The 226,852-nt window shown below is 36.7% G+C and overlaps 17 protein-coding genes across 27 annotated transcripts; 7 read left to right on the top strand and 10 right to left on the bottom strand.

Moving 5' to 3' along the window:
• Positions 1-4,855: 4,855 nt before the first annotated feature.
• LOC123318756 (tRNA:m(4)X modification enzyme TRM13 homolog) lies at positions 4,856-6,561 on the top strand. Its single transcript, XM_044905490.1, has 7 exons — positions 4,856-5,146; positions 5,206-5,405; positions 5,458-5,643; positions 5,701-5,928; positions 5,985-6,109; positions 6,165-6,298; positions 6,363-6,561. The coding sequence occupies exons 1-7, from the start codon at positions 4,953-4,955 to the stop codon at positions 6,550-6,552; spliced, it is 1,257 nt and encodes a 418-aa protein (XP_044761425.1). The 5' UTR covers positions 4,856-4,952; the 3' UTR covers positions 6,553-6,561.
• Positions 6,562-6,675: 114 nt separating this feature from the next.
• Positions 6,676-8,265, bottom strand: LOC123318962 (uncharacterized protein C6orf136 homolog). The gene is made up of 5 exons (XM_044905746.1): positions 7,998-8,265; positions 7,458-7,870; positions 7,122-7,343; positions 7,003-7,072; positions 6,676-6,948 (listed from the first exon to the last, which is right to left on the bottom strand). Exons 1-5 carry the CDS (start codon positions 8,118-8,120, stop codon positions 6,832-6,834), a joined length of 945 nt encoding a protein of 314 aa, XP_044761681.1. The 5' UTR covers positions 8,121-8,265; the 3' UTR covers positions 6,676-6,831.
• A 169-nt stretch (positions 8,266-8,434) lies between these two features.
• Positions 8,435-12,704, top strand: LOC123318959 (cullin-associated NEDD8-dissociated protein 1). Of its 2 annotated transcripts, none has more exons than XM_044905741.1 (2): positions 8,435-8,559; positions 8,637-12,704. In XM_044905741.1, the coding sequence occupies exon 2, from the start codon at positions 8,902-8,904 to the stop codon at positions 12,598-12,600; it is 3,699 nt and encodes a 1,232-aa protein (XP_044761676.1). In that variant the 5' UTR covers positions 8,435-8,559; positions 8,637-8,901; the 3' UTR covers positions 12,601-12,704. The 2 variants fall into 2 exon arrangements, with proteins under 2 accessions (XP_044761676.1, XP_044761677.1); XM_044905742.1 differs by having other exon boundaries at positions 8,466-8,559; positions 8,641-12,704.
• Positions 12,705-13,839: 1,135 nt separating this feature from the next.
• LOC123318961 (coagulation factor IX-like) lies at positions 13,840-21,396 on the bottom strand. The gene is made up of 7 exons (XM_044905744.1): positions 21,154-21,396; positions 18,331-18,927; positions 16,081-16,252; positions 15,328-15,490; positions 14,849-15,054; positions 14,139-14,390; positions 13,840-14,054 (listed from the first exon to the last, which is right to left on the bottom strand). Exons 2-7 carry the CDS (start codon positions 18,409-18,411, stop codon positions 13,936-13,938), a joined length of 993 nt encoding a protein of 330 aa, XP_044761679.1. The 5' UTR covers positions 18,412-18,927; positions 21,154-21,396; the 3' UTR covers positions 13,840-13,935.
• A 2,847-nt stretch (positions 21,397-24,243) lies between these two features.
• Positions 24,244-27,579, top strand: LOC123318964 (serine protease 7-like). Its single transcript, XM_044905748.1, has 7 exons — positions 24,244-24,450; positions 24,767-24,839; positions 24,905-25,067; positions 25,383-25,588; positions 25,793-26,001; positions 26,053-26,110; positions 27,420-27,579. Exons 1-7 carry the CDS (start codon positions 24,403-24,405, stop codon positions 27,542-27,544), a joined length of 882 nt encoding a protein of 293 aa, XP_044761683.1. The 5' UTR covers positions 24,244-24,402; the 3' UTR covers positions 27,545-27,579.
• Positions 27,580-27,581: 2 nt separating this feature from the next.
• On the bottom strand, positions 27,582-36,749 carry LOC123318960 (putative pre-mRNA-splicing factor ATP-dependent RNA helicase PRP1). The gene is made up of 9 exons (XM_044905743.1): positions 36,579-36,749; positions 36,107-36,514; positions 35,616-35,986; positions 35,195-35,528; positions 34,675-35,054; positions 31,531-31,653; positions 28,639-28,829; positions 27,922-28,084; positions 27,582-27,859 (listed from the first exon to the last, which is right to left on the bottom strand). The coding sequence occupies exons 1-9, from the start codon at positions 36,626-36,628 to the stop codon at positions 27,732-27,734; spliced, it is 2,148 nt and encodes a 715-aa protein (XP_044761678.1). The 5' UTR covers positions 36,629-36,749; the 3' UTR covers positions 27,582-27,731.
• A 244-nt stretch (positions 36,750-36,993) lies between these two features.
• LOC123318963 (bromodomain and WD repeat-containing protein 1) lies at positions 36,994-58,977 on the top strand. Its single transcript, XM_044905747.1, has 19 exons — positions 36,994-37,228; positions 37,285-37,373; positions 37,496-37,555; positions 37,610-37,841; positions 38,003-38,163; positions 38,252-38,583; positions 39,210-39,527; positions 41,701-42,112; positions 44,659-44,884; positions 45,011-45,122; positions 45,401-45,529; positions 45,614-45,755; positions 48,579-49,103; positions 49,274-49,485; positions 51,600-51,760; positions 51,959-52,358; positions 52,418-52,668; positions 54,508-54,659; positions 57,584-58,977. Exons 1-19 carry the CDS (start codon positions 37,159-37,161, stop codon positions 58,355-58,357), a joined length of 4,758 nt encoding a protein of 1,585 aa, XP_044761682.1. The 5' UTR covers positions 36,994-37,158; the 3' UTR covers positions 58,358-58,977.
• Positions 58,978-60,688: 1,711 nt separating this feature from the next.
• On the bottom strand, positions 60,689-62,010 carry LOC123318643 (serine/threonine-protein phosphatase 6 catalytic subunit). Its single transcript, XM_044905317.1, has 4 exons — positions 61,356-62,010; positions 61,139-61,293; positions 60,968-61,080; positions 60,689-60,911 (listed from the first exon to the last, which is right to left on the bottom strand). Exons 1-4 carry the CDS (start codon positions 61,806-61,808, stop codon positions 60,721-60,723), a joined length of 912 nt encoding a protein of 303 aa, XP_044761252.1. The 5' UTR covers positions 61,809-62,010; the 3' UTR covers positions 60,689-60,720.
• Positions 62,011-64,966: 2,956 nt separating this feature from the next.
• LOC123318753 (chaoptin) lies at positions 64,967-87,650 on the top strand. The gene is made up of 7 exons (XM_044905487.1): positions 64,967-65,232; positions 81,677-81,949; positions 82,025-82,288; positions 82,606-82,705; positions 83,736-84,028; positions 84,086-84,232; positions 84,290-87,650. The coding sequence occupies exons 1-7, from the start codon at positions 65,209-65,211 to the stop codon at positions 87,215-87,217; spliced, it is 4,029 nt and encodes a 1,342-aa protein (XP_044761422.1). The 5' UTR covers positions 64,967-65,208; the 3' UTR covers positions 87,218-87,650.
• Positions 87,651-88,008: 358 nt separating this feature from the next.
• On the bottom strand, positions 88,009-93,213 carry LOC123318754 (UDP-glucosyltransferase 2-like). Its single transcript, XM_044905488.1, has 4 exons — positions 92,857-93,213; positions 88,898-89,695; positions 88,403-88,622; positions 88,009-88,289 (listed from the first exon to the last, which is right to left on the bottom strand). The coding sequence occupies exons 1-4, from the start codon at positions 93,101-93,103 to the stop codon at positions 88,019-88,021; spliced, it is 1,536 nt and encodes a 511-aa protein (XP_044761423.1). The 5' UTR covers positions 93,104-93,213; the 3' UTR covers positions 88,009-88,018.
• Positions 93,214-94,207: 994 nt separating this feature from the next.
• Positions 94,208-137,694, top strand: LOC123318480 (AN1-type zinc finger protein 6). 4 transcript variants are annotated; one of them, XM_044905110.1, is made up of 6 exons: positions 94,208-94,363; positions 95,402-95,486; positions 125,629-125,885; positions 125,995-126,132; positions 132,498-132,681; positions 135,376-137,694. In XM_044905110.1, exons 3-6 carry the CDS (start codon positions 125,787-125,789, stop codon positions 135,522-135,524), a joined length of 570 nt encoding a protein of 189 aa, XP_044761045.1. In that variant the 5' UTR covers positions 94,208-94,363; positions 95,402-95,486; positions 125,629-125,786; the 3' UTR covers positions 135,525-137,694. The 4 variants fall into 4 exon arrangements, with proteins under 4 accessions (XP_044761045.1, XP_044761046.1, XP_044761047.1 ...); XM_044905111.1 differs by lacking the exons at positions 94,208-94,363; positions 95,402-95,486 and adding an exon at positions 107,686-107,959; XM_044905112.1 differs by lacking the exons at positions 94,208-94,363; positions 95,402-95,486 and adding an exon at positions 124,108-124,227.
• LOC123318479 (UDP-N-acetylhexosamine pyrophosphorylase-like protein 1) lies at positions 96,208-101,685 on the bottom strand. The gene is made up of 3 exons (XM_044905109.1): positions 100,996-101,685; positions 100,240-100,780; positions 96,208-96,694 (listed from the first exon to the last, which is right to left on the bottom strand). The coding sequence occupies exons 1-3, from the start codon at positions 101,630-101,632 to the stop codon at positions 96,316-96,318; spliced, it is 1,557 nt and encodes a 518-aa protein (XP_044761044.1). The 5' UTR covers positions 101,633-101,685; the 3' UTR covers positions 96,208-96,315.
• A 1,357-nt stretch (positions 137,695-139,051) lies between the features above and the next one.
• LOC123319002 (tyrosine-protein kinase Fer) lies at positions 139,052-162,275 on the bottom strand. Of its 3 annotated transcripts, XM_044905793.1 has the most exons (14): positions 161,579-162,275; positions 150,566-150,662; positions 149,030-149,225; positions 147,017-147,154; positions 146,442-146,687; positions 144,050-144,236; positions 142,770-142,952; positions 141,667-141,864; positions 141,414-141,590; positions 141,142-141,355; positions 140,771-140,923; positions 140,151-140,273; positions 139,971-140,093; positions 139,052-139,297 (listed from the first exon to the last, which is right to left on the bottom strand). In XM_044905793.1, the coding sequence occupies exons 1-14, from the start codon at positions 161,972-161,974 to the stop codon at positions 139,143-139,145; spliced, it is 2,586 nt and encodes an 861-aa protein (XP_044761728.1). In that variant the 5' UTR covers positions 161,975-162,275; the 3' UTR covers positions 139,052-139,142. The 3 variants fall into 3 exon arrangements, with proteins under 3 accessions (XP_044761728.1, XP_044761729.1, XP_044761731.1); XM_044905794.1 differs by lacking the exon at positions 142,770-142,952; XM_044905796.1 differs by lacking the exons at positions 147,017-147,154; positions 149,030-149,225; positions 150,566-150,662; positions 161,579-162,275 and having other exon boundaries at positions 144,050-144,231; positions 146,442-146,581.
• A 4,715-nt stretch (positions 162,276-166,990) lies between these two features.
• LOC123319356 (carboxypeptidase E-like) lies at positions 166,991-178,656 on the bottom strand. Of its 3 annotated transcripts, none has more exons than XM_044906272.1 (10): positions 178,184-178,656; positions 172,734-172,930; positions 172,043-172,198; positions 171,648-171,814; positions 171,452-171,591; positions 171,257-171,396; positions 169,081-169,207; positions 168,869-169,023; positions 168,769-168,812; positions 166,991-167,374 (listed from the first exon to the last, which is right to left on the bottom strand). In XM_044906272.1, the coding sequence occupies exons 1-10, from the start codon at positions 178,398-178,400 to the stop codon at positions 167,281-167,283; spliced, it is 1,437 nt and encodes a 478-aa protein (XP_044762207.1). In that variant the 5' UTR covers positions 178,401-178,656; the 3' UTR covers positions 166,991-167,280. The 3 variants fall into 3 exon arrangements, with proteins under 3 accessions (XP_044762207.1, XP_044762209.1, XP_044762208.1); XM_044906274.1 differs by lacking the exon at positions 178,184-178,656 and adding an exon at positions 174,880-175,012; XM_044906273.1 differs by lacking the exon at positions 168,769-168,812.
• Positions 178,657-181,408: 2,752 nt separating this feature from the next.
• LOC123318743 (chymotrypsin-2-like) lies at positions 181,409-186,289 on the bottom strand. Its single transcript, XM_044905474.1, has 5 exons — positions 186,075-186,289; positions 185,171-185,345; positions 182,604-182,844; positions 182,269-182,406; positions 181,409-181,601 (listed from the first exon to the last, which is right to left on the bottom strand). The coding sequence occupies exons 1-5, from the start codon at positions 186,121-186,123 to the stop codon at positions 181,461-181,463; spliced, it is 744 nt and encodes a 247-aa protein (XP_044761409.1). The 5' UTR covers positions 186,124-186,289; the 3' UTR covers positions 181,409-181,460.
• Positions 186,290-188,025: 1,736 nt separating this feature from the next.
• Positions 188,026-189,279, bottom strand: LOC123318449 (grpE protein homolog, mitochondrial). Its single transcript, XM_044905070.1, has 4 exons — positions 189,104-189,279; positions 188,864-189,044; positions 188,281-188,598; positions 188,026-188,211 (listed from the first exon to the last, which is right to left on the bottom strand). The coding sequence occupies exons 1-4, from the start codon at positions 189,172-189,174 to the stop codon at positions 188,107-188,109; spliced, it is 675 nt and encodes a 224-aa protein (XP_044761005.1). The 5' UTR covers positions 189,175-189,279; the 3' UTR covers positions 188,026-188,106.
• A 1,290-nt stretch (positions 189,280-190,569) lies between these two features.
• On the top strand, positions 190,570-211,765 carry LOC123318448 (RING finger protein 44). 3 transcript variants are annotated; one of them, XM_044905068.1, is made up of 11 exons: positions 190,571-190,891; positions 190,943-191,109; positions 192,941-193,062; positions 193,498-193,725; positions 197,585-197,796; positions 197,908-198,048; positions 198,390-198,650; positions 201,109-201,398; positions 203,256-203,562; positions 204,996-205,062; positions 210,528-211,765. In XM_044905068.1, exons 2-10 carry the CDS (start codon positions 190,946-190,948, stop codon positions 205,059-205,061), a joined length of 1,791 nt encoding a protein of 596 aa, XP_044761003.1. In that variant the 5' UTR covers positions 190,571-190,891; positions 190,943-190,945; the 3' UTR covers position 205,062; positions 210,528-211,765. The 3 variants fall into 3 exon arrangements, with proteins under 3 accessions (XP_044761004.1, XP_044761003.1, XP_044761002.1); XM_044905067.1 differs by lacking the exon at positions 210,528-211,765 and having other exon boundaries at positions 204,996-207,589; XM_044905069.1 differs by lacking the exon at positions 210,528-211,765 and having other exon boundaries at positions 190,570-191,109; positions 204,996-207,589.
• Positions 211,766-226,852: the final 15,087 nt, after the last annotated feature.

Genomic DNA, 226,852 nt, shown 5'->3' with positions numbered 1-226,852 from the left:
CAATTACATACTACCAGATGTTAGATGTCTAAAAACATCTTGATACTACTCTACGAAAAAGGCATGCATTCTATGAAAATTTGCTTGTTCGAAAATTTTCTACAATATCAGTAATTACCGAAGATATGAATTTGGTTTTTGTGCTACGCCGCGCCGTACCCACCAAGATAACGACTTAAGGACCCCGCGATAGAATAAAAAAGACCCATTCTTTTCATTGTATGTCACCCCTTTCTTGATGAAGTTTGTGGCTACGTGATGTGTAGCGGCAACGTTGCATTCAGGTTAGAGGTAGAAAAAGAAGACATGTCTGCGCAGTGCTATGCGCAAAGCCGTCAACGGAAATCCATTTATATACAACTTGTTTACGTTTGTCGTCTCTAGTCGTAAGGCAGTCTGTGTGGAATGCTGTGATAAATAAAGATGTCCTCAGGTGCCAGTTTGTTGAAATTTGCCTTGAACGTCAGTGCAATTAATAAGCTTCATTGATAAATAGTGAAATATCGAAAGTTTGTTCTCAAAGAACGATAAATCGCTGGATTTCGAGTTGTTATTTCTGTGGTTTCTTTGTTTGGCAATCTCCGAGCAGGAGCATCCATTTTGTGAAAGCAAAGTGAAGTGGATCCTGAATAATTTCCATCGTTTCTTGGCTGAAGCTTGTTTTTGGATGCAAAATTCATCATTCAGGTCTGTGATATAAGCATTTTTGAATACCTGTTATATAACTATATGATATATCAATATTTGATGCAAGAAGGACTAGAACTCTTTGTTTATGTGTTTGACGTACGAAAAACGTTTCGCTTCACAAATGGCGAAACGGAATGTGGAAGGTAATGGCAAAATCAAATGTGATAACACTAGAACGTATGTTAATAAGTGTAACACATCGAAAACAAGAAGTCCAGTGCAAGGTTCTAAAAATTTTAAATGTAGAATGCAGTCACCAGATTTGAACCAATATCAAAGGACAATATCATTATCTTCGAGTCCTAAAACGCACAGTATGTCCCCTGTATCTTCAAAATCATCCACACCTGACAAGCAATATGCTGGTTGTAAGTGGTCCGAGCCCCCATCTCCATCAACTCTGCCCCAACCGCCTCTTCGGTGGACGCAGACAACATCACAACCACTGTTCTTCACCAGGCCGTTTCAAAAGTGTCAACCGGAACAAGATATTGCTCATCAATTGCGAGTTATACTGAATGTTCACGCTTGACCAACATTACAGATTTGTAAACTTCAGTACATGCGATATCTTCTTTCCCAGTGAACATGAATTTGAGAACAATGTCAGCTAAATATGGTTTATGAGCGAGTGAACAGGAAGGTTACTAAATCGGGTAACTCATCATAGTTTTTTATCTTAATTGGTGATGGATCTATCCATAAATATTTTATCAGATATCAGATTTGAAGTACCTAAATTATTGAATTTGTTGTTTGGATAATAAACCTTGCCTGATTAGTCGCATCATATTATTACAATCATATTAAACAAAGTGGTGATTTTGTTAGACTGTAAAGATAGTTATATTCGATTACTCTATATTTCTAAATGTGATTTCTGTTGAGAGAGTATAAAAGTTTCAGTTTTACACATATGAGCCAAGCTCAAATGATATATGTGAAGTGATTTAGTTTATAAGAATTTTTCTATATGCAGCAAATGAGCATTCAGCTCTCCTATTCTGTCTGTTATTGTTGCATATTTTCAAATTTCCATTTTTTATCAACAGTCATCGGTCAAAATTATTCGTACTTACTTTCTAACCCTACTCGTAAAAAAAATTTTATACTAAAGAAAATATGTACAATGACAGTGTTATTGTGAAACTAAATCAATTTGATGAGTCATGTGACTATTAAAAGTACAAAATACTGAATGCTATTTTGCTGTTTGTTTTACGATAGTAACTCTGAATGAATCATAAACCAAAAGAGTGTATTTTTTAAATGCAGTACAAATAATGGTTCATCTGAAGTTTCTACAAATATAGGGTTAGAATCATTCAATTCCGATGATGTTTTAAGTGTAAAACTCAGTGTAAAAATTGTACATACAAAGATTAGAGATTGTTACAAAATTTATTTGGAGCTTATTTATATGTTCTTTATAGAAAATTTTGTTATTCGATGCATATTTTTTTTTCTGTATTCCTTATTGAGTGGTATGCTTAGAATAATGTACCCATCGTTGCAAATTGTTTTTGATTAATCTTCACAAATTGCATAGATGAGAAATATCAGAATTGTCAGTTTTAATATTAACAAGTAGTTTGTTAAATTGGTGAATTTAATTATTTTTAGTTGAATTCAAAATTATTCGAGTTTTTATCGTATGTGATCTTTTTAGTTTTTATTTGCTTTGGGACAATAATTAAAATCACCATTGAGAATTGCATGTTAAGTTAATTAAGGAATCTCAGATCTCATATGTTCACTTTTATTAAGTGATATCAGCATCAGCAATATGTAAAGATCCATTTCATCTCCATCCTTACAATCTGTGATACCTATTCCCTTCCCATTTTGAACCTTCCCTTATGGTTTATGCATATTTTGATTTCTTACTTCTAAATAATTTATTGTTTTATCGAATTTGCCATATGTAATTGATTATGTATATTTTTGATTCCATTACTAAATTTATTGTTCTGGTGCATAAACTGTCCTTTTATCCCCATCCCACCCCCAGGGGTTAAACCCCCACCAAATTATTCAACAAAAAGATTACGCTTTTGATAAAATCACTCAACATAAATGACGAGAAAGGAGATACAAGAACTTTCACATCCACCTGTGCAAGAGGTTGGGCAGCAGTCAACTTCACAAACTTGGTTCAGGTTCGTATTTTGAGGTAAGTTTCTTCAGTTACAATGTTCACTGAGTTCAGAACTTTAAAAAAATATCAAAGATATATTTTTCGTCGGAAAATACAAGGTAAACTTCATACTAACCTACATCCAGAAAAGCTTTGTTTTCGAGATACAGACTGTTGAAGTGAATTCTCTAAAGAAAGTGGCAGTTTATTCGAGCAATATTTATTATAATGATTACTTTTTCATTTTATTAACTTTGAAAACTTTCCTTATTTGATCATTACAAATTTGGTTAGATTTGAAAGATTGCCCGTTTATGTAATTTGTTTGATGTTCGTTTACCGTCAAAAATAGTTTGCATCTTGTACTTTCAAAAATGAAATACATTCTTAGAATCGATCGATCGATCGATCCTACATCCAGAAAGGTTGATTCAACTTTTTGGTGTTGAAATGTACCTCCTACAAGATTTTATATTCAAAATGACGAAACTGTTCCCAGAAAAAAAATGGGGCGTTTTGCCTACGCCTCCTTCCGATATGTACTACCTATTACTGACTTGACCCAGGTAGTACTTCAGTCTTCAATCCAAAGAGGCTGACAAATCTCAGAACTAGACAAATTTTCACCGGTTTTGATAGGTCAATAGGTAAAACCATTTGGCATTCTGTCAGTAGGTTAAAGTTATAGCATTGCACTCATCGATTCGACCATGTGGTTTCGTTTAGGATATTAGCACGTTCGATATTTTTTACGTTTTAATGAAAATGGAAACTTAGGACACAAGTGTAAAAAATAGAATATTAAGTCAAAATCTCACCAATAAAATTCGTCTAAATTATTAACAGATTTTTTCACAATAGGCATCACAATCTTGTTCGAACATTTCAACAATCGTCGTAAAAATGGGATGAAATTGGGAAACATCATAGCACTTTTTCAACATAACTAACATAAGCACTTTCAAGAAACTGCCTCGATTTTCTATATTTTTTTTTTTCACTCTAAATTGCACGATAAAATTACATATTATTCTCTCAAGTGGCCTGATTCGTTTAATCCGATGAACTTGGTACTGAACCATTCATTGTCCAGCCATATGTTTATGTTTTGTTTCGTTTTTCCGAAGCCGGAGTCGCCTCCCACAGTCCCTTACTTGAAATTTTGTCGAATTTTGGTGAAAGGACTCATGTATTTTGATGAGTTCTACCTTCTGTCGAAAAAAAGCCTCACCTTTGAGAACACCCTGTATATATCTTCTTGTTATCTGTTTCTGAAATCTACGTTGAAGATATGCCTTTCAAACAGTTCAAACACAGCGTAAGTTCATAAATCTCGAGTTATGTAACTAAGTGTTTATTCAACCCACCACTTGAAAATAGAAATATGGAGGAATTACCTGAACGAACGTTATGAAATTTAAAGAATAGTTTCTAAATTCATCACTTTTCATCAACCTTAATTAGGATATATCTGTTGAAACGCAATAATATTTTGTAAGTGATCTAGTGGAAAACTACGAGCTTTCAAAATAACTTGTTTCGGTTCAAGTTTGTCATAAGATTTCTTTTCCTGTTATACAGGACATATGGTTTCCAAGATTCGGCTGGTCGTCACCCTTAATGAATCACCCTGTATATTATTCTACTGTCAGTGGTTTGCCACTATTTTCCTAGAGGGCCGTACCGATTCTGATTGTTCGAGAGTTTGGGTGGTGGTTCAAATCCACAATCAAGCCAGGTAGATGGCGTTGCATTTGAGACTTAGAATTTTTTTTCAAAGGGTTTGGACGATTTTGATGAAATTTTTTTTATAGATTTTGGTGTGGCTCTGGATTCTTTCGGTTCTCAATTGAGCCCTGTAGGTGGCGTTGTAGTCGATTTGTAGGGTCGTTTCCCAAAAGCCCCGTTACTTGATCTTCTGTGGACGCGTGGACATCAACCATAGAACACAATATACATTAACCTCAAAAATTCCACAACCTACTTAAGTTGACGACACAGATTACAGATCTCTGTAATCTGTGGTTGACGAAGAGGAATTTTTTTAACGCACGTTAACGAGAAAAACTAGTCTAGCAAAGAAAACCTTCCTTGTACTATAATTTGATAATAATTCGATAAACTAATGTCGGTCAGTAAAGTAGATGAAAATCTTCCAAAACATTGCAGCTTTTACGTTGCTAGAAAAAAAAGGAAATGTAGGATGCTGGTGAAAGAAACTGAAATGTACTGTTGTGAACATCAACCTACAAGAGAATTGGATGCCACAAATGATACAGAGCGTGGAATTAGGATTCCATGTCCCTACGACAGAAAACAGTGTGTATACAAGAACCTTTTATCATCTAAAAATTGAGCTCCTATTACAAAATTTTCAGCACATGTTTTGCCCATAAGCTGGAAAAACATCTGAAAATTTGCAATTCGAGGCCAAAGGAAAATGAACCATTCATTGTAAAAGGAATAAACTCTGGTTCTCCCAACATACATGATGAAATTGATGAATCAGTCACCTTATCCACTAAGCCTGCTGATGAAATCAAACGAGTAATTGATCTAATAAACAAAATATACAATGGTGGGATTACATTGCTCTCAAAAATTGAGTTGTTTAATAACTTGATTTGTAGAAAACCCACTAGTAATTAAGGAAAAAATATGCGAGCACCAAGTAGTTGAGAATGAAATGATGGATCCTATCTATGGGGAAAAAACAAAGAAACATTTAAGGCAGGTTTCTTCAGTATTAGGTTTACTCTTGGAAAACAAACTGCTAAATTCTAATACATGCTTCATTGAATTTGGTGCAGGTAGAGGTAATTGGTGAGTGCACTGGGTCGCTTTTGAATATTTATGTATCTTGATCCGTGTAGGTGCTTTGAGTTATTGGATATCGAAAGCAACCTCTGATGAAACCAATATTTTGCTTATTGAAAAAGCATCACCAAAACACAAGAAGGATAATAAACTGGATAAAACTTCAGACAAAGTACAGAGAGTTAGAGCAGACATAATCGACCTAGTACTAGATGAGATAGAACTTGTCAACAAATCCGAACAAATCATAGGAGTAACGAAACATTTGTGTGGGGCAGCAACTGGTAATCTGAGAAAATGTTCTTACTCAAATTACGCGCTCCTCAAATTATTCTTTCAGATTTCACAATAAGATGTCTGGCAAATCTTTCCAAAAATAAACAAAAGTTGCTTGGTTTTTTGATGACATTTTGTTGTCACCACCGATGCTCTTGGTCATCCTTTACAGGGAGAGAATATTTTGAAGTAAGTTTCCATATGGTCAAACGAGATTCAGTGTATCACTTCTAGAATTTTGCAGAAGCTGGGTATTACTAAGAGTGATTTCCAAATCATGTGTGGTTTAGTTAGTTGGGCCACTTGCGGTACAGGTCTCAGCAGACAGAGGAGAGAAGAAATCGCCAAAGAGACTCAAGAATCAGTAGTTAAAGAAAAGTAAGTACATTATTGGATCAGACAATTATTTAAAAGAACGATTGATATGAATTTGTTTTTTCAGGAATGTTCTAGGATTAACTGCAGAAGAAAAAGAACAAATAGGACTAAAGTGTAAAAATCTTATGAATTGGGGGTGTCTCCTATTCATTCAGGATATGGGATTTGACTGTGACTTGCACTATTATGTAAAACGTGAAATAACACCTGAGAATGTATGTATTGTCGCAAAAAATAAAGCTGCTCAAAGTTGAGTCAACAATTGCATTACTTTCATTCTGAAGTTATATTCACTTGTCATCTGTCACATGTCAAAATAAGGTGGAGGTGGAGCCCATTGCTCCCATTGGGTTATTCAAAGTGAAAAACCAAGTATGTATATCCTTAGTTAAAGCGGAGCTCGCTTTAAATTTTATTGTTGCTATATACAGTAATTACAAAATTAAATAATTATTTAACTACACAATAATAGTAGGGATGAAGGTTTCAACAATAAATTACTTGCATCATTAAATACTGGAACTAGAGTGATATCACTGTAATATAACACTTGAAACTTTGGGAATTACACCTATCAAAAGCATCAACTTGGCTGCGTCTTCATGTGGAAGACGAACTTCTGAACGTTCTTCATTAGAATCTGGCATCATCTGGAAAATGAAAATGTGGAAAATTATTCATGAATTTAAAATCTTAAAGCTCACCTTATCCGCTATATGTTTGAAGATAATGCCATTACCATTAACATAGAATGTGGAAAATCCATCGTACCACCTAAAATATAATTTCAGGCAAAGAAGAAAACAAAACTTAGATGACTTACGTGTCTGAATGTTCTAAAATATTTCTCAAATTCCATATCTTGTATTTCCAAAATTTTAGCATTACACTTAAACCTGATACACCTCTGACACGCCACCTAACTTTAATTGTCGAATCTTCTGGGTGTTGGGTGATTTTCAATACCTCTAATTTTACATAAGCATACTTCAAATGACCTACTGTACGTAACAAGGCAACATCTTTTATGAAATGGTACAAACCCCTATAAAAAATTTAGGGAAACTTCAACAAGCCGCTCCTAAAGAGGTTTAAATTTTCTTTCAATTAACATGGCAAAATTCTAATATCAAATCAACATTGATTTTTAAAAACTTACACTGTTTTTGTACCTCTTATATTATTTTCATAAATCAATTCTGGGTGATAGATACTATAATCCATCGACTGAACGAATAATTTTGGCAGTGATCTGCTTAAATTCTCAAATACTTTATTCAAATTTTCTGGTGTAGGTTTATCCAAAGGTGAACTTTGACTTTGTCTCTGGGATTGACTACTTTCGGCAGCATGAACTAAATGCTGTTCTTTGTTTTCTCCAATAGTTACCGACTGTACTAAGTTGTTCATATAATGTCTTTCCATTGGTAAATATTCCTTAATAACAACATCACTAGCAAGTTCCCTATTGTCCAAACTCAGTGAAACGCTATTTCCTTTCTGTAAAATATCGGGTTTTTCCTCATTATAATTCACACAAGCTACTTGGGTTATATATTTTATACTCGATTCCTGAAAGAAAACATATTTGAATCCCCTTATCTGAAATTAAATTAGCATATTCTAATATATTTGAAACATGCCTATTTCAATTAAATGAAGAGTACTACCTTATGGTAGGTGAAAATTTAAAAAATACCTGTTTTAATCGTGGCTGCAATGATTCGTTAAATAGGGGCCTAGTTTCCAGGGGTTGCTTTTTGATTAAAGTAGAATTAATATGCCTCACTTTACCAACAACGTTTCTTATACAATTTGCCATGATCAATATAAATACTCCGACTCAAAAAACTTAAAACATATCACTCCAGATATTAGATTAGCGCAATAATTACTCCAAAATTTAACAAATTTTCGACTATCAAATCAAGAGGTGAAATTTATATATATAAGGTTATGTTCTATTTCCACAGATATAAATATATACATAAAAATTAATATGGTAAATTTATATTATTCCTCATTTGCTCGAAAGATTTTGAATGTTAAGATAAGATCAGGCAAAAGCAATGTTCAGGATGTATGTATCGAAAATCTGAATACATTTTTGAAAAATTTACTGAAATAGAGTATCATTTTTCTTCTATGGGATCATCTTATTTTCGGCAACATCGCAGTGCTTATTGTGATTATAATTTCTCAAATTCATCTGATTCACCAATATTTAAAATTTGCTTTATAATCAATTGATTTCATCATTGGTGAGTACTCCGCAAATTTGTTAACAAATTATTTGGTGGAAAATTCAACAAAGTTGAGAATGAGCTTCTTTTTTCAGATAGTAATGAACAAAGATATGTACCAAATGTCAAAAGTAAGGTAACCCCAACGTACAAGACGTATTCTATCAAAAGCCGATTGGAAACCTAAGAAAATTCGTTACATTATACATTCATCAACGATTATTTTCCAAATAATAGAAGCATTATTATGATGAGTATCTGAAAACACATAATTTCTGAATAATTTGAATCTACTCTGTTTTCTGTCTATTTAATTGTGATTTTCCAAGACATTTCTACTCAGAAAAAAAACACTTCGACATGGCTAGCGTATCATATCAAATAGCCAACCTGTTGGAAAAGATGCAGTCCAACGACAAAGATTTTCGCTTTATGGCAACAAATGATCTGATGTCAGAACTGCAAAAGGACAGTATCAAATTAGATGATGATTCTGAAAGAAAGGTTGTGCGAATGCTACTTAAATTATTAGAAGATAAGAATGGTGAGGTCCAAAACCTAGCTGTTAAATGTCTGGGTCCTTTGGTGAACAAAGTTAAAGAAGTACAGGTTGAATCGATTGTTGAGACTTTGTGTACGAATATGATATCTGATAAGGAACAATTGCGTGATATATCTAGTATTGGACTTAAGACAGTCATCGCTGAACTCCCACAAGCTACAGGAGGTCTATCTGGGAATATATGTAGAAAAATAACTGGGCGATTAACTACTGCCATTGAAAGAGAAGATGTGTCTGTCCAGTTGGAGGCGCTTGATATAATTTCAGATTTGTTGTTTCGTTTTGGAACTGTACTTCAAAGCTTCCATGGTATGATATTAACAGCACTTTTACCCCAACTGAGCTCACAGAGACAGGCCATTAGAAAACGTACCATAACTGCTTGCAGTAATCTCGTTCCTTCATGTAATCCAGCTCTCTATAATAAGATAATTGAGTATCTTTACAATGGCCTCTGTTCTGATGTACCAAGCTCTCAGATGAGAACATATGTCCAGTGTGTTGCCGCGGTTTGTCGACAATCTGGTCAAAAGTTCGGAGAATTCATACCAAAATTCGTTCCCCTAATTTTGAGGTGCAGCGAAGTGGATGACGATGAGCTTAGGGAGTTTTCACTACAGGCGTTTGAAAGTTTCGTCACAAGATGCCCCAAAGAAATTACAGAACATATACCAAACATCATAGATCTATCCTTAAGATATATGACTTACGATCCTAACTACAATTACGATGAAGACGAAGTTAACATGGAAGACATGGAAGGCTGTGAGGACGAAGACGATGCCGAAGACAATGACGAGTACAGCGATGATGACGATATGAGCTGGAAAGTTAGGAGATCTGCCGCTAAATGTCTTGAGTCCGTGATCTCCACCAGACATGATCTACTGTCAGATTTTTATGTAAGCTTATCACCAGCTCTTATTGGAAGGTTTAAGGAGAGGGAGGAGAATGTTAAGTCAGACATCTTCCACGCTTACATAGCGCTCTTAAAACAAACTAAATCCACTATAAATCACAATGTTGACCCTGACTCGATGGAGCAAGAAGAGGTTCCTCTGTTCTTGCTACAGAAACAGGTGCCACTGCTTGTGAAGGGTCTCCAGAATCAGATGAAGGAAAAGAGCATGAAGACTCGTCAAGACTGTTTTCATCTTCTGAAGGAGCTGTGCAACGCTCTACCTGGTGCACTAGCCCAACATATCGGTGACATTATCCCTGGTTTGCTGTATTCTCTTGGCGAGAAAAACGTCAGTAGCAACATGAAGATCGAGGCTCTTTCCTTCATCCACACCCTTCTCACCTCCCATCATCCGGAAGCCTTCCACCCTTACATTAACGTATTGTTACCCCCCATCATAAACGCTGTCGGCGACAGCTTTTACAAGATCACAGCGGAGGCCCTCAACGTTCTGCAGGAACTGGTGAAGGTCATCCGCCCCCTTAACATGAAATCCCAATTCGATTATGAACCGTATGTCCCACAAATTTATCAGTGCACGTTAGTGAGGTTGAAGGCCGCAGACATTGATCAAGAGGTCAAAGAAAAGGCTATCTCCACCATGGGCCAGATAATTTGCAACTTCGGGGATGAGCTGCAGCATGAGTTACCCACCTGTCTACCTATCTACATCGACAGATTGAAGAACGAGATAACGAGGCTGACTTGCGTGAAGGCTCTCACGAAGATCGCTGGGTCTCCTTTGGAAATAGAATTGCCCATATTGGGCGAGGGTATACCGATCCTAGCGTCGTTCCTGAGGAAGAACCAGAGGGCGCTCAAACTCGGCTCGTTGCAGTTGCTGAACGTTCTGTTCATCAAGTATCAAAAGTGTGTGTATGTAGATATGATAGAGTGTGTTATAGTGGAACTTCCACCTTTGTTAGACGAGGCTGACCTACACATAGCTCAGTGGACTTTGGTCATTTTGAAATCCATAGCGGAGCACTACCCTGCCGCCCTGAAAGATATCAACAATACCATTCTGCCACAGATAATGAAGCTGGTGAAGTCGCCGTTGCTTCAGGGCTCGGCCCTGAACGCCCTCCTAGACTTTTTCCGCGCCCTAGTCAAGTGTAACCTCCCAGAACTGACGTTCAACCATCTGATCCAAAAATTCGTCGAGCCGATCACCAAGAGAACGCCGTGTCACCTCCACAAACAGGCGTTTTATTCGTTGGCCAAGTGCGTGGCCGCCATAACTGTCACTTGTCAGTCGCACGCCCTACCCATAGTGCCGCAGTTTATCCAAGAGATCCAGAAGGCTGAGAACGACACCCAGCAAATATTCGCTTTGTTGGTGGTCGGTGAGATCGGAAGGGAGATCGACCTAACCCCAATGTCCAATCTGAAACCTGTGATATTACAATCTTTCTCCGCGGTCTCCGAGGAGGTTAAATCGGCAGCAAGCTACGCGCTGGGTAGCATTTCCATCGGTAACCTAGAACAGTATTTACCCTTCATACTGAAGGAGAGCGAGGAACAGCCGAAAAGGCAGTATCTTTTACTGCATTCGTTGAAAGAAGTGATCACCTGTTTGTCCGCCACGCCGGCGGGCGTTCAACAGCTTCTTCCGTTCGTACCAGCGATCTGGACGCAGCTGTACCGCCATTGTGAATGCACCGAAGAGGGTACGAGGAACGTAGTTGCTGAATGTCTGGGTAAATTAACCCTGATCGACCCAGCTAACCTCCTACCCCAACTGAAGGCTTCGTTGAAGTCAGAATCTCCCTTCATGAGAACGACGGTTGTGACCGCCATCAAGTTTACCATATCCGATCAGCCTTCAGCCATTGATCCCCTACTTCGTCAGTGCATAGCGGAGTTCCTGAACGCCTTGGAAGACCCAGATTTGAACGTGAGACGCGTGGCGTTGGTGGCGTTCAACTCGGCCGCCCACAACAAGCCGTCTCTGATTAGGGACCTCCTGAACCAGGTGTTACCGCAGCTCTACATCGAGACCAAAGTGAGAAAAGAACTGATCAGGGAAGTGGAGATGGGGCCGTTCAAGCATACCGTAGACGACGGTTTGGACATACGAAAAGCAGCCTTCGAATGTATGTACACAATCCTGGATTCTTGCCTGGATAGAATCGACATATTCGATTTCATCGATAACGTGGAGGGAGGTCTGAAAGATCATTACGACATCAAGATGTTGACTTATCTGATGGTCGCGAGGTTGGCTCAGATATGCCCAGGGGCCGTTTTGCAACGTTTAGATAGGTTAGTAGAGCCCTTGAGGGCTACATGCACCATGAAAGTTAAGGCGAACTCCGTTAAGCAAGAGTACGAAAAACAAGATGAACTGAAGAGGTCTGCCCTGAGGGCCGTGCACGCCTTGCTGAGCATCCCCGACGCGGACAAGAACCCCCAGCTGCAGGACTTCGTGAATCAAATCAAGAATTCGTCAGAGCTAGATACCATATTTGAATCGGTCAAGAAAGACTCTTCGTCTTCTAATCATAATGAATGTGTTATGATGGATCAGAGTTAAATGTATTTGTAATAGAATTTGTGCTTTATTCAGTTATGAATAGAAGTAATGTGAGTTGATAACGTATTCGATAATGATCAATAAATTTTAAGGTTATATTTTAAGTTTTTGTTTTTCTGTGCATCTATCTTATCCAAAAACAGTCTTGGAATGTTGTTTTATGATTAATTGTTTGTCTTCACGAGTAATTGGCAGTTTTTGTAAATCGAGAACTACTTCTTATAAATTATATAGAATGTATATTGGAAATTTTGAAATATTTGAGTAAGTTTTTTTATCCAAAAATTATACTCCTTCCATAATATATGTCTTGGAAAAACGTGAAATTTTTTGAATAAAAATTTCAAACTTCTTGTAATCGAAATGAATAAAATAATTTTTATACATTCAGCTCCTGTCAAAATTACCCCTCTATTTATTCACTATTCATTTTTTCAAATATCTTTCATCGTTCTGAGTAATAATTCTTCAACTGGAAATTTGAAATGAAAAAAATTAACTTCAGCTTTACGACTAATTGAAAGAATAATTCACTATAACCCCTTGAAATAAATACTTGAAAGTAAAGAAAAACTTGTAAGTCCATTGAGATATGTGTATGAACTTATTTCACTTGAAAAGCTAAGGTTGCTGCGATAATTTTCTGTGAAAGAGGTAAGGAAGTGAATTGTTAAAATCATCACATTTTTATATTCCGTCAAAAGAGTCATTTGTACCACGAATGCTTAAAGCCGTGTGCACTGTTTCATCCAGATTAAATTATTATGGTGGGTTTATGCAGAGTTCTTGAGACCTAAGAAATGAACCAATCAAAGTTACAATTCAGGATCACGTGAACGCGATCTGCCAATCAGATTGTTCCATTCCTAATGGCAGGTTTCACAATCAAACCTAAAGTTCCTTAAATTTAAGGCTAGCTAGCCATTTGAATGTCACTTAACAGTTCGTACAACGTAATTTAAGTTGAGGGTTCATTTTAAGGGACACTTAACACTAAGTGCGTTTGGTGCAAACGGGTCTTAGTTCTCTGCTCACTCACCATAAAACTACATTGAGAAAATTGAAGCAAAGAATAAGATATTATGTACTTTAACGATTTAATCTTCGTTTAATGATACGCCCCATAGTGTTAATTAGAGCCCAGAAGAAAAAAGAACGGCATTGTTGAAGAACTTGGTGGATCTGATAGTAATAAAACGAAACTCTTCGGATTTCTCGTACAAGAAAATGAACGACACATTAAAAACGATATTTTATTAACTTTACTGAACAAAAACTAAAAGAATAAATAACTTACAGTTTACATCGAGGAATCAAAATTTTAAAAATAATTTATCACGAACAAACACAGGTATCTTCCAAGTTCAGCCTCAGCCAATTCAGGTACTTTGAAACCCTTGTGTAGACACCGGGATAGCCTGGTCTACCGCAACCTATGCCCCATGAGACAATTCCTGAAATAAATTCAGTGTTGGGTTGTTTGATTTTTGACAAAACGAGAAGAAATCTACACTCTCTCTCATATTTGTTTAACTCACCAACAACTTCATATTTGTCCTTATTCTGTATCACCAAAGGACCTCCACTGTCCCCTTGACAAGAATCCATGGATCCTCTACCCGCGCAAAGCATATAAGGGGTTATCCTGGAAGCTCTATATTTCATTGCCCGACACTGAGACAGGGTCAATATGGGAACTTGTACTTCTTGCACCACACTTGGTAGCATCCCTCCTTCTGTTGTTCTTCCCCAACCAATTACCGTACCTACCTTGCCCGAAGGATCGGAAGCTGAAATTGAAGAGAAAACAGCCAATTAGCAGATGATGATGCAATAGCTCACTACCACAAGTAGAAACCACAAAAAAATAAAAATTTGTTTCTTCTACTTTAAATTTGAGCCATTAAGTGTCATGATGACCATATTTTGTGCGCGCGCGCGTGTGTGTGTAATCCTAGATTCAAGAGCAAAAAGAGTGTGAGCAAAGATTTTATAGTTCACTGTATAATCTTTGAATGTAAGTTTTCACTTCAATTTTTGGGCAGTGTATTTTAGATTTTCGAAGCAAAATTTGAAAAGTTATTCAAGACTAGATGAAAAAAAAGAAAATACTGGCGTGTGCAATCTGGATCGTTTGCTCCTGTGGTGAGTTTAAGCACAGCCGTCTCTATAGATGGCTATGGTTTAAGCAAAGTTACTAAGAACTAGGAAAGGGACAATATCAATTGAACGTAAGGAAATGACTCACTTTTTGGTAAACAAACAGCTTTGATGTTCTTTCCGAAATCTACAGGTTTTCTCAACTTCAGAAGAGCTATGTCATGATTGTAAGAATCAGTATCGAAGTTCCTATGTCTAATTATTTCGGCAACTGCTCTCATTTTGGCAGGTGCGTCGGTCATCGTAGACTGGTCGTGATCACCCAAGATCACCCTTATTTTAGAACGTTTCAACCTGAAATTGAAAAATTAGCTCGTGATAAAACCAACTCATTCGTCATAATTCGTAATAAATTTCAGCTCAGATTGGTGTGAAAAAGACAATTGAAAAACTTCTGGGGTAGCTGCTTCTTGTGCGTATAGACGGTTGAACTCATTTCAAACAAGAAAACAGCCCGTGAATGACATATATTATCTACGTCATACACCTAATATGAAATAAATTCAACAAAATACGAAATTTTTGTTTTGTTTTGAGAATAATGTAAAAAATAATAGGTTTACCTACTTTCTAACACAATGAGCAGCAGTCAAAACATAATCTTTGGAGATTACTGAACCACCGCAGTGAAAATGGCCGTCATACACAATTCTTGCTATCCATGGATATCTATTTGGACTTGTTGGACGACCACCAACAATTCTGTCTTCTTGGTTCGATATGCCACATTCTGAAAAAAAAAATGAAGAATGAAATGGCTCCAAATTCACTAAAGAGATTTTCTTCGTTCTCTCGTATTACTCGTATCACAGGGTCAAAGTTCGGTTATACACCACTTAATTGCACTCAAAACTGTAGAGTACTGCAAATACTCGTGGAGTCCTACATACTGACAAGACAAGACGAAAGAGAGCTTTTCAAAGGAAAAGCTCTCTTAGAGATTGTCTAATTTTTTGTCACCTGTTTTCACAAGACTCGTTGTGAATAATTAACGGATAGAAACTCAAAAAAAAATCTTATTGAACAGTCATTGTCTTCCCTGATAGGGCTTCGACTCATTGTCATTTTGAAAAAAATCAGTCATACTCGTTTCTCAGGAGTATCCTCCAAAATTTGTGAAAATTTTCATTTGCTTCAATTACTTCTCAATAAGTTCATTTAGGTACTTCTTAAAGGGCACCCTTTGAAGTAATCATGGTTACATAAGTGCCCAACAGCCCAGCACTGTACAGGGCTAATGCTAATACGATTGGTATTCTCTATATAGAAAGAAGACATCAATACCTACTCATTTCATACATAAATTCTTATTTTACTTACCGCACGTGCAATTTTTTTCTCTAGCTCCATCATCGTCGTCGTCACTGTCGTCATCGTCTGTAATTGATGGAATACCACCGAAAACATTGAAAATGCTGGCTAATTGGTTGAATAGTAGTTTTCCGTGTCTTGTACTTGTGGATGTATCATTTCGAATTAGAGATGTGTGAGTCTACAATAAATCACAATTTGAACAAAAACAGATTATATGATTTTCACAAAAATGAGTTGTTAAATCACGACACGTGTTTCGCTATCGGAATAGCATCTTCAGGTGGGTTATTGTAAACTGAAATATTTGGTAGCGATCGAGAAGATATACAATAAACGACGAATTGTTGTAATAAATTCATTAATACTGGGTGTTCTGTTATTAACTATAATAAGAATTTTCAGATGCATACCACCCGCCGATATGAATATCAACAAGTGTTACGATCGGAATTGAGCTAGCCAATTTGCCATCGTCAGGGCCACTAAATGCAGAACGTTCCACCGAAGAAAAGCAGATGCTGACCATGGTTTCGGTCTCATTTGACCTCGTCAGAGCAACACAGCTTCTTCTCCGATGGAAAAACGTTTGGAATCGATGGACTCTTATTGCATAATGCATCTAAGTAGGGGCTGCTCAAAAAAAATTTATATGAAAGGCTCAGACTATGCAGATGCTGATGACCATGGTTTCGGTCTTATTTGACCTCGTCAGAGAAACACAGCTTCTTCTCCGATGGAAAAACGTTTGGAATTGATGGTCTCTTATTGCATATTGCATGTATCTCTACTGAATTTGAGTAGGGGCATTGACATTCATTTACACCCCATTTAAGATGCCATTATAATTTTTATCAATATATTGAGTCCCCCATCATTATAATGAGTGTTTCATCAAACTTTAACCTCAATGTATTGACTTAACTGTGTTTATAATGATTTCTTCACATTATTTTGAGTTTTGATCTCATTATAACGATCGACTTTTTTTCCATGTTGATGGCCTTTATATTTTCTGTCTGTCTCTTTATACGATACTCTTAAGAAAATAGGTGAACAATAATTATAACGATTGATATTTATTTTGGGAGTATTCTGCCTTTCTTAATGAACTTTTTAGGGTTTTCACTCCCAATCTCTGAAACAAAATCAATTAAAAATGAAATCAACGATTTGCTCTGAGATTGGGAGTGAAAACCCTAAAAAGTTTATTAAGAAATAATTATAACGTCAAATTTAACGTGAAACTTTATCTTCCATGAATTCCACGCTATAACGCGTTTTCTGTGTAGGATTTTTTGATATTTTTAGACGTTTTAAGACTATTACCAATTGTATCTTTTCATATACAGGGTGTACGTCCTTGACTTGTACGAATATTTTTACTTCTTGAGGTCAAAAGAAATAAACGCTTTTTTCCTTTACCATTTCTTCCGAATCGAATTGATTTAAAAGATACAGGCTGTTAAAAAACCATAAAATATCTCACAAATGGTTTTATCGAATGAAATGAATTTCGGAATAAAGTTTTTCATTTGTTTGATGAATTTTTTTCGAACACAAGATATCACCCACGTCTCCCCAGTTTTCTCATTATGACCATTACATGCCATGAAAACACCAGAAATTCAAAGAGTCCATCAACTCATTAAACAAAGTTGGACGCTATCTAATATATGAATATTTGAACGTTTGGTAAAATAGAAGGATTCCTCATATTTTCTCGTATAATGCGCCGTTTTCGAGTAATTTGATTAAAATATCTGTGAAATTCAAAAAATTGGGTGCTTTGGCTGAATGCAAATTTTCCAGGGGTGGCACAGCTCATTATGAAAAATTTAAATGGCTTTGACCGAATGCAACACTTTTTAAGAGATCCACATGTGTAGTGTCACAGATTTAGCTAGTTATTCTGAAGGTAATTTTATTTTTCCAACTCATTATGAAATTAAAATGGCTATATCTTTTCATTAGGGCCAAATCCGAAAAAATGGTATAGAAAAAAAGTGTTTCTTTTGACCTCAAGAATCTACTGTTAAAATATTCGTACGGTCAAAGACTCACCTTGTAGTATTCTGAATATTTATATTTCTATTTGTTAACATAAAAACCTTGCGGTGTGCATTCCAAATTCATCGATAGCTATTTCAATTACATACTTCACGATTATGTTCTGATAAGAAATACAAAGCTTCTGGAAAAAGGATAATAGTTATTTCTATATCCTTGTAGGTATAAAAAAATTGCATGATAACTTACCGCATCTAAGTCTGGAAAACAGCCGCATGTCACGAAAAACGTACACAAAAAAATCGCACTAAAAGCCTTATCCACCACCATTTTTCACGTGAAGCCCTTTGACATAATATCACATCACCCGCAATTTTTTTTTCTGCGTCAACGGTTGGTTACCGCCATATTCGGGCAAGAGATAACCCGCCAAGATGAGGACCAGCTTTCACCGTCAACGGAGGACTGTTGCTTTCCACCGCAAGACGTACGGAAGAAAGAAAGTACACCTCTACACGTCTTGCTCGAAAAGTCAACCGATGATTGTAATCAATCCGGAGATAGAATGATAATATTATATTAGATTATTATAATTCTTAAATTGGCGACTGATGGAAAGTCCGCTTATAAGCATCGACGGATGGCGTTTTTCGCATAAACTGTAATTTATCGGCGTCTTCGAGCAGAAAAGCGAAAAACTTTTACTTTCAACGCGAGAAAGCTGCTGACCAGGAGACAAATAAGTGCGAAATCTTTTTTTTACTTTTTGATATGCAGATATTCAAGTTAATTAGTGGGCATATTTACATAAGTGATGAACAGAACTGGCAGAATACTGTCTAAACTCTGAAGTATATTGGTAATACAGAGTGGCCCATTGAAAACAAAACAGCGGCTCTGTAGGTTGGCAGCACCGAATTATAAAAAAACGCTCGGACACATGGAAGGAAGGCCTTTCAATGTGGGGTAAATGAAACATCATTTGAAACTTATTTCAAATGTTGTTTTATATAAATTCGGTTCTGCCAACGTACAGAACCTCTGTTTCGTTTTCCATGGCCCACTCTGCAGTGTTTTCAATTCAATGTGATGAACATGCATTTATAAAAAAAAAACCTTCTCAACCATTGACTCTAGTGGTATTAACATAAAAAAATATGGAGCTATACAGGGCGAGTCTTTGACTCGTACAAATATTTTAACAGGAGATTCTTGAGGTCAGAAGAAACCTTTTTTTCCTACACCTTGTTTTCCGAATTGGCTCGGTTCAAAAGATATAGGCTGTTGCAAAACCATAAAAAATGTTATTTTCAGTTTTACTTACAAACGGTTTTATCGAATGTAATGAATTGCGGAATATAGTTTTTCATTTATTTGATGAATATTTTTCGAGCACAAGATACATTGTTATTCTGAAGGGGTGACACAGCTCATTATGAAAAATTAAAATGGCTATATATTTTTATCAGAGCCGAATCGAAAAAAATTATGTAGGAAAAAAGTCTTTCCTTTGACCTCAAAAATCTACTGTTAAAATATTTGTACGAGTCAAAGACTCACCCTGTATATATTTTGTTTAAACTTTGGAGGTATGAGGCCTTTAATGTTTCACTATTCTGTTTATGAGGCTCTCAACTGTTTTATTTTGAACGTGAACTAGGTACTTGTTGAGTCAGCCAACATGATTGTGCAAGCGACTCGGATCTTCATAGAATAATACCTTCAATTCTTTGTCTTCGAGTTTTTTAGCCCTCCAAAGAGATGTTTGTCGTCAACACTGAAATCACCATTCTTGAAACATCGAAAGCATCCCCTACACGATTTATCAGTTATTGGAGCTTGTGCCATCATAAACTTCCACAATCATCGATATGCATTTCAGCTGCACTTTTCTTTCAATTGAAGCTATAAAAACTAGAACCTCCCGCAAATGATGTTTGGTTGATCAATGAACCTTCATTAGCATCTATTTCAAAATAGTGAAATCACTTTCGTTACATGCCCACCTATACTATCACTTTACGCAAGAGTGAATACACTCACATTTTTAACCTTGACCTTACCCAACATGAAAGTATTACAATATAACAGTTACCGTAATGCGAGTCATTAAAAATGTAGATTGTAGATTGCATACGAAGACTGTGACTTTTTTTAGAGAGTTGGAGTTGAACACACATATTATATTTATGATACTTAGCATAAAAGTTTTCAACGAAAAATCTTCATACTAAACTAAAAGTATCCTCGTTCAATGTTGCTTAACTGAATCAACATGAAGAAGGTTCATCTTGTCAGAGAGCTTCAAACCTCTCATATCCCAAAAATTCCACTGTCCCCCACACAGAATAAAATGCATAAAACTGACCTCTATGTGAAAGTCTTATAGGCCTTATTATCCTACTGACACGGTTTTTGAAAATGTTCAACTTTGTTTTACTCTACAGCGGAAGTTGTCATTTTTTGTTTTTATTTGAGGGTATTGGATGGATTTTTTCCCACCTTAAAAGTGCACATTCCTAATTTTCAAATTGTTACCACTGCAAACAGATGCATTCATTGTACATGGGTGTAAATTTGCATCTTTTGATCAAAAAATATATTTCTGTTTTGTTCTCCGAGAATACTACGCACTTCTACAAATATGCTTTTAGTAGTTTGTGTGCATAGGATTTTCATCATAACCATTCAGAGACTAAAACACTTCATATCTCCACAACGATTCATTTCAGGGCAAAGACATAAAAGACAGAATGTTCCTAGTTTTTTACAAAGAATAAGATTCTGCAAATGAATAATGTAATTCCTATGCAAAAAATCTACTTGATTTTGAAAGCAAACTCCAAGGTCAGATTGATGCATCCCTGAAGACTAGGAAATTTTCTTTTTTTTATCCAGAGGATCACCCTGTATAGACGACAACAATGTTGGCACACCTTATACACGTATTGAAAACATTAATTAAGATTGAAGTGGATAATAACCGCAGTAGTGAGTAGGCATAACAGGCTTTCAGCAAACACCGACAACAGATGAAAGAAAGTTGATTATTGACCATAATAAGTCAGTCACCAGTGTTTAAGCTGCGGCACGAAAATAAATCGCATAAATTCAGAACGATTTCGACGTATTTCCGGTACACGGAAAGTCCGGACACGTTTTCGTAAAACCACGAGGCGCCAGAACTATACGTATCGCCACAGTCGACGAAATATATCACGAGCTCGTTTTCACTTTCAAATTTCTACTTTCGTTCGTTCCCATTTTGGGCACGATTGAAATGATAAACGCGCGGAATGTGATCGATGGAATGCATAGTAGGTATATATGTATGTGGAATAATGAGATATTTCTTCACCTTGCTAAACAAGGTCTAGAAAACAAAACACAGCAAACTCTACACAAAGGTTCAACTTTTCGAGAAGAGCAACAGCCACAATCATGCAATTTGGGATACCTGTACAATATATTTGTCCAAAAATAAACTTCAAAGAAACTGAATATATCCTGGCTTCTGCTGAGTGACGAATATTGGAAAGAATATCATGAAAATCTCTGGAATATTGTGATGAAGAATTTTTTTTTCGAAAAATTTGTGAAAAATACAAGTTGCTATTCAGCCCATGCAGTAAAATAAGCATTCAATTATGAAAAAATTGCAACCAATGCATTTATTGTTGGAATAGCATCATATACAGGGCGAGTCTTCGACTCTTACGAATATTTCAACAGTAGATTCTTGAGGTCAAAAGAAAAAATTTTTTCCCTTACAATTTTCTTCAATTTGGTCCTAATAAAAAGATATAGCCATTTTAAATTTTCATAATGAGCTGTGCCACCCCTGGAAAAACAAAATTACCTTCAGAATAACTATACTTCATTCAAATTTATTTTAGCAGTCGGTTGGCCATGAAATACTTTTCTCAAGTTTTTGTAACTAAACTAGACTAGACAACTAATATCAATTTTTATTTCGAAAATTCGAAAATGCTGAAAGTGATTGAAAAAAGAGAGAGGGTTTCAGGAAGTGCTATTTAGAATTCAGGTCCGCTCATTCCAATAGTTATGCCCTGATATTCTAAAATCTACAATATCTCAGACGGTAGCGAACATATTCAATGTAAGAGAATTTATATAATGTTTTATCTGAATCTGAACGACTTATATTTCAGCTGAATATTTCCACAATCAGAAAGTTTGTGAATGAAGAGGATGACAAAGAATTTCCTTCTATTGGGAGACCCAAAAACGTGGTGGCATTTGAGAATTTTATGTTTGAGTGAATAATGCGAAAATATTTTCGATAAATGTCATCGGAGAATAAGTTCCCTAAAATGGATTTTTCTATTTTTCATTTGACTTGTCCTATACAATGTAAATGTCTTAAGGTACTGATAAATACCTAATTATTATTATTACATCAATGTATTAAGATGAATTCATCTATTAATAGCCACAAATACGCGCAAGTTGCCCTGTTACTTGTTTATTCATGTGAAATTTTTGTTCAAAGGTGAAGTTGCATTTTAACTTGAAACCTTCAATTCCTTTTACTTATATTGATGCAAGATGATTTTTGTTGAAGAATTTAACATTCTTGTAATTATCTGTTAATTCCTTCGGGAGATACCCATTCCCAACCACTGCATCATATGCATTTCATCTTCGGGTTAATATTTTTGAAACTGATGTAACGTATTCAAACTTTAGCCAAAGAAAAGAACGAACAAACTCTCCTCAAGCTAGTGCATATTATGATATTATACTGATCTCTTGTATTTTCCATGCAAATAACTGGATTTGGTATGCCTTCAATCAGTTTCTATAAACTTCAATTATGTTCGTCACATATTTTCCGAAGAGATTCGATATTGTGATAAAATACGTAATAACAGAAACTTTTACGTCGAACGCGCAACATAGCGTTGATTTAAAACCCAAAAATGTTTTGACAAGCTTCATAACCCCACATTTTCGTACTATACAGAGTGAAATGTGTCAAATTTCCATGGCCAACCGACTGCTAAAATAAAATTGAATGGAGTATAGATAAATCTGGGACACTACACATGCAAACAGAGTTGCATTCAGCAAAATTTTCCGAATATCACAGAAATTTCTTATTTTTGAACATCAAATTACTCGAAAACGAAGCATTATATGAGAAAATATAAAGAATACTTTTATTTTACAAAACTTTCAAATATTCATTTGATAGCGTCCAACTTAGTTTCAAGAGTTGGGTTCTTTGAATTTTTGGTATTTTTATGGTACGTAATGTTCATAATGAGAAAACTGGAAGACGTGGGTGATATCATGTGTCCGAAAAAGATTCATCAAATATACGAAAAACTATATTCCGAAATTCATTTCATTCGATGAAACAGTTTGTGGGTTAGAACTAAAAATAACATTATTTTATGGTTTTTCAACAGCCTGTATCTTTCAAACCAGGCCGACTCGGAAAAAAAGAAAAAAAAAGGTGTTTCTTTTGACCTCAAGTTAAAATATTTGTATGAGTCAAAGACTCACCCTGTATGTCCCAATAATATAATAAATTGCATAGTTTTTCCCCCTCGGCAGAGGTGTGAATTAGGAGGGGGAATTGCGTCTCTTGGAGGGGTATTTTCGCAATTTTTCGATCATATCTCCTGAGGGACTGCGAATTGCAGAAAAATTGTTGATATGAAAGTGAAGCATTAAATTCTGCTTCTAATGCGACTAGATGCATATATTTTTGCATTACCTGTTCTCGTTATGCAGGTACTAAATAATAATAAATAGGAATATTCGTTTCTACACCAGTTTTTTTAAAATATCTCCTGTATAATAACTTATTGATGATAATAATAAAATCTGAAAAGCAGTTGAGCATTGAGTTCTGTATCGAATGATACCAAGAGTGTTTTTTTGCACCACCCATTTCAAAAAAAGTTGAATATCAAAGTAGGGCGACTTTTGAACATCGATAGAGAAGTGAACTGTAGTAACAAAAAATTTCAAAACTCACGTACCCTAAGGTCCCTAAAATCAAAACGTTAGATACGATATTCATATTTTGGATATATCTGAAGCTATTTCAGCAATAAATTCTTGTGTTGCCATTCCTGCATTAATCTCTTCGAAACTCAAGCTATATGAATAATTCAGAATTCAAAAACTTCAATTCAACATCGGTCCTGGTACCCTGATAATTTCATGAGCCTCAAATAAGTCAAATAGCGGTTTCGAGATCTGGTTGACACACAAAACGGTACTTCTTACTCCGATTTCACAAAACGCATCGGCGACAATTATCGACAAGAGCAAATTCAGAGAAGCATGTGTTTGTGGAAAATCGCGATTTTTTTGAGTGTGTTCTCGGGATGGGTAAGAGTTTGAGGAATTATTGAGTATAAAGGCACGTAGAGAACCGGCGTAGTTGTATATTCCTTGAAAATTAATAGAAGAATGGCTACATAAAAGCAATACAATAATTCTTATTCTTTTTTGAACTAGATATTTGCAATTCGTGGTTTTGTTTTAAAGTGGAACTCAAGCTCTGGGGAGTCCATCCAAAACGAAGATTGCGTATTGGTGTAAAATAGTACTGAGAGCTTTCACAACAAACTTTAAAATTTCTGGTTCTCTGACTTGTATAAAGGAGTAGATTAAATGCCCTCTTATAGGCCTATTTTTTTTTCAGGCAAGTCCTTCCCTTCAAGGGCATGACGAACAGAGAGGACTTTTCGGTTTTCTTTTCTCTCCATGTCAATGCAGTGAGTGCACATAAGCTATTGTTCCTCTTACTCCAAACTGAATTATCATTTCTTTCATAAACCAGAATGCGGAATCAAAAATCTGGAAGCGAGGTTCTTAGGGGGAGAGTATACCAAAGGTCATGAATTCCCTTGGTTGGCCCTGATTCAAATCAAGGGTTTCCCAGCCGCCTCAGCAACTTTGATCAACAGCCGATATGTAATAACAGCAGCTTGGCACCTAATTGGGTACTATGAAATTTATAGTGTATTAAATTAGGAATAGGGTAGAGCTACCAAACACTTTAAAATTTATAACCTAATTTCAGGCTATAGCCTGAAATACACATCAATAGACCTGCGCTTAGCCTATGAGCGTAGGATCTGGCGCTTGTAAATACAAGATGATTGATAAAATATTGATGCGTTCGGGGTGAAATAATTCAACAAAAAACTTTCATTTTTCGAATTATCGAGATGATCTACAGACCAAAAAATTGTGAATTTACATTCGTACAATTGTTGTGCCGTCAAGTTTTGGTTAATATTTTCTATTTCTTCCAGTTTGACCCCGTATGACATCAAGATCACCTTTGGACAATTCGACAAATGCTTTCCCGATGTTTCATCCAATAACGTTAGCGTAGAAAAAATATTGATCCATCCCGATTTCAACCCAAGCAACAGAGCTCACGATATAGCTTTAGTTAAGACGACAGGTACAATAATTTTTGAGAGACGAATATCCCCCATATGCCTAGGATTTCCAGGTGGGTGTTGTCTTCCATAAAACCTAGAATATTTGCATAGTTACCCCAAACAGAATGTTGGATCCTATTGTTTTAAAACTTTATCATTTCAAACAATAATCAACATCCAACTTATTGTTAGGTTCGAGTTTAACCATAATCACTTCTATTTTTCATCATTGTTATGAAAAACATGGACTAACTTAACTTATTTTGCTACCAAAGACACAAAATATGTAGGTCAAGTGGCTACCGTAGCGGGTTGGGACCAATCCAAAAACTCCGATGGATCAAGTTCCTCATCCTGTCGTCCTAAAAAAGTTGGTCTACCTGTCTTGGGTCCTTCTGAATGCTTAATGTCCAGGAACGTACAGAACGTGAGCGCTGACAAGGGTTGCCTTGGAGTTTTGGGAGCACCAAGTGTTATTTGTGGCGTAAGTTTTTAAAAATTGGGGAAATTAACGAAACTAACTACAAAATTCCAGAGTGATGCAGGCAGTCCGGTTATGTATAGGTCTTATGATGGCGTATATGAACTGATAGGTAGGTACAAAACAACAGTCTTACTGTTAATTGATTTTTTAGAGTGGTCGGTTCAAAAAGCGAAAAGGTTAGAAGCCAATAATTTGTATGGGATTTTATTATAATTTATAATCCATCATCTCGGAAAGCCAGAAATATTTTTATTCGCCAAACGGAAAAAAAAGAAAATTTTTTTCATTTAAGAACAATTGTTCATTCGTGTTATTCACTTTCCGAGTTCAAATGATTTTTTCAATGAATTTTCACTTCAAAAAATTCCTCAAAAAGTCTCTCTATTGGCTTCAATTCGAAATCTGCTGAAATTGAAAAAAAAGACGTTCGTAAAGTGCTTCCATCTTTTCGACGAAGTGCAACTTCTATTGATCGTTCAAGTATTCTGGCAACACCCCACATTCTGGTAGTTTTTTTTCTCCCTTACAGCTATATAATACGGATGGCAAGAAAGTCCCTTGGTATAAACTCCTTTTAAGAGTAAGATTAAACATTCAACTAAAGGTTTCAGCGTAAATACTTGCGCAACAGTAGAACGCCCATCAAACAGTTGAAATAGCAACAAAAACTGTTTGGTAGGCGTGGTCTCACCGTCGAGGGAACTCTCAATGCTATATCAAAGAGTAACCAACAAGAGGTTTCACTCTGTCAATTTACAAGGCGAAATCTGACTCATGGAATTTTAACCTTGGAGTGGGGACACGATACGCGCCAGAATATTGCGAACAGAATCATCCGCAGTCAAATCAGAATCTGGGCGTCCAATCAAATTGCGAGTTGCGAACCGAACGAATATCGGCAGATATCGGATTTCGTTTTCGTATCCTGTCGGAAACGAATCAATTTCCGTTTATGAAAATAATGCGACTTCTTTCAAAATAGTTCGAATATCGAATTATGAGTATTCCCTCAAGGTCATTGAAACCCAACCGGCCAAAATGACAGAGTGCATTCTCTTGTTGGTTACTCTTTGGCTATATCGAGTGTTCAGTGGGCGTGGCTTCACCGTTAACGGATTTTTAGTGGAACAACTTATTTCGAGAAAGATCATCTGTAGTTATACCTGCCAATGAACCGCTTAAGAGGGGTCTACACCGTTATAGTGGTCAGTTCAAAATGGGGAAATTAATATCTTAAGTCAGAAACCACTAATTCATATGGGGTTTTCATTATAATTCAATTCAATCAGTTCGTCACATCGGAAAGTCAAAAATTTAAGACTTTGATTCATTCATCTTAGGTTTAGTGATTTTTAAATCACTTCATATAGAATAGAGAGTACTATTTATTATGCAAATATTAAGTTGGATAATTACAGGTATAATGACTGATTCGAATGAGTGCAGTACTCAGCCAAGCACAGCACTATACACAAGAATCGACGAGCACTTATCCTGGATAACCCGAAGTACCAGAGAAGGGTGCTACTGTCTCAAAATCTAACCTTATAAATTATAAAAAAAGAAATAAACAAGATAAAAAATGTTAAATAATTTTATTTCATTAATATTTACCATAATACAGCAGAATAAACATTAATTCTGGAGAAACTTGAAGAAACCTTCAAAAATGGAATGAAAACTAACTTTTCAATCAAGTATTCACAATTTTTTTTTGCGAAAATGAACTTTTAGAAACCCTGTTGATACTGTTTGGAATCCATCCTCTGTTGTATTATTTCCAATTGACGTTTGGCCTCGCACTGAGGGAAATTGTTCAAATCGTAGTATTGAGGGGCGATCTTCAACAACCAATCAGCTGAAAATCATAAAATTATGTTTTTCACAAATTTTAAACTCCAAAACCGATCGGATACTCACGTTTTATATCTGTTACGGTCCTTATATAATTTTTAGTTGTCAGCACGAACTCATTGTAAATCACCCATTCGGGTTTGTGGTCTAGGCAAGTGGACGGGTGCAATTGAACTATTTGGTTATCTTTGATGGTCAAATAATGACCGGTCCTCTCCAAATGTGCGACCTGTAGTGAAATAAAGAAATGTCAAACGTTGAACACTCACAATCAATGGGGAATTCTCCTTCAGACCAAAATAAAGAACTTCAAATACTTCGCATTTCAACCTTTTTTCCGAAAAACTATTTTAGTACTCAAAAAAGGAACATAAATATGGATATTTCCTTCGTTTCTATTTCACTACTGATAACGCAGATAAGGGACAAGAGATTGGTAACGTTGATTCAAAAAGTTGTCACTCTTTGGTTGATTAGATGAATGAAGATGTTTTCTTGAAAATCAGCAGTTGTTATTTAGTACATAAGACATAACCTCATTCTTTGACAGGTGAGGTCCCAACCAAAGTCATTCCATCTCATGAATAGAACTAAATTTAAGGCGCGAAAAGAGAAGTTTAAATGTCATTCATTTGAAATATGAATTTGAACACAATACTTGGGTTTTAACCTTTCATCTTGGCAGTAACAATTGCCTTCAAATTGAGGAGAATTCCCCAACTGGGTCTAGAAGCCTGAAGCGCCTATAAAATTAATAACTAGTGAACATACGCAGAATCTTACCTGCATAAAGAATCCATTGACCAACGCTTTCCTGATGTTTATGTAATAATCTTTGCTGGTGAAATCTGTCGAGGTCCTTTTAAGATTGAACCTATCCATAATACGGGAAAGCTGTTGTCGGACGTTATCGGCCGATTTGAGGGAACGATAATTGACGAAGTTATCGTAGCACCATTGTGGATCTTCCATACCTGAGTGAAAAATTAATCATCAGCATTTAACCATATTGTTAGGCTCCAGAACACCCGTCATTACAAAGTAAACTGCTTGTCACAAGTTAGGGATACTCATGTTTTCCGTGAATATGAGGTTTCTTCATCATCTTGATTTTTTTTTTATTACATGAACGTCCTCTAGTTCATCATGAACTAAGTTTTGAAAACATTCAATAATTTTTTGGCCATGTGTCTCAGAAAACTACATTTTTTCTCTTGAGTCAAAGATCAAATAGTTCTACGGAACTGGAAATGTGATTTCACATTTAGTTTCACGGTACTTCGCCACAAAAACCCAGAAGTACTGGACCGAGGCTACAACGTCAGCAAAAGACGGTAAGAGAAGCAATTCAACTTCTTCGAAAAGCACAGTTACTTCAATTTTCCTAAGCACAGACACTAGACGTCTCTATGAAGTAAATATAACATCTAGTCACTCGTTAAGAAGAGTTCCACTAACTCGCGAACATAAGCGTCAAAGATCAGAGTGAGCAATGGAGCTGGTACATTTGCGAGATGAATGGCACTACGTACTCTTCAGTAAAGAGTCTGAATATGGTCGACGAGTACGAGTGGACCGCGTGCTACAAAGCCAGCAAAAGACTCTTTCGGTGAGAGAAGCAATTCAACGTCTTTTAAGCACAGTTACTTCAATTTTCCCAAGCACAGACACTAGACGTCACAATGAAGTGAATCTAACATCTAGTCACTTGTTAAGAAGAGTTCCACTAACTCGCGAACACAAGCGTCAAAGATTAGAGTGGGCAATGGAGCTGGCACACTGGTGAGATGAACGGCGACACATACTGGGTGTTTTCAAAGGTGAGGCTTTTTTTTAACAGAAGGTATAAATCATCAAAATAAGTCGTTTAACCAAAAATTTTCTCTATAAAATATACAAGATGGCTGACATACAACCTCTAGAAGTTCGACGAAATTTCACTGAATTTCAAGGGACTGAGGGAAGTGACTGCGACATCGCAAAAACGAAACAAAACATAAAGATATGTGGTTCAGTACCAAGTTCATCGGATTAGATGCATCAGGTCACTTTTGAGAGAATCATAATTGTTGTATCGTGCAAATTGGGGTTAAAAAAATGTCGAAAATCGCGGCACTTTCTTGAAAGTGATTATGTTGTGTGTTATGTTGAAAAGAAAAAAAAAAAAGATTTAAGGTGCGAACAGACTTGTAATTTCTTAGAGCTAATTGCGACTGTGTGCCCTCCTGTGACTGAAGAGACCCAACTGTGACCTGAAGATCCTTCCACACTCAGGGCATGGATAGTCACCAACCAGATCTGGCCGCCGCTGTATCCTTCTCGAGTCTCCATTATAACTGTGTACCAAAGACCTCCACTGTGATCTGTCTAACGCTAGTTGTTCCCAGTTATGATTAGCATTAACTGATTTTAGGGATTGATATATTGTATCCTTAAACCGCTTATACTGGCCTCCTGGTTTTCGGGCTCCCTCTGTGAATTCGTCATACAGAGCTATTTTGAGGAGTTTGTTGTCTTGCATCCTCTGAATGTGGCCGCTCCATCTGAGTCGGGCCCTCGTTACTTGAGTCTCAATTGTTGTACAACTCGTGCGTTGCAAGACTTCTGCATTCTAAACTTTGTGAAACCATCTGATGTGCATCATCTGTCTTAGATGACGTTGTTGCGTTTGTTCAAGCTGTTTAATATGTCGCATATAGCGACATATTAAACAGCAGACATAGACTGCTTTGTAAACAGCTGTCTTGGTCTTCAGATTGAGGTCGTGATTTTAAAACACTCTGACCTTCAGCTTCCAGAATACCCGTGATGCCGAATTGATACGGTTGTGTATTTCCGAGGCGAGGTTATCCCTAGTATTTATGAAGCTTCCCAAGTATTTGAACTGCTCGACCTGTTCTAGAGTTTCATTCTCCAGGCTGATATGTGTTGAAGGCTTTCTGGTGGACTTACCAGGATTTTAATTTGTTTTTTTGTCTTTTTGTAGATTTATTCCCGGTAACGGGATACAGTAATGAATGAATGTTAAAAAAGTGCTTTGATGTTTCCCCATTTCATCCCATTTTTACGACGATTGTTGGAATGTTCGAACAAGAAGATTGTGATGTCCATTTTGAATTTTGTTGGTGAGAGTTTCAAGTATTATTCTTTTTTACACTTTCTGTCCTAAGTCTCTTCTGTCAGTTTGTATCGAAATTTCATAAAATCGTGTGAGTTACTTAAAAATAATGAGAACAATTCGGCAATCCTAAGTTTCCATTTTCATTACCACATAAATATCGAACAAGCTAATATCCTAAACGAAACCACATGGTCCAATGAGGAGATACATTTTTTCCCACTGCTTTGCGATAATTCCGCTAACAAATGGTGTAGGGTCGTATTAGGATCTATTTCAGTAATCATTTTCATTTTTTTTTTCAACTTTGTCATTTGGAAAGTTTTGTATAGGTCAATTTTGATGAAACGCTTCATTTTGACCAGTTATACCTTCTGCATCACCTTCAAATACACCCTGTATGTTCGACGAGTACAAGTAGTGTGGACTCATCCATTCATTATAAAGATCTAGATGATCGACAGTGATAAAAAAAACAGAGGAAAAAAAATACCAACCCTTCCTCAGGCGTTGGTTTTACCTCATACCATGATCTGGATGGAAAGAAGGATACTCACTTTGTTTGAAGGCGTGGTAGACGTTCAGCAGGGTGAGATGGTCGCCGTCGATGTGCGCGAACCTCATTTTGGCGTCGTCGGCTGCTTTCTTGGCCTCGTTCGGTCTGACGAAACACTGCGGGACTAAATATTGGAGCGGGGCAGTCGCCCGTATCCAACAGATATAGTGGGGCTCACAAGTGCGATTCCTACAGAGCTACCTTTCAGTCAGATGATTCTTTCGGGCAATATCACACGCACTGGCAAGTAGCGCGGTTGTGATTTTGCCCAAATGTTCGCATTAAAAAAATTGTAAGTTTTTCATCGGTCTTGTTGTTTCGCCGATGGGATTTTGATCAGGTAGCCTTCGAAATAGGTTTTGATGTTTTCGTGTGGGGGATCTCATGCGCAACCACGTAAAAAAGATTTTTGGGACGCATAGAAATAATCAGGTGCGAGAACCATACCTTCATACTTCGAAAAAAAGATGTGTTGATCTCATTACCAAAACAATACAATGCTCAAGAATTGAAGTGGGAAATTTGCCTACATGTAAAGTAAACACCTCGAAATCAAGGTTTAATATCAGCTATTCGTAGAGCTCTTACTCTATTCCGCATTGTATCAATGTGGTTATCAATGATACATCGAGGAATGTTTTGCCAAATGTCTGTTAAACATTGTCGAGTTGTCTATGTCTGCGGTGGGTTAGATAAGCGGTGTAATTGCTATGACATTGCAGACCAGACATGTTCAATACAATTTTGGTCTGGATAGGCAACAGGCCAATCCCTTCGGTTTATGTCAAGTTCAAAAAGTAAGTTTCCTCTTGTAAAATTGCTTCTATTTTCAAGCAGTGCATTTGTGGTGGGTATAAGCACGCTTCCTATGAACTAAGACCTATAAGAGGAACCAGTCGAATGTTGTAAATGATTGTTGACATCCCACTTGTAATTTCCCGTTCCTATCCACGAAATTTTTCAAATTAGACAAGGTTAACGCAAGATCTGAAGATTAATATTGAAGTGATCCCACCTGATTATTTCAAACGCCTTCGTTCTTGTTCAAATATCAATGTGTTGACATGAAATCCCCTTGTAACTAATATTCATATTGAAGCGAATCAGATAAAAGAAGACAAATTGCAGTCAGAGCAAGAGTAGAAAATTAAATCGGGATGAACATTTGAATATTAGGGTTGGTAGATGTTTCCTCGTTATCTTTATTCGTGTGATGAGTGTAAAGTGTAAGTAATTAAGCATCAAATCTTTCGTCTTCGATATACAGGGTCTTTTACTTGGTATTTATTTGAGAGTTGATTCTTGAGGTAAAAAAACACTTTTTTCCTTTACGATTTTTTCCGATTCGTCTTAGATAAAAATATATAATATTAGAAATAATGGGCTTCTATATTGGAAAAACAAGCATAAATCCACTTTTTTCATCCCATTTGTTGAACGAAGTAGTACTTATAATAAAATAAATGAGTAACGGCAATTTCATTGGAGATAAATATTAAATTTTTTTCCCTTGATTTCTATTCAGCTTGCAACTACCCATATTAGCTCTGATATTCATCTCCAATATGTGATCATTTATTATCGTTGTTTATTTCATTTCGTGCAAGTGTTACCAGATTCAAGCATAACCTTTCATTTTATATGAATGAATAAATGATATTCTCCCTGAACATAATGAGAGAACAGTTAGAAACATACAGGGTGACAATTTAAAAACTTGCCAGGCCAATTATGTCGCGACTAGGATGTATTCAGAGAAAATGCTGGAACAGGTCAATTTTTATTCGGAGGGGGACATATTTTGAGCAGAATTGTAAGCCTAAATCTCCTCAAACCTAGGTGTAGGGGCTAAGAATTGAGGGGTGACAACCCCTACACCTAAGATTGGGGAGATTTTTTCTTACAATTCTGCTAGAAACATGTCCCCCTCCGAATAAAAATTGACCTGTTCCGGAATTTTCTCTGAAAACATCCTTGTCGAGACTCGAGACATAATTGGCCTGGCAATTTTTCAATTTGTCTCCCTGTATAGGAGAAATTTAACGGACGTTACCCTCTGATGGGGTTAAAATCCAGAAACACTGGTCTGCGGTTAAGAATTCTCGGAGGGTTATTTCCTTTAAATTTCCCCTATTTTCCCCGAATGTTAAATCGTTGCCAAGTTGACAAACACATACCTAAATGTGATAAAAACAAAATTCTCTTCAGTCCCTTCAATCTATGACACTACACATACATATTTAGTTCTGTGGATGTTTTGAACTGTTTATTCAATTGTTAGAATTCCAGAGATATTTTTTATTTTTGAATATCAAATTACTCAAAAATGGCGCATTATAGGTACAAGGAAATATAAACATTATCAAAATTTTTTGAATTTCTGGAACTTTTGCATTATGTAATGGTTTAATGATGAAACAGGAAGATGTGGATCCAGAAGATTAATTACATCAATGAAAAAGTATATTCCGAAAATCATTCCATTCAATGAAATTGTTTGCGAGACTACATTTTTTATAGATTTTCAGCCTGTATCATTTCAACCCAGCCTAAATGAGAAAATAGTAAAGAAAAAAGTGTTTCTTCAATCTAAAAAAATCACTGTTAAAATATGTATGTACAAGTCAAAGACTCCCCCTGTATATCCTAGGTTGAATTCAGATCACACGATCGAAGTATTGTACCCAAATATCTATTCAACGTTCATCATCAGACAAATTTCGATATTAATACAAAAGAAAATGAAATTTACAGATCAAGAAGACACAAAGGATTCTCAATGAAAATACTTTGTAATATTATGTTCGCTAATTTTGGTTTCATTGCTGTAAATGGAGTAAATATAGAAGAATTGAGACAAGGTATGAAAAGTGCTTGTGAAATTTTTTCCAGTCAATGAAAAAAAATATTTTACCCTTTTTTTATACCGCTTTTTACTCTCTCAAGACTGTGCGAACATCTAACCAATGGCGACAACTTTTCGTGAATAATTTAAACCAATTTCATAAACGATTTTTCAATTATATTGCACCATATTCCCCAAGGGGCAGAACTTGAGAGAACTCGAGAGTCCTTTGTATCTCCAAGAAGAGAATAAAAGCAACGACGAAACTCAGGCATGCTAGAAAATCTACACTCCAAATACCTGACAACATGGCTGTGATCGACAGTATCTCGTTGGAGCAGTTATGGTTGCAACTGGCTATCAGCATCTTGGCGAGCTGCGGGTCCAGGGGGAACTCCGCCATCACAGCCCCCAGGTCGGTGAGGTTGCCGTCGTCATCCAAGGCGGCCAGGTAATTGAGCAGCTCCAGGGCCCTCATCAGGGTTTCCGGAGCTGGAGGATCCATGAAATCGAAATGGACCAGATCGTCTATGCCGAGCTTCTTGAGTTGTAGCACGACAGAGCCAAGGTTCGACCTCAATATCTCCGGATATGTGTTGTCCTGCATCTCGTTTTTGAAAGCCTTCTCCGTGTAGAGTCTGAAGCATTTACCTGGACGCGTACGACCAGCACGACCGGCTCTGAAATGATAAAAAAGCACTTAGTATAGGTGGTTGACTTATCAACCTTGCATCGAGCTTTTCAATCATTTCTGAACAAAATCACAAGAGCAACCCATAATCCTCGTCTATTATTCGAAAATTAAACTGAATTCACTCACCTCTGTTGAGCGGAAGCTTTACTAATTGGCGAAACAAGCAATGACTCTACACGAATCCTAGGATTGTAGACTTTCTGTTTGGCGAAGCCGGGATCTATCACAAACACAACTCCGTCAATGGTCAAGGAAGTTTCTGCGATGTTTGTCGACACCACCACCTTCCGTCCGATGGCCCCATTAGGTTTATTTGGCGGGGCTTCTTCGAAAATCCTCTGTTGGAGATTAGGAGGTAGGGTGGAATACAGAGGTATACACTTTAGTTCCCCCACTTCCGGGCCTAGATTATCGATTTCTCTTTTGATTCTCTTGCAAGCTACCTCGATTTCTTCCTGTCCTATACAAACACAAATAATAAAATCAAACCTCCAGACAGAACCGCCTACAAATATTCAGAAATAAATCTCATGACCAAGGTATTTACCTGTCAAAAACAGTAAAATATCACCCGGAACTTCTTCGCACATATGAATTTGAATAACGGTTCTGATAGCTGCTTCTAAATAGTCACGTTCTGGTTCGGGAGTGTAGAAAATTTCGACCGGATGAGTTCTACCAGGGACCGTCATCAGCGGGGCATTATCGAAGTACTGCTGGAATTTTCCAGCATCTAGAGTGGCAGACATGATAACCAATTTCAAATCTGATCTCTGTTTGATAACCTCCTTCAAAACACCCATAAGTATGTCTGTGGCTAAGGTTCTTTCATGAGCCTCATCCAGTAATATGCATTGATAACCTTCAAGCATAGGATCGCTCATTCCTTCTCGCAAAAGCATACCGTCTGTCATATACCTTGAATAAAATAACCAATCATACTCTTGCTTATGCAAAGAGGTTAACACCCTTAATAAACAAGTGAGGAATCATAAAAACTTATGAAAAGAATGATATTATGGATAAAACGAAACTTACTTCAAGATGGTTTTAGCAGACGACATGTCCTCAAAACGAATACTGTAACCAACTTCCTGGCCTAGAGCTACGTCCATTTCTTCAGACACACGCTGGGCAACAGACATTGCTGCCACCCTCCTTGGTTGCGTACAAGACACTCCTTTAGTACCCACAGACCTAGCGTACTCTACACACCACTGAGGTATTTGTGTAGTTTTACCAGAACCTGTCTCACCCACCAATACGATACATTGATGTTCAGCCAATAACCTCATAAAATCCGCTTTGTATTCAAAAACAGGTAAGCCAATGCGCTTCCTGAACAATTCATGATATTTTTGGGTGTAAGGCAGTCCTGTATATGGATTAGTTAAAGCACTGGTTGATGTGCTCCCTGTGGTTGTAGTAGGTATTCCTCTTTCTTCCCTAAATAATTTATTAAAAATTCATCAATGCAGGTAGGCGGCGTGATGATATATGAATTACTCACCTTTTTTTCTTAATGAAAGGATCCATCACTTCTATTCTACGTTTGGACATTTTGTGTTTATAAACTACCGGGTAAACAAAATTAATTGATTTTTATCTTATTGGAAATATGATTTGAAAAAAATTCCCAAATCGTTTCTCAGGACGATATCACAGAGTTTTTTAAAATGGAATGCTCATTTCATAGAATTTTGAGAACTTTGTGACGGCAGCAAATAACTCAATTTAAAAACGTGAAGAACATAAATTTTATCCGAGAGCAAAAATTACTAGATATATGATAAGTGAAAGAATGCTTATGAATATTAAACTTGAAAATTTTATGTGGTTTTTTGTAAATCTTTTCATAGAGAATATTTGTCTTTTGCCAAGATAAAGAAAATAAATTCAAACTCTGTGAAACTGTCAACAATGTTTTCAACATAACCACAAATTGAATGTTTTTAATTCAGTTGTAATTCTGAGTTGATTTTTACCATTATCCTTTTGAAATAAACAAATGTTATTATTTATTCGCCTTTTTAAGATGCAAATGAATGTGTCTTAGTAATGCTAAACTTTCACTAAACTAACCTAACGAAATGAATCCTGGTAAAGATATTGGTTCACAATCTGAAGAGGAGAAACCTTTGATTTCTGTCAATACAGCAGGTAATTGTGATTAGAATTGAATGTTATCAAGAAATAAAAATTTTATCGATTTCCAGAGCTCTACTTTTTGATACAAAAATGGTTGTCAAATGGTCCTTTACAAAAAACCACCCAAGTCCTCATGAAGGAACTTGAAGAACATAATGTAAGTATTGAGACGTTCATTTCACAATGGGAATTGATACAGTAATTGACATTATTATTGTAATGAATGTTTAGATTTCACCATCTGAAATCAACCACTATTATGCACTTTTCAATTTTCAGATTTATCAGAAAAGACTTGACTGGATGGGAAATGAACATAACAGATCCTTTGAAGATATGGTAAAATACTCTTCGGTCAGGAGTTTTTTCTTTACTGATGATGTATTGTTTCAGGAACATCAATTTCCTTTCATTAGGCCCGATTATTTGCTCAAAATATGCAGTCACATAGCAAATACTTCAAGCAAAAACGCTTCTTCTCTCGCAAGTAAAAATGTGAAGTCTATGCTTAAGTTCAAGCCAAGAAAGCTCAGTGACAGTGATCATAATTTCAAACAATTATCCACTATAATAACCAGACATCATGGTATACCTGTGAGGGATAAAAATATGAAATCTAATATAGGTTTGTAATGATTATAGATACTCAAATTTAATCTTAAAATCTATCCCTTGTGCCTTAAATTAATAGAAATTGGATTAGAAGAAATTAACTCTTCAAAATTGAATTATGCATTTTCAAATTATTGTATATTGAACACACTTTAGCAAAGACCTTTCTTTCAGTAAATATTCTTAGAGGGAGAGAAATAATTGGTGCAATACCTAGAAGTAAATTTATAATGCCAAAAATGTATACAGCTCTACAAGTACAAAGAAGAACATTGGGACATCTGTCAGCAGTTTATTGTTTAGTTTTTGATTCTACTGGAAAATATATTTTAACGGTAAGATATTACCTGGATGTTTTATTTTTATGGTTTCATGGTTTAAACCAAGATATTTGTATATACTGTTAAATTAAAAAAATTTCAGGGCGCAGACGATCTATTGGTGAAACTCTGGTGTGCCATCACCGGACGACTACTCAAAACCTTCAGGGGGGCTCAATATGAAATTTCTGACATTTCGGTTAACGTGGAAAACACCCTTTTAGCTGCAGGTTCCTTGGATCATATATTGAGGGTGTGGAGCTTACAAACTGGGGCACCAGTAGCTGTTTTGACGGGTCACACAGCAATGATAACTACAGTCAATTTTTGTCAGTCCAGCTGTTGGAATCTGAGATATTTGGTCAGTACCAGTTCGGACGGTGCTGTTGCCTTTTGGACATATTTCCATGAGCCTAATGGCAAAATCACTTTCAAGTAAGTATTTTTGGATCCTTTCTTTTTCTAGGAAAGTACAAATCTGAATCTATGTATCGCTAAAATGTGATATTCTTCTATGGTGCTAATCTAAATTAAAGTGGCTTAAATGATCGCTCCCTTAAAAGTGCTGTCTTTCATTTTTATCTTAACCTGTAGTTCTTGAATCATTTCAAACTTACCGAAACCATCAAGCATTTGCAAGGATATAATCTGTGGGTTGCACTACTAAACTGTGTCATTCCTTTATGGTTGTAACCTAAACTACGGTGAATTGGATTTTCACACCCTAGAAGAGTGATATATTCTTTATTCATATCTCAGCCTGGATTTGAATGGTTCTAACTGTCAGAAATCATTGTTTTCAAGTATTTGCAAGGTTTTTAACTCTCTGTGTAGTAGTTTGCACTACTGAAATGTATCATTTCTCTATGGTGCTAACCTAAAAATGAAAATGGATTTTCAGAGCCTCGGGAAGTGATAATTTGTTCATTAATGTGTTGGCATCTATTTTGAATGGTCAGAAACCATTGTTTTGAAAATTGGAAATCCGATGTTGCCATATTGTGCCTAAAAATCTTCCTTTCTAGGAAGATGCAGGTGTTACATTCTTAAATCTTTTTCAGGACTAGTCCTACAATGTATCAAGAAAAAATGCGTCCGGGTGGTGCCAAAATGATATCGGCTGCCTTCAGTCCTGGGGGCTCGTTTTTGGCCACCGGTTCCGTGGACCACAACGTCAGGGTCTACTACATGAAAGGGGACGAGGGTCCCCAGAGGATATTGGAGAGCGAACAACACACCGACAGGGTCGACTCTATCGAGTGGGCTCATTCGGGTATACGCTTCATTTCCGGAAGTAAAGATGGCAGCGCTATCGTGTGGTACTTCGAAGATCAGCAGTGGAAGCACATTTTTATACACATGAGTACGAGATTGGACGGGTTAGTACTTGAACCAGCTGTTCTCAATGACCTGCCTTGTGGTTTACGATATTTTGGCAGAAATGTGTCGATCAAAGATTATAGAGTAGAAAGATAGGAAACGCCCTCATATCTCTAGTACTAAAAACCGACTACATTTTGGTCAGTGAAAACACATTTGACAATGAGATGGCGCTGAAAACAAACTGTCAATACAGAAAACCTGTTTAGCAACAGCTTTCTGTTTTATAATAGAGGGGCGCGAAATTCGAATACTATTCCTTGTTTTGAATTTCAATATCGACTTTGTTGAGACCATAAAACAAACATCCTGAGCAACAAAAGTATGGTTTTGTATTGTGATCAGAATGTTAGTTTTCATCTGAACATTTTTCGGAACTAGGACTAGGACACAAAAGAATATGGTGATCTGCTATAAGTCAAAGGTGTTATTTCTGTTCAATACATTGTTTTGAATTAATAAACTTAGTTGAATTTGTACAATTTATATCAGAAATTAATATAAACAAATATTCAATATATCATCATAGCATACACATTTCAGTTACTTACATATTATTTACAAAATTTTCAGAACCTCAACTAAAAAAAAAACTTCACTGAGGTATACAAGACCTGTATATTAGCCCGTCAGTAGAGTTTCTTTATAATTTCTTTATGATATGGTCTCTTCATGACACAATATACGAATTGATTAATGAATGAACGAAACACTCTCAGCAGGTTTCATAGAACTTTGACTTTCCAAACAACAATTTGACAGTTCCTCGATACCCAAAACGAAATCGATAGAACCTTTTCATTTCTGAATATGTATATTGAAGAAGTAGCAATTGAGAATCTTCGAATGGACCTATTAAGATCATAATTTCTCCTAAATTGGCCCTTCTTGCAAGGTATGCTTCCTGCATACATTAATTGACGTGGATGAACAGTTTTCAATCGACTTGCAGTAATACGTTCATTGCACATGGTGTAGTCAGTAGTGTTTGCAGGCCTTTACGCCCTGAAAATTTTATCCACTTCGTAGCACTGAAAATAAAAGTCAATGAATGACCGAGTTACATGTTACCAGTTTTAATACTTACATTCCCATTTTTCTTTTTATTTGATCCACAATTCTTCACCATACAATTATTTTCGAGCGATTTTTTGAGGTTTTCGCCAAGAAATTAAACAAAAATTTCAATAATCAGCAACTATATAGAACGAGCTTGATAAACAAGAGGCGATACGAGAATCAAAACATTCAAAACCTCTGATCGAAATAAGATGTCTAGACATCTTAGATCAAAATGGCCATCTGACATCCACAAAATTTCATTTGTCCCTCGAATTAATATTATAACCAGTCTTAGGGCCGTAAAAACACATTTGAAACACAGATGGCGCTCACATCACTTTAGTCAGTCGTACAGTGACTCTATCAAACACAGTGGCGACAATTGTGGTCTCGTTTTTCATCGTTTTAGCAAGACTATGGCGGATTTGGTCACATGACGTGACGTGAGCCAATCCGCATTCCGAATTAGGGATCATATCATTGAAATCTGTGCTTCTAAGCCGCCATATTCTTGCTAAATTTCCAATTGTCGCCACTGTGTTCGAAAGAGTCACTGTATTTAGTCTCTTCGTTTCCTGTCTTTCTACCTTATAATCTTTGGTGTCGATATTACAAAAACCAACAGAAGCCATCTCGGCAATCTGAAAAAAATCCAGTAAAACTGTGATCTCTAAAATGGTTACGAATGATAAATGCATCTACCAAGCAAAACGGGCTTTTCCTTAAGTTTTTCTTGTTACCTGAGCATAATTTTCATAGAAAAGAAAACATGTTGCTTTTGCGAAACGAAAATCATCAATTTTTTCATAAGGCTTCTTCAGTTTAATCCTCATACATTGTGTCAATTTCAAAAGGTACCACCTTTATCTCGGCCCCCATGTTAAATCAGAAAAAAGGCAATAATTACCTCTTATCGCTTTTTTTCGAGTTCGTACAAAATGTTCCCCTATGAACCAAAGTTGGGGCCGAGATATTAAGGGTGGTACCCTTTCAATTTGACACACAGTATAATCACGTATAGTATCCCCAGTTTCTGGATTTTTCGCGCGTTTTCACTAACCCTGTATGCGATTTCCATTAATGCCTTCAAAATTCGAATATCTCCCTCAGATCGCTTCCGGTAGAAGACGCAAAGAAGCTGAAGGTGACAATGGTGGCATGGGACATAACCGACGAGCTCTTCGTGACTGCCGTCAGCGACCACACCCTCAAGGTGTGGAACGCCCACAACGGTCAGCTGCAGAGGGTGCTGACCGGCCACACGGACGACTTCTTCGTGCTGGAATGCCACCCCTACGACAGGGGCATCATGATGTCGGCCGGCCACGACGGTCAGGTGTTCATCTGGGACATATTCAAGGGGGAAATCATCACCAGGTTCATAAACTCGATAGAGGGTCAGGGCGTGGGCGCTATTTATGACGGCAAGTGGTCCCCAGACGGCACGATGATTGCTCTATCCGACTCTCATGGTCGCTTGATCACCTTCGGATTCGGACCTGGCAGTAAGACCTTGCAAAAGGTAAGTAGCTATCTGTATGAGTATTTTCATTTCAGCAAGGTTATCGCTTGAGGGAACAGGGGCGGTTTTTACCCATATGCTGTAAAGCTACAGAACCATCAATTCTTTTCAGCTAAATACGAAGATATATTGAAAAATTCTTAGCCAACTATAGAACCAAACAAAATTTCAATGTCAAAATATTTCATTACTCAATATATTCTCCTCTTAATTGGATACACTTATTACAGCGAACCTGCAACGTCTCTAGACCTTTCCAAAAAAATGTTTCTTCTTGCTTTGCAAACCAGACCTCCACAGCTTTCATTACCTCCTCGTTGGAATGAAATTTACGTCCTTTTAAACTTTTTTTCAGTTGAGGAAAGAGATGATAGTCGGATGGACCCAAATCTGGTGAATAAGGGGGGTGTTCTAGTAATTCAAATCCTAAATCACGAATTTTTTTGCATTGCAACATGAGATTTGTGTGCAGGGGCGTTGTCCTGCAAAAACAGAACACGTTTGGATAGCTTTCCGCGTCTCTTCTCTTTAATTTTTTCCCGCAGAGTGGTCAGTAATGTCGAATAGTAATCTCCGGTTATTGTTCTGCCCTTATCCAAAAAATCAATCATGATTACTCCATGGCAATCCCAAAAAACTGAAGCAAGAACTTTTCCAGCAGATTTTTGGGCACGAAACTTCTTAGGTCTTGGAGAACCAGAGTGTCGCCATTCTATCGATTGTTGCTTTGTTTCTGGATCGTAGAAATGTACGCAAGTCTCATCCATAGTAACAATTCGGTTAAAGATGTCTACATCGTTTTCAAATCGAGCACAGACCGAACGCGATGCTTCTACCCTTGCACGCTTTTGGTCAACATTCAAACATTTGGGGATCCATTCTGCAGCAATTTTTCTCATGTCCAAATTGACGTGAACTATATGATGAACGCGTTCGTATGAAATATTCAGTGCTTCAGATATCCGTTTTAGCCCAATTCGACGTTCTGATAAAATCATGTCATGAACTGCATCGATATTTTCGGGGACTGACACAGAAACTGGCCTTCCCGATCGGTCATCATCTTCAATGGAAAATTTACCTCTTTTGAAGCTTGCAGTTCAATTTTTCACGGCCGCATACGAAGGACATTGACTCGACAATCTCGATACTCCAATTTTTCGATTTTCACAATTTCGGTGGACTTCTTTCTTTCAATTTATTGCCTAACTCTGGTTTACTTTTTTGACATCAAACTTCACACTTGTTCACACTGACACTTCTAATGAGTTATTGTTCGTTTTAATGGTAATGAATAATTTTTTTATGTATGGAACTAGTCTAGGCTAACTAGATATCAATACATCCTCGTAAGTAATTTTTCTGATAAACCAGGTAAAATTTACCTGCGTTGCTATTAGGAATTAAATTAAGATGCATACCACCCGACGATATGAATATCAACAAGTGTTACGATCTGAATTGGACTAACTAATTTGCCATCGTCACGACAACTAAATGGAGAACGTTGGCTAGTTCGATTCAGATCGTAACACTTGTTGATATCATATCGTGGGGTGGTATGCATCAGAATTTAATTCTTATTATTGTATTCATTGCCTCAATGCGTCATCACTTCATTATAAAGCGTTGATATTGTCTTTGAAATAGCCTGTAAAACTTTTATTCAATTATTTATGTGTACGGATATCTTCAGCCCGTAATCTTCACGTACATTGTGGTGTAGTCGACGAAGACTGCGTTATGAGCTGATTTAGTCAATCAATAATCAATACATTATTCAATACTACAGTACGTTTACTAATATCCACTCATTTGATTAATAACTTTTGGTGCAATCTTGAGTATGCCACCATTCAATGGAGGGGGATATTGGGTAGTCCGACAACGTTGGTCTTAAATTTTCTCTATGTTTTATTTCCCAGAAGAAGTTCTGAAGTCTAAAGTATGACCGAAAGTTTAGAAATACAATAAAAGAAATTTAAGATGAACGTCCTCCATTTTTTTAGTGTTTTCCACCATTTTATTTTTCAGTTCCTTAGTATTTTCCTCCATTTTTTTTAGTGTTTTCGCCATTTTCAAGCTCAATTGTTCAAAGGCTTGCTTGAAAAATTCCATACTCGCCTGCTCCATTTTCTCTGCTTGCTGCGATCTCGTTATCGGCATTCAGAATGTTCCACAGTTAAATTAACACAACACCTGACACCAATGTAACTTTTTCTGGGTTCATGAAATTGTCTTCTTTCTTAACGTCTGATTTATTTACACAACTACTGTACTAATTTATTTACACAGTCACTACTTTGCACTTCGCAACTCTGCGGAATTTACTGTTCACTCGACTCTAGTCAGAAGACTATCTGCCCTGTAATCCGCCTTACGTATCTTTTATATCGATACGCCCCTGTTAGAGAAGATTCTCGCAACGCCGAGAGCTGTCGCGATATTTTCAAGCAGCGGCGGGGGCGTATTCAGGGGATTCGGATGTTTTATAATTTCTAATTCTAATATATTTCCCCGTAATATATTTTCTCTTTCTCTTTCAGCTACCAACAGAACTCTTCTTCCACACAGACTATCGTCCGTTAATTAGAGATTCCGATCAGAATGTTCTGGACGAACAGACTCAAGTAGCTCCGCATCTGATGCCACCACCTTTCTTGGTTGACATTGACGGCAACCCTTATCCGCCAAATTTACAGAAGTTGGTGCCTGGCAGGGAAAACTGTGATAGCGAACAGCTAGTCCCCAATATCGTTCTGTCAGTAGAAGGTGAGTTACTGTGCTTGAATTGGTGAAATTTTAGATGATCCTTCTCTAGGTAAATCACCAATATTATCTCTTCGATTCGAGTTGTGTGGTGTTTATAAAGCGATTTCATTCTTGTTTTTTTTTCAGGTGGTCAAGAAGTCCTTCAAGCTATACCAGAGGACGTATCAGCACCGGGTAGAGTATTCGCTCATACTGTAGATAATGGTAGGGCTCTTCACGTCAGAAATAATAATAGAAGGTGAGTCTACTTCGAAATTAATTATACTTTTAATCTTGTTAGCAAGTGCCAGCTCCTGCGTAGCTCATAGGTCCTTGTTATCCTACCCTTACACTCAGAATCCGTGATTTTTATCGGGAATTGGAAGAGTGGTTTTCGAATTATTCAAATTTTTCAATAAAATTTTTTTTGGTCACGCAATTTTTAATCTAGCGATGTGTAATTTTGTACGTTTTGTTGTCTTTTTAACATTATATCGTGAAGGCATGAAATTCACTGACTGTTCATGTTTTATCCAGAAGTAGAGATGGCGAAGGTCTTCGTCAGAGCAGTGGGGAGTGGCAACGTGAAAGTTGTAAAAATTGGAGGGATGTATGTCTGATCCCACCACTGAAACGGTCGGTCCTACTGAAGGCTCAAAGAGATATGTAAGTAGGAGTTTATTCTGGAGTGATGGTCCTAAATTGATAAAGTTGGTGAAAGTATAATTTATAAGTTTTTCATAATTTCAGTGAGAATATTTCGCAAGCGGAAGTAGACGAGTATCATAAACAGCTGTGCTCTAGGCCGCACATGATCAATACTTCTCTCCACAATAGCGCAGCTAAAACGAACGAAGTTAAGAACACCAAGAGAATTATAAAGAAAACGCGGGTAAGTTGAACCATTCATCACCTAATGATTTTCCATTCAATTTCTACACGAAAAACGTGAAGCTATTTCATAACTAAAAACTGAATTACTTTATTTTCTCTTACATGAGCGACACGTGTTTCGCTGTCACAGTAGCATTTTCAGGTAGACGAAGTTTGTTTCTGTGGTTTCCGTTTTTCCGTGGTTCGAGTTTTTCCTTGATAACTTTGAAAGTTTTTATCAAGGTACCTATAGGTTTTATTCAGGTAAACTTCCTCTTTTTTTCGTAGAATCGAATGATATATTAAAAAATATAGGTTGTAAATTAAAAATATTGAGATTTGACTAATTTCAACAGCAAATAGTGTTATAAAACAATATATTGGCAAAATTGAAAATGGTGAAGTTTTTTTTTTTCAAAGAGTATTCAAAAAAGTGGTATGTATTTCCATTTTTTATAAGAATCTAAATTACTCATAAACTGTTGAGTTTTCTCCCAAGGTATGGCATTACTATTGAACTTGTCATCAAATCAGCCATCTAACGCTGCAAAGATGAAATGGGGTGTGCCATTTGAAATAAGAATGTGGTAGGCTGTTCTGAAGCCTAAAAATATTTTAGGGTTTTACGTTTGAACACATAAAATCAACCTTTTACTTTATGTTGATCACTAGCTGACCCCAAAGACTTTATCCTGCCATAGTGAGGAAAAATTTAGTGATTGCAACTTAAATAGGAGATTGAGTGCATATATTTATACAGGATGTTTTCAACGGTGAGGCTTTTTTTTTGTAAAAAGGTGGAAGTCATCAAAGTCAGTCATTTTATCGAAAATTGTCTGTATAAATTATTCAAGATGGTTGAGCTACAACCCCTAAAATTTTGACTAAATTTCATTCATTCATTCAAGTGCGGGACTGTGGAAGAGGTGACTCCGGCATAAGAAAAACGAAACAAAACAAAACATAAACATATGGCTTGACGATGGGTATTGTATTAGTTCCACTTGAAAAAATGGTAGTATCGTGCAATTTTGGGTGAAATCAGTGTGGAAAATTGGGACAGTTTATTGAAAGTGCTATTATTGTTTCCCCTTTTTACCCCATTTTTACGACGACTGTTGGAGGGTTCGAACAAGGGAAAAATTGCGATGACCATTGTAAAATAAATAATAATAAATTTTCTGTCAGTTGGTATCGAAATGAGCCCTTTCATAAAATCTTTCCAAGTTGAGAAAGAGAAAATAATGAGAAAAATTCGGCAATCCTTAATTTCAATTTAGGGGCCATTATCCTAAACGAAATCATTGATTGATTCATTCATGACTAGATAGGCTTTCTCCCATTACTTTGCCATAATTCAGATAAGAAATGATCTAGGGTCGTATTAGGATCTATTTCAGTTATCATTCTCAATTTTTTTCTACTTTTAAAAGTTTTGTATAAAAGATTTTTGGTGGAACGCTTTATTTTAAACCACTTCTACCTTCTGCTGGAAAAAGCCTCACCTTCAAATACACTCTGTATAAAATTATATACGTTTTTCATCTGAAGTGAGTATCGACCTCTTTTATAACATTTTCTGTCTGGTTGTCTGTTACGTAAACAAATGTTGTGGTTTAAATCCTATGTATGTATAACCCTAATATTGTTAATGTCTAATCAGATGGCTGATATCGAAAGATGAGCCAAAAACACTAATTAAAAAAAAAAAAAAATGTTGTGGATTTGTCAACACGGAAATAGGCTACATACATACAATTGACCGTCCGAAAAATAAGCATAAATTCTTGCGAAAAAAATTTCAGAAGTTTAAAGGTCTACAATATGAACAAACAACCTCCATTGGTCCAATAAGTACTAACCGTAAGAGCTCTAAATTCAATAGGGAATACTCCTTCTGACGAAAATAATGTATTTTTTATGAAATATCTTTAAAACGTCACATTTTGAAATAACCATTTCAACCGTTTCAAAAAAAAAAATTATTTTAAGCACTTTTAAAAATGAAAAATAAAAATGGGTAGGTATTTAAAGTTTAAAGCGTTTCGTTATAATTGCACAAGCTGGCAACATCGACTGAAATATGCCTTGATAATAAAGGACAACAAATGCACTATCTTGATGAGATAGACAAAGGTTGTCTATGAAGTCTGCCACGAACGAGGAAGGTCGTAAAATTTTATGGGATTTTTATGGCCGGTTGCAGTTGAAGCTCGCCAGTAAGCACGCGCCTGTAGCCTGTAGATCAACAGCTGTTATTTTATAAACAAGCTGATCGGACATTGTTCTTTTCATTGTCTTGTATGCGCTATTGCCAAATCTCAAACTCCGCACAAAGCGATTTAAATTTTGAAACCCATATTTGAAGGAGGATTTCGAATAGGTTCCGCGGTGAATTTGAAAAAATCATGAATTAAACTCATACTTATTCAGTTTAAACTTGCATACGCAGTGATAACCCAAATTGGGGAGCATTCCCCATTGCTGCATTGTAGTCAAATGCAGCGCGATTCAATTCAATCGTACCATATGCACTACCCTACATACATTTGTCATAGTGAACTTCATTTATCTTGATTTCCCCAGTGACCCTGGCAAATTTGCCGAATTTTTCTTCCCTAAGAAACTTGTACGAGGTAAAAGAAAGGTTTAAAAGAATAAAACCGGTTCAGCGGTTTTTTCGTGATGATAACGACGCAAAATATGGCTGCATTTTCATTTATATTGACAATTCTGTGATTATTCGCAACAAATGATCATAGAGTTGGACAGTATCCAAAAAAACACCGTAATTCACTGAAAAAACGAACGGGATATTTTGAATCCAGACAATCGTTCACAGGTTATCCCAGTTATCACCTATCATCCAGAGACATCAGAGGAAGAAGACGACTTGGACTACGAAGACTCTTCCGAATATTCCGATTGGGTTCTGGATGAGGGTGTCCATCTGGAGCCGCCGAAACGTTCCAAGAGGCGGCAGGTCACTCACAGGTTCACCGAGGAATCGGAGGACGACGAGGAGGAGGAGGTCCAGAGGCCTCAGACGGAGAGGAAGAGGGCGGCACCCCCTAGACCGGACGAACCGTCGACCTCCAGGGCGGCCGCAGAAAGTTCGGCGACTCCACCGCCAGCGCCTGCCAAAAAATCGAACAAAGTTTCAAAGCCGCACGAGGTGCCTGAGAAATATAAGCCTAGCGAGTGGTTGTCGGAGACGAAACCGAGGAAATCCCCGTATTTTCCGCAGATGGGGGACGTGCTGGTCTATTTTGTGTACGGGCATCAGTTGTACGTCGATGCCGTTGTAACCAAAGAAATTTACCCGATTAACGTCAAGGATTTGCCTTGGAATAAGATGCCTTTGAAGGTAAATGTAAACAATAATCCTGTCAATGTCACCCATACTCTATGGCCATTGACATTTTGATATAATGTCACTGTCAATGTCATACATACTCTATGACCATTGACATTTTATCATGGAATTGTTTTGAAATTGCTTTCAGATGATCTTAACTAGTGGGTTTTATGTTTCAGGAGTACGAATTTGTGAAAATAGTCGGTATAAGGTACGAGATCAAACCGCCGAGAGTTTGCTGCTTGAAGCTGGCGCTGTTGGACGCCGACGGGAAGGTGTCCGGGAGATATATGACTGTTAAATACCACGATGTACCTGACGTTTTAGATTTTTTCGTTCTCAAACAGTCCTACGATATTGCGGTGTCCAGAAATTGGTCGGTTGGAGATAAGTGAGTTGTTCTTGAATTTTTTCTGTCGGTTTAGGGTTGAGATTGTTTGGGTCGGTGGTTGGAGAACGAATAGTATTAGGAAAGAATTGCGCATTTATTTAAATCCATGTCGATTAGTGTTTTGTTCTCCGGGAGATGACGGAACCGCTGGAAGAATAAGGAATACTCCTTCTGACGAAAATTATGTATTTTTTATGATATCTTTGAAACGTCACATTTTGAAATAATCATTTCAACCGTTTCCCAAAAAAAATATTTTAAGTACTTGAAAATGAAAAATAAAAATGGGTATTCAAAATTTAAAGCTCTTCGTTTCTATCGCACAAGTTGGCAACATCGACTGAAATATGCGTTGATAATAAAGGTCAACAAATACACTCTCTTGATGAGATAGACAAAGATGGTTGTCTATGAAGTAAGCCACGAACGAGGAAGGTCGTAAAATTTTATGGGATTTTTATGGCCAGATGCAGTTGAGGCTCGCCAGTGAGTACGCGCCTCATGATGGCTATGAATCAACAGCTGTTATTTTATAAACAAGCCATTGTTTTTTTATTTTCTAGTAGGCGCTGTTGCCAAATCGTAAACTAGAAACGAAGGGATTTAAATTTTAAAACCTCATAGTTGAAGAATGATTTTGAATAGTTTCCGCGGTGCATTTAAAAAATTCATGAATGAAACTCATAATTATTCAGTTTAAACTTGCATATGCCGTGTTAACCCAAATTGAGGATTGGATTTTGAAGATTAGATGGTAGAAAGAAAACAAGGTTCTATGATGCATGCACTTTCAGCGATGGGAAAAGTGTCTGCATATTCTCAAAGATGTAAAAAAAAATCGTCAGATGTACATAATCAATCCATTCAGATTAAGATACTGTATATGCCCTATGTGTCTCTGATGATAAATTCATGTTAATCTGACAGTTTGAGTGGTGGGGCTGGCCGTACAAAAGAGTTGAAAATGTTAAAAAAAAATTTCGAGCGTATCAGATTTTCACAGGATATGTTAATTGGACCCAAAGGAAGCTACTTTTCAAGGGACTGACAATTCGGACGTGACGCAAGGTCACTGCGGTTTTTTGAAAATGCAAAAAAAATCGTTACTTGTTCATCCTCGAGCGTGTCAGATTTTCATACAGATGGTTAATCTCGGTGTTGTAGACGTGTTGACCCATTATTCTGACACTAATCAGGAAGGCTTTCTTTAATCTGACAGTTTGGAAATTATAACAAGGCATTTTTTTTAAATATCTCACTTCCTGTACCTCTAATCGTTTCTGTATTCATTATGAAAGTTGTAGATAATAAAATTCTATACAACTTTTGGCGAAATCAATTCCACACACTCTTAACCGTTTTCTAGTTAGAGGGCGATAAGGGCGAGGAGCTTAGCCACACATGCGAAAGGCCAAGGTCAATATAGAAACCCAGTCTAATGTACATTCATCGCCATATATCTCAAAAACTTTCAAACGTAGAAAAAATTGCTTCGGACAAAATTTGTAGAAAATGCTATGCCCTAAAACTTTTATAATGAATGCGAAAACAATCTGAAGCCCAGGAGAGGAGATAATTCACAAAAACTCATTTTTGTGACCTTTATGGCCAATTTTTATTGTTTCGACTTGCTGAAACTATCGGATTATTTTTTTCATTATTCTTGAATCATATAAGAAAAAAGCCACCGCGCTCGAGAATGTACACTTTTTTTTGCAAGATTGGCGCCCACCCACATATTTTCTTCACGCTTAAATTGTCAGATTAAGAGAATATATAGTTAGTTGAAAATAACCACATATATCTTAATCTGACACGCTCGAGTATACATATACAATGATCTTTTTTTTACTATTCTGACAGGCTATCTTAGACAATTCCTCCTATATACAGGTCTAATTTTTGGTAGAGGTACTCTACAGAGTAAGTATAAGGCTCCCCAACTGTAGTTCACGATCAACCAGGATATATTTCTATAATATAGGGAATCGTTATAAGTTTGCGTAATTGAAAAAAATTAGAAACTGTTCATCTTCAATCACCAATATCCTTCATTTTTGACCAGCTGTTCATGCGTTTTACGCAGAAAGTTTAAAATCAGTGTTTTTTGGCAGATTTCGTTGTATGATATACGATGAATGGTGGATAGGGGAAATAATATCGTCCTCCTTGGAAGAACAGCCAGATTCTCCATTTTTATGTTACGAAATAAAATGGGACAACGGTGAGACGGAAAGGATGAGTCCCTGGGATTTGGAACCTGTAGACGAAAACAGTAAGTAAAATAAAAGGCAGTTATCGACTTATGGCCTTATTCACAGTCTCATTAAACGAGATTAATTCTTTAAATGTCTTTTTTGCATGCTTAAACATCGTTTAAGAGCTTAATCTCCTTTTAAAGAAACGTTGTATACGGCCATTTACCATTAATCGTTAGGTTAGGTTAGGATATCTGTCAAACGAAAATTTTCAGGGATTCCAAATCACCCCTCGGAGGCCGTTCCGGTGCTGGAAGAAGAGCTGAAGGCCATATTGTATAAATCCACACCCGAGGATTGGAACAACACAGACGTAACTCTAGCCAACCAGAACATATTGGAGGGTTTATCGAGGATAATGGAACTCGCCATCGCCGAACCCTTCCTGGCGCCCGTGGACCTCAACATTTACCCCTCCTACTCCTTCATCATCGAGTATCCCATCGATTTATCCACCATAAGATCCAGATTCGAGTACAACTTCTACCGAAGAATCACCGCAGCTCAATTCGACATAAGGTACTTGGCGTCCAACGCCGAGAAGTTCAATGAGAAGCATACGGTCATCGTCAAAAATGCGAGGATACTGACGGATCTCTGCCTCAAAGTGGTGAAGTAAGTCGATTTCAAATTGCCGATGAAGCGAGTGTCTGTTCAATTGGAACGTTTTTCAGGCAATGTCACATGATCGTGGATGTATCGGAGATGTATAGATCGATGGTCGAGTCTTACATCTCTTCCGATAACGAAGTGGACGTTCTCAATCTGCCGTCTACTTCTAGCGGTAGGCCGTCAAGGGCTAGAACGAGGGGAGCAGTGAACAACGTAGAGTGGAAGGCGGATGCTCTTGCCTTTATTAATCAAATTTGGGATTCTCCAGATTCCCTGCCTTTCAAACAACCTGTCAATAAGTTCAGATATCCAGGTAAAGAAATTGGTTTTTTAATCTTGTAATTGATCAGCAATAGGTAATCTCGGCTTGAGGACCGGTGAAACAGCAAAAAATTAACAAAAACCAGTGTTAAATTTGCCAAAGTTGCGAATTTTTATTGAAACATCATCAGGGCTACAAAAAATATGCAGGGTGTTTTCAAAGGTAAGGCTTTTTTTTTGACAAAAGGTAGAACTCATCAAAATAAATCGTTTCACCAAAAATTAACTATATAATATATAAAATATCCAAGGCGGCTGAGATATAACCCCTAGAAATTCGACAAAATTTCATTGAATTTAAAGTACGGGACTGTGGAAGGTGACTCCGGCTTCGGAAAAACGAAACAAAACATAAACATACGGCTGGACAATGAATGCTTCCGTACCAAGTTCATCGGATTAGATACATCAGTTCACGTTTAAGAGAATCATAATTGTTGTATCGTGCAATTTAGGGTGAAAAAAAATGTAGAAAATCGAGGCAGTTCCTTGAAAGTGCTTAGTTAGTTATGTTGAAATATTGCTATGATGTTTTCCCATTTCATCCCATTTTTACGACGATTGTTGGAATGCTCGAACAAGAAGATTGTGATGCCCATTGTGAAAAAAATCACCGATAATTTAGACGAATTTTCATATAGTCATTTCATATAATCGGTCTTGGGTCGTATTAGGATCTATTTCAGTAATCATTTTCAATTGTTTTTTCAACTTTGTCATTTTGAAAGTTTTGTACAGGTGATTTTTGGTGAAACGCTTCATTTTGACCAGTTCTACAGTCTGTTGAAAAAAAACCCTCACCTTCAAATACACCCTGTATAATTATATATTATTATATACAAGGTGTATTTAAAGGTTAAGGTTTTAACATAAGGTAGAACTAGTCAAAATAAAGCGTTTCACCAAATACCACCTATACGGAATCGAAAAATCTTATCCTCTGATGTCTGACTCAACCATGTGGTTTCGTTTAGGATATTGACCTGTTCGATTTTTATGTGGTAATGAAAATAGGATTGCCAAATATTTCACATTATTTAGTAATGGCCATATGCACTGTTTCATTAAACGAGATTAATTCCTTAAACATCCTTTTTTTCCATAGAGATTCTATGCTTCAACGTCGTTTTAGAGCTTAAGCTTCGTTCAGTCAAACGGTGCATACGGCCATTCGTTACACGATTTTATGGAATGGCATATTTCGGTACCAACTGACAAAAAAAGACTCGGAACACAAGTGTAAAAAAAAATAGAATATTATTTCAAAATCTCACCAAAATTCATTGGTCTGAATTATTCACAAATTTTTTAACAATGGGCATCACAATCTTCTTCTTCTTCGAACCCTCCAACAATCGTAAAAATGGGATAAAGCTGCTCAAAGTCAAAACGATGAAAAAACGACGACGAAAAAATTCAACACTAGTCTTTGATCTCCAATCTTATCAGTTTTTTTATTTTATTTTATTCCTCAAACCTCCCTCATTCAACCAACCTCTTCTCATTATTTTTCTCAATCACAGTCGCTAGGTTTTGTAGATTCCCCCATTAAATTTCATCCTGGACCCAACTAGATCTCAGTCTTTTCAGAGATTGAAATATACCCCCTGGCATTGAACAGTCCAGAAAGACAACTAATATCCTCAGTTTACTCTGGCAACAAAAACTGCTCCGTCGAATTTTTTTTGGATTGATATTAATTATTAGGTCTTCAGGTAAACGAAGTGAAAGAACGCACATGCAGCAGAATTCGAAATACATAACTGTTTTTCTTACTGCCTTCGCCTGATATTGTTGATTGTTGATACATTCTTGTTTCTCTTGTTTTCAGATTATTACGTCATAATCGAACATCCGATGGATCTGAGCAAGGTGCGCGAAAAACTCGAGAATGACGACTACGAGACTCCCTACGATTTCAGCGACGACATGAAGCTTATATTCTCGAACTCGAAAACTTACAATACAAATCCGAAATCCAAGGTGAGTGAATTAGGATAGGAAAGTTTTTTGTCTTCTATTATTGGTGATATTTAGCTCGAGCTGTGTTGGGGACAGGTAGGTGAGGAAGGGCTCTTTGTATTCCTTACAGACCTATAGTTTCTTGTAGCCACCATGTTTTGGACCTAATGCATTAGGGCTTTGTCGTTCGTACTTTTTAACAAAATAACTGTTCGGTGATCGTGACCTGGCGCAAAATTTCCGGTGACGGACTGCAGTAAATCCTCGTCAACTCCATGAAAGGTAACTCTACTCACCTAAAGTTTGGTGTGTCTCAATTCTAATTTTTTCGAGTTGAGAAATGTCACATCACAGTAACTTCCAAGCGCTACGTTTGGATGTACAAAATTTCGTTTTCGAGATACAAAATCCTACTGATTTGAAGGAATAAAACTATATTATACTGTGTAAATTAATAGTCAAGCCCCTAAAAATGGCACCTGAGAAAGAATTTTTTCTTGGGAACCAAAAAACTGACAAAAATGATATTAAGCACATTCTATGGCAGGAAGAAGACAATAAAAAAAATTTGGTGGTCTTTTCCTATAATTTCAAGGGGGAATCGTTAATAAGAATGCCTATACTTAGTCCTCATGTATGGAGCTCATAAAATGAATTCTAATTTTCCCCTTTTCTAAGAATCAAGTCTATTCAACACTACATCATAGTCTTTTTCGCGTTCTCAGTGGAAATGCAAGGTGCCTATCAGCCTTCCTTTAATCATCTAAAGACGCCTGGGAACAGCCGCAAAGCTTATCTTGTGGATTTGTCGGGTGCGACGCCATTGGTTAGTAATAACGACAATGGGTAAAGTTACAAAGAAGATAAATTTTGGATTGATGTGTCCCATACTGATGAAAACCCATCATTGAACTTATTATATGATTTTCACAAAAATGAGTTTTTGAACCACACGTGTTTCGCTATCACAATAGCATTTTTACAATGACTATATACCCCCCACAGTGGCTCATTTTCTATTGGTTGATCCGCCATGTTTTGTCGGACGTCAAAATGACTGGTACAGTCAAAACCGAATATAACGACACCGTTTACAACGACGAATCGGTTATAACTTCTTTATGCAAGGATCCCGACCTAATCCCTCTATAAATACCTACTTATGAAATATACCGTTTATAACGACATCAGATAAAGCGACATATCGGTTAAAGCGACGGAGAGTCATCAGAATTCCTCGAAATTCATCGTCTATAACGACTAACCATCATACTTTCTTATTGAATCCAAGCATCATTTTGAACCTTATTCTAATGAATAATAGGTACCACTTCACTCCACCTCCACATTCCACACCACGCATGCTCTACTGCTCTATGCAGGTCAGTTGATGTTTTGCGACAAGATCGGACTGATTTAGTGCGCATCACGAGAGCCATCGTAAATTTCGTTGAATTGATTTTGACCTAAGGTTTATAAGACGCGAGATGTCGCAAAAAAAAAGCTTTTAATATTGACGAAAAATCACACATTATATGGAGATTAGAAAATTTTGTGAGCAGAATAGGAATATTGCTAAGGAATGTGGCGTCTCACACTCTACAATATCAACGATTTGGAAGAATAAGGATAAAATAAAAGCCTTATTTGAAAACAGTTCACTGAAACTTAAACGATCGAGGGAATCTGAACATAAAGTTATAGAGGACGCGTTATTAACGTGGTTTAAACACCAAAGGACCAACAACGTGCCAATAAGTGGTCCGATCCTGCAACAGTTATTATTTATTGCTTTCAATAACCAGTCCAATTCTGATGTTAATCAAGGACTGTTAAAGGAAATGAAACTTCAAAATGCTTTCGAGACTAAGCTAAAAAATAAACAAACCAAAATTACCAATTATTTTGAAAAATAATTATGTATGTACATTGTTTGTTTTTCAAAATAAATATTCGTTTTGACTTTTGTTCTTTTATTCGGAAAATGGAGCCTATAGAAAATATAAATAAATGTTCATTCAAATAAAGAAATACAGCTTATAACGACTACCGGATATAGCGTCCATATTTCGCAGTCCCTTCAATGTCGTTATAACTGGTTTTGACTGTATTTGCATAGAATTTCTAACTTATATTATTATTTCTATGATTATGTGTCTACGTTCTTGACAAAACATGACGGATTTTTGACAGTTTAATGACCCGTTGTCGCCACTGTGGGGGTATATAGTCGCTGTAGGCATCTTCAGGTGGGTGAAGCTACCAAATATTTTAGTTGACCTTCACCCATCTGAGGATGCTATTGTGATAGCGAAACATGTGTCGTGGTTTAAAAACTCATTTTTGTGAAAATCAATTATCTGTTTCAAGAGTATAAGTTGAAATACCTTCAACTTTTGTGCGAAAACGTTGTTTATCTGATTAATAAGTCACAGGAAGTGATGCAGTCAAAAGACTTGCTGGAGAAGAATAAAATTTTCCAAATTTATTGCACAGCACCACCTAATTTATGTGAGGTACGCCAATGCGCGCTCAATGTGCTAGAGTGACGTGGATGAAGGCAAGTCCCGAGTATTTCCGATCTCTTATTACGTCTCCCTTGCTATATCTTCTTGCCCAAGAGGCCATTCCAGGTCTTTTAGCGTTCAATGCTTAGAAAGAAGCAGCAACTTCACGATTTCGAATGTAACACCTGTATGCCTGTATGAAGGCTATACCATGTGATCCACTGTGGATGGAATGTTAGACGTAACAAAGGATTTTGTCATAAGTTATAAGTTTAAACCTTCGGACCCTTTCTATCGATATCAAAAAGATTTTCGGTTTTGTGCCTGATTCTAACCTAAGTGATTAGGTTTTTCGTGTATATTGTTCTATAAAACCCAAGGGATTTTATGATTTTTCCGACTAGCATAAGTCTATTAACCACCTTCTACCTTCCCCAGATCTACTTAATGACCGCCCGTCTGTCATCCGCCTTCGACGAGTACCACAAGAAGGTCCTGGAGAAGTGCAACCAAGTCAGGCGGAAACAGGGATACCTGAACGAGGCGCCGAGCGAGAGTTCGAGATCCACCGACGATTCGCAACCCGCCTGGAGGTCCTCCAGAGCGCCGAGGGACCCGCTGAGGCTGGACGACGAGGACTCCATGTCCACCTCGTCCAACGACGAGACCAGCGACGACGACGACGAAGACAGCGACGATTCCATGCCGCTGAATCACGTGGCCTCGAACCTGGCGTCGAAATCGTCGCGGACGCGTTCGTCGCGCGGCAAAAAGTGCAAGACGCACGCGCGGACCCAGTTCACCGACTCGGACGAAAGTTTCAAGGTCGCCGCGAACTCATCCAAGCCGCCCGAGACGAGCAGCAATGATTCCGTCACGTCGAGATTGACGGATAACGACAGTTCGGACAGTGACGACGAACCGATATCGACGTATTGCAGGAGGCCAAAGAGGACGGTTAAAGCGCCGAAGTACGCGGATTTGAACAGTTCGGACAGTGAGGCGGCCGCGGTGCTCAACCTGAACAGGAGCCAGCGGCTGAACCGTAAAAAACCACTTAAGTACGTGTCGGCGTCGGAAAGCGAGGAGGAGGACGACAGGAGGAAGAGACAGAAGAGCAACGGAGAAGAAGCGAGGTTCTTGACGACGATCAGCAGTAGAGGGAGGATCAGGAAGTTGACGCCTAGGGCGCAAGCTCTCATGAAGAAATAGTGTTCGTTTTATCGAAGGAGTAGAGAATTTCCTTGGTTCGATTCCGGTTCCGTTCCGAATTGAAATAGGTTGATTTTATAATTTGTACATAGGTCGAAAAGGGTAATCGAGAATTTGTTGTTGAGTATTTTTAAACTGATCTTATTGTTACGTGTATTATAGTATTCCATTATTTATTTAGGCAGTTTCGTAGTGAAAACGTCGACCAATCGATCGAGTAACCTCGGTTTTATTTATTTTGCGAGGGGTTACGTCGTGTTCCACCAATTTTTTTGATGCGTGTATTAACACTGCCAAAAAAAAAACGTGAAAACTGGCCGGAAATCTTATATTTTCAGTATTTGCGAAGTAATTCTGAAATAAACGAATAAGAACTGCTTTCGACCGTAAGCACTTATTGAAATTTACTCAATTGATTAACAACGACGACAAATATTGTGGAATTTTACATATCCTGTATCATTCGTAAATAATTGTAAATATTTCTTCAAATGAGGATTTTTTTATGGAAATTCTCTATTTTTTCACGTCCCCCGAAACAATTGAAGACTTTGTTGCTAAAACTGCCATTTTAGAACATGTAGATAAGTTTAAGCCAAAAATAAAGTAATTTTTCTATAGGTGTTTCTTTGTTTCCTTAATTATTGAGACAGCTGTTACAGTCACTTCACTTTAACGGCCGAAAATCGCTACAAACGGGCTTGATGAACCTTCATCATCGTATCCACGAAAAAACCACCATAAAATTCTAAACCATTTATCCACAACCCGAGCATAAAGTGATCATAATCTATGCGTTTCCTTGAGCATTCATTCATTGCTGTATCCCGTTACCGGGAATAAATCTAAAAAATACCCAAAAAAAAACTATCGGTGTGTTCAGACTTATAATTTCTTAGGGCTATTTGCGGCTGCGTGCCCTCCTGTGACTGAAGAGACCCAACCATGTACTACAGATCCTTCCACACTCCGGGCATGGATAGTCACCAACCAGATCTGGCCGCCGCTGTATTCTTCTCGAGTCTCCATTATAACTGTGGAACAAATACCTCCACTGTGATCTGCCTAACGCTATTTGTTCCCAGTTATGATTGGGGATGGATGCAGTATATCCTTAAACCGCTTATACTGGTTTCCGAGCTCCCTCTGTGAATTCGCCATACAGAGCTATTTTGGGAAGTCTTGTGTCTTGCATCCTCAGAATGTGGCCGCTCCATCTGAGTCGGGCCCTCGTTACTTGAGTCTCAATTGTTATACAACTCGCGCGCTGCAAGACTTCTGCATTTTAAACTCTGTGGAACCATCTGATGTGCATTATTTGTCTCAGATGACGTTGTTGCGTTTGTTCAAGTTTAATGTGTCGCCTGTAGGGAGTCCAGCATTCGCTTCCGTGAAGAAGCGTTGGGAGGACCACCGCTTTGTAAACAGCTGTCTTGGTCTTCAGATTGAGGTCGTGATTTTGAAACACTCCGTCCTTTAGCTTCCAGAATGCCCGTGATGCCGAATTGATACGGTTGTGTATTTCCGTGTCTAGGTTAGCCCTAGTATTTATGAAGCTTCCCAAGTATTTGAAATGCTCCACCTGTTCTAGAGTTTTATCCTTCAGGCTGATATCTGTTTGAAGGCTTTCTGGCGAACTCACCAGGATTTTGGTTTCGTCGATATCGAGCCTAAGGCGTAAAGCTTCGTACATATTATGCATTATAACATTTATTAATCACTTGTGATTAATGAATGTGAGTCCTCAATGGTTTTTATCAAATTTCATGGTGACAAAACCATAGAACACTAATGTACAGAACTCATTGAACTCTAAACTCTTTGTCTAAAGCGACTAGGAAGCAGGCTCTAAACATAGATATTGCTATACAGGGATGAATATGGACTTCTAACATATAAAAAAACAGCCAAAACTCACATATTCTATGTCGTCAACGAAATAGTATTATAACAGAATAATAAATGAGTTACTGCAATTTCTTTGGCGATAATATTGAATATTCTTCCCTCAATTTGTATTTCATTTTCGATAACTAAAACTAATTCAGCTTGCAACTACCCATAATAACTCTGTATAAAATAACTCCAATTGAGCAAGATATCTACAGATTCTTATTAAATTATATCTAAATCTCTTCTCCCAAGCTAGTGGAGAGTAGAAGGGCTTGCTTGTGTGCTTTAATAACATGTTACACTCGATGTTTTAATTCTTAACATTTGCATCATTGAGTTAGCTTTGTTCGAAATATATTTTGAAGTTATTAACTTTGGCAGTGAACTTGGGTGGGATTTGAAATTTGGAAAGAAATTACTTATGGTCAAAAAAAAGCCTTGACATAGACTATTTATTGCAATAAAATGAATTATAAAAAGTATGGAGTAACGTTTCTGCTTGGTATCACTCTTTCTCCATCTGGGACAGCATAAAATAACTTGGCTTCCATCGAGTCTGTAGATTGGAATTGTAAAATACTTGCTATGTTACCACATCGATAACAATAATTTGGGGCTGACCAAACGGTTACCAATTTTTGATCGAACATATATTTAAAACCTGAAAAGGATTCAAATGATGAAATCAAGCACTGAAATACTGGTTAAAATATTTACCTTCATTTACTAACTGATGTGCTCGACATATAAGACTCAAATCATTGATTTCCATGAATTGATGAGTTACTATTGGACCAAATAAATATCCTGCTCCTCTTGGACTAGTAGCCCTGGAATAGATTTCAACCGTAGTAATAATTCTACTTTACATGAAAAACCACAACTTACCAAGTTTCTATGTCTTCAGGATCGGACCAAACTAAATCACAGAATGCACCTTTATGTGGAATTTCACAATTTCTGTCTAATACTCTGATCTGGTCTATAGTTTTTATATCTGGGCTCAAGCCTCCATGAACACAAAATATTTTCTCATCGACTAACTGTAAACATTTTTAATTGTATATGAAAACTTTTTTATTAGTAACGCTGTGGGACAACTTACAGCAGAAACAGTCAACATATCAAATACCATACAGCAATATTTCCAAGCATTAGTATTACCATATTTTGTAAGGCACTCATCATAAAATCCATATACTTGAGTTATCTGCCTGCTTTCATGATTTCCTCTTAATAATGTTATTCTACTTGGATATTTAGCCTTCAAAGTTAACAAACGCGTGAATGTTTCTAAGCTATAATAGCCGCGATCAACAAAATCTCCTAAGAACACATAATTTGTATCAGGAACTTGGCCTCCACAACGAAACAATTCTTCCAGATCATAAAACTGCCCATGAATATCCCCACATATAGTAACAGGCATTTGTACAGGCTGAACATTTGATTCTTCGTGTAATATATTACAGACAATATCACATAGTTTCTTTAGATCCGTTTCAGGTAAATATTTACATTGCTTGGCTATCTCAATCCAGTTGTCCAGCTCAGACATTTTGGAATGTCTTCACCAATAGGTGTTAAAGTAAAATCGAAATGTGTAAATGATCAGGAGTCTGGACACTCAGAGAGTAAATTTTCACCTTTTTCAATCTAGAGGCATTTTTATAAAAACTTTAGACAAGCAAAATTAAACTGAACAGCACAATAGTGGTTGACATTCATATTTCGATTGAATTTGTAATTTGACAGTATGACAGTGGTGCTGACACTGTTGACATTTGACATGCATTACGTCGTGATGTTTTCTGTGATGTGAAGCCAGCTTCCAGCATCTGCCTGAAGATGGCAACAGTGGCGATGGCGGCCAGTGACGTAGATCTATTTCTCGTTTCAAATTTCAGTATTTGCAAGGGGGATTAATTATTTATGTTCTAAGGACGAAAAACTGTCTATTGCCTGTTATAAGGCTTTTTGGTGGAGTGGTTCACAACGGTTGTGAACTGTACAGAGCAATCGCGTGCCGGAAATACACTCTACACATGATGGGATCATGATTTTTGCTACTACCTTGTCATTTTTCCTCACTAGTGCAATTCTTTCGAAGAGAAGAAATTTCGCCGCAGTAGTGACACTTACGAAAATGATATGAGGGAGTAAAAATTTTTTTTTTGGTATCCAAACAACAATCAGCGTTGGACGTGTTCAGGACCTACCTAGATGGGTGACCATACTGGTGTCTTTCATACTTTTTCAGTGACATTCAGGCACCCCTCCTTTTTCCTTCCCTTCATCGCTCGAAAATTTTGGGCCGTCAGAAAAATGAACGATATAGGTACAAAATGGTGATGATCTGATTCATGATACCCATGCCATGGACGTACGCATTATGCCTGAGGTGATAGGGTACCGTTCCCTACTTCTGCCTCTGCTGGTATCACTAACCTTGGATGCCCTCTAGATTCTTCGCACTCTTTGAATTCCTCTATTCTCTGCTGGCGCATTCCATCAAATGAAACGGAAAGATAAGGACGACAATATCAGAAGGATCACCGGGAGATGTGTGGTCTTTTTGGGTTTACCTACCGTTGGATGAAGCGTAGTTAAATGTATGGGGGGCATCTAAGAAGAAAGAAGAATAAACGATTAGACTCACATACTAATGATCTATACTGTAGATCACCAGTATGTGATTAGTATTAGATTCTACAGAGTGGGCCATACAAAAAGGAAATAGCGGCTCTGTAGGTCGGCAGAACCGAATTGTATGAAAGCGCTAGGACACGTCGATTTTTTTATCCCAGGGAGACAATTTCTTACCGTATCGTTTCAACCCTTAAGGCGCCTACAAATTACTCTGACGTGACGTGGGACTATGTCATAATGCGCATGATTCAAAAGTCTAACATACGATTTTGCGCGGGAGCGTTCAAATTGTTCTGACGTCCACGTCAAGTCAGTTTGAAGGCTTCCACACAAAACCCTATAGTTGGGGAGCCCAAGACGGAAATTCGGGATTTACTCGAGCTTGTCAGATTCATATAAGAGGAGATACGTTGGACCCTGTGGAGTACCTCTACCAAAAATTAGACCTGTGTATAGGGAGAATTGTCTAGGACAGCCTGTCAGATTAGTAAAAAAAAACGATCATTGAACATACTCGAGCGTGCCAGATTAAGATATATGTGGTTAATTACATGTTGAAATGCTTAAATTTTTTTAATCTGACAATTGCAGCGTGACGAGAATGTGTGGGAGGACCCCAAACTTGCAAAAAAAGTCACGTGTACATTCTCGACCGCAGTGTTTTTTTTCCTTATTTTGAAGCTAATGATTTCAGAATAACGGAAAATATATAATCTGACAGTTTCAGCAAGTCTTAACAATAAAAATTGGCCATAAAGGTCACAAAAATCAGTTTTTTTGAATTATCTCCTCTCCTGGGCTTCAAATTGTTTTCGCATTTATTATAAAAGTTGTAGAGCATAACAATTTCTACAAATTTTGTCCGAAGCATTTTTTTCTACGTTTGAACGTTTTTGAGATGTATGGCGATGAATGTGCATTAGACTGGGTTTCTACATTGACCTTGGCCTTTCCCATGTGTGGCTAAGCTCCTCGCCCTGCTTATCACCCCCTAACTCGAAAACGGTTGAGAGTATGTAAAATTGCTTCAGGCAAAAGTTGTATAGAATTTTATTATCTACAACATTTATAATTAATACAGAAACGATTAGTGGCACAGGTAGGGAGATATTTAAAAAAAATGCCTTGTTATCATCTTCAAACTGTCAGATTAAGAAAACTCCGAATGATTAGTGTCAGATTAATAGGTCAACACGTCTGCAACATCGAGATTAACCATCTGTATAAAAATCTGACATGCTCGAGTATGTGCAAGTAACGATTTTTTTGCATTTTCAAACAACCGCTGTGACCTTGCGTCACCTCCTACTTGTAAGTCTCTTGAAATGTAGCTTCTTTTGGGTCCAATTAACATATCCTTAAAAAATCTGACACGCTCTAAATTTTTTTTTACGATTTCTTACTCTTCCGTACGGCCTGCCCCACCACGCAAAGTGTCAGATTAACATGAATTTATTAGCAGAGACACGTAAGGCATGTACAGTATCTTGATCTGACACACTCGAGTATGTACACTTGACGATTTTTTTTTCATCTTTGAAAACCTACAGACGCTTTTTCCCCAGCGCTGAAAGTGCATACAATGTATGCCATATACATCATAGAACTTTTTTTTCTTTCTACCATATACCGCGGGTTTCATAAAGCTTGATCGGGGAATCAACTCATATCTTGATGAAAGAACAAACTTCAATTCGTTTTGAATCGATCATTCAATCATAATCATTCAAAATATCATTCTCGCATCAAATTATGGTGTTCATACATCCATTTAATTATTCTCAAAAGCTTCTTCTTCAATTTATTCAGAAATGAAAGGATTTCAGTGATATCACTGATATCGAGTGATAGGTAAGTCGTTGATCGGACAATCAAAGTTTCATGAAACCCGCTGTGAATCTTCAAAATCCACTAGGTCTCCACGACGCTGGAGTAAATCTCGATTAAGTATCGTGGGCTCCCCAACTATTGATGACCCTGGAAAAAATTCATCTTGATAAATGAATTTTTTTGTACGCTGATTATCGTATTGTACCGGTAGAACTGCAGGGTACCATAGGCGGTGGTACTGGCGGTTCCCATGGTATTGATTGAGGCGGTGTTGAGCGTAGAAGAAAGGTGGGTTTGCTCGAGAGACCAGCGAGAGGTGGCTGGATCTCAGTAGGCCAATAAGTGGAAGGCTATCTTGTTGTTCTTAGAGGTGTCGCGACTGTTTTGACTAATTGGTATTTTGTTTGTTGTGATTATGAGTGTAATTGTGGTTTAGTGAATGGTGATTTTTTCATATTTTCGGAAATTACCAGTTAGCTATGGATAAATACTCGAAGAATATTGTAAGTTTCATCAGTTTTTATTGTATAGGGCCTGGGGACATCGTTGGTCCAGATAGGAAGGATCTGAGAATGTCAGTTCTTGAATTCTCAACTGTTGATCAGCCTAAATTTTGATTGATAGGAACCAAAAAATATTCATTTAATCAATAATTATGGAGTTATAGTGAGATGATTTTCAATGAAACTCCTCTCTTTAGTTTTTTATGATGAATTAAAGATAAAGTTTGGAGGTATTGGTAAAAATCTCAAAAAATATATAGGTGTTCTAAGAAAACTTTTGAATTGACTATAACTAAGAGTGAGAGCAAAACACGAATAAGTTGATTTTTCCAAATATAACACCCTATATTTCGAAAAACTATCAGATGTTGAGCAAAAATTTCAAGGCTTCACACCCTATACTTAAATCTGAAGATTTTCATGCATTTAATATCTTCACGTCAAATTTGAGACAAATAAATTATTATCTCCAGAACCAGGTTCAAATAAACTTTAGTTAAAATTTTGTAAATAACGCAAAAAGTTTATATCTATTATTATGATCCACCCTATTTTCAGAGGAAATGTCATTCCTTTCTATAAAATAAATACTTTTATCATGGTCACTTTGCGTGAAACACCCTGTATTACGGTTAATTGGGTATATTGAGCGATACTTCTTTTGTTACCAATAATAATATCACGTTGAAAATATGGAACAATCCCAAAATAACGCAGTAAAAAGTAGAGGTTTTTCTTTGGTAAACAGTCGATTAGCCAAATCGATTGCCTACTAACAATAACATAAAATAGTAATGCTTTCCTTTTATTGTATGAACACTTTTGGAAATTATTCAGTTCAAATCAACTCTAGAAACTATTGTTGGAATGAAAAAGTCTCCTAGAGTATTCGAATAGAGAATTCTCAAGGATGATATAGGACCCAACCTCTATACTTTCGAATTATTATGAATAATGAACCGAAAACATTGTAAGTTTTACACTTTGAGTTAGGATTTCTGAAGACTTCGCTACTTCTAGAATTTCGTTGCTAGAAAATTCTTCGCGTCAGGGACTTTCGGCACTCAAATTTCCCAAAAAACCTTCAAAACGTCATTTCAGTTTCCAGTATCAGATTTCAGCTCGTTCAAATCAGTATTTTTGGATATATTGGCAAAAAAAAATGTATCCCCCGCTAAGCAGTGATTGTTGAGTTGAGTATCTGGATGGATGACTGCTCTAATTTCGAATTCAAACAAACGCGCAAAAGCTAACGTCAGTGCTTCTCTAATTTCCCCCTAAATACGTCAACTTTGAATAATTCATCTACTTTTGAAACGCTCAATTATGTATTGAATAATGGTTGAAATTATCATGACCTTTTTATAACTTCTTAGAGTTCCTTTCTCATTAACAGCATCGTACAGGTGACTCGTACAAATATTTCAACAGAAGATTCTTACGTTCAAAATATTTTAGGCCAAAAATGGAAATATTTCCAGGATAAATAGAGTATCTGAAATCAGAGCAAGCTGTTCGAAAAAAATTACTTATTGACATTTTTTAAAGGCCATTTTCGAAAAATTGCACTGTATTTCGGATAGACTGTAGAGTGATCCGAAAAACTGCAGAAGACTCGAAAAAACTGTTCGAAAATTGATTAAAAAATCAGACATTCACTATCTCGAACGATTTTCAAGATAAGGCCTTCAGTTGAAACCAGAACAAACATGCAATTTGTCAGAAAAAATGGGCTATGTCAAAAAGGCACCTTGATAAACGATGATAAGTGGGGTATTTCCAGGTCAGAATTACATGTAGATTCAGAATATGATATAAAAACGGGAATTCCCATTTGAAAAAAGCAGGGTGGCATCGTGTTTCACCACTTTTGGCCCACTTTTAAGGTCAGGTTGTTGACACACCCTGTATATTCTTCAGAAGTAGAATTTTGTCAGTGACATAATTGAGTCGCTTTTATATTTACGGATGAAGACACTTCCCACATCGTCAAAAACTCATTAGTAATTAACTGACGCGTCTTCTCAAATGATACAGGTGCATGATTTCCAAAAAAATTCTCAATGTGGATTCTGAAATCATTATCATTACATAATCTTGTCATCCTAAATAATCAATTCGTTAATCTTCTGTGCTAAGACGATATTTGGTGTTGAAGAAAGCAGCCATCCATATACCCTTATTGGAAATCCTATTGTTCAGGTTTTCCCATGATTTCATCAATTTTTTTTCAAAACAGTATAAGATGTTTATCTATATGAGAAATACAACTTTAATTATTACCGTTAAGCAGTCCGTTTGTTTTAATCACCAATTGTTTGTTTGTTAGAAGATCGTGTTTGTATACTCAGGGACATAAGAAGTGTTACCTGGATTTTTTAACTCCATAAAGCTTACAAAACCAAACACAATTTCTCCTAGCTGGGTCCAGTTAGCTGAGCCTTGAGCTGGCAAAACCTTACAGAATATCAAATTTGTTATGCAGCGTATGTATAACATTTAAATTCAGAATTTTTCTCGTAGATACTCGTGTCAAAAGTTGTCCTTCGAAAAATCCCGAAAAATATAGGAACAGGGCTGAAGGACCTAGGTCGATGGCCATAAAATAAACTTTTTCTCTCTCTCTATAGGAACAGTTACAAATTCCTCAAGACGCCTGCCCAAAATCACTCCTGGAACCGCCACTCCATCATCTTCAGTAAATACCCTGTACAGGGTGGGCAAAATTCGTTGTCTACTGAGAGCTGCCGAGAGCTATAGCAGCTAGAAGAAAACGGATGGCACATTCTCGAGCTCTTTTTTCATGACTGATCCAAATCTGAAAACAGAATCGGCTTATCATTTTTAGATTTCGAGTTATAAACAAAAATTGAGATTTTGACGATTTCGAAAAGCTCTCATAAGTTTTTTGTCTTTGAAGTTACAAATCTGTAACTTGAACCTTCTTAGGCACTTTCATACGTAGAATCTTCTGACAAAAGATTTTTTTCCAATTCAAAAATGACAAATTCAATAAAAGTTTGCATTTAAAAAAACGAAAGTTCACCTACTTATTCGAAATGAAAAAATATTTTGAGCTCATTAGTGGATTCTATGTAAAAAAGTGCCTATAGAAGGTTTAAGTTTCATATTTGTATCTTCAAGGACAAAAAAGTTACGAGTACTTTACGAAATTGTCAAACTCAAAAACGAAGTATCGTAGGAGGCTGTGGTTTTCGCCATTCTTTGTTTCTCCGAAAATGAGCTTCTAGCCTCTATAGTTCTCGAGATCCTCTCAGTAGACAACGAATTTTGCTCATCCTGTATAGTTGAACTTCCGAAATTTGCAGTTCATTGCGAGATACATGAATATAATAACCGATGTGAAATTTCCACAAACTTCTTGTTTGAACCGTATAGCTATAATTCCCAACGGTATTGGGAACTTCAACATCGACCTATTCAAAACATTTGGAGTCACAGGGAATACAAGAATACCGTTACCAATGATGTAACGCGATCTCGAAATAGCAATCGTCACTTGATATTCATTGATTGAGTGTTCGTCAATGAAATTATGAACAAACGTTAACACGAACTTTGTTGTACCCATGGTTGGTACCTACATTAGTTGTACATTATTAAGTGAAGTTCATTTACCTTGCCTGCTTTTACTGCATGATGGAGGTTTCTCGATGTATCCACAGATATGGGCTCTGGTTAATTGAACAACTCTTTCCCACATGTGGATCTATAGATACATTATGAAATTTCTATTTTCCACAAGCGAACGCATTTTATAGGATGAAAGTTTTCTATTGTATGAAAAAAATATAGGAAAGTTGCTCGTTCTGTGGCGATTTTATCGATACACCTCCCATAAAAGAAGACATCGATGGACGTTCACAATCGAGATTGCTTAGTGGAAAACGCTACAAATTTCACACAAAGTTTCGTTCTTTCCAAAATTATTTTCTAGTACTTCTGAATTAAAACAAAAAATCGTCCTCGACTGGAGGAATCTAACAACTACCAACAAGGCTCTCGAAAACACTAAGTTTTTTATATTTCAATGATTAGTTTTCCAACCTAAAGATGAGGTCCTTTTTTTATTTGCACTGCTTCACGAATGTTAAGCAAGTTAAGAAATTTTGAGAATGTTTACCCTCTTATATGGGGTGATTCAGGATTCTTTGACTCATACAAATATTTCAACAGTAGATTCTTGAGGTCTAAAGAAACACTCTTTTCCTTCATCATTTTTTCCGAATCAGCTCGGTTTAAAAGATACAGGCTGTTGAATAATCATAAAAAAATGTTATTTTTAGTTCTTTCTCACAAAAGATTTTATCGAATGAAATGAGTTTCGGATTATAAGTTTTCATTTATTTGATGATTCTTTCTCGAACACAAGCACAAGATATCACCCACGTCTTCCAGTTTTCTCATTATGACCATTACGTACCATAAAAATACCAATAATTCAAAGAACCGAACTCTTGAAACTAAGTTGGACGCTATCTAGTGAATAACTTGACGTTTTGTAAAATAAAAGTATTCTTCATATTCTCTCGTTTAATGCGCCGTTTTCGAGTAATTTGATGTTCAAAAATTAAAAAGTATCTGTGAAATTTGAAAAATTGGGTCCTTTGGCTGAATACAACTCTGTCTGTGTAGTGTCACAGATTTGGCTAGTTATTCTGAAGGTAATTTTGTTTTTTCAGGGGTGGCACACCTCATTATGAAAATTGAAATGGCTATATCTTTTTATCCGGGCCGAATCGAGAAAATGGTAAAGGAAATAAGTGTTTCTCTTGACATCAAGAATATTCTGTTGAAAAATTCGTACGAGTCAAACACTCGCTCTGTATAACTCATTATTTTGCCGATTTCCTTATAAATTCTATAGTTTCAGATCAAATTTATTTCAAGTATTTGTAGTTAAAAATGAGTTCACTCAAAAATTCAAAAAATAAAGTTCAGTAAAGAGTATATAACCTCCTCGAATATAAGCCTCAGCCTCATCCCTTTCGCCTTTGTATACTTTCGATCAGAGTTGCGGTAAAAGCAAGAGTTCTCAAAGTGTATGTGGAGGTGGTTGATAAGAATCCAAAACTCTTTGTAGCTTATTTCAGGAGTCTTAAATGGGATTGAGATCTGGCGACCGAGGTGGCAGGACAAATGCTGAATATCATGAATTTCAATCAGGGCCGGATCCAGCATTTATTGTAACCCAAACTTCTGGTCTGATCTGAAAAACTAACTTTTTTGCTTATGCGCAGATATCTATACTCTTGGTCCATTCCAATTGAAGACGCTTATCGTTTTGAGATAGTAAAATCCTTGGTCAAACAAAAGTCGTCGGGTAGGTAGATTAACATCTCGAAGTCTTTGACGAACTGTTTCAATGGACCAAAACGTCAAAAGCTCTCCAAAGCCGATGTTGCATGATTCGACCACAACTTGAAGGCTCTCTATGGGTAGACACAGCAAGAAACCGATCTTGTACAGAAGTGGCAGTTCTTGGGCGTCCACTTGTCGGTCTTTTGTCACGTTTCTAGTATCTCGATATCGGGAAACTATAAGCTTTCACTACCTCGAAAAGAATTTGCAAAATCTCTCTGCTTACACCCTGCTTCGATAACACCAATAGCAATTGGATTCATCCGCACCAAGTTCACATCTGGGCATTAGTGCAAAACAAATTTTCGCAATGAATGCAAGAACATGAAGTAATAGCTGATCCAAAAGACCCAAACATAAATAACTTGCCTGAAACTGAACAAGTAATCAAACAAGGGATAAGAAATTATTCAGATATAAGAGAACCCATTTGGTTTCTCTCAAAGGGAGATTTAGTGGACAAGAATCGGGTTATGAAATTTCCGAACAACCTTATTTTTTGTGAATTTTTCATAAGCTCTTTGAAGTCAACGTTTTTGAGAACGAAAACTGAAGAATTTATCATTAAAGAGAAAAGTTAAAAATGAGTTTTTCAATCACTTTTAAAAAAATTCCTGCCTAAAAAAGAAAATTTGATCAATCAACACCATTTAATTCAATTGACCACATTACCTGCATAACTTCAATAACACCTTTACCTTCAATTCATTTTTTCTTCGAAGTTATGAACTGTTAAAACAGAAGCTTGGTCTAATTTTTTGTTTTATGATTTACTTCGTATTGCAATTTTTTCGACTTCCGCGTATTCAAGATTGCATTTACCTTTTTCAATCCCAATTTGAATAACTGTTACTATACCGCATAAAAACGGTTGGAATGGCAATGCACTTCGCCTCGTTCTCACCGTGAATATTCAAATAAGTGAAATGTTTGTAATTAGGTGTTGATAATGTATGCACGAGCAACTGAACAATACTTTTTCAGCCAATTAAATGCGAATAATTCAACATACAGCGTTTTTCTAATTCATTTAATATCATTGCCAACGCAGGAAAGTGTTAGTGAAAAGATTTTACGTTCGGTTGGTCTAGGAGAGAGTTTCCTTGACTTGATGATTGAAATGAACGCATCAATTTCTTCGCGTGTACACGTTACATGTGAAAATAATCTTAACAATACTCGAATATATGATGATCGTGTTGTGTCATATTTGTACATCAGAAAAAAGTCTACAGTCTCTTCAGAATGGCTCATAATTGATCTTTTACAACTCCTTATTGATATAATAGATGATTTTTCGAGGTTTTTAGTTGATCAAAAGCATTGTTACAATTGTACAGGGTGATACACTGAAATAACTCCCTGTGGATAGCCTGGATCAGGGAATGTTCCAAATGAAAGTTTCCCAGTCTTCAGGGGGACATCGAATGCAGACATTCAATCTGACCTTGGTCTTTGGAGTTAGATTTCGAGGTCATTTCAAGGTCAAGTAGATTTTTGGCATAGGGAATATACATTTCTGTCTGCAGAATCTTATGCTTGGTGAAAAACTAGGAACATTCTGCCTCTTTTTGCTCTTTTTTTCAGAAAACAAAATACTTGTGATTCTATGGAAAATTACTTTGAAGTATGTACCTACTACTCTACCAAGACCATCTTAAGCATGACATACTTCATATCTCCAGACAGAGAAATTAAGTTTATGAAATAAAAAAGAGACAAGATGACTTTAGTTTTTCAAGAAGATGAATTTCTGTAAGGGCATATGTATATTCCCTATTGAAAAATTTACTTGACCTTGAAATCAAACTCAAATCAAATGTCTGCAGTCGATATGTCCCCTGAAGACTAAGAAACTTTCTTTTCAAACATCTTTTGATCCAGTCCCATTTCAAGGAGTTATTTCAGAGGGCCTTTTTAAATAACTTCAACGCCACCTCAGTATAAACTGATTTTTTTTAACCCCATCGGCTCTCCATTTTATGGTTCTAATTGGAGGAATTGAGTCACTTGAAGCAATTGAAATTTGAATTTTTCATATGATAACATAACAATTTGATCAGATTATTTTCGAATTAGTTTGTTAAATCTCATTTTAAAGACTAGGAATAAGAATTTGCTTATTGGTTCGTATGTGATATTTGATATACCCCTTTAAGGGGTCATTTAAAAAATTATCGATGACATCACCTCAAATTTGGGAAAAGATGTATGACATCATACATCAAGGAGAGCAAAATTTGATATAGTAATCGACCTAACCGAGCATATTCACAACAATAAAACTGCCTTTGGTTTACCTAATTCATTCTAAATTAGCGCACTATATGATATACCCTGAAATAATATTTGGAAAGTGAAGAAATTAGAAGACCTGGCGGTAAAATCATTTCGCATAATTCATTACAGGACATGTTTGAAAATTGTTTCGTAGAAAATGCACTTCTATCTCGTCTCCCTCCTGTCCTGATTTATGACAAAGCAGGTCGTCTGAATAAATGCCTATTCTACCTAAAAGGTGCGTCAATTTCGACGACATATCCACAAGTTTCGTTCCTAAGAAACATAATAGTGGCGTATAATCATGACTACAACCTTGCCTTGATATTTGGCTTGCATATTTTTAAACCGGAATTCCTAGCATAAACTAACGACATTCACTAATACCACAACTCCCAGCTGGTTCTATAAGAACTTTACTCATCATCCATTAGGTGCTGTTTTAAGGCGATTCAATTCGAATGGCTCTGACGATACGTTTTTAATAATCCGGTGAACTTTTCAACCGGTTCAGATATGTTGACGGTGGACGTACCTATATGCTTCTATGTTAGGTACTGAATCTCATTTCTCTTCCAATTGGGTCGAATTCTTCTAAAAATTCTGTTGAATATCACTCATTAACTATCGAGAGAATTTTGCCATTGTAATGGAGAGTTTATGCATAGCTACTAAGAACAAATGGGTGCTTAAGAAGAGAATAATAATAATAATTAATAATTGGCCGATGGCTGCTCCTGTTGCCATCTATCTACATTTCAGATTTGTACCTTTCTTAGGTATAAGTTCTCAGCAACTCTGCATAAACTTACCATAACAGCATTAGGGCCCTAAATATACCCTGAAAATTTCAAGTCTCTTGCTTTTTTTCTCAGGAAGTCTGGCTGTTGCAGTGTTTGAGGATGAACTGACATAATTGACTAAAATCTCGAAGCCAATCGTTTCGAAACCATTTTCGGCTCGAAATAAGAAAACTACATAAATTTAGACGAAACGATAACTCCACTCTACTCTATAATCTACCACACTATACTATACGAGGATATATTGAAAAATTCTTAGCCTACTCTAGAACCAAACAAAATTTCAATGTCAAAATATTTTATTACTCAACATATTCTCCTCTTAATTGGATACATTTATTACAGCGAACCTGCAACGTTTCTAGATCTTTCAAAAAAATGTTTCTTCTTACTATGCGAACCAGACCTCCACAGCTTTTATTACCTCCTCGTTGGAAGAAAATTTACGACCTTTTAAACTTTTTTTCAGTTGAGGAAAGTGATGATAGTCGGATGGAGCCAAATCTGATGAATAACGGGGGTGTTCTAGTAATTTAAACCCTAAATCACGAATTTTTTGTTTGGCAATATGAGATTTGTGTGCAGGGGCGTTGTCCTGCAAAAACAAAACACCTTTGGATAGCTTTCCGCGTCTTTTCTCTTAAATTTTTTCCCGTAGAGTGGTCAGTAATGTCGAATAGTAATCTCCGGTTATTGTTCTACCCTTATCCAAAAAATCAATCATGATTACTCCATGGCAATCCCAAAAAACTGAAGCAAGAACTTTTCCAGCAGATTTTTGCACACGAAACTCCTTAGGTCTCTCCAAGTTGCTCCTGCGCTTAAGTTACGGTGGAATCCAATATTTTATGACCAATTTTCATAGATTCATATAACCCGTTGGTTGATTTAGATGATTCAATAGTTGTTTAGATCGATGAAATCAATTAATTTGGTATGATTTTCTCAAGGTTCACATCAGGAAATACTATTAACTTTATGACCTTTTTGTAGATTTTGAGAACACTAACTTCACTACATAAAAATTAGTCTTCGCAGAGTCAAGTCAGAACAACGCTTCCGCGCAAAATCGTATGTTATATTTTTGAATCATGCGCAGTATGACGTGGACCCACGTCACGTAAGAGTAATCTGTAAGCACCTTAACCCGTTGGTTGATTCGAGGATTCAAACACTTTTTGCATTGTCTTGAATCGTAGATCCAGGAAATCAATTAATTTGATATGATTTTCCCAAGGTTCAAATCAGAAATTACGATAAACTTTCTGGCCTTTTTGGAGATTTTGACCAGACTTTTCGACTTCACTACACGGAAGATTTCGCAAAGAACACTCGAATTTTTTTCTAGTTAGGTAAGCCATTCAAGAATACCATCTGAAAATTTCATAGACTTCAGTGAAACCGTTTGGTCTTCAAAAGTGACCTCAGCGACCTTGTGCGACAAATGTCACACAATGGCAATGGAATTTTGAATGGCCTAGACGTTCTTTGTCTAAATGTAGTTAGTTGAGCATTTAAGATTAAAATTCCATGGTCCACTTTCAAGAGAAATTTTTTTGAACGCACTTTTGTACTGAGCATTATTTTGAGACGAGAAAGAATGATCATCAACTTGGGCACTATTATCCAAATAGAAAATACCGTAATTTACTGTATAGAAGCCATAAAAATACCATCCAGCGTCCAGTGGATCTCCCATACAAGCAGCTAATCTACTAGCCCCGGGCTTCATGTCATTGGTTTCAACACTAATGGACATTGTCTCGGTCGATTTCATCGAAGGAGTCAGCGGAAAAATTGCACTTAGTGTCGGCATTATTTACTTTGTTGTTAGAGAATGAGAAAAAATGTGATGAAATTTTCGATACGTCTCGTTTTAATACACTATTGTTTTTCGTTGGCCTGGATATTTGGTGAAATAGAAGAATATTCTTGGGTGTTGTTACACCGCAACTGAATTTTAGAGAAAGTATGTTGAATATTCGTGAAAATATTTGGTATACTACTTATAGAGGTCGTATCGAAAGAACTAAGCACCAGATGAAATGGGACAGCTAAAAAATTACCCAAGTTTGACTCGTTATAACTTCGACATTATGTACTTTTTTTCTTATCTATATTAATAAAAGAGGATCTATGGTTTACTTCAAAATGCTTTATTGTTCAAACGATCGCATCAAATAGGACAATTCTTTTTTTGTTGTGTTTATTTATTGTTAGGGCAAGGTTTATATAACAAAATATTCCCAAAAAAAATTGAACAGAACAGAAAAAAAAGCATTCCTTTTTCTTACGACCAATCGAGCAATCACGATGAGTTAGTTATTATTATCTACCCTAGAAATAATTTAAATGGAAAAACTAGGTTTGCCGGGTCAGCTAGTTGTGAATAAAAAAAAATTGTTTGACAAAGAGTTTGGGATTAGCAGGTAGAGGGAATTTTTATGCTGGGTGGATTTTGTTGTTTTTTTGCTATGAATTTAGCGATAGTGAAGGCCTTACAGAGTTGTTTTTTTGTATAGGTTGGATTGTTAGGTCTACATTGCGTTGCTATGAAATACTTTTTAATGAAAATGATCAACAGCAGTGGCGTGTGAAAAAAAATCCTGTGCCCAGCGTCAGTCACATACAGACAAATAATAATGCTTTGCTCCTCCAGGGAAAATCCAACATCACTAAAATAAAGTTAGTCAAACTCAGGCATCCCAGAAATTATAACTCATTTTGCTGAAAAAAAAATTTGTAGACCTTTAGAGCACATCTTTAGCTATCTCAGATGACCTCATAAAAAATTTGAATGGTGTGGAAAAAAAGTTATATAAATGGAAAAAAAATTACGTGACTAAAAGTTGGGTATTTCTATCACCCGTTTTATGACCCAGATTGACAACTGGATAATCTAGCATTTAATGGTGCCTAGCAATCTGTGGTTTTAGTATAGATTCCGTACCACTTGATATTTCATTACATTACTTTGATAAAGGCAAGAAAGTATATAATGACATAGTATCAAGTTTGCCTCCGAGCATTTCCGATCTGAATACAACAGTCTTCTATTTGTAATCTCATGAAGCTTCTCTTATGGGGGACTTCAACAACAAGTTATAGATGAAGCAGAACTGACTCCAGCCTTCCTCTTGAGTGTTGTTTCCATTGGATGAATAATTACTATAGGTACACTTCAGAAATTTTTTTATAGCATATAGGGATTGAAACGGATCCATAACTCTTCAAGTTTTCGAAGAAAAATGTTTCATACTTCGTACAATGAATATGATTGCAGAAATACTCTTTTGTTAATTTTTTAAAGGCTTCATTCCAGTGTTTTCTAGCGAATCAAATTACCTACTTAGTGACTTTTGGCTCTACGGGACCGCTTCACGTCCACAAGGTCATATTGCGAACCAATAGTGTGCATAGCTTGGCAAGCCACAATGTGAGCTGTTTATAGCCGCATCAGAAGTTTCGGGCTTATTTCATACTTTCCTCAGTCTGTCCTACCTCTCATTCTTAGGCACCAACTTGGTGCTGAGAAAGAGGACATTGAAGGAAAGCCTCTTGAATATAAAATTAACAAGTAAATCTATTGAGACCACAAAATGATCAAAAGAGAATTATTCAAAATCTTGGTCATTATGGAGCCATATTCACTGAGATACTATAGGATTTGTTGCTGAACATTTAGCTTTTACTGACACTGATTCATTTCTCCTCCTTTTGTAGATGTTTGCAATTTGATGTGATTTGAAATAAAGAGTATGACTTTAGCCTTGCGGCTTTCACACTCCTCTCCAGAGGAACATTCACTTATCCCAGATATCTCACTCAGATATCAAAAGGATTAAGCTCTGTTGGAGCCCTTTCCAGGTTTTCGGGCTCGTGGTGGTGGTCGGCTTCGGGCTGCTCCTCGGCTTCTTGCTGTCGGTTGGATTCCTGATCCACCCGCATTTCCTGTCGAAGCAGACGGTTTTCCTCTGCATTCCCCATGTACTTGCGTACAGTTCTCGCCGTTCCCAGCAGTACCGCCTTCAGCATGACTCTATAGATATTTTCGTCCAACTGAAGTTTCCTCAAGTTCTCTGGTAGTTTCTTCGGTATCAGGCCTGTAGATCTGTAGATCCTGGTTTCTTCTTCTAGATCTCTGTATTTTGAAATTTTTTCGGTGTGTCTATTTAGAAGATTGTTATTATTTGGAATCGCCACGTCGATGAATAGTGTTCTGTCCTCATCCTTATTGAGCAATATGAGGTCTGGTCTATTGTGGGTTATTTTCCGGTCTGTGAGAACCGTGCGATCCCAGTAGAGCTTGTGATGTTCATTTTCCAATACAGCATCCGGATGGTAATTGTAATAAAGAACTTTTTTCGAACATAGAGGATGGTGTTTCAGTGCCAATTCTTGGTAAAGAATCTTGGCAACAGCATCATGTCTATTTTTGTACTCCGTGCCCGCGAATTTCTGACATCCCCTGGTGATGTGCTGGATAGTTTCATGTGTCGCACAGCCATAACGACAGCTTTCGTCCGCCACTGAGGCATCCTTGGCGATATATTTCATGTAATTCCTTGTTGGAATCACCTGATCCTGGATGGCAAGCATGAAGCCCTCTGTCTCAGGAAACAACCTTCCGGAAGTCAACCAGTAGTTCGACGCAGATATGTCGACGTAATCATTGTTGACCTCGTTCTGGTGCCTTCCATGCAAAGGTTTGCCAATTAGTTTCTGCATTTTCCTTTCTGCAGAGTTTCCGTATGTTCCTATTGCAGCTTTAACGGTGTAGAACTATCAGCAACACAAACTACTCGATGGAGTTCTGACGAAGCAGCCTTGCTTAGTAAATATTTTCGAAGTCCTTCAATTTCCTGGTACATACGGTTGGACAAATCAACAATTCCTCTACCCCCAAGATGTCGTGGCAGCTCTGTCCGTTCTATCGAGCTTTTGGGGTGATGTTTATTGTGTTTAGTCAGCATCGTCCTTATTTTTCTCTGTAAGGCTGCCAGTGGCGGATTTACCATAGAGGCTAAGTAGGCTGCAGCCTAGGGCGGCAGATTTCAGGGGGCGGCAAATTTGGGGACAATTTTGTTTGCACGAATTATAGAAATTGAAATACTTGTATTTCATAGATATTTTAATATCTATCTACATCTGATTTTCCCTAATTATAAAAAAACTGACCAAGTAGTGCATCTTTACTATTTTCCTGTTTCACTCTTATTTCGGCCGCTTTGGACTCTATACTGAAACTTCGTGAGGGTGAAAAATTTTGGTGAAACCAGATTCCGAATCATTGGGATGTGTTTCTTGGGTTCCTACGAAAACACAATTCAAGAAATGTTTGTCCAGAAGTTCGTATCTATGGCTCTATTTACAAGGTGAGCAAAATTGGTTGTCTACTGAGGGGATCTCGAGAACTATCGCAGCTAGAAAAAAAACGGAATACACATTCTCAAGCTCTTTTTACATGACTGATCCAAATCTGGAAACAGAAGCGGCCTATCATTTCTAGATTTTGAGTTATAATCAAAAATTTGGATTTTGACGAATTCGAAAAGTTCTCATAGCTTTTTTGTGTTTGAAGTTACATATCTGAAACTTACCTTCTTAGTCACTTTTATACGTAGATTCTACTGACAGAATTTATTTTTTCCAATTCAAAAATAACAAATTCAATGGAAGTTTGCATTAAAAAAAAAAATGAAAGTTCGCCTAATGTTTCGAAATGAAAAAATGTTTGGTGCTCGTCAGTGGATTCTACGTAAAAAAGGGTCTGTAAAAGGTTCAAGTTTCAGATCTTTAACTCCAAAGACAGAAAACTTATGAGAACTTCTCGAAAAATTTCATTTTTTGCTAATAACTCAAAAATGGTTTTCACCATTCTTCGTTTCTCTGAAAAAGAGCTCGAGAATGTGTCATCCGTTTTCTTCCAGCTTCCATAGTTCTCGAGTTTCCATCAATAGACAAAGAATTTTGCCCACCCTCTGTAATACACCAGCGACTAATTGTTCGGGTGAGAGAAGCTTTTTTTGCCTGAAAAAAGTGAAAAGTTAGGTACCTAAGAACCATATTAAGCCAAGAAAAGCTGAAGGCTTTGGCTGTTTTGTGTATAAAGTCAAAATTTCGTATGACGACATCGCAGAAAGATATTTTCACAACGGGTTTCATAAAACTTTGATTGTGTCATCAACGCTTGATTTCTAAAACGAAATCACTGAAACCTGAATTGCTGAATATACTGAACAAGTAGCCATTGCGAGAATAGTTTAATGGACGTATGAACATAATTTGATACGAGAATGATATTATGAATGATCATGACTGAATTATCGATTGAAAACAAATTTACGTCTTCTGTTGGTCAATCAAGCGTTGATTCCCTGATCAAGCTCTATGAAACCCGAGGTGAGACTTTTATGACTTACATTTCTATTTTATGGTCATCATCAGTTAGATTGTGACCATATAATACATATAATAATATGAATTGAAGGAAAGGTCTTTTTTTGTGCCCCTGCTTAGTTACAGCCCCCAAAAGATGGCAACCGAAAAGCAGTTTTTGTTTTTTTTATTGAAAATTAATAAACTTTCACGTATTAAATCAAGCAGATATTTTATACGGGCGGGAAGGCATTAAAAAAATTTTGGTTCTGTTCGTCTATGATAGAAAGGGGTAGAAAAATCCATTCCTGATCCTTGCTTCGCATGAAACTTTTTCGATATTCATATCTTATAATAAAAAATTAACTTTGGATAACTTATGGCCATATGCACCGTTTCATTAAACGAGATTAATTCCTTAAACATCCTTTTTTCCATAGAGATTCTATGCTTAAACGTCGTTTTAGAGCTTAAATTTCGTTCAATCAAACGGTGCATACCACCATTAATCCATTCTCAAAAAATCATCTTGAGATTTTTCTCACATAGACTAATCAAGATGATTGTGTGCACAAACGCAGAAATATTCAATATGCACTTTGTTTACGCGAAGTTTTCCAAGAAACTACAAGAGACCTTATTTATTAAGAATGGATCAAGCTATCCAAAATCAATCAAAATCAATCATTGCGTTGTAAAAATGATCTGGAAACTCGGGAACTGACACATCGATTCCCTAGGTCACAATTATTATTATGAGTAGTTATTAGGACCAACGTGTACAAATCTCTAAGTTACATTTTCACTGACACAAAAATTGTCATTAATATTTTGAACTAAATAATTATGGTAAGGGCGGCAAAATTTGTATAGCCTACTGGCGGCAAATATGTAAATCCGCCACTGAAGGCTGCTAAATCGGTGGTGGTTCAAGAGATGATACCGAATGAGTAGCTCAGCCCAGAGCAAGCGTGGGTATTAATCGCTTTTATCAGATTCTTGCTGTTAAGGCCTGTTCGCATTATCCTTTTCAATCTTCATCTGGCTCTGATTAATTTTTCTCGTCTGTTTTATCCAATATGCATTATTATCATTGTTATTGAAAAAAAAAATAGAACTTGGTCGATAACGACTAACTCAAATCTTAATTTCTTAACCCACATGCAAGAAGCGCAAAAAACAATTCCATCAACAAAATATTAGGTTAAATTCTACTTCCCAACGTTAGCACCCAATAACAATAAAGTAATAATCAATGAATTTGGAGATGGAGAATTTTTACGAGCACCAGACTTTATTTATACGTACAAAATCGGCGTATTCTTTCATTCTCTACACTGCTCAACCGAATTTTCCGCACTTCTCCGTCTCAAACAATTAGCGCTTATTCGTTTCGTCCCTATCTTCCTACCTTAGCCCGTTAGTTACTCCTATAACAAAAATTCCTTGAAACTCCTAGATTCGATCTTTAATCGATTCAGATCACAAATCAAAAAGAATAACAATAAGAATTAATTATTATTGGCTGATCTGTTTTCTATGTCACTCAGTATGAATGTTAATGTTGAATTGAATTCATTCAATACATCTTTCTTTCACAGATCTCCTGGATTTTATCCATTCAAATCGGGTTGATATCGACGCTTGTATTGGCCGAAAGCGACTACAGACCATGTAACGAGCTATCCAAAGAATTCAAATTTCCCTGTAGATGTGCGCTTGGCTCCGTAGAAACGGTATTGGGAGGAAACCCCTCGATCTATGTCGATTGCGATGGGATTGTGTTTTCCAGTGATCTACCTAGTCTACCCTATGGAGCCCCTATCGTTTCTTTCAGCCAGAAGAACTCTGGGCACCAAGCATTGCCATCGCAGGTGAGATAAAAAACGCATTTCTAATGATAAGGGACGTTTTCATTTCTTGCGAAACCCTTCTACATTAAATTTCAGGTTTTCACCTCAACCAGTATGCCCTTGAGAAAAATAGACTTATCCAACAACGCTTTGAGAAAGCTGACTGAGTCCTCTTTGACAGGATTCAAGAATACCTTAGTTGAACTTCGAATGGCAGATAATCTATTGGGTGACACTCTGAACCCTATATTCTCCAGCAATGAATTTCACGGATTGTCACTGCTGAAGATTCTCGATTTGAGCGGTAACAGGATAAGAGCCATCGAAGAAGGTATTTTCGAGGGCTGTGGAGACTTGAATGTGAGTAACAGTGCTTATGATGAACCTGCAGATCTTTTGGGATTGAGGAATTTTACTACTGAAAATTCCCTAGATGATTTTCACTTGGATGAGTCATTTAACCACTAAACCTGGAGAAATGCTATTGTTATAGAGTAAAAACCTGTAGTGGTTGAATGGTGAAAATCAAGCAATTCAGTTTCAATAGGTTCGAAATTGTTTCACCTTTGAAAACATTCTATATTTGTGAATTCTTTCTTCACATAATTCAATGAAGTAAATGAATTTAAATTTGAATTATTTCATCAGGAATTGTGTAACATGTTCTTCTATTTCAGGAGGTTTATCTCGATCGAAATAGCATGACATCAGTACCAAGCTCTTCGTTGAATGGACCCAGAAATTTGAGGATTTTGTCCCTGAAGAGCAACAGAATAGGTAAGACCCTGACCATAAGAAGTTGGGACAATTTTCGAAAAGTACAACTGAACAAACTCTTTGTAAATTAATCATAACGGTACTATTCTAAAAATTGTTATAAGAGCATGAAGTATAAATATACAGACTACAGAGTGAGTAAAAAAGTAACGTACGAAATGTATATCTTCGGTATTAAATATTTTTTTGGGTTGATAGGAGTAAAATAAAGTGAGATGATGTTGAGTAAAGTCGAAAAGTGCTTTTAAATAGAGAAAATTGAGTAAAGAAAATTTTTCCTGCTAAGCAAGAGGCCAAAGCTAGTTTAAAATATAAATTGCTATATCCAGCATTTTTTCACAAAATAGTGAATGCCGAATATATGAATTTGTGCTTCACCATTGTAGTATATGTAAATACAAGGCGAGACTTTGACTCGTACAAATATTTTAACAGTAGATTCTTGGGGTCAAAAGAAACACTATTTTTCTATACCATTTTTTCCCATTCGGCCCTGATAAAAAGATATAGCCATTTTTAGTTTTCATGATGAGCTGTGCCACCCCTGGAAAAATGAAATTACCTTCAGAATAACCAGCTAAATCTGTGACACTACACATCTGTGGATCTCTCAAACAGAGTTGTATTCAGCCAAAATACCCAATTTTTTAAATTTCACAGATATTCTTAAATTTTTGAACATCAAATTACTCTAAAACTGCTCATTATACGAGAAAATATGAAGAATAATTTTATTTTACAAAACTTTCAAATAATCATTAGCGTCCAACTTGGTTTCGAGATTTGGGTCCATTTCATTCGATAGAACCGTTAGTGAGATATTATAATAATTTTTTTATGGTCTTTCAACAGCCTGAATCTTTTAAACCGAGCCGATTCGAAAAAAATGGCAATAAAAAGTGTTTCTTTTGACCTCAAGAGTCAACTGTTAAAATATTTGTACGAGTCAAAGACTCACCCTATATACCCAATGACAGCACTCTATGTATATTTCTTAAGGTTTGCACACTTGTATTGTTTTCCATTCAAGGTGACCTAAAAAACGGTCCACTGTTTCCATCCCAGCAAAATCTGGAAGAATTGATCCTGGATGACAATTTGATCTCAACAATCGAGAGTGGTTCTTTTGCTGGCCTGAAAAACCTGAAAATTCTTCGATTGGCCAGAAACAAATTGAAGAAATTCAACAGCGACGCCTTGGAGGGAATCGACAATGTAGAGGAAATCGATTTCTCCCAGAATTTCATCGAGGAATTCCCCACTGAGGCTCTATCCCCACTTCAGCAGCTCAGATTCCTGAATCTTTCATCTAATTTGATACAGGTAGAAAATTCATTAACATCAGTAAAGAACCTTCCACTCAAAGTAGGTTTTCTCTAGGAAATACATCAGAATAATCTTGCTCCCTTCGTCAACCTCAACATTTTGGACCTGAGCAGAAACAGTATAGCAAATCTGGGTCCAGGCACCTTTCTTGGATTGAAGAAACTGAAAAAAATTGATATAAGCGTGAACTCTCTACGAACAGTAAGTATAAAAGAGGTTTTTCGACATATCGTTCCTCATCTTAATATTCATTTCAAGGTCGAAGATGACGCTTTCGAAGGATTGGACGAGCTTCAAGAACTTAACCTCAAAGATAACAACATCCTGCTGATTCCAGCGTCAGCGCTTGGTAGACTTCCAAAACTAACATCGCTCCAATTGGATTACAACAGAATAGCCGCTCTATCTGGTGATTTACTGCGTTCTATAGCGGCTCAAGTTACCACTCTTGTCATATCTAAGAACATCATAAGGGAACTCCCACAAGCGTCATTCCAATATTTCCAGCAATTGGAAAGGCTGGATCTGAGCAGAAACCTCATAAGCAACCTGAATTCGAACGCTTTCCTAGGGTTGGAAAGTTCCTTAACTCACTTGGATTTATCCAGAAATAAAATATCGGCGTTTTCTGGAACTCCACTATCGCTGACCAAACTGAAAGTTTTGGATTTAAGCGAGAACAACTTGGCACAAGTAACCAAAGGCACCTTCAACCTTTTGTCGTCTCTTTCTCACTTGAACTTGAGTAGTAACCAGTTGAGGTCCATTCCAGCAGACTTATTCCAGAAAGCAACCACCTTAGAATCCATAGATTTGAGTTACACATCACTGAAAGTTCTACCGCCACAGCTTTTCAGCAAGTTGAACTTGTTGAAGCATATACATTTGGCTCACAATTCTATAACAGAGGTTGCGACTGGTGTGTTCTCCAACTTACCTAACCTAACCACGATTGATTTATCGAGCAACAACATCAATAACATCAGACAGGGTGCTTTCGTAAACGTGATGACTGTTAAGAAGCTCATATTGAGGAACAACCATTTGAGCTCATTTAAGGGTGAAATATTCAACACCGGCACCAGTTTGGAAACTTTGGATATCTCGAATAATCACCTCAGCTATCTCTACCCCTCTTCCTTCAGGATTCATCCAAGACTTCGTGAAATCCACGCTTCCAACAACAAGTTCGTTTTTTTCCCAGCCGAACTCATCGCCACCTTACAGTTCTTGGAATACGTAGACCTGTCTCAGAACTCTTTAAAAACGGTCGATGAACTAGATTTTGCCAGGTTACCCAGACTCAAAACCTTGAATTTGGCCCACAATCAAATAGAATCTATCAGTGAGATGGCTTTCCATAACTCGACGCAGCTACAAGTGATCGATTTGAGTCACAACAATCTTGATAGACTAGGGGAGAGGACATTCGAAGGTATCATCAGGCTACAAATGCTGAATCTCGACAACAATCTCTTCTCAGACCTTCCGGAGACAGTGTTCGATAGGAGTCGAGTTGAGATGCTGGAATGTATAAGTTTGGCCCGTAATAAATTCAAGGAGGCTCCTCTAGAATCACTGAAAAAACAGTATTTCTTCATATCTTCAGTCGATCTCTCGCACAATAAGATAGAGGAGATATCTGGTGAAGACAGCATCATGGTCAACATAAAGAAATTTGACCTGTCCTTCAATCCTTTATCAGAAAAGTCCATCAGGAATATTTTGGGTGAACCAAAGACGGTGAGAGAGCTGAATTTGGCAGGAACTGGAATCACCAACGTGGTCAGATTGGAGACACCGTTCTTAAACAGTTTGAATCTATCTTACAACAACATCACTGAATTACCGGCGCAAGTTTTCGACCGTACAACTTTACTAGAAACCTTGGATTTATCCAACAATTTGATCCCGAACATATCAGACCTACAGTTACATTCCTTGAAATCCCTGCAGACCCTGAATTTATCTCACAACCCCATCTCGGTGGTGTCTCAAAGCGACTTTGAAGATTTCCATGGAACAAGCTTGAAGACCCTGAGCATTCACGACCTCCCAGAATGCACCAGGTTGGAAAAGGGAGCTTTTAAATCCTTCTCGAACCTTAATCAACTCGAAGCGTATGGTTACCCAAAACTTGGCTATTTGGACATTCACGGATTCCTTCAGAAATTGGTGTCCATCGAGAGGATCAACATAGAGACGAAGGATGCAGCAGTTGGTGGTGACCAGTTCAGTCCTGTCCTACATCCTAGACTGAAAGAATTGGGAATCAGTGGATCGAGGTTGAGGAGTATATCTTCCGGGACTTTCTCAACGTTGAAGGCAGAATTCGTTGAAATAAGGTTGAGAAACACTTCAGTCACTACATTACCACCAGCACTTTTCTTTGCAGTTCCAAGATCTTCGAAGATAGTTCTGGATGTAAGTGGAAGTCAACTGACAACTTTGAGTCCACAATTTTTGTCTTCCCTGGAGGATAGAAGGGGGGATTTGAAGATTATTGGTTTGGAAAGCAACCCCATTGTTTGTGACTGTGGGGCTAGAGCTCTTAGAAGATGGCTTCCTCACCACATGACCAATCTGAGGTGTATGGGACCTGATTATTTGAAAGGAAAGTATTTGGTGGATATAGGAGATGATGAGCTTACTTGTGATCCAAGAGTAACTTCAACAACCGCATCTACAACCTCCAGCACAGTTTCCACGCAAAGAACCACCAAGTTCCAAGCTAGAACTACGGAACCTGAGATAATATGGTCTTTGGCTACAACTGTTAAGACGAAACCCAAACCTAAGCCGCCTTTGATTGGGCAATTCACCCTTAACAATGAAGACACCTTGATCATCAGTATAGTGGGAGGTGTTATAGCCTTCATCACCATTTTAATCATTATAATCTGCATCATACGTCTGAGGATGTCTAGTCAACAGTTTAAGCATGGCCCTGACGGCACACCAATGGGTCAGATGATGGCACCTGGAAGTTCTTGCGCTTGTAGCGTTAAGGGTGTACCTCCCATGTACAGTCTACCGCCGTCTTATGCCACGTTGCCGTATAAAATGCAAGGCGCTCCATCTCTACGGCCTTCCAACTATTCCACCTTAGGTCGTCTTCCATACCAGCCTAGTCCACAACAATACATGATTTCCGGTTTAGCTGGTGACGAAAAAATTTATCGGTAGCCACTCGGGCTAAAGACTTTTTTATTTATTGAACTGTGTATTATATCCCGAGCTGAGAGACTTGTCTTCTGAGGTACAAATTATTTCGTAGTCTTCCTATAGGTGGGAAAGTTTTAGAGGTTGTACGTACCAACCACCTGTAAAGAAATACTTTTCAACTTATAGGAAGGAATACTGATGAATTCTAACAATTTTAGGGAGGCTTTTATTTATTTCGACTGCCATGCAGTGAGTCAGTTGAATTGGTGCTAATAATGAGTGTGTTGTGGAAATTCCATACCTACTATGCAGTAGGAAATACCGAATTTTTTCTGAGATCAATAAGACAAAATCGATTAACACAATGATAATCATGAACAAATAACAAATACGTAATGTGTTGTATATTGTAATAGTTTTATATCTTGTTTAAAACATAAATGACTCCATAAGATATTTGTAGTTCGTATTTCAATAAACGTAACCTTCAAATTCATGACGTTGGCAATCTACCATTGACACATAGAGAATAGACTGAGCAATACCCGCATGAAACTGTCTTCTCTGTAGAAGGAGAGGAAGCTCTGATGCGGCCAATACTTGTCTCTTTTCTATGGACATATAGACGTGTGTGGGAACCAATTAAAATTCTAGAAAAAGACAACAACTTTTTTTTTCCTCCATTTTGACTGTAGAGCCGAATAGGGAATGCTCAGATCATTCTCTATGTCTATGTAATCTACTCAAAATGAGTGAATATTTCTTCTTTAATTCTCTTGCAAATTATTGGGTACTAAACAAAACGGCAAACATTTGAAGTTTTCATTCTTCTTTGTTCTTAGTGTTTTTCGAACTGAACAATCTCTTCAGAGTACATTTGATGAGTAAAATTATCACTAATACTGAGCATAAAATGAATGCTACTACATCGAGTAGAAGATACTGAAATTTGTTGAGGTCCAAAGCTGCAACTTTAAGATGATGGGCACCTTTGTGACGTATCACATATTCAACATGAAAAATCAAATTATCAATGGGCGAAATGGGCTTATCCTTCATTATCAGTGATCTTTTAGCTACATTCGATCTGTATCTGGAATTAAAAAAGGAATAAGGTGCTAAATGCCAAAAAAGATCCAATATAGGACAATATAGTACATATATATAGGATATAGCTCAAGCCTGTATAGGTTAGGCATAACTTACATGGGATTCTTCAGTAATTGTTCTAGGTCCCTACGAAAAGATTCTTCCGTAAGTTCTCTGAAGGGTATATACTTAGCATAACCGTTCAATGTAGCTCTTATGCTGTTCATGTACTGGTCTGCAAATACAGGTAGAGCCAACAAAGGTACTCCGTGATAAACTGCCTCCATTGAACTGAAGATACCGCCATGGGTGATGAAAACCTTGACGTTTTTATGGGCTAGAAAATTGAGAATAAAATTACATACTAAAAAAAAAACCTAAGTATAAAAATACAAAGATCGACACTACACAAAAAGTATTTGTACAGTCGATATATTTTGAAAAACGTAATAAACTGTAGAATAATAATAAGTATACAGAGGGTGTAAAAAGACATGGATCCAACCACTGATTACAGTACCTATGTCTATGTACTACTATGTAGTTATGAAGTGGCTCACAATGTATAGGTAATATTCAATAAATAGTAGTTTGATATTCGTTCTGACTCACCCAGTATGTCATTCTGTGGAAACCATTTCTTGATGATCACGTTTTTAGGTTTCCCTTCCAAGTTCTCATCTTCAAATTTCCACAATACCACTTCCTTGAGTTCAGATAACGTTCTCAATATGAAATCCCTAGTTTCCTTCGGTATATTCTTTCCTTTCAGATTAGAACCCATGCTGAAATAGATAACTCCGTTCTCTGCCTCGTCCAATACTCTCTGCAGGTCTTGCGGTAGATCTTTGGGAGGCTGAATGTGAAAACCTCCAATAGAAACCATGCTAGGGACCTTTGGTACTGGCTCGTACACGCTCATGTCCGAATTCAACAGTACCAAGGACACGTTGTACGCCATACTCTCCAGACTTGGCGCCTGTGGGTAATATTTACGCAACAGCGCGTTCTGTTGGGGATGCACCACAAGCTCGCGTAGCAACTCGTTGTAACAGTACATGAGCGTGTTCCATAAGCGCTGGAAGAAGTTCATGGAGCATGTGTATGGTAGATGGACGTTGGGGACGTAAGATGGCGGTTCTGGATTTCCCTGGTACGGGTTTGTCCAATAGTTTGAATCCATCGCGCTGTATATAATCAGGGGCGCTTTGAAATGGTGGGCGATGTACTTCAATGCTTCCGTTTGCAGCTGTTCTACAATGACCAAGTCGAAATCTTCGTTCGAGTCCATTAGTTTCTTGAAATTGGTGTGGTTGAAAACGTTGTCCATGAGCATCATGGTCATCTGGTGGATCTCTAACGGCTTCAGGTAGTCTTGGGACACACGATTGAACATGTTCGATTGCTGCTCTGAAGGGAAAGAACGTTTTATTTTATTATCCAATAAAGATTGCATTCAACGTGTACTGCCTTAAATTATCAATAAATTAATGCAATATGAAATTCTCCCTAGATTTTGCTTTTTTTGAATTTTATTTAAGGTCATCGACTGCTTAGGTTATTAGCCACTGTCTACTCTGTACAGTTCAAAATACAGATGTTGTACCAATATATACACTGCGCAAAAAAAATTAACGCACATTATGGAAATCTCAAATTTATTCTACAACTGAAGGTGTTCTCAATGATAATTATTTTTATCAGAATTATGCATGCATATGTTATCCACTTTCAACGCTTTTTTTCAATACAGATGTTTTTTCCCAGCAGGAATAAGAAAAGATGATATTATCAGATTTTGAATGTATTGGCTCCATTCTAAAATCAGTTGTTCTCGATCAATTCTAGTGATCAATAGTTTTTCTTTCGTTTGATTTTCTACACTCGATCGCTATGCAGAATGTTGCAGCGATTCAGGGAGACAGGTATGAATGTCCGAAGACCAGGACAGGGTAGACCACGGGTAACAACTGCTATTCAAGAACGTTACTTGAGAGTTTCTTCGTTGGGACAACGGTTTGCAACCGCTCGCCTCCTTCAAATTCAGCTTGAGCAAACTCATAAGGTGCAAATTAGCACTCAGACAATAAGAAATCGGCTCAGAGAATATGAAGGCCTCTGGCCTGTTCCGATATTGCTGGTTTTACTGGCCAGTAATCGAATAACAATAGAACTCGAACGACTGGGCCAATAGGCATCTTCTCTGAAATACTGACAGTACCAGAGACAACCTCTGTCTGGTTGTCTCTGGACAGTACTGTTCAGGAATATCGGAACAGACGGCTCGTGTCGCGGCAAGAGGCCCAGCTCTTACCCCAACCAATCGAAGGGCGCGTTTGGATTTTGCGAGAGAGCATATCCATGGGGAAGAGGCCGATTGGAAAAGAGTTCTCTTCACAGATGAGTCTAGATTTTGCCTCTACCATTGTGATCGACGTTCCCTTGTATACAGACGTCCACATGAAAAATATGCTCAGTGCAATTTCCTGAATACTACTGGTTTCGGGGGAGGATCGATTATGGTATGGGGTGGAATATCTTTGACTGCTCGCCCACACCTAGTGGTCGTTGATAATGGAGCTATGAATGCTGATAAGTATATAAGGAACATTCTTGAAGAGCATGTAGTGCCATTTTCCCCATACATTGGTGAAAATTTCATTTTTATGGACGATAATGCCAGACCCCCTCGTGTGCGCATCGTTCAGGAGTACCTTGAAGAGGTTGAAGTCTCTCGAATGGAATGGCCAGCTAGAAGTCCAGATCTCAATCCGATTGAGCAGGTTTGGGACAACCTCAATAGAAGGCTGAGAAGTTCAGAAAATCATCCAGCTACTCTTAATGACTTAGGTATCCAACTCGGAGAAACCTGGAAGGATTAGATCAGAACATTTTAAGATCACCCATTTTAAGTATGAACCGTCGTTGACGAGCTGTAATTAACGCAAGGGGTGGAAATACCAAGTATTAAATCACTTATCATCATTTCAGTATTTTGAAAATTGTTCATTTCTCTTCTTTCACATAAGATTCGGTGAAATCCTGAATTTTTCTTCCATTTAATGTGTCTTGTTTCGTTCAAAACCTTCCCGAGAGAACATAAAAAATATGTTATAAAGTCAATGTAGAGTTAACTTTTATTAAAATTGAGATTTTCAGAATGTGCGTTAATTTTTTTGCGCAGTGTAGAATTACCCATTAAATTTATCGGCATTATTTCAAATAATGATCATTTCCTATTCATTACCGTCTCTTGGGTTTTTTATTATTTTATTTTGTTTTTTAGTCCTTGAACATTCAAAACGACCATTGATTGTAGTTCATCGCATTTTTTTATATAGGTATCATATCTATGTTCGGGATTCAGAGAATAATTCATACTCTTATTTTAGTCCGCCTCCTTTTTTTTTACAAATTCTGGGAAATAAGCCATAATCTCTGCCTATACCTAACCTAGAAACTCCTCCATATCAATTCTGAATGATTCGCCATATTGAATTTATGAATTTTCACAAAAAACATAACCATAAGTTCCGAAAACCTGAACTTATTATTATTTCAAACCGTATCTTGACCATTATCTTGAATTTACCCGGCGTTCTTGAGGCCGCTATTTTGAATTTTTCAATTTTGCCAAAGAACACAGAAAATTCTCACTAAATGTGAATCTAACCGCAACATTATCGCGAATCTTACAGCCATTTCTAATTTGTACAAAAATACATCATTTACTACGCTGAAAACTGTCGCTAACAAGTTTAAATCTATTCCGACCATAATCCTGAATCTCGTCATTCTCGTCCGCCATCTTGGGCTGCCATTTTGCGTTGTTTAATAATTTTGACAACGAACATAATCAACGTATTAACGACCTCAAAAATTCGCTTCTAACACATTTATATTTATGATTGGATCATAATACTCTTACTTATCATAATGGCAAATCTCATTGGCCATTTTGAATTGTCTAATCGGCTTTCTGATGGGAAGGGGTTATAACCTTTGAAATAAAGTTCTCTTGACCACAGATCATATATGGATTTCGATACTCATGGAGTATTACCACCGTCCTCATAAAATGATCATAAATCTTATCCGCCATCTTGAAACCACCATTAATTTTTTTCTCTAAGAAACATTTTGCATTGTCACCTGCAAATACAAATTTCAAATCATTCGAAAAACGAAAGTTGATGGAAATTACCTTAAAAATTTCCATTTCATACATAGAATGTTACAGGTAAAACGAATAAACTACAATCACCATTTATTCTTTCGTACCTATTTACATTTTACATTACATAGTAATTTTTCAGTATGATTCACTATTTTTAAAGAGCGTTTAATGTTGCAATGATCATCAAAATTAGTAAAATCATACAACTTTGCAGTTTATAGATATGATTATATATTATATGAATAAATCTTATTCCAATTTTGACCAAATCAAAATTCCATTTGACAACTGATAAGTGACAATTGACAATATAGGGGTATTTTGTGTTGAAAATAGTCAAATAAGTACCTACTTAGGTACGTGTATCACATTTATATGCAGCTATACTACTTACCCGTGGTGAATTTTTCGTAAATACCATGCAAAACTACGTCTCTGTAATTTTCTGGTGGATGTTTCTCTCCAAAAACGCTGAGAACAGTTACCTGGTGTCCCTTGTTGGCCAAAATTTTCATCATTGTACTTCCAGCCATGTATTGGCTGGGACCAGGTATCACAAACACTCCGAGTATTTTAGCACAGTCCATTTGTGGAACATATCCCACAAAAATGCACAATAAGGTAAAATTTATTTCTTTCATGTTTTATCATGGAGTAAACTGAGGTAGGTAAAATAGAAAGTGAATTATCTTCTGAACCTTATTGAAATACCTATGCACATAGTTGTCTTAAGACGTTGAAAGATACCGGACGGGTCAAGGGCAAGTTAATTTGTAATCAAAACACATAAACTCAAGATAAGTAGTTACGAATCATAGATTTATTATGAGTATGATGTGAGGTCTATGGTACAAATGAAAATTTATTATTGACAGACGTCATAAAAATTTTCTTTTGGGAAAAACAATAACGAAACGCCAAACCGAAGAGTTTGTGCATGTGCAACTAGTCCTTTACCCTCTAACATAGGACATAGGCGTCGACAGGCAAGGAAGGAGGGTACCAGCCCCCCCTTCTAAACATAAGTAATGAAAGATTGGGCTTTTTCTATGGTAGCCATATTGAATTTTTCCATTGAAACGATGGACAATAATATTTGTATCCACAATTGTGAGTACATACCTACTCAATTTCCCCAGATTTGATTTTTTAAGTAGATTGCGACAATATATCTATATTTAGCCCCCCTCCCCAGTCATACATAGATGTTATGTATAATTATTGGAACTCAGTCAACTGAGTGTAATGCTGAATACAAATATCATTTTTCATTTCATTGATGGAATAAAATTCAATATGGCTGCAAGCTACAATGAAAAAAAGTTGCAAGTCGTATATCGTGAAATCCAGGGTAATGATTTGAAGAAAATAGACACATTCAACAGTTTAAAAATTTCATGCAAATCATCAAAACAAGAAGTCAGATATAATATTTGGAATGTTATATATTTCCTGATTCATAAGTCCAGAGCAAAAGGACCAAAGAGCGTATTAGAAACTGACAGACATTATGTTGATGAAATTTTTTGTCAAGAAACGAAATTCTTATCTGGATTTGGAATATGGTTTAGTTTAGAATATATAGATCTATAACTTATATACATTTTCATTATTTCATTTCCAGTATTTCCACATTGAATATAGAGACCCATTTTTAAATGTAGAAGTTACTTCTTCCAAACAGCATTAGATGGCAGCACTTCCCGGAATTAAACACGTCCCGTCATTCTTGCGACCAATAGTAACACTGCTTCGTGGTCCCGTGACATGACTGGTTTTTTATTGGGTTCTGCGTTTTCATTTAGTACTCCAAGTTGTGAAACACCAAATAGTGAAATTGTGGATAGCTTTGTCACGAACTTTAGCTTTTCGCTGAATTGAAGTGTTAAATTTAAATAAAAGTAAGTAGTACGTGCAACCCCCGTACAATTCTGATAAGAATTATGTTTTGTGTGTTCCTCAAGTTCGATCTAAGTGCCAGCAGAATGTCGATACGTAGTTGGATGGTGTAGCTGTCGCCATTTTCCTTGTGCTCGGGATATTTACGTATTTATTCAGTTTCTGTTTGTGCTCAGCCCATATTTGTGAGAATTCCAACAAATGTTGTGGGAGCTGTGAATTTTTTCGATATTTTAAAGGCTATCTCAGTCTGGTGTATACTAGTTTGAATTGGCAATATTACAATTCAAGATAATGACAGTAGGCTCCTTTCACACTTGTTTTTGTTATATTCTTTTGTTTTTTCGTATGTTGTGATCACGGTGGAATTATCTAGTGTCAAACAGTTCTTGAATTCGATAAATAACAAAAAAGGTTACGGATTTTTGACACATTCAAATGGCATTCTGATAATGAAAACAATTGAATATAGTGAAACTCGAATTGGGTAGTATGAAAAAGAATTCAATATTCATTTGGCAGCTTCTCAAGGGTACTCAGGTACACCTTGAGCATACTATTCTTTGTAATTAATCACTTCCTCATAATGTTTCATTGGTGGATAATGTTAATCGAGCTCTTGGAATTGAGAATATTGTAATAATTATAGAATTCATAAAGTAATTTGGTTTACGAGAAAAATGAGTCATTGTTTTTTTATGGAACTTTTCTGTTTGCGTAAATTTTTTCATTAGTTAGAAATGTTGATTGAATTATGCATATGCTATTATAAAGAAATACTTTTAATTAGGGAATTTTCTTTATTGCCTGTGCTTTGCAGGAAATTTCCTCATTTTCTGATTTCTGTTGAAGATTCATTTCTTTATTTTTGAAGCACGTCAATTTTTCAAATCTCAAGGGTGGTTTTAATCGTTTTATCATTGCGTTATCAGACATTTTTTTATTCATATTGAGGTTAAGATTTAACCTCAAAAATGATGGCTATGTTTAATTATATTCAATTATCTTTCCTTGATTCAACTTCTTTCTTTTATTTTTAGGTGTATGTTCTCGCACCTTTGTGTATTGCTTTCGTCGGTCTTTCTACACAAAAGGATTTCAAAATAAGTTCTTCAATTGAGCATGGTGAGTTGGCTTTAGGCTTTTTTTATTTAACTAACAAATTAATTAATCGATGGTTTTCAGCATAGGTATGTGGTTGAAACCTGTAATGTTTTGGAGCTGCTTATTTTCTTCTAACCCTTTGTTGCGATGATTTTCTTTCATCAATTTCTTGTAGTATGTCGCCATCTATGAATAATTGGAAGATGTTAGTGTCTAAATGACACGAAAATTTATTCTGACGACACATATGCTTGAAAATCGTAATGCATGATCACTGCTACAACAACAGAATAATTATTCTGTTCGCAACATTCCATTATTTCCATGTATAAATAGTATGATTACACGCTTTGTTTTTCAACTCGACTGATCTTTGAGTTTTTTCGCATATATGGTACGATGAAAACAATAAATTTTCCGTTTTAGAGCTTCAGAGGCTTAAAATGTTATGATGTCGTTTCATTGAAAGCGCCATCTATCCAAATTCGATTTAAATGTCGAAGTGAGGTTATTCTTCTACGCACCTATTGGGGTGGTGTGCGTATGATACTGATAGTTATGATACCTCTATCGTACTTTCTAAATAGGAATAAAACGGGAAGTGAATCAGAAGAAACTTAGTGAGGTTATCATTAATAGATAACGTTGCCTGAATGGCATGGGCAGCTGTGGCCATATAAAGGAAGAATAATTCCTCACTCGACTGTTTCAAATTCGTATATTGTCAATAAAACACTGTTGGTTTTAAAACCTCAACATCTCAAGCTTTATTGACACTAATATGTACTAAGGCGGCGTACACACTACCCGACTTCTAGCCGGGCAAGTCTTCGGTTTTGCGTGATCGTCCTCAACCGTCCAGTATCATCGTGGGCTTGATATTGAACAGCTGCGAGAAGGACTGGTAGCTCAGATCCACCTGATTCTTGTCGTACTCCTCCTCGCTCTGGATGTGGGTGGAGGAGAAGGGCGGGAAGACGACGCCTTTGACGCGGTCGCCCAGGTTCTCGCCCGCGTACGACAGCAACGGCGACACCTCCGCTTCCGCGTGCTCCAGCACGCCGCCCAGCTTCTCGACGTAGCTCTTGTGCATGCTCAGCAGGTCGGTTCTGGCGGTGAGCGGGCACTCGTACTTTACCGAGTTGGGGTTCTTGATCGGGCTGAACTCGTCGTAACCCACTTCCCACGTGACGAAGCCGCGGGAGAACTTGAAAGCCTCGAAGACGAACCTGCAACAAGCGGATCTTACATTGATGAACGACGGAGACGTCGTCGATGCGTTGGAGAAAGGGGAAACGGGGTCGAGGCACTTCTTCGGAATGGGAACGCACGTGCTTCATTTGGATGGTCTACCAGGCGAGATTTCGTTACCTAGGGCCTGTTGGCGTCGACGGTACAGCTCGTTGTGGGGCCTCCACAAATCGTTCGTGGATTATTTCGAGTTAGACAAGGAGAAATTCCCCAAATCTCAATAGATTTGAATTTATTTCAGCAGCAAAATACAGAAAAGAATTTCTCGATTGAAATTTCTGTTCGCCAATTAATAAACCCCGGAAATCGAATGAAAATGAATGGTCTGTCCACGGTTCAGGCTTTTTAGCAGAAGGAATTGGAGAAAACTGTCAATTTGACACTTTCCCAATGGTGGTTTTATTCTAAACATGTCAATTTTGACAGGTGACAAATTAAGCCAATGCTAAGATGTCTAAAAATATGGTGTATGCACTCGTCAATTTTTGAATGGAATGACATTAGACTAAATCGAAAATAAGAGATTCGTTTCGTGGCGGCGCCACCATGTTCTATCCTTGTTCTATGAAAGAAAATCTAATGATACTCTCTCGCTTTATTTTGTTCTGCGTTTATATCGATCACAGATAACAGTCATCTCTGTGTTCCTGATCCATCAAAGAATCAGCTGTTAACGAATATTTGTGATTTACACTTGTATTTTCGTTGTAAAAACGAATCTGCAGATATTTCAACACTATAGAAGGATTCGAAGGAGTACTTCTATTTTTCTTCAAGATAATTTTTGTTTGACAAATTGAATTCGTGAGGAAGGCAATTCAATATGATTTCAATAAAACACAGTTGATTGGCGAAATATTCAATATATTCAGTTGACTGAAACGCAATTTTCACTATACTTGTGAAGAGTATTTGAAGAACAGACTCGAACAGATTAACATATTTCTGTCTCTTAATACATACTCACAATTCACATTGAGTATTTTCAATACAGTTCCTTTATTGCTTAAATATTGCTAAAGTTGCCATAAAACTGTTAGCTCTATCCGTGCCGAATGTTCATCTGATTGGCTCTGCCTCAATTTCCAACAACAAAGGGTGATAGTCCAACAACACCGATTTCTTAGCGGTAGTTCTCGATTGTCCATACAGAAAACTGAACGACATGTTCAATGAATGAATATTGTACGACCTTTCTCGAAAGTGATACATTTCCACACACCAATAATCGCTTATAAATACAGCACATTCCCAAGTCGTAGGAATGCATTCAAATTATTTTGAAATATCATTTGACAACTGTCAATTCCTAAACGGCGCTACCTACAGTGGGAAAAACGAAACTTATCTCTTATTTTCGAAGCGGGAAAAACAAAATCTAATCAGTGCATACACCATGTTTTTAGACATCTTAGCCAATGCCAACAATGAAAATGCCACTATACAGTATGAGTTTTTGATAGAAGAGTCATGAGCTCAAAAGAAACACTTTTGCCCTTTACCATTTTTCCCAATTCGCCTCGGTTGAAAAGATACGGGCGGTTGAAAATCCATAAAAAATTCAATTTTTAGTTATATCAAAAATGATTATTTTATCGAATAGAATGATTTTCGGGATATACATAGTTTCAAATGAATCTTCGCCGAACACAAAATTCCATACACATCTTCCAATTTCTTCATTATGACCATTACAGACCATAAAAATACCGGAAATTCTAAGAACTCGTCTTTTAAAAGTAGGTAAGTTGAGCTCTCAGTAATGAATATTCGTTTGTTTTAGAAAATGAAAGTACATATTCTTCATAAATATAAGGATAAATTCAGATGCATACCACCCGCTGATATGAATATCATCAAGTGTCACGATCTGAATTGAACTAGCCAATTTGCCATCGTCAGGGCCTCAAATGGAGAACGCCCCATCGAAGAAGAACAGCGTTTGCCAGTATTGAATAAGGGTCCATCAATTCCAAACGTTCTCCATCGGAGAAAAAGCTGTGTTGCTCTGACGAGGTCAAATGAGACCGAAACCATGGTCAGCATCTGCTTTTCTTCGATGGGGCGTACTCCATTTGTGGCCCTGACGATGGCAAATTGGCAAGTTCAATTCAGATCGTATGGATAGTACTCAGTAGCGCTTGCCAGTATTGAATAAGGGTCCATCAATTCCAAACGTTCACCATCGGAGAAAAAGCTGTGTTGCTCAGACGAGGTCAAATGAGATCGAAACCATAGTCAGCATCTGCTTTTCTTCGATGTGGCGTACTCCATTTGGGGCCCTGACGATGGCAAATTGGGTAGTTCAATTCAGATGGTAACACTTGATGATACTCATATCAGCGGTGGTATTCATCTGAATTTATTTAATTTTTGTATTCATTGCCTCCCTGTTTAGGCGTGATCATTTTTTATTAGTATTCTTCATAATTTTTCGTATAATGCGCCACTTTAGAATAATTTTTCGAAAAAAATATCAGTGGAATTCGAAAAATTGGTTACTTTGGCTGAATGCAATTCTGTTCAAGAGAACCACAGAATTGGTTTATTCGATTCGAAGTAAAATATTCAAATATTGTATTGAAATTTTGTCGAAATTATATAATTCAATAAATGGTTACAAGAAGCATTGTTTGATTTCAACGCATTGAATATTGAATATATTTACATTTTATGTTCTGTGGATGAATGGCATGTGGAAACTGTTGAAGATGAAAACCAGTGCTAATATGGGGAATTGCAAGCCGAATACGTCATCATCATCGGAAAAGAAATAAGAAGTCAAGAGAAGAATATTCAATATTCATCGCCAACGAAATTGCGGTAACTCATTTATTGTATTATAAGTAGTACTTCCTTCAAATGGAATGGAAAAAGTGAATTGATGGAGGTTAGCAGCTCAATTTCAAGGTTAAAATTGGCAAAACGCTTCGTTAAGTTGAAAGATTTTACTGACGCTGTGGAACGCCTTCTCGGCCAGTTATGGAGAAGTTTATGCATAGATTAAAGCTGCTTGTACAAGTCGGTGATGTGAAGAACCCAATTCTCTCAATTTTATTCATGATGTCTCAAAGAAGGTACCACAATCAATGATGAAAAAATCACGAGTTGCAGCAGTTCTAGAATTTGTCTTCAGAGAATTCAAAAATTGTTTCATAATTCGATATCTGAAATAGAAGAAAGATTCTGCAGAATGCCACCAGATTACACTCAGAAAAGTGCCTGTAGAGAAGGTCCAATTCCAGATTTCTAGCATTAATGACCAAAAAGTGAGTGAGTTTTCGTCAAACTCTCAATCGAGCCAGATATCAAGAACATACTCGTTAGAGCCCCTATACCCTGAGAAACAGGAGGATTATTGGTGCGCCATCTATCGCCGAATGCGTCATCTGAGGTCGCACCTGCGTTATAGGAGTTCGACCAGCTTTCGGCCATTGAATAGTTGCCACGGACAGCACAATTCTTCTGGGCGCCGAGGATTCGTGTTCAATAACCTGTGAAATGAAACCAACCAACATTTTACCTCTCGACCTTGACCGCGTTCGGCTTTGTCGGCTTCCTCTTGACGCCCTCCTCGTCCACGAAGGGAACCTTCTTCTTGGCAACATGCGGCTTCAGCTTGACCTCCGCCATCTGCTTCATGAAGTCCAGCGTGAACATGTGTATGCAGATGCTGCCCGAGTGAAACCTCAGCTCGCCCTGGTCGTCCGTCTGAGTGGCCAGCTCGTCGCTGATCTCCGAGTACTCCACCACGCTGTAATCGCCGTCCACCTTGCAGATGTTACCCACGTTCTGCTTCGCCTTGTGCTTCTTGATGACCTTCGCCGCGCAGTCGCTGTTTGTTTCCATGCAGTAGCCGACGAAGATGGGATCGGCCACCTTGGCCATGATGTTGTCTATGGGGAAGACGTAGATGTAGCGCACGCCGCGTTTCTCCATGTCGGCGAAGATGCCGTTTTTGGCCATGGCCTTGTAGAGGCCTCCGGTGCCGTCGGGTGCCATGGCGACGACGTTTTTCTCGGACAGGATGATCTTGCCTTCGAAGGTGAAGCACGGGTTCATTCCTGAAGGGAATTCACACATTAATTGAACGCAAGATGGTTGGCAAGCCAAAAAATGATCGGTTCTTCTTTTCACAACGTCGTACATTGTGTTTTCAAAGGTGAGCCTTCGTATGATTCGATTCTAAGGCATGATAGCTCCGCAATCTTGTATATTTCTGGTAAAAAAGAACTCACCATCGAAAACACCTTATTAAAATGAAAGAAGGTTGGATTACCCTGTTTGAAGAGGACAATGTCTTCCTTCTGCAACTCAAAATATTCGTTCTCCTCCAAGAACACCCTTATCTGATCGTGAGTGGCTTCGCTGGTCAGCACATAAAGCGGCAGAACAACCTGCTTCCCCAATAATTTACCGCTCAGCTCCTGCAGCCTCTTGATCCGCTCGATGTGAATCTGCATGATGGTCTTCCCAGAAGGTAGGTTGACGGATATCATCCCTTTTGGTATGTCCAACCCCAACCTGGTGCCCTGCCCGCCGCATAGCACCAAGGCGGCCACCTTCCCTTCGCCGATAGCGTGAAGGCCGGCGTTCCAATACTCCTGGATCTTGGCCTCGCCGCAGGTCAAGGCCGATCCAAATTCGGAGATCGGAACGGGCTCTATCGTCTTTCCGGTCAAGCTCTCCTGCTGCTCCATCACCTCGAGAGCTTCCTGAAACATCTCTCTAGCCTCCTTGAAGTCGATTGAGGCCAGCTGGTCGAGAAGTGATTTTCTTTCTTCGATGCTCAGGTGTCCGTAGAAACTGAGCAGATGCGTCTGTTCGTATTTATCTAACGCAACTTTTATGTCCATCATGCTTGTGCATGTTGCACACAAAGCTTCTTTTTGCTTCGTCAAACGATCTTGGCTCATTACTCCGTTTCATCTTAGCCGAGATGCGGGTTTGACGGTTCGGCATGTCATAAATGTCAACGTTGCTGTTTTCTCTGCGGATCTATGTCGTATTCTGTGCACAGAAACAACTTTTTTCTGTGCGCTGGATTTTGACGCGGACTATGGTTAATATTTCAGTCTGTAATTCAAGTTTTCCTAGTTTTTGACTGATGATACTTAGTGTTTCAAACCAGCTTATCTGTTTTCTGAATAGAAAGTATCAATAAAATTAATAAGTTCATATCAGGCAAGTGAAAAAATTCGTTTTATGCCAACCAGTCTTTGTTTGTTTTCTTTTTATGATTGACAATACGACAAAAAAACAATAAAAATGAAGATTTACCATAGAAATAATTCAAGTAGAGGCGAGCGTCTGATATTATTTGGGAAAAATTTGACTTTCTAGTGAATTCTATCTGTTTGAATTGAATTCACAGTCTTCCCTTAGATCACAAATGTTTATTTCGCATTCCCTTGTCCTACCGCATATTTGCCTCAGGTGTAGCTCTTTGATTTCTTTGTAGGGGGTGGCAGTTAAACTGTTGTTCTGAAATACATTGGTGCCAGACACCTGCTCTCTTTCTACCTGGGATTCTACTTTAAACGTTTGGGTATCTCTCGTCTTTCATGGTTGAAGAGGCAAGGCCATCGAAAATTGTCTATTGAATAAAATGGTAACATTCCAAGGACCAAATATCTTGTATGCTTGGGCTTCACATTGAAAATATGCGAGTAAGCTCATTTTCAATATTAAATGTTGTCTTTAGCAGAACTCATAGAATATGCATGACCCTACTATGATCTTTTCATGATGGTATACTTCTTATTTTTTGTTGGTATCTACATTAGAGTGCAAAAAATCATAACTATTATTTTGAAATTGCTGTACTAAAAAACGGAACATAACCTTCAACATGTCAAAATTTTCTGTGGTGTGTGTGTATTCCCACCGGAAAAGACCTCGGAACACGGATAAAGGTTTGGACAACCCTACAGTCCGTCGTAAGCGATGCGCTTTCCTGTCCAATGCGAATTACTGCTCGTTAGTAGCGATCCTACGTGCTGGATAACGGTTTCTTTGTGCGTTCAAGACGCGATGATTCATGCTAGCCATTGGGGCCATAGCATAAAGAACGAGTTCCCCTCGCCTCTGTGTGCACAGAATGGGATGTTTTGCAACGAGGAAACCTACCGTCGGTCGTCGCCCACGTCGATCTAATATACGAGAATACCTTCGACGTAAAAATCTAGGAAGTCGCGACATGACTGATTTCGGGGCAGTCCCGTGTGTTTTGTTGATTCTCGCTCGGCCAGTGGCGTACGTCAAGAGTGTTGTTTTTCGTCGATTAGAATGCTAATTAGTTCATTCAGCTGTTAATTCTGATTCGTTTTATCTAATGACCTTGAACATAATAAATATATATAGAGTGTTTTTGAAGGCAGTACCTTCAAATCAATCGTTAGGCACATAATCAAAAAAAAAAACTTCTTGGGAGAACATGCTTATCAGTATATACTATTTTCGTGAGCACAGAAAGGGAAAAGTAAGGGTTGGTAAATCGCTATCTGTGAGCGGATCGTTGTCTCTGGGGGGCTGTGAAAAATGCCAAACATAAGTCCAATAACCGAAGCCTGCCAATCAAATACTTTCGATCCGGAGCCAGATCGAAAATAAGAAGAAAAAAAGCTTCAGAAATCAAAGGTTTTTGATGTTTACGCAAAATATAAACAAATCTACGTCGTCAGTTTGACAAAAGTGAGGTTAGCATCGATTACGGACAGGATGTTTTTTATGAAGTTCATTCTATTATAGTTTTTTGATGCAAATCTGTTCGAAAAGGTGCTTCTCCTGGTCCGTTTGTAGTTTAAAGCATAATTCATGTTCATTGCCCGCCCTGGAAACGTCGCGTCCCGTTTTGGCACGCCGCTGCCCTCAGCGCTCTGCGGGCTATTAATAAATTCACGCTAAAAATTGCCAACACGCGACCTCGCTCGGCCGGTGCGTTTGCCCGGCATCCACAAAGCGTCCCGATCGTAAAGGTCAAAGACTGCGGCGGACGTAGGCCGTGGCAGACGGACGGGCGTTAAACTAGAGCTGGGCGGGCGTAAACCTTTGCGTTTTACTGCTTATGGGCGACACGACACCGTGAGAGGCCGTTACTGGGAAACGGCCATAATTCCGTCTGGTTTTTTCTCGTCTCTACTGGCTTGTTTTGCTGTTGGGTTTCCACGACTGTGTTACAGTGTATACAACTCTGAATTCAACCATAGAAATATCCAGATTCTAAGTAACTGCAGCATTCACTGAAATAATTTTGTTTCAGGTGCTCAAATGTGGATTTCATGGACGTGAAATCCATCCGTTTTTCAACTAGATTTTCTGAACATGTAGGTGTGAAGGGTGTGTGGGCGTAAACTCTTTGATGGGGGTTGTGCGGGCGTTAACTTAGGTGGATGGGAAAGCTATACAGGGCTACCAAGGTTTTATTTATTAGATATCAGCTCGAATTATACAAATTTGCTGGGCGTAAACTCTTTCGTTCATAGGGTCATGGAACGTTTTCATGGGAATTTGGATATTTTAGCGATTCTGGAGTGTGTTAAATGAGATTTTGTCAGTTTTAAAAATTCTGTGGGCGGCATTAACATTTCAGGTGAGACTGTTTTCTGAATCATACCAGCCGGACTAACTAGTGGCTTTTTTCTTGTTTTTTTTTCCCGGGAAGCGTAGGATTTTATAACTCAACCTTGAATCTCTGAGAATATGGGGAATGTGGGCGTAAATTCTACCGTTTATTGTTGAGACGAATTATTGCCTGCGTTGATAATTGAAATTTAATTCACCCCCATTTCAGTTTATGAGCATTGAAAAATTTCAGGCTTATTGTTTTCATTTGTGGCAAATCAATATCCTATGGGCGTAAACTGTTGTATTTCATAGTTCATGTTGGCGAAATGATTTTTTGGCATGAAGGGAGAATTTTACTTCTTGTTTTCGATTCATAGTTATCTTCTCGGTAAGTGCTTCAGTGCTCGAAGAAAAAAAAATTGGGGGGTGGGCGTAAATTCTTTTGTACCTAGATAGAATCTCTCTACTCAGTCGGCTAACTGTTAAATTCTTCATGGTAACATTTTCCCAAGTTTGAAATGCACATATCACAGAAAATGTTATCTCAGTGTATTGATTGGAATGCAAGCGAAGTAGTTTTGTGTCTTGCAATCGTACCAACTTTCGCACCGCTTAAAATTTGTCACGTTTCATTGTACACGTTACACTTCATGATTAGCACGTAAGCTTTGTCCGCACTTCGACACCGTGCATCTTCTCGTAAAAATAAACTTCCGTTCATGTTGTGGTATCAGATTCTTCGATACCAACATTCTCTGCATGTACGACAGCTGTAGACCGTGGGGGATTGCTGTAAATTCTGCACCTGTCGTTGGGGTTCTCACCAGGATTTTCGTTTCTTTTATTGGCGTTATCTGATCGTTAAATTGTTCAGTAGAAGACGGTAATGTTCCCATAATGAACGAATAGGCTGCTGGAGAAATTTTATATTAATTTCTGACGATTCTCGATCGGAATTCGCAGAAAGCATAACTTCGGAATTCCAATGTTAATTATAATCATATTATATTACGTTTTCGAATTACATTTCAATTCGATGAACATCATACCCACAATGGCCAGATAAACAAAACTCTGATTAGAATTTCTCGGTGATAAGTTATATCGTCGCATCACTATAATCAACGTGGACATTCGAAACCACTCTGCAGATAAGGCGGAGACATCTACAGATAGATGTCAGATACTTATAAGATATTGATTCTGGGTAGACCCGAATTTGTAATGGTTTGGGGCTAGTGATAAACTCCAAACGAAAGAAACAATTGATATGATAAAATTCGGAGAACTCACCCACGAATATGTCTTGAAAAATTTCTCACGGTAATTTCTGGGAAATAACGAAGATTTCTGAGAATTTCCTGGAGGAATTTCTGAGAAGTTGACGAAAACTTCTGAGAAATTCTAAGCAATTTCCAATGAAAAATTCCTAACAATTTTCTGAAAATTTTTGAGTAAGTTCTGAAATCCTCTGTGAAATTTCTGAGTATTTTCTTATAATTCCTATTTTTTTTCACAAAATTTTTGAGAAATTGAAGAATTTTTCACCAGAATTTTGATGAACTCTAACGAAAGAAACAATCGATATGATAAAATTCGGAGAACTCACTCACGAATATTTCTTAAAAAATTTCTCACGGTAATTTCTGGGAAATAACGAAGATTTCTGAAAATTTCCTGAAGGAATTTCTGAGAAGTTGACGAAAACTTCTGAGAAATTCTAAGCAATTCCCAATGAAAAATTCCTAACAATTTTCTGAAAATTTTTGAGTAAGTTCTGAAATCCTCTGAGAAATTTCTGAGTAGTTTCCTGTTTTTTTTTTCACAAAATTTTTGAGAAATTGAAGAATTCTTCACCAGAATTTTGATGAACTCAAACGAAAGAAACAAATGATAGTATAAAATTCGGAGAACTCACCCACGAATATTTCTTGAAAAATTTCTCACTGTAATTTCTGGGAAATAACGTAGATTTCTGAAAATTTCCTGAAGGAATTTCTGAGAAGTTGACGAAAACTTCTGAGAACTTCTAAGCAATTCCCAATGAAAAATTCCTAACAATTTTCTGAACATCTTTGAGTAAGTTCTGAAATCCTCTGAGAAATTTCTGAAAATTTCTGAGTAGTTTCTTATAATTCCTGTTTTTTTTCCACAAAATTTTTGGGAAATTGTTGAATTCTTCACCAGAATTTCGATAAACTCGAACGAAAGAAACAAATGATATGATAAAATTCGGGGAACCCGCTCACGCATATTTCTTGAAAATTTTCTCAAGGGAATTTCTTAGAAATGACGAAAATTTCTCAGAATTCCCTGACGAGAATTTCTGAGACATTGACGAAAAAGTGAGAGGAATTCCTAAAGAGAATTTCTGAGCAATTTCCAATGAGAATCCCTAAGAAATTTTTGAGTAAATACTGAAATTCTTTGAGAAATTTCTGAGTATAGTCTTATAATTCCTGTTTTTTCTTCACAAAATTTTCCACAAATCAAGGAATTTTTCAAAGATTTTAGAAATTTTTAACAAATATAAACAATTTTTTACAAATTTCTGGGAAATTTCTCAAAATTTCTGAGAAATATTTCGAATGAGAAATAGGCAACTTCAGGAATGACATTTCAATTTGATTTACATCATTCTCATAAGAGTCAGATGAACAAAACACAGAAAATTTCTATATATTTTCAAAAGATTTTTTACAGAAAATTTTCACAATTTGCAGAAACATCTGATAATTTAAAAAGATATTGCATACATGTCTGGGAAATTTTTAACCAATATTTCTGAGAAATATCTAGAATGAGAAATGGGAGTCCAGGAAAAAAGCAATTCTGTAGAGCACAACCTTAACATAACTTGCGCAATGGAGATTATAAGTATGTAGTTGCTAAATTTTTCCACCATTCCTTTTTTTTATATATAGACATTCATGATATCGAAATTAAAACCAACCATAAAGATGTAGAAATCCCGATTGTTTCGTTAAACCTAGCTCAGAACTAGTTTAACGACATCGAAAACATTGCACCTCGCACAAAGTAAACACAAAGATTATTTGGAAATCCTGGAAAGCGTATTTATAGCCGTCCTTGCTACTACTCGTGTCGTCAATCAGTTTATCGCACACAAGGTAGTTGAAAAACTTTCATCACCTCAATATCACATGGGCGAACAAAGCTCTTTTGTTCGCATCGGTTTTTCCTCGGAAAAAATTACAAATCTGAATCGAAAACAAAAATACGCATCTGACGATAAACAAATCAGTCTAGACACGTGAACACAACACCGCTACGTTGGAGTTTGATCCATACGCAGCTAGAGTGGGGGGAGAACGAGCCAATGAACGAGCCTCTGACGTTCATTAATGACAAGGCAACGTCGCCTGGCCCCTAGTGAACGTTTCAGTTCTGTGCTCCGTCATAATCTCACAGAGCTTGGTGCGGGTAGGTTCCGTAGACCTCCCGTTAAAAATAATATTATATTCTGTGGCGTGTTGAAAAACGGGAAAAGTGTGTTGTGTTCGGTGTGTGGTACCAGCTGGAGTTATTTCAGTGCTAAAATTGGTTGATATCGATGTGTCTCGTGTTATCAGTGCTCTCTGCGTTGTCGTGACGAAACACGAGGTGCTTGATTGTGCAATCACCAGTCTCAAGGCTTCAAAATTGATCGTTTTAAGGTGAGTTTTTTTCCCATTTCTTCGTGGAATTGGTGCCCGAACGTAGTCTGTGACTCACTGAAACTTCCAGTGATCCAGTGCATGTTTTGTTCTCCTGGAAATGGCTTAAGTGGCGCATGTTTCCTAAGGCTGAACACGCATCATGCTTTTTGTCCCAGAATTAACGCTACGTCACGTAAAGCTTTATGACGCACTTCCGTGTCTGTTCGGGAAATTGGTTGGCAATTTTTTTTTTAATAGCCAGTAGTGACTGGATTGATCTGGGGGGAGGATTCTCAAGGTGAAATCGTATTTGAGGTTGTTGTTTGTACACAAGCAACGAATTAAGAATTCCACTTCTATTGATGGCAATGAATTTAATATTCTATGGTTATTGTTGAGGTTACGTAGGATGATTTATTTGGATGTTTCAATGACGGACTTTAAACTCGAGAAAGTTCGATACTTTCTGAGAATTCAACGGTTTGTTTTGTCGAATTGTTTTCCAATTAGTGATAAGCAATGAAGTTATCGAAAGCGAAAAGAGCAAACAACGATGTTTACGTGAACACGTGCTTGTAGTATTTTTATTTATGTATTGAATTTTACGTCTCTACTCCCATGAACATTCCAAGAGGTATATGACGCATTAAGCTGACCTGGAATACTATCTGAAATGAATCATATTTCGACTGATGCAATGAAATGATTCTCTTTCCAACATCTTCCTTGACTCATTCATCAGTTGATTGTTATTGATAAGAGATCAATAAAACCCGATTAGTCACGTGGTCTTCTCGAAAAAATAAGCAATAGCGTCAGGTGGACAAAACGAGTGGAACGGCCTTGCATTTTAAAAAAAGATTGTTTTGATTAGGAATATTTCCCCGTTGAAGTTTGTTGAACTTGGGACGTTTATTAACCGTGCAACGGTGAGTCATGATTTGAAAAGGCACGCAGTCATTTCCGCTGTATTTGGAAGACGTTTCAGGAATGCGTTGGAACCCAATTATAGACATTATATTGTTTCGGCTTTTGGGTATTTTGTTTGAAGGCCCAATTCGGACAATAGTTGAACGTTCGAAGGTTGTTTCATTGTTTTGGTCTGTTGTTTTACTCAATGCGCCGAGATATTCTTAGGTATTCAATATTATAAATGTGAAAGTCGTGTATTTGTTTGTCCTCGCTTAACTACCAAACCAGATGACGGATTTTGATGGAGATTTCACTATATTGTAGAGAATTTATTCGAGAAGATTTTAAGTTAAAAGTAATACCGAAATAACGAAAGTGTGGGAAAAAATTCGGTTTTTCGGATCGCAAATGAAAATGTTCCTTCAGGCCTTCATTGCGGATCGACGCTGAGTAGACTAATAACAACTACAATTTTGTGAAGCTCGAAAATTTGCAATTCCATATACGTAAATTGAGAGAATAATCCGCAATAACCAATGGATTTAAGATTGTAAATCCAAAACAATGTTACACTAAGAAGTGGCATGAAATAAATACACAAATGAATGTTATCTTTGATTCCGGCATTTATTCCTGATACAACTATTCCGCCAGAATTATTTAGGCAAGAAATTAGATCGATCCTGAAACTGAGTGCCACGTGACAGCAGCCTTGGTGTTTTTCTTTCATGGTCAGCTTTGTTTATTGCACATTGCACACGTGTATCTAATGCGCAGAATCTGAATGTATTGGCACCGAATGGAAAGACGCGATCCGGGGGGCTGTGGAATTTCGACGTTTTGTTCTGAAACTTCAAACGCGGAACGCAAACTTTCAAAATTTTGAAGCTTACCCGACGATAAATATTCCCGAACGCGCTTTTACATCTGGTGACTACGCTCACTGTAGTGCGTCAAATGTCAAAGTTTTGACGTGGGACAGTCAAACGAAAGACGAATGCCGTTTTCTCGGCATAATTAATCCATTTCAAATTAATTGCCTAGTGTTTTCCTCACGCAAGGGAACGTTAGTAAGCGCGTGGGCTTGTTGATCTGCGATGTAGTGGTGGGGGGAATTTATAGCGAGACGCCGCCACCGTCATCTGCCAGGATGGGATCATAACAGACGGGGCAGGGTCGTTGACTCTAAATTTTTATTCGGAGGGTTGATGCGCTACGAAGGTTACTAACACTCCACGGTCCCCACGATGCGGGTAGCGTCTACATAACGACGAGGGGGAGAACGATCTCGTAACGGCTGGCGGCGGCAGGTGTATCGTTATCCATTTCGAGATTGCCGGGATTATCCGAGATGAACGGCAACGTCGCAAGGAGTCCTACGCGCTTTTTCGTTGGTGGGGGAACGGCGTAGCGTGCGGTAATTTAACGCGGTGTTGTCTGGTTTGGGAAATTATCCTGAATTAGGATATCTTTTGTTGTGTGCAATTTCAGCTGAATTTCCTTAGTTTTTGATTTTTTTTTATGAAATTTCAACGAAGAGTTCTACTGGTCGAATGAAATATTACCTAGGAGTTGAATTTCAAACTCGATGTTGCAAGAATTTCTCTAGAATGCAGTCTATTCGACTACTCTCTAATTCATTTTTGATACTTTTCGAATTCAATTTGAATGGATATCCAATTAAACTGCTATTAATATGTGAACGTCATACAGAGATGATTATGGAGTATTATAACAATAGTCTAAATGAATTTTATCTAAAACTTGTTTGTGGAGAATCCATCATAAATTCATGAATTGTCAAGAATCATCGGAACATAGAATTTCAGTTTCCTTTCGTGGTTTCCGCCGTTTCCGGTACTTAGGGGGAGTCCGGGAGACTTGCTCTGGTAGGAGACTTGAACCACCTCAAACATTTCAATTCAAATTTCGCGCTACTGGTATCGTAAATAGCTAGCGACATAATCGTAACAAGGCACAACTAGTGGCGGCTCCATTTTGGCCGCCATCAGAACAGTTCGGGAGTGAGGGGGTGGAACGTGATTTTGTTGTTAATATGTAAGAAATTAATAATTTTTGTTTGTTTCAGTTTCTGAAAAGTTTAATAAGTGCGTGGTGTTATTCAGTTTTAGTGCTTTATATCGATTAATATTGTTTTAAAACGATGAGCCATTCTAATAAACGTTGTAAAAGTTTCAAAAAATATCTGTTGAATAGACTAAAAGGGAGTGCGAGAGACTTGATGCTATGGTCGGGAGACATAATCCGTAGTCCAAGTTTCCCGCACTGAGCTTAGATAGAAGTTTGCTTCAAAAAAAGAAAATTGAATAATAGAAATGAATATAAAAAAATATCCAAAGGTTCAAAAAGGTGAAAAACATCTCAGAAATAAGTGAGAGTGACTCTGAAATAGAAAATATGTACCTATTTCATACGCTGATACATCTGATGATGAAAACCTTGACATAGACAATCGGTGGTCATTAGAATTGTTTCTCCTGATAAACAAACTTGTGGTCAAGTCTCTCTCTCCCCCTCTTAAACTCTTCCATGAGTTAGGGAGACATTCGTCCAACTTGGTGATCTCCTTCCAAAAACCCTGTGCATTTTCAGTCCAGCAAACAGTCTTATAATACTACATAATGGAAAAACTAAAAATGGTAAAGGTAATTGAAAAAACCTCACTAGAAAAAGTATTCTTTGTGTAATCTCCCGTTTTTATCATGTTTCTCGTAAGAGCCCCAATAACCTATAAACCGTTGAGTGTTTACTCAAGATAAAATTTACCAACTGTTTGAATTTCCATCAAACCATCTATTCAACAACGCAGATATACTAGGTGTGCCATTTAAAAAGAGAAAATAGTACCCTGTTTCCGGTATAATGGGAAGTTGCAGAGATCTGAAAATATTTTGAGGGGAAAGTTCATTGCATATTGTCAATACGCAAATTTTCAGCACAAAATTATGATTAGTTCTCTGTAAACGTCTAATAGGCCATCACGGTGAATCGCCCTGTATAGGCACGTTAAAAATAGGCTCGCCTAGCCGAACGAACTATTTAAACGGCACCTTCCTACCTGAAGGTCGTCATAGATAACCGTTCTAACAATATTTTATCATTGTATTCAGGAATTGCCCACTCCTTGGCATAACACCGCGTCGATATTTCTGTTTCCGTTATGCATATCTTCTGAATATCCCCGTTTCACTTCGAAAGTTGAATAATACGGCCCGATCTCCGATAGTTCTTGGCAGTCCGGAGGCGTATTCGGCGAACTTTCTCCAGGAAAGATCGCGGCGGGAGGGGTCCTCAAATGGTTCATGGCACGCCGAATTTTTCTCGTTGGTTACGACCGATGCTTTGATTTTCTGCGCTTCGCTGATTTCTAGATGGGAGTCCGATTAACGGATTCGTCATTTCGCTTTGATATTTGCAGTTATGATACCGTATCGTGATTTTTGACGAATCGTCAACGGCATTTCGATTGGCAGCAATCTAATGCCGGATACAGATAAAGGCACCGCACTGACAACTGCCATTAATAAAAGCGACAGACCATACATTATACCGGATGTTTTCAAAGGTGAGGCTGTTTTTGACAGAACTAGAATTCATCAAAATAAGTTGTTTAACCAAAAATTGTCTATATAAAATATCCAAGATGGCTGAGATACAACCCCTAGAAGTTCGACATAATTTCATCGAATTCCAAGTACTAGACTGTGGAAGGTGACTCCGGCATCGCAAAAACGAAACGAAACATAAACATATGGCTGGACAATGAATGGCTCAGTACCAAGTTCATCGGATTAGATGCATCAGGTCACTTTTACGAGAATCATAATTATTGTCTCGTGTAATTTAGGGTAAAAAAAATGTAGAAAATCGAGGCAGTTTCTTGAAAGTTCTTATGTTAGTTATGTTGAAAAAGTGCTATGATGTTTCCCCATTTCATCCAATTTTTATGACGATTGTTGGAATGTTCGAACAAGAAGATTGTGATGAGCTCTGTGAAAAAATTCGTGAATAATTTAGACGAATTTTATTGGTGGGATTTTGAAGTTTTCCATTTTTTTCAACTTTTTCATTTCGAAAGTTTTGTATAGGTGATTTTTGGTGAAACGCTCCATTTTGACCAGTTCTACCTTCTCTTGAAAAAAAAGCCTCACCTTCAAATACATCCTGTATAACTAGAGTGCGGTTCGTTGCGGTGCCTGTGTCTGGATCCAGCATTAGAATTTATTGGACCTTCAAATATACAGGCTGAGTCTTTGACTGGGTCATATATATTCTACAGAGGATTCTCTGTATACTTACCCTTTACCCTTCACCATTTTTTTTTCAATTCGACAGATGTGTAGTGTCTTAGATTTAGCTTGTTATCATAGAAATACCAAACGAGTTGTTATATTTGAACGTTCAGAGAAAATATCATTTATTTATGAAAATTAAGGGTTGGGTTATTTTTGAATCTGGTAACTCTTGTACGAAATGAAATGAACAAGGATTGTATATGTTTACATACTAAAAATGAATTATCAGAGCTTATACTGAGTGAATTCGTTATAATTATAGAAAATGAAATAGAAATTAAGAGAAGAATATGAAATTGTGGTAACTCATTTATTGTATTACAAATACTACTTCGTTCACCAAATGGCATGGGGAAAGTGAGTTTTTTTTCCTACGAAAGTAGCTTATCTCCAAGGTTAAAATGTTGTATTTAATGCTTGAATTGAGTGCCAGTTTTCCAGGGGCGGCATAGCTCATTATAAAAACTTAAAATGATCATATTTTTCCATCAAGGCCGAATGGGAAAAATCGGTAAAGTTGAAAAGTTTCTTTTGACCTCAAGAATACACTGTTACAATATATGTACAAGTCGAGGACTAACCAATAATTTCATGCACCGAGAGACAAAGTAAGAGTGCTAAGCTAGTTGCTTTGAAGTGTTCTGTCTGACCAAACCCCTGCGCTGGCCACAAAAGAAACCGATCTAAAGTTGAATAATCAGACCAGGCACAAATAACACTTTGAGGCTCGGAGCCAAACCGGAAAACACAAAAAACCAGGGAAAATTGATATGTTTGACGTATAAAGAATTCAAATCTACACAAGAACAGGATCACAGAAAGGATAAACCCCAGCCTGACGTTTCTTACAAATACAGGTTAACGTTGTTTTGACAAAAGTGAGGTTAGCACCAATCACACACAGCAAGAAGATGTAAAGGAGGCGCAATAGGAGATCAATGATATTGAGCGCGCATAATGACATACAGCCGGCATTGGTTTAGCTTGTTTAAAATTAGGTAGTGCCTACAATAAATCGAAATAATTTTATTCTTCTCCACTAAGTGTTCTAACTTGTGAAAGTAACTGCAGCATTTCCTGCGACTTTTTCATCGGACTAACAACGTTTTCACAAAAAAGTTGAAAGTATTTAAACTCCTTCTTTCTAACTTCACCCATTGTCCATATTACGCCTCTGCTGAAGTGCTGAGTTAACGATATCAGTTCTGTCAATTGAAATTGACATTGACAAATGACATTGACAGTTGACATAAGCTTCCAATTACGTCATAACCTTTCGACGAATTGGCGCGCCTTCTTTGCTATATTTTCTCGATTCCACTCGTAAAGCTATGAGTACTGTTTGTGGTATTCATGAAATTAATCTCAATGCAAATATGCCGGCATGCTATCGGACTCTGCAATCAAAAAGTCGTAAAGCCGCCCAAAATGAGAGTCGGACGGCCGAGAACGGCGTCGTAACTGTCGCCGGCCGTAGCCGGAATGTAATGGCCATTTACGAGAAATGCATGTGAATCCGCGAAAGGAGGTCATTACGTCATCCTCGTAGGGTAGACCCGCGTGACCTTGCGGACGATCACTGGAGCGCGTGCAACTATGACGCTATCGCGTCCCACATTTCGATGGATTTTTCGTTTTACGTAATCGACGATCGCGAAAGTTACGCCGACGTAGTCATTCCTCTACGGTCGTTGTTTCTTCGTCGTTCTGCTTCGTCTTCTGCCTTATTTTCTCAAGTTTGTTTGATGGAACGGTCTCTAATTAGGTCCTTCGAGTGGAGCGGAGGACAAGCACTAGCTCGTACCTAGCTTGAAGGCGCTTATTATGCGCCCCCTTATGGTGAGTTTATGCAGAGTTACTGAGAACTCTTACCTAAGAAGAGGACCAATCGCGTGGACAGATGGCAAACGCGTGCACATCATCTACAAATTAGGTTGGTCCCTTTCTGAGGTATTAGTTCTCTGTAACTCTGCATAAACTTGCCATTACATTAAAAAAATTTACCGGAATTTCGGGTGCCATTTAAGAAGAGCTGGTTCCAGTAATGCTCGTTCCATTAATGCGAGCTAGTCATGAATCAGCGCAGGAATTCCCAGATAGGCCGAAACAAACTGTAGACCGGTTTCGGGATTATTGTCCCTCAGCAGTAGAGTGCATTGTTACACATCCCAACCGGAGGATGCTTTTTTTATTGAATTCTCGAAATGTTTGCTTCAGTTTTTTGGATCACTTTACGTGTGGTCCGAAAGGCACTGCGATTTTTCGAAAACGACCTTTATATAAAATATCAATTAGTTCATTTTTTCAAATGGCATGCCCCGAATTTTATTGTCTGTTGTATACCCTAGTCCTAGTGGGTAGTCTTCATTTTTATCTGAACATTGTACGCCTAAAATAAACAGTTCTTGAAATTCATTTCAAGCCTAAAATATTTCCAACGAAGAAAGTTCAATGCATGCCCCTTGAAAAATTGAGTTATCGACAGTCGGTCTTATGGACCGACTGACTGTAGAGTGATCCGAAAAACTGCAGAAGACTCAAAAACTCTTCTGAAATTAAATAAAAAACATATTCCTAACGAAATGGTTTTCAAGAAATCGTAATTAGTTTAAACCGAAATTGGTCGGAAAAAATGTTACCCGTCAAAAGGGCAGATAAAATATAACAATTGGGGGGTATAGAAATACCAAACCTATTTCGAAATCAAAATTTTATGTAGGTTCAGATTATGACATGAAATTGGATATTATTAATCTTGTAACCTTGTGATATATAAGAACTACGCTACTTACAAAATGGGATCTGTTCGAAACTTCTCATACGATAAAAAATTCCTGAAAGGCTACCCGGAAACTGCCGAATCGATTATGACTCCAACCAGTAGACTTCGTCACAGTTTAGACGAGTACGTGCGGAATTTCACATCGGTAGATTTAAAATAGCGACCTGAAACGTTTCCACAACAATTTTTCAGAAAAATTGGCATAACTCGAGAACAGTTTTTCCTATTTCTACCAAAATCGATAGATCCCCAATCCTTGTACCAAATAAGAGCTTGAAAGCTCGTAAATTGCCATCTATATAGCTTGTGCTTAACCTCAGTTTGCCGAAACCAGAAAACACCGATCTATAGATGAGTTTTTTCGTCGTAACAGACTGCTAATAGTTCTAATGACCACATTTTTGGCAGAACGGAAGAAACATGGGAAACTGTCTAGCCCGAAGAAAACCGTCCCGTTATTCGATAACAAACGATCATTGTTTCGTAGTCGCGAGGGTCTCTCACCGGTAAATTCGCAGAAAGCGAAACAATTTTCGACCTGATTCTCCTCTCGTGCGCTCGCTGTGCACGCGTTATACGGCGAAAGGAAGCCAGCCGATGGGGATCCGCCTAAACTGGTTCGTAAAGACGAAAACGGGCCTATGCCGTTATTTGTGAAGGGCGTCCGATGTATAAAATGGAGCGCGATGGTGATTATACGTGGCCTCTAAAGGTATTCCGGACCTTTGGATTTTGGTGTGCCTGTCATCCTATTGTAGGGTTTTGTCGGAGATGACTTTCTACTATGAAATGAATCAACAATAATAACCTTCTACTATACCTGCTTTGAATCCATAGCAAAATACTGTATTGCGTTTTAGGGATACTTCTCAGATATACAGCAAATTTGTGTTGTACAGAAACAAGCAATAAGTTGCATTGCAAGAATGAAAACTATAAAGTTGCAGAGGAGGCTTCAAGAGAAACAAAATCGTCACAATATACGCTTTATACATCTATGATTGATATTTTTTTCACAGAATACCAGCGAGTTCCAAACTGCAAAAATCCAAAGTTCATTTTATAGACACTAACAGAAAAAGGAACACACTACAGATGCAGTAATTTCTTCAACAGTCTGCCAAACAGGCTACAAAGACTAAGATCACATAAAAACTTCAAACGAGAACTTAGGGAGTACCTTATACCATACAAGAACCCAAACTGAATTAAAGATTTTTTGACACAATTTTTTATAAGTTTCATATGTAAGCTCGCTTAGGCTTAGTACAGGCTCCTTTGATCCAGAAAGTATTCTGCCTCGTTTTGGAATATAATTGAAGAGTTAAACTGCTGAAACGTTGCATTGAGCCAACATCATATGTCAATATTAACAAAATAACGATTTCAACAAAACTATTCCTGGTAACTCCAATCTTCATTATTATATCGTTGATTGAAGTATACTTAAAAAAAATTCTGTGATTTTACTTCAGGTTTACCCATACTTCAGGTGTTAGTCAAGTTTACTTGGATTAATGAGAGGTATAATAAGGCCTACATTCATTAATCAAAGGTACTATGAAGTCCTATCACCCCTAAAAACAGTGCTTGCGGAAATCACCTGTGAAGAAGTTTTTGTCACTTGAATTGAAAATAACGATTCGTCATAAATCACGATACCGAGAGAAAACGATTTATGACGTATGATGCTCTAATCAGGTTTTGACGAATCGTGATCAATAACGTACCAGCAGATTCTTTTTTGACGATTTGTTTTATCGTTGGTTCATCTGAATTTTTTTGTGGAAAATTTAGGGAAATTGATTTACGCTACCGTACGGTTTTAGCCAATCGTGATCTAACAGAAGGCGTTTGAACGGTACTTAATTTTTAACATTTCGTCAAGGGTTTTTGTCTCCATCTTCGTGCCTCTCTTTCTGTTGTAGGTTTTGTTACGAGCCACAGAATATGCCCATTTAAAACACTCAAAATCGGTTGATCGTTACAAAGAGCTGGGAAAAATTTGGGTTTCTGAGGAATTATAATAGTCAACAAAATATGGTGGATCAATTCAATGTAAAATCTATCGTATGCTTTCTTGGAAATTGTGTATTATGCGAGATGACCTATTGAAAAATAAACGAGGGATCCTGCAACTTTACAAAGCAGGTAAACCAACCTTCCGATATAATTGGAGATGTCGATTTTCGGCGAAACAGCTGGTAACAGGAGTTAAAGGAGGGGTAGCATCCCCTAAAAGCAATCGTTGTCTATATCGGAGGACTGGCAGGTTTGGGTCTTAACCGGTGTTGCCAAATCTTTCGAGAGGAAGCTTTGTAACGTCTAGCTAGAAGCTAGACCAAATCGAAAACATTTGATTTTGATATCAACACATTGCTTTGATGATGCGTGATCAGTGAACTGTGTTGATAATATTTATTCTTCATTATCAACCGTGGTTGAGATGTGTAAGGAATTCATTTATGAAGAAGTTTGAAATTGAAAATAACGATCCGTCATAATTCGCGATACGGTGATCCGGTTTTGACGAATCGTGATGTAACGGAAGGTCGATCGGAAGCATTCGTCATTTTTAACGATTCGTGATTTATTCTTCGTCGGAGTTTCTTGTTTTTTATTATTTTATTATATCTGCTGGGACCATAGAATTTGAATAGTTTGAGGCGCCGTATTATGCTCTGGTCATAAATCACGCAGCCTCCGTCACCCTTATCAGTACAAATTCCGCCTAATTTAACTCCACTCGAAGGCTACGAAGAACAAACCTATCAATTCCTCGACTTTTGACAGGGAACGCCGCCAGCGGCCGAGAGAAACGGTTTATAATTGATGACCGCGCGGGCGCAGCTGCCGCAAATTCCTAGATGGGATAGATACAGCGAGCGGACCGACTAGGTTCGATTCTTCAAGTCTCTTCTCTCTCTTTCGTAGCGATACGATTTCTCGGAATCTAGGACGCGTCGACGAACGGCTTTACGTAACGCCGCCGCCTCAGATCTTGGCGTAATAGCATTTGAATTTAACGACGGTTCGGGGAGAAAGTACCCGTTAGAAGACGAAAGCAATTTTTTGCGTTTGAGGCGCCGACGTTTTGACGCGGGGGACGGTTTATGGGGCGATCGGCGAGGTTGCCAGATCTAGGTATTTTACGGTAGATTTTCTACCGAAATCATAACCTATCTTTGTGGAATTGCGATTAAATGAATTGAAATTGAAACAAAAATAAACCGAGCTTTCGATAAAAAACGACGACCCGAAGGGAAAATTTACATAAAAGATTGAGGTGGATTTTTTTCAATAAAGTTCGATCTTGAGTTGTCCATCTTGATGATCCTATAAACGTCCTGTAGGGGGAGTCCGGGAGACTTGCTCAGGTAGGAGACTTGAACCACCTCAAATATTTCATTTCAATCTTAAATAGATTGCGACATAATCGGCACAGGTCATATGTATTTCATACGCTGATACATCTGATGATCAAAACTTTGACATGGACTATCGTTCTTCATTGGAAACTGTTTTCTCTCGATGTTTTTCCCCATGCACAAACTTATGGTCAAGTCTCTCTCGCTCCCTGTTCAACTCTCCCATGGGTTAGGGAGACATAAGCCAATTTTCGGATCCTAAAAAAAGAATTGCTGTACTCAAAATGTTCATCTCACTATCACTCTACTATTATCTATCGTTACCTCTTCGGGCAAGATATCTTCACTCAAAAAAATGAGATGTTACCATTTAGGCCCGTTTGCACCAAACGCACTTAGTGTTAAGTGTCCCTTAAAATGAACCCTTAACTTAAATTACGTTGCACCAACTGTTAAGTGACATTTAAATGGCTAAAGCTAGCCTTAAATTTAAACGCTCCTGTAATGACCACTTAGGTATTTAAGGGCGGGATTCTAACCTAAAATAATTTGTTGAACTCATAAACTGGCTGCAGAACTGCTGTGGTTTTTTCTAATAACGTCAACTACCTTTTTCAAGTATCAATTCGGCATCACGGGCATTCTGGAAGCTTAAGGACAGAGTGTTTCAAAATCACGACCTCAATCTGAAGACCAAGACAGCTGTTTACAAAGCAGTGGTCCTCCCAACGCTTCTTTACGGAAGCGAAAGCTGGACGCCCTACAGGCGACATATTAAACAGCTTGAACAAGCGCAACAACGTCATCTAAGACAGATAATGCACATCAGATGGTTCCACAAAGTTTCGAATGAAGAAGTCTTGCAACGGGCGAGCTGTACAACAATTGAGACTCAAGTAACGAGAGCCCGACTCAGATGGAGCGGCCACATTCTGAGGATGCAAGACACAAGACTCCCCAAAATAGCTCTATATGGCGAATTCACTGAGGGAGCCCGGAAACCAGGAGGCTAGTACAAGCGGTTTAAGGATACACTACATCAATCCCTAAAATCTGTTAATGCCAATTATAACTGGGAACAACTAGCATTAGACAGGTCACAGTGGAGGTCTTTGGTACACAGTTATAATGGAGACTCGAGAAGGATACAGCGGCGGCCAGATCTGGTTGGTGACTGTCCATGCCCTGAGTGTGGAAGGATTTGAAGGTCACGGTTGGGTCTCTTTAGTCACAGGAGGAGGGCACATAGTCGCAACTAGCCCTAAGAAATTACAAGTCTGTTCGCAATTAATTTTTTTTCTTCTTCTTTTTGTAGATTTATTCCCGGTAACGGGATACAGCAATGGAATGGAATGGAATGGAATTTGACAATCCATTTCATTATCAATAATAATGCTAATTCAGCAACAAAAAGTTGTCACTCTTAGATAATAAGAGTTTACTTGACACTGACTGACAGGACAATAAAGTTAGGTTAATGAAATGACAACGATCATCGGCAACCGGCCAACCAATGAAAAGGCTTTATTGGACTAGAATGAAGTTGCACCAAAATAAAAAACTGAAATATCACCAGATATAAAAACTTAAGGGTTCCTTACTTAAGATTCTGTTAAGCCGCAGTCGTGAAACTGACAATAAAATTAAGCGTCCATTAACTTTTAACGACACTTAAGTCCGTTTACAACAGCCGAGAATTCTCTACAAAATTCTCGCAAGAAGAGATTATTTTGTATGCAACTGAACAGAGAATTCTACCGAAAGTGCGTATGCAACGGTAAATAATTCACGGCGCATGAATTTTCGAGTAAATTCTCTAGAGAATTCTCGGCTGTTGCAAACGGGCTTTAGTTAAGTACTCATTTTATGGGGGATTGGGGCAAACGGGCCTTACAGATACAACTTAAGTGGCTTTAGAGTGAAAAGGGGTTCAACTCTTCATATATTTTGGGTCCTAAGGTCAAACAGTGTCACAATACTACATGATGGAAGAATTGAGAAGGGTAAAGATTTTTTTGAAGAACCCAGAAAAGGTATTAAAAGAAGTGATCTACCGTTTTCACACCTTTGTCATAAGAATATACTAATAAATTGTAAATCCTTGACTGTTCACCCAACCCATGGTATAATATCAAAAAATTCAATTATTGAAAGAAAAACCGACTGTACAAATACTTAACTCAAGTAAAAACAACTACAACAACATGATATGAATTTTTCATTTTGTCAGTTGGTACATTTGATTTTAAATAATTATCATTGATTTGTCAAGTGAATCTTTGTACTGTAGATACAATTGAAGGATTATTTCTGATTTGCTATCTCATTTCTGATTAAATTGCTTTTGTGCACCATTTGTCGGAGTAAGTTTTTCCAATTTGATACCAAAGTTCGTTTTTATAGTATTTATCGTGTGGTCCCTAATGCAATCTTCACGGGACCGAAGGTGTAATCATAATTATTCATCTTGTTTGTTATTATTGAACAATAAGTTAACTGCGGAAATATCAGAGAAGGTTAATAATTTATTTTCGTTCTCTATTCAGAAAGTCGATCATGTGGAAATATAAAAACCCGAAAATAAACGAGGAAACGTCGCAGCAAAACCGCATAATTCAAACCGGTCGGTGGGCGACTGCTTAAGGGGGCCACACACGAGGCGTCAAATCCGCCCTCGCTCGAGAAATCAATCATACTCGAACCGTGGGCGTAGTAAACGGTTCCCGCGGGATCCTAACCGCAAATCGAACGTTTGGGAATCGACGGAACTCGAAACGGCAATTTCCCGCTGCGGTTTTCCGAACGTCAATTTTTTTAACCAAGATCCCACGTATTTCCCACGTGTGCGATCGAAGATACGTCGTCGTCGATGCAAGACTACGTCTGCGGTGTTTTGAAAACAAACGGGAGTCAACAGGACGGTCTAATTTATCGCGACAAGTGTTTTCGATAAATCCAAGGCCGCCTTGACACGTCATTCGTAATGGGTGTCGTGTCGGACGGCCCCCGTACTCGGAGATTTATCGCTGTGTCGCTTATCTGGCGCGAGCTTTCGTTCCCGTTCGCAAACGTTCCTTGATCCATTATTCAGCTGGTTCTGGCGCTTCTTTTCGCTTGAAGGTTGTCCGGTGAAAGTTGAGTATGGTTGCGCTTCATTTAGTTCATTTGTTATTGTGGCGAACGAAGGCGTTATGCCCGTTTCTGCCTGAACAAGCCCCTATCGAAGTATTCCTTAGCTTAAGGCATTACAACTAACGTCTTGGAGTACCCGAACAATTCTTAGCAGTGTGTAAAAGCCTCCATACCAACAACACCGCTAGAATACAGCATAATGGCTCAACAACCATTTTTAAACCGACTCTGGAATAAAACAAGGCTGCGTGTTAGCGCCTTTACTCTTCAATATTTTCGCCATAGCTGTTGCGATGATTGCTGACATGAGTATGCTTGTAAGAGGTAGTGGAATGAGATTCAGATTTGATAGAGGCCTATTTAACCTGAAGCGCCTCAGAGCAAAAATCCGTACACAGTTTATCACGGAACTTCAATATGCAGACGACTGCGCACTTATCGCTAACAGCCCAGAGGATCTACAGACAATGCTGGACACCTATAAACATATATACGAAGCTTTAGGCCTTAGACTCAATATCGACAAAACCAAAATCCTGGTAAGACCGCCAGAAAGCCTTCAAACAGATATCAGCCTGGATAATGAAACTCTAGAACAGGTCGAGCAGTTCAAATACTTGGGAAGCTTCAAAAATACTAGGGCTAACCTAGACACGGAAATAAACAACCGTATCAATTCGACATCACGGGCATTCTGGAAGCTAAAGGTCAGAGTGTTTCAAAATCACGACCTCAATCTGAAGACCAAGACAGCCGTTTACAAAGCAGTGGTCCTCCCAACGCTTCTTTACGGTACCGAAAGCTTCCCTAAAGTCGCCCTACAGGCGACATATTAAACAGCTTGAACAAACCCAACAACGTCATCTAAGACAGATAATGCACATCAGATGGTTCCACAAAGTTTCGAATGCAGAAGTCTTGCAACGCTCAAGTTGTATAACAATTGAGACTCGAGTAACCAGGGCCCAACTCAGATGGAGCGGCCACATTCTGAGGATGCAAGACACAAAACTCCCCAAAATAGCACTGTATGAAGAAGTAATATTTCGAAAACTTTTGAAATGATGAAATGATTTGATTAGAGAGTGTGTGAACTCTGTAAGGTGTGGCTAATCCAAGTAGTGTAGAGAAATGCAGATTTCGAGAAAATCTGAAATTTCAATTTCCTGATGTGAATCGTTATTTTATTACAAAGGAGCAAGTTGGAAGTTATTGCGAATTGGGCATGCGTTAGACAGGCGCAGACAAGTTCGGACTTGCGCAAAGCTTTATTGGATACATCCACTGAATAGGTATGTACGGATACAAGTACCAAGTTTATTTAAATGAACTTAGTAGCACAATATTCGAGTATTACAACAGAGTACTGTGTAGCTCTGATGCCAAAATATAAAGAGTCTAAGCCCACCCTTCTATGTTTTCAACAACTGCTCCATTCGCTGGACTGTGTCAATCATGAAAAAATTGGCAAATACGTACGTGGAAAGTGAATCTTGTGAATTTTCCCCCCAGCGAACGACAGCGTCCTGTTGACAACCATCTTGGTTGACGTAACTTCACTTTGGTCGCCATAGTTTCGAACCATGTCAGTTTAAAATTCCACGAGTCGTCCGGAGCAGTCGAAGAAATTGTCGATTTCCCGTCTAAGAGGAGGACATTGCGGTCGATCCCGAACCCTGTAGTGAGTGTCCTTTTTGACGGTCCTACTGGCTAAATAGCTCGAAGATGATTCTCTGACGAAACTGGGAAAGCTACCCGTCTTTAGGGTTAACGTGGGTAAGTGGGGCCCCAAAAGCCATTTTTTGGAGGGACCTTAGAGGATGCCGCAATTTGTTTAGAATGGGTCGATTTTTATTGGACTATAGATCACGGAATGAATTGTCAAAATTTCAATTCTACCTTGAATGTTGCTCATGTGGACAGTTGTACTCTATGACCGTGGTTACGTTCCTCAGTTTCATCCAAAATTAATTTTATTGGCCGTGAACATACTTCCATTGTTCTATTAATGTTCTGTTTTTGGGCCTGACGTGAACTCAATACTTCAGTGCAAGTGAACTGTGGTTTTCCCTTGACCTCGAAAGGCACTTCTTTACCTCAACTTTTGCGATCTTCTGGGTGTGATCATACTGCTTCTTGTGTCCCAGGAAATCTACCTTGGTAGATGATATATATGTGGGAGTTGCTAGTCTTTTATTTGCCAATCCCTGGTTTAGTAGACTAACCGATAGGTATAAGAACGTCTTGTTTCCCGTTTCGTCTTTTAATTTGAGTTGATTTGAAAATGCCGAAATTACTGAATTCCGATATTCAGTATGTTAATCATGATCATACGGGTGCCTCTAAAACATTAGGAGAAATTCGGACAAAGATGTGATGTAACTAAAAAAAAATTTCTTGATGCGAAAACCACAGCTTGCTTAAATGAAAGCAGTTGAGGAGATACCTTAGGAATATTTGTTTAAAAAAAAAGTTGAGCGAGAATCCAAATGTTGCCCTCAATAATGTCTTCAGGTTATCTTCAAAGGTTCGATTTTCTAGCACATAAACGAACTTGGGGTCGAAATCTGCCAAGATAGGAGACCTTCCGCTGATAAGCAATCAGAAACTGTAACTTTTCGACTGATTTCATTATGGCATATTTCGCGGAAGTGACCCAGTTCCATTTTCCACAAAATACTGCTTTGCTAAAGTTTTATCTTGGTAACAAGCATAAATGAAACATTTTTGATCTAGCTTGAGATAGCTTCGAGTATTTTAAGGTGTTTATTGAAACAAAAAATGTATTTTAGTTCTCATATTCATAACAACGCTAACTTACCACGTAAAAGGGCGGATCCTTACGTGAACTCGTAAGCCCATACGTATACAAGCGGGTCTCTACGTTATATAATCAGTCCTTACGTAAAAACTCTGGAGTCCCTAGGTAAACAAGCATGTCCTTACGTAAACAAGCTGGTCCCTACGTTATATAATCAGTCCTTACGTAAAAACTCTGGAGTCCCTACGTAAACAAGCATGTCCTTACGTAAAAACTTGGGGGTCCCTACGTAAACAAGCTAGTCCTAACGTAAACGGTCGCCCCTAATGTAATAATTTTACAATGAATTAGGGAATCTTCTCTCACGAGATATTGTTTTTATTTGCACCCAATAACGTCTCCATTTTTCTTTACAGAAAAGCATCTCCTTGACAGAGGATCGTTCGTGACAAAGGGTCCACAAAATACGCGCAAGGCCTGGTGACGTCACCCGGTATCCACGTTTCTCCAGGGACGTATCAGAAGAACGGCAGGGAGATAAGGCGGCCAGCGTGTCGTACCGCCACTGGTGAGGATGGAGCGCGAATCGAATCAGATGCAGACCCTTTGCAGATCGGGTTGCGGCTTTTACGGCAGTCCAGCCACCGATGGACTCTGTTCCCTGTGTTACAAGGTGAGTTTCGATTGATTTTTATTTAATTAGGTGGGATAGCGGCAGTTCTGAGTGCTGAATGAAAACCATTCTTATGCGTATTTTCACTGATTGATGGTTTCTGTTGTAGGAAGCCCTTAAAAAGAAACAACAACTTCCAACAACCCCTTCAAGTCACTGCAACGCCTTGAGCATGGCTTCAGCAGCTACACCAACGACGAATCACATAAGTCCTCTGGTGTCACATGCCGATTTTGGCCAAGCTGAAGTGAGTACATTTTCTTTCTCCCTATTGTTTCTTTAATGATGGAATTCGTTTAGAAAAGTATATTCTTTGTTGCTATCATCAAAAGATGACTACACGAAACGCTGCAAGTTTTACAACAATTACCGAGTGGAAAAAATCGGGCAAGATGAAGGAAGGGCATTTTAAATATTTATCGCTTAAATTTTATTTGTCTACTACTAAATATTGATTGTTCAGTATTATTTTCCTAATTCGTTCACAAATAACGAAATCGTTTCTGGAGAGTCGGAACCTAACCTCCAATCAGAAGATCTGTCACAGTGACAGTGATTCTACGAATGAACTACTTGTCACAGAAAGAAGAGTTGAACCACAGAACCAAAGAATATTTCATAATAGTATTGCTTACTCACTAGACGAGTTCAGAAACTCTTGACAACCTTGCAAATACTCGATACTGTGACTTTCAGTTTATTTAACATTCCTTCCTAGGAATACCAAGTAGCCCAGGATATTTCCTGGGTTGTCAAACAAAAGTGGTATGAAGGAAAATTTATAATTAGGATTTTTGAAGCAAATTCTGACATTATTCAGGGATTTTTGTGTTTTTTGTCCTATAGCTATGGTTTTGTCACAGAAAACCTTGATAGTTGAGAAGTTCTCCTTGATAAATTTGACGGTTTATATCACCTCTATGCACAGTCGCAATACATAAAAAACATTCACTATATTTTCTGTGATTATCGGTAAAATGCTGAATGGAAACCCAATAGAAGAAAATGTGTTTTTAGTGAAAAAGTTGGCAAGAATTTGTGAACTCTTTTATGACGAAGAAGAAGAAAGACGCGTTTCTTTCCCCGATACCAATTTCGGTGGTTCTCGGCCCACGGTATAATCGCCGCATAGAAATGTTCTCTCGGGTTTCCGTAGCGACCGACTTTGTGCTTACCTTTCCTGTCAAAATGACAGACATTTCGTCATCCCATCGTCCAAATTCAGAGTATGTCACAGAGCCATTTGCCGTCGAAAAAAAGCAGTCAGGAATTACCGAACCGCCCTAGCAATACCCTGCTACCTGGCGCGCCCGCCCAGAACCGCCCGGGCGATCAGCAAGGTAGCGGCCACGATGTCTCAAACACCAGCTTGCATCCCGTCATGGAAGGGAGGGTATCTGCAGAGGGGATGGTCGTCCTCGATGCGGTATGACCAAGATATTTTTAAAAATTGAACATTCTGAATTATTTTATATTTTTATATCCATCGACTGTTCGAACAAAATTTAATTCGTTAAAGGAGAGAATAGAAAGAATGGTGTAACGCTCAGACGTGGTGCATTCATTATTCATACATCGCATACTCATAGTTTTTTCAGCAGAAATTCATGTGTGGAATTGAATTTTATATTGAGATATGATGCCAATTATCATATTTGTTGCATTGATTCCTAAAAAAAATTGCATTCTCATAGTGCCAAATATATTTTTCAAGAATATTTGGTTTTCCCATGTCTGCTACAGAAAAATCTGCTTCGACTGACTTTATGTGTGCAAAAAACGGAGTTAGATTTTTATTCTACGGAAAAATCTCTCATATGGAATCAATTTTATTGCTAAATATGATGAACTATTCATATTTGTTAGATTGGTTCCTAAAAAAATTGCATTCTCATAGTGCCAAATATATTTTTCAAGAATATTTGGTTTTCCCATGTCTGCTACAGAAAAATCTGCTTCAACTGCCTTTATCTGTATTAAAAATGGAGTTGGGTTTTTATTCGGTGGAATAATCTCTCACATGGAATCAATTTTATTGCTTAATATGATGAACTATTCATATTTGTTAGATTGGTTCCTAAAAAAATTGCATTCTCATAGTGCCAATTATATTTTTTAAGAATATTTGGTTTTCCCATGTCTGCTACAGAAAAATCTGCTTCAACTGCCTCTATTTGTGTTAAAAATGGAGTTGGGTTTTTATTCTGTGGAATAATCTCTCCTACGGAATCAATTTCAGTGCAAGATATGATGAACTATTCATATTTGTTAGAATGATTCCTAAAGCAATTGCATTCTCATAGTGCCAAATATATTTTTCAAGAATATTTGGTTTTCCCATGTCTGCTACAAAAAAATCTGCTTCAACTGCCTCTATTTGTGCTGAAAATGGAGTTAGGATTTTATTCTGTGGAAAAATCTCTAATGTGGAATCAATTTTATTGCTTAATATGATGAACTATTCATATTTGTTAGATTGGTTCCTAAAAAAATTGCATTCTCATAGTGCCAAATATATATTTCAAGAATATTTGGTTTTCCCATGTCTGCTACAGAAAAATCTGCTTCAACTGCCTCTATTTGTGTTAAAAATGGAGTTAGGTTTATATTCTGTGGAATAATCTCTCATACGGAATCAATTTTAGTGCTAAATATGATGAACTATTCATATTTGTTAGGATGGTTCCTAAAGCAATTGCATTCTCATAGTGCCAAATATATATTTCAAGAATATTTGGTTTTCCCATGTCTGCTACAGATGAATCTTCTTCATCTGCCTTTATCTGTGTTAAAAATTGAGTTAGGTTTCTATTCTGTGGAATAATTTTTCATATGGAATCAATTTCAGTGCAATATATGATAAACTATTCATATTTGTTAATATGGTTCCTAAAGCAATTGCATTCTCATAGTGCCAAATATATTTTTCAAGAATATTTGGTTTTCCCATGTCTGCTACAGACAAATCTGCTTCAACTGTCTCTATCTGTGTTGAAAATATAGGATTTATTCTGTGGAAAAATCTCTAAAATGGAATCAATTTTATTGCTTGATATGATGAACTATTCATATTTGTTAGATTGGTTCCTAAAAAAAATTGCATTCTCATAGTGCCAAATATATATTTCAATAATGTTTGGTTTTCCCATGTCTGCTACAGAAAAATCTGCTCCAACTGTGTTTACCTGTGTTAAAAATGGAGTTAGGCTTTTACTATTTGGAAAAATCTCTCATATGGAATCAATTTCAGTGCAATATATGATAAACTATTCATATTTGTTAATATGGTTCCTAAAGCAATTGCTTTCTCATAGTGCCAAATATATTTTTCAAGAATATTTGGTTTTCCCATGTCTGCTACAGACAAATCTGCTTCAACTGTCTCTATCTGTGTTAAAAATGGAGTTAGGATTTTATTCTATGGAAAAATCTCTAACATGGAATCAATTTTATTGCTTAATATGATGAACCATTCATATTTGTTAGGTTGGTTCCTAAAAAAGTTGCATTCTCATAGTGCCAAATATATTTTTCAAGAATATTTGGTTTTCCCATGTCTGCTACAGATGAATCTTCTTCATCTGCCTTTATCTGTGTTAAAAATTGAGTTAGGTTTCTATTCTGTGGAATAATTTCTCATATGGAATCAATTTCAGTGCAATATATGATAAACTATTCATATTTGTTAATATGGTTCCTAAAGCAATTGCATTCTCATAGTGCCAAATATATTTTTCAAGAATATTTGGTTTTCCCATGTCTGCTACAGACAAATCTGCTTCAACTGTCTCTATCTGTGTTGAAAATATAGGATTTATTCTGTGGAAAAATCTCTAAAATGGAATCAATTTTATTGCTTAATATGATGAACTATTCATATTTGTTAGATTGGTTCCTAAAAAAAATTGCATTCTCATAGTGCCAAATATATATTTCAATAATGTTTGGTTTTCCCATGTCTGCTACAGAAAAATCTGCTCCAACTGTGTTTACCTGTGTTAAAAATGGAGTTAGGCTTTTACTATTTGGAAAAATCTCTCATATGGAATCAATTTCAGTGCAATATATGATAAACTATTCATATTTGTTAATATGGTTCCTAAAGCAATTGCTTTCTCATAGTGCCAAATATATTTTTCAAGAATATTTGGTTTTCCCATGTCTGCTACAGACAAATCTGCTTCAACTGTCTCTATCTGTGTTAAAAATGGAGTTAGGATTTTATTCTATGGAAAAATCTCTAACATGGAATCAATTTTATTGCTTAATATGATGAACCATTCATATTTGTTAGGTTGGTTCCTAAAAAAGTTGCATTCTCATAGTGCCAAATATATTTTTCAAGAATATTTGGTTTTCCCATGTCTGCTACAAAAAAATCTGCTTCAACTGTCTTTATCTGTGTTAAAAATGGAGATGGGTTTTTATTCTTTGGAATAATCTCCCATTTGGAATCAATTTTATTTGCTAGATTTGAACTATTCATATTTGTTAGATTGGTCTGCTGCAGAAAAAATTCTTTTCAGATTTTTTTATCTGTGAAGAAATGGCCTTCAGTTCTAGTTATATTCTAGATATGATGCGAAAAAAGATTTTTGATTTCATTCCACGACGTTATTTTCTTTCGGAATCAATTTTTTTAGTGGATATGATGTACACTATTCATATTCCTTTTATTGGTTCCTAAAATAACTGCAGTCTCATAGTACCAAATATGTTACTCATCAATATTTGGGTTTCCCATGTCTGCTACAAAAAACCCAAAAGATCACCCCAATACGTGCTACTGTGACGTAGCCTGTGGCAAATTCCTTGTGACCCCGATCTCCTATTGCGCATCCTTTTAAATCTTCTTCAACCATCGATTTTCCAACTGATATTTCGACGGCAGTTCGACAGATGAATAAAAAATTATATTCGGACCTGTTTTGATGGAAATTGAAAGTGGGTACTTTTCGACGATTCGGTAAAAATGAACCCTTGTGTAATATATGCAGCGTTCTTTCTCATTTCCTCCGGAAAAGTCTTATAATGGAGAACCAGTATTAATTATATAATTTCGTTGCACGATAAAAAGTGTGATCTAAGATAGCCATCGTCTACGATACCTTGAAAGATCGTTCGACCCGATCGTAAAACCGACGAAATTCGTAGAATGTGCTAATTCAGCTAAGCGATCCGAATGCATCGTCGCTAAAACGACATTGGGCTGATCGATATTTAATTCTTATATGGAAATCTCAATGTCGCACTTATGAAAATTGCCGCCGACGGTATTATTAATTTTTTTTTCTTTCGTTATCTTCGGCTCGACGTTGTTCAGTTCGTTTTACAGTCAATGGCGGCGCATACCATCGACAAGGACGCAAAACTGGTTGTTACGTACTTTTATTATTTTCGTTTCGTGCGTTAATTGCTAGTCCGTTCATTCGACGTTAACTACTTGTCATGTTCGAGGTGAGTTTGGTTTCTGAAATCACAAAGGGAGCTCAGGAATTCGCCCTCAAGTAGATTATGGGGTATGACAGTTGACGTTTCATGACAGTTGACGTATTGCGTTAGAAAATTCGAGAAAAAATGTTATAACCTACTTGAGAACGAATTTCCTGGAAAACTCTTTAGTTAAGACATTTCTAGATCACTGCCTAAAGAATAATATGAAAATATAATATTCTTTATGGTTGTTGCCCAGTAAGATGAGACCCAGATGCCCAAGCTTTATGCGAGACTTTTCAGGTCTATTACCTGAACCTCGGCCAAAGAAACAGAAAATTTTGAATATTCAGTATTATACAGAGTGAGTGGAAAGTAACCTACAAAATTAAATCTCCGGTATTTACTATTTTGTAGAAAAATGCTTGAACAGGTCAATTTTCATTTTAAATTACCCCATACTTGAGGGTGTAAGTCATGCACCCTCTACGACGGGTGGAGGGTAGTTAGGTTTTCCTGAATGACGCACAAGCGAAACCATACCTCTAGGAGTGATAGACTTTTAGCAGGTTAGTAATATATGGATAATGAAAGGGCATTCATTTAATTTTGAAATCGTGATTTTATAAGATTCATCAGTGTACATTTCCAACAGATTACTGAATTAGTCTATATATATTCTTTTGAATGTAAGCAATATATTTTTGGTTATCAAACAATATAGCATATGTATGAGTTTTAGCAAAGGTTAGTGTAACGGGGTACCATACAATTTGGAGTATGATACAAGAGCTTAAGGAAAAACTCATGTAATTAATGAGACTAAAAATGAATAAATTGAATAATATATCTAAACTGTTATTTCAAAACAACTAACTTAACTGAAAGAATACATGAAAGATTGAGAAATTGTTATGTATATAAGATATAACAAAGGCGACTAAAAAAGATAAAAAGTTATTTGAATAATTTTCATCCACGATCGCATAAAGTGATCACAATCTATCTCATTTCGTTGAGCATTATGACATTCATACCATCATGTGTGAAACTTGCAGCGTTCGAACTTGTCATTTTATCGCCCTTATTTGTTAGAATACGAAATTTTAACATGTCAGTTGTATATATTCTTTATATCGATGTTAAGTATTAACGAAACCTTCCTTCATCCGCTTCCAGGCCGTAGATCAATCACAAGCCGCCGCCACCTCTACTCCTGAACCTATCTCGGTGCCCCTCGAAGCATCACCCAGCACCGTCCCAGGAGTGTCAACGGAGAGCGCGGACGAAGACAAAGATGGCGACAAGGACAAGAAGAAGAAGAACAGGTGCCGCGTGTGCCGCAAGAAGGTCGGCTTGACTGGTAGGTGGACTTCTTCTAATCTCGATCGGGACCCCATAGACTAATTGAACAGAGAATAGCGGGCCTACAGTGACTTTATACCTCCCACAGTGGCGAAATAGACTCATTTTCTATTGATTGATCCGCCATGTTTTGTCGGACGTCAAAATTACTGTTATTTGCATAGAATTTCTAACCAATATTCTTTTTCTATGATTATTTGTCAACGTTCTTGTCAAAACATGGCGGATTTTTGAAAGTTTTATGACCCGTTGTCGCCACTGTGGAGGTATACAGGGTGACAATTTAAAAACTTGTCAGGCCAATTATATCGCAACAAGGATGTTTTCAGAGAGAAAGCCGGAACAGGTCAATTTTTATTCTCGGTGGGGGACATATTTTGAGCAGAATTTTAAGCCGAAATCTCCTCATGTAGGGGCTATCACCCCTAAATTCTTCATACGGAATAGAGGGTGAGATTTACCTCAATTGAAAGATCACTTGTCCCTCTACATGAATACTTATGGTTTGCAAATTTTTATTGATTCCTTGAAGTAGTTGCAGGAGGTGACAATTTGAAAACTTGCCAGGCCAATTATGTCTCGACAAGGATGTTTTCAAAGAAGAGGCCGGAACAGATCAATTTTTAAAGGGAGGGGGACATATTTTGAGCAAAATTGTAAGCCGAAATCTCCTTAAACCTAGGTGTAGGAGCTATCACCCCTAAATTCTTCATAGGGAATAGAGGGTGAGCTAAACCACAATTGGAAGACAATATGTCCCTCTACATAATACTATTGTTTTCCAATTGAGGTATAGCTCACCCTCTATTCCCTATTAAGAATTTTGGGGTGACAACCCCTACACCTAAGATTGAGGAGATTCGGCTCAAAATTCTGCCAGAAACATGGCCCCCTCCGAATAAAAATTTACCTGTTCCGACTTTTTCTCTGAAAACATCCTTGTCGAGACATAATTGGCCTGACAAGTTTTCAAATTGTCACCTCCTGTAACTACTTCAAGGAATCAATAGAAATTTGCAAACCATAGTATTCATGTAGAGGGACAAGTGATCTTCCAATTGAGGTAAATCTCACCCTCTATGCCCTATGAAGAATTTAGGGATGATAGCCCCTACACCTAGGGTTGAGCAGATTTCGGCTTACAATTCTGCTCAAAATATGTCCCCCAACGAATATAAATTGACCTGTTCCGGCACTTCCTCTGAAATCATTCTTGTCGTGACATAATTTTACTGGCAAGTTTTCAAATTGTCAGCCTGTATAGTCACTGTAGCCCACTCTAGAAACAAGCGTCAAAGTTAATCTACCACTTCGACCGATAGTCCAAAGTTTTACAGCAAGCCGAAAAAGAATTTTTCCATGTATCATTAGAGAAATAGTTTACTTTTCATTGACTTGAGTCCGCTTTATGGTTTCTGCTTAGAGCTTCTGACTGCTTTATGAGTCAAATTCGTGTATTATGAGACACGACTTTGAAAGCTTTGACTGATGAAAATTGGTTTCATGATTGTGACTCGTCCTAGCTTGTTTCAACGCTTTTTCGTAGAAAATTTATTGGTTTTTCGGCAACAGTAGAGAGGCAAAATGTTCGATGCTCAGAAAATCGTTCAAAATAATAGCAATTGATAAGTGAGGCACAGAATTTTCATTTTTCATATACTGATTTTGACACCACTTGAATTATGCTGATAGATCAAAGTGAACCAGTTGAAATTTAATTTTGTACATGGTGCTTCAAAAGAACGTTTATCCTTGGCGTATCAAACAAAACAATGCTGACCTCTGCCGATTGAATCTTTATTTATTGTTCAAACAGACAGTCAAGGAATTTAATTTTAAAAATAATGTCATCTAATTATAAACCATCGTGCCCACGGTATTCATTAAACGAACAGTAAAATTTCGACCCGCGACTGGTCTTGTATACTCGCTCCAAGAATTATTCACATCGAAGCAGGCCTTGAAGGTCCAAAGGCATGTCAATATGTGCTTACATATGACTACATGTTACACATTTCTGTAGTTTCAATCGTAGAAATGAAATATATAAATATCACATAGAAAAGTATTTGAAATGAAGAAACAGTTATATTCATAGCGAATGAATCAGCATTCAAAATTGATAGAATCATTATTTTCTCAATTTGTTCGATTAAAGCAAGACCATGAACAACGGTAAAAAATTTAAGATATCTTGCAAGGACTCATTTATAATTGGTCTAGTAGTCAGTGTTCATTCCTAATAACAACCTAAATTCCACAACTTCAATCTCATTGAATGGGCTGTTACCAACATGATGAGCTTGTTCGTAGATTAGTTCACAACGGTTGTGAATTGTACAGAGCAAGCGCAGATGGATTTTCCCTAGCCTGAAATGGAATTGCGCTTGCTCTGTACCGTTCACAACCGCTGTAAACCCATTGAACTAAAGAAAGTTCAATGTGTAAACCACTCTACGAACAAACCTAATATTCAACAGCCACCCTGCTGAATTCTCTCAGAGAGTATAACCTTATGTCATTGCTTACTGGATATTTTTCTTATAACATCTAGAACCCATCGAAATGCGTTTGTTTATGTAATTAGACTCTCTTGCACAATACTAGATGGCGCTGTGCGATTTTGACATATATGACATTCGTTGAAATACGGCGAGAATTGTTGTAAATGGGTATTATTGTTTGCTTTCAGGATTCGAGTGCCGGTGTGGGGGCCTATTCTGTGGTATCCATCGATACAGTGACAAACACGATTGCGACTTCGACTACCGAGAGCTGGGAGCGAAAGAAATTAGGCGTAATAATCCAGTAGTCGTAGGTGAGAAGATTCAGAAAATATGAGCCCCGCCACAGTTTTAAGTGCCACATTGCGCCGAAGTGAAAATTGGACGCTATTTACGGTGCTTAGTGTAAAAGGACAAGTGATGAATTTCCCCCCTCCCTGGCTGTAGCAAAAAAAGATGCTCAGCAAATAGTACTTTTACAATTTGCCACAACTGTCATTAGTATAACTTTCAACTAATAAATTTATATAGATCTATGTCATTTTTAGCTTCTTTCCTTTTTTCTTTGTTGTGTATATAGTTGACTTGAATCGCATGATAATATTCTAAAATAATGTAGAGCAACGTCATCCCCAGATGTACGTTTAGCGTTTGTAAATTGTACGATCAAAACCATCGCAACAAAAAAAAATGATATCTATTTGAAGTTTTCATTGTGCTTATAATCGAGATTCAGTTAATTTAGTCAAGTATATAGTGTGAGTTCGATTTTTTGAATTACAATGTTTTTGTTGAGAGTTCATGCCGGGCAGTCTAGATTTCGCTAGATGCTTGAGATACGGTGACGATTAAGGATGAGGTTATTTGAAACTTAGTTTTATTTTATTGTGCAAATAATATAGAGTGATATTTCAAATATACATGGACTAAAATAATAAGGCGTTAATGGTGTTTTTTGTTTAATAAATGTTGCCTACCCTGTGGAAAATATGTTGTGTCGTCGTATTCGGGCTGACTTGGCGGGGATGTTTAATTCGAGCTCTTGGATTTATCAATTTAATCGACACTACACTTTTCCAGCTTTATTGATTGACTGTTTTGTTTTTCTGAGTTTTTGTTAGTGGCATGGTTGAGTTTTACACTGGTTTCATTAATAAAACTTTAGAAAATGAATTTATACATTCACAAGCGTTTTCGTTGGTCCAGTCTTCGCTTTCCCTTCTGAATAATTATTTAATTTAAACACAGACTATGCTAATCATCCTTCACAGTATGATATATCCACATCTTGGAAGTTGGACAAAAGGGACTTAACCTCAATTTTCTCAAACTTTTTACATATTTCACTTGTATTCAAGAAACGGAAGGCATACAATGAACATAAATAAGACCGGAAATTAAAATTCAATATTTGTATACATATTGATAATACTGAAATATTTGAAACAGCAGAAAAGTATGCAATGGTATGATCATAATAAAACCATATAGGAAACTACAATATTCATCCCCTAGTCCAGCTGTCAAGATACGTTCCGAATCGTCTGTCAAATTACAGTTACCCATTCAAGTACAATTTTAATTCAGCATTATTTATTTGACTTGACCAGCGAAAACCAGTTCAGTATTGGGGAAATCGAAAATTCAGTTACACATCACATGCTAAATTTTAGGGGAAAAATTTGAGCCTAGTTGTTCCAATTTTTTTTTACCAAATAATAATATCAAAGATATTGAATGAGTAATATGGCAGAAAACAATGTTACTAGAATTTCGGATATTTTTGAGGATTCTTAGGGAATGATTTAATTTGTTATGAATTGTTTAATGAAATAAAATTAATGATTATTTACCTTGTACTCGTTTTAATATTTCAATCTTAAGTTTTGGTACAGTTTTTTCATTTTAACTTTTCAGTTCACTGAAAACTACAAGAAGATACTTGAAGTGAAGTTTATTTTTCTTGGTAATTTTCATATCTGAAAAGGTTTGTTTCAAATTTCATCACAATTTGGTATTTTCGTCACAATCATCCGAACAGTCTTATGAAGTACATTTCTTAGAATTCATATAAAATCAGATTTATGTAGAAGCTGGGATATTTCTGAATTAGTGTGTGATAAGACACTAATAATAATATTGTATTCATGAATATATCATGGTTGATATATTTGAAATATGGAAAATTTCTTCTGTAGTAACTATCCTGTTAATCATACAGCTGAGACTCAGGGGACAACTGGCATGTAGTTTTCAAAATTGATAGCTTGTACTTCTTTGGATATTCATACTTTTTTATTTCAGTAATAAAGCTTGTCGATGTATTCAAAGTTGAAAATTTTTTTCGTCAATATTGACTAATGTAGAAATAAATATAATTGGTATATCTTTTTAGAGTTATCCCAAATCTATTGTTTCACAGGGGAACTTACAAGTTTCATTGTTTCTTTGATATTGTGGAATTCCAAATGTAACTATTATATTATTTTATTATATGTTAAAATTTATGACTGTTTATTTATCCCTTGTGGGTGCAAATTTTGTTGCTCATTACGGCTTTGAGCGCGAAAATGAAAGATCGTGGATATTTCCCAGGTTATAAATCTTCATTGACACACACAAGATATTGTGTATCAATTTCAACTTAGGTAACACTTTTGCTCTTTATATAATGTTGACTTTAATTCGCATTATATAATATGAATAGTTTCAACAGAATTTCAGCAATATGAGTGGTGGAAAATGAAACCAAGATTAGAATGAGTAGATCTACCCTCGAAGTAGACCAGAAAATTTGTAAATTTAATGCACTGTTTTCGGCCCAGAGAGTTTACAAGGATTTATGGCGCTTCATGAATTCATGAATTGTTTCTCGATGTAAAAAAACAACTTCTAACTCTAGTGCTACACTGATGGTTCCGAAACCATCATAGGGGCTGGCGCTGGAATATGCGGGGCAAGCCAAGTGTACACTATCGTTTTCCAGGCAGAAATGCTTGCAATCGAAAGATGCTTCGACTTAAACTTAGAAAGAAACTATCAAGAATGTGGCATAGTGATTAGTGATCCACTCTGATAGTAAAGCTGCTTTCAAAGCACTGAACACTTATATCATCGACTCGAAGCTTATTGGGAGTGCCGAAAGAAACTTAATGAAATAGGAAAGAAAAAGGTTCTTCTAGGCTTGGTTTCTGATCACTCTGGAATTAAAAGAAACGAAGATGCCAACATACTCGCCAGAGAGGGAGCACAAACCCCCATATAATGACCAAGATACTTCCTGTGGTATAGAAAAATGCACATTTCAAGTGCCCACAGATTAGTCTGATGGTCAGCTGATTTTGACAAATCGTTAGAGTACCCACGTCACGTCAGAATCTGTAGGCACCTTTGGAAAGAGTTTCTGGAGAAGGAAGAAACCAAATAAGAAACACTCCCTAGGATCTCCCAGGAATGAATTATCCCAAAAAATTCTTTCGGGATTTTGAAACTGCAGGATCCAAGAATATTTCTCATCTCAGCAGGAATAAAGGTGCTTACAGATTACTGTGACGTGACGTGGTCCCACTTTGAGTTACGTGTCTCCTCACAGAACTTAGTTGGCTTATGAAGCGTAGAATGAGAATGGGATTTACAGAATGACTCACCATTGCTAGCCTGCGCAAGGAATGTCTTGGAAGCAAAAATTATAAAAGAATGATAGAGATCTCCTTGAAGCCCTCTCTGATATTGAAAGTTCTTTGGAACTAAGGTCGCAAAGGAATGTAACCTCCTTAACAAACTGACCCTCTAGTTACAAAGATCGATAACAGGTGGCCTCTAGGTGCTCACGAAATAACTATAAACCGGATAGAAAATAAAAAATAATAAAAATTAATATATTTTCAACAGATTTAAAATTGGATACATTTTGATATTAAAAAAATTACAAAGTTATATTTCAACAGCAATAAAATTATAGAAAAGACGTCCTATACGAGTTGCACAGTGTCTCCACAACGGTGTATACTTGTTCGAAGTTTGGCCTATTTTCTGGTTTATACTCCCAGCATCTCAGCATAAGACGATACATCTCTTCCGGGGTGTTTTCTGAAGCAGGCATTCTATAACCTGAAAAAAAAAATTTTTGAGCAAGTTTTTCTACTCATATTCCATCCGATTTTAATTCAGACCGCGGTATTTTTCATATTGATTGATACTTTTCAATAAAGATAGCGCGTGTAATACATTATTCAATTGTTTCAATCAACTATAAGGATACACCTGAACAGGAGAAATTTCAACTTTTCTATAGCTAAGGGGGAGAGTTTGTATGACTACCTGTGGTAGTTGAAGGGATCTACACATGGTACGAGCGGCCTAGGAAGCACATTTGCCTACTTAGCGATAGGTGGCTCTTCTATCTGTGTATGAGTACAGTGACTCCAACGAGACAGTGGCGACAATTGTGGTCTCGTTTTTCATCGTTTTAGCAAGAATATGGCGGATTTGGTCACGTGAAGTGACGTGATCCAATCCGCATTCCGAATTAGAGATCATAGCATTGAAATCTGTGCTCCTAAGCCGCCATATTCTTGCTAAATTTTGATTTAATTGTCGCCACTGTATTTTATAGAGTCACTGTAATGTATGAGGGATATACAGATGGATAACCACCAGAATGGAACCTCTACATTGTTCAATCTGGATGGGTTCTTGTGTATTTCAGGACACAGCATATGGATGGGAATTATTTATGCCAGAATATGGAAAATAACATTCTTTTCATAAAAAAGTCACCCACCTGCATCTATTCTTTCTCTAGCCTTCGAATTACTCATTCCACTGTAGGGCGTACCACCCCTAGAGAATATTTCCCAACATAAAATACCGTAGCTCCAAACGTCGCAAAGTGAAGTATACTTTCCTGAAAGGAGAAGAGAATTTAGTCCGTTTAATGTTAAGTGTGATCTAATCCACTCACCGAAATTCAGAGCTTCTGGTGCTGTCCACTTTATTGGAATCTGCTTCATCCCATCGGATACTATGTATTCCTCTTCTTCGCGAGACATTCCAAAATCCGATATTTTGACCACGTTGTTGTAACCTGGAATATCATGTTGTCAACTTAATCTCCTTGGCTCTTCAAAATTTGTGAGAATAAATTATTTCTTGCTTCACAACGAATGGTGTGAGCGTTTTTCTTTTGGGACACAATACTTTTTGATCTAACATGCCTATATACAGTTTGCCAATTTGAAAAGAAACCAGATACCAGGCAGAATCAGAAAAATTCTTCGTAGTTGACTATTGCTTTCAAATAATTTGTATCAACCTTGTGAAAGTTAAGACAGCAACCCTTGAATGGAAAGGGGGTTGAGTCCTTATTTCAAAGGTAATTCGATTACCTTTTCAAAAATTCTCTACAGTTGACACTTTCTGTTAGTAGGAAAAATAAAAAAAAACGTGAAAAATGGCCCCCTACGAACTGAAAAGTTTACCTATTTTTGCATATTTTTACATGGGAGCCGTGATAGGGTGCCCTCTTTTTTGATTAACACACTACACACTGTATAAACCGACGGTAAAGTAAAAAAAACTCACCAATTAAGCAATTCCTAGCGGCCAAATCCCTGTGAATGCAATTTTTCGATTCTAAATACCTCATTCCTGCTGCCACGTCAAGGCACATCTTCATCAAGTGTCCATCGTTCAAATTAGCCCCTTGTTTTCGCAGAAATGTCAACAGCGATCCACCTTAAAATTGAAGAAATAGGTTAAATTCAACACCATAAGATGTTCAATTGATTCAAGTCAAGGTCGACGGTATGGTCAACTCTCAAAACGACAAAGCCTACGCGATAACATGTAATTTTATTGAAATTACGCGTATTTTGTAATACTAGTCTTCAACATCGATTTTGAATTGATTTTTTCAATTCAAATTTCAACCAAAGTTTCTCAGTCTTACGTACCAGGAACTAGTTCCATGACTATCATGATCGGCTGTTTCTGTACACAAATTCCAATCAGCTTTACTATATTGGGATGGTCGTATTGCTTCAAGATGCGACCTTCTTGTAGGAATTTTTTCTTGTGGTCTTCTGGCAAGGTTCCTCGACAAGTCTTTACAGCGTATATTTCGTTGCTGTTCTTCAGCTGGGCTCTGTAGACGTCGCCAAAGTTGCCCTAAAGGAATTGAAGGTAGAAGTAGTGGTTCATAACCGCTCTCCAGAAGCTAACTTACCCTTCCTATTTTGTCCAGAAGAATAACATCATCGTTATTCAATTCCCACCTCTCCCTGGGAATTGGCTTCATCAATAAAGCACCAGATCTTCCAGTTACCGGAAGTCCGCTGGTGAATTGGTACAAAATCAGCTCTCTAATGCTCGGGAAAGCTGGTCCTTCGAATCTGAATTGACCCTGGAAAAATAAAGATGAAAAATCTTCACAGCAGAGTCCGAGTTTATATCGGCTATATGTTAGTGTTGGAGCTTACCTCTGCTGTTGTTTGAACGATGAAATGCTTATGACCACCCCAGCAAACTGAGAGAACTGTTTGAGATTCATCGTTTCTGGTTGTTTCCCTGACGAGGAAATCTCCATCGTTGACCAAGAGCCTGACAACTTCTTCTCGTGGTAAAACCCCGTGGAACCATTCTTCCTCCACCAAAGACTTGTTTGTCGTCAGCGTAACCTAATGAAAGATAGAGATATTGACCAAAGGAATTATTTAGGAAAACATAAAAGCTGAATAAGAAAATCACAGCATGGGGATATTCATTTCAGTTTTCTCGTCTTCACTTTATTACATTTAAAAAGAGCAATTTTCAAATAGTTGACTCTTGCTTTGCGGTATTACTGTTTACTGGCTATAGAAATAGTTCTCACTGTAGTAGATTTTCTCCGAATTGTGATTGGAATTATTGAATATTGCCAAATGCTGCTAAGAAATAAACCAGAAAGTTGAAATGGATATTTCATTAGAGATTGAGAGTTACAATATGTAGTTTTCGATGTAGTTATTCGAAAAAAGATCGACATCATGACATTGGAAACACAGCATGCTCATAATCAATCAGTTTTCTGCACTCCTTGAAAATGTTCTGGAAATTAGTATTCAGAAAGAAATAAAAAAGAGCCTCTTAGAGACGTGCTGATAGTGACACTTAAAGAATACCAGATTTATCTCAGTTCGATTAGAGAATTGTCTGCCTGATAACAAACTGAGAGTTCTAACGTTCTACTGAAGGGTATGAACCCTGCAAATTCTACAATGGCTCTAGGCTATAATGAGCCAGATTTACTGTTATTGATTTTGTGAAACAATAAATTGAAAATTAAATCTCCTGACTTTAGTTAAGCAATCAATAATCACACTCTGGGAATGATCAGCGCATCTACTCAAAAATTATCACGATTTGCTCTAATAAATTGGGTTTCTTTAAAGTCACTTTGCATAATGCTCGTTCTGAGGTTACTCAGAACAATCTTCATTGTGAATTAGGGTCCTGGCTTCGTTATTCTATATTTATTTCCTCAAAAAATTCGTATTCAATCAGCCTCAAGCGAATGACCATGCAAACACAAATATATCTGTACCCAGGTACTGCTGACAGGTTCTGCGCCTTCGCTGTGTGCAGAAGAATCCCGTCTTCCTTTAGTCCTTGGAGGAGCTACAGGAGAGGATGGAGCTGACTTTCTCCTGAACGGTTTCCGGAGTATTTTCACTATTTTTTGGGGACCAAATGATTTTTTGAACACCGTGGTCGTTTTGTTCTGGCTCTGCATGTGCAAACAGATGGAGTAAATGAAGGATGGGGCAATAATTTCTTCAATATTTCATAGGGAGGTTTCAGTGAACGAAGTTGTAATGGAGGAAATAAGTTATGACTCGACGTGAACCGTTTTGGAAAATAATATTGGAAATGAAGTAATAATGCATAAGAAAGACATTGCTCAGTAAGTCAACCAGTTCGAAATAACATCGATAAAAGAGATGAATTATCACTTATTTTACCAGTCAGGCTGATCTAGAGCACCACCATGGTCCTTCTAATGGGGCAAATTGTTGGAGTTGAATACTTATTGCTTTTTTATGCATTGTGAATTGCATATTAATAAAAATTGTATAATTTTTTATAAGTTTTATAAGTAAACCCTCATTGAAAATTCGAATATAAATCAATTCTTTCCCGAAGAATAATATGATTTTTTAATTAAATTTCAATTCAGCACAATAAAGGGAAGAAATTTCACACTATTCATGTACAATTTACATTCACAAGAATTAAACGAATTGATCTGAAGAAATTAAGAATATTCAAAATAATGTTACTCAAATTTTTGTTCATCATAACATGTTCAGCACTTATGAACCAAAAAATATAAGGCATTCAGATTTTCACTAGCACTACTTACTGTTCCACAATTTTTTGGATTTAAATCAAAGAGATCGCCTGTAAGCCCGCTGTAGGTAAAATTCGACAAATAATGTTCAGACAGGTTTTAGACCTCTCCAAAAAATATAAATTTTTGAATTTCAATATCCAAATTTTCGACTCAAATGGATACCGATATAACGACTTAACATTGTAGAGAGCTTATGAGACCGAAACCTCACTCTATAGCTCACTAAAGAAAACTTTTTGAAAATAGTGAAAACCGATAATTTTGAAACCGCACTTCGTTTTTGCTATTTATTCCCTCGAAATATTGAATTATTGCCTCACCCTGTACAAATGAATTGAAAGGTTTCTATGTTTTCGTAATATTGCTTGATTTTTATCTCAATACTTGTTTTTTTCTGATGTTAATAGTTTCAAAGGTAAAACATGGGCCCAACCGGAGAATACTCTGCTTAGCAAATCTGAAATACTAACCTGTTCGGCCGTATTTTCGTTGGTGAATGACGGATTATCAATGGACAAGTCACATCCGGATGGCACTTCTTCACAGCCTAGTTCATTCAAAGCGCTCTTGATGAGATCAGTCTGCTTCAGCATCTTCCGTTCTGAACATTTCAGTTCTTCGATTTCTTTCTTCGAATTGTCTAGAATGCTGGCTATCCTACAACAACAAGAAATAAAGAAGTACAGGTAGAAAGTAGTTTGGGTGTCGTATTTTCAGTGAAGGAAATTGGATGCCACAGGGCACTAGTATGCATATGGAACAAGAGGAAATTGTCCTCAGATATAAGTAGTCAAGAGGTATTTGTTTATCATTTTATGCCAAACAAAAAAAAATCTTTTGAGAGAATTTATTTACTAGACGGATCTACCTCTAAGGCTAATCTACCTATCAGGCGAATCTACCTATTAGGCGAATCTATCCATCAGGTAAATGGAAAATCTACCTATTAAGCGGATCTTTTTATTAGGAGAATTTACATATCAGTCGAATCTACCTTTTTTTTGTAACTAGAACGGAGTAAGGTTGGCACTCATGAAATGTCGTTGATGTCATAACGCCGTTACCACAACTTATATCAATTAATATGACGAAAATGCCGTAAGTGATTGAAAAAAGAGACAGGGTTTCAGAAAGTGCTATTTAGAATTCAGGTCCGCTCATTCAAATAGTTATACCCTGATATTCTAAAATCCACAATACGTCAGACGGTAGCGAACATATTCAATGTAAGAGAATAGATATAATGTTTCATCTGAATCTAAACGACTCATATTTCAGCTGAATATTTCCACAATCAGAAAAATTGTGAATGAAGAGGATGACAAAGAATTTTCTTCTATTGGGATATCTAAAATAGTAGTGGCATTTAAGAATTTTATGTTTGAATGAATTAATGCGGAAAGTTTACTACAGGATTTTCGATGAATGTCATCGTAGAATAAGTTCTCGAAAATTGATTTTTCTATTTTTAATTTGACTTGTCCTATACATTGTAAAATTCTTAAGGTACCAATAAATACCCAATTATTATTATTATATCAATGCATTAAGATGAACCGCCACAAATACGCGCCAGTTGTCCTGCTAATTGTTTATTCATGTGAAATTTTTGTTCAAAGGTGAAGTTCATCTTGTTTGAAACTTCCTTCAATTCCTTTTACTTATATTGATGCAAGATGATTTTTGTTGAAGAATTTAACATCCTTGTAATTATCTGTTAATTCCTTCGGGGGATACCCATTCCCAACCACTGCAACATATGTATTTCATCTTTGGGTTAATGTTTTTGAGATCTACAACTGATGTAACGTATTCAAACTTTAGCCAAAGAAGATAACGAATATTAACTTCCCTCAAGCTAGTGCATATTATGATGTTATACTGATCTCTTGTATTTTCCATGCAAATAACTGGATTTGGTATGCCTTCAATCAGTTTGTATAAACTTCAATTGTGTTCGTCGCATATTTTCCGAAGAGATTCGACTTTGTGATAAAGTACGTAATAACAGAAACTTTTACGTAGAACGGGCAACATAGCGTTGATTTAAAACCCAAAAATGTTTTGACAAGGGTCATAACCCCACATTTTCGTACTATACAGAGTGAAATGTGTCAAATTTCCATGGCCAACCGACTGCTGCAATAATTGTGAATGGAGTATACCTATTAGGTGAATCTACCTATAAAGCAAATCCGAGAGCAAACCTACCTTTAGACGAATCTATCTATTAGACGAATATATTAAACGAATTAACTTATTGATCAAATCTACCTAGTAGGCCAATCTCTACCAGACAAATTTACTTACTAGCCGAATCTTCCTACCAGGAGGACAAGAAGGTTTATTTAAAACTGGCAACTCTCGTACGAAATGAAATAAACATTATTATATCATATTGGTAATGAAAATCAGAACTAATAGCTGATATGGGTACAGTCGTTATAATTATCGGAAATGAAAAACCTGTACAAATCAAAGAGGAATATTCGATATTAATTGTCAACGAAATTGCGGTTTATTGTAATATAAATACTAATTCATTGGCTAAATGGAATATAAGAAAGAGTCTATGCTCGTCTTTTTAGCCTATTTAAAAGGTTGTGAAAGGGTATATTTAATTAGTTTGGAAAAACTCCATCAGTGTCAATGTCAGATTTGCGGGAGTGCATGATATACCTTTATTATGAAAACTCAATATGACTGTATCTTTTTATTTAGGCGGAATAGGAAAAACAGTAAACAAGTGTTTTATTTTCCCCCAAGAATCTACAGTTAAACTATAGGTACCTAGTTTTAGTTGAAAAAATTCTGTTTCCTCAAAGAAGAATTGTTAGATTTCTTCTTCACCACAAATCTCACCTGTTATTGAACTCTTGATTAGAGGAGCTCTTTCCGTTCGTCAAGGGCGTCTCCTGGTTGTTTGTCGATATGTTGGCACGCTTCTCTTCGCTCTCCTTTATACTAGATTCCAAATCGGCCAGCTTGTTCCTCAGCCAGTCCACCGTCAAGTTGTCCACTGTAAGTTGGTTAGGCAAGAACTTCACGGTCGAGTCTTCTATCAGGCTTTCGTCGAAGACGAACTTCACTTGCTCGACTGGCCCTGTTCTGTAAACAAAAAGTGGGGAAATCAACCAGGATGTCGGAAAAATTGTCTTGGCAAGCGTCAACGGATGCGGTAGGTGTTCACTAGGTCGTAGTGTTTTATTTTCGGTACAATGTCAAAGCTACGTCTAAGGCACCTGTTGATTTTGGTTCATTATTTACTCCATTTTAGCCATTTTGGACCAAATGATTCAGTTTGTAGAGATATATTCTGCTGTAAATGTTAATCCACCCCAAAAAGTACCTCCTTTGTGACTAACTTACACTCCTACTCAATGTAGGTCTATAGTCTAGAACTAGCCCCTGTAACAGCAATTATTGTTGAAACTTACTTGAATTTTTCCGTAAAATCCTTGTATTCCTCTGTTGGTCTTATAGCTTCCAGGGAATTCCCCACTTTCTTCTGAATCTTCTTGAATTTTTCTGAAGATAGGTCCGACAAACTGGATACATCTATAAGAATTTGTTTCCTGTAAAAATTGAATGCCTTTAGATTAAAGGATATCTATGAGGATGTATCATGTATCTATATCTTGTAGACAAAGACCGTGGATAAGGATAATAGCAATGGACAATAACTTATTAGAAGGGTCGCTGTAAAGTTTTCACGTAAAAAAGTCACATCAGAGCTGCGTAATAATATTTGAGAATTGAATGAGACTTGCATCTCTAAGTCTTGATGAAATCTAGACACCCTATTCATCGAAGGTCTAAGGAGTTTTGTGTTCTGTTCTGGTGGAATTGGTTTTGCTCAAGTTCTTTGAGGTTACCTTGAGGTAATTGTTATGGATTATCTGGATGAAATTATAACCAAAACAAACTGAAGGCTTTTCGATATTATTCCTTCTGTGTTGTCAAAAATCGTAGAAGTGTTGCAAAACAGCAACAGACAAGATGTTGCTCATGCAGGCCGATGAATCCGAATTGTTAATATGGCCGGAATAAAACTAAAGACTATAAAAATATGGCTTAAATGTAACTACAATAAAAAGGACAATAACCACTTCAATTTTTGAGCAGTATATTCCTTCTCAATTTGTTTGCTTCTGAAGAATTGCTTTAAAATTCTCAATACATCCTGGTACATATTACATATAAATTAATCATTTGTTATGTTTTTAAACAGTCATTATAATCCAGACTTTCCTCATTTGAAACTTCTTAGGGATTAACAAAAAATAAGTTCACCATATAGTATTCGTTAATCGTTCAGTAGTTTTCGAGGTAATTCAGAACTGAATTGGCCTAAAGCGTTAAGCCTGTAAGTAGCAATGTTGTCGCAACTCTGTTCAAATTATATAGCTGCCTATTAATTCCTTCGAATTCGAAAGGCAGGTACGTCGTTAGAGTAATTGATCTATTAGGACCCTTTTTTCCTTTTGTCGGTCATTACAGAGTAAGAGTTAGTGTAATGAGTACATTTGAGCGATTTGTTAATTTTTTTTTGTATTTATAGGTGCTTTCTAATACTTCAACTGTTCACTCTACTTATCAATTGAAAAATATTTTGAAAGAAAGAGCATTAATATTTTTGATACTTTTCCCTACCGAAATCAAAAACACGAAAAAAGAAAAATAATGAGTAATAAGGACAAAAATGGGAAATGGGAAACCCGAAAATTAATTGGAATATTTCCCAACATATTGGTTAGAAACATTTTCTTCAGGAATATAATTATCTGATTATTAATTCATTTCGTACCATCCAAAAGACCACTACAAAATTGCAATTGATCCACAGCATAAGTCATAAAAACTTAACTTTAACGACTCAATAAATTTTTTCATATAGATACTCATTATTTAGTAATTTTTATTTCTCCATGTCTCAGATGCTGGTAGAAAAAACACATAAAAGGTTACAAAACAAATGTTTCCTTTACTTTTTCGGGCTTCCCCATATCATTTTGAAATAATGCCAATTTTTATGAATTAACGATGCATTTTATGCATTATGAAATAGTTATGAACCTATTCTGGCGTAATGCCAGAAAAATGATACTAGAATCTATCTGTAATGTTTGCTCTCAACATGTTAATAACGTAATATCTTACTATGTATACATATATTTTAATATAAATTACGATCAATTATCTGGTTAGATAGGTACTCGAAAGAAAAATGGTTTTGTACACAAAGATTCAGTTCTATCAGAATTATTCGCCAGTTTTATACACAGCAGTTTCTTCCTTCTTTCTGTCAGAATCATGAATACAAAAAAGATATTCACAAATCATTTTTGTATTCAGGTATCCAGACTTCAACTCTTGATCTCAAGAAGAAGGAAACTTTGCCATAAATAAATAAACAAAGTGAAACCTTTAATAATCCATCGAAAACTCACCAGATCAGTATAAAATCTTCCTGAATGTTCTGTTGCCTCTCCAAAAGTCCGGGAAGCAGAACTGTTCTGAAATCTTTTTCGAATTCCACCGCCTCGCAGAGAAGCAGGACGTATTCGTTGTGTGTAAGATGCAGTTTTCTGCAAGCTTTTTGGTATTTGTCCCTGACTTCGTCTAATTTCTTACCTCCCCTTCCAGCTGTAAAAAAACAATGTTGGTTATGTCCTGAATCGCAGAATAAATATGTGCGAACTATCTGTGAATTATTCATTGATTGTTACGTGTTTAAGAGAAGAAAGTAAAGAAAAATAACACTCTTGGCCGATGCCAGCTGATGCTGCATATCTTGATATAGTCTTCTTGGTGATTATTAGTATTAGCTACTTAGCTAATGAAAAACTGGTCTTACTCAAGAACAAAATTTTGTTCTTACTTGAGAACAAACTTTTGCTCTTACTTGAGGTCAAAATTTGTTCTTACTTAAGAACAAAATTTTTCATAAAAGGGCCTCGGAAATATTGAACAGTGGGGCTCAATATAAGCCCAACCAAGAATCGAAAAAGGAAAAAGGAAGAAAAGGAAGTATTATAAACTGTTTTGAGACTGCATGTATACAGGGTGAGTCGTACAAATATTTTAACAGTAGATTCTTGAGGTCAAAAGAAACACTTTATTCCTATACCATTTTTTTCGAATCGGCTCGGTTTAAAAGATACATGCTGTTGAATAACCATAAAAAAATGTTATTTTTAGTTCTTATTCACAAACGGTTTTATCGAATGAAATGAATTTCGGAATATAGTTTTTCATTTATTTGATCAATATTTTTCGAACACAAGACATCACCCACATCTTACAGTTTCCTCATTATGATCATTAAGTATCATAAAAATATCAAAAATTCAAAGAACCCAACTATTGAGACTAATTTGGACGCTACCTAAGAAATACTTGAACGTTTTGCGAAATAAAAGTATTCATATTTCCTCGTATAATGCGCAGTTTTCGAGTAATCTGATGTTCAATAATTGAAAAGTACTTTGGCTGAATGCAACTCTATTCGAAATATCCACAGATGTGTAGTGTCATAGATTTAGCTTGTTACTCTGAAGGGAGTTTTGTTTTTCCAAAGGTGGCATAGCTCATTATGAGAGCTTAAAATGGCTGTATGTTTTTATCAGGACCGAATCGGAAAAAAATGGTATAGGACAAAAGTGTAACTTTTGACCTCAAGTGGCTACTGTTAAAATATATGTACGAGACTCACCCTGTATATTAAAAAAATATAGGTAATAAAAACATATCCACCCCTCGCAAAATGCTTTTGTTCGGTTACCCTTCTTTGTGGCCTTATTCTGATCGTTTTCTATTTGTGTTTGTTTGACTATTCCTCGAGAAATCATACATGAATCTTTACTACTTATAGAGTGTTCAATCTCCGCCTTATATAACTAACCAAAAAATTATTTTTATCCATTTCGTTCTCATTTTGGCTATTTTGAAAAATTGTACTCAAATATTCATCACGAAAAACTCACCCTTAACATAATACTCTTCGAATCTCGTCCGCATCAATTTGTACAACTCCAAGTATTTCTGATATTCTAGTTTCTTCCTCGTTACCTCCTCTGTTATCTGAAAAACATTAACTTCATCAGATTTGTAATTATGACGCAATATTTTTTGGATATTTTACATAAATGACAATAACCAGAAAATCCAACAACGTTTTTTAATAACATGAAACTTCTGAAAGCGAGATGCTAATGAATATAGCCAGAATAGTGATTAAAGAAACCTTTTACGCAAACAGTGTGTGCGGTGTTGACTACTAATTGTTCTTATTGAGTATCATGAATAAAACAGAGAAGGATTGTACCTCTTGAATAATTTCAAGTACAAAGGTGTGTTAAGTTGATGAATGCTGTATATGAAGTAGATGTCCAACCTAATGTGTAGAGCCAGAGTGGATTTATTTGGGAATGAGCAATAATAATGATGATGAGGTGATAATTTTTGAAGTAATGTTATACCTTATTGAGGAAATCCCGGAAAAACTGGAAAAATCATCTTCATCTGAGAATATATTGATAATATTTATAGAATATACGCCTTTGTTTCAAACTGCAATTCATGTGCTCACTGTTGGATTCGTGACTTCAATCTGATCGAATGTAAAAAAAACGATTTCCAACCAAAAAAATGGTCTGTAAATTTCCGGGGGCACCTAAGGTACTAAAAAAATCCTTGAGAGAAAAATATAATTTTCGTTACGGAAAATTATTGACTGTTGCTGATAAGAAGTGAAGGTAATTGGAATTCCATTTAATGTAAACTGACCGCATGCATCTGATATAATTCCTGCAATGACATATTTTCAAGGTTTTCCATTTGATGGTGGCACGTATGAAAGGACCAATTTTCACACGCATTAAGTATTAACGAAGTTTATGGTTTGAGTGTGGAGAAAAATTCAAATAACATTCATTTCAAATGAAAAAATTTTCGATTGCATTTTCAGTCTGCAATATTTGAAAACGAACCTTATCCTCCACAGTGGCGGTTACAGGAGTGATTTGGGGGGAAACCATAATTTATATTTGAAATTTTGTATTTTTATAATATACGCTATATGTTTCGAACTCGGTTTCAAAGAAATGTACTTTAAAACTAATTGTTATTTGAAGAGGAAAATAAAACCATTTTTCGATATTTGAAAAAATATTTCTCCTAACTTCTCAAAGAGCAACTGTACTAGTAATACATCTTGAAGTTTCATCGTGATCGGTGCAACTTGACGGTCTTGACGATTTTTTAACTGAACCCATCTTTTTGAACATTTTTCGAAGATTCTACACGCGAATCTCCCAGAAAAACCATCCTATTATGGTTAATTAATTTCAAATGCAGAAGTCTTGCAGCGCGCGAGTTGTATAACAATTGAGACTCGAGTATCGAGGGCCCGACTCGATGGGGCGGCCACATTCTGAGGATGCAAGACACAAGACTCCCCAAAATAGCTCTCTATGGAGAATTCACAGAGGGAGCTCGCAAACCAGGAGACCAGTATAAGCGGTTTAAGGATATACTGCATCAATCCCTAAAATCAGTTAATGCCAATCACAACTGGGAACAACTAGCGTTAGACAGATCACAGTGGAGGTCTCTGGTCCAAAGTTATAATGGAGACTCGAGAAGAATATAGCAGCGGCCAGATCTGGTTGGTGACTATCCTTGCCCGGAGTGTGGAATAATCTGTAGGTCAGGGTTGGGTCTCTTCAGTCACAGGAGGGCACACAGTCGCAAGTAACCCTAAGAAATTATGAGTTTGATCGCACCGATAGCTTTGTTTTTGAGTCTTCCTATAGATTTACTCTCAATAACGAGATACAGCAATGAAAATGATGAATGAAGCACCGCTATTGAAAGGATGGACGGGCCATCTTGCTCTCCAGACATGAATTGCATTGAGCATGTCTGGGCGGACATGTCCTGACAGCTGTTTGTCTAGAACAATCGATGAACAATCTAGAGCTAATTTCTAACGCTTTGGTGGCTATTTGGACCAATTTCTCTCAAAATTTCATGAATTGTCTCATCGAAAATATGCCTTGAAGTGTAGGATGCTTGGGACGAGCTAGTGGAGGACCAACCAAATAAGACTAGCTTTACCGGGATTCTTCATAATTTTTTTTTTCCTCGAATTTCCTATATTTTCAATTACCAATTTTTTTCTATGAAACTAAACATACTTTGGTATCTGATCAAAATAAACATCTCGAAATTGATGGAAGGTCAGTGATCCTTATCAACTGTTGAGCAGTGTATTCCTTTCACGCAAGTTTAATATAAAATCGATTGCATTGATAGTACTGCCTTGCTGTGACTCGTCAGACTACGTGACCAACCGCCAAAGTCAGAATCGAATGATGCTCAAATCTTGAATAGACAATAATCAACCGTGCATAAATTCGAGACAGCGACTGTTAGGTACATGGAGACCCTGGTGTTACATGGAGTACTACTTCGGAGTCCAAAAACGGATGCTTGTATGCATGGTTATATTTCCGTTATAACCTGTAGGTATACTTTCGGCTTCACAGGTTGTCTCTTACTTACGTGTGATGCCGTATCGAAGTGAGTTCAACATTCAATCAACCATGAACTAATGGAAGATTTTTCGTCACTTGAATAAAGACCAGAGACGATGCAACAGGGGTTGTTTGGGGTGCCGGTACCAGTATGTTCAGTTGGTTTGGTTTTTTTTAGAAAAAAAAAATGGGGAATTTAATAGAAAATATTACAATTGAAAATATGAGAAATCAAGGTTTGAATAGCAGAGAAAAAAAAATTACAAGAGAAAATTCAAGGTGAAGCTGGTATACTTGGTTGGTCCACAACAAGCTCGTCTCAAGCATGGTCCAAATATACGAGGATATATTGAAAAATTCTTAGCCTACTATAGAACCAAACAAAATTTCAATGTCAAAATATTTTGTTATTAAAAAAAAAAATGTTTCTTCTTGCTCGGCAAACCAGACCTCCACAGCTTTTATGCTCCTCCTCGTTGGAAGAAAATTTACGACCTTTTAAACTATTTTTCAGTTGAGGAAAGATATGATAGTCGGATGGAGCCAAATCTGGTGAATAAGGGGGATGTTCTAGTAATTCAAATCCTAAATCACGAATTTTTTGCATAGCAACATAAGATTTGTGTGCAGGGGCGTTGTCCTGCAAAAACAAAACACCTTTGGATAGCTTTTCGAGTCTTTTATCTTCAATTTTTTCTCGTAGAGTGGTCAGCAATGTCGAATAGTAATCACCGGTTATTGTTCTACCCTTATATAAAAAATTAATCATGATACTCCATGTTAATCCCAAAAAACTGAAGCAAGAACTTTTCCAGCAGATTTTTGGACACGAAACTTCTTAGGTCTTGGAGAACCAGAGTGTCGCCATTCCATCAATTGTTGCTTTGTTTCTGGATAGTAGAAATGTACCCAAGTTTCATCCATACTAACAATTCGGTTTGAGAAGTCTACATCGTTTTCAAATCGAGCACAGATCGAACGCGATGCTTCTATCCTTGAACGCTTTTGGTCAACATTCAAACATTTGGGGATCCATTTTGCAGCAATTTTTCTCAGGTCCAAATTGACTTGAAGTATATGATGATTCATAGAAAAGATTCAGTTCTTCAGATATCCGTTTTAGCCCAATTCGTCGGTCTGACCTTATTATTGCTGATAAATTGAAAAGTTTTGTTTTTTCGATGAAAGTCACTTGAGATATTTCGTGGAACTCGCCAAGCGCTCTCGATATGATTTTTCTTAAGAGTTGAAAAACTATGTTCTGATTTTTTTTTATTTCTGCAGAACTTTTTCTAAAAATTATCGAAAACTCTTGAACTCTTCCTTCGCCAACGAAAATTAGCAGCAGAACAATGTTTTTTGAAAAAGTCAGCACCGCGTGAAGTTTGAGCAATTCAAAATTTGTATCAGGAACTCCAAAACTCTTTTAAATCTACCCAGACTCCAAATAAATTTGTTTTTCGAAAGACTCGGTGCCAACTTCACAAGAGTTATGGAGATATATTGTCAGAGGCAAAAACAGACATTTTGTCAAATTATCTCGGAACAATTAATTATTTTCACAAGAGTAGAGCCGAAAAGAATACGTAGGCGTTTCTAATATAAATTAATCGGTCAAATTTTCGTGTTACTTGAATGACCATTGTCGGGACACGCCTCTAACAGTTATTTATCTATCTAATCTCCGTTGAGAATTATTTACGGACCACCTTGAAATACAACCGACGACGCTGTATTCACTGAATCGACTTCTTGGAAGAGAAATCTATTTTATGATCGATGACGAATTCAAAACCGACCCAGAGGTGAAATAGGAAGATTGGACATTCCTTGGTGAATGAATGGTAACAAAACAAGAGATCCACTTATGGGTTTGCATGTGAAGTGTCCCCAACGGAAAAAATAAAACGTTTTATGATACAAAATGATATATTCAGGGATTTAGAAGTACCTACCCACTTTCTCCGGATAATATGCCGTTAGAAGTAGAGCATAAGTAATTTATTATTTCCTAAAAATCACCATAACTAGAGAAGAGTGGCTCACAGAAATAAAGATACTTTTTTGTAGAAAATTCTACGATCTTCAAACTTTATCTAGTTCATATTTATAGTAGCTTTCAACGTTTCAGACATATACAAGGATGTATTGATATCTATTTAGCCTAGACCAGTTCCATGCATAAAAAAAATATTGCGTTACCATAGCAACGAACAATAACCCATCAGAAGTGTCAGTGTGAAGTTTGAGGTCAAAAAAGTAAACCAGAGTTACGCAATAAATTAAAAGAAAGGAGATGTCCACCGACATTGTGAAAAACGAAAAATTGGAGTATCGAGCCATCATCAAGTACCAGTATTTAAAAGGGCTAAGAGGTAAGCAGATTTTCGAAGATATGCTTGATACCCTTGGTGATCAATGTCCTTCGTATGCGACCGTGAAAAATTGGACACCAAGCTTCAAAAGAGGTACATTTTCCATTGAAGATGATGACTGATCAGGAAGACCAATGTCTGTATCAGTCCCCGAAAATATCGATGCACTTCATGACATGATTTTATCAGACCATCCAATTGGGCTAAAACGGGTATCTGAAGAACTGAATATTTCATACGAACGCCTTCATCATATAGTTCACGCAAATTTGGACATGAGAAAAATTGCTCCTAAATGGATCCCCAAATGTTTGAATGTTGACCGAAAGCGTGCAAGGGCATTGCTTTCGATCTGTGCTCCATTTGAAACTGATTATAAAGACTTTGAATTGTTACTATGGATGAAACTTTTACATACATACATTTCTACGATCCAGAAAAAAAGCAACAATCGATGTAATGGCGACACTCTGGTTCTCCAAGACCTAAGAAGTTTTCGTTTCCAAAAATCTGCTGGAAAAGTTCTTGCTTCAGTTTTTTGGGATTGCCATGGAATTATCATGATTGATTTTTGGATAAGAGTAGAACAATAACCAGAGATTATTATTCGACAGTACTGACCACTCTACGGGAAAAAATTTAAGACGCGGAAAGCTATCCAAAGGTGTTTTGTTTTTGCAGGACAACGCCCCTGCACACAAATCTCTTGTAGCCAGGCAAAAAATTCGTGATTTAGGGTTTGAATTACTAGAACACCCCCCTTATTCACCAGATTTGGCTCCATCCGACTATCATCTCTTTCCTCAACTGAAAAAAAGTTTAAAATGTCGGAAATTTTCTTCCAACGAGGAGATAATAAAAGCTGTGGAGGTTTGGCTTGCAGAGCAAGAAAAAACTTTTTTTTTAAAGGTCTAGAGACGTTGCAGGTTCGCTGTAATAAATGTATCCAATCAAGAGGAGAATATGTTGAGTAATAAAATATTTTGACATTGAAATTTTGTTTGGTGCTATAGTAGGCTAAGAGTTTTTCAATATATCCTCGTACATGAAAAATCAAGATTTGATTTGAAACAACTCATATTTTATTGAAAACTTCATAAGGAAGAGATTCTACAAAGGTTGGCATTACAAGATAATGAAGCCACAGGTAAAATTTAGCAATGAATAAGGTTAACGTCTTAGCTAGAAGATTGTCCGCGAAGAAGTTACAACAGGCAGCACCACTCCTTCTATTCTGAAGGTGAACCGGTAGATTGGCGAATTTTAACGTACAGAAATGTCGACAAGATGATTCTCAAGACGGTTATCTGAAAGCTGCATCTAAACGTGAGAAAAGCTCAATTTTTATCCAATCATTCAATTCAGACTAAATCGATTAAAATTTTGGGAGTAAATGTATTGGAATGTTGGGAAACTCTTCTTGGATTTCACATAAAAATTCGAAAATACCATCAGAATATTCCGAGCCACATTAAAATCTGAAATCGATGAAGAGTGAGGTGATATTGTTTTATACGATGAACGACTAGTTTTTTACCTCTACACGTGTTCCCCTATCACAATAGGTATTTTAGGATAGTGAAGGTAATACTTTCACAAGTGTGAGGTAATAATTCGGTTATCAGTATCACCTTCACTCACCTGAAGATTTTATATTGATAGTCAAACAAGTATCAGCTACCTCAATTTGATATTTCCGAAGCGCTTCGAAGTTGACCCATTACATTCGTCACAAGTTCCTATCACCGTAATATGACCTATTGGAATACTTTGGCAGCAAATCTCTTAGATTTTGAATAATTGGAAATCTCAGACAACATCCATTAAACACTGCACAAAAAAATTAACGCACATTCTGAAAATCTCAATTTTAATGAAAGTTAACTCTACATTGACTTTATAACTTAATTTTTATGTTCTCTCGGAAAGGTTTTGAACGAAACAAGACACATTAAATGGAAGAACAATTCAGGATTTCATCTAATCTTATGTGAAAGAAGAGAAATGAACAATTTTCAAAATACTGAAATGCGGATAAGTGATTTAATACTTGGTATTTCCACCCCTTGCGTTAATTACAGCTCGGCAACGACGGTTCATACTCAAAATGAATGATCTTAAAATGTTCTGATCTAATCCTTCCCAGATTTCTCCGAGTTGGATTCCTAAGTCATTAAGAGTAGTTGTATGATTTTCTGAACTTCTCAACCTTCTATTGAGGTTGTCCCAAACCTGCTCAATCGGATTGAGATCTGGACTTCTTGCTGGCCATTCCATTCGAGAGACTTCAACCTCTTCAAGGTACTCCTGAACGATGCGCGCACGATGGGGTCTGGCATTATCATCCATAAAAATTAAATTTTCATCAATGTATGGGGCAAATGGCACTACATGCTCTTCAAGAATGTTCCTTATATACTTATCAGCATTCATAGCTCCATTATCAACGACCACTAGGTCTGTGCGAGCAGTCAGATATTCCATCCCACACCATAATCGATCCTCCCCCGAAACCAGTAGTATGCAGGAAATTGCACTGAGCATATCTTTCATGTGGACGTCTGTATACAAGGGAAGGTCGATCACAATGGTAGAGGCAGAATCTAGACTCATCTGTGAAGAGAACTCTTTCCCAATCGGCCTCTTCTCAATGGATATGCTCTCTCGCAAAATCCAAACGCGCCCTTCGATGGGCTGGGCCTTTTGCCGCGACACGAGGCCTTAAATCATATTCTCTGAGGCGATTTCTTATTGTCTGAGTGCTAATTTGCACCTCATGAGTTTGCTCAAGCTGAATTAGAAGGAGGCGAGCGGTTGCAAACTGTTGTCTCAACGAAGAAACTCTCAAGTAACGTTCTTGAATGGCAGTTGTTACCCGTGGTCTACCCTGTCCTGGTCTTCGAACATTCATACCTGTCTCCCTGAATCGCTGCAACATTCTGGACACACTTGTATGGGAAACTCCAAACCTTTCTGCAATTCTTGTGTATGTCCACCCATCTTCTCGCAAAAATACCGCTTGGGCACATTCCTCTTGGGTCAAATTACGTGTTTCGCGTTGCATAGCGATCGAGTGTAGAAAATCAAACGAAAGAAAAACTATTGATTACTAGAATTGATCGAGAACAACTGATTTTAGAATGGAGCCAATACATTCAAAATCTGATAGTATCATCTTTCTTCATTCCTGCTGGGAAAAAACATCTGTATTGAAGAAAACCGTTGAAAGTGGATAACATATGCATACATAATTCTGATAAAAATAATTATCATTGAGAACACCTTCAGTTGTAGAATAAATTTGAGATTTCCATAATGTGCGTTAATTTTCTTGCCCAGTGTATTTTCAACGTAATTCTGTTTGAATCCTCTTCTTCACTTTCGCTGAGGTGTTACTACTCCAAATATAGTCCAGTTAATTGAAATCTAATAAAGATTAATTAAATTACTGAATTAGGTTTGATTATTTAAATGGATCTATTAGGGACCTAACTCAGATTCATGACACCACCTAATATGAAATCAACAAATGTTACAATCTGAATCGAACTAGCAAACCGACATCACTCGAAATATTAACAAAAATAATGTTTCGTCGAGAAGGAGCTCTTTTGACTTGACGTCAGAGCAACATAACTCATACCCCGACGGAAATGGAATACATTGATGGCCCTTTATATGATTGCAGCTGCCAGTTTGAGGAAGAGATATAGCCTAGCGACATCTGATATCTGTTAATACTTTGATTCAGCTCGTAACATTTATTGATTTTATATCAGTGTGTGTTATGATTTAGTTCATTTATTTCAAGACAATTTTTAGAGTATTGTCAAGTTTCGTTTCAATGTTGGTTCATCGAATAACGTATTCAAAAGTAGCTCACATATGATGGCAGAGGACCATAAAGAAATTGTGGAAAATTAAATTCTGCGCTAATATTTTGGACCACCTATTTCTATAGAACCTCCAATTCAGAACAGGTCTTAACGTCAATCAACATTTCCTGGTGAAAGATGGTCAATGACGCAGTCCATATTCTATTATGGAAACGGGTTTTCCAAAAAATATGCACTCGGTACCATTCACCGCGATTTACGACTTGCATAATATAGGTGTTAAGGTAGCAGAACCTTAGGTTTGGGTCACTATACTGGGCGAGTCTTTGACTAATACAAATATTTTAATAGTAGATTCTTGAGGTTAGAAGAAACACGTTTTTCCTTTACTATTTTTTTTCGAATCTCCTCGGTTTGAAAGCTACAGGCTACAGGCTGTTACAAAAACCATAAAAAAATGTTATTTTTTTTGTTCTATCTCACAAACGGTTTCATCGAATGAAATTAATTTCGGAATATAGTTTTTCATTTATTTGATGAATCTTTTTCGAGCACAAGATACAATCCACGTCTTCAGGTTTTCTCATTTTGACCAATTCTTTATATTTCCCCATATAATGCGCCGTTTTAGAGTAATTTGACGTTCAAAAATAAAAAATATCTGTGAAAATTGGGTACTTTAGCTGAATACAACTCTGTTTAAAGGTAATTTTGTTTTTCCAAGGGTGGCACAGCTCATTATGAAAACCTAAAATGGCTATATCTTTTTATCCATCGAAAAAAATGGTATGGGAAGAAGTGTTTCTACTCAAGAGTCTACAGTTGAAATATTTGTACGAGCTAAAGACTCACCCTGTATGGCAGCCATTAAAACTGCTCTTCAAAAATTTAAGATATTGAATTAATTTTGAGTTTTTTCTTCAGAGAAAGCCCATTACCTTTTGAAATATGTATAGACTTTTTGAGTTTAGAACAATAATAATAATTCAAAGCAATATTGTATAAGCAGTAACAAAAAATGTATCAAGTATATAGTTTCACGAAAAACAGAACACACCCTCCATACAAAGTATGACCTCCACGATCACCAACAACTGCTTGGCATCTTCTTTGCATGCTTCCATCAAGTTATTCAGAAAATGCTGCTGGCCTAAGATCTGGGAGCTGTTGAATCCTTTCTCGCTGGGGCTGTGGCCTCTGCATAGGCATTAAGAGCTCTTTGTAATTGATCCCAAGCGTTCTCGATTGGATTAATTTCAGGGGATCTTGGCCTTCCCAAAAGTAATAACCTGGTAGCATCAATATATATCTCAGACATCTCAGGTTGACATGGTTTTTGGAAGTAGTAATAAATAAGTTCTGCCATCGAAAGAACTACACCCCAAACCATAATTCTGCCTCCTCGAAAAGTATTGACTTCTTTAACAGAGTATGTTAAGAAAATACTCTGGTAAAATATTTTGTAAGAATTGAATCCCTGTTAAGTCCGAATTTGACTGACTGGACTGTCCTCATTCGACGCAAAATGTAATCTACAACTCTCATATGCCTCACTATCATCACAACCACCTAAACTTTCGATTATTCCAAAACAGCTACATTGAAAGGAAACCTCACTATATTCTGGAAGTTTTCTCAATCCTCCAGTATATAGAAACCAGTGGTTCAAAAATACGCGCTTGGTCTCCTTCAAATTCAACATAATGTATTAGGTAGTAGACAATCGGAGTTTCTAGGAGATATAACAGAGAACCACAAAAACACTCCTCTTGAGGTCATCCCCATAGGTGGAAAAACTAGAATACAGTTATTGGGTCAGTGGTGAAGCCATTACAACCATTAAACCTTATCTAGGACAAAAATCCCTCACTGGAAGATTGAATGGTAATCAAGAAAACTTTGGAGACCAAACTTGACAGAATGGTTAGTTCCAGACTAGATCTGCTTTTTGTACTTTATTATAGAGCTTCCCTTGCGAAATCCTTATCTTACAAGGTGAATTAGGAAGGCAACAACAAACATCCACTCTCAAAATTCCATAGTCTACTCGGAGATTCATGTTTTCGAACATTGGATATCATAAATAGAGCAACTACGTATTCTTCTCCATCTGGAGCACCGCACCAAACATCCATTCACATTCACAACCGTTCCAAAAGCTCCAAATAGTAATAGCCCCTTTTTCCTATCTTAATAACGGGCTGGAACACATCAGTTCTATATTTATCCATCCTAAATTTATAACTCACGTTAGTCAACTGGTGTTGGATCCTGTTATACTCCTCCTGGTACAATTTCCTGATCTTCCTCTTCTCCGCGTACAGACAGTTCAGGGAATCTATCGCCCTGCTCTCCACGCTGTCCGCGTTCTGTTTGATCAGTTTCCCGGTATTGTCCAGCTCCTCCATCATGGTCCTCCACGTGGAGGCGATCAGACTGCCGCACAAGTCGTCACTCTTGTCCATTTTGAGCCCTTGCGTGGCGACCGCACTTAGAGCCACCGCGTATTCGCGATCACATTTAACTTTAGACACCAGACATCTTTTCATCAGCTCCAAGAGCCTGAGTTCCGCGTCCTGCCTCGTTATGATGGCGTCGTGGGACACCTTCCCTTGGAGGTTGGAGGAAAAGCCCATCCTTACCATTTTGGGCAGTTTCACATCTTCCTCACTGGTCGAAATTCGTCAAGTTTCGCGAGTTGTTTCACCTGAGTCTTCTCCTTGGCCTGCTGTCATCTATTTTCGCTGGTTCTCATCGTGGACGGTAAAGACCGCGGTCTAGTTTCACCTCGGTTGACGATACGTTCGATTAGATATAGGATATAACTGTAAACCGTCGATGCTCGATTCGTTTTATTGATTCGTTTCGAGTTCGTATGGAGACACGGCCGACTTGATGCGAGCGCGCTAAAGCGAAGGCGTTCACTGGCTATTTTTGAGTAAAGTATGCGTAGTAGCGGTCCTTTTTACCTGTTAAACAAAACGACGTCATCTGTGGGCGCTGCGACTGCGTTTCATGAAAGTAGACAACAAAGAACGGTCAGATAAATAGCGATATACCTGTTATGTCTAGTCGCGAAGAAGGGGTTCGTTTTGGGCCATTGAGGGATCGCGAAAAGTAGATTGTCTTGATTGGGACAATTGATTGATCCTTTTTAGTACTTATAGCTCCGTGATTGATGAATTGAAGATCGAAGAATGGACCCAAAAAATGAAGAGAGCACTGGCGTTATTTCGCGCGTATTCAAATTTATAAACAGAGAAGTCGCCCATTCATGCATTGGACTTGCCTATTGCTGTTTGGCTCCCTGATGGGGAAAAATTATAGATACGTTCAGCGCAAAGAGAAACAACAAATAATACGAGGCTATATTGAAAAATTCTTAGCCTGTTATAGAACACAACAATTTCAATATCAAAATATTTTACTACTCAACATATTTTCCTCTTAATTGAATACATTTATTACAGCGAACCTGCAACGTCTCTAGACCATTCAAAAAAAATGTTTTCTTCTTGCTCTGCGAACCAGACCTCCACAGCTTTTATTACCTCCTCGTTGGAGGAAAATTTACGATCTTTTAAACTTTTTTTCAGTTGAGGAAAGAGATGATAGTTGAATGGAGCCAAATCCAGTGAATAAAGGGGTGTTCTAGTAATTCAAACCCTAAATCACGAATTGTTTGCATGGCAACATGAGATTTGTGTGCAGGCAGGGGCGTTGTCCTGCAAAATGAAACACCTTTGGATAGCCTTCCGCGTCTTTTCTCTTCAATTTTTTCCCGTATAGTGGTCTGTAATGTCGAATTGTAATCTCCGGTTATTGTTCTACCCTTATCCAAAAAAATCAATCATGATTACTCCATGGCAATCCCAAAAAACTGAAGCAACAACTTTTCCAGCAGATTTTTGGACACGAAACTTCTTAGGCCTTGGGGAACCAGAGTGTCGCCATTCCATCGATTGTTGCTTTGTTTCTGGATAGTAGAAAAATGTACCCAAGTCTCATCCATAGTAACAATTCGGTTTAAGAACTCTACATCGTTATCAAATCGAGCAAAGATCGAACGCGATGCTTCTACCCTTGTACGCTTTTGGTCAACATCCAAACATTTGGGGATCCATTTTGCAGCAATTTTTCTCATGTCCAAATTGACGTGAACTATATTATGAACGGGTTCGTATGAAATATTCAGTTGTTCAGATATCCGTTTTAGCCCAATTCGACGGTCTGATAAAATCATGTCATGAAAAGCATCGATATTTTCTGGGACTGACACAGAAACTGGCCTTCCCGATTGGTCATCATCTTCAATGGAAAATTTACCTCTTTTGAAGCTTGTAGTCCAATTTTTCACAGTCGCATACGAAGTACATTGATCACCAAGGATATTAAGCATATCTTCGTAAATCTGCTTACCACTTAACCCTTTTAAATACAGGCACTTGATGATGGCTCGACACTCCAACTATGCTGCTGTCTACTCAGGTGCCAGCAACAAAAAACTGAACAACATTCTGCTGCAACTGTTTGAAAAGGCCCCCTCCAAACTTGAACCTGGCAAAGTATGCCACAAACAGAAGCAGCTGCAGAAGAAAATCACTCCCTAAGTGATCTTCAAAAATTCCCAAGAAGATGGAGCCAGTTAAAGAATCGTCAAGACAGAACGATTACACCCAGCTGATGAAATTTCAAGATTCATCACTAAAAGAGTTGCTCTTCGAGAACGTGAGAGGAATATTTTCTCCAGTATCGAAAAATGATTTTATTTCCCTTTTCAAATAACAAAAAGTTTCAAAGTAGTTTGGTTTAAAAATTATAGCTTATATTACACTTATACCTAGAGATATAGGCACTATATGTGTGGTCTATTTCAAATAGACCACCACTGGCTGCTCATCAATGAGTTGACTACTGGTGCACCCCTTACTACACCTATTCTCTGAGATTTCTGACTTCCTTTACCAACGGAAACTTCCAAGACTCTTGTAGAAACCATTGCTCGATTGTGAAGAGATAATATTGCATCAATAACAAACTTTACAAACGAAAATATACGCCTTTCGAATTCCTAATGATCGAATCGTAGGAATGTATCTGTGCAGGTGCAACAGGAAATGTTAACATTTCATCTACGGCGAATAATACATACGTAGCTTTGTAGAGTGGAGATATAATCGAAAATTTTTAATTGACACTACTTGTCCTACTTAGATTGCCCACATACGATATATATTGGTTGACAAATGAATGTCTTAATTGATGAACTCGGAGGCTTTAGCAGTAGAGACTAAATGTGCCAATTAACAGCGTTCCCAGAATTAAGTCTGAGCGACTTGGTTCAATCGTGGAATTCCTTAATACATGGTGCGCAAAGTTGAATGAAAAGAGATCAGAAGCTCTTGAAGTCTTGCTCTCCATTTATTGATCTACGTTATTCATGGATTTTAGTCGAAAAAGAATATGAATGACATCATTCGAGGTTAATGCAATTCTATCGACAAGTTGAGTGTCCCCAATAGTAAAAAATTCTCAACTTTCTCCAAATGAAAATTTTTTCAGTAGTTGGAATTGATTCAAAGCATGTCCTTTTTCTGTTTTGTTTTTTTATTGTCCTTTTCAAAAATTTTGAAAGACTGATACAATTTGGAATTGAAATATAGTTTATAAAGATGTTGAATTTTATAGAATTGTCAGGGAGGTTTTAGAAAGAAGAGGTAGAATCAGGTACTAATGATTCTGACTCCTTTCACTAAATAGAGTGATTAAGAAGAAATCACCTCTTTTTCTTGAATTGGATTTTTAGCCATTGTGATGCGAAGCACAATTCTTAGTCTTTAAGCAACTGGTTCAGGGTATTTTTTTTCGAGATCGTCTTGTTGTACAGGGTGAGAATATAAGGAAGCAAAAAGTTTACATCTTTTTGTCTGAGAATTTAAAAACAATGTTGGCCTTAAAAAGTTTTTCTTTATGTTGGGTGGATTGTTAGGTCAATACTTCGGGAAGAATTCACTTACTCGTTGCACATTCATGTTGCCTTGGAAATAACGCTTTTTATGAAAATTCGTTTTTCTCGAGAAATTCGTCTTTTTTTGAAAAACCATAGCAGAGGTTAAATGTGAACAGCATCAAGGAATACTTTGTAAGAAAATCGATCAAAACAGTGGCAAAGCATATATGAGGTAAGTAGGTAATTGTGTGATGAAAAATCCTTAATTTCATTGAAATTTTGTTGAGTTTTGTTGAGTGTTACACTTTGAAAGAAGATTAAATTGAAACGAGTGTCATTCATAGGCGCTCAAATTGGAGTTTTGTGAGAGCCTTTTCCCTTCTCTCTATACCATTTCACCTGAGACATTCTGGGTGTCTTTCCTTTAGGAAAAACTCCAACCCTCTAATGGGTTGATTTAATACAATTAAAGGATTTTGCTTTCGAAGATACTTGGGAACTAATTATGCTCGATGAGGCAACGCATTATCGCCATAAAAACAATTTTCACACTCCATGTTACCTTTTAAGCTGTAGTTCTGCAAAAAACTGTGGAAAATTTTACTTAATTAAATTAATTTTTTTTTTATCGTAAGCACTTTATGCAGGACAATGCAGTTGATCATTTTATGAAATGATAAAATGAGTTAGAGCTAGGATTTCAAGAAAAAACGTTGAGTTCATAAAACGGCCATATTTCAATAGCAACGCATTGTATCCGAAAAATCCTCAAGTGTCGACATAATCCACCCAATCAAAAAAACTCAGTATATAGGCGACCTTCTATTGTCAAATTGTCGAAAAAAATTTTGGCAGCCTTATATTTATACACCCTGTACAACAAGAAGAGATTGAAAAAAACTGATTGTCAAACTTGGGCAATTTTTTAGGTGTCCCACTTCATTTGCTGCTTATAAAGGGTGAGTCGTTGACTCGTACAAATATTTCAAGAGTAGATTCTAGATGTCAAAAGAAATACTTTTTTCCTCTACCATTTTTTCTGAATCGGCTCGGTTTAAAAGATACAGGCTGTTGAAAAATTAAAAAAAAAACGTTATTTTCAGTTCTATCTCACAAACGGTTTTATCGAATGGAATTCATTTGGGAATTTAGTTTTTCATTCATTCGATGAATCTGTTTCGAACTCAAGATATCACCCACGTCTTCCAGTTTTCTCATTATGACCATTTCGTAACATAAAAACACAAAAAATTCAAAGAATACAACTTTTGAAACTGAGTTTGACGATATCTAATGAATATTTGAACGTTTTGTAAAATGAAGTATTATTCATATTTTCTCGTATAATGCGCCATTTTCGAGTAATTTGATGTTCAAAAATAAATTTTTTTTGTGAAATTCGAAAAATGCGAATCCTTTTAAAATATCAACACATGTGTAGTATCACAGATTCAGCTAGTTATTCTGAAGGTAATTTTGTTTTTTCAGTGGTGGCACAGCTCATTATGAAAACTTAAAATGATCTTTTTATCAGGGCATTTGACTGTTGAAATATTTGTACGAGTCAGATACTTACCCTGTATAGTTTACTTTATCACGCTGTAGAGTTTTATATAAAGGATAAAACATACTATAATTGTAGTTCGCATCATCCTATTCATAAAAAATCACCTGAAGGGCTCAGTTAAGAGGGGGAAATAACACAAGGATAATCTAACCAAAAATTTATTCTCAACACTATATTACAAATCAACTCTGAAACAAGAATAATAACGAGAGACAATGAGAAAATAAGTTTCATTATATTCATCCCAATTGATTTCATTCAACATAGATAATTTGGTTTATTACAGTAGGAATCTCTAAACGAAAATTATCCATTCTATCGCGACCCGACTATTATATGGATTTTTTACGTTGTGTTATGTCGGTTTTCTGTCCGCTCCAGTTCTCTCCTCTATCACCAGCTCTATTCCAAAGCTATGGGCTCCTCGTTATTGTTCACCCAATTGCTCCATTTCTGGTCAGGTGAAAATAATTCTTCTGGTTTAGAATCAATAAAATTATCGGATTGTATCCGAATATAGGGGGGCAGCTGAAAAATAAAGTTGAGAGAAGTTAAGGACGACTCTATAAAGTTGTTCAGTAAACTGAAATATTTGATACTGAACGAGAAGATATATGAACACGCATTTAACATTTCTTCCAAAAATCTAAAGATCAGATAATGAAAGTTTGCAGAACATTCAGAGCAATTTTCGAGCAGGTACAAGAGTGGCTAGAGCAGGTAATTTATTTTATTTAACATGTGGATTTCAAAAATTTTTACTATTTGAATCGGAATTGAAAAGAATGCCCCGGAGCCTCGTTGACTATTTGTGAGGTCAATAGCCCACTTATTATTTCCAGCAGAAATGAATTGGCAGAAGAGGGCCGATTGATTGGCCACAATCCACAATGCTCCCCAGACCTTACAACTTTAGATTTTTTGCTCTGGAAATATTCAAAGTCGGTTGTATATATAGAACACAGCACCGAGATGTAGAAGAATTGAAAGTAAGGACACGTACAGCATGCCGAGAATTTCAAGTTGGATTTAAAAACAGGTTATATTTTGTTTACAAAATAATAGACAAGATTTTGAAAGTCTTCGATAGTAGTTTCATTATTTAAATGTTTTATTGCAATAGAATTACCTTTACAACAAGGGGCCACGCTCACAGGAATGATACAAATTGATTGGAATATAAAATGTCCCCCTACAGATAAAAATTTCCCTCCTTTTGTATTTCAAATAATTTCAGAAGTTTCCTCGGAAATAATGAATAAAAGAATTTAGTCCATTTGCTCTCCAGAGGCCATGCTATGCTTTCCCAGAAATTTCTGGTGTATACACTTAATGTGAATAAATATACAGCTTCAATTTTCAATCCACCCTTTTGTAATGTTCACCTCTGCTGGTAGTACGATACCCCGCTGGCGTGGATACTCGGGGGGTGCAGAACGCCCCTAGAGGTGAACCGCCGTAAGTCTGTGCCATCTTACTTCATCCCCTAACCTAGCTGAGGTCCGATAGCTAGTTATTCTGAAGGAAATTTTGTTTTTCCAGGAGTGGCACAGCTCATTATGAAAACTTAAAAGGGGTATATCTTTTTATCAGGACCGAATCGGAAAAAATGGCATGGAAAAAGTGTTTATTTTGACCTCAAAAATCTACTGCAGAAATATTTGTACAAGTCTAAGACTCATCCTGTATCAATCTTCAAAATACATGCAATATTGCTCGACTTATATATAGATACCCTTAGATGTAAAATGTGAAGTTTTGAAGTAGTAGTAGCTCCTTCCAATAGATTGGAATAATTCGTGCATAAGGAAGTAAGAAAAGCAAAATATAATAGCAGCATAGTTACTACTAAACAGACTTGTTAGGCTTGGTAAAAATATTTTAGGCATAATTGGTGCAAGTGATTCGAATACATTACTCACTTCCTGAAAGGGAAACATCTTCGGATCGTCTTTCGTACAGTGCGCTACAATAAAAAACACCAAACGCATCATGCAAAAGTATAATCAAGATTGATCTTACCGAAATGGGTTTGAGTGCGAAGTCCACCCTCTGGGCTTGTGTGTGAGGTTTGTTAACCACTGTTACTACTCTTGTGTGAGGTAAATAACCATCGCGGTAGGCGGTTATTTTATAATGTCCTGGCGTCAGCAATCGGAAGTAGTCGCCATCGTGAACTGGAAAAAAATGTCAAATGTAAATATTTTTTGTAGTTTTATCAGTTTTATACTTACCCGAAGTGATGTCATGTTGTATGTCAGTGGCTATTGGCGACGTTATATTTTTTACATGAATTACTGCATTGGGTATGCCCAATTTAGAAACGCTGTCGTACACTATACCTTTGACACCGATGTGACTCTAAAATGGAAGGAAATTAGTACCAAAGGAAAACAGGAAGTAAAATTGAAAGAAAAAATGAAATACAATCACATTAATGATGCGGTAATCGCAATAGCATCTTCAAGCCAGTGGAAAAAAAAGAACCACTTCGGTTTCTGTATTACATTTTCATACCCATTGATCACTGGAAACAAATAAAAAAAAATTAGTATTTTTTGGGAGTGCTGAAGCAGATCTACATGATTCTTCCTTCATGTCAACCAGAATTATATACGGAGAACTACAAAAAATATTTTCTACCAGAATTAAAAATATTTTAAAGTTTCTTGTCACTTCCGGTTATACCGCACAAGTAGGTAGCTTTTTTAAATTTTTCAAATGGCATTCCTGATAAATTTCTAGATTCCCAATAAAATTCTACTGTGATTTGGATTCTAACCTTACTGGTACTCTCCTAAGCTATTCAGATATATTTGAGCTGTTAGATGAATATTCCCTGTTCAGGATCCAGGATGATTACAAAAATGATCCTAGCAACTTGCTAGTAGGTACAGCCATATAGCCATATATTACATTTCTCTGTTATCTTGATGAAAAACTTTTAGAGAGACAGTTTACAAAGGAATACTGAATTTTGATTTGTGTTTTCATCAAGAACTTCCTTATTTCAAGTGGAAACCCAAGGTGACCAGTAGGTAACATATATTTCTAATGTTTTCTTGGGAGATCTAATAGGGAACTTTGTTATGTATTATTTTTCTTTAACCATTACTTGTCTGATACGATTTTTTTGAGATGTCTTTGTGCTGTATCCAAATTATATCCACATGTTCCCGCTCCATGAAATCCAAGTAACATATTTGCAACTTTGTTCTATATTTGCCATGTTTCAATTAATATGGATATGTATTTATTATCATTTTTTTTTTGTTACATAGACATTTTTTTAGTTGAATAGTGGATTAGTGAAAGTGGAGTGCAGATATTGAACGTTCAATTAGTTATTTGTGTGTCACAGGGGTTTTCCAGTGAAATGGTGAATTATTGAAAAGGAAGTGCTTTGGATGTCGATATGTAGCTCAATAAATCATTTCTTGTGTTTTCATAGCAGTCCTACGGAGCTTAATAGGCTATGGCTTTATAATATCCAGCATATTTGAAAATATATAATGACCTGCGAATTTTCTTCAGAAATTTATCCATATATAGTATACTTCAAATTGTCAGAGCGCATAACATAGGTACAATTTTTCTTAAAACTTTATTACCTATGCTAAAAGATTAGTCCTCTTCATGGAACGCATGAAACTGCTTGAACCTGTTCTATTAACTGATTTTTAATTTCCATAATTTATCATGTTCTGTTGGAGCGTTGTCAAGAAGAAAATTTTTTGATATCACATAAAGGTATAACATATGGATCTCATATGGAACAAACATTTGTGAGATGCATATTTGAACTATTTATGCTCTCTTCATAAAGGAGATGTGTTTCTTGTTTGAGGCGGACATAGGAGCAACGCTGCTATATAACTGTTCCATATTTGTGCTCTGAATGCTATATTCAAAGTAAAGGAACACTGGATATGTTTCTGCTACATATACCTACTCTGTAATGAGGTCACCTGGGAATTTAAGATCGAGAAAGAATGGCCTCTTGTATATCGCAGATGCAAGATATAAAAATGCAGTTCTATCCATATAAGACCGAAGAGAGGAAGAGAAGAAGCAGCCACCTAATAAGCGGATCTATTCAGTCGCAAATCTGAAACTACTAAAGAAGGAGATATACCTAAAACTCCGATCGTCGGATGACCTACGTTACTGATCTAACTAAATAGCGGATATAATGGCTTATTTGTATTGATATTCCATTTGCTCTTCATTAAATGCAATTAACGTGCATCTGCATGAAAGAACATAGGTTGGAACCTGACTCACCCACCTGAAGATGCCATTGCAATAACGAAACACGTATGGTTTATAAAACTCGTTGTGGCGAGAATTAGGTCACCCTCTTGGAAGAACAACCTAAGTAATAATTAGAGTCCCAACATAATTTTTCACCTGCCATATGAAGTTGACCAAGGCCTTCTTGTTCCTCTCCCACTCTTGCTCAAGAACATCCTCAGACGGATATTTGGTACAGCCCAATTCCAAGGTGATTTCGAAATCGTTACTTGATAAATAGTTGAAATCTTGCATACCTGCAAGAACAATACTCATCTAAACGACTTCTAGGCAGTCTTTTCCGAAACTTACCTCCTTTGAGACTGTACCATTTGGCGCCGTTGGTGATGCCTCCCTGTTTTGGAAATTTGACGCTCTCTATGTCCCCGCAACTTTTCCTCTTGGGATCGGCCATGTCCGCGTGGTAGAGGGAATATTGCAGAGCGAGATGTCTGAAATGACGATTTTGTTGCACATTTGGGGCTCAAAGTCCTTCTATCCAGCTTACCTGAAAGTTTGATCGTCCGGGGTTGTGGAATATTCTCCAGTCATCTTTCCGGTTTTGCTCTCGTCGTAGGGGTAGTTGGCGACAAGATCTCCTCCGTGTAAGTTGGCTGATAGAACGAACGGTACCTGCATTATCAGTCTTATGACAGCCCTAGTTTCTGGTTGGAGCTGGAAAAATTCAATGAATCACTATTTTCACACATAACATAATCGATGTGATCATAAGCAATGCCCATGGGATTTCCTAACTAGTATAGCTAATATGTAACGTGGTGTAGCCAGTATACAGTATACCTATCTAATAGTTGCCTTTGGGAGAGGTATTTTAGATTCTAGAATGGTAGTTCTGGTGTAGGAGAGCTTCAAGTATAACTGGATGAATGAATTGATACTTACGGGCTCCTTCAATGAAGTGATCTCTTGAAGTAGATGGTTGTTCCGATCTACATGGTTCTGTTCGTGGGAGAACATTATCCTATCCAAGTCTGGGAAGTTTCTATTGAGGTCTACCGAATTGTTGTTTGCCCTTCCTATCAGATAATCTACACCACCCTGAAATAACAATATTTACCTCACGTGAGAACCTTGGGATATGATCCTGATGATGGGTCCAACTAAACAACTCATTATGCATAAAGATATATACGTATCATTATAAGTATTTTCCAACAGAAGGTAGAACTGGTCAAAATTAAACGTTTCACCAAAAATTACCCTATACAGAATTTTCAGAATGACCAAATTTGAAGAAAAAATTGAAAATGATTACTGAAATAGATCCTGATACGACCCTAGACCGTTTGTAAGCTGAATTATAGCAAAGCAGTGGGTAAAAACTCATCTCCTGATTCGGCCAGGTATAAAATGTTGACAGGAAAAGAGAGTGAGAATGGCAAAAATTAAGGACATCAAAGTCTTCAAGCTCCGAAGAGTTACTAAATAGTTTCACATGACAAATCCTGTTTTTACTCAACATCAATCCGATTTTGGATAGTGTTATCAACTGGGACGACCAGTTCTTATAAAATTAAATAAGTTCCAGTAAATCTGTGATATTAAAATGACAGGATCTTTCTATTAAACTCACGGTGTCTGTTGCTAGCTGCCATCCATCTGGATTCATGGAGGGCATGAGGTGGATTCTCGTCTGTTGAATGAGCGCCCTGATGTCAGCATCACCTTTCATGTATTCTTCGCACAGGTAATCCGCCAACTTTAACATCAGTTCCCTACCAAGTACTTCGTTACCGTGCATGTTGGCTATGTATTTGAATTCTGGTTTCACTGTAACAAGATTAATAAGTTACTTCGTGTTTGATTGGAAAATACGCATACAAAAAGGGTAGATGCAGAACACCGAGATGCTTCCAAAAGTGACGTTTATTTTATGGGTCTACCATTCTTTGTAACCAAGATACAGTTTGATTTAATTTTCGCCATTATTTATTTAATTATAACTTTTGAACCACCCTATACATTTTGGTTATATCTGATCGTTATGTTCTCTGTCAGGAGTTCTATCGATTGACATAATAAAAAACGTCTCATTTCAGGTCTAGCCCTAAGAAATTTAATGGGTAGGTTTCGTGTCCAAACAACACCCTGTATATCAAAATTTTGAAATTTGATTCAATAATTTAGAAAGAGCATCCTAATTTTGGATTAAGATTAATTTTAAACAAAAATAATGTTGCAACAAATTTACATTTCGAATTTTAAAGGTTGAACATCTTTACATTTTTATTGCTAGAACAAGAGTATATGATTATCTTTCAACTATATTATGATGTTTTCTTGATGATAATGGTAATAGTAAAATAAACAAGTGAATACGTGTTGTTAAATGTATGAAATAATACACTGTAGATTCGACATCCCCAAATGTTTTCAATTATAAATTATTCTCTAAACTAATCAAGGTATCTATTGATGAGTTCAGTATGTACGTACATACAATAACTGCTTTGTTGTATTTTTATTTTTAGCGAGAATGATAGAAATGCTCAGAAGAGTGAGAAATGATCATATTCTGGCTGAAAAAATTATTAGAAGCGGATAAAGAAAATACTTGTTTTTTGATTTTTCGTTTTGTTCAACCTTTGTAATGTAGATTTGCTCCAACTTAATTTTTGTATAAAATAAAGTTATGATGTCTTCGGAATGAACATGATTCTCATTTTCCATTCTTTTTTCAATGTTGTGCGATGAACACAAGCTATGATGGTTCTCTTACGCATACGGAGTGTTTGGGACTTTCTTTTTATTTTTATCGACTCAACTGAGGACGAAGATATAATCCAAATATTATAAAAATGTGTAGGATGGATCATAAGTTACGATTAAATGAAAACATGGGGCGCATTACTGAATCATCCTCTATCCTACTATCCTAGTAATAAAGAAAAATAGACCTATAAGTATAGGTTATTTAGAGGCATCTTGTTGTCCTTTAACAACCCTTACTGTATGTGCATTTTCCAATGAATCACCTCTTATGTTGAGTATAAAGGGTTACATGCTTTCAGTTCAAAAGGTGAATAACTATATAGGTACCTCATGGTTATGTATATGAAAAATATTCAAAGATTACTCCAGTCAACCTAATTATCAAAACTAAATAAGCGTACAACAATTCAAAGTATGGAAGGGATGTTTGAGAAAGAAACAATGAATTTGTATTATTAAATTCATTTTGTAATTGTGTGCTTTTGAGTCACCCACATTAGCTTCATATGTATGTATTGTATCTGTATTTTGAATTAATAGTTTATGTAATGTATCTGTATTTCTGTGAAACTGTATTGTTTATCTCTTTCTACTCCCAACACTGTTTTAGAAAATTTTCGATTCCTTTGAGTTCATATGAAACGATGGATGAATAAATTATAGTTTGTATGTTTTTTTAACAATATCATGAACAATCACGTACACTTTTGAATTTATGTAGCCGATACCTGATAAAAATCAGGTGGGTGAAGATAAAGGTAAATAGTTTGCCTTCGCTGAAGATGCTATTGTGAGAGCGAAACACATATGTCGTGAATAAATAACTAATTTTATGAAAATCGTATAATCTGTTTTAAGTTCAATTGTGGATTTTCATCAAGTATCTATCGCACAACCTACTTATAATTTCAGCCGACATGAAAGGTATACGAAAAACATTGAAATGAAAAAATTATTACGAAATCCTTCTTACTCAGTACTCATAATGTATGTACATTATTCCTTACCTTAATAATGACGATTTGCGAGACAGACAGTGCAATATAGTATTTTGCTGCATTTCTGATGAGTAGTAGATTCAAAAATTCTTATATTATCATAAAAAGACTTTCAAAGGTCATAATTATCATGAAAAAAAAACTTCCTCATTATTTGTTCGGGAATGCAGGCATATCTTCGAACATTTTGAACTATCTTAACGCTTGAATTCCATGAATTCTAGGACGGTTTTCCTGCTTTGTTAAAATTTTTGCTGCACTTCAAGGAACTTTTCACTTTTTCTCGGAAAAAAAACCGTTGGTTCGTAACAATATATAAAGAGAACGAGTGATTGGAAAACAAATAAGATCAAAATTGGATCGACAGTTACGAGCGAACTCCGATGAAGGTAGAGGAAGTGGAAAATTATTCTGATATCAAGTGGAAAACCAAGCGGAACAACTCAATCATATGAATAGGTAATTATTGATTGTTCAACATGCCGAGGGCTTAGAAACTTATCTTTTACCACACATTGGAATTGGATGAAATGATAGTGTAATGGCGGGGCTTTATCAAAGTCAAAATATGACGTCCAATTTATCTCTCGAGAACTGATATGAAAAACGACTAGATTCCATAATTTACCACCCTTGAATGAGTATCCCATTAAAGTGGCTCATAATGTTCATGAGCCACGAAAGGATTCCCTGTCAGACAATATAGTGTGTCAGATTTTCAGAGGATATGTTTAATTAGACCCAAGGGAAGCTACTTTTCAAGAGACTGACGCAAGTTCACAGCGGTCCTTTGAAAATGAAAAAAAAATCGTTACTTGTACATACTCGAGCGTGTCAGGTTTTCATACAGATAGTTAATCTCGGTATTGCAGACGTGTTCACCAATTAATCTGACACTAATCAGGGGGGGGGGGGGGGGAGTTTTCTCAATCTGACAGTTTAAAGATGATAACAAGGCATTTTTTTAAATATCCCTTCCTGTACCTCTCATCGTTTCCGTTTTCATTATGAATGTTATAGATAATTAAATTCTATACAATTTTTGTTTGAAGTAATTTTACATACTCTTAACCGTTTTCGAGTTAGAGGGCGATAAGAGCGGGGAGCTTAGCCAGACATGCAAAAGGCAAAGGTCAATGTAGAAACCCAGTCTAATGTACCTACATTCATCGCCATATATCTCAAAAATGTTCTAACGTAGAAAAAATTGTTTCGGAAAAAATTTTTAGAAAATGTTATGCTTTTCAACTTTTATAATGAATGCGAAAATGATTTGAAGCCCAGGAGAGGAGATGATTCAAAAAGACTTATTTTTGCGAATTTTATAGCCAATTTTTATTGTTTCGGAATGCTAAAAGTGTCAGATTATATTATCCCGATTATTCTTGAATCATTAGTTTCAAAATAAGAAAGAAAGCCACCGCACTCGAGAATGTACACGTGACTTTTTTTGCAACTTTGGCAACCTCCCACACATTTTCTACACCCTTAAATTGTCAGATTAGGAGAATATTCTTTTCATCATGTTATTAACCACATATATCTAAATATGAAACGCTCGAGTATGTACAATGATCGTTTTTTTACTATTCTGACAGGCTGTCCTAGACAATTCCCCGTGTTCAGTGTTGGTTTTTGACTTTGACGCTTGAATTTGTGACTACTATTTCAACAGTAGATTCTTGAGGTCAAAAGAGAAACTTTTTTCCTATACCGTTTTATGGATTCGGCCCTTATAAAAAGATATAGCCATTTTAAGTTTTCATGATGAGCTGTGCCACCCCTGGAAAAACAAAATTGGCGTCAGAATAACTTGCTAAATCGGTGATACTACACATCTGTGTATCTTTTGAACATAGTTGTGTTCAGCCAAACTACGTAACCAATTTTTCAAATTTATTTCGTTTGTTTCTAAAAATAACTTTATATGGCTTTTAAACAGCCTGTATCTTTTGAACTGCGCCGATTCGGAAAAAATGGTAAAGGAAAAAGGGGGTTTCTTTTGACTACTGTTAAAATATTTGTACCACTCAAAGACTCACCCTGTATATTACAGATCTAATTTTTGGTAGAGATACTCTACAGGGTCCAAAGTGTCTCCCCTTATATTAATCTGACACGCTCGAGTAAATCCCGAATTACTCTCTTGGGCTCCCCAACTATCGTGGAGCATCATATTTTGTTTGTGTAATAAGCAAAAATACTCCTGTCTAAATAATGTGTACAGGGTGAGCAAAATTTCTTGCCTACTGAGGTGATCTCGAGAACTATAAGAGCTAGAAGAAAACGGATGACACATTTCCGAGCTCTTTTTCAGAGAAACAAAGAATGATGAAAACCGTAGCCTCCTACGATCTGTCGTTTTTGAGTTATCAGCAAAAATTGAGGTTTTGACGATTTCGCAAAGTTCTCATAACTTTTTTGTCTTTGAATTTACAGATCTGAAACTTGAACCTTCTTAGGCACTTTTATACGTTGAATCTACTGACAAAATTAAATAAATAACATTTAAAAGTCCGCCTAATTACTCGAAATGAAAAATAATTTTGAGCTCGTCAGTGGATTCTACGTAAAGAAGTTCCTGCAGAAGGTTCAAGTTTTAGATATGCAACTTCAAAGACAAAAAAGTAGAGAACTTTTCGAAATACTCAAAATCTCATTTTTTTTTATAACTCAAAAACGAAGAATCGCAGTAGGATTCTGTTTTAACCATTCCTTGTTTCTCTGCAATGGGGAGCTCGGAAATGTGTCATCCGTTTTCTTCTAGCTAGCTTTTATAGTTCTCGAGATCCCCTCAGTAGACAACGAATTTTGCACACCCTGTACAGCAATACCGAACTTTTGATTCAAGTGCAAAATGTAAGTTTTCTCTCGAATAAACACTTCCATTTTTTGAGCAGTGTATTTTCTTACAAACTCATAAACTCTATATAGCGTAAGTTATAAAAAGTTCCGATATCCATTGAATCAAATAGTTATGCAAATTGCATTTTCGTTGTTAAATATTTTATATTGAGTATTTTTATGGCAAAATATCACGAATAATACATGGTTGCACCTTCAACGCTTTCAAAAATTAGTTTTTTAAATCTCATTCCCACTCCGAAATCCACCCATTGAAATCAAGAACTAGATCTCGGATAGTACTCGAGTTTTGCAATATTTACACTTATAAAAAGTTTTTGAGGCTGATTGGAGCATTGAACAATTGAAAGCAGAGAAGATTTGGAAAACTCATCGAATGGGTATGAAAAAATCCTGACAGAGTATGTGATTTGTAGCAGGACCAAGAAGATAATCTGAAAATACTCACATATCTCATGCTGCCCAGGCCTGGTGGAAAACTCGATCACGTACAGTGGAAAACCGTTCACCGAGGTCTCGCTCAACGTGTAAATCCTGGTAACGTTCGGACACTTGGCCTGCACGTCTTCCAGAACTTGCACCATTTCATTGTTGTCGTGATGTTTGAACTCGAACTGGATCGTGGAAGTAGCCGTGACCAGAAGCAGGAAACAGGAAAACCGCATCGCGTGGCCCTAGACGACGGTATGGAGAAGGCAGGAACCGAACAGGACTTGGTTGAGCTCGCACAGCTGGGTTTTCGTGTGTAGGAGCGAAAGGAGCGTCTTGAATGGAAATCTACGCCGGCGCTTGACGTCGCTATACGCGGTATGGATTTTCATATCACTGTGAGCCCAATTAGACCGTTTTGGACGGTGAAAAATAATTACGAAAAGTGACAAGTTGGCATATATTGACAATTCCAGGACGTCACTGGATGATGGGACATAGATCGGATCCAGCGTAGATTGGGAAATGTTTTTTCCAGTAGGCGGATGCGGAAATTAACTCCCTACACAGTGTGACATACCGGGCGTCTCTTCAACACTTGTCTATGAATATCAACGAGGTTTCTTCATCTCGCACTTGTTCCTGTTTTTCAATTTATATCTGTGTGATATCCCTACGAATTTTTCTGAGAAATTTATTTACGCTGATGATATTTCCCTCGCATTCCCTCATTCTGATTTTAGATGCATAAAGAATTATCTATCTACAGATTTAGAAATTTTGAGGAATTACTTTTTCGAGTGGCGTTTGCGTCCTAACCCAAATAAAACCGAGGTTTCGTGTTCCCATCAGAATAATCATCAAAAATATAGAAAATTGAGTGTAATTTTCGGTAATTCCTTTTTGGAACATAATCCTAAATATCTAGGAGTTAAGCTGGATTCCTCGCTAAATTTCAAAACCTATTTGGAAAATTTGCGTCTAAAGTTGAAAACTAGGAATAATATTCTGCATAAACTAGCTGGTACTGGAACGGTAGCCCTAGCATTGGTTTGGGGTTTGGTGATCAATTTTTGCAGTGCGAGATGCCCTTCAATATGAAATATTTCAGCTTATTTCATTTCTTACAATCCTCTACACTCACGGGGAGAAAAGGTTTTTTAATGAGGTTTTTTCTGAGCTCTTGTATATAGGTACACCAAATTGTATGGTACCCCATTCACGCTAAACTCTGCTATAATTATTGTTGAAAAACCATGAAAAAAATTATTTTCAGTTCTATCTCACAAACGGTTTTATCGAATGATATGAATTTCGGTATATAGATATTCATTTATTAGATGAATCTTTTTCGTACACACGATAAATCTCGCAGGTATTTTAGTTTTCTCATTATGACCATTACCTACCATAAAAATACCAAAACTTCAAAGAACCCAATTCTTGAAACTAAATTGGAAGCTATCTAATGAATATCTCAATGTTTTGTGAAATAAAAGTATGCTTCATATTTTCTCGTATAATGCGCCGTTTTTGAGTAATTTGTTGTTCAAAAATTAAAAAAGAGTCTGTGAAATTTGAAAAATTGGGTACTTTGGCTGAATACAACTCTTTTTAAAAGATCCACATATGTGTAGTGTCAAAGAATTAGCTAGTTATTCTGAAGGTAATTTTGTTTCTTCAACGGTGGCATAGCTCATTTTGAAAACTTAAAATGGCTATATCTTTTTATCAGGGCCAAATCGGAAAAAATGGGATAGGAAAAAAGTGTTTATTTTGACCTCAAGAATCTACTGTTAAAATATTTGTACCCTGTATATTAGGCTTTATTTCAGAGCCAAATTGGCCTTTTTTCGAGGTAATTCTCGTTCTTCTATTGTATATGTTTTGACCAAGAACATAGTTCTTTGTTATTCAATCATCATATTAAATGCTGTTGGGATCTTAGAACATATATGTTCTAAGATAGATACATGGGATGGCCATTCAGTGCTACAATTGAATGTTTTGTAGTACAAACATTCGATGTTTTTCTGTCTAGCACGACACTAAGGCAGTGGCGTTAAATTGAAAAATTCACACGCTGATGTCCAAATCAACTGTCTCAAATGTGATTGGCGACACTAAGCAACTATCTCACTCCAGTCTTTGGAATGTTTATTTTCCATTCCATGTATCAATGTTGTAAAGTTGGGATACAGCACTTATTTTACAGAAGTGTGCATTTCCGAAATTATAAAATGGACGAAAACAGACAACTAAGCAACAGATAGAGGAATCAGCGCCGGTTTATCCACTGGGCGCTTGGGGTGGGCGCCCAGGGGAGAGAAATGGTCTGAGCCTAACACAATTTTCAGGTCATTACTTTTGATGGAAAATTTTTTCAAATAATAATCTGCATATCCGACGTCTACGCCCTTGCCCTAATCGATACAGGGTAGGCGGCCGTCAACATTTAGGGGATGTGTTTCTTTATAAAAAAATCCATATGTGTAATTTGAAGTATGGAATGATAAATTTATAATGTCAGGAACAAGAAAAGTAGTCACAAGTTCAACCCTGTCACCCTATTAAACATTTCAACCGGTATGCGAATCCCTATACTCCACATCTAGACTTTTTTCACGTATTCTTCACGCTATATAAATCAATAAAATTGTCAGCAAACCTTTTTACCAAATGCAAACAAAGCAAATGCAAAAACCGTTTTTAATTCTCACTTTCTCACATATAAAATGTCAATTACCAGAAAAGGAATAACATATTGGAAACTTACTTCATTTTCATATTTCAATTGTTAGTGGAAAAACTTTGAACGATTTGTGGTAGTACTACAATAACTATCGATTTTTTTTGTGTTGAATTGTGCTACGTTTGTTCCGTCAAAAAAATTACTTTTTGGCTACGGTTCTCAAGATTTCTCAAAATGCTTAAAATGGGCCACCAGTCCAGTACCTACATTTGAAAAAGTGCTTTTCCACGGCTGATGTAGACTTTATTTATATACATGGTGTTAGTGAATAAGTGCCACAAACTTCAGGAGGTGATGTAAAAATAATGACATTATGCTATACCTAATAACTTTTGTCCACAAATGCTTCGTTCTCCAAATTTCATTTGCATATGTTGACCGGTTTCAGAGCAATAAATAAATACCTATTTATAGTAAAGTTTTAAGTAAAACATGCAGAATCACAAAATGCTGAAACAATTCCACACAAACTACAGAATAATTCAAATAAAATAAATTTTTACGATATTTTTATTTTTTTCAATAATTTATCTACATTAAACTCTCATACCATATTATTAAGTATCCAACTTCTAAAGCTGTACACTCGCGTAAAAACATCAGGTTGTCCAATACCACACGGAACTCCAAAGGATACAATGCCAACTTGAGATGAACCATCCACTAGAGGACCACCGGAATCTCCCTACAAAACGAACCCGAATTGAAAACAACCCTTCAGAGACATTTTCTAGCGTATTAAGGTATAGAATCAATGAGGAAATGAAATTTATTGTATAGGTATGTAATTGAGTTTTCGAGTGTGAAATCATCGGCATTTTGACGAATTTGACGACATTATTTTTACCTATAGCAACAAGGAATAGTTTCAGAACGTTTATCCATTCAGTGAAATGAAAATTTATTTAATTCACAAGTGAAATAATGAGCAAATGGTTTAAATGTTGAAGGCTACCATATTTGAAGGCAATGGTATATGGTACCCTGTGGACGAGATTTTGTATGATCGGATTTATATCTGAACTTAGATAGGTGGCTTTGATGACCAGGCAATGGACCTCCAACCTTTCGTCGGTCTATTGCCAAAATACGTGCTTTCCAGAACTTTAATAAAATAATTTTCATTGATTATTTGATTACCATTGAGTTTAATGCTCAGGGCCTGTTCCGATATTGTTGGTTTTACTGGCCAGCAATCGAATAACAATAGAACTCGAACGACTTGGCCAATAGGCATCGTCTCTGAAATACTGACAGTACTGTTCAGGAATATCGGAACAGACGGAATATGTTATTATTTATGACCAAATACCTACGACACCGACTTCAAAATATTGAATACTGTTACTCACTTCGCAAACTCCTCTTCCTGTATCACCTCTAGTGCATAAATTTGTTGATACAATTTGAGAAAAAGATTTACGGCACTCGCTATTACTCAGGGAAGTTACGTTCAAAGTTTTTAGAGTTCTTGACACCTGTCCTGGGTACTGAAAAAGACAAAAGTGGTTTTTAATATTACCTGTAAAAGTGTTTCTTCAAGCAAAAATATGAGAAATGCTGCAAACAAAATCATAGAAATATTTGAGCTCTTCCATGCAAATGGAACTGATGAAGGAAGAAATTCATAGTGGTTACAGGGTAGCTCACCTCAAGTATGGAGAACACATTTATTATAAATATTTACCGATGTCTTTCCCCATCCTGTTATTGTGAGTTGCTTCCCACCTGGAGTGTCTGATCTGGGTAGATTTATTCTTCTGATCTTGCTGTTGAAGGAAATTGGCCGACTCAACCTCAATAAGGCGATGTCATTGGCCAGTGTTTCATAGGATGGATGCTGTATTATCCTTTGAACTTGGTATCTGCTACCAGATCCATCTAAAGTGTTGGTACCAGCCACTACAGACATGCGACTCGCAGGTTTTCTGGAAAAACATCGATTCTGATATTAATTTAACGTATAAAGGCAGAGAGAGTTAAAACTAGTGCATACAATTCTTTGGACTCAAAGTATCAACAGATATTACGTTTCGTTTCGTCGATAAAGAGTAGACGCTGACCATAGTTTCGGTCTCCTTTGACCTCCTCCGAGCAACACAACTAAAACCTCGGCGAAACTGGAAAGCATTGATGGCCACTTCATTCGATGTCAGTAGTTCAAGGGTGACCACAATTGTCGCCACTATCTTGAGTCTTGAGTCACATGTATGGAGGGAATACACCACTGATCCTGATACTTATACTGATACTGATAGGAAACGAGGACCAACCGTAGATAGAGGAAGGGGAAGATAACGTAAACAACGAAAAGTGTGTCCAACATCTCTATGTTTTTGTTGACATTTACTGTGCATCTACTCCATGTTTGTTTACGTTTACCCCAATATTTGAATGTTTATTATCGTATTTGTGTTCGATGTAATAGTGTTTCGTGCGTTTTAAGACTTGAGTATCAAGAATTTCGGTGTTGACATGCCAGGAAATTGTGTAATTTGTGGAAAATATGCCGAAAACGATAGATTCGGATTGGGGTAAACGTAAACAAAAACAAGTTGATGTTGGACACAGAGAGCTCTCCTTCGTAGCTGCGCAATGCGGTATCTTCTCTTTCCTCTATCTACGGGACCAACTCAATTAATTTTCCCAACTTTTATAATGTTGTTCTGAAGAGGTCAGATAAGACCGAAACCATAGTCAGCATCTACTTGGCATCTATTTATTACTGGAAAAAAGTGTTGGAATGAAGTATCTTTTTTTTACAGAAATGCACCTTCATTTTAGATTAATTTTGATCGTTTTAATTTTAATTTACATACTTTCAATTTCAATTCGGGATTTTTGACATCCTTTGAAACGGTAAACATTCAGGACCGTTTTCATATTCCTTTTTCAATTCTGAAAAACGATGTAGCACCGTGAAAAACATCTTGGATTGGGAGGTAACCGAGTTTTTTTCGTTATATAGGACCGATATGCCGAAGTCAAGACATCTTCATCGACGCGAATTTTACAATTTTCTGGTTGGAGTGCAAACCCTTTGGAAGCAGAAACCAGAGTGATGAACAATTGTTCACCATTTTCGCTCATCTTTTTGGGTTTCTCTTCACTGGAAGTACGATTTCTGGCTGGCGTGCAAACCCATTGGCAGCTGAAAACAGAGTAGGGTACCGTTTCGCAACGCCATGTTTTGTTTCCCCCCAACCTGCAATAGCGTAGTTTTGAATTTGGCTCGTCTCCATTGCCCGCTAAGAGTTTCTTGGTTCTAGTTGGTGAACGAAAAATCCGTAACACCCGTAGGGCGTTTGAGATCGAATGCGATTTTCTCTTTCGATTTTAGTCCGAGTGATTCTTGAAGTTGCTTCTATTCGAACGTTAGAGGTAAAGTACGCCACCGTGATTTAAACCGCTCAACAAGTAGGCAGTGCCAGAAAAACCACTGGGGACAACTTCCGCAGACCGAGTCCAGAGGTAAAATAGCATTATGTACTTTTACTTGGGACCTCAGTTTCAACCCTTTATCATACCTTGTTCTACTACTTCTGGGAGTACAATTTTCTGGGTGGAGTGCAAACCCGTTAGAAGCAGAAACCTCAGGACAGTGATGAACAATTGTGTACTATTTTCGCTTACCCTTTTGGGATTTTCTTCGCTGGAAGTACGATTTCTGGCTGGCGTGCAAACCCGTTGGAAGCTGAAAACACAGTAGAGTACCGTTTCCCAACGCCGTGCTTTGTTTATCTCCAACCTGCAATCCCGTAGTTTTGAAACTTAGGCCCGTCTTCATTGCCCGCTAAGAGTTTCTTGGTTCTAGCTGGCGAACGAATCCGTAACACCCGTAAGGCGTTTGGGATCGTAAGCGATTTTTTCTTTCGCTTTTAGTACGAGTGATTCTTGAAGTTGCTTCTATTCAAACGTTAAATGTAAGGAACGCATTGTGATTTTAATCGCTCAACAAGTAGCCAGTGCCAGAAAAACCACTTGGGACAACTTCCGCAGACCAAGTCCAGATGCAAAACAACACTCTGTACTTTTACTTGGGAAGCTCAGTTTCAACCCCTTATCATACCTAGTTCTACTACTTCTGGGAGTACGATTTTCTGGCTGGAGTGCAAACCCGTCGGAAGCAGAAACCAGAGTGGTGAACAATATGGTGCGTCCTTTTTTCTTATCGTTTTCTGAACCTTCAGAATCGGTTCAAATTATAACAGAAGCTGGAATTTCGAAATCGATTTCAAAATTCCGTCAACTTACCCTACAGTACAATGCGCAGCTGTTAGAATCCACCTATCACCTATAATGGAACCACCACATATATGCTGTTGCAATTCTTGAACTGAAACTTGGTATGGATATGCTGAATCTCTCGCGTCTTGTCCACCAACTATTCTGAGATCGATGTCGTCGTCAATTTCTTCTTGACTTTTAACTGAAACATTTTTTTTTATTAATACACATGACGAACTGATTTGGTTACCATCATCTTTCGCCGAAGAAGAGCAGATGCTGACCAAGGTTGGACGAGGTCAAATGCTACCGAAATCACGGTCAGCATCTGCTCTTCTTCGGTGGAACATTCTCCCTTTCGTTGACCTGACGATGGCAATTTGGATCATATCACTTGTTGATATTCATATCGGTAGGTGGTATGCATCTGAATTAATCCTTATTATTGTATTCATTGCCTCTCTCTGTTAAGGCGTGATCATTCCTTCATTGTTAACAATAATGTTTCCGATATTTTAGACGTCAAATAGCAATAGCAAGCTTGATATGTCGAATCAGTTCCAAAAAATGTATTATTTTTAAGGCATTTCGGATTGATGTCACTTGAGGGACAAAAACAAACCAACATTTTTATGATCGGAAAACTTTAAAATTGTACGATTATTATAGTCGCACTTCCATATATCACCAGTGAGGGATAAATAATTTCACTGAACCACATTTACTCAAAGAAAATTCATGAGGATGCATGGAAACCACTCGAAATCACATTAACACAAACTTTGTGTGTCCCATAGCGGTCCTCTCAAAGGTCAGCTGATCCAAAATGCTGAACAAAAATTACTGTGTTCGAAAAATAACCGATGCAGGTACTTGTTGAATTCTGGTATTTTAATTCATTGTATCAGAATTTTTGTATAAATAAACTCACCACAATTGTTAATCAAGATCAATGAAAATGTAAACTTGATGAGCAGCATATTGAACACGATTTCCTTCAACAGCGCAACTGGTAATACAAGAAGGAGCTACAATATATAAGTGAAAATTATCAGCAAATAATTCGTAATTATCATTTTTCCGAGTAAACTTTTCAGCCGTCATCTACGTGAAACCCATCATTTTTTCGAAGCCATTAAGAATTCGTTGTACTGTTTTTTATACCCCTTGAAATTTCCAGAGAGAAAATACTTTCGGCGTATATGTAAATAGCGAATTCTAATCGCGACGAATTATTGGGTGTTAGAATAGAATCGGAAATTCCGAAACCACCTGGAATTTGCGGAAAAATCGGAGTTATGTCGAAAATAGATAACCCAACATATTTCAACTATATATGCCATTGATAATTTGAATAAAAGAATTTCGGTGAAGTCATCTTGAGAACAAGAGACTTAGGCTACTTCCACACCATCCGCTTTTAACCGTAGGGTTTTTACCCGAATACAACCTGATGAGGAATATTATTTCATGAGATTTTATCCTTTTGGTGCGTCTGTAAATAGTCCTTTCGAGATTAGTTTTGTGAAAATTCCGTATTCCACCAATTATATTTCGTAACGGTTTCTCAGTGAGATTTTCACAGTTTTGTAACAGTTTAGGTACCTACCTGTGGAGATATCTCGAAGACCTATACATTCAGGTCATTCAAGATGAGCTTCAAGAAACATTTAAAACAATCTATCGGTTAAATTAATAATTATTCCTTTTCTCCTAGACGCGATATGCCCACCCATATTGCATAATATTATATACACAGGTTGTAACACATTGAATGAGCAATAAAGAGGTCTTATATAGAATACAAATTGTTTGTTTGATTTTTGTGATGCGACGAAAATTTTTTCAATATTAAAGAATATGGGCCTTTCCTGTATAAATGGATAATTCTTAAATTTTCTGCAATGTGTAAATCCATTGCCAGGAAATGAGAACAAGATTTTGAGGTGTAACAAATGTTAAAAATCTATAAGCCTAACCTAAAGCTCATTGAAGACTGAACCGTTGAGTAAATACCCCATCCTCTGCGAAACACAGCAAGCTTAAAAGGCTCCCTTTGGACTATATATATTCGTGTTCTGTGCTATATATGGTTTTCACTGTCTAGACATACAGGACAGGGTGCGGTAGATCTGATTGACGAGTTTCAAAGGGCTATAAAAAATGGTAGAAGTTGGAGAAAAATGATTCTATTTCTTCGAATCAGCAGAAAATATATTCTTGTACTAAAATTTTGAAAATGTTCGCTAAGATGGCGGCTGTTCGGATATGTACGGTCATGGTATCCTTCAGATTATCGGTACCTATCAACTACTAGAATTAAAGAGGCCGGAAGGCTGCTTCAGAAGAACGCTTATTGGCCAATTACGGCCAGTGTTATTTGAAATATCCAGATCGCTCATCTCTACAGCCAATTTTTGTCGATGAAAGAGTACCAATGAGTCACAAGCCCTTTTTATTATCGAGCGTCACACAACTTCCAATTTTAATTTTTTTGCCTCAGCTGCTACATAAAAAATATGCCACTGTTTCTCCATTCCAATTCCAAGAAAAGAAAATTTCGAAATAATAAAATACTCATTTTTCATTAGTCTTTTTTCGTAATTATAAGTCTCTTTTCATATGAAATAAAAATTTCCTACAGGATTTTAAAAGGGAAGTTCATCAGGTTGGAGTTGCCCCAGCAAAATGGAAGAATATTCACATAACCTCAACTCATTTTTCCATTGACTTGACAGCACATCCCAACTCTAACAAGTTAGATTCACTGTAATCTAAATTTGATAGATGCTGAATCTGTGAAGACTTATAGCCTTGCATAGGGACAAGATGCAATTCTCATACAATGCTTAATGTTTCTGATAAATAAAGAAATGACTAAATTTTATATACATATATATTTTATTTCAACATAAAAGTAACAAAAAGTGAAATAAAGAAGTACATTTTTAAACACAATTAATCTATTTGGATACACCTACAAGTGCTGGTCTAAGCACTCTATCATGGAGTTTATAACCAATCTTTGATACTACAACAACAGTTCCAGGTTCCTTCCCTTCTACTTCCTGAAATAATTCACCATTATGAGCATAAACATCACAGATTGGAATCAATTTTACATTGGAGAAACTTACTTGTTGGAAAAGGGCTTCATGGTAATTTGGGTCAAATTTTTCATTTACAGGATTGACTGGTTCAAGACCATATCTCTTAAAAACAGTTTTCATCTGAGCTTCTGTCATAACAAGTCCCTCATATAAGGATTTCAAGTGTGGATTTTTTTCATTTAGTTCATTTTTTGGTACAGTTTCAGTAGCTTTAGCTAAAACATCTGCTACATCTAAGAGATCTTTGCAGAAACTTTGAATCCCAAATATTTTGGCATCTGCTATTTGTTTTGTTAAACGTTGCCTCATATTCTCACCATCTGCAAGAGCCCTTTTGTATTTATCCTAGAAGTCATAAATTTCAACAAAAGTATTGAAAAGTAATTCGAGATTTTCAGAAATGAAGCATCTTGTTACCATATATTAACTATAGTAATGGTCAATGTAAGGGTAAAAACTTTTAGTAGAAGAATTTCAACCTTATTCAATTTCTGAAAATTTAAGTAACAAAACGAAAATATATAATTTAGAGGTCCGAAAAATTTGAAATATGTAATTAGAAAATGACCGACAGAAATGCCTTACGCAATATTGAATGATAAAATCGTACCATTAAATCATTATTTTTCTCTGTAAGATCTAACACTTTCTTATTCAGATCTTCAACAGAAGCATTAAGTTTATCACCCAATTCATCAGATTTTCCTTCAGCCACTGGGGGAGCCTGTGCTTCAGATGATTTTTCTTTTTCCGCAGCAGTATTACATCTCAGATTGGAAGTCAACAATGACCTTAGGAAACATTGAGAAAATTATCGTAACGTAAGATAACTCTTCTCTTGAATTCATACCTGGACATCAACTGAATATTTTCATTCAGTAATTTACCACATCTCCAAAAATGAGTAACCCGTAAGGCCATTATCTTTTCCAAACTAATATTCCTATAGGAACTTTTTCACAAACTGAATGCTGATTAAACAAATTGAGGTTATTCCACAAGCAGGACAGTTTGACATTTATATTTTCTATGCTCTTGCCATAAGGCGCTTTCTTTTTGGTGCTTCATGCACCGGTACAGCTCCGGGCTTCTCGCCCCTGAGCTGTTCCAAATAAAACGGTTATTAGTGCGCCAACTGCGCGCAGCGAGTTGGATGATCAGCTGTTGAGCAAAATGACAAGAGACAAGTCCGGATTCGCGGTTCTTTGGATTATTTGTTTTCAGTTTGACGTTAAAGTCGTTGATTATTAATAAGTTTCACTATTTTTTCGAAATCTATTGCCATATATTTGGTTGAAAAACTTGATTTACCGGGTAAACATTACCCTTTCTTTGCTATGGAGAGTAAAAATATACAAAATACTGGATATGTCTGTAGATATAAAACTTGAAAAAATTATTTAACAATGATTTCATCTCTCAAAGCTTTGTTAATAATCCTCTTTGGTAAAAGTAGGTAAAGAGTGTTCTGATTTTACGAAAATTGCATTCAAATACGTGAAATATAAACTTATTTGAAAAGAAATGCTACATTTTCACTGATGGGCGCTACTAAACTGAAGCTTGTCGTTTATTCATTTGATCGATCTCTAAAAATTATGCATTCATGAAAAAAATGATTAGTTCACTCTTCAAACCTGAAAGAACGAATCCTATCTTCATTCGAAATCATTCAGTTCTAATTCCATCTAACATTGATTCTTTATTCATTTACTCAATAAAAAAACTAACTGACAGCTTCAATTGACGAAAAAATCAATCTTAGGTGGTCCATAAGGTGTATTACAGCCTTTTTATAGTATTAATCCACAAATTTCAACAATACACGACTTCTAATATTTGTTGACATATGTAAACATAACCAAAAAGTTTGTTTACGGGCTTCAAGCCCTCGACGTGCACCAGCATTTCGGTTGGTGCAAGAGGGGGCAGGGGAAGGGAACGCGAGCTGCTCCGGTGCTTCACGCCCCAATCAAAAAGAACGCGTCGGTGCTCGAGTGAGATGCACCGGAGCTGCCCAGGAGCTGCTCAAACGGTCAAAAAGAAAGCGTAAATAAACTGATCAAGAGCTGCCACTGCTTCGATAAAAAATCTCCGTTAAAGAAAATGGTTCCACCAGTTTCTTCTAAACTCCTGGAAATCCTGGAATGAAATCAATTTTTGTGCATCCATGAATGACGATCCTGAAGCTTTGTCACAAATAATGTAAAACAAAAACTCCGAACAATCTCACCAGTGCTTGAAATCTGGTGAAGTTGAATGAAAATTCATTTTCCTTCAACTGGAACGCAGCTTCATATGTCAGTCAGCTATGGATTCTTCACTTTTCACTCAATTTCCTCCCACCAGGCCTTGCGCCTTCCACTCCTCATTGTAATCAAAATAAAAGGAGAAATTTGTTGGAAAGGAGGATGTTAGTTAAGCCTACGTAGTTAATAGTTTTGGGAATTTTATCAAAGTTTGTTTTGTGCCAAGTGTTTCATGACAATTTCAAGGCTTATTTCACTTCGTGATGTTTTTATTCCACTAAGCAGACAGTCATGCATAATATCTCAACTGGATCAATAGTCTAATAAAACCACAATAAGATAGGAAATTATTCAGTCTTGCTCAATAGTGATTGTATACAAGTTACAAGGTTATCTCCGAATTTCTCCATTAAACGTTTTATTGTGAATATGCTTTGTAGTGTATGAAGGAAATGAATTCCAATAATCATAATCAACCTAGAAGAAACTCATCTTCCTTTAGCAGACATACAAACAACCATCCAAGTCGTTCTCATGGTCATACAAGGTGGACCAATCGTTATACCAAAGATTATGGTAGAGAATATGATACCAATTTCAACCGTGGGTAAGTTTGAGATACTCTAAAACATAGTAAAACAGCTAATTCCTAGGTGTAAAATGATCTGCAAAAATATTTGATAATGTCACATGCAAGGTCGTTTATTTGCATGTAAACAATTATTTATATTTATAAGTCTCCACTGTGACTCATTTATTTGAATAATAGATGAAAATTCTTTGGTCACTGCATTGTCAAATTCACATATTTGGAGGAAATTTTTCATTTGATAATATGTCTTACAGTATGTTATTTGAAAATTGAATCCATATTATTATTCATCTGTGATTGAAACGCAACTGGGTGGAAATAGTCTTATCAAGATCTTAGTAATTACAAATGGATGATTCATAACAAAATGAAGTATTTGAGTAGGTGTTTTGAACTGAATTTTATTTCACAACATAAGATAATTCTTACCATTTTCATCTTGATAATTATCTAGGAGCTATCTAGAAAGTCTATCGATTCTTGAATGAAAGGTCCTACGAGTATAATATTTGTCGTACTTTACTTTGAAGGGAAACATATTACTAAGGCCCTTTGCTCAGTGCAGAATTAAGCCGAGACTCAAGTTGATCCTAGATTAACATAACAGAATTGAACGGAAATGTCAAAATTAATCTAGGATTAACTTTTATCCCCAACTGAGCAACCAGGTCTTATTATATCAAGTTGAGGACAAACATGCCTCAAAAATAAGTTAACAATTGACATTATTAGGAAGGCACTTAAAAATTGTTACAATACATCAGTAGATACGATTTCATTCTACTCAGATTCAATGGTCTGCAGACATTGGCATCTTTAACAATGAATCACCCCAGGACTGTGTGAAAGCAATAAACTGCTGCTAGTTGTTTGTATAGTTCGTTCAAGTAACACCTTTCCAGATAACTGATTGTTGAAGTGTTAAGCATTACTTGCCCTTTCAGCGAATCAGGAAATCTACATCCACAATGAATCAGATAACTTCATGCAAATATATTATTTTCAGGACTTTGAGTCCCACTTATGAAATGTTTCAGATTGTTTTGTTTTAAGTACATAGCACTAAAATCTATCGAATAGAATCTTCTAGATAATTGCCAAGGTACTTTGTTGCCCTTCAAGTAATCTTCCATTTTTGATACATAGATGGCGCTCAAAGACATCCACAAAAGTTAACCGAATACATCAATAAAAAATACTGATTTAATGTTATTATATTTTAGAGCTTCTTCACACTCAACAATCTGAATAGAGCTAATTAGTGAGGTTAGAAGTTGGAATGGCTCTATAGTTGTTTGAAAGATAACTGTAGGTCTTAGGTTAATTTTGCCTGTGACTCAATCAGGGTTCAGAAAAAAAAAACAGTTGTCCAAGTCTCATTATTGAAGGACCTTTTTTCAGCAAATAGGAATGGTTTCCTCCCAGCTTGCGCATGCGCGTTTTTCTCTCACTCTATGCAATTTTTTATGAATACGTTCTACCTCATGACAGAAAAATACTTAAGAAAAGCAATAAAATTGTTCTAGATTATTGACAAAAATTGTTCAATGTGTCATCGTTGGTTTGATGTTCACAGTCTCTTTCGGCTAAAAAATTTCAGAAGCACTTTAAATACCTTGTCTTAATCATTTATCTCTCTTTCACATCAAATTTTTCAAATCACTGCAGACATATTATTATTCAGAAGGTTTCAAACACTTTCTTGGTGTTCGACAGGAAGTTCGGGAATTCTTCCACTGAATCTCAAGTTTGAATTAGTAATACAGGTTAATTCACCTTCTGAAGATATTATTCAATTATTTTCATTCAAGTTGAGAAGAAAATTATGATTTCGATTTTTTTACAGGGAAACATCTAATGTGAGCGGCAGTCCAAAAGAGAATAATTTTCCGCTTGGTTATCCAAAATCCTCCCAAATTAGCCCTGCAATAAGAAATAATCACATACATTATGCCCCAGAAAATCCTAGTAAGTATCTTGCATGCAACTTATATTACGTATTCTTGAAGAATGTTTGAATAAATGTTTCCACATAGCCCAACAATTTTTTCGATTCAAGTTGAAAGACAGATGGAATTTTATTTATCCATTCTGTTTCTCTCCATATGAAAAATTGAAAATAAATAAAATGTAAATACTGATCACACGAATTACACACTTTAAAATTACTTTTTACACACTATGTGCAATGTCAAGTTTGGCCAAATATCAACAGAAATAGTGGAAAATGAACCCATTGGATAATTTCTATGCCCATTCTCATGTCACAACTCAAGTCAAACTGATATTTATGTCAAATCAACAACTGTTAATCAAATAGATATTCATGCTGAAGAGCAATTCTTGCTGAAGAGCAATTCTCTAGCGAAAAAGTATTGATAAGTAAAATTTTTTTTCTTGCAGCTATGCATGGATTCCCAAGTCACCCAATGCAGGAAAGAAGACACACAGTTTTACCCAACTATGGGGATAGGAGACACCAAAATAATCATACTGATCGTAGAAGAATTACCCCGCCTTTGCACATCTGTGAAAATTCCAATGGGATGCTGAATAATCCTACTCCGGATGCGGCCCATCAAAGAAATCTGATGGAATTTCCTCCTCATTTGCAAAGACGCCATACAAGGGGTGAGAATTTTTGTTATTTGTAATATATTTGTTGTTTTTCAATAAAGTTTAAGTACTATTGCATTTTGTTCATCTGCCATATCTATAGAAATGCTAGTTGGGGAAAAACACTTTGAACCAACCCTTCATATCCCATTTAACCCTCCTAACAACACTAACACAATCTTATGTTACATATCCAGCTTCCCTATTCGCTCTTCTCTCAGTGTTTTCATTTGTTATTACAGTTATTAAAAGATTAACCATCAATACGGTGCTTGATGCTGAATCGAAAGAGTTAATTTAAGATAAAGTTCATCCCTTGATATAGAAAGCCTTATTGTTACATGGCAATCATGTGATCGCCATCTGTCAATTTGTTTGATCCTTGTTTTATTAGCTCTTTTATCTCAACCTTAGGATAGATTTTCTCTAAACAAGGCGAATGAGTCCACAATCATGATCAGCATTGACGATAATTATTATTTTCACTAAGCTTTTCATGACTCTACTTTTATGTAAATACAGAACTGTTACATTAAACATCCACATTATCTCTAAATTTTCTGCTTGATTTTCAAGAATGACGATTTTCATCTTTGATAGGTCAAATCATGTGGATGTAGACAATTGATTACTTTTTCACAATATTGACGAAGTCACCAAACTCCAACTGTTACACCCCTAGAAAAAATAAGATTCTCTCTTATAATCTTCATCTTCGTTATTTTTAACTGGTTTGCACTCGCTTTTCTCGTTTGTGTAGTTCTGTGTAGACTGCTTTGTTTTGAGTGCTATTATTTTAAAATTGTTCCATTGTTATGGTTTGTGAGATTGTGTAGGTTCTATACACCAAACACTTGTAGTTTTAAACACTGAAAGATTAGATGAGGTTTTGGGATTTGTTTTACTTGTAGATAGCACCACATATTGGAAATTCTCTCCGCTAAAATGGAACTTATGACGTGATCTATGCTTACATGAATTCATTGATATCAATTTTATGTTTTAAATTGTTCATGTTGAGATATGTCATTGAGAAATTGCCAGAAAATTATTTAAAAAAAATAATATTCGTGTTATAAGAGGATTTGTTGGTTCAGCAAAGTGAAGTCGTTATATTGTTTGGCCTGTGTACTTTTTTATGGCGAATAACTAGTCGCAGACGGGTGTTACTGACTCATTCTATTTGAGTGACTAAATAAAAAACATGAGAATTCGAAAAATTCTAGACCAAATGGAATTTTCTTGATTGGGAAATTTCAATGTTGCAGAGGAACTTTATTCATCATATTGGATGAGTATTCAGGGATGCATTGAATAAGTCGCGCAAAATGGTTATAACCTTTATGGACAACAAATATTTAACAGTCGACTTCACAATCATGAAGATTACGAAAAAAAGAGAAGAAAATTTGCTTACTTTATAAGAGTTGCAGCTGAATATCGGCTTATTGAACTTTATTATACTGAAGGGGTAACTCAATACCTTATGAGTCGGATGCAGAACACCCACTTCTTTTACCCGCGAGCTGGTAACCGTATGGTTAACCCTACCTTCAAGCCAATAGGTTTGTTCATAGAGTGGTTCACAACGGTTGTGAACTGTACAGAGCAGGCGCAGATGGATTTTCCCTAGCCTAAAATGGAATTGCGCTTGCTCTGTACGCCAAGACAAAATACCAAATTTATAAGGGGTGAACTGAAAAAGTGTGGGAGCGCCTGAAAGGTGGGGAATTTAAATTTGTCGGAAATCATGCCATTTGGGTCAAATGTATCAATGAAATATACAGGGTGAATTTAAAGGAGAGGCTATATTTTTAACAGAAGGTAGAACTGGTCAAAATAAAGCGGTCAACTAAAAATTACCTGTACCAAACTTTCAAAATGACAAAGTTGAAAAAAAAAATAAATAAAAATTATTACTAAAATAGATCCTAATACCACCCTAGATTATTTGTTATCTGAATTATCGCAAAGGAATGGGAAAAAACTTATCTCGTGATGACTGACACAATCATATGATATATGGTTTCAGATAGGATGGAAACTTAGCATTGATTACGAATGCAGTTTGAAGTCAAGTAAATTGTACTTCAAATTGAACAATGATAAGAACCAGTTATTGGTAATTCATAGACTTGTTTGTTAATACCTCAAACAGTTTCTGACAGTCCAAAAATATAAAAATTTCTAGGCGAGTTTATGCTGTTTTTCATCCAAAAACCTGAACATTCCGTGGAATTTGAGCTATTAGGAAATAAGGCTACAGGCCAACATCAAACAAGTCTTGGTCTTCCTCAGAACAATGAGTTATTGGAAAATACTTATAGTGTACTTTTAAGAGTACTCTGATTACCTGGGATGAGAAGTAATGACTTCTCATTTTTTTTTCTAATATTTCGTTTTCCCAGTTTCAGTTTAATTAATTTTATTAGCTTATTGTTTCTGTCATGATTAGTTATTTGAATTTCATATGATTTCTTGAAGTGGTATAGGTACATTTTGAGGTAAGATAAGGTAATATTTATATATGTATTATTTTTCTCTCTACTGATCACTCCAATATAACCTCTTATGTTATATAAGCAGGGTTTTTTTTTAAGTGACTCATTTGATGGAACTCGCCAAAACGGGCTATTACCTCAAAAAACAAGCCTATATAAAACTTTGAAGCTAACGATCATCGATAAAATAGACCCTACAACCCGAGAACGTGTATGAATTCCGTTATTAGAAAACCAGTATCATAGGCTCTCTTAGGTTTTGCTTGTACTCACTTACAAATTGCACATAATGCGCTGTGCAATTTTGAACCGATTCATATATCAGTGTGGTACGAGGTTCATACTTCATTATGCTGATTTGGTACGGCCTACATACAGTATGTATCTCGTAATACAGGAAATGTATACAACCATCTTTCTGAACTTCTATAATGATTTAATATTTAGATGCTTTTTGTCTTGACACTACTCTAGACCAATCTAGATCAAGGGTTCCCAAACTTTTTCAGTTCACGGCGCACCCAAAGATTCCTTATGAAATAGCGTACAAAGATGCCAGAAAATAGTGAACAGGAGGGTCTCACAGTAGACGTTTCAGAAAGATATCAAGATGGGCTTTATTGTGATTACCAATGAGGCAGTTTCCTGTAGTTATGTAGAAAATTCCTTGGAGTCCAAACAGATCTTGTCCTAATTTTCCCCCGCACTGATACGCATTGTTCACACTTAAATAAATGTGTGTAGTTCGATTTACAGTTTTATCATTATAATAAATAAATTAATGAGAAATTAAAGTGGAAGGCAACAAAAAAAATTATTTTGTATGTTGTGAGTCGTCAGTTGCAAAAGGGTGATGACTTCAGTGGGTACTCTAGTTGATGAGTAGTTTCAAATACTGTCACGTGATATTGCATTTGGGTTCTTAGGATTAATGCAATTACTAATCATTATTGCTGGCTATTTGGGTTATCATGTCAGCTGTTGGAAGTTATTCGTTAACTGGAATTTATTTAGTTCTGTCAACAAATAGTAACCAATAGGCCTGTTTTGGTTCGCTTTTACGATAGTTCCAGAGCGGTTCAAAACAGTCGCACATTTATTTATTCAGCTTAAGCTCGCCCGTAGCATGCGTGTAGCTTCCCATACCATTGTTGCTCCACTACTTCGAACCCATTCGGAACCGCTTCAAGTTCGAACCAAAACAAAGCTGATAAGTAAGTCCTGTCAAAATCCAAATAACCTCCAATAACATAACGTAATAACGCATTTTTGTTTTTAGGCTTATTATACTTTCTAATCATTATCCTGGGATATTTGGGTTATTGTGGATGCTGCTGGAAATGAATCGTAAACAGAAATTTCTTATATTCTAGAAATTCGCGTAAGTCCCGTCAACTTCCAACAACATTCACCTCAGTATTATCGGCAAGCTAGCGATGAAAGTATTAAGAGCGAGAGTCCCTCACGTAAACGAAGGCGCTTGTCTCGTTCTGGACATCATATCGAATTGAATACTCAACCGGCTTCACCGCCCAGGAGGTCTCCCAGACAGCATCTTCCTTCTTCTTCTCATCATTCCATGCAGGTAAAGATATCAATCCTCGAATAATCTGGATTTATGTGCAAAATTTGCATTGTTATTATTGATCGCATGGTTTCAAATGAAATAAAGTCTAAATCGCCTATATTTTCTTAGGGAAGCCCGCCATTACGTCGTCCAAGGTATAGGGAAAGAAATGAGTTCCAGCATACTCATCATCAAACCTTCCTCCCTAGTCCTCCGCCTGTTGGACATGCTCATCCACACCAGTCCCCCGTAGTAATGGATCTTAATCAGGTACGTTATTATTGAATGATTCTTTGCGGTATGTTTTACGTTTATAATTTATACTAATATAGTAGGTATAAGATTAAGTTGTTCTGGGGAACTCAACAGTGGAATGATGGTCATGACAGGTAGGGAAAATGGCAACACTGTATGCTAACGTACGACGCGTCTACAGGGTTGCCGACTGAGTAGTTGCAGCTCAACGTGTAGCTTTGTAATTTCAATACAATATTTGTTGGCATAGGGCCAACAGCAGAAAAATCCTGTCTTGAATTATTCTAATAACTCGACTTGTGCGATGGAAAGCGCGGGTGTAAGATAGTCTTTTTTAATTTGGTAATTTCTTGCAGGTTCCGGTTACCATTCCCCTGAACCACGAAGCAGTTTGGAGTTACCCAGCACCGCCACACATATCGCTTTGCAACGCCCCACCCGGAGCCCCGCCTCACATGCATAATTGCCATATGCACAACGTCTATGCCGCCCCACATCAGTTGTTACCCCAGCAGTTTCCTAGTTGTCTTCCACACCAAAGTTTCGGAGGTTTTCCCACGTCGAATGCCTTATCTATCTCCAATCAGCATTTCTCTCATCCGCATATATCTACACAGGTGAGTTTATCCCGAAAAATTCATTATACGAGTACTGATTGCGGTAGTCTACGTAGCTTTTCGGCAAATACAACTTATGGAATTGAAAAATTACGTCATTCATTCATTGCTGTATCCCGTTACCGAGAATAAATCTACAAAAAGACTCAAAAACAAAACTATCGGTGCGATCAAACTTATAATTTCTTAGGGCTACTTGCCACTGTGTTCCCTCCTGTGACTGAAGAGACCCAACCGTGACTTACAGATTCTTCCACACTCCGGGCATGGATAGTCACCAAACAGATCTGGCCGCTGCTGTATTTTTCTCGAGTCTCCATTATAACAGTGGACTAAATACCTCCACTGTGATCTGTCTAACGCTAGTTGTTCTCAGTTATGAATGGCATAACCTGATTTTAGGGATTGATGCAGTATATTCTTAAACCACTTATACTGGCCTCCTGTTTCCGAGCTCCCTCTGTGAATTCGCCGTACAGAGCTATTTTGGGGAGTCTTGTGTCTTGCATACTCAGAATGTGGCCGCTCCAACAGAGTCGGGCCCTCGTTACTTGAGTCTTAATTGTTATACAACTCGCGCGCTGCAAGACTTCTGCATTATAAACTTTGTGGAACCATCTGATGCGCATTATTCATCTTAGATGACGTTGTTGCGTTTGTTCAAGCTGATTAATATGTCGCCTGTAGGGCATCCAGCTTCCGCTTCTTTCGTAAAAAAGCGTGAGGAGGACCACTTCTTTGTGAACAGCTTGATCTTCAGATTGAGGTCATGGTTTTGAAACAATCTGTCCTTTAGCTTCCAGAATGCCTGTGATGCCGAATTGATACGGTTGTGGATTTCCGTGTCCAGGTTAGCCCTAGTGTTTATGAAGCTTCCAAAGTATTTGAACTGCTTGACATGTTCTAGAATTTCATCCTCCAGGCTTATGTATGTGTGAAGAAATTACGTAGATTTAGTATAGACGATTTATACGAAAAACAACAAACAAAAGAAAATCCTTCAGAAATCCTCTTGGTTTAAAAGTACGTAGGCGAGCACAGCATGAGTTCGCTGAAGGCTTTGGGCCGATGACCACCGCAGATTGCAGTTGTTTATTTACGGATGATTCCAGATTTTGTTTGGTCAACTTCGATGGACGCATTTTTGTTTGGAGGGACAATAAAGACATAAAGAACCATTTATGGTTCCCTCAACTACCTTTGGGGGAATTTTCATATTTTTATGGGGTGATGTTTGTTTGAACGGTCGCACAGAGACATTTTGATTGATGAAAGTGACCGCAGCGCCTTCAGCGTCATCGTCTGGTTTATGAAGCGATGGAAGCTCATACTATTGAAAATATCGACTGGCCAGCTCGCACTTCAGACATGAATTGCATTGAGCATGTTTGGGCATGCCTCTAGAACAACCGATTAACAATCTGGAGCAGCTATCTAGCTGCTCCACGAGTCGAAGACTCACCCTGTATATGAAAAATTCCTGATTTGAATAAGATAGATATCTTAGTACTTTCTTGGGGTCGAAAGAAACACTTTTTTCCTATACCATTTTTTCCGATTCGGCCCTGATAAAAAGATATAGCCATTTTAAGTTTTGGTAATGAGCTGTGCCACCCCTGGAAAAACAAAATTACTTTCAGAATAAATATCTAAATCTGTGATACTACACATCTGTGGATCTCTTAAACAGAGTTTTATACATCCAAAGTACCCAATTTTTCAAATTTCACAGATACTTTTTGATTTTTGAAAATAAAACGGTTGATTATACGAGGAAATATGAAGAATACGTTTATTTTACAAAACGTTCAAATATTCATAAGATAGCGTCCAACTTATTTTCAAGAGTTGGGTTCTTTGAATATTTGGTATTTTTATGTTACTTAATGATCATAGAGAGAAAACAGAAAGACGTGGGTGAAGTCTTGTGTTCGAAAAAGATTAATCAAATATATGAAAAACTTTATTCCGAAATTAATTTCATTCGATGAAACCGTTTGTGAGATAGAACTAAAAATACCATTTTTATATAGGTTTTCAACAGCCCGTATCTTTTAAAGCGAGCCGATTTGGAAAAAATGGTATCGGAAAGAAGTGTTTCTTTTGACCTCAAAAATCTACTGTTGAAATATTTGTACGAGTCAAAGACTCACCCTGTATATATTCACTAAAGTATTTTTTCCATGAAACTCTTCATTCTTCAGTATCAACTGTAACATACTCTCATAAAAATGAAACATTTGAATATAACCTATAAAAGTTATTATTACTCAAATTCTGAAATAATCTTAGCTTTGAAGATAGGGTTCCACAGCTCCCCGAGATATCAATAATAATACAAACGAGTATCGTATCTAACATGTGATTCCCCCCTCCTGTAGATATTACCATTACTTATTGATATAACGCTATAATTAGCGGACTAGTTCTCATTATAAATTCATTTCTTCTGTTACAGAGACCTGATACATTGGAGATAGAATTATTAAATGACCATCATACTCACGCCCACTCTAACCTACACGGCGCCCCGCCCCTACACGTATCGCCGCTTCAGGTTCCCGCGCCTGCGTCGTTATTCCTCTCCGCTGAACCTAGAGGGCAGCAGTTGGAACTGTTGCACGCCAGGGCTAGGCAGCATCAACACAGGCCGCACACCAGACTCCATCCTCATCCGCAGAGATCCCGGTGGCATCATAATCCCCCACTTATGGCGACGCAGTATCCCGGATTTTTGTTACATTTTCTGTAAGTACTATGTTGACCCCTGTAATAATCTATATACCTGATGTGCCAAAGAAAAGGAGACTACACTGCGCAAAAAAATTAACGCACATTTTGGAAATCTCAAATTTATTCTACAACTGAAGGTGTTCTCAATGATAATTATATTTATCAGAATTATGCATGCATATGTTATCCACTTTCAACGGTTTCCTTCAATACAGATGTTTTTTCCCAGCAGGAATAAAAAAAGATGATATTATCAGATTTTGAATGTATTGGCTCCATTCTAAAATCAGTTGTTCTCGATTAATTCTAGTGATCAATAGTTTTTCTTTCGTTTGATTTCCTACACTCGATCGCTATGCAACGCGAAACAAGCAATTTGACCCAAGAGGAATGTGCCCAAGCGGTAGTTTTGCGAGAAGAAGGGTGGACATACACAAGAATTGCAGAAAGGTTTGAAGTTTCCCATACAAGTGTGTCCAGAATGTTGCAGCGATTCAGAGAGACAGGTATGAATGTCCGAAGACCAGGACAGGGTAGACCACGGGTAACAACTGCCATTCAAGAACGTTACTTGAGAGTTTCTTCGTTGAAACAACGGTTTGCAACCGCTCGCCTCCTTCAAATTCAGCTTGATCAAACTCATGAGGTGCAAATTATCACTCAGACAATAAGAAATCGCCTCAGAGAATATGATTTAAGGCCTCGTGTCGCGGCAAGAGGCCCAGCTCTTACCCCAGCCCATCGAAGGGCGCGTTTGGATTTTGCGAGAGAGCATATCCATTGGGAAGAGGCCGATTGGGAAAGAGTTTTCTTCACAGATGAGTCTAGATTCTGCCTCTACCATTGTGATCGACGTTCCCTTGTATACAGATGTCCACATGAAAGATATGCTCAGTGCAATTTCCTGAATACTACTGGTTTCGGGGGAGGATCGATTATGGTATGAGGTGGAATATCTTTGACTGCTCGCACATACCTAGTGGTCGTTGATAATGGAGCTATGAATGCTGATAAGTATATAAGGAGCATTCTTGAAGAGCATAAAAATTTCATTTTTATGGACGATAATGCCAGACCCCATCGTGCGCGCATCGTTCAGGAGTACCTTGAAGAGGTTGAAGTCTCTCGAATGGAATGGCCAGCAAGAAGTCCAGATCTCAATCCGATTGAGCAGGTTTGGGACAACCTCAATAGACGGCTGAGAAGAAAGAAAATCATCCAGCTACTCTTAATGACTTAGGAATCCAACTCGGAGAAATCTGGGAAGGATTAGATCAGAACATTTTAGGATCACTCATTTTGAGTATGAACCGTCGTTGCCGAGCTGTAATTAACGCAAGGGGTGGAAATACCAAGTTTTAAATCACTTATCAGCATTTCAGTATTTTGAAAATTGTTCATTTCTCTTCTTTCACATAATATTCGGTGAAATCCTGAATTTTTCTTTCATTTAATGTGTCTTGTTTCGTTCAAAACCTTCCCGAGAGAACATAAAAAATAAGCTATAAAGTCAATGTAGAGTTAACTTTCATTAAAATTGAGATTTTCAGAATGTGCGTCAATTTTTTTGCGCAGTGTATTTGTAGCCTATTTCATCTAGTTTATCACCTGAAGTCGAGTCTGCAGGAATTTCAATTGAATTTGATGGTATACAGGGTAGAACTGAAAGTTGAAATTTTCTGTAAACTTCTGAACACCCTGTGGAGGTAATTAGTGACGCCACAATGGGTCTTTGAATGAGTTTTTGAAACCTGATCTCTTCTTAACATTTTCCTGTTTAATTCACGTCAATAGCTACTTCCTGAAAGGAGATACGATTTTTTGAAGGATTTATAACAGATGATTTAATGTAAATCTTGTTGTTTATTTCAGGGCGATGTTCTCGAACCAGCCAATGTCCCCGTTCAGTCAGGCAGATCTCAGCAGCACGGATTCAACGGAAACCGAGAACTACGAGGCCCTGCTCAATTTGGCAGAACGTCTCGGCGAGGCCAAGCCGCGTGGACTCGGCAAGCTCGAGATCGAGTCGTTGCTCAGCTACAAATTCAATGCCGATACGCATCAGGGTGATCAGACGTCGTGCGTTGTCTGTATGTGCGATTTCGAGGCGCGCCAATTGCTCAGAGTCCTGCCATGTTCACACGAATTCCACGCGAAGTGCATCGACAAGTGGCTAAGAGTAAGTACCATTTACCGATGTAGGAACAAATCACGGCAATATTTGATATGCGCTAATCATGAATTAGCGAAGGAATTCCAGAGAGGCTGAAAAATATATACAAACAAACTGTAGACCGGATTTAGGGCTAGTGTCCCTCATCAGTACAGTGCAGTGTACGCGGAGTACTGTGTTGCTCCGGGTATTTGCTTGACAAATTCCGGCAGTTTGTGTACAGTTTGCTTGAACCAATAAAAAAGAAAACAGCAGAATTCACTGTTGCTGTCTTCCTCTAGATATACCAGTGTTCGCCGTATGAGGAAAAAAAAACACAGTTGATTCAAAAATATTTTTATTTATAATTTTTCGAAGTAGTTTGCTCTACAGTTTGTGCTATATGGCACTGGGGTAGTCAGCTTTTTTCAGTTAGATTGACTCAGTCAGTTCCTACCTCATGAACACAATTTTGCCGAAGAAACTATGAATTCGTCATGTCATAAGGAAGGGTTCTATCGAGGCCTATTCAGACAAGTGCGCCACCTGATCCATCTGAAAATTATCACACAACAGTGATTATAGGCTTGTTCGTAGGGTGGTTCACAACGGTTGTGAACTCTACAGAGCAGGCGTAATTGGATTTTCGCTACCCTAAAATGGAATTGCGCTTGCTCTGTACAGTTCACAACCGTTGTGAACTACTCTACGAACAAAGCTACTAATTGATTTATTGAAGGCGTAGAACATGAGTCGTGCTCCAAAATAAAAAATGGTGATCATCGCAAGGAGCAAGATACAAGTTTTGCACCTTACATAAATTCATTAGCATCAGTATCATTATCAATATAAAGTTTAAAGTACTTGTGACAAAAAGAAATAGTTTCAATAATATCATGAATAATTGAAAACCTTTTCGAACACAACAGAAAGTTCCTTTGAAGAAAATAAATAGTCACAATTCTTAATTTCTTTTTTTTTCACCCTAAATTTCACGATACAACAATTATGATTCTCTCAAAAGTGATCTGATGCATCTAATCCGATGAACTTGGTACTGAACCATTAATTGTCCAGCCATATCCTTATGTTTTGTTTCGTTTTCGCGATGCCGGAGTCACCTTTCACAGTCCCGTACTTGAAATTCAATGACAGTTTGTCGCGATTTCTAGCGGTTGTATCTCAGCCATTTTGGATATTTTATATAGACAATTTTTGGTTAAACGACTCATTTTGATGGATTCTACCTTCTGTTAAAAAAAAAGCCTCACCTTTGAAAACACTCCGTATAAGAAGACTATAGAATAAATTCAATGTTGCTACAAACATTTTCAATGATTCGAATGGGAGCTCATTAGGTAAAAAACTATTATTAGGCAACCTCTTATGGTATACGAATTCTAGGGATGAAGAATGATGATTGTTCTATTCGCAACCAAACAATTGTTTTTTTTTTGCAGTCTAATAGAACCTGCCCAATATGTAGAGGCAATGCATCGGATTACTTCACCAACAATGAAGATTAAGGTAATATCCATAGTCTTAATCTTAACAGATTACCAATGAAATTTTAGTTTTCTCTTGGTGCCATCCGCTGCCAGTTAAAATATTGTTACTTCATATAATTTGTTTCCTATTACTATTAATAGCAATTTCTTGTACATTATTCAATAAGAAAATTTTAGCGAATTTATTTTCCCTATTAAAATTTATTATATTGTTTTTGAGAATTGATGAGACAATATACTTACCTGCTGTTTATTTAACATTTTTCATAATATTTCTAGTTATAATTTTGGTTTATGAATTGGTTATTATAAGAACAAAGTCTGAAAAGATTAGCAGGAAATCGGTTGCGATGCCATATATACTGTTTTGTATATTTCAAAGTCATTGTTCAATAGCAATGTTTTAGCTGAGCTCACTTAAAATCCTGAGTAATTTTCGTTCTATCAGCAATTTGTTCGGATTCTTTTTCTATTCTTTCGAATTGTTTTTGGAACGATTATTCGAATGTATTCAGAAACTTGTTGATAGTATTTTTCAATTTGTTCAATCGTCATAATTTTTTTTCCGATTTCTGGAAAGCTGAAAAGTATAGAGATTCAAATAACTAAAACGTGAATTATTATGATATATATTCCGCAAATCCTAATAACATTTGTTAGTTCACTCTTCACTTACCAACTCTTCTGGAAACCATTCAGGTTTATATTTGTGAAACTTTTAATTGGACAAATTTTATGATAATAGTACAATTTTCAAGCTTAAATACATAATTTCCTAGATTTCTTTTTTTCCATCTACATTGAGCTTGGTTACAACACTAAAACATCTGTTATTCATACAAATCAATTTGTTATTTCTCGTGAAAACTCAAAATAATTATTGATACTTTAACTTAACAACTTGAGGAATAATCGAGTGGTTGATATGATGTAGAATCCGTGGAATAGAGAATGTACCATGAATATGTGTACAAATAATAAATCCCCGTCCTTTCAGTAATAAGTTTCCATTTGAAGTCAAATTTCAGTCCACAATGAAATATTGGTAGAGTAGAAGAAATGTAGCGCATAGTAAATTGTTTCATTGGTAGATTTGTCCACATTAAAGTTTTCCATATATAAATAGGTGCTTTCGGAAATGACGAAAAATCTAAATTTCAATACATAGCATATCTGACCCCAAGGGGGATCATTCAAGGCATCTTTATGAAATTGCTTGAACAATTTCTGAAACATTCTACCTCATCATCCATAGCGAGGTTAAGATTGCATTAGTCGGTTTTAAGTCTTTCATGTATATAATTTTCATGTTTAATTTTAAAATTTTATGTTGTAATTTTTGGTAATGGAAGTCCAAATCATGTGCTTAAAGGCAACTGCGATAACATGCCATTGATGAAAGTTATATTTTCTTGATACTACCTCTCAGAATATAGCATAGTTGAATAATTTTAAGAATGTTTACCCGCTTTTATTTTATAATTGTATATTTTTAGGAAAAAAATCCATGTTGAAACACATCAATTAATGTTAGGTTATTTCTCCATATTTGTAAAACGCATTAATGTTGAATTATCTTTGCTCTTGTCGAAATAAAGTCTGGTATAGTATTAAAAAATCAACGTAAATTACGATTTGAGTGTCGCTTGATTTAGGTAGTTGATGAATGTACTTTCAAAACATTTGATCCATAGCGATGGTAACTGTGTACTTTTAGAAAATCTCGCTTTATGTAGAATGAATTTATTACCTACTAAACTAAGCTTTTATTCCATCACATTCGTCGTGTAATCAAAGGTTGATACTTATATTTAAGAATTTTTTCAATCTTGAATCTGGTACTAATTATAAACTTGCTGTTTGGTGTGATTTTTTAATGTGGTTTTAATGATATGTATAATATATATGAATTTTAATATATATTATAATATTTCATTATATTATGTAATATGATTTCCTCGCATATTTAACATTTTCTAGAAATCTACATAAAGTAAGATGTTCGAATTGATTCTTTGATAGCACTAATTTTTTACTGTTCTCACAGAATAAAATTACAATGATATGTAAACACAATTGTCCAAAATATAAAATGCACAAAGTATCTATCAGAAGCAATAAAAGTTAAATAATTTGTATACATTTTCGCAAATTGAGCAGTGATTACAAAATTAAAAGTTGTTAGTTAATTTGAAATTTTGCAGATGTTCCGAGAGATATAAAAAGATGTTTGTTGTCCAAGTTTTCTAGAATCGTAGACGCGTACTTATTTGCATAATTGAGGTTATGTAGCGAGTCAATTAGAAACGGGAAGGGTAAATGTTGTGCAACTGCACTGAGCAGTATATTTCAAGTGTGCAATTTGAATGTGGGTTGAAGAATGTTTTTATGTCACTTTTATTGTGAATTCAGTGCAATGAGTAATTGATTATTTAATTTTCCCTAATTATTGACACCATAATTTGTTATTGTTTGAACTAAATTTGTTTGAAACATGTTGTTGGAATTCATCTCCTCATGTGAAATAATATAGAATAAGAATTTAATTTTCTTTTTTTAATATTTTTGAACGAATTCGCATTGAGTGTGTTTATGAGCTTGAAATAACAATGATTATTTTTCTACCAAAAAGCGAATGGACTGTGAACGGATGATTCGAATATGATGATGCCTTGTCCATGCATTTGAATAAATCGAATATGGTCTGTGGAAATATTACAAAATAATGCTTCAGTTCTACATGACTGCTTTTCCTTATTTTCAAATTGTTAGAGAACATCAGTTCTTTGAAGAATCGAATCATCCAGTATTAGCACAGCTGTCGTTTTGAAAAACCATTGGTATCAGATCTTATTCTTCTGATAATTTATATACTGATAAACTTTGTGATGAATCTTAGTGTTGCTGAATATTTAGTTTTAAAGAACACTTGATGTTTCCGATTACTCAAAAAAGTTCCAAAGTATGAGTTTAATTTTGAACAATTCATATTTATGAAGTGGTTCTGGCTGAGAATTCGTCAGTGGAATACTTACGTACTGTAAAAAAAGAAGATGAATCGATGAATTTGCTTTAAATGAATATGCTGAACAAACATATCATGCATTTACAAATTTTGAATGAGGATATTCAGTTGATTATGTCGAGCAGGTTGAGTATTTTTCTCTTCTGGGTTTCTTCAAGGTTCGTCATATTTCTTCTAGATCTTTTCCAATATTGCCGTTTGTTCGCCCTCACAAAACATCACTTTCATTTCAAATTAGTCTAGTTTATATCAGAAAATATTGAATGTAATTCGAATAAGTAAAATTTATTACAATGATTTTTCAGAACTTGTCCATTGTATTTCAGAAAATATCAATTGTGATTCTGAAAGTAATCAATTGTTAGTCATAAACTTTTATTCTCACAGAACATAAATGGCAACGACAGCTTCTTGAAGGCGAGATGTGCACTTTATGCTATCGCATAAACCGTGTACCGGTAGATTCGGGTGACTTGGGACAGTCCTGTAACTTGCAGATTTCTTTGTTTCTTACCATTTATGAGTCAAGGGACAAACTTATAACATTGTGTAGAGTCTTATCGGTTAGTTTAACAATTAATTTCTATTGAGTTTGCCGTGACCAGAGCGTTTGAATTGACAGAAAAAATAAACGAATTCAGGAGAGTAAAAGCGCGTTTTTTATGGCCCTTATACTTTCTAGTGTCCTGTATATGTGTTTCACTTTGTGTATGTGTAATTTTTTTTCTGTTTACGTGGAATATTGGGATATTAGATATTATGTCATGAAACAAGGTTGTTTACAAATCAAACGGCAACACGGATCTCATTCATTCATTTTGTTGTTTCATAGGGTGACTTGGGACAATGCCGAATAGATACAAGCGGCGCATTGGCAGCAGGAAATATGCCGATTTTTCGCAGGATATTATTATCTACGTTATTTCCACAAAGAAATCACCAAAGAATGAAAGAAATCAAGGTTTCCTTGTTTTATTCAGTTTTTCTAGATTTGAGTTGCAATATATTTACTTTCGCTCTTATAGGATTCTATCATTTCATTTCCTTACCGAATTTAAACTATATAATCACAAATTCTGATTTTTCAAAACTATGAACCGTCCCAAGCCACTTTTTTCATTCGAGATTTGAGAAATCAATAGATTTTAACTTGTGTCCCAAGCCTCCCAAATCGGTGGGTCACTTGGGACCAGTATATTTTATTTTTTTCAAAATTTATATCCGAATTCTGAAGCATGGTATATATCCTAATCAATAGTCTAGAGTTATTGAGCATATTCGAACCTCTTTATCAGATAAAAATAGGTCACCATTTCAAAAATATGACGAGTTGAATTCAGCAATAGTCCCAAGTCACCCGAATCTACGGTACTTTCTGAATTACAAATGACGATTTCGGAAATATGTATGAAAAATTTGATTAAAAATTGAATAGTTTTTGAAATGAATGCGATCGATTTGAATCCCAATTGACGGTTTCTGAAATGAATGTGACTATCCCGAATTTCAATTTTGACGGTTTCTGAAAATATAACATATTAAAGCGTGGTCAACGGTTGCATTTTATATGGAAACCCGGTTTTACTCTGTTGTGTTGCTTTTGACATCGAGCATCAAATCATAGCACTACACTACACTACTGACTACTGCAAAACGAACGAGGTATCCTAGAGATGCAAAAAAATGATTCCTTATCAAAAAATAGCGTGAGTCTTTCATAGTTTTTTTGAGCAGCCTCTGAATATGGCACGTGGAAAACGATTTTCAATTTTCCTTTGGAAACCAGAAAACTGAAATGAAATTGAGCAGATTAGCAGCGAGAGGAAAATAAGAAAAATTTGGTGGTGTTCCTCTATAATAGAAAGAAAAACAACCCCTAAAATTTGTTTCCCGAGAAACACTTTTTGGGAAGAAGATAATTTATCAATGGCTACATAGCGCCAGGCGTTAAGGCTGGAATGATCTTCGAACTTGTCTAGTAGGCGGATATCATGTTGACATTTTAGGAGAACACCAACAACATTTTTTTATTGCCTCCTCGCTCCTCTAGAATGTATGCTCATTTCTGTCAGAAAATTAAAAATTGCTTTTCAAGCATCTTTAGCGGTGTGTATGTATCACTAGGGACTGCTTCATTTCATATAAAAGACCTCTACACTATTATTTGACAAGCAATCATCCCATATTTTTCGAAACTTCTTATTTACACCCTTTGTATATTTATGATTATATCTTTTGGCAGGCATAATGATCCACCAACAAAATAATCCACTTTTCACAATCATCACAAAAACATGATTTCTGATTTCAAGAAAGGTATTGTTAATAACCGATTCATTTTGACTGAGCAGTTTCATATTACGTGGAGAGATGAAATGTTGAATTTTCTGAAATATAACGGACAACCAGGCACCTGAACATTGTTATTTTGCCAATAAATTTTTTGCCATTTATTGCAGGTACTGAAAAAACAATAGATTGGTAGCAAATATCAGGTGTTCTTCTCTCAATCGGCTTCTATATAATTTATAGTGAGAACTTTCTTTTCCTGAACTATGTTATCCATGCTTGTGAGAAAAGAGATCCTTTCAAATCGAGAGTTTATTGTTCGAATAATCTACTTTGAATGGAAAATAAATTCTCATTTATTGTTGTTGTTACAGGTGCAATCTATGAATGATTAATAATTCGTATTTCATCTTGGTTTTTACAAAACTCTGATTATATGATCAAAAAGCAACTGAGTCGTCAAATTGAATAATTTCGACGTCATTTTTGATCGACCAATATTGAGTAAAACTTGATTTTCTTTATATAAAATTCTTCATATAAAATTGATATTGAATCGGAAATTCAATTTATCATTTGGTCGTACATTCATTAACATTGTGATAGATTGATTTTTGGTTCTACTGTGAATTTTCGGAAAAAATCTAAAATTAATCATTCGATTTCGTTTTTGAACAGTTGAAGCTTGGTATTTTTTTAGCAGTTTAGCTTTTCTAGATTGGAAATGCCTCTTTCGAAAAATGAATAAAAGCAATGTGTACGTTGAAATCTCAGGTGTTATAAGACAATAATTTGTAAGCTTTTTATGCCAACTTTCGAAATCGTGTATTGAGAACTATTGAAGTCCTTTGAAATTTAATTAGGAAATTTTCCAATGAAGTATAAGGTTGATGCTGAAACAATTCACAAACGTGTGATATACGGAAAAATGGAATGAATATACCTTAACACAATATCTAAAAGAAGTAATGTACCAGTGTCGAAATAATTTTTATGGAATGGGATTGGTATATTCGTAGTTCAATGATTGTATTTTGTTCATCTACATCGAATTGTAATATTTTTTATCAATTCTCGTCATTCAAAGTGGATATATAATGGAACAATAAATTCTCTAGTATGCTTTTCATGTTAATTCATCCTTACGAAATACAAAATCAGTGTTACGAAATAAAAAAAAATAGATTATTTATTCAAAGTTGATGTAATAGGTGTGCCTTTATATAATATAATATATATATACATATATTGTACTATTTCATCATCTGCTTTTTCTGTTCTTTCGAATGGCCAATCTAATATAGAGGATTCCAACTTATTCACTGCGATATTTTCTAGGAATTTTTTGGAGAATACTGCGGTTAAATTGTTGTATCATAAAAAAAGATTAAATATAGCGAAAAGAAAATGGACGTTTCATTTACTAACAAAAATAAATCCCCTTTAACCCAAGACCTGCGACCGAAAATCTCATAGGTAGCTATCTGAAAAAAAATGTTGAGTTCATACAGTTAATTGAATAAGAAATACAATATAGAAGACATAAATACATGCACAACGCCATGAAAGGATGAAATAAGGAAATAAATATGATATGAGATCTGAAAATTGATAATAAAAGAAGAAAAAGATGTTTATATCCTATTTTATATTATTTTGTTGTTGTGTATGGTCAATATGTCTTGACAATGATAATTCTTATCATATATCAATCAATCCTATATCCGTCGATGTGGGCCATGGTTCCGTAATTTTTCCTTTTCAGATTTAAGCATCAACCCTCTGTTATAAATTTGAGTTCAGATGTCTTCAATTATTGAAGTATTGAAAATATTTAGAATCAGATTTTTTGCAATAATGAACATCCCAACCTAAAAATACAGGGACATAAGCCCCAGCGCATATTAGATCCTTCATAACACCCATATAAAATACTGATTTGATGTTATAATAAATATCTCATTTTTTGAAGGTATGTTATTTTTTTGTAAAAGGCGCATGGCGCATTATAAGTAGAACTCGTCAAAATGAACTATCGTTCCACCATAAATCACCCAAACAAAAAATTTCGCTGATTTAGAACTCGTAAATGGTTTAACAAGCTGCATAACCTCCGATTTTTGTCCTATATGTGGATAGTGTGAAATTCTCAAGACCAAGCGACTGCTTTTATGATAGTGACTATACTTTGTCCGGAAAGGAAGTTGGGGATCAATTTTCAGAATCCAGGGGGGATTCCTTAAATATTAGGATGGAAGTTGATTGAGGGGGAGCTGAACGCCACACCTGGTCGAAGGCTTTGGGGATATCTACGCCAATTATTAGGGACTCACTGACAGAATTTATTGCAAATATGGGTGAAAACTGCTGGGTTCAGTTAAAAAATCGTCAAGACCGAACGGTAGCACCTATAGATGGATGAAATTCTCAGATTTATTAGTAGAAGAGTTGCTCTTTCAAAATATGTATCACACTTCCATCTACGGTTACTTTTATTGAGAGATAAACGGCTCGAAAGCTGAACTTCGAAAAATCTTGAAAAAGATGGGTTCCGCTAAAAATTCGTCAAGACCGAACAGTTGCACCTAGATGAATGAAATTTTCAGATTTTTTACTAGAAGAGTTGCTCTTTCAGAATATGTATCACATTTCCATCTACGGTTACGCTGACCTTCGAAAAATCTTGACCATTGCAGATTTGTGACCGTTGTTTACAACGATATAGAAGTTCCTTAAAAGGATGAAGGCAGATTATTGAATCTCAAAACCACTTCTTGGAATAGCGGCGAAGAGTTTCGTTTCAATTCTAAAACCTTCTTCAGAGCTCTACAATGAACAAAGAAACAATTTCAATTATGGTAGGTACACACTAGATCATGACAAAAAAACGTACACATAAAAATTGCACAGAAATAATATGTCAAGTGGTTACACAGAAGATTCCTTCTGTAATATTCATTACAATCAACAAAAATGAACAAATTTATTTATCTGGTTAAAGGGGGAAGAAATGGCGCCAGTGCCGCCAGTAACCAGAGCGTGTGAACGAAATTCAGTAAAGCCTTCCTGAAACTATAATTCATAATTTATATGAGATTATAGGAACATACAAAATAGGCGTCCTCATCTGGTAAATTTTCAGCTATACTTTGATTTTCATATTTTGCAAAATCTCAAAATTCAGACGTGAAAAAATGATAAATGTTAGTGTGTAAACATATAAAAATATGATTTGTAATTCTTTGCTGTTATGTGAATTATAACGATAAAAATACATATCATATGAAATTAGTTATTTATGTACCAAAGACGTGAAATTGTCTATTATAGTCGGTATAGTCGAACCTGCAAACTGATAGCCGAGGTTATTAAGCAGGCGAGACAATAGATAGTTTTTTGTCGACCTCGTATACCTTAATGTGAGCAAGTATTCGCTTCTGTGCTATTGGGATTACGTCGCCGTAGTAGGCTATTAACTTCAGATCTACTCGACTTTCAGATCTAGTAGACTTTTCGTATCGAAAATTGGTGCGTAACATGTCATTTTTTGCTGAGGTCGAAAAATGTAAATATGAATGATATTGCGAAGATTTAAACATACGAACACTGCTGAACGAGATTCAGGATAGATACGCCATATTTAAAGTTGAGCATAATGCATACTTCCTCAGTTTATCTATCTCCGGGAGGAGACTTAGGTAACCCATATTTCTACCTCAAACAAAACCTTATAGGTACTATATAACAGCATAAATATAACACTGTATGAACTTTTGCGGCCTTCAATTAGGCCATAAATTTTCGCCGAAACTGTAACTCAATCCCTACAAACAGATCAGAGCATAAATTCAGATTTATTCGTTTGGAGAACTTCAACGAACTAAAACAGCAAAATTAGCGAAGTTACCGAAGTAAATGGACCATCTGAGCCGTTGGGGTTTATCTCGGATTGTCCAACCTCCATCCAAACTTTTGCGTTAAATAGTTTAGCGGGATGAAGTAACCTTATCATTATTCAATTTGCGGGTATAGTTCTGTATCATATCGTTGATTTTATTCGGCAAGAAGATTATCAACAGAATTTGATGAAAATGATTCTTATATGAAAGTTTTGATCAGAGGAAATGTTGGAATCTTTCATTTTAGCAAGGGTATAGTTTTTTTACGAAAAACTATCAGAAAAAGCCCTGACCTATGTCGCCTGGTTGATATCCTATGATATAAGTTATGCCTAGAATACCCTTTTGTTCGAAAGAAGAATCTCATCCGAAGAGTAATCTCCAGTTTTGAAAAGTTTCAGCAATTTTCATTTTCATACTAGGTTGTATGGAGCACATTGTGTGATTTTTCCGTTTTCAACAAAGCGAATAAGTACGTTAAATACTATGGGTTGCATTTTTCAACTTGGGAAATATTGATAAATGGAATGAATTGAAATTTTGGAAATTTTCTTTGTAAAACAAAATTAAATAGTGCAAAATTAGAATATTTCCCCTTATAGTTGGGGAGCCGAAGAGGGAAATTCGGGATATACTCGAGCGTGTCAGGTTAATATAAGGGGACATACCTTGGACCCTGTAAAGAACCTCTGGCAAAAATTAGACTTGTATATAGGGGGAATTGTCTAGGACAGCCTGTCAGAATAGTAAAAAAAAACGATCATTGTACATACTCGAGCGTGTCAGATTAAGATATATGTGGTTAATTACATGTTCAAAAGTATATATTCTCTTAATCTGACATTTAAGCGTGTCGAAAATGTGTGGGAAGGCGCCAAAGTTAAAAAAAAAACGTCACGTGTACATTCTCGAGCGCGGTGGTGTTTTTTCTTATTTTGAAGCTAATGATTCCAGAATAACGAAAAAAATATAACCTGACATTTTTAGCAAGCCGAAACAATAAAAATTGGCCATAAAGGTCACAAAAATCAGTTTTTGAATTATCTCCTTCCCTGCGCTTCAAATCTTTCTCGCATTCATTATAAAAGTTGTAGAGCATAACATTTTCTACAAATTTTATCCTAAGCATTTTTTTCTACGTTCAAAAGTTTTTGAGATATATGGCGATTAATGCGAGGTGTTCAGCGATACATGCTGAAGCGAAAATTCACTCGTTGGAAAATAGTACATTCTAAGGTTCAGTCACAGACAACACTAAAACTTTCGTGAGTAATTTGAAATTGTCATCATTGTTATTTTGACAATTGGATGAATGTAGATCAGACTGGGATTCTACATTGACCTTGCCCTTTCGTATGTGTGGCTAAGCTTCTCGCCCTTATCGCCCTCTAACTCGAGAACGGTTAATAGTATGTAAAATTGTTTCAGACAAAAGTTGTGTAGAATTTTATTATCTACAACTTTCGTAATGGATACAAAAACGATTAGAGGTACAGGCAAGGAAATAATCGAGAAAAAAAAGAATTTTTATCATCTTCAAAGTTAGATTGAGAAAACCCCCCTGATTAGTGTCAGATTAATGGGCCAACACGTTGACAACACCGAGATCAACCTTCTGTATGAAAATCTGACACAGTCGGATATGTACAAGTAACGATTTTTTTTACATTTTCAAAGGACCGCTGTGACCTTGCGTCACGTCCAAATTGTCAGTCCCTTGAAAAGTAGCTTCATTTGGGTCCATTAACATATCCTCCAAAAATATGACCGCGCAAACTGTCAGATAAGCATAAATTCCTTTTCAGAGACACGTAGGGCATATACAGTATCTTAACCTGACACGCTGGAATATGTACACCTGACGATTTTTTTTTACATCTTTCAGACCTTGCAGACGCTTTCCCCACCGCTGAAAGTGCATACATCATAACACCTTTTTTTCTATTTACCATCTAATCTTCAAAATCCACTAGGTCTCCACGACGCTCGAGTAAATTCTGATTTAGCATCGTCGGCTCCCCAACTATTAGAATTTTGTTCACAAATAGGGTAGTTGCTACGTGAAACAAAACTGGAATTAAGTTGAGGTGGTAACTTTGCTACGAAACTAGGATGAAACGGATTTTCTAAGGACATTTTGCCGTTCCTTCAACTATAAATTAATAATAGTAGCGTTATTCGAAAAATGCTACTTTTTTTCAATTATTTGTGCTTATTGGGGGTCGAATATTTCTTGTTTTTTGGCGTCTCTAAGAACACTATAGTGGATGCAGTTTAAAGATCTTGAATTAACAAATTGCGTTGATCGTATAAAAAGTTTACTTCAGCCTGGCATAAATTCAGGTTTTGAGCATCCAAGAGCACGAGACATCCTTCAAACTGGCAGAAAAAAACCGATATATCGTTCTGGCAACAGACTGAACACGATTGGAAACATCGGAACATCTGTCAGTTGAAGTGAATAACATTTTCTGTTTGTTCGCAGATACACCGATGCATGGCGGGCTCGGAATTCAATTTCCTCCTATTAATTCTGTTTGAATAGAGAATCTATCACCTCCAACATGGAACGAACATCATAAATGTAGGGTTCTGTCGGATTTCTCGGCAGGCTCCCGCATTTTCTGATATCTCGATATGATTGATTCGGCTTCTCCGTTTTTTTTTTTCTGGGAAGATGTACACACAATAATTCTTGTTTTTCTACAATTGAAGAATAGCACAAATGATTAAAAAGGATTATTATGTCTGCTGAAGTAGCTACGAAGAAATGCAATGACAATAACAATGAAACATAAATATTCTGGATTAAAATGGTAAGGTAAGGCCATTATTTCAGAATATATCTAGATAAAGACGAATGTGTCAACCGCATAAAACATAACAATCATCAAATCAAGCATTGCTTTCCCTGTTTTGTTTGAAACTTTAGATTACTCTGGCCAGATTGATGTCATCTGTACAGATTTCCGATTTCCAGAAGGCCTTTGATGTAGGGATCACTAAATTCTAAAATTCTGCTTAATGAACCGGAGAACAGATGTAGGTTTAGTTCAGAGTTATTATATCTCCTTGAGTCCTATATGTCGAATCGCAGGCAGTACGTTTTCGTTGAGGGTTATTGCTCATTTATGAATTCGTCTGAGTCTGGTGTACCTCAGGGGTCAAATCTTGGCCCACTTCTGTTTGTTTATCGATGATTTGACTAGTGTGGTTGACACGATGAGGTTGGTGTTTGCGGATGATTTCAAGTTCTTTTTACGAGTGACTTGTGTTCTGGACTGTATTAAATTATAATCTGCATTTGAAAAATTGTTGAATTGGTGTGTGCAGCATTGGGAAAAAAATTCTTCCAGATCTGCAGCATCACGCCTTCATGAACATCATGCAATGGATTAATTATTCAGGACTGCTATTGAACGCATATGGTTAAAATTGAAGCAGATAAAAGACCTCTTGGAACACACTATTTCACGACCCTCGCAATTCGTTTACTATAACAATTAGCAAATGGCAACGCGATCCTTGAGAGTTTGAGGCCTGAATATCGGAAATACATAGTTGTTTTTCTCTTTAGCTGTATGTTCATGTCTCGTCAAATTATCTGCTTTGTTTCGAACATGGTGAAAGGCCTTTAATATAGGAGCTCCCCATGCATGGCCAGATTTAAATACAATGGATTATCACATCTAGGGATTCAAGGTGTGATGCCAGGGAAATAAATTCGAGGGACCAACTTTTCCAAAGATTAGAGGATAATTACCGCCATCACCAGATGCAGACAAATCTTGCAGAATTATTTTAGGGGCGATTCAGCACGAGAAGTAGATTATTAGTTTAGTAAGGCGATTTATTTTAATAAATCGCCTTACTCTTACAACTCCAAACTTTTTTCCAAGAACAAATTTAATTATTTATTTGTTTCATACTTCAGTAGATCGTATGTCATTTGATGACTTCGAAATCGTTATTAGCGCTGATCAGACGCCTGTTGAAGAACACATCAACCCTTTTAATACTCCGACAATTGATGAAGTATGAAGTTACCATTGTTGTCATGGGTGATCGGCGAAACGATCAGTTGCAGCAAGTGTTCAGATAATGCTTTACTGCATCCTATTTTATTTTGGCAAGGTGCAGACAGTTGTCGCTTTCCTCTCAAGATGGTTAATCCCCTTACAAGTAAATATACTTACTATTCCTCATGAATTTAAAATATTTTTCCAGGCTCTGAAACAAATAAAAAAGTCAGTTCAATGAATTATTATTCATATCGATTGTTGGTTAATGAAAATTAAGAAAATCATATTTTGAAATTATAACTTTCATTTTACGAATATACTAGGTTTGTTCGTGGAGTGGTTTGCAACGGTTATGAACTGTACAGAGCAAGCGCAATTCCATTTTAGGGAAGCGAAAATCCATTCGCGCTTGCTCTGTAAGTACAGTTCACAACCGTTGTGAACCACTCTACGAACAAGCCTATTATCAACATGTACGCCAAGATTGAAACTTGGCGATTGAAATTTATTAGGTTAAACCAGGCAACACTCCGTTCCGAAGAATATATTCAGCTTCGAGATGCCATCAATGCTGAAATTCAGAAAATGTCAGTGGAATGACTTCCTTCAGTAACGTACATCGGAAGCCGCGACATATATGCATGAATATGCTCAAGACGTCATGTTGTTTGTCCGAAATCAAGGCACATTAGTTTTTCTTATCACCTTTACGTGCAATCCGTAGTCTGATGAAAGCTGTTAGCGATGGAACTTGAGGATTTTTTTTGGTTCTGGTGGTACTGAAAAAACGTTTTCGATTTCTTTGATTTTGGCAACAATTTGTTCTCAAAATGGATTTGCTTTGGCACTTGCCTCATACGAAATAGCGGCTATATTATTGGAGGGTGGTCGAACAGCTCACTCAGCAATCAAGTTAATCTTGAATATGCAATGAATTGCTACCAGAATTACAGATGCCTAGGCCTACCGAACTGTCAATGCATTTGATTTGGATTTTACTATTATTTAACACCTAAAGCTTGAAATGTCGACCGTGAATCATCACAAATAAATGCCAAAAAATCATCTTATTTCCAATATAAATTTGGTTGTATCCCTTTTTGTCGTTTATTGTTAAAATATGTAGTGGAACTTTTCGTTTTTCTTTATTTGCTCATAAATTTCGTATTTAGTATTTGAATCGATAGCAAACCAAAGATGGCAAACTATCCAAATAATTTTTGAATCCATTAGAGCTTCCTGGTTTGCACTTGTAAGTAAGACAGAAAAGTAAAAATCTGTAGATGTTTGCGAGCAAATCAATTATTAGTTATAGTGTTACTTGTCCTGAGCAAAATTTTTGGTTATTCTATTTTTTTTTATTTTCCATCTAAGTGAAAATGGCAGGCCATTTATTTAAATGAGAACTTCTTATATTCATGATGGAGTGAATAGACTGTAAAGTGAAACAAATCCCAATCTAAAGAATATACTAGCTCACCACAAATCTAACTTGTTATATTACAGCCCATCCCATAAAATATTCATTTATACGAGAAACATCAATGATCCTCCTGATATTTCCCATTCTATCGTTCTAAAGGTCAACGGAAAGCCGGGCTTGGAATGATGAGAATCAACGGAATCGAAAATGAGTTCCCATCAGTTGAATAAACTCCACAGGGTTGGTAAACATATCCAGTGAAAACATTCCGTTCACTTATGTAAATCGTTGACCGTTCCTCAATAACCTACTCCCACTCAATTTCATCGGATTGTTGTCAATTTGATACCCGAATTTTCGCAGCTCGGACAACATTCTGGACACGCTGGAATCCGTAATCCCGTAGTTACAGGCTACGTTAAAATCTTTCTACCCCATTTTAAAATGAATTTTTTTGAACAATGTGAAAATTTGAATATATTTTTGGGGATCCTGCTTCTGGGAACGAGAGCTTTATATTTATGCCCCAATATACAGGGTGTAAATGAACCGTGGCGAAAAAATTTAGAAAGTGATACCTTATCAAACAATATTGCGGGTACTTTGTGCTGGGACGAGGGTTTACGAATAATTGATGTAGGATTCAGAGAAAATATTGACTGACAGAAATCCTCAATTTATTGAATCTAAAAAACGTTGATCACATTATTCACAAATTTGACAATCTACAAAATTATCTATCTTACCTAAAAAACGTTGACCAAGCTCAAGAGTGGTATCTCACCGCTATGACAGTAAGTTTATCATCAAATGAACTCAATAGAAGGCTCAATGTAATAAAAATTCAACAATTAAGATTCGCTCTTCAAGAAGATGTCGACTTGTGAAAATGATTAAACTAATTCAGCGAACAAAAGAAAAAACCGCCACACATGGACAAGTGATAAGATTTCCACAACATTAAGATTTTGATGAAATGGAGCGCCTGGCTTTCAGACAACCCATCATACACATATTATACAGGATGTCTCTGTACAACTTTCATATACAATCTTCAACCTGCTGAACATGCTTCTGTGATAGCGAAATACGCGACTTGTTTAAACACTTATGTTACTGAAAATCATATACGAGGATATATTGTAACTAGTCCGGTCCTTGCGGTCGCTCCCTTTCGGGAAGGACCGCGGTCGCTGATTCTAGAACGACCGCGAAGGCACGGGAATGTTTCCGGCGCCTATATAAGCCTAGCGGAGGAGCAGGTAGTGGAGTACAGTTATAGTTCACAGTGCAAGCGACTAGTGGAAATAAATACGAGTGGAAATAAATAGTAGTGACATAGTTAGTTTGTGAGTTATAAGTGTATTAAGTGTAAATAAATAATTTTAATCAGTCAGACGTTTTAGTTCAGTGAAGAAAACGTTACAATATTGAAAAATTTTTAGCCTACTATAGAACCAAACAAAATTTCAATTTCAAAATATTTTATTACTCAACATATTCTCCTCTTAATTGGATACATTATACATTTATTACAACGAACCTACAACGTCTCTAGACCTTTCAAAAAAAATGCTCTGCCAACCAGACCTCCACAGCTTTTATTACCTCCTCGTTGAAAGAAAATTTACTTCCTTTCAGACTTTTTTTCAGTTGAGGAAAGAGATGATAGTCGGATGGAGCCAGATCTGGTGAATAAGCAGAGTGTACTAGTAACTCAAATCCTAAATCACGAATTTTTTGCATGGCAACATGAGATTTGTGTGCAGGGGGTTGTTCTGTAGAAACAAAACACCTTTGGATAGCTTTCCGCGTATTTACTCTTTAATTTTTTTCCGTAGAGTGGTCAGTAATGTCGAATAGTAATCTACGGCTATTGTTCTACCCTTATCCAAAAAATCAATCATGATTACTTCATGGCAATCTCAAAAAATTAAAGCAAGAACTTTTCCAGCAGATTTTTGGACATGAAACTTCTTAGGTCTTGGAGAACCAAAGTGTCGCCATTCCATCGATTGTTGCTTTGTTTCTGGATCGTAGAAATGTACTCAAGTCCCATCCATAGTAACAACTGGTTGAGAAGTCAACATCTTTTTCAAATCTAGCAGAGATCGAACGCGATGCTTCTACCATTGCACGCTTTTGGTCAACATTCAAACATTTGGGGATCCATTTTGCAGCAATTTTTCTCATGTCCAAATTGGCGTGAACTATGCGATGAACGCGTTAGTATGAAATATTCAGTGGTTCAGGTAACCGTTTTAGCCAAATTCGACGGTCTGATAAAATCATGTCATGAACTGCATCGATATTTTCGGGGACTGCCACAGAAACTGGCCTTCACGATCGGCCATCATCTTCAATGGAAAATTCACCTCTTTTTTGCAGTCCAATTTTTCACGGTCGCATACGAAGGACATTGATTACCAAGGGTATTAAGCATATCTTCGTAAATTTGCTCACCTCTTAACCCTTTTAAATACAGGCACTTGATGATGGCCCGATACTCCAATTTTTCGATTTTCACAATTCCGGTGGACATCTTCTTTCTTGTAATTTATTGCGTAACTCTGGTTTACTTTTTTGACCTCATACTTCACACTGACACTTCTAATGCGTTAGGTATTGTTCGTTGCTATGGTAACGCAATATTTTTTTCATGCATGGAACTGGTCTAGGCTAACTAGATATCAATACATCCTCGTATTTTGTTTTAAGTTCAATTATGAATTTCAATCGCATCGGCCACATCAATTGAATACATAAACAAATCCTTGAGTTCTATATTGGCTTTATTGCGAGAATCAGTCAAATTGTTAAAAAAGCATAATTTTACGCTAGCTTTATCATTCTCATCAACGCCTGCTTCAATCTCTAGAGTCTCTGATGGAAGTGATGAATTCGAAGTGCCACATTGTGTCTCTAATAAAACACGGATGGAGCATGGATTCTAAAAGCAAACAAGCTGTGTATAACAGTTCCTTTCTGATCATGGTTTGCCCTGCAAGTTGTTGGGGTGTCCCATTTTCATTATATTCTTCTTATACCATATAGTATTCATCACTCCATCTTGACAAGCCATAAAAAATCCTCCTTTTTCGACATAAGCTCTTCGATTCAAAAAAACCCAAGGATATTTTTTCCGATAAGCCATGGTGCTTCAAACTTCGACGCCGGCGGATCGTTATTTCCCGATGACTGAAAGCACATTTAGGTGAATCGAGTGATCATTCAATGTCATATAGTTCCGCAAGGTTCATGGAATCGAAAATTTCACATCTCGAACCATTTCAGTGGTCTCATATCTACAAATCCTAACCTTTCCATTAACGTAACCAAGAAGAAATTTCGAAGGTTCAAAACAGCGTAATCACGCTCCATAAATTTCGCCAAACCCCACACACATGCTTCGTCAGCAAAGCGTGCTAAAAGGGTTTACATACGCTTTTCCTGCTCCATCCTAGCGTGGGTCTGTGTGTACGCTAACCCCAGCCATACGGCGAACTGGGGATTCTCCTCCCGGTATATCTTAGTTTCGGAAAATGGAATATCAGATCGCAAACAACGCGAAAGTATATTAATTAATCTTTACACGGATAACAATGCTTAATCATTTACGCTTGCGAGAAACTTTTAACCAGTAGTTACTGAACACGTTTGACAAGAGGAAGAAGGTATGCGGATGACAGTGATTGACATTCGCCTAGCTTGGGCAAAATAGGGAGAATGGGTCGTGAATGGTGGAAATCTCTCTAATTTTTTTGAATAGGTATTATTCATACGACAAGAAAAAGAAGGGGATATGATAGGTGTGTTATAACATACCTAAGTATAGACTCATTGAACAGTTAATATATGATAACAAGCTCATATTTGACAACATGTTTCACATCCGCACTATTAGAAATTTTCAATCAATTTCAGTACTCATTCCAGTGTACTAATAATAATGTGACGATATGAGTTGGTGCTACTATATGTATTTTACACGACAGAAAATGTTCCAGACGTCTGCACGAATTGAAGAAAAAACCTTTTACTGTTTCTTTACTGTCCATGAGCCGTTTTATTACTGCAAACATTAATACTGTGACTCCTCCTGTGAGTATTTTCATGTATACTCCATACACTTTCATAAAAGCACTCGGTTGGGAATGAAATAATTTTCTTAAATTTTTGTAACTAGAACGGACTAAGAGGTTGGCACTTATGCAATGTCGTTAATGTGACCAGGACGTTGCCGCAGCTAATGAATTGACACAACAAAAATGCCGAAAATGAAATGCACTATTTTGACCTCCATTAATGCAAGATGATGTTTGTTGAAGAATTCAATGATAAATAGTGACTCATATAGTCCAACCATATTATTCACATCCAAGTGAATGAAGTTCTTACATTTCAAGTTCATTTATATTGAAATTGGATCCTAGATCTAATATATTTGTTACTAGCCGTAAAGTATCTATTGAAATACAGACTTATTCTATCTCTTTTAACGCTTTTATGAATAATAACATATCGATATCTTCAAGGATTCCAAAATAATATTTGTTATTTTCATCATTCAATCCCATGTATAGCCTGCTAGAGTGCAAAAATTGGATTAAGCTGATACTTCCTGATATAGTCATCGCGGAATTGTTTGAATACATCAAAGCATCAGTTTCAAGATATAACATATTATGATCTTATAAGGATTGAGAATTTAATGTGAGATATAATAATTGTTGAGCGTGCAACCTTTATCAAGGTTTTTTAGAAACAAATAAACATTTCTAATTCTATCTGTTCTACAAAATCACGTACTATCTAAAGTTTCTTTTGTTTTTAGACACACAAAACTAAACAACGCTTCTTTCATCTTACATTCCAATTCTTGCAGCAGTATTATAATAACAATTATCTCTGAGTGAAAAAATATCAATAAATCTATCGAATAACAAACCACTCCAACATTTTATAATTTAAAATACCAAATCACCAAAATACCCAGAAGTCACCCTCCTTTTGGATGATTTTACAATTTCAGTTACGGTGGTCAAGAAATGGCAAAAGATCAGTACTGAGGTGCAGAGACTGATCTCCGCGGAAGCTGAAGTTGATGGAGGCAGATTGAAATATTGAATTATTTCACCCCTTATAGCGTTTTTATGAATAATAACATATCAATATCTTCAATGATTCCTAAATTAATATTTGTTATTTTCATCATACAATCCCATGTACCTATAGCCTGCTAGAGTGTATAAATTGGATTAAGCTGATACTTTTTGATACAACTATCGCGAAATTTTTTGAACAGATCAGAGCATTTTATCAGGTTCAAGATATAACATCTTATGAACTTTTAAGGATTGAGAATTAAATGTGAAATATATTTGTTGAGAAGAAAAGAAGATTAGGGAAATATTTATTTGAGAAAGAAACAAACCATTCTTGGGGGACATTATGGAAGGGAAAATTATATTCAACAAATAAGAGTTTATCTGTTACTAAGCCCTTTAAATGATGTTGGTCAGCCTTTTCATGAATAATTTCTGTTGCAGGTTTTGCATTTTTAATAGTTTCAAACAAAATGAAGTCTTTCACAACACTCTTTTTAGTTTTGAAAGTATTCATATGGCTACCTGAGCACTAGATTTGAAAATATATTTGTAAGCGAAGTCTGATCTATTTTCCCTATGATTTCTTGCTGAATCAATGTTGTTTTTTATTATTCATTTCATCATTTTGTCCGAAATGATATGTTTTGTCGATATGTAGGTACGTAGATAACAGTTTTGCGATATTCAGCATCTCTAGTCCATTCAGGTAGAAAAATCAGTTCTTGTGAAATTCTGAAAGCGTCAATTCAGAAATACTAATCTTTTGTGAAGCAAAATTTCATAATTGTCCCTCGTTGGCGCAATATTCCAACTGCGCTATTCTTAATAGACTAAAGAGTTACAGAATATCTGCATTCTGTACATTCTAGCGAGAAGATCTCGCAACAGTATAACGAAATTCTGGCCATTTCAAGTCGGCATTTCGACTGTCCTCATCTAGTAGTCAATAATATACCGAGTAGGAAATATCTTGCCGCCCACTCAGCAATAATTCCAGAAAATAATTTCGTTTCCTTTGTCACTTCTGTTGAACGAAACCGTCTTTCGGATAGAAAGGGAAGAAACTCCATAAACGAACATTTAATATAACCGAGGAAATTCACATTTTTCAGCGTTGGCCCCCACGAAACCTCCCGCGACAGCTTTCAGAATCAATTTCGGCCCGAATTAAGTAATGGAATATGAATTTTCTGCCTGTACGAGGGTTCTGCAGTCTCTTAGCCGAAACTCGATTATTATGTCGCGAACTATTCCCTCTCTCGCAAAACAGCTAACCTCGTGTATAGGGCAATTATCCTGCCTTGTGTTTTACCGACTAATTCGATTTCCTTTCAAGTAACGTTACACCAAGTGCTCTCCTAAACGCATCATTGCGCTGTCTTTTACCCGCATTCAGTGATTTGCACTGAATGATATTCATCAATGTTCGTATACTTAGAGGACCTTAAGGCATAAAATACATAAATACTTGTTTTATATCCTTAAGAAAGACTTCTTCCTTTATATTTTTAAAGAAGTTCTTACTCACATTGTTGTACATTAAACAAGTTTCCAGTTTTCGATATTTCAAAAAGACGAAGCCAAATAAATCTTCGAACGTCTTTATCAGTCCTCTTAATGGAAATACGATAATAATAATTAATCGATGATTCTTACTGAACTAATTATAAAAAAACTCAGATGCGAGAAGCTTCCAAATTCTAATAATACTGTACCAATTTTTGTATAAGCCCTGTGGCCAATGTTTTCGTACTTATTTAGAGTCAGTGATAAATAAACTTTGTATACTTCATTCACTTTTATTTTAGCAGTCGGTTGGCCATGGAAATTTGACACATTTCACTCTGTATAGTACGAAAATGTGGGGTTATGAGGCTTGTCAAAACATTTTTGGGTTTTAAATCAACGCTATGTTGCCCGTTCTACGTAAAAGTTTCTGTTATTACGTATTTTATCACAATGTCGAATCTCTTCGGAAAATATGTGACGAACATAATTGAAGTTTATACAAACTGATTGAAGGCATACCAAATCCAGTTATTT

Source organism: Coccinella septempunctata, chromosome 8, assembly GCF_907165205.1.
Source record: "Coccinella septempunctata chromosome 8, icCocSept1.1, whole genome shotgun sequence".
Taxonomy (NCBI): Eukaryota; Metazoa; Arthropoda; class Insecta; order Coleoptera; family Coccinellidae; genus Coccinella; species Coccinella septempunctata.
This window is presented reverse-complemented; position numbering and strand designations above follow the sequence as displayed.

Coding starts and splice junctions, on each gene's coding strand:
- LOC123318756 (XM_044905490.1), top strand. CDS start 4,953: ATGTCGGTCAGTAAAGTAGATGAAAATCTTCCAAAACATTGCAGCTTT. Junction 6,110..6,164: donor CAGGGAGAGAATATTTTGAA/GTAAGTTTCCAT, acceptor AGAATTTTGCAG/AAGCTGGGTATTACTAAGAG. Junction 6,299..6,362: donor GAATCAGTAGTTAAAGAAAA/GTAAGTACATTA, acceptor TTGTTTTTTCAG/GAATGTTCTAGGATTAACTG.
- LOC123318962 (XM_044905746.1), bottom strand. CDS start 8,120: ATGGCAAATTGTATAAGAAACGTTGTTGGTAAAGTGAGGCATATTAAT. Junction 7,871..7,997: donor TGCAGCCACGATTAAAACAG/GTATTTTTTAAA, acceptor GTTTTCTTTCAG/GAATCGAGTATAAAATATAT. Junction 7,073..7,121: donor ATTTTAGAACATTCAGACAC/GTAAGTCATCTA, acceptor ATTATATTTTAG/GTGGTACGATGGATTTTCCA.
- LOC123318959 (XM_044905741.1), top strand. CDS start 8,902: ATGGCTAGCGTATCATATCAAATAGCCAACCTGTTGGAAAAGATGCAG.
- LOC123318961 (XM_044905744.1), bottom strand. CDS start 18,411: ATGGTGGTGGATAAGGCTTTTAGTGCGATTTTTTTGTGTACGTTTTTC. Junction 15,055..15,327: donor GCTGCTCATTGTGTTAGAAA/GTAGGTAAACCT, acceptor TTTCAATTTCAG/GTTGAAACGTTCTAAAATAA. Junction 14,055..14,138: donor GGACAAATATGAAGTTGTTG/GTGAGTTAAACA, acceptor AATTTATTTCAG/GAATTGTCTCATGGGGCATA.
- LOC123318964 (XM_044905748.1), top strand. CDS start 24,403: ATGTGTTTGTGGAAAATCGCGATTTTTTTGAGTGTGTTCTCGGGATGG. Junction 25,068..25,382: donor GCAGCTTGGCACCTAATTGG/GTACTATGAAAT, acceptor TATTTCTTCCAG/TTTGACCCCGTATGACATCA. Junction 26,002..26,052: donor CACCAAGTGTTATTTGTGGC/GTAAGTTTTTAA, acceptor ACAAAATTCCAG/AGTGATGCAGGCAGTCCGGT.
- LOC123318960 (XM_044905743.1), bottom strand. CDS start 36,628: ATGTCCAAACGTAGAATAGAAGTGATGGATCCTTTCATTAAGAAAAAA. Junction 31,654..34,674: donor GATCACAGCCATGTTGTCAG/GTATTTGGAGTG, acceptor TCCAATATTTAG/TCCCGCAGTGTTTCGTCAGA. Junction 27,860..27,921: donor GACCGTAACAGATATAAAAC/GTGAGTATCCGA, acceptor TATGATTTTCAG/CTGATTGGTTGTTGAAGATC.
- LOC123318963 (XM_044905747.1), top strand. CDS start 37,159: ATGAATCCTGGTAAAGATATTGGTTCACAATCTGAAGAGGAGAAACCT. Junction 37,374..37,495: donor AGGAACTTGAAGAACATAAT/GTAAGTATTGAG, acceptor TTCAATTTTCAG/ATTTATCAGAAAAGACTTGA. Junction 51,761..51,958: donor GGAACCTGTAGACGAAAACA/GTAAGTAAAATA, acceptor GAAAATTTTCAG/GGATTCCAAATCACCCCTCG.
- LOC123318643 (XM_044905317.1), bottom strand. CDS start 61,808: ATGTCTGAGCTGGACAACTGGATTGAGATAGCCAAGCAATGTAAATAT. Junction 61,081..61,138: donor CCTGAAGACATAGAAACTTG/GTAAGTTGTGGT, acceptor AATCTATTCCAG/GGCTACTAGTCCAAGAGGAG. Junction 60,912..60,967: donor ACATCAGTTAGTAAATGAAG/GTAAATATTTTA, acceptor AATCCTTTTCAG/GTTTTAAATATATGTTCGAT.
- LOC123318753 (XM_044905487.1), top strand. CDS start 65,209: ATGGATAAATACTCGAAGAATATT. Junction 81,950..82,024: donor ACCAAGCATTGCCATCGCAG/GTGAGATAAAAA, acceptor ATTAAATTTCAG/GTTTTCACCTCAACCAGTAT. Junction 84,029..84,085: donor TTTCATCTAATTTGATACAG/GTAGAAAATTCA, acceptor GGTTTTCTCTAG/GAAATACATCAGAATAATCT.
- LOC123318754 (XM_044905488.1), bottom strand. CDS start 93,103: ATGAAAGAAATAAATTTTACCTTATTGTGCATTTTTGTGGGATATGTT. Junction 89,696..92,856: donor TTACGAAAAATTCACCACGG/GTAAGTAGTATA, acceptor CTTTCCCTTCAG/AGCAGCAATCGAACATGTTC. Junction 88,290..88,402: donor CAATTACTGAAGAATCCCAT/GTAAGTTATGCC, acceptor TTTTAATTCCAG/ATACAGATCGAATGTAGCTA.
- LOC123318479 (XM_044905109.1), bottom strand. CDS start 101,632: ATGAGCCAAGATCGTTTGACGAAGCAAAAAGAAGCTTTGTGTGCAACA. Junction 100,781..100,995: donor CATTGTCCTCTTCAAACAGG/GTAATCCAACCT, acceptor AATTCCCTTCAG/GAATGAACCCGTGCTTCACC. Junction 96,695..100,239: donor AACGCGGTCAAGGTCGAGAG/GTAAAATGTTGG, acceptor CGCTTGTTGCAG/GTTCGTCTTCGAGGCTTTCA.
- LOC123318480 (XM_044905110.1), top strand. CDS start 125,787: ATGGAGCGCGAATCGAATCAGATGCAGACCCTTTGCAGATCGGGTTGC. Junction 126,133..132,497: donor CCGATTTTGGCCAAGCTGAA/GTGAGTACATTT, acceptor ATCCGCTTCCAG/GCCGTAGATCAATCACAAGC. Junction 132,682..135,375: donor CAAGAAGGTCGGCTTGACTG/GTAGGTGGACTT, acceptor GTTTGCTTTCAG/GATTCGAGTGCCGGTGTGGG.
- LOC123319002 (XM_044905793.1), bottom strand. CDS start 161,974: ATGGTAAGGATGGGCTTTTCCTCCAACCTCCAAGGGAAGGTGTCCCAC. Junction 150,663..161,578: donor TCCAACACCAGTTGACTAAC/GTGAGTTATAAA, acceptor AATGTTTTTCAG/ATAACAGAGGAGGTAACGAG. Junction 146,688..147,016: donor GATTTTACGGAAAAATTCAA/GTAAGTTTCAAC, acceptor TTTTGTTTACAG/AACAGGGCCAGTCGAGCAAG.
- LOC123319356 (XM_044906272.1), bottom strand. CDS start 178,400: ATGCGGTTTTCCTGTTTCCTGCTTCTGGTCACGGCTACTTCCACGATC. Junction 169,208..171,256: donor TGGTCAACTTCATATGGCAG/GTGAAAAATTAT, acceptor CTTCCATTTTAG/AGTCACATCGGTGTCAAAGG. Junction 169,024..169,080: donor ACAACATGACATCACTTCGG/GTAAGTATAAAA, acceptor ATTTTTTTCCAG/TTCACGATGGCGACTACTTC.
- LOC123318743 (XM_044905474.1), bottom strand. CDS start 186,123: ATGCTGCTCATCAAGTTTACATTTTCATTGATCTTGATTAACAATTGT. Junction 182,407..182,603: donor CAGGATGGGGAAAGACATCG/GTAAATATTTAT, acceptor TGTCTTTTTCAG/TACCCAGGACAGGTGTCAAG. Junction 181,602..182,268: donor CAGGAAGAGGAGTTTGCGAA/GTGAGTAACAGT, acceptor TTCGTTTTGTAG/GGAGATTCCGGTGGTCCTCT.
- LOC123318449 (XM_044905070.1), bottom strand. CDS start 189,174: ATGGCCTTACGGGTTACTCATTTTTGGAGATGTGGTAAATTACTGAAT. Junction 189,045..189,103: donor AATATTCAGTTGATGTCCAG/GTATGAATTCAA, acceptor ATGTTTCCTAAG/GTCATTGTTGACTTCCAATC. Junction 188,212..188,280: donor ATGAAGCCCTTTTCCAACAA/GTAAGTTTCTCC, acceptor GAATTATTTCAG/GAAGTAGAAGGGAAGGAACC.
- LOC123318448 (XM_044905068.1), top strand. CDS start 190,946: ATGAAGGAAATGAATTCCAATAATCATAATCAACCTAGAAGAAACTCA. Junction 191,110..192,940: donor GATACCAATTTCAACCGTGG/GTAAGTTTGAGA, acceptor ATTTTTTTACAG/GGAAACATCTAATGTGAGCG. Junction 197,797..197,907: donor CTTCTCATCATTCCATGCAG/GTAAAGATATCA, acceptor ATATTTTCTTAG/GGAAGCCCGCCATTACGTCG.